This window comes from Jaculus jaculus, chromosome 9 (assembly GCF_020740685.1).
Source record: "Jaculus jaculus isolate mJacJac1 chromosome 9, mJacJac1.mat.Y.cur, whole genome shotgun sequence".
In the NCBI taxonomy this organism is placed as follows: domain Eukaryota; kingdom Metazoa; phylum Chordata; class Mammalia; order Rodentia; family Dipodidae; genus Jaculus; species Jaculus jaculus.
Genome location: NC_059110.1, coordinates 92 through 272,443, shown reverse-complemented (window position 1 = coordinate 272,443; position 272,352 = coordinate 92). Strand labels below are relative to the sequence as shown.

Below are 272,352 nucleotides of genomic sequence, written 5' to 3'. Positions count from 1 at the left end.
AGGTCATCCCTGGAAAAAGTAAACAGAGAGGCATCTGCATTAAATGAGGTCATAGAACCAATGGACCTAACAGATATATAAAGGACATTTATTCCAAATGCTGCAGAATATACATTCTTTTCAGCAGCACATGGGACATTCTCTAAATAGACCATATATTAGGACACAAAGCAAATCTTAACAAATACAGGAAAATTGAAATCATTCCTTGCATTTTATCTGATCATAATAGGATCAAACTACAAATCAATAGCAAGAAAAGCTGTAGAGCATACACAAAATCATGGAAACTAAACAATACGCTACTAAATGATAAAAAGGGCAATGAAGAAATCAAGAAGGAAATCAAAAAATCCATAGAGTCAAATGATAATGAGAACACAACATACCAAAACCTTCAGGACACAATGAAGGCAGTCCTAAGAGGGAAATTTTGAGCTTTAAGTGCATATATTAGGAAATTAGAAAGGTCTCAAGTAAACAACTTAATGCTTCACCTTAAAGCCTTGAGGAAGAAGAACAAGGCAAACTGAAAATCAGTAGATGGGAAGAAATAATAAAGATTAGGGCAGAAATTAATGAAATAGAAATAAAAACAAAACAATCCAAAGAATCAATGAAACAAAGCATTGGTTCTTTGAAAGGATAAACACGATTGATAAACCCTTAGCAAATCTCATCAAAAGAAAGAGAGAAGAGACACAAATTAATAAAATTAGAGTTGAAAAAGGCACCATCACAACAGATACCAGAGAAATTCAAAAAATCATAGGGACATACTATAAGAAAATCTGAAACAAATGGATGATTTCCTTGATTTATATGGCCTACCTAAACCAAATCAAGATGAGATTAACCACTTAAGCAGACCTATAAAGACTATGGAGATCTAAGCGGTTATCAAAAATATCCCAACTAAAAAAAGTCCAGGCCCAGATGGATTCACTGGTGAATTTTATCAGACTTTCATGGAAGAACTAACACCAATGCTTCTTAAGCTTTTCCCAAATATAGAAAAGGAAGGAATCCTACTAAACTCCTCCTACAAAGCCAATATCGCCCTGATACCAAAACCAGGCAAGAAAAGAAAATTACAGACCAATCTCCCTCCTGAACATAGATGCAAAAATTCTCAACAAAATATTGGCAAACAGAATAGAAGAATATATAAGAGAGATCATTCACCCTGACCAAGTAGGCTTTATCCCAGAGATGCAGGGATGGTTCAACATATATAAATCAATAAATATAATATATTATATAAATGGACTGAAGGACAAACATCACATGATCATCTCATTAGATGCAGAAAAAGCATTTGACAAAATCCAACATCCCTTCATGCTAAAAGTCCTACAAAGACTGGAAATAGAAGGAGCATATCTCAACATAATAAAGGCTATATATGACAAGCCTATAGCCAACATATTACTAAATGGAGAAAAAATGGAAGCTTTTCCACTAAAATCAGGAAGAAGACAAGGGTGTCCACTGTCCCCACTTTTATGTAATATAGTACTGGAAGTCTTAGCCATAGCAATAAGGCAAGAGACACACATAAAAGGGATACAGATTGGAAAAGAAGAGGTCAAGTCATCATTATTTGCAGATAACATGATTCTGTACATAAAGGACCCTAAAAACTCTACTAGCAAATGGTTTGAGCTGATAAACACCTACAGCCATGTACCAGGAGACAAAATACACAATCAGAAATCAATAGCCTTCCTATATGCTAACAACAAACACAGAGGATGAAATCAGAGAATCACTCCCATTCACAATTGCATCAATCAATAAATAAATAAAGTATCTTGGAATAAACCTACCTAAGAAAGTAAAGATTCTCTACAGTGAAAACTTTAGAACATTTAAGCAAGAAATTGCAAAAAACACTAGGAAATAAAAAGACATCCCTTGTTCTTGGCTCAGAAGAGTCAATATCGTGAAAATGGCCATCTTACCAAAAGTAATTTACACATTTAATGCAATCCCTATCAAAATTCCAATGGCATTCTTCACACAAATAGAAAAAACAATCCAAAATTTCATTTGGAAGTATAAAAAAATCTCGAATATCTAAAACAGTTTTCAGCAACAAAAATAAGGCTGGTGGTATCACCATACCTGATTTTAACCTATACTATAGAGCCATAGTAACAAAAACAGCATGGTACTGGCACAAAAACAAGCCATGTAGATCAATGGAACAGAATAGTGGACCCAGATGTAAGCCCCAGTAACTACAGCCACCTGATATTTGACAAAAATGCCCGAAATACTCATTGGAGAAAGACAGCCTCTTTAGCAAATGGTGCTGGGAAAACTGGATATGTATCTATGTAAAGATGAAAATAGATCCTTATATCAATCCATGCACAGGAATTAAGTCCAAATGGATCAAAGACCTTAATATCAGACCTGAAACTCTGAAACTGCTAGAGGAAAAAGTAGAGGATACTCTTCAAGATATTGGTCTTGGAAAAGACTTTCTCAATGTAACCCCAGTTGCTCAGGCAATAAAACCACAGATTAACCACTCAGACTCATGAAATTACAAAACTTTTGTACAGCAAAGGACACTGTGAATAGAGCAAAGATGCAATGTACAGAATGGAAGAAAATCTTTGCCAGCTAACTCATAGAGGATTAATATTCAGGGTATACAAAGAACTCAAAAAAGTAATAAGAAATCAAACAACCCAATTTAAAAAATGGGCTATAGAACTAAATGGAGAGTTCTCAAAAGAAGAAATACAGATGGCATATAATCATCTAAAAAAATGTTCTATATCCTTAGCCATTAGGGAAATGCAGAGTAAAACTACATTGAGATTCCATCTGACTCCTGTCAGATTGGCTACCATCATGAAAACAAATGATCATAAATGCTGGTAAGGATGTAGAAAAAGAGGAACCCTTCTACACTTTTGGTGGGAATGCAATCTTGTTCAGCCATTGTGGAAATCAGTGGGGAGGTTCCTGAGACAGCTAAAAATAGATCTACCATATGATCCAGCTATAGCACTCCTAGGACTCCTCTAAGGACTCATCTCGCTACCTTAGAGATACTTTCTCAACCATGTTTATTACTGCTGTATTCACAATAGCTAGGAAATGGAACCAGCCAGGATGTCCCTCTTCTGATGAGTGGATAATGAAGATGTGGCACATTTATACAATGGAATTATACTCAGTGGTAAAGAAAAATGAAGTTAAATAGAATACCTGAGCATTATGAAGGATATACAAACCCCTAGCTGTTATACTGAATGAAGAAAGATGGTTTTCCCATATAATTAAAATCCAGAAAAAAAGGCCTGATTTCACCATTGCTAGTGAATATTGCACTGAAGTTCTCACTAGAGCAATTCAGCAAAAAAAAGTTAAAAGGCATCATATGAGAATAGATGGCATAAGATGGTCTTTATTCACAAATGTCATGATCCTATACATAGAAAAATCTCAAAGAATCCACAAGATCCACTAGAGCTAATAAATTAAGCAAAATTTGAAGGATACAAGGGCAATCAGCTAGTTCGTTTACAATAGCATCTGAAATAATCAAATGCTCAGGCAGGAGATAAAATATTGAAGTACAAAAACCTACAAAACTGCTGAATGGCAGTAAAAATCTAAGTAAATGGGAAAGCATCAGTGTTCACATTTACAAATACAAAGGTGTCCCTACCACCTAAAGCCATCTAGAGATTCAGCATAATACCTGTCAAAATTCAACTAGCTTTTTCCATAGGGGGAAAAATACAATCTCAAATTCATGTGAAATTATAAGGAGCCTGGAATAGCCAAAAAAGCCTTTGAAGACTTAACTTTAGGATTTACTACATATGTGCAGTAATTTAAACAGTATGGTACTAGCCTGAAAATTGAACTCATGACAACAATGAACTACTTGGGCTGGAGAGACAGCTCGGAGGTTAAGGCGTTTGCCTGCAAAGCCAAAGGACTGCGGTTCAATTCTCCAGGAACCACATAAGCCAGATGCACAAAGGGGTGCATGCATCTGGGGTTCTTTTGCAGTGGATGGAGGTCCTGGTACCCCCATTCTCTCTCTCTGCCTCTTTCTCTCTCTCAAATATAAAAATAAATTTATTTAAAAAAAACAATGAACGACTCAATGTGGGAAAGACAGTCTACAATAAATGGTGCTTACCTCAAAGACCTAGACAACTCTTGGGAGAAAATATAACACTGCATTTAGCAATGACCTCATGTATAGTACCAAAAGCAAAGGCAACAAAATAAGATGTATAAATTGGATTTTATCAAAATTAACAATTTCTGGACTGGAAAGATGGCTCGACAGTGAAGACACTTGCCTTCAAAGTAACAACCCAGATTTGATTCCCCAATATCCATATAAGGCCAGATGCACAAACAGGCACAGTCATCTGGAACTTGTTTGCAACAGCTAGAAGCCCTGGTGCGCCCATTTCTGTCTGTCTCTCTTCTCTCTATCTCTCTCTGCTTGCAAATAAATAAAAATACTTTTTAAAAAGTCAACAATTTCCAGGCTGGAAAGATGGCTTAGAGATTAAGGCACTTGCCTGTGAAGCTTACAGACCCTGGTTCAATTCCCCAATACTCACATAGCCCAGATGCACAAGGTGATGCATGTGTCGAGTTTGTTTGCAGTGGCTAAAGGCCCTGGTGTGCCCATTCTCTTTCTATCTGCCTCTTTCTCCCCCTCTCAAGTAAAATATTTTTTAAAAAATTAAAAATTTCTGGGCTAGAGAGATGGCTTAGCGGTTAAGCGCTTGCCTGTGAAGCCTAAGGACCCCGGTTCAAGGCTCGGTTCCCCAGGTCCCACGTTAGCCAGATGCACAAGGGGGTGCACGCATCTGGAGTTCGTTTGCAGAGGCTGGAAGCCCTGGCGCGCCCATTCTCTCTCTCTCCGTCTGTCTGTCTTTCTGTGTCTGTTGCTCTCAAATAAATAAATAAATAATTTAAAAAAAAAATTAAAAATTTCTGCTGGGCATGGTAGTGCACGCCTTTAATCCCAGCACTTGGGAGGCAGAGGCAGGAGGATTGCTGTGAGTGCGCAGCCAGCCTGAGACGGCATCGTGAATTCCAGGCCAGCCTGAGCTAGAGTGAGACCCTACCTCAGAAAACAAACAACAAAAAATTTAACAATTTCTGTGCATCAAAAGATACTATCAAGTAAATGGCAAGGCAATTATTGAATGGATGAAAATACTTACTGTACATCCAATATGGGACTAAAGTCCAGAGTATGTAAGGAAGGCTGACAACCTAAATAAATAATAGATAAAAGACAAAACAAAACCAGCCAATCAATTTAAAAATGGGCTAAGGATTTGAGTAGCTATTTCTCAAAAGAGGATACACATGAAAAGATGCTTGACCTCTTTGGTCATTATAAAAATGCAATTTATTTGTTATTTATTAGAGAGAGAATGAGAATGGGCAAGCCAGGGCCTCTAGCCACTGCAAATTCCAGGCGTATGTGCCACCATGTGTGAATGCCTTTGATCCCAACACTTGGGAGGCAAAGGAAGGAGGATTGCTGTGAGTCTGAGGCCAGCCTGAGACTATATAGTGAACTCCATGTCAACCTGAGCTAAAGCAAGACCCTCATAAAACAAAACAAAAAAATGCAAATGAAAACCATTCTAGAATGGGTATTAAAAAGAAGGGACTAGGCAGGGTTGGACAGATGGCTTAGTGGTTAAGGCCCTTGCCTGCAAAGGACCCACATTAAATTTCCCAAGACCCACATAAGCCAGATGCACAAGGTGGTGCATGAGTCTGGAATTTGTTTGCCCTGGTGCACCCATTCTCTCTCTCTCTCTCTCTCTCTCTTTCTCAAATAAATTAATTAATTAAATATTTTTTAAATGAAGAAGAGCCTAGGGAGATGGCTTAGTGGCTTCATGGTTAAAAGCTCTTGCTTCCATCCTAGCTACAGATGATTGGGCTTCTGCATGAGAAGGAAAATTCTTAGTAGCAGAGGCCAGTAAGTTAAAAAGGAGACATAAAGGGAAGAGAAAGGAAGGGAGGAGGGTACTTAATAGGTTGATATTGTATATATGTAAGTACAATGATTGTAATGTGGAGGTAATATAATGGAGAATGGAATTTCAAATGGGAAAGTGTGGGGGTGGGGAGGGAGGGAATTACCATGGGATATATTTTATAATCGTGGAAAATGTTAATAAAAATTGTGAAATAATAATAATAATAATAATAATAATAAAGCTCTTGCTTCCAAAGCATGTGGGCCCAGGTTCATTTCTCCGGCCGCCCAGGTAAAGTCAAATGCAAAAGTAGCATAAGTATCTGTTGTTTACTGAGAGCAAGAGACCCTTGTGCACCCATACACACACACACACACACACACACACACACACACCCGTAGATTAAAAAAACTAAAATGAGAAGAAGGCTGGAGAGATTGCTTAGTGGTTAAGGCACTTGCCTGCAAAGCCTAAGGACCCAGGTTCAATTCCCCAGTTCCCACGTAAGCCAGATACACATGGTGGCACATACGCCTGGAATTTGCAGTGGCTAGAGGCCCTGGCTTGCCCATTCTCATTCTCTCTCTAATAAATAAATAAAAACAAAATATTTTTTATTTTTTTATATTGACTACTTCCATAATTGTAAACAATATCCCATGGTAATTCCCTCTCCCCAAAATAAAATATTTTTTAAAAGGAAGGAGAACAAAGTGTTGGCAAGGATGAGGAGCAAGACTCTCATGCATTGCTGGTAGGAGATAAAATGTTATGGGTACTGTCCAAAACAAATGTGGCAATTCCTCCAAAGGTGAAAATGTGGCTCTACCACATGACTCAGCAACTAACACCTAGATTTATAAACAAGGGAATTGAAGGTATAGTTTTAAACAGGTATTTGAACACCAAGTTCATAACAGCAATATTCACAGTAGTCAAACTGCAGAAATACAAGTGTCCATAAGCAGAGGAATGGACAAGCAAAATATAGTGTCTCTACACAGTGGAATACTATTCAACATAAAAGGGAATGATTTTGATATCCATGATTTTGCATCATGGATAGACCTTGGGAAATTTATGCTATGTGAAGTGAGTCAGATGCAGAGGGACAGTTATTACATTCTTCCACTTACATGGGCCACTTTGAACAGTTCAAGTCTCAGAAACAGAATGAATACCAGTACTTGGAGAGGCAAGTTGTTGTCTGATATGTGCAGAGACAGTTATGTCTATACAATGTATATGTACATAATGCCACTAAGTTTGACACTTATAAAAGGTCAAAGTAGTAAGTTGTTTTATTTGTTGGCTAGTTGATTCATTTATTTGTTGTGAGACAGGTTCTTGTCAGATTGCATAAGCTAGTCTAGAATTTCTGGGCTCAAGCTGTCCTATCTGAACAAGTAGCTGAGACTACAGGTGTGAACTACCACACTCTTAATTTATCAATTTTAATACTTTTATTTGTTTATTTGCAGAGAGAGAGAAAGAATGGGCATGCCAGAGCCTCTAGCCATTGCAAACAAACTCGAGATGCATGTGCCACTTTGTGCATCTGGCTTTACCTGGGTACTGAGGAATCGAACCCAGGTCATTAGGCAAGCTCCTTAATCACTGTCTTTGGGAGGCACATCACCATATTCAGGGTAGAGGGGAAGTTTCTGAATGGCATTCCCTTACATCTTATACAGGGAGTGGGGTTGCCTGGGAGGGGGGTGGTGTTCTCTTAGACCTCTGAGAATCAGAAATTACCTCTCCAGAGCATCATTATCATTCAGTGTGTAAGCTATGTGTTTGCTTCTGATAGGACTTATTTATTTGAAAGAACTTTTTCCTGAACATATCTGGTTTTGTCTCAAGAAATTTCAAGAACATTGCATTTCCCACTTTGAGCCCTTGCCATTCTCCAAGGACATGATTAATTCTCCCTTAATTCCATGATGGAAAGTTTAGTTTCTGCAGTAAAAAGACATATAAACACAAGGTTTGAGTGCAGATAGGTCACCTAATGGCTTCTAAATACCCCCTGTGCTCCTCGCAACTGCTTATGTGACTTCTGGTTAAGCTGGACTGAAGCTGCACTGGGGTGTTAGTAACCATGCAGCAGCCCTGGAGTGCTAATATCATTGCCCTCTGACAATGTACCCCAATGAGAAGGGGGAGAAAGAAATGTCAGGTTATGTCCCAGACCCACCTCCTGCCCACCCTCCATCTGCGCCCATGTCAGAGCTCACAGGAACATATGCTGCCTGTTGCTCACTGACCATCTGTTCACAGAGCTGTGAAGTGTGCCCGTTACCTTGGATACAGGACCCTTGATTGGCAGTGGCACCACAAACATTTGCAGCTCATGTTCCACTTTTATCTGTGCTCTGGAATGGGACTTGGAGGAGAAGGGTGGGATGGGCAGTGGAGAGGAGGGAAGGTGTGCAGGCTAGGAGGCTAGGAAAAAAGGGAGCGGCTGGGGGAGGGGCAGGATGGAGGACTGCTGGAAGAGTTTCATTCTTAGGCATTCCTATCTGTTGTCCCCCAGCATCTCACTTGCTGCCCTTCCTCCACTCAGGCACAGCTGGGGATGATAAATCTGAGAGCAGAGGTCTGCCTCTGTCTGCCCCAGGCTCATTGGACTTAGCTCCAAAATGGACCTTTCTAAGCTCCATGGTTGGACAGAGCCCTTGCCTCCAGTTCAGACCTGCCCCATGAGGACATCTGTCTACAACCATGCAGTTGGAGCTAGCTTGAGGGAACCAAATAGGCTATTAATCCCAGTCAGTCTTGGGAAAAATCCTTCACTTAGCTTGGGTAGTAAAGGGTGTGCTGCCATAGCTTCAGAGGAAGTTCCAGGTTGTGTCAGGTGGCTGGAACAGTCTGTCCAAGCAAGCTGCCTCCTTCCTACTGCAGCCATCCCTGAGCAAGTTGCTTGCTTTGGTCCAAGGCCAGAGCCAAAATGAACTCTGCTCTTTTCTTGTTGAAGATGTGAGAATCTAGGGTTATAAAAGTTCTATTTCTTCTGCTGTTGCAGTCTGATAGCAAACAGGCTTTTCAGAGGTAAACACCTGGAGGCTGACTATCAGGGAGCTGTGATCACAAGAAATACTTTGATGCTTCATACAAGAGGAAAAGCATATTGGTATCCTCACCAGAAGGAAAAGCTGTTCAAGTGTAATCTGATGGCACAGCTTTCCACACAGTGGGAACCAGGACTCAGGTGGAGCTCTGCTCAGAGTCTCTGGGACTTTCTTGGCACCGGCAGAATTGGTGTGAATTTCACACATCCCAAAGAGTCTGCAATTCTTCCCAATACAGTCTCACATCTCCCAGTTCTTCCAAAAACGCCTTGCCCAGAGTAAAGAAGGCCCAGGCATGCTTTCTCTGTTTCTTAATAGTCTGTTGTTTAAGTCTCCTTGTGGCATTAGAAAGTAAGCCGAGTATAGTGGTGCACGCCTTTAATCCCAGCACTTGGAAGGCAGAGGTAGGAGGATTGCCATGAGTTCAAGGCCAGTCTGCGACTAGTGAATTCCAGGTCAGCCTGGACTAGAGTGAAACCCTACCTCAAAAAAAAAAAAAAAAAAAAAAAAGGCTGGAGAGATGGCTTAGCGGTTAAGCGCTTGCCTGTGAAGCCTAAGGACCCCGGTTCGAGGCTCGGTTCCCCAGGTCCCATGTTAACCAGATACACAAGGGGGCGCATGCGTCTGGAGTTCGTTTGCAGAGGCTGGAAGCCCTGGTGCGCCCATTCTCTCTTTCTCCCTCTGTCTTTCTCTCTGTGTCTGTCACTCTCAAATAAATAAAAATTAAAAAAAAGAAAGAGAAAAAGAAAAAGAAAAGAAAGAAAGAAAGAGAGAGAGAAAGAAAGAAAAGAAAGAAAGAAGGTGCCCAGCCTTTAGCCAAGGCCTGGACCTCACGAGCAGCCTAGCCTTCACAACTTTCACAAACTAAGCAGGAGTCTGCCCTCTATCCTACTTTCCAGAGTCCTCTCAGACTGGATGACCCCTTCCCGATCTTAGTGCCACCCTCCCCAAGACCACACTTCTGTCTAGTGCCTGTCCAAGTCTGTAAACCCCCTTGTTTTATAAGATGCTAAGCTCCTTAAGGATTGACTCTTACTCAGCTGTGCCATGCATCATTTCAGTTCTTGATCATAAATAGCATTTAAATGATCTTCAAACAACTTCAAAATTAACCAACAAAGTGTTGGGCACCAAATGGATGTGAGGAGCAGGTCAAATTTGTAAGTTTTACCAACTCCTCCTCTTAGACATGATCACAACTGAAACCACATTGATCTTCATATCTAATTCACACTTTAATAAATGCCCATAAAAGATCTATTTCCAAGCTGGAGAGATGGCTTAGCAGTTAAGGCGCTTGCCTGCAAAGCCAAAGGACCCAGGTTCAATTTGACAAGACCCACATGAGCCAGATGCATAAGGTGACGCATGCATCTGGAGTTCTTTTGCAGCAGCTGAAGGCCCTGGTGCTCCCATTCTCTCTGTGTCTATTTGCCTCTTTCTCTCCCCACCTCTCTCTCTCTCTCTCTCTCTCTCTCTCACACACACACACACACACATACACATACACACACACAAATAATTTTTTTAAAAAAAGCTTTTAAAAATATCCATTTCCAATGTGGTGGATCAGAAGCTTGAGGTTATCCTCAGATACACAGCAAGTTTCATTACCCATTCATCAGTTCATTGATAACTGGGCTAATTCCATTTCCTAGCTATTATGATGAGCAGTAGCAAGCTTGGCTGAGCAGTATCTCCACATAAATAATAGGGTCTCTAGGGTACAGAAGTGGTATAGTTAGGTCAAATGGTAGTTCTATTTTTAGATTTTTGAGAAACCACACTAATTTCCATAGTGGCTGTATCAGTTTATACTTCCACCAACAATGGATGAGAGTTCCTCTTTCCCAATACCCTTACTAGCATTTCTTGTCTATTATTATTATTATTATTTTATGAGAGAGAGATGATTGGCATGCCAGGGCTTCTAGCTGCTGCAATCAAACTCCAGACACTTGCATCACCTAATGGGCATATGCGAACTTGCACTTGCCTAAACTTTATGTGTCTGGGTTATATGGGATCTGGAGAGTCAAACATGGGTCATTAGGCTTCACAGGTAAATGATCACTAAGCCATCTCTACAGCCCTCATTTGATTTTTTTTTGATGACAATGTTCTGACCAGAGTGAGATGGAATCTCAAAGTAGTTTTAGTTTTCATTTTCCTGATAGCTAAATATAAACATTTTTAAAATGTTTGTTGACCATTTTTGAGAAGTCTCTTTTCAGTTCCTTGATCCACTATTTGACTGGGTTGGTTGGGTTTTTTTTATTCCTTAGTTCTTTTTAATTTTATTTTCATTTATTTCTTTGAGAGAGAGAGGGGCAGAGAGAAAGAGAGACAGAGAGACTGAGAATGGGTATGCCAACACTTTCAGCCACAGTATATGAATTCCAGATGCATGCACTACATTGTGCATCTGGCTTAAATGGGTCCTGAGGGATCAAACCTGAGTCCTTTGGTCTTGCAGGCAACCACATTAAGCAATCCTTCCAGCCCTTATTGCTTAGTTTTTAAATTTTTTATTTATTTATATTCAAGGAGAGAGAGATAGAAGAGAGACAGATAGATAGAATGGGCCTGCCAGGGCATCCAGCCACTGCAAACAAACTCCAGATGTATGTGTCACTTTGTGCATCTGGCCTTATGTGGGTGCTGGAGAACTGAACCTGGATCATTAGGCATTGCAGGCAAGTACCCTAACCACTGAATAATCTCTCTAGCACCATTGTTTAGTATTTTATCAATTATTTGTATATTCTAGATATTAAATCTCTGGCAGATGTATAGCTAGTGAAGATTTTCTTCCAGCTTGTATATTGACTCTTTGTTAGTTTTCTTAGCTGTACAACAGCTTTTTTGTGTCACAAAATCCCATTGGTTAAGTGTTTGTCTTATTCCCTGGGCTATTTCTTATTCAGAAAGCCTTGCCCTATGCTTAAATCTTATAGTGCTCTCCCTACTTTTTCTTCTAGTCATTTTACAGTTTCAATATTATATTAAGGTCTTATATCCTTGATCCATTTAGAGGTGAATTTTGTGCAAGATGAGAGAAGAAAATCTAGATTCATTTTTCCACACATGGTTGTCCAGTTTCCCCTGCACTATTTGTTGAAAATGCTGACTTTTCTCCAGTGTATGTTTTTGGCCTCTTTTTCAAAGATCAGATGGTCATAGTTACTAGAACTTATACTTACATATTCTACTCTATTCCACTGATCTATGTGTCTGTTTTGTGCCAGTACCTTGCTGTTTTTACTACTGTGGTTTTGTGTTATATGTTGAAATCTGGTGTGGTGATAACACCATTAAGTATTCTTTTGTGCTTTTGACACTTTTCTTTTTTCTATTTCAGGGAAGAATGGTGCTGAAACGTTGATAGGAATTGCATTGAACCAGTATATTGCTTTTGGAATGAAGGAGGATAGGAGAAAGCTAGCTTCTTTGAAGGCTTAAGTTAGAGATTGAAGCTCAAAGAGAACCAGGAGATGCCACCTCACCCTGGCACAAGGCTGAAAATGAAACTCATGTCTGATCGAGACTGATCCACTGTGTCCTTTGTTGTCCACAGTCTAACAAACTACCTGAATAAATGGCCCAGGTGGACTGGTCCTGGGATCCTCCATCCAAATCTACAAACCAGTTGGGTCTTCCTCTTCATGACCCTTGGTGTGTGTGTGTGTGTGTGTGTGTCTCCCTGGATTTTACCCTGTGCTGCTTGGACAAACGTGAGTCTAGCCCCTAACCACACCTAAGGGGTTGGAGAGCATAGCACTGTTTATTGATCTGAATTTTTCTGATTGCCCCTGCTTTATAGTTTAGGGTAATTTCTCACTCTTATCACCTATCTTATTTTCCTCTGGTCTCCAAATCTACCACTTGAATGCTCTCACCAACTCTAGGATTGCAACCTGTACAATTTCCTTAATTTTTTTTTTCCTTGAGCCTCCCTGTTCTCTTAATTGCCCTTCACAGAAAAGCACATGGCAGATGCCATGTGGGTTCCTCCTAAGTCTCTCTATACAAGCTCCTAGATTTTACTTTCTCCCCCCAGCCACCCCTTTGGTTTTTCAAGGTAGAGTTTCACGCTAGTCCAGGCTGACCTGGAATTCACTATATTGTCTAGAATGGCCTCAAATTCACAGTGATTCTCCTACCTCTGCCTCCCTAGTGCTGGGATTAAAGGTGTGGGATTAAACCATGCCTGGCTCTAGATTCTACTTTCTACATGTTCGCAGCTCTACTCCAGTCTTTCTCTAAAAACCTCAATTTTTCTTAAAAAGAATCTCATAAACTATGCAGTGTTTTCCACATGAGAGCATGTTTCCTACTTCCCATGTGTGTATGGCTCTTCTGTAGCTTCCCTTCCTAGATCTAGTCTCCCTTAAGTAAACCCCACAATTTGTGATTTCCCCCTAAATAAACATAATAATCCATTATTTATCCTTCTTGAGCCCATCTGTTGCAATCAGGTTTGCATTGCTGGCAGAAATCACCAGACCAAGAGCAGCTTTTGGGAAGAAAGGGTTTATTTTGTCTCACACACTTGAAGGGACCCATGAGGGCAGGGGAAAATGATGGTATGAGCAGAGGGTGGACATCAATCACCCTCCTGGCCAACATAGGGTTAACAATAGCCACAGGAGAGTGTGCCAAACACTGGCAAGGGGAAACTGGCTATAATACCCACAAGCCAGCCCCCAACAATACACTGCCTCCAGGTAGTGTTAATTCCCAAATCTCCATCAGCTAGAAACATAGCATTCAGAACACCTAAGTTTATGGGGGATACCTGAATCAAACCACCACATTCAGTCCCTGGTCCCCATAAACTGATAACCATATATGATGTAAAATGCAATACATTCAGTCCAAATTTAAAAGTCCCCACAGTTTGCTAGGCATGATGGTATATACCTTCAATCCCAGCACGTGGAAGGCAGAGGTAGGAGGATTACTCTGAGTTCAAGGCCAGCCTGAGACTACACAGAGAATCCCAGGTCAGCCTGAGCTAGAGTGAAACCCTACCTCAAACCACCACCCAAAGAAAAGTCCCCATAGTTTTTATCGATCCTGTTGATGTACAAATATACCCATAGTCCAAGATCATTTAACTGAGCCATAATACCAAAAAATACCAAAAAAAACCCATAATGGCATAGAATAAACATTCACACTACAAAAGATGGCGCTGGGCACAGCAAAGAAATATTCAACCATTACAAGTTTTAAAACAACCAGGGCAAACATCAAACTCTATAGTAGCTCCAAGCCCAACAATTCTAGCCAGTGACAAATCTCCAAGTCCGATAATTCTAAATAACAACAAGTCTCTGGAGATCCAATTCCACCCCTCCAGCTAGGCTACTTACAGTCCAGGCAAACTTCACCTGGGGCCAGCAGCTTTCCTTAGCAGCCATCTCATGGTCCTGGCATCTCCACTGGGTCTCCATTGCAACCCATGGTTCATCCTTATGGCTCCATCAGGTCTCCATGCAAGCATCTAGGAAACTTGCTTCACACTGCCCATGGCCATTTCCAAAATACAAGACCATGTTGAAAATTCAGTGACCCTCTCCTGCATTTCTTATACTCCATAATACCAGCTAGGGTGACAATTTGTTAATACAGGGGGAATAAATCAGACTTTGAAGAACAGGACACTCCTTGAGCACTCAGCCCCCTTCAAAGAGTCTACATTCTTTTTGTTGCCCAAGTGCAGGTCAGCTGGCCCAATCTCAAAGGTTATAATCTCTCATATAATTATAGATGAACAGGCAGAAGTTTCAGCCCAAAGATTTCATTTCTTTGCCATATCCCTCTGCTCACACCAGGCCATTTTTACCCAATGCAACCCTGCACAAGTTCTCAGGACACAGGAAAACAGCAAGCCTCTCACATAAACTGCTTCTAGCTCAGTCCAGGCAAAGCTCTTTCTCACCCTCATAAGCCAAACCTCATAGTACATAGTTCCTACTGTATTCAAGTCTTTTGACTCTAACCAGAATAGTCCATTGAGCTGTACTTACAATACTGCAAGGCGTCTTTTAGGACCAGGTTTCAAATCCTTCCATATTCTTCTTGAAAAGTCAGTTCAAAAAGGCCAAAGCCACACAGTCAGGTGTCTAGCAACAAATGACACCCCACTCTTGGTACCAACTTTACTGTTGTAGTCTTAACCTTGCAGAAATCACCCAATCAAGAGCAGTTTTGTGGGGGAAAATGGGTTTATTTTGGCTTACAGACTCAAGGGGAAGCTGCATGATGGAAGGGGGAAATGATGGCATGAGCAAAGGGTGGACATCACCCCCTGGCTAACATTAGATGGACAACAGGAACAGGAGAGTGTACCAAACACTGGTAAGAGGACACTGGCTACAATACCCATAATCCCACCCCTAACAATACACTGCCTCCAGGAGGTGTTAACTCCCAAATCTTCACCAGGTGGTAACCTAGCATTCAGAACACCTAAGTCTATGGGGGATACCTGAATCCAACCAGCACACCATCTTTATTAATTAATTATTTTCTTTCTTTATTTTATTTTATTTCTTAGTTTTTCGAGGTAGGGTTTCACTCTAGCTCAGGCTGACCTGGAATTTACTATGTAGTCTCAGGCTGGCCTCGAACTCATGGTGATCCTCCTACCTCTGTCTCCCAAGTGCTGGGATTAAAGGCATGCACCATGACACCCTGCTTTTTGCTTGCATGTTTGTTTTGTTTGTTTGTTTGTTTACAGAGAGAGAATTGGTGCCACCTAGTGGCCATGTGAAACCTTGCATTTGCATCCCCTCTGTGCTTTTGGCTTACATTGGATCTAGAGAGTCAGATATGAGTCCTTAGTTACACAGAGAAGCACCTTAACTGCTAAGCCATCTCTTTATTAATCCCTTTATTAATTCTTTATTAACGGTTAGATAGGACTCAAAACTTGGGGTTCATAAATTCTGGGAGGCCCTCCTGGACCCCCAAATCCTGCATCAGTAGAATGGCCATTTTTATGATATTAATTCTTTTCAATCCATGAGCATGGACAACTTTCCATCTTGTCAGGATACTGGCATTCTCTTCTGGTCTCTACATGCATGCACATGGGGCATGCATATCTGTAATACATATGAGTACACTACACACAGCCACAATAATATTAATAAGTATGATTGCCTGAAAATAAAAATATTTCTATATGAGATAAAACAAAGCAAAGAAAATATTTCAACAGAGTTAATAGAAGAAGAAGTATAAGGTGTTATTAACCTTGTGGAAAGATGCTGAGCCCATATGCAAAGGCACTGTGAGTCCTATGCCACTTGACCAATGCAGAAGACTGGGCATGTGGGGCGCAGATCTAAACTGGTTCTCTCGGGCTGGAGGGATTGCTTAGTGGTTAAGGCACTTGCCTTCAAAGCCAAAGGACCCAGGTTCAATTCCCCAGGACCCACATAAGTCAGATGCACAAGGTGGCGTATGAATCTGGAGTTCATTTGCAGTGGCTGGAGGCCCTAGCATGCCCATTTTCTCTGTCTCTGTCTCTGTCTCTGTCTGACTCTCTCTCAAATAAATAAAAATAAAAATAGTAAAAAATATAAACTGGTTCTCTCTTGCATATAAACATGCCATGCATGCATATTGCAACATCCCTTTCCAAAGGAAAAAAGCTGTCCATATCTACCAGAACCAGAAATGCACACATTTGAAGCCGGGCATGGTGGTGCACACCTTTAATCCCAGCACTTGGAAGGCAGAGGTAGGAGGATCACTGTGAGTTCAAGGCCACCCTGAGACTACATAGTGAATTCCAGGTCAGCCTGAGCTACAGTGAGACCCTACTTCAAAAAGAAAGAAAGAGAGAGAGAGAGAGAGAGAGAGAGAGAGAGAGAGAGAGAGAGAAGAGAGAGAAGGAAGGAAGGAAGGAAGGAAGGAAGGAAGGAAGGAAGGAAGGAAGGAAGGAAGGTAGGAAAGGAAGGAAAGGAAGGAAGAAGGAAAGAGAAATGCATACGTTTGACTCAGCAGTACTGTTGCTGCAAATTGATTCTACTGACAGAATCACACCCATATGAAAGGACATGTGTGGTTATTGCTATAAAGATTTGGAAACAGAAGTACCCCAAACAGTGGACCAGCACCTGGAGCCATGCACATAGCTGTCAGCTAGTCATTCTTCCTGGTCCATCCACCCACAAATCTTAGATATGGAGTTCTGGATACATTCTCCACCCTACTGAACAGAATGACCCTTGAACTTAGAGAGCCTCATCCTGCCTCCACCACTTGGATTCTGATTCCCAGGAATTTTATTGTGAAGGGCCAAGCTTGTGTTAGCCACAGGAAGGTATAGGAATGAGTATGAGACAACATAGCTTCCAGAACCTTCAGTAGCCTTTACAGTTCTGTATAAGTAACCCTGTCACTGAGTTATGGGCCCATAAAGTCAGAGATGGGAAAATCTAGAGAAAGAAGGTGTTGGAAGAGAATTTCCTTTTTTTTTTTTTTCAAGGTAGGGTCTTACTCTGGTCCAGGCTGACCTGGAATTGGAATTAACTCTGTCATCTCAGGGTGGCCTTGAACTCATGGCGATCCTCCTACCTCTGCCTCCCAAGTGCTGGGATTAAAGGAGTGCACCACCACACCCAGCTGTGAATTTCCATTTCTGCTTTGCAAATGGGAAGCCACAGGGAGGATTTGATACTTATTTCTAAGGCTCTGCCCAAATGTACATGTCTAGGTCCTCAGTACAGCACCGGAAGGAGTAGACACCGGCTACAAGAGGAGGACCCTGGGCTTCCAGCCCCTGACATTTCCTGAGGAATGGAACTGACCAGGCAGCCTGACCTGTTGCCCAAGCCTTGGTGTCCAAGAGGCTTTTTCCTGAGCCCTATGATGCTCCCAGCTGTTTTGTAGGAATTTCTGTGTACATGATCCTTCCAACATCTGTGATTTCCCCATCAGAAATAGATTGGACTTTTGACTATCATAGTGTTACCATACCTCCCAGATTCAGGAAATTCCAACCTGGAAAGAAGAGAGTTCCCAAAAAATGAAGTGAGTGCCAAGAATAGAAGCTTTCTTTTATACAACTGCTTCCACAAAGCCTTATGGAGTTAGGAGCAAGAAGGAAATATCAAGCAAGTGGCTGTGTTGCAAGTTGTGTACCTTGAGTGCCTTTGGGTGGGGAGCGGTAGCCAGCGTGACAGCCTCCAGGCTTAATGTTGTCTGATGCAGCCAAGAGTGAACCTATGGAGCCCCAGCAGCAGGCCTAGATTCTAGGCAGAGATCCTGTGGGCTCTCCAGCCTCATGTGCAGTCAGTCAGTACATGTCACTACCATGAACTGCGTCGGAGCAGAAGGGTTAGGCCAGCTTTGCCTCCCCCTCTAGGCTTGCTGGAAACTGTGACAGCAAGTGTGGAAGCCCCAGCTGAAAGGTTTGCCTTTGACCTGTAAGCCCTGCACATTTTGAAATTTTGCTCCTGGGACAGGCCCTGTCCTTTGAAGAAGTGAGTTGGAGCTTGGGAGGATGCTCCCAGGACCCTAGTCTGCTGCCCCAAAACAAGGCTCAACAGTGAACCTACTGGCATAGCTCTAGAAAGAGACATTCTTGGAAGGGTTTCAGGTGTTCATTTATAAAAAAGGTATCTACCCAAGACTCAGTGATATTTATAGCACAAAAAAGGAAACATAAAGCTTTGTGGCTGTTTGACTTCACTGCAGCTGTGTATCTAGACAGCTCCATCCTGGTTCCATCCCCTCTCATAGCTCTGCCCTGAGCCCCCAAACACACCTGTGCTATCCAGTTTGACTTCACCTTCCTCTCTTCATGGCTATGGATATAAAGCAACTCTCCCAGCTCCTACTGAGATCCAAGTGTCCAGTGCCTGGTGACCACCCCCTCCCATCAGCTGGCCCAGCCCAATATCCGCTTGCCAGGTAGGCTGTGGGGTCCCTGAGACCCACTGGGCTTCAGCTCTGACCTGATAAAAATGTTGGTCAGAGGATTCTACTGGGAAATATGTGTTCCCAGAAGCCCTAAACACTACCACTAATCCTTCCCCAGCCCTCTCACCCCATCCTGAGGGACCTGCCTATTTGCAGCAGCCTGCATGCCTGTCAGGTTGGACTATGGACTTCTGGCAGATGCTGCATCTTTTTCAGAAGAAGTCAGAATCTGGTATGAAGATGTCCCCTGTATTAGTTACTTTTCTTTTTTGTTGTGACTAATACTTGACAGGAAATGACTTATAAGTGAGGAAGGGTTTGTATTGGCTCACAGTTTGAGAGAATTAGTCTATAATGGTAAGGGAAGGCATGGTGGCAGGAGCCATACAGGAGCATGAGGCTACTAGTCACATTGTGTCTACAGTCAGGAAGCAGAGTGTGAGATGAACGCTAGGACTGAGCTTTCTTTCTCTTTCTTCCCTTTTGCTCAGTCTAGGACTCCAGGCTACAGAATGGTTCTGCCCATAGTTAAGGGTTAGTTTTCCTTCCTCAGGTAAACTTCTCTAGAAACACCCTCACAGACTTGCCTAGAAATGTGTCTTCTAGATGATTCTAAGTCCAGTCCAGTTGATGAAGTCTAACCAGTGTCCTCCCCTCCACTTTCATCAAGACATAGCCCCCCTTAGCTCAGCCACTGGCAGTGCAAATGTCACCTGCTGACAGCTGGCCCTAAATGACACCTGTGGAGATGGCTTGTTCTAGGGCCCTAGAGTTGGATAAGACTGTAAAATTATCACTGTTTGGTTTCACAACTCCAGCCAGTAGAAAACTGCTCCTCTGGTAGACATTTGAAGTAAGCATAGTGTAGGGTACCTAGCACATTCCAAGTCCTCCAGCAGGATTTGGGCAGTGCTACTTTGAAGCCCCTCAGGGGACAGGCTAGGAGGTACCCTCAGACACTCTGCCAAAATGTAAGTTGCCTCCCTTATGGACACCACAACATGGGCATTATGTCTGTCTTTTCTATTTAGAAATAACTTGCCTGGATTTCCTGACCTTTTTTTTTTTTTTTTTTTTTTTTACAAGGGTACAGTGCAGGTCTGCCAGGGCTCCGCCAGACTCAAAGAGCTGTGAGGCTTCCCTCCCTCCACCTCTGGGGGCTTGTCCATCATGGAAACTTACCTCCTTGTTAGTGTCCTCTCCATATAGTCCAAGTCATCATGAAAGAACCAAGGTAAAGCAAGACAGAGTCCCTCGGAGAAAACCTGGAGTCATCTACAGAATAGGTTAGAGTTGAAGTGTCCTGGACAAGAGACATGGGTTTTAGACTAGGAGCTCTAAGTGGAATGTTAATGCACACCATGAAGAAATGGCATACTTCTACCTCTGCGGCCTACATGTCCCAGGCAGGGCACCTACCTGGCTGGGAATCCTAGATGAAAGCAGGGCCTCTCTGAAGGCATAGCCAGGGGCTAATTTAGCCAAAGGTTTGGGCTGGGGCTCAGAATTAAAACCAGAAGTTCGTGGCAAGTGTACAGAAACCTCAGCAGTACAGACGTGGCCTCATGCCTGGATACCACCCATCCCCTCCTGTCTGGTTGTCTGGTCATCTGGCCACTTCTTTCTCTCCAATCCCAGACACAAGTATCTGGTATGTTTTATTAGGAACTTTAGTATGTTCATATATTAAAATTCCTAATTAAAAATAAATAAAAAATGTAAAGGAGTTTCAGGACAAACTAGTAAAAAGTAGAGTTAAAATTTATTAGCAGAAAAATTTGACATAGATTTTAAGTACAAGAGTTAGGAGAAAAGCACTCAAGAAGAAAGTAAGACACACTGGAGTATACCAGTATAGGCATCTTAAAGAAAAGTCTTAGCAGTAGACACATTTGGTGGCTGTCAAGTTACAGCTCAAAGAGTTATTAGGAAACTTTTTTCTTTTCTCCTCTTTTTCTTACTTCCCTGTGTGTGTGTGTCTGTGTTTATACATGTGTGATCATGGACCCATCACAACATCTGATTTTTAATGTGGGGTCTGGGAATTTGAACTCAGGTACTCAGGCTTGGGCAGCAAGCACTTTATCCAGCGAGCAATCTCCCCAGCCCTCATTTTTTCAATAAATGAAGTTATAGGGTGGCTCTGGAAGAATCTCAAAAAGATTTACAATTTGTTAAGCTGAAACTAGGAGCCACTAAGGTTGTGGAAGGGGGTTACAGCATATTCTTTTATCATAAAAGGTGATTCTGGTGAGGCTTCCAGAAAGTCATCAATTTATAGCTAGAAAGGGAGAAAGGCATTATGCAAATGTTAACTGTGTTGCAATTCTTGATTCTCAGATGGAACTTGAGGCTTCAATCAGACTCCATGGCAAGGAGTTCCTTTACCCCCTGTAGTTTTCCCTGTCTTTCTATCCTGCCTCCCAAGGACATCATGTGTGACTGTGGATTTGGATTAAAAAGTGAAAACTGGGTAAAATTCATCATTTTTTTTTCAAGAGGGGAGAGAGAATGGGCACACTAGAGCCTCTTGCCACTCTTGCCATACTGCCAATGAGCTCCAGAAGCAGGTGCCACTTTGTAAAACTGGCTTTATGTGGGTGCTGGGAAATTGGACTTGGGCCATCAGGCTTTGCAAGCAAGAGCATTTAACCACTGAGACATTTCTCCAGCCCACCAAACTCACCATTTTTAAATTGACCTCTTGGTGTCCAGCTGTAGCCCTGTTGTTTTGGGACCTCAGCTTGGCTCCATACAAAGTCACAGCTGATAATAGAGATGCTGTCATGGACCTTGAAGTGAGCAAGCAGGAGAGGAGGTGGCCAGGTGTCTGGGACCCCCAGGCTGCAGCCTGGTTCTGCAGTCCAATCCCAAAAATAGCCACCTGAAGCTTGTACCCAGTCACAGGGTCCAGTAGGCCACCATTCAAAGGGAACCTTGGCTGATCTAGAATTGATGAGCATATAAAATTTATGATATGGGGTGAGCTGGCAAGAACAATTGCTGAGTGCCAGTGCATCAAGTCACAGCAAGGGACAGAGGGCCAGAAGGAGCTACGGGGGTGGTGGCAGTGGGTTCTGTGAGATGGAGATATTTTTTTAGGAGTATGGACTGTCCTTGGGAGTGGTGCACATTGCTGGAAAAAACTTTAGATAAGATAAAAGTTAGGGCTGGGTAAATTCATTCATTTGAGCAAAGTACACACAGACTATTATATACCAGACAAGACAGACTGAAAATTAAATTCATCTTCAAGGACAGGGTGAACTAATGCAAAAACAAAACCCAATCAATTTATAGAAGAACTAACAATGAGGGCAAAATGCTGGATTAGATTTATAAGCCAGCTGGACAGGGTATACAAGATAAGTAAGCCATTCACCTAGACAGTTAACACATCCATCGACCATCCCCCAACATTCACATGAATAGTAGCCTTTGACAATGGAGACATGGTCCCCTGGAACACTCACTGGCACAAACTCCTCTGTACTCTCAAAGTGACAGACATCTCTGAAAACTCAGACACAGAAACCAACCCTTCTATAAAAAACATACTCTCAGGTCTAGATCCCTTGCACACTCACAGATATAGATACCTTAGAAAGTAACAGACACAGACCCAGTGCACAGATACCCATAGACAATCGCAATCAAAGTCCCCTCTGGTTTGAGGAACAGTGTTAATGTTGCCACATTTTCTGAATGTGGAATGACACTTGAATGTACAGAAGGGTGGCGTCAGGAGATAACTTTGTGAATGTTAATTTAAAAACTGTGGGAGCTAGTACATGGGTCAGCAGTGAAATGTCAGCCACACAAGTATGAGTGCCTGAGTTCAAGCCACAGTACTTGCATTAAAAAGCTAGATATGGTAATGTATGCTTACAATGCCAGAACTTGTATGAGACAGAGACAGGAGGGTTCTGGGGCTTGTGCCTAGTGAGAAATCCAGTCTCAAAAAACAAGGCTCTGAGAAACAATAACCAAGATAGACTTCTGTTCTTCACACACACATACTCACAGATGCATATGCACTTACACACATGTGTAGCCCTACACATGTGCACACATATGAACACACATACATACATAGACAGACACACACACACAACGCATGTAAAGAAAAGGTGTTGCATGCTTTCAGCAGTCTGAGACATGAACATTGTAATTGGGCTCGGTGGCTCTCCAGATGGTGAGGACAGGTGTTCTTGGATGTACACTCCTTTTCTTTCCTCATCAATTTTCACAAAATAAACATGCTCCATTATCACCACTGATAACTTTATGAAAGAGTACTTCTGAAAAATCATAGTAAAATTCCCAAGGCCAGGGAAGAGCCTAAAGAACTATGCCTTTTGGGCCCAAGAAGGGAAAAGTAAAGAATGCCCTCTGGGACTAGGGGACAGGTGCATCAGGAAAGCAGGAAGAGCTGTGTTAAGCAAGACAGGGTATGTGGGAGTCCTAGAATTACATTTAGAAAGCAGCTGGGCTTCAGAAAGAGTCTGACTCCATCCAGGACAAGGAAAAGACAGATGAAGCCCTTGATGGAGGAATGGGAAGAGTTCAAAGCTGATGGACAGAGAAGTGTGGTGCACGCATGACTACATGAAGCACTGAGTTGAAGGAGGATTGGTTGAGGCTTCTGTGACCTCTCATCACAGGGAGGATGCTTTCAGAACCAGACCAAAAGCCTGGCCTCTGGTGAACTCAGGCATCTAGTAGTCACTGGCCAATGAATAGGAGTCCATTTTGCCTCCCGTGCCTCTGCTTCCACATCACAGGAGCTCTCTGTACTTTCTTTCATTCCTCTTTAACTCTATTTTTATGTTTTTTTTTCCAGCCCCACCATGTGAGTTCTCAGACCACATGGGTATATTCATTCTCCTTTCCTTATTTCGTACTTCTCTTGACATAATATAATATAATAATTTAACAAGAATCCTTCTTAGTCTTATTCCACCAGTTCTTTGGTTAAAAGTAGACATTAACCTAGTGTTTGGGGTTCAAGGACTTTACTGAACTCCTAATACCCTGTTTCAACCTGACAGGATGGTGTTCTGGCTTTTCTTGCAGAGGGTACAAAGCAAACTGGCACACAACTCAGAGAGTGGATTCCTGGGCATCTCACTGGAACTGAACATCCTGAGTTTTGTTCTAGAAGCCAGAGCTCCTCTGACCCCAAGAGGGAACTAGTTAAATACCATGATAATTAGGCAGCTAGCTAGGAGAAGCTCACAAGAGAGGAACCCTATGTCATATCATATCTTTGCCTGCCTACCTCAGTTCACCCCACCATTTCTCTCTCTCTCCCTCCCTCTCCCTCTCCCTCCCTCTCTTTCTCTGCCCAACCCAGGTGTGGGCAGACCCCTTCTCTGAGCCCAAGCCAATTAGCTTTTAGACCTGACACAGGTGTGCCAAACCCTTCCAGAACCAGTACTACAAATCTCTTACCTGGGCTCAGGAAAGAATTTCCTTTCCAACTCTTTGGCTGCTCACATTTGGGCCTTCACACCAGTAAGGGATATTTCTTTGTTACTATTTTTATGGCATATTGATTTCTGTGAAAGCACATACCTTTTTTAGAAAAGCACCTTTTCACATATTTATTTATTTAAGAGAGAGAGAGAGCCAGGGTATCTAGCCACTGCAAACAAACTCTAGACACATGCATCACCTTGTACATCTGGCTTATATGGACACTGGGGAATCAAACCTGTGTCCTTAGGCTTCATAGGCAAGCATCTTAACTGCTAAGCCATCTCTCCAGCCCCCCTTTTCACATTTTTGTTTCCAGGGCCCATGTTTGTTCTCCCATATGGGCTCACAGATCATGTGGACTCTTCTCCCTTGTATATTACTGAATAAAATATAATGTTTTATAGATTATCCTTTTAATACTGATTTATCCAATTCTTTGGTTAAAAACAGATATGAACTCCAACCATTTTGGCTGTGGCTGGCTTCAGCCCCTCTGTACTTGAAGTAGGTAAGTAGGTAAGGGGGTGGAGTTTGGAGAGCAAATGAATCCAGCCTTCTGTGGTGAGGCATGAGGTGTGTGCAGAACATTTCAGGCAAGCACCTGCTGTCCAGGTGTCCATAGGCACATCACACTACCACTCCCATGTCTGTATCTTCCACACAAAACAACCATATGTTCTCATATCAAGGGTCTTGGCAGGATGCTGGAGTTTAGGATGGGGTTGTCTGGAGCTGGACTCTTGGGGGCATGAATTCTATTCACCTGGGCCACAGCCTTAGCCTTCATCTTCTTTCTCTTCTTGTCTGTGCGGGGAGGTTGGTCTCCACTGGTAGTAGCAGGCACAGCATCCTGCTCTGGCACAGCACCCTATGGCATTATATCCTTTCACAATAGTAAGGAAGCACCTTGTAAGAGTGGTCCCATGTTCAGATCAGCCCAACACCACTGTTTGGGAGATATGAAATCAGGCACATGCTTTTCAAAGAAGACTGAAAATACTCTTTATATAGCAACATCAGGGTCCCTGGGATCCATGGACAGTCATCAGAGGTAGGCAGGGCCATCAGGATCTCTATGGTAAGTCATCAGGAGTGGACAAGGCTCCTGAGGTTTCTTGGTCAGTTATCAGGGATGGGCAGGCTGTTGTAACTTTGGTCTTTAGGAGTGATCAGGGTAAAAGATGGCACTGATTTTTACCCTCAGGTCTTTCCCCACTAGTCAGTGTTGTGAAAGTAGAGTTAATGGAAGGCCATTCTACCTAGTAGTACACTATATCATTGCTGAGTGTCTTTAGCCTTTGAGTCCCATGCTCAGACAGCTTTTCTTTCCTTTTTTCCAGTTTTGTGTATATCTGACTTCTGCATAACCTACAGATAAAGGCTCCCATTTTCTGGAGCTGTTTTCTGTATCTCAAGTTGTTTTGTATGCCATCAATTATTTGAAAGCCTTCCACCAGTAATTTTACATACTGTTTTTAGACAAATTTTGAGGTTTGCCTCAAGGAAGAGTTCATGTGTCTGTTTATTGTGTGGCAGGTCTCCTGTCATCTCCTGCCTACTGCCAGCATTGCCACCTTTAAGTACGAGCTTTCATGGTGTGGCCCCTGCAAAGCACAGGGAAGAATGTATCCTAGCCTTACCCTGTATATCCAGGAGCTTGTTCTCAGTTGTCTTCAGGCCCTGCCTCTGTCACCTATAATAAGCAACCAGGTCACTGTCTCAAGCTGACACTAGGTCCTGATAGAGTTGTGGAACTATCCAGAGTTGCTTCCACCTCTGACCCAGCTTCCCTCCTGTGGCTCCGAATAGGAAGAGGAGATGTCATATAAAATTAGAACAAACTATTTTTGAAAAATTGGGAGATAAGAGGAAGCAGGAGAAATTTATCTTTCATGGATTGAGGACATCTCCTTCTTTTTCACTAAGGCACTTCCCAGATGAGGAAAAGCATGTGTACCACAATGTCCTATGAGGGTCAAAATTTGGGGCAGGAAAGGAGACTGATTTCTCAGAGCTATGGACACCTCGCCTGTGTATGGCCTCAATAGGTGAATTCACACAGAGGCATTGCAACCATGAAAATCAGTATGGCCCCATCTCCATCAAAAAAAAAAAAAAAAATCTGCTGGGTGTGGTGGTGCACGCCTTTAATCCCAGCACTGGGGAAGCAGAGGTAGGATTGCTGTGAGTTTGAGGCCACCCTGAGACTACATAGTAATTCCAGGTCAGCCTGGATGAGAATGAGGCCCTACCTAAAGAAAAAAAAAAAAAATCCCAAAAGGGCTAGAGAGATGGCTTAGTGGTTAAGGTGCTTGACTGCAAAGCCAAAGGACACATATTTGACTCTCCAGATCCCACATAAGCCAGACACACAAAGGTAAGGCAAGCACAAGGTCCCATGTGCTCACTAGGTAACACAAGCATCTGGAGTTCAATTTCAGTGGCTAAGGGCCTAGAGTGCCAATTCTCTCTCTCCCTCTGTCTCTCTCTCTCTCTTCCTCTCTCTCTCTTTCATGCATGCACTCTCTCTAAAATAAAAATAATAATAAATCACACAAAACCATACAGTATTTGTAGCTCATTTAGGGATTGTTCTTGAGCCAAGCATTAGGAAGAGCTAGAAGGAATACGGCAGGTCTGGACTTGGGTAGGAAAAAGGGGAGGAGAAGAGAGGCATATCCCCAATGCTAGGTATCATTGTAGCTTTGTCAAAACCCTAGAGGGTAGGAGTGCTTAACAGAGTCTATCTTCCAGTGGTCAGAACTCCAGCCAGCTTCACATTCTTGTGAGAGGGCAGTAGGGCCAGTGTCAAGTCAGCACACATGGGACCTGCCAGTGGAGCAGCAGGCTGTTGAGCCTTCACGTTTAGAGCAGTACTGCGCAAGCCGAGAAGAGGACCACTTATTTTTAGATATTTCCCAAAAGTCTTGAATTTAAAATGTCCCGCCAGCTGAAGGTATCCATGCCTGGATTCAACCCCTCCCCTCCCCTCACTACTCTTGTTTTGTTTTTAACTTTTTTGGTTGACAGCTTTCATACATGTACATAATATATTTTGATCATAATTCCCTCCCATTGCCTTCTTTTGTCCCCATCTCCTACTCTTCTTCTATTGCACTCCTTCTTTCCAACTAGTTCCTTTCCTAATTTTGATGTCTTTTTTTCTTTTTTCCATCAATCATGATAACATATTGATGGACCCAATAGCATGCAGGCAATAGTGGCTGCTGTGAGGGCATCATGCAATGGCCACTTTGTGTAGAGAAGACAGTATTCCAAAGCACTTCCCTCTGTCCTCTGGCTCTTACATTCTTTCCACCAACTCCTTTACAATGTTTCCTTGAGCCTTGATTGTTGTGATAATGTCTCATTTTGTGTTGATCACTTAATTGTCACTTCTCAGCACTTCTAAGAGCCTTGAGTCTCCCCAGTATTCATTACCATCTATAAAAGAAGCTTCTCTGACCAAAAGAACAGCATTAATGTGTGGGCATAAACATAAACATTTAGAGGGAAAATTGAGGAGCACAACATATCCATTTAGTCAAAAAACAATAGTAACTTTCCTTCTAGGGCCTCTGACCTTCCTAGCCATAGGCTTTCAACTAGCTCTGCAGTAACAGGGTAGTCTACTAGTTGTGGTCCTAGATGAAAACATGTCCACACAAAATACAAATGTTTAGCAGCTTTATTTATAGTTCCCCCAACACTAGGACTGGAGAGATTGCTAAGTGGTTAAAGTGCTTGCCTGCAAAGCCTAACTACCTGAGTTCAATTCTCCAGTACCCACGTAAAGCCAGATGTACAAAGTGGCGTATGCATCTGGAGCTTTTTGCAGTGGCTGGAAGCCCTGGTATGTCCATTCTCTCTGCCTCTTCCCCCCCCCCTCTCTCTCTCTCTCTCTTCTGGCAAATAAGTAAATAAAAATATTAAAAACAAATATAGCTGCCAAACCCTATTGTAGCCAGATGTGCTCCAGTATGCACTGACAGTAAAATGTTGCTCAGTAATAAGAAATGAGGTATCAGATCATGAAAAGCCACAAAGGACCCTCACCACACATCACTGAGTGAAGGAAGTCAGTTTAAGAAGGCTGCTCACTAGGTGACTCCAACATGTGACATTTTGGAAAAGGCAAACTATGCAGACATTGAAAGGATGAGCAATTTAGGAAGTTTGGGAGAAGAAACAAATCAGTGAAGCTTAGGAGATTTCCAAGGCAGCAAAGCTATTCTCAGTGATACTTTAATGATGCACTATAGAAGTTACCTTTTCATTGCTGGGACAAAACACCAGTCAGAAGCAATTTATGGAAGGAGAGAGTTTATTTCAGCTAATAGTTTCAAGAGGAAGTCTATCATGGCAGAGAAGGATGACAAGAGCAAACAGCTAGGCATTACATCTTCACAGCAGCAAGTTGGAAGTATATAAAGTAAACTTGCTATCAACATAAAGTAGGGCTAGACTAATAAACCACAAGGCCTGCCCCCAGTGACATACCTCCTCTAGTAAGGCTCCATCTCTCAAAGGTTCCACCAGACAGGGTTTAAGTATGGAGCTTAATCATATAGGGGATGTTTTGTATTCAAACCACCACATAACTAATATTGCTTCATTGATTGCCATATCAGTTAATGCCTGTTAACAACAGGGGAACTTGTATTGGGGGTGATATGAGAATTTTTTATACTAGCTGGGTAATTTTTCTATAAATCTAAAGTTCTCCTAAAACAGTCCATTAATTTAAATTTAAAACCTGAATTTTGTTGACTAGCTGTCATGATGCTAGAAAGATCTATGCAGCCTGTTGGAGGAGAAACATCATCAATGGTATTGACCACCAGTGGACCCTTGCAAGGTTTTTTGGGATGGTGGTTCAGGGTAGGGTCTCACTCTGACCCAGGCTAACCTGAAATTCACTGTGTACTTACAGCTGGGCTTGAACTCCTAGAAACCCTCCTGCCTCTGCCCCCTGAGTGTGGGGGCTGAAGGTGTGCACTACCAGACCTGACCAGACCCTGCAAGCTTCACAGCTAGACAGACAGACCAAATATACTAATTGGTGCAATGGTAGCATGTCTGTTGTGAGGGAAATCAACTGGTCTCTGATTGGGCTTCAGGCCTACTTCACAGAATGGACTTGCTGCCTGGTACTGAAAACCTAATCAAAAGCCTATGGCTGGGAAGGTCATAATCCCTAAGGTGGAGGGACAGGGGAAGAAATTACTTACTACTGTTATCTGACTAAATGAATATATTATGCCATCAAACTACCCTCTAAATACTTATGTTTATGCTCACATATTGATGCTACCCTCCTTTTGGTTAAAGAAGCTTCTCTTTTCAGATGGTCATGACCACTGGGGAGACTCAAAACCCACCAAAGTGCTGAAAATAAATAACAGTGGTGTGTGCAGCAGTAAATGAGAACATCTCTATCATACTTTCCAATGCTCAGTGAGCATTGTGGATGAGGTGGTAGAAAGAATGTAAAAGTAACAGCCAGGTGTAGTGGTACACACATTTAATCCTAGCACTCTGGAGGCAGAGGTAGGAGAGTCACTGTGAGTTCAAGACCACCCTGAGACTACATGGTGAGTTCCAGGTCAGCCTGAGCTAGAACAGAATCCTACCTTGAAAAAATAAAAATAAGAATGTAAAAGTAAAAAGAAGGAGAGGAATACATAAAACACTGCCTTCTAGACACAAAATGGCCTGAATATTCATGACCTCACAGTAGCTGGTGCTACCTACACAAGACCTGCATGATAGGAGGAGAAAAAAAGATGACATCAAAACAGAAGAGAGAAGGCCAGGCATGGTGCCACAAGACTTTAATCCCAGCACTCAGGAGGCAGAGGTAGGAGGATCGCTGTGAGTTCAAGGCCATCCTGAGACTATATAGTGAATTCCAGGTCAGCCTTGGCTAGAGTGAAACTCTACCTCAAAAAAAGATAGAGAGAGACTAGAGAGAAAAAGGGACTCAGTGGATAAGAGTATTTGGGAGGAGGAAAAGGAAGGATGATGGAAGAGGATTATGATCATGGTATATTGTCTATATTTATGAAATTATCAATAAAAGGAGGACCTGAGTCTTACATTAGTGAGATTCTAAAAGTGCCCCAAATTTGATGAAACCTATAAGCCAAAGATCTAAGCATCACCAATATACCCCAACCACAAGCAACATGATCAGGACACTCCATATGAATCATAGATTGGCTAAAATAAACAGGAAATGCACAACAGAACTATAATAAATATGATGACCAAGTCCTCATCAGAAATTACTTAGGCAAAGAGGGATAGTGGAAAACTGTCAGCTTAGCCTTTTCACCAACAAAAATTCTCCAAAAACAAAGGTATAGTAAAGGCCTCAGACATGCCAAAGCTAAAAGAAGTTGTCACCAGCAGACTTACACTATAAAATCTATATCTCCTTCAATATCTTCTATAGTTATCTAATCATATCTAAATATAGGTATGAGTCATTTTAATAAGCCTGAAATAATGTTATCATTTTCCTAATACTGTTTTTCTCATTCAGTAATATCCCTGGATATCAGTGTTTTTAGGAATATGAATACTCCATGATGCATGCATTATTAAATTATTAATTCCTTGAAAAGGGTACTTTTAAGGTCTACTGAAGTCTAGAGGTAAGTCACATAAAAGGAAGACTGCAGCATCTCTACTATTTCTTCCTTGTTTGTTGTGTATTTGCTTATACAAGTTCATTATTGTCCTCTCCTCTATCCCCCTGTAATTTTTTTTTTTTTTTTTTTTGGAGGTAGGGTCTCATTCTAGCTCAAGCTGACCTGTAATTCACTATGTCGTCTCAGGGTGGTCTCAAACTCAAGGTGATCCTTCTACTTCTGCCTCCCAAGTGCTTGGATTAAAGGTGTGTGCCACCACACACCCAGTTTTATCCCCCTATAATTTTATATAAGACTTGCTTAAAGTGGTTTTTGCCATTTAGCATTCATGTTGCAGGATATTGGAATGAGGTTTTGCTTGACTCGGAGATAAAAACAAAGTTGATCCTGAGGCTAAAGGATCTGCTGTCTTCTATGGACAAGAGTGATGCTAATGGTACAGTGATGCTATGCTAACACCATTCAAAAGTCTAACTATGCCCAAGCAGACAAATGACAGTGAGATCATCAACTGCCTTTGCTTTTCACTTGTGTTCTAGCTCTGTTGCATACCAAGACTGGAACTTTATCAAAATCTGTTATGTGTCTCTATAACTGAATACCAGGGACTGAATAAGAACCTTAAAGTTTTCTGGTGGTTTTGGAGACACATTTGGCCAAAACCCTCATGCTGCATCATTACATGGAGGAAGCAAGCATGGCCTAACTCATCTGTCATGAGCACCTTAATCCCACTTGTGGGGTGAAGACCTCATGGTCTGATCACCTAAAGACACCACTCTCAACATCACAAAGGCAATTAAATTTCAACACAAACCTTGGAGGAACAAACTCTGGCCTTAGCACTCTGAAAACCGCCTTTCCCTCCACTTCCTCATGGCCAGCTTCTTCCTAGTTTCTAAAATATTTTATTTTTATTTATTTATTTATTGGACAGAGAAACAGAGAGAGAGAGTGAGAATGGGTGAGCCAGATATTCCAGTCACTGCAAATAAATTCCAGACACGTGTGCCCTTTGTGTTTCTGGCTAATGTGGGTCCTGAGGAATCGAACCTGGGTCTTTTGGCTTTACACACAAATGCCTTAAACGCTAAGCCATCCTTCCAGCCCTTCTTCCTAGTTTCTGTCCAAAGAAGGAGCAGAGGAAGGACTGCCTCATTTATTTTCTTTCTCAATTTTTATTAACATCTTCCACGATTATAAAAAATATCCCATGGTAATACCCTCCCTCCCCCCACGTTCCCCTTTGAAATTCCGTTCTCCATCATATCCCCTCCCCATCTCAATCAGTCTCTCTTTTTATTTTGATGTCATGATCTTTTCCTCCTCTTATGATGGTCTTTTGTAGGTAGTGTCAGGCACTGTGAGGTTGTGGATATACAGGCCATTTTATGTCTGGGGGGAGCACCTTGTAAGGAGTCCTACCTTTCCTTTGGCTATTACATTCTTTCCGCCACCTCTTCCACATCACACCCAGAGCCTTGGAAGGTGTGATCGAGATATTACTCAGTACTCCAGTCATTCCTTTCTAGCACCATGACACCTTCTGAGTCATCCCAAAGTCACTGCCATCTGAAAAGAGAAGATTCTCTACCCAAAGTGAGAGTAGCATTAATATAAGGGTATAAACATTAAGAGAAGTGCTTACTGGGCAGTTTGATAAGCATAGTATATTCATTTGTCCAAACATCAGCAGACATTACACCCCTAGGGCTCATGACTACCCTTGTTTTAAGTTTTCAGTATCAGGGATGTATTCCCTTCTATGGAGCGGGCCTCCAGTCCAATTAGAGGGCAGTTGGTTTCCACTATGATAGACATGCCACTATTGCATCTGTTGGCTCATTTGGCCTGGCTGGCCAATTATAAGGCTTGCAGTGTCCACTGTTGAGTATCTTCACTGATGGTATCTCTTTCTCCCATTGAACTGCACGTAGAATGGCTTCTTCCAGCTTTCTGTCAGCCTGCCTCATTTTTTTCCTCTTCTGCTTCTTTGCCCACCCAGGTTGACCTGCCCCTTCATAATGTTTTGTTGTTGTTGCTTGTTTATTGTTTTTGGTTTTGTGTTTTCAAAGTAGGATTTTACTCTAGTCCAGGCTGACTGGAATTTACTATGTAGTCTTAGGGTGGCCTCGAACTCACGGTGATCCTCCTACCTCTGCCTCCTGAGTGCTGGGATTAAAGGTGTGTGCCACTACTCCCAGCCCCCTTCATAATTCTGAAACACTACCTGATGACTCTGGTCTGATCTCTGAAAGCTAACGTTCTGGTGGCTTCATTGTTCCATTTTAGCCCCTATCTCCCCTTTCTGCTGTCCAACATCTATATAGTTAATTCATCTTTGAATTGCTAGAACAGTTTCTATTGGCCTGTATAGACCCTAATGCAAATTCCATCTAGCCTAAAGGAACCATAGGAAAGTCCTAAAATCTGACGTAAGTGACTCTCACAACACAGCATCAATCACTAGATTAGGCATCTGAATTAGTTGGCACATCTTTGCAGCTATCAAAGCAGAGAGAAGAGAAAGTGTCACCAATAGCACAAGTGGCCCAATCCCATGTCAGCCAAGGCACAGTTTCATTGCTGATAACTACTGAACACCAGCAACTCAGGCAGGCACTGGGGAACAGAGAACAGGACTAACCCCCCTCCTTCCAAGGATGACCACAGGGGAGGCTTGTTCCCCAGCCTTTCAGAAACATGTGGAAGAGTGTTTGCTAAGAAGAGGAATAAAAGTTTCAAATTCCAGGGCTGGAGAGATGGCTTAGCAGTTAAGGTGCTGGCATGCAAAGCCTAAGGACCCAGGTTTGATTCCTCAGAACCCACGTAAGCCAGATGCACATAATGGCATATGTGTCTGGAGTTTGTTTGAGGTAGCCAGAGGCCCTGGCATGTTCGTTATCTCTCTCTCTCTCTCTCTCTCTCTCTCTCTCTCTCTCTCCCTTTCTCCCTCTCTCTCTCTCTCTCTCTCTCTCTCTCATAAAAATTATTTTTAAGTGGGGGGGAGCGAGGGAATTAACAAGGGATTTTTTTTATAATCATGGAAAATGCTAATAAAAATTTTAAAAAAATTTTTTTTTAAGTTTAAATTTCTAGCACTTAATAAACCCTTGTCATCTTCACTTTTTTCCCCTTGGCACTTTCCAGCCACTGGTATACTATATGGCTGACCACCACTGATAACTACAACATGGGCTCCATATGGAATACCCTTTGTTCACTCATCAGTGAATCCCAGGGCCTAACAGAATGCCTGATTTAGGGTAGGAACTGAGTGAAAATTTGTAAAATGAATAAGTAAAATTATCAAACAAGAGCAAAAAAGCTTCAGATGATGCTGATGGCACCTCAGCAGAGTGTGAACTATTTAAATGATAATATAGAAAGATGGTCTAATGTGTGAAAAGAGGTTGAAATGCCGGTCATCAAAATTACTGTGGATGGGCATGCAGGCACCCCAGGGGTTGGCGGGTGGGGTCAAGGGTCGGGGTCAAAAAAATTACCGTGGATGGACCAGAGAGATGGCTTAGTGGTTTAGCGATTGCCTGTGAAGCCTAAGGACCCCAGTTCGAGGCTCAATTCCCCAGGACCCACGTTAGCCAGATGCACAAGGGGGCACACGTGTCTGGAGTTCATCTGCAGTGGCTGGAGGCCCTAGCGCGTCCATTCTCTCTCTCTGTCTGTCTGCCTCTTTCTCTCTCTCTCCCTCTTTCTGTCTGTCGCTCTCAAATAAAATTTTAAAAAAGGAAAGTATACTATTAAAACAATTACTGGTCGGCCGCGCGGCCCGCGCTCAGTGCGGCGCTCGGCCCGCGGCGCGCGTCCTCCCCGCTTCCACCGCCCAGGCCTACTGCAGCCGGACGCGGCCCGGTCGAGCGGTCCTCGGCGCCTTGTCGCAGACGGGGTCCCCGGGCTGCCGGACGAGAACCTCCAGGGCTCCTGGGTAGAACTGCACTTTAGCAGTGGGAACGGCAGCAGTGTTCCAGCCTCCGTTTTTATTTATAATGGTGACATGGAAAAATACTGCTGGATACCCAGCATGAGTCTGGACGGAGTAGCTCCAAGAGTTCCCACTGTGACAGCCCTCCTCGCTCACAGACACCACAAGATACTAACAGAGCTTCTGAAATAGACACAGCATTGGAGAAAAAAACAGCTCTCAGCCTGAGGAAGATTATATTGAGAGAAGGAAAGAAGTTGAAAACATCTTGAAGAAAAATTCAGACTGGATTTGGGATTGGTCAAGCTGGCCAGAAAATATCCCCCCCAAGGAGTTCCTTTTTAAACACCCGAAGCGCACAGCCACTCTCAGCATGAGAAACGCAAGTGTCATGAAGAAGGGCAGAATTTCTGAAGGTTTTTCTGTCGTCTCTGCTGCTCTCTCATCTGCTGGCCATTGGATTGGGGGTCTACATCGGAAGGCGTCTGACACCCTCCACCAGCACCGTTTGATGACGGGATCTAGTGTGCTCGCGTAGCAGGGCTTCTGGAGCTTGTGGGCTGCTACTGAAGAGCTCCTGGACCGCTGGGGCGGCAGCACGGCTTGTGATCACCTGGTCTGCAAATGCCGCACTCCTGATTTAGTAAGATGACAGACACTGAAGTCAGGGCCTGTAATTAGACCGATGGGATCAAGGATCAATTAATAGCATGTCAGACAGACCTACTATAAGCATTTGGTAGTAATTTTCTTTGAGTATTAGATATAAATAGTATAAATAATCTTATATAACAGTGATGATGTACGTATTTAAAAATGATCTGTAAGTAATCTTCATTCAGTTAACTCTTTACCCTTCCAAAGAAGAGTAGCATTAATATGACCTTAAGAGGTTTGGTCAAAAGGAATATTGTGGCCTTATAATCACGTGACACAGTAGAAAATATTACCTGTTTAAATGGGCACAGGTCTTCTTAAGCAACTAAATGAATTGTTAACTTGTAAGCAGAAACCAAGGCCCAACTGTGAACTCACTGTATGGTCCCCACACTGTAGCTTTTGCTTTGCAGAATGTGGACTGCAGTCTGCCTGTCTGTCACCTCGGGCAGTCAGCTTTGCGTGACTGGCACTGTCTTCTTGTCTTCATCATTTGGAGGGCTGGGTCACATCTCATTGTCTATGCTCAACTCTTGTGTGCTCTTAAATCAGCTTTATTGCAAGCAAATCTATGCCTACTTTAGAAGACTGGAAATAGAAAAAATAAACCTTTGACAAATCCTTTGAAAAAAAAAAAACAATTAGTGTGGAGGGTTTGAGAGATTGCTTAGTGGTTAAGGAGCTTGCCTTCAAAGTCCAAGGACCCAGGTTTGATTCCCTTATACGCTAGTAAGCCAGATGCACGTGGTGGTGTATATGTGTGGAGTTCATTTGCAGTATTTGGAGGCTCTGATGTACCCATTCTCTCTGTGTGCATCTGCCTCAAATAAATAAGTCAAAATAATTTTTTTTTAAATACTGTGGGGCTAGAGAGATTGTTTAGTGGTTAAGGTGCCTACCTGCAAAACCTAAGGACCCAGGTTTAAGTCCCCAGTACTCACATAAGCCAGATGCACAAAGTGGTACGTGCTTCTGGAGTTCATTTGCAGTGGCTGGAGACCCCGGTGTACCCATTCTCTCTCTCTCTCTCTCTCTCTCTCATCTCTTTCTCATAAATAAATTAAATTAAATATGACTCTTAGCCAGGCATTGTGGCACACACCTTTAATCCCAACACTCCAGGAGGCAGAGGTAGGAGAATCTCTGAGTTCAAGGCACCCTGAGTCTATATAGTAAATTCTAGGTCAGCCTGGAATAGAGTGAGACCCTACCTCAAGAAAGAAAGAAAGAAAGAAAGAAAGAAAGAAAGAAAGAAAGAAAGAAAGAAAGAAAGAAAGAAAGAAAGAAAGAAAGAAAGAAAGAAAGAAAGAAAGAGAGAGAGAGAGAGAGAAAGAAAGGAAGGAAGAAAGGAAGAAAGAAAGAAAAAAAGGAAGGAAGGAAGGAAGGAAGGAAGGAAGGAAGGAAGGAAGGAAGGAAGGAAGGAAAAAAGAAAAGAAAAAGAAAGAAAGAAAATATGAATCTCAGGCTAGATAGATGGTTAGTTGTTAAAGTACTTGCCAGCAAAGCCAAATGACCCAGGTTCAAGTAGCAAGTATCCATGTAAAGCCAGATGCATCTGGAGTTTGTTTACAGTAGCTAGAGGCCCCGGCGTACCCCCCTCAAATAAATAAATAAATAAAATATTTTAAATATTTTTTAAAGAAAATATGACTCTCCCAAACATACACTTAGAGAATGACAGGGAAGGAAGGGCTCTGTATCTCAGAGGGCACAGGGGGAAAAAGGGGAAGCAACTCATGGAAGTATGAAGTCAAGCCAGCTCATCATAACTGCCTCTGGAGTCCCATGGATGAGCCAGCTCATTGTGTGACTGCTTGCACCCCATTGCACCTCATCTGATATGCAGGGCATAATCTCATTTTTTTTCCCAAAATGCACTTAAAATATACTGTCAAAATTCTATGAGTCAGCAGAGGCAGGCAGATCACCATGAGTTCAAAGCCAGCCCAGGCAACAGAGTAAGCCCAAGACACTATAGGCTACAGAGTGAAACCCTGCCTCAAAATAAATACATAAACAGGTAAAGGAAAAGATGAAACAAAAGTGAGTAAGTGCTCCTGTGTTAATGTCAAGTTGTTATGAGGATGTGAAATCTCTTCCTGCAAGACAAGCTTCTTGTCTGGCCCCAGCATGAGATACCTGTGGAAATTTTAAATCTTTGGGGACCATTTTGTTTCAGTAGTCTGGTAGCCCAAGGGAGGTGTATAGGTGTACAAATCTCTCAAGAATACCTCCTCTCTTACCTGGATGGCTACAGTATCACACCAGGTTGGAAAAGCAGGTACTGGGCTGAGGAGATGCCTCAGCAGTTAAAGGCACATGCTTGCAAAGCCTGACAGCCTGGGTTCAATTTCCCAAGACCCAGGTAAAGCCAGATGCACAACATAGTACATGTGTCTGGAGTTCATGTGTAGCAAGCGGCAAGAGGCCCTGGTGTACCCACTCATTTCTATTCTCTTGCTCTCTCTTATAAATAAATTTAAATTTTTTAAGAAAAAATAATTCTATGAGTCAGCCTGTAGAGATGGCTTAGCAGTTAAGGCACTTGCCTTCAAAGCCAAAGGACCCAGGTTCAACTCCCCAGGCCCCATGTAAGCCAGATGCACAAGGGGGCACACACATCTGGAGTTTGTTTGCAGTGGCTAGAGGCCTTGGTGTGCCCATTCTCTCTCGCTTGCTCTCTCTCTCTCTCCCTCTTTCTCTCTCTCTCTCTTTCAAATAAATAAATAAAAATAAATAAATTTTTAAAAATTCTATGAGTCATTGAAAAATAATTTTTATCTATAAATCTAACCCCCACCCAATTCTCTTCAATAGGTGTTTGATTTTTGTTTTATTTTGTTCTGGAAGCTATCTTCCATTTGGGTAAAACTAGTCTTGCTGGCTACCTGAGACAGTGTTGTTTCTCAAACAGATAAAAATCAAACATCGCTGTGTGTAGTGGTGCACGCCTTTAATCCCAGCGCAGAGGTCGGAGGATGGCCATGAGTTCAAAGCCATCCTGAGACTGCATAGTGATTTCTAGGTCAGCCTGGGCTAGAGTGAGACCCTACCTTGAGAAAAACAAAATTCAAAAACAGTTGAAAGAAAGTGCATCAGCCATGATTTAGCCCCAACTAGATAATGTACTTTGAATTCCTAATTCTCTTTGCTTTAAATGCAAATGTTTAGAAGTTACAGCATAGTGTAGACTATGGGTATTTTGCTAGGCAGCCAAGTAAGACAAGAACTCAGTTAATGTTTCCAGGTTTTATACCCATTTTAAATATTTTATATTCATTTATTTATTTACAAGCAGAAAGAGAGAGAAGAAAGACTGAGAGAATTGGTACATCAGGGCCTCTAGCCATTGCAAATGATCTCCAGACCCATGCCTCACTTTTTTTTTTAATTTAATTTATTAGTTTTCATTTCAGTGAATACAGGCAGTTTGGTACCATTATTTAGGCTCATCTGTAATCTACCCCCTCCCATTAGACCCTCCTTGTTAATGAAAATGGGTCGTGCATTGTGGAGATAGCCCCCAGTTATTAGTATGATAAATGTCTCTGCAAATCATGACCCAACATGTAACTCTGACATTCTTTCCGCCCCCTCTTCTGCAAGATTTCCCTGAGCCATGTTGGGTTCATTTTTGGTCTGCTTCAGTGCTGAGGTGTTGGGGACCTCTGAGGCTTTGGCTCTCTGATTTGGTAGGAGTTGATTTTTCTCTGCGTTGATCTCCTTCCCCTTTGTGCTGGTATCCAGTTCACAGGAAAACATCACCCTTGCTTATTTCACCAGTTGTCCTTAGTTTCAGTTGGGCCCCTTTTGAGGTATGTTGGGGCAGCTCTCTTCTTAGGATCTGCATCTATCTGGAAAAGAGAAGCAGATTCTCCAACGGAGAGTAAGTTAGCACCCGGAAAATTGAGATAACACTTACTTTTTTGATAGACAGTTTGATAGGTGTAGGCCCTCTTATACCCCGTGATTGATGGTAGCTTGATATTGTAGAGTGGACTTGTGTTTAGGTATGGTTCTGACTTGTTTCCCAGCTCCAGCTAAGGGTCTAGTACCACTGAGTGGATCAGTTAGCCAAATCAAGAGCAATTGATTCCTCACCATGGCTGTGTACCACTATTGCACTTGTGTGGGCATCACATCCAGTTATTTGTTGCTAATTAGGTTAAACAATGTGTTGCTTGGACAGATCTTGGTCATTTCCCCCAGTCGCCTATGTAGCGCCATCTGGCACTAGACACGCTGCCTGTCTGGGGACTGACTCTCTCCTGGCTTCCAGCCATGTCATTCCATTTTACGCGTCAGCTGTGTATGGAGTCTTCAGCAATAGGGTCTTATCACTGGCCTTTGGTGGGTCATCAAGTACTCTGACAGAAGTCTGTCATTGTTTTGGGAAACCTTGTAGGTTTCTCTGATCAAAAGCTCATTGTGGATGGTAGGCCCAAGCTGGAGGTGGGGGTTACAGGTCAGTGTCCACTAAGAAATTGAGGAAAAAGCTAACTAATATACAAGAGTTATAGAGGAGAGAGATAGAGGGGAGAGGGGGAGAGGGAGGGAGGGAAGATGTAGGAGATTTAGGTCAGTCTTGATCCTACCCTCTCCAGTGTCTTGTGGTTCAGGTGTTTCCTGTAAGGGTCTAGTGAAGGTTCAGCCATTTGGTCTGTCTTTTAGGAAGTAGAATTTTATGGTACCATTGCCGTTTGGGTCCAGATTACTGTTTTCCACTCTTTGATTCCCTCCCCGCCCTCCCATCCATCTTATTGTCTAGTCCATGAGGTGCTTGCTGGGTATGTAAGGCATCTTGGGCAGATTCAGTTTAGGTGTGGCAGATGAGTGAGACTATGTGTCGATTTTTTTTCTGTGATTGGGTAAGTTCGCTGAGAATGATCTGTTCCAGGTTCAACCATTTTTCCTCAAATTTCTTTATGTCATTTTTTCTTACTGCTGTATAGAATTCCATTGTGTAGATATACCACATCTTTGTTATCCATTCTTCTAATGATGGACATCTGGGTTGATTCCAGCTTTTAGCTATTACGAATTGAGCTGCTACAAACATGGTTGAGCAAATCTCTCTGGCTTTTGGTTTGAAGGTTTTAGGGTACATGCCCAGTAATGGTATAACTGGGTCTGTTGGTATTTCTATAGTCAGCTTTTTCAGGAATCTCCATATTGCTTTCCAAAGTGGTTGTACCATCCTGCATTCCCACCAACAGTGAATGAGTGTCCCTGCTTCTCCACATCCTCGCCAGCATTTATTTTCATTTGACCTTTTGATGTTGGCCATCCTTATTGGGGTAAGGTGGAATCTCATCGTTGTTTTAATTTGCATTTCTCTGATGATTAGGGATGATGAACATTTTCTTAGGTGTGTGTTTGCCATTTGTATTTCTTCCTCTGTGAATTGCCTGTTTAACTCTGTGCCCCATTTTGTGAGTGGGGTATTTGTCTTCTTATTGTTTAGACTTTTGAGTTCTTTGTAAATTCTAGAGATAAGGCCTCTATCAGTTGGATAACCTACAAATATTTTCTCCCATTCTGTGGGTATTCTATTGGCTTTGCTTATTATATGCTTGTCTGTAAAGAAACTCTTCAGCTTCATATGATCCCAATGATTGAGTGACTGTTTAAGAACTTGAGCCACTGGGGTTTTATTCAGGAAGTCTTTTTCCATTCCTATATCATGGAAGGTACTTACTAAATTTTCTTCCAGTAGTTTTCGAGTTTCTGGTCTTATGTTGAGGTCTTTGATCCATTTAGATTTGAGTGTTGTGCATGGTGAAATGTGTGGATCAAGTTTTAGTTTCCTGCATGTGGTTATCCAGTTTGTCCAGCACCATTTGTTGAAGATGCTATCTTTTTTCCAGTCTATATTGTTTGGGCCTTTGTCGAATATCAAGTAGCTATAGTTGCTTGGCCCAAAATCCGGGTCCTCAAGTCTATTCCATTGGTCTATACTCCTGTTTTTATGCCAGTACCATGCTGTTTTTATTACTATGGCTTTGTAGTATAACTTTATATCGGGTATGGTGATGCCACCAGAGGTATTTCTTTTGCTGAGGATATGTTTGGATATGCGAGGCCTTCTGCCTTTCCATATGAAATTTGAGATCATTTTTTCTATGTCTGTGAAGAACACTGTAGGGATTTTAATTGGAATTGCGTTAAATCTATATATTGCCTTTGGTAAGATTGTCATCTTCACAATGTTAATTCTGCCTATCCAGGAGCATGGGAGGTCTTTCCATTGTTTCAAGTCCTCCTCAATTTCTTTTTTGAGAGTTTTTATATTTTCGTTGTATAGATCTTTTACTTCCTTGGTTAACGTTATTCCAAGGTATTTTATTTTTTTTGTTGCTATTGAAAATGGGACTATGTCCTTTATTTCTTTTTCTGTGTCTTTGTCATTTGCATACAGAAATGCTTCCGATTTTTGTGCATTGATTTTGTATCCTGCTACTTTGCTATAGGAGTTAATCACCTTCAGGAGTTTTGGGATGGAGTCTCTCGGGTCTCTTACATATACAATCATGTCATCGGCAAATAGCGCTAACTTAACTTCTTCCTTTCCAAATTGTATCCCTTTTATTTCCTTCTCCTGCCTTATTGCTTGGGCTAGGACTTCCAGAACTATATTGAAAAGCAGAGGTGAGAGAGGACATCCCTGTCTTATTCCTGATCTCAATGGGAATTCCTCCAGTCTCTCTCCATTAAGTATTATTTGGGCCTTTGGAGCTTTGTATATTGCCTTTATTATATTAAGATGTGAACCAGCCATGCCGATTCTCTCCAATGTTTTGATCATGAAGTGATGTTGTATCTTGTCGAAAGCCTTTTCTGCATCTATCGAAATGATCATGTGATTTTTATGTTTAAGCTTGTTTATGTGGTGTATTACATTGACAGATTTTCGTATGTTGAACCACCCTTGTGTTCCTGGGATAAATCCCACTTGGTCAAGGTGGATAATGCTTTTGATGTGTTGTTGGATTCGGTTTGCGAGAATTTTGTTGAGGATCTTTGCGTCTATGTTCATTAGGGAAATGCGGCGAGCCCCTGACCCGCAGGAGAAGCACGACCACCAGACGAAGATCCTTCTCGATCACACTTTATTGGAGAGCCTCTTGGTTAACAGGAAAGTTGATGGCGAGGGGCGAGGGGCCCAGGAGTGTAGTTGCTTTTATAGGGCAGAATACTATGGGACGCCTGCTGATTGGCTGCCATAGGCTCACCCACCCACAGGAGCCACAGGATAGGCTCAGGACAAGGTGCATCAAGTGCATGCACAACCTCAAGGGAGGTTGCTGCCTAACTGAGGAAGTATTTACCTCAAGACTGGCGGGAAGCCAGCATCATCTTGTAATGGTGTCTACATTGGCTCCCTACAGGGAAATAGGCTGATAGTTTTCTTTTCTTGTGGCATCTCTGCCTGGTTTTGGGATTAGGGTGATACTAGCTTCATAGAAGGAGTTGGGTAGTTTTCCCTGTTCTTCAATTGTGTGGCACAGTTTTAGGAAGATTGGTTTGAGTTCTTCCATGAAGGTTTGATAAAATTCGGCTGGGAATCCATCTGGTCCTGGACTCTTCTTTTTTGGGAGGTTTTTTATTACTTTTTCAATCTCCATGAGCGTGATGGGTTCATTGAGGTGATTGATCTGCTCTGAGTTTAGCTTTGGTAGATGATATGCATCCAGGAATTTATCCATCTCCTCCACATTTTCCAGTTTTGTGGAGTAGAGGTTTTTGAAATAAGTCCTGATGATTCTGCTGATTTCACTGATGTCTAATGTGATCTCTCCTTTTTCATTTTGAATTTTGTTAATTTGGAGTCTTTCTTTTTTTTGCTTGATTAAATTGGCCAGAGGTTTGTCAATCTTGTTTATTTTTTCAAAGAACCAGCTCTTTGTTTTGTCAATTGCCTTAATTGTTTCCTTGGTTTCCAATTCATTAATTTCTGCTCTGATTTTAATTATTTCTTTCCTTCTGGAGCTCTTTGGGTTGGATTTTTCTTGTTTTTCCAATGCCTTTAGGTGGATGGTTAGGCTATTGATTTGGGATCTTTCTGTCTTTTTTATGAAGGCATTGAGTGCTATGAATTTTCCCCTGAGGACTGCCTTCATTGTGTCCCACAAATTTTGGTATGATGTGTTCTCATTGTCATTCAATTCCAGGAATTTTGCAATTTCATTTTTTATTTCATCCACTATCCATTTATTGTTTAAGAGTGTGCTATTCAGTTTCCAGTTGCCGTTGGGGCTCTTGTTGGTTTTTTTGTTGTTGATTTCTAGGACTATAGCGTTATGATCTGATATCATGCAGGGAATTATGTCGATTTTCCTAAATATGTGGAGGCTATCTTTGTGACTCAGTATGTGGTCTATTTTAGAGAATGTTCCATGGGCTGCTGAGAAGAATGTGTAGTCTGTGGATTTGGGATGGAAAGTTCTGTAGATGTCTGTTAGGTCTAAGTGCTCTATGGTTTTGTTGAGCTCTCTTACTTCCCTGTTGAGCTTCTGTTTGGATGATCTGTCTATTACTGATAATGGTGTGTTAAAGTCCCCAGCTATGATGGTGTTGGTGGTTATTTCTGTTTTATTGTCAAGTAGGTTTTGTTTTATGAACTGCGGTGCCCCTGTGTTTGGTGCATACAGATTTATGATTATAATATCCTCTTGATGGATTGTTCCCTTTACAAGTAGGAAGTAGCCTTCTTTGTCTTTTTTGATTGTTTTTGGTTTGAAGTCAACTTTATCTGATATTAATATAGCTACACCTGCTTGTTTCTTATTCCCATTTGCTTGGAATATTGTTTTCCACCCTTTCACCCTGAAGAGGTTTCTGTCTTTAGTGGTAAGGTGGGTTTCTTGAAGGCAGCAGATTGAGGGGTCTAATTTTTTGATCCACCCTGTTAGCCTGTGTCTCTTGATGGGTGAATTAAGGCCATTAATGTTTAGGGTGATGACTGTGAGATTTGATTTGATCCCTGTCATGTTGTGGTGGTAGAGGTGTGTTGGCATTTTTATGGGATTTAATTTTTTTTTTTTCTATCTACTCTGGGTTTGGTTGCTGTGATCTTCTTGTAGGCATTTGTGTTTGGTTATTTGTTTCTTCTCTGTGGAGAATTTCCTGGAGTACTTTCTGTAGGTTTGGTTTTGTGTTCATATAATTGTAAAGCTGAGTTTTGTCATGGAAAGTTTTCCTTTCACCATCTATTATAAGGGAGACTTTTGCCGGGTAGAGTAGTTTGGGTTGAAAGCCATAGTTTCTTAGAGTTTGGAGAGTTTCATTCCAGGCCCTTCTAGCTTTCAGGGTTTCCATTGAGAAGTCTGAAGTAATTCTGATGGGGTTTCCTTTGAAAGTGGTGTGCTGTTTTTCCCTAGCTGCTTTTAGGATTTTTTCCTTGGTGTCAATGTTTAGAGTCTTAATGATAATATGCCTTGGGGAGTTTCTCCTTTGGTCTAGTCGGTTAGGAGTTCTGTTTGCTTCTTGAATCTTGATGGGCCTTTCTTTTAAGAGACGGGGGAAGTTTTCTTCAATTATTGTGTTAAATAAGTTCTCCATGCCTTTGGTCTGAAATTCTTCTCCTTCTGGTATTCCAATGATTCTGATATTAGGACGTTTAAGTGTATCCCACAATTCTCTCATGTTCTGTTCACAGGAACTTTTGAACTTACTGAAATTTTTGGATTCTCGAACTGTTTCTTCCATCCTGTCTTCCAGATCAGAATTTCTATCTTCCACTTCACTGACTCTATTCTTGAGAGCCTCTAGTGAGTTTTGGACTTGTTCAATTAAGTTTGCATTTTCTACTACTTTCCTATGTATCACTTCCATCACTTTGTCCAGCTCCCTTTTTGTCTCATTTTCTGATTTTCTTGCTGATTCTTGGAAATCATCCTTGCATTTCTTTATGTTTTCATTTAGTGTGGCCAGCTGATTTTAAGGTCCTCTTTTTTTTCACTCTCCCTCAACTCTCTTAGCTCTCTTTGAATTCCTTCCAGTGTCTTATCATATTGCTCTAGCTTAGTGATGGTAGCATCCATACGATTATCTATCCTTTGTAGCTTTCCTGTCAGTTCTAGCAGTAGTTTGGTCAGGGTTGCATTGTTCATTGCTTCCACTTGATGTTCTGAACCTAAACACTCTTCTATGTTTTGGTTAGTTGTGATCCTTGTTGGACTGGGTGATCTGTCTGGATTTCCTTCCATTTTATTTTTTGTGTTATTTCTTTTGCGCTGTGGTCTACCCATGTCAGTGTATGGGCAGGTAGGTGGGTGGAGCAGCCTGGGATCTAGCTTAATGCGAATCCAAGGCAGCCTGGGGCAGTTGTAAGCAGCCTGGGTTTTTGCTCAGTCTTGCTAAAGCCGCCTACCTATAGCCTGGCAGGGGCACCAAAGTTGCCTGAATTCTCACCCAGTAATGCACCTAAGCTGCCTGTCTTTGAGCTTGAAAGGGGACTGAGGTAGCAAGCCCTGAAGGTGCCTAGATTCTGGCTGGGTACACTGGGGTCTGTAAACAGTCTGTGCTCTTCTGCCTCAGGGGAGTGGTGGCTGGGTGACGATGTACAGGTAGGGGATGGCAGCTGCGCTGGCGCTAGTGACTCAGTGTGGACTTATATGGCTCTTGCTGTGGGGTGGGCCCGCTGCACGTGCAATTGTAGTGCAGAGGCAGATGATGTGGGTACGTAATCAGGACACAGCAGAAGCTGACTGGCGTCAAGTGATGTGAGCACAGCAGCAGGGGATCTGGCAGCCACCTATTCATGGCAGGGGTGGCCCCCACAGGCCTGCGAACCGAGCACCACGTGGCTAGTCTACTCGCAGGATCAGAGAACAAGGGCGAGGTAGGAGGTCTCAGCTTCAGTGCAGCAGGGTGGCAGGCGTGACTGGTGGGTGCCTGATCAGAGCACAGCCACGCGGGATGTGCAGAGGGTGTGTGGGCGGGTGGGCAGAAGGGGGCGCGGGGTGTGATGGTGTGTATGGAGCGAGTGGGGCACGCGGCGGGGAGGGGGTCGGGGTGCGCCGGGGCACCGGGCAATCAGGGTGGGGTGTGCGGGAGGTGGCAGGGCTCAGGGGGCGCGGGGTGGGGTGCCCTGGAGGGGCGGGGGGCGTGGGGCGCTCTGATCAGTTAGGGGGCAAGGGGCGCGCTGTTGGTGTGGGGGGGGGTGCGCATGCAGGGGGGGTGTGCGGGGCGCGGCAGGGTGCAGGGCACCTGGGGGGCGCGAGGGGTAGCGCGGGGCGCGCGGGGGGTCACGGGGTGCGCAGGGGGGCGCGGAGGAGCTTGCGGGAGGCGGCACGTAGGGGGTGCGCAGGGTGCGCGTGGGGGGAGGGGGTGCAGGGCACACCGGGGTGCGGGTTGCCAAGGGACACTGCAGGGTGCTCTGGATGCGGGGGGGGGGGGGGGCGGGGCTTGCGGGGGGGTTGAGGGGGTCGCGTGTGGGGCGCGGGACGTGGAGGGGGGGCGGGGTAGAGGCACTCTGGGGCGCAGGACGCGTGGGGGTGGGGCACAGGGGGCACGGGGCACGCCTGGGCACGCAGGGGCGCCCGGGCCACCTACGGCGGGGGTCGAGGGGCCTACGGGGTGGGGGGCGGGAGGCGCCGGGGCGGGGCGCAAGGGGGGCAGAGAGCGCTTCAGGGCGCACGGGGCTCAGGGCGCGGATGCTCGGGGCACGTGGGGGTGGGGGCGCAGAGCGTGTGGGGAGGGTGGATGGCTAGGAGCGGGGGGAGGGGGGCTGAAGCCGCGGGGTCCTTTGGACTCGGGGGGGAGGGGCGGGTCGTGCGGGGGAGGGGGTCAAGGGGATCGCGGGTCTTGCAGGGGGTGTGGAGCACGCTGAGGTAAGATGGAGCGTGGGACGCTGGGGGACGCTGCAGGACACCGCAGGGCACTCTGGACGCGCAGCGGGGTGGGGCGCACGGGGGGCGGGGGGCTCGAGGAGCGCAGGGGTGGGGCGCGGGGGTCTCGGGGCACGCGGAGGACGCGGGGCACACCTGGGCGCCCGGGGCGCGGGACGCTCAGGGGTGCTTGGAGCGCGCCTGCCCTGAGTGGGTAGGGAGCGTTGGGCGCGCAGGGGCAGGCGGGGGCGGGGCGCGCGGGGGGGGGCTCGAGGCGCGTGGGTGTGGGGCGCGGGGGTCTCGGGGCGCATGGGTGCGGGGCACACCTGGGCGCCCGGGGCGTGGGGCGCTTGGGGCGCGCCTGCTGAGTGTGGATAGGGAGCGTGGGTCGCGTGGGGGGGGGGGCGCGCGGGGGTTGGGGCGGGCGGGGCGGGGGGTGTCTCGAGGCGCGCTGGGGGGGCGCGGGGGGGTCTGGGGCTTGCGGGGGGGGGGGGGGCGTGGGGGCGCGGGGCAGGCCTGGTCGCCCGGGCGCGGGAAGCTTAGGTTCACTCCGGCTGCGCCTCTGCGTGTGGATAGGGAGCGTGGGGCAGGCTGGGGGGGAGGTGCGCGCTTGGGGGGGTGGGGGGGCGCGGGTGTGGGGTGCAGGGGTTGTGGGGCACGCGCGGGTCCCCGGGCCGCGTGGGGCTTGGTGTGCAGGGGGCGCCCAATGCGGCGATTCGCGGTGGGCGGGGTGGCGGGGCGTGTGTTGCGGGGATGTGTGCTTCCCTCTTTTACCCCGATCTGTGCCCTCCCTCTTCAAAAAGTTCCTAATTTCCCTTGAATACTTACCTTTTTTTCCCCTTGTTGTTTGTAGTGCAGCTAGGCGGTCGCCATCTTGACCAGAAGTCCCATGCCTCACTTTTTGCATCTGGCTTTATGTGGGCACTGGGGAATCAAACCTGGGTCTTTAGGCTTTGTAGACAAGTGCCTTAACCACTGAGCAATCTGTGCAGCCTATATCCATTTTAATTTTTTTATTAATTTATTAATTTATTTATTTATTTGACAGAGAGAATAGGGGCACCAGGGCCTCAGCCACTGAAAATGAACTCCAGGTCCATGTGCCACCTTGTGCATCTGGCTTATGTAGGTCCTGGGGAATCAAACCTGGGTCCTTGGCCTCTCAGGCAAGTGCCTTAACTGCTAAACCATCTCTCCAGGCCCTACAACCATTTTAACCTCAGATATTATGCCTACTTTTATTGTTGTGAACATCTGAGTATGCCAGAGAGAACAAAAGAAGTCACAGAAAAGGAAGCTCTTCTAGAACTGACAGTACTTTCTTAATAAGAGTGGGGTGAAAGAGGATGCCATGCTCAGGGTAGCCCCAAGCCCTCTATGCTATCCTAATCACATCTCCTGCATTGGCCTGTGATATCCCAGGGCAATGATACAAGCAGGGATAACCAGAATGGATGTACAGAAATCAATAAGCAGAGTGGTGTTGCTTGAAGCTTGATGCTGGCTCAGGCTGAACATATATCAGGCAAACAAGAAGCAGACTAAGAGGAACAAAAAGATGTACTATGTTCCCTTAGTTCTCCTTCAGGTCCAGCAGGTAAATTCCAAGCTGCTTGTTCTTCCTTCTTTAAAAAAAAAAAAAAATTAAATTTTTCTCTTTATTTATTTATTTGGGAGCAACAGAGAGGGAAAGAGAGAAAAAGAGAGAGAGAGAATGGGTATGCCAGAGCCTCCAGTCACTACAAATGAACTCCAGACGCATGCACACACTTGTGCATCTGGCTAACGTGGGTCCTGGGGAATCGAACCTTGAACAGAGATCCTTAGGCTTCACAGGCAAGCACTTAACCGCTAAGCCATCTCTCCAGCCCTGCTCTTCCTTCTTTCAGACACAAAGCTCATGGATAGGTGCTCCTTAGAAAAGCCTGAACTAGCAGCAGGCACAAAGGAAGGAAAGAGCAAACAAAGTACAAGTAAGAAACTTAGCCAAATCTACATTATTCAGTGTCAGAGTTTCTATGCTTATGAACTTATACAAGATTTGCCATATGGCCACTTTGTTTGCATGTGAGAACGGTCAACTCTCAAGGAACCTAGGAGGCCAACATGTTAACTTTCCACTGCCTTAGGTTCAGGAACTGGGTGGCACCTGGGTTTCCACAGGCAAAGGACACAGTCATAGATAATACCAACACATGCTGGGGACAGGCCTCTCATTATCTCATCTCTACCCAGTCCCCAAGATAGGTATTCTGTTATTATGTAAGCCTTCATGTGCATAGGATGGGTGTGGAGAAGGCACAGATATCTCCTGGAGCTGGAGTGTGGTAGCGTGCATCTTAAAAACTCTTAAAACAAAAAAGATGGCTGGAGGGATTGCTCTTAAAATAAAAAAGATGGCTGGAGGGATTGCTTAGCAGTTAAGGCATTTGCCTGCAAGCCAAAGAATCCAGGTGCAATTCCCCAGGACCCACACTAGCCAGCTACACAAGGGTGTTCATGCGTCTGGAGTTCATTTGCAGTAGCTGGAGGCCCTGGCATGCCAATTCTCTCTCTCTCCCCCTCTTTCTCTGTCAGATAAATAAATAAATAGTAAAATATTTTTAAAAACACAAAAGAAAGAACAGTTGAAACTGAGGGCTGGGGAGATGGCTCAGTGGGTAAGAGTGCTTGTCACGCAAATAGGAGGTCCTGAGAAGGCCTAGAATCATATAAAAAGTTGGATGTGGACAGGTATGGTAGCACATGCCTTTGATCCCAGAACTTAGGAGGATCACTATGAGTTTGAGATCAACCTGAGACTACATAGGGAATTCCAGATTGGCCTGGGTTACAGTGAGACCCCACGTTGAAAAACAAAAAAACAACAATAAAAAGCTGCTGGTGCAGGCTTTTATTCATGGTGATAGCCCTATGACAGCTGCACCCTTCCCTGTAAGCTACTGCTGTGCTTTGATCTTGCTCACAGACATTTGGTAAGACTTTGTCTTCAAATATGTCTGCTTTGGGGTTGAATGCAACCATTGTCCGCACCTGGCCTCCTTAATAGTGAAGACAGACTGACAATGGCTCAGAATTCAAAGTTTCCAGTTGGGTGATTGGTAAAAGCTGAAATGGACAGGAAGCTGATCTGAAATGAGATTCCCAAACTGCCTTGTTGTGAGAAACTCACAGGCACTGTCCCCCACTTTGTATGAAGATTCTCCTGAACATATGATGGACATGAGGTTGGGGAGTGCAGTGAGTGGCCCATAGCTATTGTCTGATGGGGTACCTGAGGAGCACCACCCAGAGTAGGCACCATTCATAGCATGGCACTCCAGGTAAAAACACATTGAAAGACAAAGCCCATCTGTGCACAGGGTAGTGGGGCTCTAGAGCCAATGCACTATGGTGGACACCTAGGTTGGTTTTTTGTTTGTTTGTTTCTGTGGTAGGGTTTCACTCTAGCTCAGGCTGACCTGGAATTCACTATGTAGTCTCAGGGTAGCCTCGAACTCACGGCAATCCTCCTACCACTGCCTCCCAAGTGCTGGGATTAAAGGTGTGTGCCACCACACCCAGCAATTGTTTTTGTTTGTTTGTTTTGGTATTTTGTTTGTTTTTTCTTTTGCTTTTTGTGGTACTGGAGATGGAATCCAGAGCTGTATGCATGCTGGACAAGCACTTTACCACTGAGCTATACCCCAACTTTGCTTTTATGTTTTCATAGCTTTTGATTTCAAATAATTTTAGTTTTACAAAAATGTCTACAGAGATAGTACAGATAGTTCTAAGGGACCCTTTACTAGCTTCCTGTTGTGTTGAAACCAATATAGCCAAGGCACCACATTTCAGACTAACGGTACACATACACACATTCATACACTCAGTGCTTAGTTGACATGTGGCTTCTGCATGCAAAGCAGGACACACAGATGGCTACCTGCATCAGACTCTGAATCTTCAGCTATTTGCAGCAGCATAAGGAAGAGTGGACTGATACTGAGCTGGAGTAGGAGCATGAAAAACTAACCAGGGCTTTAGGCAGTGATAAGTCTGTTACCTAGTTTCAGAAAGCTTTGTGGAAGAGAGAATAGTGAGACACCTCAGATAGGACACAGCCTGCTGCTGGAGCACCTGAGTTACAGTACTAGCCCCATGAATCTCAAGGGGCAAGAAGCAGAGGTGAGGCATCAAGACGCCCAGGAGATGGGCAGGAATCTCTTGTTTTAGGTCTCTTTTATCTCCTCTACCTTCTCCTCCTCTTATTTTCAAACCTCTGGAATGTTATGGATTAAGTCTCTAATGGTCAAACTTTTTTTATTTTGGTAGGGTCTCACTCTAGCCCAGGCTGACCTGGAATTCACTATGTAGTCACAGGGTGGCCTAGAACTCACTGTAATCCTCCTACCTCGACCTCCGAAGTGCTGGGATTAAAGGCATGGGCCACCACACCTGGCAGTAGTCAAACTCTTTAAGTAAAGTTTTTAAAACAAACTAAGTGTGTTAAAGAATTTGAAAAATGGGGCAGAAGAGATGGCTTAGTGGTTACAGTATCTTCCTGAAAACCTAAGGAACCAGTTTCAATTTCCCAGTACCCATGTAAGCTAGAGGCACAAGGTAGCATATGCTTCTGAAGTTCATTTTCAGTGGCTGGAGGTCCTGTCACAGCCATTCTCTCTCTATCTGCCTCTTCCTTTCTCACACACTCTCTCAAATAAATAAATTGAATTTTTTTTAAAAAAAAATGTAACTTAAAGAATTTGAAAAATGACAAGCAGTTCTGAAGGCAAGACCTATTGAGGGTGAAAAAGATACGTGTTTTCTCTACTGGACACATCACCACTAAAGTTAGGACTTTGCCAACAGCTGTTAAGACTTTTTCATCCCCATATTATGCATGATGACAGCTATTGGTATGTGTCCCCCAAAAGTCTCATGTGTTGAAGCTTTAATCCCCAGCCAGTGGCACTATTGAAGATGATTGGATCATGAGGGCACTAATTTCATAAATGGCCTAATCTACTGATGAACTCATATTGAATGGGCTATAAGAAGTTTAGGCTTGGGCTGGAGAGATGGCTTAGCGGTTAAGTGCTTGCCTGTGAAGCCTAAGGACCCCGGTTCGAGGCTCGGTTCCCCAGGTCCCACGTTAGCCAGATGCACAAGGGGGCTCATGCGTCTGGTGTTCGTTTGCAGAGGCTGGAAGCCCTGGTGCGCCCACTTTCTCTCTCTCTCCCTCTATCTGTCTTTCTCTGTGTGTCTGTCGCTCTCAAATAAATAAATAAATAAAAATAAAAAATCTTTAAAAAAAAAAAAAAAGAAGTTTAGGCTTTATGGAGAAAGTGGATACTGAGTGTTGGATTGAATCAGGACGGAACCAGCTGGGGTGATATAAAATGAAAACAAAACCAAACTGATCTTTATTAAACACTAGAGAAGCACTGCAAAAACTTCTTTCCCAGCTTGAGGCTGCAGGGATTCAGACACAGCTGAACTGAGTTTTTACAGGGAGGAGGAAAGGTCAGCAAAATGTGGACTAGGGGAGACAAAAAGGAAACAAGGCAACTTCCCTTGCTGACCTGTTTTTCTTGGTGGTCTGGCCAGATCCAAGGTCAAACTTGTCTATCTCTGGATTGTGGGCTTGTTTTAGTGGTCTTGGGACAATGATTGTGTAACAGATGTTTTTTATTGGGCCCAAGACCTAGGGAAATATTTACAATAAAAAGAAATTTTACCAGGCATGGTGGCACATGTCTTTAATCCCAGCATTTAGGAGGCAGATGTAGGAGGATCACCATGAGTTCAAGGCCACCCTGAGACTACATAGTGAATTCCAGGTCAGCCTCTGTTAGAGTGAGACCCTACCTCAAAAAAAACAAAAAACAAAAAAAAAAGGAAAGAAAAAGAAAAAGAAAGAAAGAAAAATAAAATTTTACCTGCTTCCAAGCCTTCATCAAGGCCAGCTTACCCCAGTTACTTAGTGCCTCATTAACCCTTCACTGGCTGTGCCTTTAAGGGTATATCTTATCACCAAACCTTCCTCTCTGATTCTAGCTGGCATAGGATAAGTAGTTCTGATCCACCACTCCACCACACCATTCTGCCATAATGTTTATGCCATATCTCAATCCAATCCAAAACAATGGAGCTGAGAAAGTATGGATGGAAACCATATAAATAAACTCAAATAAATCCTTCCTCCTTTAAGTTTGTTTCCTCAGGCAATTTGTCACAGTGATGAGGACTGACTGATATTAGCTGTTATGCTATGTTTTATTGTTTGCTTTTGTTTCTAGAACTTCACTGCTTCTTGGACCTGGATCAGTAAGAAATATACCAAGTTTCCAAGCCATTTTCTAGCCACCCTAGCTTTATCCATCCCAGGGGTACATGTATAATGGAGCAGAAGCCAGATATAATATGCATAGCTAACTAACTCAATAGACATCAAAAGCAGCAGTTTGTCCCTACACTGATGTGACAGAAACCTCATCTCATCCTGTATGATCTATCTTAACCAACCTGGCCATCTGACAGTAAGGAGGCTTGGAGCTCCTGCTGTACCTGTCAGCTGCAACCTAACATCTTTCCATACGTTGCTCATGGATAAAGTGGAGCTCAAGCTGGGTGTGGTGGTGCACACCTTTAATCCCAGCACTTGGAAGGCATAGGTAGGAGGATCACCGTGAGTTTGTCAAAAAAAAAAAAAAAAAAAAGGAGCTCTTAGGGAAGGGGCCCCAGAGAATCAGATAACAACCTGGAAGGACTGGAATCTGTTCTGCTTTCTGCAGATTCTGAGAGTCTTGCCCATTCAAGTCTTATTTAATGTATAAGCTTTATTCTGTCTTAATTGTAAATACTGATGAAGGATTTTGGGGTTCAGGAGGGGTCCCCCAATGTACGAACCCCAAGTTTTGGGTTCTGCCTACCTTTAACAAAGAATTGATAAAGATGGACTCAAGAAGGATAAATTGACAGACTTCTGGTCAAGATGGCATTTGCCTAACCACACCTCACCTACTGGGGAAGGAAAGGCAAGATCTTTGGGATTTTTAGGGCTTTGCAGATTCTAGTAGACCTCCAGTGGGAGGGTGCAGAGAAGCAAAGCAGGGAATCCACTGACTCCCACACTCAGGTAGCCCACCAGTCCCCCAACCCCTCAAACAGCCGTCCCAGCTGCAGTACCTGGCACCAGTTCCTCCTGTACTACACTATCCCAGCCACAACTCACAGGTTAAGCAGACCCAGGTCAGCAGGCTAGTGTCCTACCCTCCCTCAGTTTTCCTGCCACTGGGGACCTCCAGGTGCTATCCCACCTGCCATCCCGCCCTGTACAGACCAGGTCCTCCTGCACTTCCTGCAGGCAACTCTGGCCCAGACCAGTAGGCTAGCATTCCCTCCTCCCTCACCCTTCCCATGACCAGGACCCGCAGCCCATCCCCCCTGCATGTCACCTGACCCACAGCAGTCCCATATTCCTGCCCTGCTATATCACAGGACCCAGCAGTCCCATCCACCCCTGACTACATGGTCCCAGCAGACCCCATAGTCCCATCCCCTCACCCATCAGCATCACAGAACCACCACACAATCCTATCCCCTCACCTCCACCTCCACCCCCACCCAACACAACACCAGTCTGCTTTGTCCCATTCCCTCCTTGTCCCTGTCCCCTCAGACCACCTGAACACACAATCCCATACCCTGAACCACCAACCAACAAACCCCTTTATCAGGTCCTTGGACCCCCACCAGAGCCTTGTGGTTCCTTCCCTCTGAGCAAGCAGGCCCCATTGCCATCAGAAACCTAATTGAAGCAAACATAAAAGGGAATGATCACTGAAGACACTTCAAGGGTAAACTACAGCTGCCTCCTAAATTAAATAAGATTCCTACGCTGTGATGGGCAGACCACAGCACAAAAGGAATAACATGAAAAATCAAATGCAAGTAAATCCAACAAGGTTGCCCAGTCCCACAATGAATGTCTCTATTTAAAACATAGAAGAGACAAAAGGATCAGAATCCCAAAATGGAGATACAAGCTATGCAACCTTGGCCAAGCAATTAGCAGAACTTGCAGAAAATCAACAAAGATCCAATAATGGCATAAATGCTGTCCTTGCTAGATTAGACCTAATAGGAAAGAACCAGGAAGGGTTCCAAAGACAGTTAAATGATCTGAATGAGAGGGGGAAAAAAAGGACCTCTATAATCAGCTGGCTATGCTCAATGAAGATATAAATAAATGCAAGGATGAATTCCAAAAAGCATTAACAAAATTAAGCCAGGCATGGTGGTACATGCTTTTAATCACAGCATGTCAGAAGGTAGAGGTAGGAGGATTGCTGTGAGTTCAAGGCCAGCCTGAGTCTACATAGCAAATTCCAGGTCAGCCTGAGCTAGAGTGAAACCCTACCTCTGAAAACAAAAACAAAAACAAAAACAAAAGAAAAGAAAAGAAAAAGAAAGGAAATCAAATATGATGTGAAAGGGGAACTTGACAGGAGGATGGAAACTATACATAAAAAGGCAGCAGAAAATACAAACCACATTGAACAAGTCCAAAGCTCTATAGAAGCTTACAAGAATAGAGTCAGCCATGTGGAGGATAGAAACTCAGAAATGGAAGACAAAACAGCAGAAACAGTTCATGAGCCCAAAAGTTTCAACAAGTTTAAAAAATTTTGTGAAAAAAGAGATATAAAGGGAAGAGAAAGGAAGGTAGGGGGTACTTAATAGGAAGGTATTGTATATATGTAAGTAGAAGAATAGATTAATGGGGGTGAAAAGGCCCAAAGTGAGGTCAGGGGAAGAGATTGAGTAAAGGAAAGATGGGGACTTCTGGCCAAGATGGCAACCACCTAACTGTGCCGCACATCCCCAGGAAATAAAGGCAAGACATTAAGGGTTCACTGGGTCTTTTAGGGGAGAGAAATCTCCAATAGATTGCCAGTGGGAGGGCACAGAGGGGAAAAAGCAGGAAATTGCTGATTCCCTCACATGCGGGTAGCACACCCTCCCCACAAGCAGCCGCAATACCCACAGTCCCAGCTTCAGGAAACTCCCGCACTTACTGTAGGAAAAGGGTCCCAGGCCAACATAGTTCCACTTGCCTCACTGCACAGGGGTGATCACCCTGCTACCCATGCCCACGAGTGATCTTGGCCAGGCTACGCCTGCTGGCCCTTTGGAGCTCAGGCTCCTTTGATCAATTTGCCCACCAAACGCGCATGCCGCCGCACCAATCCCTGCTTATACAAGCTTAGCATGCTCTGCCCATTTTCTCACTTACTGCTCTGGCTGCAGTACATTCATGCACGAGCTCAGGACCATTGCAACTGCCCACGTGAGACCAGGCTGTCTCTGTCTGTGCTTGTGCCAACTCAGGTGCCAGCACCTCCCTGTCTGCCACACCAGCCAACCAGCATTGTCATGTTGCAGGGAAGTACAGACTGCTACCAGGTCCCAGTGTTCCCCCACTCTGGACTTTTGGCTGCTTCGGTGCTTGGTTTCTCAGTGTCCCTCTTAGGGTGAATGCAGGCAGCTTTGGCACACTACTGCATGAGAGCTCAGGCAAATTTGGCACCCCTGCCAGGCAGGAGCTCAGGTGGCCTTGGCAATTGAGAGCCAAAGCCCAGACTGCTTGGCAACTGCCTCAGGCTGCTTCAGATTCTCATTGTGCTTGAGCCCAGGCTGATCCACTCACTTACGTGCCCGTACACTGCAATGGGCAGACCACAGCGCAAAAGAAATAACATGAAAATCAAATGCAAGAAAAATCAGTTAGATCACCAAGTCCTACAATGAACATCTCTAATCAAAACATAGACGAAACATTAGGATCAGAACACCAAAATGAAGCTATGAGCAATGCAATCCTGATGAAGCTACTGGTAGAACTTGCAGAAAAGCAACAAAGGACCGATAATCATGTGGATGCTGCCATCACTAAACTAGACCTAATAGATAAGAAAATGGAAGGAGTTCAAAGACAGTTAAGTGATATGAGGGAGAGAGAAAAAAAGAAGAGGACCTCAAAAATCAGCTGGCTATGCTAAATGAAGACATAAAGAAATGCAAGGATGAATTCCAAGAAGCATCAAGAAAATCAGAAAATGATGTGAAAAGGGAGCTTGACAGAGGGATGGAAATTATACATAGAGGAGTAGTAGAAAATGCAAACCTAATTGAACAAGTCCAAAACTCTCTACAAGCTCTCAAAAATAGAGTCAGCCATGTGGAGGATAGAAACTCTGATCTGGAAGGCAAGATGGAAGAAACAGTTCAAGAGTTCAAATATTTCAGTAAGTTCAAAAGTTTCTGTGAACAAAACATGAGGGAATTGTGGCATACTCTTAAACATCCTAATATCAGGATCATTGAAATACCAGAAGGAGACAAAATTCAGACCAAAGGCATGGAGAACTTATTTAACAAAATAATTGAAGAAAACTTCCCCAGTCTCTTAAAAGAAAGGCCCATCAAGATACAAGAAGTTGCCAGGCATGGTGGCGCACGCCTTTAATCCCAGCACTTGGGAGGCAGAGGTAGGAGGATTGCCATGAGTTCGAGGCCACCCTGAGACTACATAGTGAATTCCAGGTCAGCCTGAGCCAGAGTGAGACCCTACCTCGGAAAAAAAAAAAAAAAAAAGATACAAGAAGCTAATAGAACTCCAAACAGACTGGACCAAAGGAGAAACTCTCCAAGACATATTGTCATTAAGACTCTAAACATTGACACCAAAGAGAAAATCCTAAAAGCAGCTAGGGGAAAAACAGCACACCATTTTTAAAGATAGCCCCATCAGAATTACTCCAAACTTCTCAATGGAAACCCTGAAAGCTAGAAGGGCCTGGAATGAAACACTGCAAAGTCTAAGAACCTTTGGCTTCCAACCCAAACTACTCTACCCAGCAAAAGTATCCCTCATAATAGATGGTGAAAGAAAAACTTCCCATGACAAAACTCAACTTTACAATTATATGAACACAAAACCAAACCTACAGAGAGTATTTCAGGAAATTCTCCACAGAGAAGAATCAAATAATCAAATTTAAATGCCTACAAGAAGCAGAACACAATAACCAAACTCAGAGAAGGCACAAAAAACTTCAAAGTTCATGAAAACACCAAACCACATATACCATCACAATATGTCAGGGATCAAATCAAATCTCACAGTCATTACCCTAAATATTAATGGCCTTAATTCCCCCATCAAGAGACACAAGCTAACAGGATGGATCAAAAAATTAGACCCCTCAATCTGTTGTCTTCAAGAAACCTACCTCACCACTAAAGACAGACACCTCCTCAGGGTGAAAGGGTAGAAAACAATATTCCAAGCAAATTGGAATAAGAAACAAGCAGGTGTAGCTATATTAATATAGGATAAAATAGACTTCAAACCAAAAGTAATCAAAATAAGACAAAGAAGGGCACTTCCTACTTATCAAGGGAACGATCCATCAAGAGGACATTACAACCATAAATCTGTATGCACCAAACACAGGGGCACCACTGTTCATAAAGCAAAACCTACTTGACAATAAAACAGAAATAACCATCAACACCATCATAGTTGGGGATGTCAATGCACCATTATCAATAATAAACAGATCATCCAAACAGAAACTCAATAGGGAAGTAAGAGAGCTCAACAAAACCATAGATCACTTAGACCTAATGGACATCTACAGAATTTTCCATCCCAAATCCACAGACTACACATTCTTCTCAGCAGCCCATGGAACATTCTCTAAAATAGATCATATACTGGGTCACAAAGTCTGCCTCCACATATTTAGGAAGATTGTCAGAATGCCCTGCATGATATCACATCACAATGCTATATTGCTAGAAATTAACAACAAACGACCCACCAAGAATCCCAACAGCACCTGGAAACTGAACAGCACACTTTTTTTGTTGTTGCTGTTTTCGGGGTAGGGTCTCGCTCTGGTTCAGGCAGACCTGGAATTCACTCTATAGTTTCAAGATGGCCTTGAACTCACGGCGATCCTCCTACCTCTGCCTCCCGAGTGTGAATAGCACACTTCTAAACAATAAATGGATAGTGGATGAAATTACAAAATTTTTAGAAATGAATGACGATCAGAACACATCATACCAAAACTTATGGGACACAATGAAAGCAGTCCTCAGGGGAAAATTCATAGCATTCAATGTCTTCATAACAAAGACAGAGAGGTCCCAAATCAATAACCTAACTATCCACCTAAAGGCACTGGAAAAGCAAGAAAAATCCAACCCAAAAAGCTCCAGAAGGAAAAAAATAACTAAAATCAGAGCAGAAATTAATGAATTGGAAACTAAGAAAACAATTAAGACAATTGACAAAACAAAGAGCTGGTTCTTTGAAAAACTAAACAAGCCAGGTGTGGTGGCGCACACATTTAATCCCAGCACTCAAGGCCACCCTGAGACTACATAGCAAATTCCAGGTCAGCCTGAGCCAGAGTGAGACCCTACCTCGAAAAACCAAAAATAAATAAATAAATAAATAAACAAGATTAACAAACCCCTGGCCAATTTGATCAAGCAAAAAAAAAAAAAAAAAAAAAAAGACAGAGAGAGATGCTTCAAATTAACAAAATTCAAAATGAAAAAGGAGAGATCACAACAGACATAAATGAAATTGGGAGAATCATCAGGACTTACTTGAAAAAACTCTGCTCCACAAAACTGGATGATGTGGAGGAGATGGATAAATTCCTGGGTGCATACCATCTATCAAAGCTAAACTCAGAGCAAATTGATCCCCTAAACAAACCTATCACACTCATTGAGATTGAAAAAGTAATTAAAAAACCTCCCCCAAAAGAATCTCCAGGACCAGATGGATTCTCAGCTGAATTCTATCAAACCTTCATGGAATAACTCAAGCCAATCTTGCTCAAACTGTGCCACACAATTGGAAAACAGGGAAAGCTACCCAACTCCTTTTATGAAGCTAGTATCACCCTAATTACAAAATCAGGCAAAGATGCCACAAGAAAAGGAAACTACCGTCCTATTTCCCTGATGAACTTAGAAGCAAAGATCCTGAACAAAATCCTCACAAACCAAATCCAACAACACATCAAAAGCATTATCCACCTTGATCAAGTGGGATTCATCCTAGGAACACAGCAGTGGTTCAACATATAGAAATCTGTCAATGTAATACACCATATAAACAAATTTAAACACAAAAAACACATGATCATTTTGATAGATGCAGAAAAGGCCTTTGACAAGATACAACATCACTTCATGATCAAAACACTGGAGAGAATTGGCATGGTTGGTTCATATCTTAACATAATAAAAGCAATATAAAAAGTTCCTAAGGCCCAAATAACACTTAATGGAGAGAGACTGGAAGAATTCCCATTGAGATCAGGAACAAGACAGCGTTGTGTACTCTCACCTCTGCTCTTCAATATAATACTGGAAGTCCTAGCTCAAGCAATAAGACAGGAGAAAGAAATAAAAGGGATACAATTTGGAAAGGAAGAAGTTAAGTTAGCCCTATTCGCTAATGACTTGACTGTATATGTATGAGACCCAAGAGACTTCATCCCAAAACTCCTGAAGGTGATTAACTCCTATAGCAAAGTAGCTGGGTACAAAATCAATGTACAAAACTCAGTAACCTTTATATATGCAAATGACAAAGATACAGAGAAAGAAATAAGGGACATGGTCCCATTTTCAATAGCAACAACAACAACAAAAATACCTCGGAATAACAATAACGAAGGAAGTGAAAGATCTATACAATGAAAACATAAAAACACTCAAAAAAGAAATTGAGGAGGATTTGAGAAAATGGAAAGACCTCCCATGCTCGTGGATAGGCAGAATTAACATTGTGAAGATGGCAATCTTACCAAAGGCAATATACAGATTTAATGCAATTCCAATTAAAATCCCAACAGTGTTCTTCACAGAGATAGAAAAAAATGATCTCAAATTTCATATGGAAAGGCAGAAGGCCTTGCATATCCAGATATATCCTTAGCCAAAGAATTACCTCTGGAGTCATCACCATACCTGATCTAAAGCTATATTACAAAGCCATAGTAATAAAAACAGCATTGTACTGGCATAAAAACAGGAGTATAGAACAATGGAATAGAATTGAGGTCCCAGACTTTGGGTCAAGCAACTATAGCTACTTGATATTTGACAAAGGTCCTAACAATATCGGCTGGAAAAAAGGCAGCATCTTCAACAAATGGGGCTGGACAAACTGGATAACCATATGCAGGAAATTGAAACTTGATCCACACATTTCACCATGCACTACACTCAAGTCCAAATGGATCAAAGAACTCAATAGAAGACCAGAAACCAGAGTAATAGGAATGGAAAAAGACTTCCTGAACAAAACCCCAGTAGCTCACGAACTTAAGCAGTCACTCAGCCAATGGGATCACACGAAGCTTTTTTTTTTTTTTTTTTTTTTTTTTTTGGTTTTTCAAGGTAGGGTCTCACTCTGGTCCAGGCTCACCTGGAATTAACTCTGTCATCTCAGGGTGGCCTTGAACTCATGGCAATCCTCCTACCTCTGCCTCCCGAGTGCTGGGATTAAAGGCGTGTGCCACCATGCCCGGCTTGAAGAGTTTCTTTACAGACAAGCATACAATAAGCAAAGCCAATAGATTACCCACAGAATGGGAGTATATAATTGCTGGCTATCCAAGTGACAGAGGCCTAGTCTCTAGAATCTACAAAGAACTCAAAAATCTAAACAGGAAAAAGTCAAACAACCCACTTACAAAATGGGGCAAAGTGCTGAACAGGCAGTTCACAAAGGAAGAAATACAAATGACAAGCCCACACTTAAGAAAATGTTCATCATCCCTAATCATCAGGGAAGTGAAAATTAAAACAACTATGAGATTCCACCTTACCCCAGTAAGGATAGCAAACATCAAAAAAATCAAATGAAAATAAATGCTGGTGAGGATGTGGAGAATTAGGAACACTCATCCACTGTTGGTGGGAATGTAAGATGGTACAACCACTTTGGAAAGCAATATAGAGACTCCTGAAAAAGCTGACTATAGAGATACCAACAGACCCAGTTATTCCCTTCCTGGGCATTTACCCTAAAGCTGTTAAACCACAGGCCAGAGTGATTTGCTCAACCATGTTTGTAGTGACTCAATTCGTAATAGCTAAGAGCTGGAATCAACCCAGATGTCCATCACTAGAAGAATGGATAACTGAGATGTGGTATATCTACACAATGTAATTGTATACAGCAGTAAGAAAAAATGACACAATGAAATTTGAGGAAAAATTGTTGAACCTGTAACAGATCATTCTCATTGAACTTACCCAATCACAGAAAGAAAATCACCACATAGTCTCACTCATCTACAGCACCTAATCTGAATCTACCCAAGATGCCTTACATACCCAGTAAGCAGCTTGTGGACTAGACAATAGGATGGGTGGGGAGGGAGGGGAGGGCAAAGGATGGGGTGTGAAACACAAATCTAGACCCAAACAGCAATGGTACCATAAAATTCTACATCCTAAAAGGCAGACCAAATGGATGAACCTTCACCAGGCCCTTAGAGGGAATACCTGAGCCATAAGACACTGGAGAGAGTATGATGAAGACTGACCTTAATCTTCTACAGCCTGTCTCTCTCTCTCTCTCTCTCTCTCTCTCTCTCTCTCTCTCTCTCTCTCTTTCTTCTCTCTAACTCTTTTATATTAGTTATCTTTTTATTCCTTTTCTTAGTGGGCACTGACCTATAACTCCCAATACCAGCATGTGGCTGTCATCCACAATGAGCTTTTGATCAGAGAGACCTACAAGGTTTCCTAAAAGAAAGACAGATTTCTTTCAGAGTACTTGATAGCCCACCAAAGGTTAGTGATAAGACCCTACTGCTGAAGACACCTTATGCTGTTGACATGTAAAATGGAATGGCATGGCTGGAAGCTGGAAGAGAGTCAGTCTCCAGACAGTTAGTGCGTCTAGTGCCAGAAGGTGCTACATGGGCGACTGGGGGAAAATGACCAATATCTGTCCAAGCAACTCATGGTCTAACCTACTTAGCAGCAAATAACCTGTCATGATGCTCACAAAAGTGCAATAGTGGCACACAACCATGGTGGGAAACCAACTACTTAGCTAACTGATCCCCTCAGTGGTACAGGACCCATAGCTGGATCTGGGAAACAAGTCAGAACTATATCCAAACATAAGCATGCTCTCCATTATCAAGCTACCACCAATTGTGGGCTACAAGAGGCCTACACCTATTAAATTCTCTATAAAAAAGTAAGGGGGGCTGGAGAGATGGCTTAGCAGTTAAGCACTTGCCTGTGAAGCCTAAGGACCCCAGTTTGAGGCTCGGTTCCCCAGGTCCCACGTTAGCCAGATGCACAAGGGGGTGCACGCGTCTGGAGTTCGTTTGCAGAGGCTGGAAGCCCTGGCGCGCCCATTCTCTCTCTCCCCCTCTATCTATCTTTCTGTGTCTGTTGCTCTCAAATAAATAAATAAATAAATATTTTAATGTTGCGTCTGCCTCAACCATCAAGGAAGACACAACCACCAGTTCTTCTTACAGCAGTTTATTCAGGAAACTTCAAGCTTCATCTCCCCCGAACCTCGGGCGCGGCTTCCTTATAAGTGCACTCACTCTGCCCAATCACTCCAGGCTACGCAACCTCTCCAGGCAAGCATCAGAAGCCAATGAGCAGCAGTGAGGGCGAGCTCCTCCAAATATGGACTTGTTTGTCCCAAGCATAGAACTTCTGTCAGGCGCCATCTTTAGGGCTTGGCCCGAGGGGCTCTCCACAGCTCCCCCTTATTTATTATTTTAAAAGGTGCAACAGCAGGACACAATGGGTGGAGGTAGAGGTCTGACCCCTGGTGTGCAAGTACCCTTTTCCCAGGGGAAGGAATATGAGTACAACCTTCATGCAATCAAACATGCCTCCCAGAGAGTCGCCCAACTGCTCGTAGGCAACCCCCTGTGCAGTGCTTTGCCTCGCACGCGAGTGTGATGAATACTTAGGAAGCCACTATTTAAGGGCAGCAAGCCAAATCTGGGGAAACTGTCCTTCTTCTATCGCAGCAAAGGCCTGAGCTATCATGGCAGAGGTGCGGGCCTGCGCCCTTTTGAGGCAACAAATACACCACATGCACACCACACAAACTAATATCAGCATTCCCCCCAGGGCTTCTATGCCCACCCACTCCTTTAGATGATTCACTGCAGTGGAGACCCATGTCGTCAGCCCAGTTGCCAGAGAAAGATCCACTCGAGTAGAATTCACCATCACTATTTCAAGGAGTAGATCCCGCAACAACTGTTAAAAACCTTGAGACCAGCTTCCCTGCAATTGGGAGGATAAGAGCCTGGACAGATTATTTTCACTGATTCTGCCAAAAACATAATGATTTAAAATCCAGCAGCTCATGGAATCTGTTACCTGCCTGGTCTTGGAACACTGGGAACCCAATTTGTGAAGATCTAACCTCGCGCCAAACGTCTAGGCAAAATGAAATTTGCTGAGTGAAAGAGCTCGAACGCTCCACCCCATAAGCATGGGGTGCCGCAGACATACTTTCAATGTCTTGTCCCTTTCTATTGCTGTTATACTCTAACTTAGTATTTGGTGGGAGTTTCCGGGGTTTTACTTCCTCTTTATTAGGCTTCCAATTTTCTTGGAATGGAGGCAAGGAGGGGTAAAGGCTAGTCCTTTTGAGCTGTTGCACGAGTCCCTCTGCTTCCTCTTCTGAATCTTCACTGGAACTACCAGAGGAAGAGACGCTTCTCTCGGATTGTAAAGATCTTTCCTCTCTTAACTGATCTAAGGCTTGTCTTCCTGCCCATAGCAACTATCATCCTCAAGACAGCTCCTAACCATTTTCCAGACTGCTCTTACTCCTGGTTTTAATGTTCCATGTTCTCTAGCAAAATCTAAATCTCTTCCTAGTTTTTCCCAACATGTTTCCAACAAGTTTCCCTACACAGCAAACCAGGGGGCTGCTGTATCACATTCCTTCAAGAAACATTGCAGGGACTTCCGGTTAAGATGGCGGCATAGGTACCACGCCAATGCAGCCTAGGGGGGAAAAAGACCAAAACAACTCAGCTAAAATACACACTTTTACTAAAAAGTGAGGTGTATAGGAAATTGAAGCGGCAGCGGAGAAGTAGAAGAGTTCCAGAGCATCCAGAGCCTGCACAGGCGGGAAAAGCAGCTCCGGCAGCTCTGACAACCGCGGCGGCCGCGGCGCACCAGAAAGCTGCCAGGCGCGGCTCCAGCCGCAGGAAAAGCCAGGTGCAGGAGCTTTCCCTCACGCCGCGCTCTCCACAACTCGGGAAACGTGAGCGGAGAGCGGCAGTGAGCAGCGGGGGAGCAGACCATGAGGTAGAAGAACGCTTGGAGCAGCGAGAGAACCAGAGCAGCTGCGGCTCCCTCCCCTCCCCCACCGCCTGAGCCCAGCTCCAGCAAACAGAGCAGCAGCCGGGACCTGGCCACACCAACTTGGGCTGACAGTAGGGCCCAAGCAGGAGCAGAGTTTGGCAGCAACATCAGCGGCTCCAGCACCAGTAACAGCGGCCCCAGCAGCAGCAGACCCAGGAGTGGCAGCAGTGGCAGACTGGGCAGCAGCAGCTTCAGGGGGAGCTGCAACAGTGGACACAGCAGTAGCAGCTTCAGCAGCAGCAGTGGCTCCAGCAGTGGCAGCTACAGCAGCAGCAGAGGCAGCAGCAGTAGTGGGTCCAGCAGCAACACCTTCAGCAGCAGTGGCTACAGACCCAGCAGGGGCAGCTTGAGCAGCAGCAGTTCCAGCAGCAGGGGTGCTGATCTGCAGGGCCAAACTTGCCAGGCTCGGTTTGCCTCACAGGAAAAGCAAGTACCCAGCTGCAGAAATCAGAACAGCAGCCCAACGACCCAGGCAGCAACTTGACTGAGACCAAAATCATCCAAGGTAACTGGGATTGCACCAGGGAAGGGTCTCACTTGGTCGCAAGCTGACTTGGATCCCTCAACAGACCAAATCTTAATCTCTTTGTTGATAGAGGATCTGGTTGTTATAATAACTACTCTTGCATACATACTCGGGGCTGTTTTTGATTGAATGTGTACAGTGTTTAGTTAAATTTTAGAATCTACCTGTATTTTATTCCATTCAGCCTGCTTGAATACTCCTATAGCAGGGAAACTCAACCCCTAAGAACATCTTTGTAGATACTCTGAGAGTCTTAAGAGCCAAACCTAACACCTTAAGGTCCTACCCTGAAAATATATTGCATCAAGTCAATTGATACACCTAAGATTACACAACTAGCTAGAAAATCCAAGCATTAAGTTAATCCAAGATGCAAAAATATATACATTATAACACAAGAAACACTAAAAAGCAAGACAATATAAATCCACCTAAAAGTATTAATGCATCAGAAATGTCCTCCAGTGAGAAAGAGTTAGAGGAAATACCCGAGAAAGAGTTCAAAAGAATGATTATAAATATGTTCAAAGAGGTCAAAGAACACATCAAAACAATCAAAGAAGAAATCAAAGAGGAAATCAAAGGAATCAAAGAAGATGCAGGACACCAATGTAATGAAATAAAGAAGGCAATACAAGACATAAATAAGGAAATAGAAGTAATAAAGAAAAACCAGTCAGAATTACTAGCAATGAAGCACACAGTTAATGAAATAAAAAACTCTGTAGAAAATCTCACCAGTAGGATGGATGAGGGAGAGGACAGAATATCTAAGCTAGAAGACCAGGTGGCAGACCTAATGCAGTCCAACAAAGAGAAAGACAAACTTATAGAAAAGTATGAGTGGGAATTTCAAGATATTCAGGACACTATGAAAAGATCCAATATAAGAATTCAGGGCATAATAGAAGGAGAAGAACTCCACTCCAGAGGCATAGTAGGTGTCTTCAACAAAATGATAGAAGAAAATTTCCTCCAAATTGGGAAAGAGGTGCCAATGCAGATACAGGAAGCCTTTAGAACTCCAGCCAGACAAAACCCAGAAAGAACCTCTCCTCGCCATATTATAATCAGACTTCCAAACACACACACCAAAGAAAAAATATTGAAAGCAGTTAAAGAGAAAAATCAAGTTACCTACAAAAGCAAGACCATCAGGATTACAGCAGATTATTCCAATATCCAAGATATATCCAAGCCAGAAGGGCTTGGAGTGATATATTCCAAGTTCTCAAAGATAACAACTGTCAACCAAGGTTACTTTATCCTGCAAAGTTCTCCATTCAAATAGATGGAGAAATAAGGACATTCCATGACAAAAGCAGGTTAAAGGAGTGTTTGAAGACAAAACCAGCTCTACAGAAAATACTTGATAGAATCCTCCATGCTGAAGAAAAGGAAAAGCACACATATAAGGAACCTAGAAAAAACAAGCAATACTCAAATACTAGTTAACAGAAGAGAGCACAGGTAGAACCAGAAACACACACACACACACACACACACACAAAAATGGCAAACATAAATACACACCTTTCAATAATATCTCTTAATATCAACGGCCTCAATGCCCCAACCAAAAGACATAGATTTGCAGACTGGGTTAAAAAGCAGGATCCTACAATTTGTTGTCTCCAAGAAACTCACCTTTCTACAAAGGATAGACATTATCTTAGGGTGAAAGGTTGGAAGACAGTGTTTCAAGCAAATGGGTCTAGAAAACAAGCAGGGGTTGCTATCCTAATATCATACAGGGTAGACTTTAGTCGGACATTAGTCAAGAAAAATAAGGAAGGTCACTTTATATTGATTAAGGGCACACTCCAACAGGAGGACATTACAATCCTAAATATAGATGCACCTAACATGGGGGCTCCCAAATTCGGCAAACAAACACTATTAGAACTAAGGTCACAGATAACACCAAACACAGTGGTGGTGGGTGACTTTAACACCCCACTCTCATCAATTGACAGGTCATCCCAGGAAAGAATAAACAGAGAGGCATCTGGACTAAATGAGGTCATAGAAGGAATGGATATAACAGATATATACAGGACATTTCATCCAAAGGCTGCAGAATATACATTCTTTACAGCAGCACATGGAACATTCTCTAAAATAGACCATATATTACGACACAAAGCAAATCTTAACAACTTCAGGAAAATTGAAATAACTCCTTGCATTCTATCTGACCACAATGGAATTAAACTACAAATCAGTAGCAAGAAAGGCTACAGAGCATACACAAAATCATGGAAACTAAACAGTACACTAATAAATGGTGAATGGGTCAATGAAGAAATCAAAAAGGAAATCAAAAAATTTATACAGTCAAATGATAATGAGAACACAACATACCAAAATCTCTGGGACACAATGAAGGCAGTTCTAAGAGGTAAATATATAGCGTTAAGTGCCTATATTAAGAAATTAGAAAGGTCGCAAGTAAACGACCTAATGCTTCGCCTTAAAGCCTTGGAAAAAGAAGAACAAGGCAAACCATAAATCAGTAGACGGGAAGAAATAATAAAGATTACGGAACAAATTAATGAAATAGAAACAAAAAGAACAATCCAAAGAATTAATGAAACAAAGAGTTGGTTCTTTGAAAGGATAAACAAGATTGATAAACCCTTAGCAAATCTGACCAAAAGAAAGACAGAAGAGACACAAATTAATAAAATCAGAGATGAACAAGGTAACATCACAACAGATTCCAGAGAAATTCAAAAAATCATAGGCACATACTATAAAAGCATATACTCCACAAAGTATGAAAATCTGAAAGAAATGGATGATTTCCTTGATCTATATGATCTACCTAAATTAAATCAAAATGAGATTAATCACTTAAATAGACCTATAACAAGCATGGAGATCCGAACAGTTATCAATAATCGCCCAACTAAAAAAAAGCCCAGGCCCGGAGGGATTCACTGCTGAATTTTACCTGACTTTTAAGGAAGAGCTAACACCATTGCTTCTTAAGCTTTTCCAGGAAATAGAAAAAGAAGGAATTCTACCAAACTCCTTCTATGAGGCCAGCATCACCCTGATACCAAAACCAGGCAAACATAGAACAAAAAAAGAAAATTACAGACCAATCTCCCTCATGAACATTGATGCAAAAATTCTCAACAAAATATTGGCAAACAGAATACAAGAGTATATCAAAAAGATCATTCACCCTGACCAATAGGCTTTATCCCAGAGATGCAGGGATGGTTCAACATATGCAAATCTATAAATATAATACATTACATAAACGGGTTGAAGGACAAAAATCACATGATCATCTCATTAGACGCAGAGAAAGCATTTGACAAAATCCAACATCCCTTCATGATAAAAGTCCTAAAGAGACTGGGAATAGAAGGAACATATCTCAATATAATAAAGGCTATTTATGACGAGCCTACAGCCAACATATTACTAAATGGGGAAAAACTGGAAGCTTTTCCACTAAAATCAGGAACAAGACAAGGGTGTCCACTGTCCCCACATTTATTTAATATAGTTTTGGAAGTCTTAGCCATAGCAATAAGGCAAGAGACACACATAAAAGGGATACAAATTGGAAAGGAAGAGATCAAGTTATCATTATTTGCAGATGACATGATTCTATACATAAAGGACCCTAAAAACTCTACTAGCAAACTGTTAGAGCTGATAAACACCTACAGCCATGTCACAGGATACAAAGTAACTACAGAGAAATCAGTAACCCTTATATATGCTAACAACAAACACACAGAGGATGAAATCAGAGAATCACTCCCATTCACAATTGCATCACAAAAAATAAAGTACCTTGGAATAAACCTAATCAAGGAAGTAAAGAATCTCTACAATGAGAACTTTAAACCACTCAAGCGAGAAATTGCAGAAGACACTAGAAAGTGGAGAAACATCCCTTGTTCCTGGATTGGAAGAATCAATATTGTGAAAATGGCAATCTTACCTAAAGCAATCTACACATTTAATGCAATCCCTATCAAAATTACAAAGGCTTTCTTCAGGGAAACAATCCAAAAATTCATTTGGAATCACAAAACACCTCGAATAACTAAAATAATAATGAGCAACAAAAGAGAGGCTGGTGGTATCACCATACCTGATTTTAACCTATACTACAGAGCCATAGTAACAAAAACAGCATGGTACTGGCACAAAAACAGACATGTAGATCAGTGGAACAGAATAGAGGACCCAGATGTAAGCCCAAGTAGCTATAGCCACCTGATGCTCGATAAAAATGCCAAAAATACTCATTGGAGAAGAGACAGCCTCTTCAGCAAATGGTGTTTTGAAAACTGGATATATATCTGCAGAAAGATGAAAATAGATTCTTCTCTCTCGCCATGCCCAAGAATTAAGTCCAAATGGATTAAAGACCTTAACATCAGACCGGAAACTCTGAAACTGCTAGAGGAAAAAGTAGGGGAAACCCTTCAACATATTGGTCTTGGCAAAGACTTTTTGAATACAACCCCAATTGCTAAGGCAATTAAACCACAGATTAACCACTGGGACCTAATGAAATTACAAAGATTTTGCATTACAAAGGACACAGTGAAAAAAGCAAAGAGGCAACCTACAGAATGGGAAAAAATCTTCACCAGCTATCTATCTGATAAAGGATTAATATCTAGGATATACAAAGAACTCAAAAAGTTAAATAATAAGGAATCAAACAAGCCAATCAAAAAATGGGCTATGGAGCTAAATAGAGAGTTCTCAAAGGAAGAAATATGAATGGCATATAATCATCTAAAAAAAGTTCTACGTCACTAGTCATCAGGGAAATGCAGATTAAAACTACATTGAGATTCCATCTCACTCCTGTCAGATTGGCCACCATCATGGAAACAAATGATCATAAATGTTGGCGGGGATGTGGAAAAAAAGGAACCCTTCTGCACAGCTGGTGGGAATGCAATCTGGTCCAGCCATTGTGGAAAACAGTGTGGAGGTTCCAAAAACACCTAGAGATTGATCTACTATATGACCTAGCTATAGCACTCCTAGGCATATATCCAAAGAGATCATCTCATTTCCTTAGAAGTACGTGCTCAACCATGTTTATTGCTGCTCAATATATAATAGCTTGGAAATGGAACCAGCCTAGATGTCCCTCAACAGATGAGTGGATAATGAAGATGTGGCACATTTATACAATGGAGTTCTACTCAGCAGTAAAGAAAAATGAAGTTATGAAATTTGCAGAAAAATGGATGGACCTGGAAAGTATTATACTAAGTGAGGTAACACAGGCCCAGAAAACCAAGCGCCACATGTTCTCTCTCATATGTGGATCCTAGCTACGGATGACTGGGCTTCTGTGTGAGAATGAAAATACTTAGTCGCTGAGGCCAGTAAGTTAAAAAGGAGACAGAAAGGGTAGAGAAAGGAAGGGGAGAGGATACTTAATAGGTTGATATTGTATATATGTAATTACAATGATTGTAATGGGGAGGTAATATGATGGAGAATGGAATTTCAAATGGGAAAGTGTGGGTGTGGGGAGGGAGGGAGGGAATTACCATGGGATATATTTTATAATCATGGAAAATGTTAATAAAATTAAAAAAAAAAAAAGCAAAGAGGCAACCTACAGAATGGGAAATAATCTTCGCCAGCTATATATCTGATAGAGGATTAATATCTAGGATATACAAAGAACCCAAAAAGTTAAATAATAAGGAATCAAACAAGCCAATGAAAAAATGGTCTATGGAGCTAAATAGAGAGTTCTCAAAGGAAGAAATACGAATGGCATATACGCATCTAAAAAAATGTTCTACGTCACTAGTCATCAGGGAAATGCAGATTAAAACTACATTGAGATTCCATCTCACTCCTGTCAGATTGGCCACCATCATGAAAAAAATGATCATAAATGTTGGCGGGGATGTGGGAAAAAAGGAACCCTTCTGCACTGATGGTGGGAATGCAATCTGGTCCAGCCATTGTGGAAAACAGTGTGGAGGTTCCTAAAACAGCTAGAGATTGATCTACCATATGACCCAGCTATAGCACTCCTAGGCATATATCCAAAGGAATCATCTCATTTCCTTAGAAGTATGTACTCAACCATGTTTATTGCTGCTCAATTTATAATAGCTGGGAAATGGAACCAGCCTAGATGTCCCTCAACAGATGAGTGGATAATGAAGATGTGGCACATTTATACAATGGAGTTCTACTCAGCAGTAAAGAAAAATGAAGTTATGAAATTTGCAGAAAAATGGATGGACCTGGAAAGTATTATACTAAGTTCGGTAACCCAGGCCCAGAAAACCAAGCGCCACATGTTCTCTCTCATATGTGGATCCTAGCTACAGATGACTGGGCTTCTGCGTGAGAATGAAAATACTTAGTAGCAGAGGCCAGTAAGTTGAAAAGGAGACATAAAGGGTGGAGAAAGGAAGGGAGGAGCATACTTAATAGGTTGATATTGTATATATGTAATTACAATGATTGTAATGGGGAGGTAATATGATGGAGAATGGAATTTCAAATGGGAAAGTGTGGGGGTGGGGAGGGAGGGAATTACCATGGGATATATTTTATAATCATGGAAAATATTAATAAAAATTTTTAAAAAAACCAGAAAATAATAATAATAAATAAATAAATAAAAGGAAACGTTGCAGGGTGGCTCTACTCAATTCCAACCCCTCTGATTTGAGCAGTTCCTACAACGCTGAATAGATCGGATGCGATGATGACGCACCCATAGTTTCAATTTTACCTTTCTAGCGCCTACTTCCTGGCATCCTAAATAGCCTCTAATTTTCAATTTTACCTTTCTAGCACCAGCTTTCTGGCATCCTAAATAGCCTCTAATTTTCCTGAGGACCTTTCCCAAACCCTGGTGTTGTAAGCCCAACTTACCGGGGACTTACCCTGCACGCACCCCTGACTGTTGTAAGTTCTGAACTCTTCAGTGGGGGAGTCGGGTTCCCCATATGGGCCACCACTTGTCGCGTCCACCTTGACCAGCAAGGAAGACACAACCACCAGTTCTTCTTACAGCAGTTTATTCAGGCAACTTCAAGCTTCATCTCCCCGAGCCTTGGGCAGGGCTTCCTCATAAGCGCACTCACTCCGCCCAATCACCCCAGGCTACACAACCTCTCCAGGCAAGCATCAGAAGCCAATGAGCAGCAGTGAGGGCGAGCTCCTCCAAATATGGACTTGTTTGTCCCAAGCATAGAACTTCCGTCAGGCGCCATCTTTAGGGCTTGGCCCGAGGGGCTCTCCACACTTAAAAAAAAAAAAAGTAAGGGTTATCTCATTTTTCTGGTGTTAACTTACTCTCCATTGAAGAATCGGCTTCCCTTTTTCAAATAGACGTAGATCCTAAGGAGAGAGCCACCCCATCATACCTCAAAAGGGCCCTGGCTGAAACGAAGAACAATTGGCAATACAAGCAAGGGTGCTGTTTTCTTGGTGAACTAGGTACCAGCACAAGGATGAAGGAGATCAACACAGAGAAAAATCAGCTCCTACCAAATCAGAGATCCTGAGACTCAGAGGTCCCCAATACCTCATCACTGAAGCAGACCAAAAATGAACCCAACATGGCTCAGGGAAATTTGGGGGAAGAGGGGAAGGAAATAATGTCAGAGACACATGTTGGGTCATGATATGCAGAGACATTTATGCTACCCATAACTGTGGGCTAACTCCACATACCTCATATACCTCAACAAGGAGGGGCCAGGGAGAGGGGGTAGAACATGGATGAGCCTAACAATGGTACCAAATTGACTGTATTCACTGTGTATAAAACTAATTAATAAAAAATAAAAAAGGAAAGGTGGAGGGAGGGCTAATCAAAATTTAAGAGGATATAAATAATTCATATGGAATCCTCCATTTTGGACAATGGAACACTCAGGAGCCATAGATAGTTGCTAGAAAATTTTCAGTGCCAGGAATGGGATACCTTCCAATAAGTTGTTGGCCTGGGAGGTTCCTGATGCCTCCAAAACAGTATATGCCATAGTCGAGGCCCTTGGTTTCCCACAGGAATAGATGGTAAGGCCCTATTTCTGAAGACTCCACATACTTGGGCTGCAAGGCCACTGAAAAATCCTGCTGGAATTGAGCTGATAACTTCCTTCATGCTGACCAGCTGACAGAAAGCTGGAAGAAGCCATTCTACATGCAGTTCAATGGGAGAAAAAGATATCACAAGTGAAGATACTCAACAGTGGACACTGCAAGCCTTATATTTGGCCAGCCAGGCCAAAGAGCCAACGGGTACAATATCATGGTGGAACAGGCATGTCTATCATGGTGGAAACCAACTGCCCTCTAATTGGACTGGAGGCTTGCTCCATGAGAAGGAATACATGCCTGATACTGAAAACTTAAAACAGGGGTAGTCATAAGCCCTAGGGAGGTAACTTTGCTGCTGCCTGGATAAACGTTTATACTATGCTTATCAAACTGCCCAGTAAGCACTTCTCTTAATATTCATACCCTTATATTAATGCTACTCTTATTTTGGTAGAGAATCGCCTCTTTTCAGATGGCAGTGACCTTGGGATAACTCAGAAGGTATCATGGTGCTGGAGAGAAGTGACTGGAGTACTGAGTAATATCTTGATCACCTTCCAAGGCTCAGGGTCTAATGTGGAAGAGGTGGCAGAAAAAAATGTAAAAGCCAAAGGAAGGGTAGGACTCCTTACAACATGCTCCCTGGAGATATAAAATGGCCTGGATATACATAACCTCACAGTGCCTGACAATGCCTACACAAGACCATCATAAGAGGAGGAAAAGATTATGACATCAAAATAAAAGAGAGACTGATTGAGATGGGGAGGGGATATGATGGAGAATAGAATTTCAAAAGGGAAAGTGGGGGTAGAGAGGGTATTACCATGGGACATTTTTTATAATCAAGGAAGATGTTAATAAAAATTGAGAAAAAAAATGTTTTGTGAACAGAACACAAGAGAAATGTGGGATACCCTTAAATGTTCCAACATTTGAATCACTGGGAATACCAGAGGGGCAAGAAATTTAGACCAAAGGCATGGAGAACTTATTCAACAAAATTGTTTAAGAAAACTTTCCCAGTCTCTTAAAAGAAAGTCCCAAGTTACAAAAAGGTAACAGAACTCCAAACAGACTGGACCAAAGAAGAAATTCTCCAAGACACATTATCATTAAGATTCTAAAGATCAATAACAAAGAGAAAGTTGTAAAAGCAGCTACAGAGAAACAACACATTACTTATAAAGGTAACCTCATTGGAATTATTTCAGACTTCTCAACAGAAATCCCTGAGAGCCAGAAGGGCCTGGAATGGAACATTGAAAAGTCTAAGAACTTATGGCTTCCAACCCTACTCTACCCAGCAAAAGTATCCCTCAAAATAGATGATGAAAGAAAAAGTTAAAGTAAAAGTCAGCTTTACAACTATATGAACACAAAGCCAAACCTACAGAGAGTACTTCAGGGAATTCTCCACACAGAAGAGTCAAATAACCAACCTTAAGTGTCTACAAGAAGCAGATCAAAATAACCAAACTCAGAGAAGGCACAAAAAAACTACAGTCAAAGAAAACACCAAACCACCACAAAATGGCAGGGATTAAATCAAACCTCACAGTTATTACCTTAAACATTAATAGCCTTAACTCACCCATCAAGAAACATAAGCTAACAGGGTGAATCAGAAAATTAGAACCCTCAATCTGTTGTCTTCAAGAAACCCACCTCACCACTAAAGACAAACACCTCCTCATGGTGAAAGGGTAGAAAATGATATTCCAAGCAAACGGGAATAAGAAACAAGCAGCTGTAGCTATACTAATATGGGCTAAAATAGACTTCAAAGCAAAAGTAATCAACAAAGAAGGCCACTTCTTACTTATCAAGGGAATGATCCAACAAGAGGATATCACAATCATCAATCTGTATGCATCAAACACAGGTGCACAACAATTCATAAAACAAAACCTACTTGACAACAAAACAGAAATAACCACCATCATCATCATAGTTGGAGACTTCAATATCCCACTATCAGCAATAGATAGATCATCCAAACAGAAAATTAACAAGAAAGTAAGACAGCTCAACAACATCATAGATCAATTAGACCTACCAGACCTCTACAGAACATTCCATCCAAAATCTAGAGATTACTCATTCTTCTCAGCAGCCCAAGGAACCTTCTCTAAAATAGGTCATATACTGGGCCATAAGGCCTGCCTCCATATATTTAGGAAGATTGACATAATTTCCTGCATGATATCAGATCACAATGATGTATTGCTAGAAATTAAGAACAAAAGATTCACTAGGAATCCCACCAGATCCTGAAAACTGAACAACACAGTTTAATACAATAAATGGATGGTGGATGAAATAAAAAATGAAATTTTAAAATTTCTAAAATTAAGTGATAATGAGAACACATCATACCAAAACTTATGGGACACAATGAAGGCAGTCCTTAAGGGAAAATTCATAACACTAAATGCCTTCATAACAAAGAGAGCTCCCAAATCAATAGCCTAACCATCCACCTAAAGGCATTGGAAAAACAAGAAGAATCCAACCCCAAAAGCTTCAGATGGAAAGAAATAATTAAGATCAGAGCAGAAATTAATGAATTTGAAATTAAGAAAATTGATGAAACAAAGAGCTGGTTCTTTGAAAAAATAAACAATATTGATAAACCCCTGACCAATTTAATCAAGCAGAAAAAAAGAGATGCTTCAAATTAACAAAATTAGAAATGAAAAAGGAGAGATCACAACAGACATAAGTGAAATCAGGAGAATCATCAGGATTTATTTCAAAAATCTCTTCTCCACAAAAATGGATAATATGGAGGAAGTGGATGAATTTCTGGACACAAAGCACCTACCAAAGCTAAACTCAGAGCAGATTATTCTCCTAAACAAACCTATCACACCCATCAAGATTGAAAAGATAATCAAAAATCTCCCCCAAAAGAAGAGTCCAGAACCAGATGGGTTCTCAGCTGAATTCTATTAAACGTTTATGGAAGAACTAAAAACAATTTTTCTCAAACTGTGCCACATAATCAAAGAACAGGGAAAGCTCCCCAACTCCTTTTATGAAGCTAGTATTACCTTAATACCAAAACCAGGCAGAGATGCCACAAGAAAAGAAAACTATAGTTCTAATTCCATGATGAACTTAGACATAAAAATCCTGAACAAAATCCTTACAAACCAAATTCAACAACATGTTAAAAGCATTATCCACCTTGATCAAGTAGGTTTTATCCCAGGAACATGGGGCTGGTTCATTATACAGAAATCTGTCAATGTAATGCACCACATACATAAGTTTAAACACAAAAAACACATACATAATCATTTCAATAGATGCAAAAAATCCGGGTGTGGTGGCACACACCTTTAATCCCAGCACTTGAGAGGCAGAGGTAGGAGGATTGCCATGAGTTCAAGGCCACCCTGAGATGACAGAGTTAATTCCAGGTCAGCCTGGACCAGAGTGAGACCCTACCTCAAAAAAACAAAAATTAAAAATTAAAAAAAGAGATGCAAAAAAGGCCTTAGACAAAATAAAACATCACTTCATGTTCAAAACATTGGAGAAAATAGGCATGATTAGTTTATATCTCAACATAAAAAAGGCTATATATAAAGCCCCTAAAGCCCAAATAGTACTTAATGGGGAGAGACTGAAGAAAATCCCATTGAGATCAGGAAAAAGACAGGGGTGTTCACTTTCACCTCTGCTCTTCAACATAGTACTAGAAGTCCTAGCTCAAGCAATAAGACAGGAGAAAGAAATAAAAGGGATACAAATTGGAAAGGATGAAGTTAAGTTAGCTCTATTTGCAGATGATATTCTATATATAAGTGACCCAAGAACCTCTATCTCAAAACTCTTTTTTAAAATTTCTTCATTTTTATTTATTTGACAGTGACAGAGAAAGAGGGAGAGAGAAAGAAAGAATGGGCATGCCAGGGCCTCCAGCCACTGCAAATGAACTCCAGACGTGTGTGCCCCCTTGTGCATCTGGCTAACATGGGTCCTGGGGAATCAAGCCTCAAACTGGGGTCCTTAGGCTTCACAGGCAAGGGCTTAACCACTAAGCCATCACTCCAGCCCCATCTCAAAACTCTTAAAGGTGATTAATTCCTTCAGCAAAGTAGAAGGATATAAAATCAATGCACAAAAAAATCAGTAGTCTTTCTATATACAAAGGACAAAGATACAGAGAAAGAAGTTAGGGACATTGTCCCATTTTCAATAGCAACAGAAAAGACAAAATACCTTGGAATAACATTAACCAAGGTTGTGAAAGACCAGATAATAGGGAGAGAAGGGTAAAGGTGGTGGGGGGCACAAAACTGGACCCAAATGGAATGGGTACCATAAAATCCTACATCCTGAAAGACAGAGTAAAAGGTTGAACCTTCATTAGGTCCTTAGAGGGAACACCTGAATCAAAGGGCCCTGGAGAGGTTATGATGATGCCCCCAAACATTACAGGCTATTGCCAAGGCCCTTGGTTTCCCACCATGAATAGATGCTAAGACCCCATTGCTGAAGACTCCACATACTTGGGCTGCAAGGCCGCTAAGAAATCCTGCTGGAACTGAGCTTATAACCTCCTCCATGCTGACCAGCTGACAGAAAGCTGGAAGAAGCCATTCTGCATGCAGTTCAGTCGGAGAAAGATAAATCACCAGTGAAGATACTCAACAGTGGACACTGCAAGCCTTATATTTGGCCAGCCAGGCCAAATGAGCCAATGGGTGCAATAGTGGCATGTCTGTCATGGTGGAAACCAACTGCCTTCTAATGGGACTGGTGGCCTGCTCCATGGAAGGGAATACATCCCTGATATTAAAAACATAAAACAGGGATAGTCATGAATGCTACAGGTGTAACATCTGCTGCTGTCTGGCTAAATGTATATACTATGCTCATCAAACTGCTCAGTAAGCACTTCTCTTAATGTTCATACCCACATATTAATAATACTCTCATTTTTGGTAGAAAACCTTCTCTTTTCAGATGGCAGTGGCCTTGGGATGACACAGAAGGCCTGTGGTGCTGGGAAGAAGTGACAGAGGAGTGCTCTGCACTGAAATATCTCTATCACACCTTCCAAGGCTCAGGGCCCATTGAGGAAGAGGTGGCAGGAAGAATGTAAGAGCCAAAGGAAGGGTAGGACTCCTTACAATGTGCTCCTCCAGACACAAAATTGCCTGGATATCCATGACCCCACAGTACCTGACACTACCTACACAAGACCATCGTAAAGGAGGAAAAGATGATGACATCAAAATAAAAGAGAGACAGATTAAGAGGAGGAGGGGATATGATGAAGAATGTGGTTTCAGGCTGGAGGGATGCCTTAGCAGTTAAGGTGTTTGCCTGCAAAGCCAAAGAACCCACGTTCAGTTCCATTTCCCAGGACCCACTTTAGCCCGATGCACAAGGGGGCACATGTATCTGGAGTTCGTTTGCAGTGGCTGGAGGTCCTGGCATGCCCATTCTCTCTTCCTCTCTCTCCATCCCTCTTTCTCTGTCAAATAAATAAATAAATAAATAAAATATTTTTTTTTAAAAATGGGGTTTCAAAGAGTAAAGAGGGGACTGGAGCAATGGCTTAGCAGTTAAGCACTTGCCTGTGAAGCCTAAGGACCCTGGTTCGAGGCTCGATTCCCCAGGACCCATGTTATCCAGATGCACAAGGGGGCGCACTTGTCTGGAGTTAATTTGCAGTGGCTGGAAGCCCTGGTGTGCCCATTCTCTCTCTCTCTCTCTCCCCTCCTCCTCTCTGCCACTCTCAAATAAATAAATAAAAATAAAAATTTTTTTTAAAAAAGGGTAAAGTGGGGTGGGGAGGGAGAGCATTACCATGGTATATTGTTTATAATCATGGACATTGTTTAAAAAAGAGAGAGAGAAAGAAATTATGAACTGCAGCAGAGAAGTAGGAGAGAGTCAGAGCATCTAGAGATGACACAAGCAGGCAAAAGTGGCTCCAGCAGTGGCAGCACCAGGTCCATGTGGCCACAGCCACAAGGCTCTGCCTGAGCCATAGAAAAAAACCAAGTGAGGGAGAATTTCCACTAACACCAGCCTCCTTGAAAACTCAAGAAATGTAAAGGGAGGACAGCATGTAACAAGAGAGCAGCTTGTGAGGAAGAGGACTGCAATAACCAGTGGGAGAACTTCAGCCACCATCCACAGCCTCCCCTTCCCCACCACCAGTGCAAGCACCAGCAAGCACCATAGACATGGGGAACAGAGATCACCTACACAGCACCTGGCACAGGTGATCAGAGCAGCAACCAAACAACCCAGCAAGCCTACCTGAGCCCACAGCATAGCAAAGAGGGACCCATGCAGATGCACAGCATAATTGAGACCAAAGCCATCCAAAAGGTAACTGGGATTACACCAGGTCAGTACCCACTAACGAAGCCTGGCATCTAGGCTTAATTCAGAAGTGCTAATTGCACCTTCCATGTCAGGGTAAATTACATGTTAAATCAGTTGGATGGTCAGATTTGACACTCTTAAATAAGCTATATTTTGGGCTTGTCATGAGTTGCTTCCTAATTTATACTGCCTTTGTTTCCTCTTGTGTTGTTCACTGGGGAAGGGTCTTACTTAGTCACAAGCTGACTTGGAACCCTCTACAAACCAGAACCTTAGCCTCCCAATTGACAGGAGTAAGGATGTGGGGTAACACACAAAATCTTTGGGACACAATAAGGCAGTCCTAAGAGGTAAATTGATAGCTTTAAGTGCCTATATTAAGAAATTAGAAAGGTCACAAGTAAATGACCTAATGCTTCACCTTAAAGCCTTTGAAAAAGAAGAACAAGGCAAACTGAAAATCAGTAGATGGGAAGAAATAATAAAGATTAGGGCAGAAATTAATGAAATAGAAACCAAAAAAAATCCAAAGAATCAATGAAACAAAGACTTGTTCTTTGAAAGAATAAAAAAGATTGATAAACCCTTAGCAAATCTGACCAAAGAAAGAGAGAAGAGACACAAATTAATAAAATTAGAGATGAAAAAGGCAACATCACAACAGATACCAGAGAAATTCAAAAAAACAAAGGGACATACTATAAAAACATATACTCCACTAAGTATGAAATTCTGAAAGAAATGGATGATTTCCTTGACTTATATGACCTACCTAAATTAAATAAAGATGAGATTAATAACTTAAATAGACCTATAGCAAGTATGGAGATCCAAGCAGTTATCAAATATCTCCCAACTAACAAAAAGTCCAGGCCCAGATGGATTCACTGGTGAATTTTACCAGACCTTCAGAGAAGAACTAATACCATTGCTTCTTAAGCTTTTCCATAAAATAAAACAGAAGGAATCCTACCAAACTCCTTCTATGAAACCAGCATCACCCTGATATCAAAACCAGGCAAAGACAGAACAAGAAAAGAAAATCACAGACCAATCTCCCTCCTGAACATAGATGCAAAAATTCTCAACAAAATATTGGCAAACAGAATATAAGAATATATCAGAAAGATCATTCCCCTGACCAAACAGGCTTTATCCCAGATATTCAGGGATGGTTCAACATATGCAAATCAATAAATGTAATACACTATATAAATTGATTGAAGGACAAAAATCACATTATTATCTCATTGGATGCAGAAAAAACACTTGACAAAATCCAATATCCCTTCATGATAAAAATCCTAAAGAGACTGAGAATAGAAGGAACATATCTCAATATAATAAAAGCTATTTGTGACAAGCCTACAGCCAACATATTACTAAATGGGGAAAATCTGGAAGCTTTTCCACTAAAATCAGGAACAAGACAAGGTGGCCACTGTCCTCACTTTTATTTAATATAGTTCTGGAAGTCATAGCCATAGCAATAAGGCAAGAGATGCACATAAAAGGTATACAAATTGGTAAGGAAGAGATTCAGTTATCATTATTTGCAGATGACATGATTCTATACATAAAGGACCCTAAAGACTCTACCAGAAAACTGTTGGAGCTAATAAACACCTACAGCCATGTAGCAGGACACAAAATAAATACACAGAAATTATTAGCCTTCCTATATGCTAACAACAAACACACAGAGGATGAAATCAGAGAATCACTCCCATTCACAATTGTATCAAATAAAATAAGTACCTTGGAATAAACCTAACCAAGGAAGTAAAGGATCTCTACAATGAAAACTTTAAAATACTCAAGCAATAAATTGCAGAAGACACTAGGAAATGGAAAAACAACCCTTGTTCCTGGATCAGAAGAATCAATATTGTGAAAATGGCAATCTTACCAAAAGCAATCCACACATTTAATGAAATCCCCATCAAAACGACATTCTTCATGGAAATAGAAAAAAAAATCAAAAATTCATTTGGAATCACAAAAAACCCTCAAATATCTAAAATAATACTGAGCAACAAAAATAAGGCTGGTGGTATCACCATACCTGATTTTAACTTATACTGCAGAGCCATAGTAGCAAAAACAGCACGGTACTGGCACAAAAGCAGACATGTAGATCAATGAAACAGAATAGAGGACCCAGATGTAAGACTGGGTAGCTATAGCCACCTGATATTCAATAAAAATGCCAAAAATACTCATTGGAGAAAAGACAGCCTCTTCAGCAAATGGTGATGGGAAAACTGGATATGTATCTGTAGAAGGATGAAAATAGATTCTTCTCTCTCTCCATGTGCAAGAATTAAGTCCAGATGGACTAAAGACCTTAACATCAGACCTGAAATTCTGAAATTGCTAGAGGAATAAGTAGGGGAAATCTTTCAGCATATTGGTCTTGACAAAGACTTTCTGAATATAACTCCAATTGCTCAGGCAATAAAACCACAGATTAACAGCTGGGAACTCATGAAATTACAAAGAATTGAATGTCAAAGGACACTGTGAAAAAAGCAAAGAGGCAACCTACAGAATGGGAAAAAATCTTTGCCAGCTACACATCTGATAGAGGATTAATATCTAGGATATACAAAGTACTCAAAAAATTAAATAATAAAAAATCAAACAAGCCAATTAAAAAATGAACAATGGAACTAAATAGAGTTCTAAAAAGAAGAAATATAGATGGCATATAAGCATCTAAAAAAATGTTCTACATCTCTAGTCATCAGGGAAATGCAGATTAAAACTAAATTGATACTCCATCTCACTCCTGCAGATTGGCTACCATCATGAAAACAAATGACCATAAATGCTGGTGAGGATGTGAAAAAAAAAGGAACCCTTCTACACTGTTGGTGGGAATGCAATCTGGGCCAGCCATTGTGGAAATCAGTGTGGAGGTTCCCAAGATAGCTAAAAATAGATCTACCATATGACCCAGCTATAGCACTCCTAGGCATATATCCTAAGGTCTCATCTCATTACTTTAAAAATACTTTCTCAACCATGTTTATTGCCACTCAATTCACAATAGCTGGGAAATGGAACCAGCCTAGATGTCCCTCAACTGATGAGTGAATAATGAAGATATGATACATTTATACAATGGAGTTCTACTCAGCGGTAAAGAAAAATGAAATTATGAAAATTGCAGGAGAATGGATGGATCTGGAAAGGATTATACTAAGTGAGGTAATCCAGGCCCAGAAAGCAAAGCATCACATGTTCTCTCTCATATGTGGATCCTAGATACAGATGATTGGACATCTGTGTGAGTAGGAAGAAAACTCAGTAGCAAAGGCCAGTAAACTAGAAAAGAGATATAAAGCGAAGAAATAGGAAGAGAGGGAGGTACTTAATAGGATGGCAATGTATATATGTAAGCAGAATAATAGATTAATGGGGGTGAATAGGCCCAAAATGAAGTCAGGGGAAGAGATTGAGTGAAGGAAAGGTGAAGGGAGGGCTAATCAAAATCTAAGAGGATATAAATAAATCATATGAAAACCTACTTTTTTGGACAATGGAACACTCAGAAGCCATAGATTATTACTAGAAAATTTTCAGTGCCAGGGATGGGATACCTTCCAGTGAATTGTTGGCCAGGGAGGTCCCTGATGCCCCCAAAACATTATAGACCATTGCTGATGCCCTTGGTTTCCCACCAGAAATAGATGGTAGACCATATTGCTGAAGACTCCATATACTTGGGCTGAAAGGTCGCTAAGAAATCCTGCTGGAATTGAGCTGATAACCTCCTCCATGCTGACCAGCTGACAGAAAGCTGGAAGAAGCCATTCTGCATGCAGTTCAATGGGAGAAAGAGATATCACCAATGAAGATACTCAACAGTGGACACTTCAAGCCTTATATTTGACCAGCCAGACCAAATGAGCCAACGGGTGCAATAGTGGCACGTTTGTCATGGTGGAAACCAACTGCCCTCTAATTGGACTGGTGGCCCGCTCCATGAGAGGGAATATATCCCTGATACTAAAAACTTAAAACAGGGTTAGTCATGAGCCCTAGGGGTGTAACATCTGCTGCTGTCTGGCTAAATGTATATACTATGCTTATCACACTGCCCAGTAAGCACTTCTCTTAATGTTCATACCCTTATATTAATGCTACTCTCACTTTTGGTAGAGAATCTTCTCTTTTCAGATGGCAGTGACTTTGGGATGACTCAGAAGGCATCATGGTGCTGGAAAGAAGTGACCGGAGTGCTCAGTACTGTAATATATCTATCACACCTTCCAAGGCTCAGAGTCTAAAGCAGAAGAGGTGGCAGAAAGAATGTAAGAGCCAAAGAAAGGGTAGGGCTTTTTACAATGTGCTCCCCCAGACACAAAATGGCCTGAATATCCATGACCTCACAGTGCCTGACACTACCTACACAAGACCACCATAAGACGAGGAAAAGATCATGCCATCAAAATAAAAAACTGATTGAGATGGGGAGGGGATATGGTGGAGAATGGAGTTTCAAAACGGAAAGGGGCGGGGGAAGGGAGGGTATTACCATGGGATATTTTTTATAATCATGGAAGTTGTGAATAAAAATTTGAAAAAAAAAACTTTAAAAATTACAGACTTAAAACATTATTCAGGGGCTGGAGAGATGGCTTAGCAGTTAAGCACTTGCCTGTGAAGCCTAAGGATCCCAGTTTGAGTCTCGAATTCCAGTACCCACCTAAGCCAGATGCACACGGTAATGCATGCATCTGGAGGCCCTGGTACACCCATTCTCTTTCTCTCTCCGGCTTTCTCTCTCTGTTGTTCTCAAATAAATAAATAAAAGTAAAAAATAAATTTTAAAATGTTTAAAAAACATTATACATTCTTTTGGCAACGTAATTGCATAGTTCTCAGGTGTGAAATTCATAAATGACAATGTCATATTACAGGGTCAAATGGTTGAGCATGCGTATAGAATGTGGTCATGGAAGAAATGGAAACCAATGGGCTTTTCTTGTTCTAGATGATTCTTGGAAGTAAAATCAGTTTTGAAGCACAGTACTTGGCTTTTGCCTAGAGCTGGTATTGAACAGCAGGTGGCATCAGCCTGTCAGCAGAAGGTAACAGTGAGGTGAATGGAATCCTTGGTGTGCTGGTCTCTCCATGGCATACCTATCCCACCTTAAAGAAGAAGGCTACCCTGGATATAAAGTAGCTTGTTGGGGTTGGAGAGATTGCTTAGTGGTTAAGGCACTTGTCCGCAAAGCCTAATAACCCAAGTTTGATTCTCCAGTTCCCACATAAGCTAGATGAACAAGGTGGTACATGCATCTGGAGTTCATTTGCAGTGGCTAGAGGACCTGGTGCATCCATTCTCTCTCTCTCTCTCTCTCTCTCTCTCTCAATAAACACATAAATAAATTAAGAAAATATTTTAAGGCAGCTTGTGTGTTTCAAGAAAATAAAAGTACAGTATTTTATGGCTTAGGATATTAATTTGAATTCAGTTACTCCTCAAGGTGTTGCAAACACAAACATCCAACATGTCTACAAAAGATTTCCTCAGATTGTGTGATAGGTACCTGATAATAACTGAAAAGACCCTCTCTCTGTCTCCCACACACTGTTCTATTGGCTTCATGTTTCAAGACAAACTCCTGGCTCGGGCACCATGCTGACTCAGAATGGTTTTTCTCAAGTCCTCTCTTCTTAAGGCTATTGGGGATCTGAGCAACAGGCAGGGAATTGGCCAAGCAACTGGAGTGTGCAAGAATCAATGCTATGCATAACTTGCATTTGAAGTTTCTAAACCTAGACCACCTGAGCCTTCCAAAGATGCCTGAGTCATTTTTACCCTACTACTGCTATTGGTATCAGGAAAGGCCTTACAGTTAGCTGGAAGATGGACACTCTGTAAACTTCAGCTGTGTGGGTTAAATGTAGCCTGCAGCTGTCACCGAGGCTTGCTCACAGAAATAGTCTCCACACACCAGTAATAAAGATAATGGCAGAAGTGGTGATGAGAACATGGATAAGTGGTATACTACAACTTGGAATAAAGTATGTAAATCAATAGCTGAATATCAAGGCACACAGAAAATAGAATGCTAAACTGTTAAGAGGACTCACAAGAATGAGAAAATAGTTATTACATCAGGAAGTCTGACAAACATGTTACTTGAGAATATGATATTTATATTGTTAACAGAGGGGAGTAAGATGGTAGAGTAGAAAAATGTGTTGCAGGCTGGAGAGATGGCTTAGCAGTTAAGGTGCTTGTCTGCAAAGCCAAAAGACCCGGGTTTGATTCCCCAGGACCCACATAAGCAGATGCACAAGGTGGTGCATGTGTCTGCACTTCATTTGCAGTAGCTGGGTGCCCTGCCGTGCCCATTCTCTCTTTTGCTTTCTCAAATAAATAAATAAAAATAAAACATTTTTTAAAATGTGTTTCCTTGAAGCTGAGACATGGTGGAGGGCTTCTTGACAAGCCACACCCAGGATTGTCTGGGTGTGAGGGGCTCCTCATGCTGACACTTCCTCACAAAGCTTAGTGACTACCCTTCAGATCAGCAGTAAAGTACTGTATGTGTGACCACAATTGAAAGAAGGCTTGTGGCATTGTTTAGAAACTCATATTGGCAAAACCTCCAAATTCAATGGTACTCTGAGATATCACAGAAAGACTTTTATCCCAGTATCATTGCTTAGCTAGTAGAAACAAGTCTAAATTGCTCATTATGCTATAAGACTTACACAAGTGTTGGAGAGATAGGTTAGTGGTTAAGGGACTTGCCAACAAAGCCAAAGTAGCCAGGTTTAATTCCCCAGTACCCACATAAAGCCAAATGCATAAGGTGGCACATGCATCTGGAGTTCATTTGCCGTGGCTAGAAGGCCCTGGAATTTCCGTTCTCTCTCTCTCTTTCTCTGTCTCTCTATCTCTCTTCTCTCTCTCCTTCTCTCTCTCTCTTTCCCTCTGCCCCTCCCTATCAAATAAGAAAATTTTAAGACTTACATGAATTTGAATTTCTCAGTGGAGGAAAAATTGAACAAATAGAATCAAGCCTCTAAATCTATGCATTTATAGGAAAAGGTAGGCAGAAACTTCACAACTGCAAATAATATTTAGAACATGGAGGACTCTGCAGCAAACCACCTGGTCTCTTTGACAATTAGATTTCAAGCAAGTATGTTTCCGTCTCTGCTGGGATAGGTGTTGGCTTCAGATTTGAACAAACAGCAGATATTTATGAAACAAGGAAAGCTGAAAATAAATGGAATATTTTATATTGAAGAATTATAATAATGAAGTTATAATTATAATACCATTATGTTATAAATATTATCATAATCTTTTAGAAGCACTAACATATTTACAAAGGAAATTGTAGGTGTTCTGAGAGGTAACAAGGTGAAAGGATGGCTCAGGATTGACTATGAACAGTTGCTGACATGGGCAACAGGTACCTGGTGTATCATTATACTGGTCTCTACTTTGTGTGTATGCATCTGACATGTTCTATGTTAAAATACAGGGATGAAGGAATGAAGCATTTGGGGAATATGAGGGGAAAGTGGCTTGCCCTTAGTAGAAGTCAACAACACTGAGTACTCAGTGATAAACAGAGATGAGATAGTGACCCCCCCTAAAGTGTCCCAACTTAGGACATGGCCCTCACCTGTAACAGATTGGAGTCACAGAGATACATACCAAGGCATTGAGGACCCATAGTCCAGTTGAATTAACAGAGAACTACTGAAGATCTTATGTCTAAGTTTTCCTTACTTTTCAATTTCAAACTTGCTTTTGTCCCAAATTTATGAAGGATATGGCATGAGAGGAAATAGATATGCCACCAGGTATGGTGGTGCATGCCTTTAATCCCAGCACTCAGGAGGCTGAGGTATGAGAACTGCCATGAGTTCAAGACCAGCCTGAAGCTACGGAGTGAGTTCCTGATCAGCCTGGAATAGTGTGCAACCTTGCCTTGAAAAAAATAAAACAGAGATTTAAAAAAAAAAAAAAAGTGGACTTCTGGTAAAGATGGTGGCCAAGGAAACATGCCAAAGCAGACTAGCGGAGAAAAAGCAAAAATAAACAAACAAAAAAAAAAAAAAAAAAGCAAAATACACTCTTTTTTTTGGTTATTCATTTATTTATTTTTATTTTCTATATGGATATATTCTTACATGGCTACTTTGAAATTGAACCCAGACTGGCAGGCTTCACAACAAATGCCTTTAACCATTGAGCCATCTCCACAGCATATAATTCCATTCTTATTTTCCTTCTTTCTACTTTTTTATTTTTAAATATTTTTTTAATTTTTATTAACATTTTCCATGATTATAAAAAAATATCCCATGGTAATTCCCTCCCTCCCCCGCCGACACTTTCCCCTTTGAACACTCTTGTACTAAAAAGTAAAGGGGTATAAAACAATTATCAACCACAGCAGAGAAGTAGGAGAGATCCAGAGCTTCTAGGGGCCACAGAAGCAGGCAGAAGTGGCAGCACCAGATCTGCATAGCCACAGCCACCAGGCTAGGTCTGAGCCATAGGAAAAGTCAGTTGGGGGATTTTCCACTCAAACCAGCCTCCTTGCAAACTCAAAAAATGTGAAGCAAGGACAGCAGAAACCAGCGGAGCAGCTTGTGAGGAAAAGGATCATGAGGACCAGTAGGAGAACTTCAGTCACCATCCACAGCCTCCCCTCCCCCCACCATGAGTGCAACTGCCAGCAGGCATCAGAGACCTGGGAAGGGGAACTCACCTACACAGCACCCAGAACAGGTCAGAGAAGCGACCAACCCACCCAGCCAGCCTACCTAAGGCCATAGTGCAGCAGAGAGGGACCCGAGTGGGCATGCAGCATAACTGAGACCAAAGACATCCCGAAAGGTAAATGGGATTACACCAGGTCAGTACCCACAATGGAAGTGCCAATCGCACTTTCCATGTCAGGGTAAATTATATGCTAAATATGATGGCTGGTCAGTTTGGGCATGCTTAAATTAGCTACATTTTGGACTTGTCACTTGTTGCTTCCTGATTCATAGTGCCTTTTTCTCCTTTTCTGTCGTTCATTGGGAAGGGTTTCACTTGGTCACAAGCTGACCTTGAAACCCTCTACAGACCACAAATCTCAGTCTCCCAGTTAACAGGATTAAGGGGGTGGGGAAACACACATTCTTAGGGACTGCGGCTTTGTTAGAGGATCTGTTTGTTGTAATACCTACTCTTAGATAAATACTCTGTGCTGTTTTTCATTGAATGTATTTTTTTAGTTAAATTTTAGAATTTGAACTGGGTGTGGTGGGGCATGCCTTTAATCCCAGCACTCAGTAGACAAAGGTAGGAGGATTGCCATGAGTTCGAGGCCTCTCTGAGACTACAAAGTTAATTCAAGGTCAGCCTGGACCACTGGACTGGAGTGAGACCATACTTTAAAAAACTAAAAAAAAAAATGTTTTTTAGAATGTGCCTGTATTTTGTTCCACCCAGCCTACTAGATTACTGTCATAGCAGGCAAACCCAACACCTAGGGTCACTTTTGTGGTTACTCTGAGAGTCTTCAGAGCCACACCTAACACCTTAAGCTCCTACCCTGAAGATATATAACATCAGATTGATTGATACATCTAATAATACTGCAGATAATTTGTAAATCCAAGCATTAAGTTAATCCAAGATGCAAAAATATATTCATTATAACACCAGAAACACAAAAAATCAAGACAATATAAATCCACCAAAAAGTATTAAAGCATCAGAAATTACCTCCAGTGAGACTGATTTAGAAGAAATACCTGAGAATGATTATAAATATGTTCAAAGAAATCAAAGAGGAAATAAAGGAAATGAAAGAAGACACAGGAAACCAATTTAATGAAACAAGGAGGTCAATGTAAGCCATAAATAAGAAACAGAAATAATAAAGAAAACCCAGTCAGAATTACTAGAAATGAAGAACACACTCAATGAAATAAAAAAACAGGTGGCAGATATAATACTGTCCAACAAAGAGAAACACAAACTAATAGGAAAGTAGGAGTGGAAATTTCAAGACATTCAGGACACTATGAAAAGATCAAACATAAGAATTCAGGGTATAGTATAAGAATTTCACTCTGAAGGCATAGTAGGTGTTTTCAACAAAATCATAGAAGAAAACTTCCCCCAAATTGGGAAAGAGATGCCAATGCAGATACAGGAAGCCTTTAGAACCCCAGCCAGACAAAACCTGGAAAGAACCTCTCCACACCATATTATAATTAAATTACCAAACATACAAACCAAAGAAAAAATATTGAAAGCAGTTAGAGAGCAAAATCAAGTCACCTACAAAGGCAAGCCCATCAGGATTACAGCAGATTATTCAACACCAACTTTAAAAGCCAGAAAGGCTTGGAGTGATTTATTCTAAGTTCTGAATGATAACAATTGTCAACCAAGATTACTTTACCCTGCAAAGCTATCCATTGAAATAGACAGAGAAATAAGGACATTCCCCAACAAAAGCAGGTTAAAGGAATATTTGAAGACAAAACCAGCTCTACAGAAAATACTTCAAAGGATCCTCCATGCTAAAGAGAGAGGAAAGCACACATATAAGGAAGTTGGAGAAAACAAACCATACTCATATATTAGTTAATACAAGAGAGCAAAGGTAAAACTGGAAGAACTACAAAATCAAAATAGGCAAAAATAAATACACACCTTTCAATAATATGTCTTAATATGAATGGCCTCAATGCCCCAAGCAAAAGACAGACTTGCAGACTGGATTAAAAAGCAGGATCCCAAGCCAGGTGTGGTGGCACATGCCTTTAATCCCAGCACTCGGGAGGCAGAGGTAGGAGGATTGCCATGAGTTCAAGGCCACCCTGAGACTACATAGTGAATTCCAGGTCAGCCTGAGCTAGAGTGAGACTCTACCTCAAAAAAAAAAAAGCAGGATCCCTCAATTTGCTGCCTCCAAGAAAATTTCAGCAGTAGAGTGGATGAAGGAGAAAACATAATATTTAAACTAGAAGAGGTGGCAACTCTAATACAGTTCAACAAAGAGAAAGACAAACTAATATGAAGGTATGAATGAGAATTTCAAGATATTTAGGACACTATGACAAGATTAAACATAAGAATTCAGGATATAGTAGGAGAAGAATTTCACTCCAAAGGATTAGTAGGTATTTTCAACAAAATCATAGAATAAAACTTCCCCCAAATTGGGAAAGAGATACAGATACAGGAAGCCTCTAGAACACCAAACAGACACAACCTGGAAAGAACCTGTCCTCACCATATTATAATTAAACTACCAAACACACAAGCCAAAGAAAATATATTGAAAGCAGAGAGAAAAATCAAGTCACCTACAAAGGCAAGCCCATCAGGACCACAGCAGATTACTCAACACAAACTTTAAAAGCCAGAAGGGCTTGGAATGATGTATTCCAAGTTTGGAAAGATAATAACTGTCAACCAAGGTCACCATTCAAATAGATGGAGAGCTGGGCATACTGGTGCACACTTAGGAGGCAGAGCTAGGAGGATCCTGTGTTCGAGGCCACCCAGAGAATACAGAACGAATTCCAGGTCACCCTGGGATAGAATGAAACCCTTACCTCAAAAAACAAACAAAAAATAGATGGAGAAATAAGGACATTCCACAACAAAAGCAGGCTAAAGGAATATTTGAAGACAAAACCAGCTCTACAGAAAATACTTAAAAGAATCCTCCTGCTGAAGAGAAAGAAAAGCACACATATAAGAAACCTGGGGGGGGGGGGAACATACTCAAATACTAGTTAATACAAGAGAACAAGGGTAAAACCAGAAGAACTACAAAACAAGAAGAAAGCAGAAATAAATACATACCTTTCAATAATAAGTCTTAATATCAATGACCTCAATTTCCCAACCAAAAGACATAGATTTTTCAGAGTGGTTTAAAAAGTAGGATCCTTCAATTTGTTGCCTCCAAGAAACTCACCTTTCTACAAAGGATGGACACTACCTTAGGGTGAAAGGTTGGAAAATGATGTTACAAGCAAATGGGCCTAGAAAACAGGTAGACTTCAGACCAACATTAGTTAGAAAAGATAAGAAAGGTCACTTTAATATTTTATTTGTATTATATTTATTTATTTAACAGAGAAAGAGGGGGAGAGAGAGAGATAATGGGAACTCTAGGACCTCCAGCCAATGTAAACAAACTCCAGACACATGTGTCCGCTTACGCATCTGGCTAATGTGAGTCTTGGGGAATCGAACCTGTGCCCTTTGGCTTTGCAGGCAAACATCTTAACAGCTAAGCCATCCACTTTAACAGATAAGCCATTCCTCCAGCTCCAGGAAGGTCACTTATATTGATTAAAGAAACACTCCAACAAGAGATCATTACAATCCTAAACATATATGTGCCAAATATGGGGCTCCCAATTTCATCAAAAAAATGCTATTAAAACTAAGGTCACACCTTGGGATGACTCAGAAGGCATCATGGTGCTGGAAAGAATTGACAGGAGTGCTCAGCACTGCAATATCTCTATCACACCTTCCAAGGCTCAGGGTCCATTGCAGAAGAGGTGGTGGAAAGAATGCAAGACCCAAAGGAAGGGTAGGAATCCTTACAACATGCACCCCCGAGACACAAAATGGCCTGGATATCCATGACCTCACAGTGTCTGACACTACCTACACAAGACCATCATAATAGGAGGAAAAGATCATAACATCAAAATAAAAGAGAGACTGGAGCTGGAGAGATGGCTTAGTGGTTAAGCACTTGCCTGTAAAGCCTAAGAACCCTGGTTCAAGGCTCAAATCCCCAGGACCCAAATAAGCCAGATGCACAAGGGGGCGCATGCATCTGGAGTTTATTTCCAATGGCTGGAGGCCCTGGTGCACCCTTTCTCTCTCTCTCTCTCTCTCTCGCTCTCTCTCTCTCTCTCTCTCTCTCTCTCTCTCTCTCTCTGTGTGTGTGTGTGTGTGTGTGTGTCTCCCTCAAATAAATAAAAAATAAATAAATATTTTAAAAATAATAATAAATAAAATAAATAAATAAAAGGGAGACTGATTGAGAGGGGGAGGGGATATGATGGAAAATGGAGTTTCAAAGGGGAAAGTGGGGGGAGGGAGAGCATTACCATGGGATATTTTTTATAATCATGGAAGTTGTTAATTAAAAAAAAAAAACTCATGTCACAGATAGCACCAAACACAGTTGTAGTGGATGACTTCAACATACCAGTCTCATCAATTGACAAGTCATCTCTGTAAAAAATAAACAGCAAGGCATCTGGATTAAATGAGGTCATAGAACAAATGTACCTAACTGATATATACAGGGCATTTTCTCCAAATGCTGTGGAATACACATTATTTTCAGCAGCACATGGAGCATTCTCTAAAATAGACCAAATATTAGGAAACAAAGAAAATCTTAAAAAAATACAGAAAAATTGAAATAATTCCTTTGGGATACAATGAAGGCAGTCCTAAGAGGGAAATTTATATCTTTTAGTGCCTATATTAAAAACTTAGAAGCCGAGGGCTAGAGTGATGGCTTAGCAGTTAAGGCATTTCCCTGCAAAGCCAAAGAAACAAGGTTTGATTCACCAGGACCCACATAAGCCAGATGCACAGGGGGCACATGCATCTGGAGTTCATTTACAATGGCTGGAGGCCCTGTTGCACCCATTCTCTCACTCTCTCTCCCTCCCTCTCTGTCAAATAAATAAATAAATAAAAATATTAAAAATAATTAGAAGCCAGGCATGGTAGCACATTCACATATTTAGCTTCTAAACATGCCTTAACCTGAAGCAGTATTGACAAATAGAAAAAATAAATGCCAGCCGTGGTGGCGCATGCCTTTAATCCCAGCACTTGGGAGGCAGAGGTAAGAGGATTGGGTGGTTCGAGACCACCCTAAGACTACATAGTGAATTCCAGATCGGCCTGAGCTAGAGTGAGACCCTATCTCGAAAAAAAAAAAAAAAGTAATAATAAAATAAAATAAAAATGCCTGGATATCCATGACCTCCCAGTGCCTGACACTACCTACACAAGACCATCATAATAGGAAATAAAGATTATGACATCAAAATAAAAGAGAGACTGATTGAGAGGAGGAAGGGATACGATGGAGAGTGGAGTTGCAGAGGGGAAAGTGGCAGGAGGGAAGGAATTACAATGGGTTATTGTCTATAATTATGGAAGTTGTCAATAAAAAATTATATATGTATGTATGTATATCTGTAGGAGTTGGAGAGATAGTACCTGAGCTCATTCTAATGCATGTTGGTGGTTTGATTCTGTTGTCCCTCATAAACTTATGTGCTCAGAATGCTTGATTTCCAGCTGATGGCAGTTTGGGAATTGGAACCTTGTTGGAAGTATGTTGTTGAGGGCAGACTTATGGGTGTTATAGCCAGCTTACCCTTACCAGTGTTTGGGGCCTTCTCCTGCTGCTGTTGTCCACCTGATGTTGGCCAGGAGGTAATGTCCAGCCTCTGCTGATGACATTTTTTTTCCCCTGTCATCATGGAGCTTGCCCTACAGTCTGTCAGCCAAAATAAATCATTTTTTCCCATAAGCTGCTTTTGGTTGTGTGCTTTCTGCCAGCAATGAGAAGCTAACTACAACACCATGTAAAAGCCAGAAGCTGTGGTGGGCTTCTGTAATCACAGCATGTTAATGATAAGAAGAGAGATGGAGGCAAGAAAATTTCTTGGAAGCTAGCTAGTGTGGCTAACACAGCAGTGAACAAGAGACCCTGCCTCAAATATAGAAAGTGAAAACTGACACCTGAAAAGTTGTTCACTGTCACATAAATACACATACACACACACACATACACAGAGGCATTCATATACCCACACTTACACACTTCATATACACATGCACTAGGAAATAAATTTTTGTTTTGTTTTATTTTTCAATGTAGAGTCTTGTTCTAGCCTGGGCTTACCTGGAATTGGTCTCAGCCTGTCCTAGAACTCACAGCGATTCTCCTACCTCAGCCTCCTGAGTGTTGGGACTAAATGCTTGTGCCACCATGCCCAGCAGTGAGAAAGAGACAGAGAGAAGGAGGGAGAATGAGAGAGAAACAGAGAGAGAGAGAATGGGTGCACCAGGGCCTCCAGTCACTGCAAACGAACTCCAGATGTGTGTGCCACTGTGCTCTGGCTCTACTTGGGTACTAGGTATCGAACATGGACATGGGTACATGCATCTGTCTCTACATGGGTACTAGATAATCGAACTCAGGCCATTAGGCTTTATGGACAAATGCCTTAACCACTGGGCCATCTCTCCAGCCTGGAAATAAAATTTAAAAATATATAATTCCACAAATGTAAACTGGTTTAATGGTGGCATGTCTGTTTCAGTGGAAACCAACTGCTCGCTAATTGGATTTGAGGCCTGCTCCATGTGAAGAAATCCATGCTTTGTACTGAAAACCTAATCAAAAGCCTATGGCAGGCTGGGTGTCATAGTGCACGCCTTTAATCCCAGCACTCTGAGAGACAGAGGTAGGAGGGTTGTTGTGAGTTTGAGGTCATCCTGAGATTATATGGTGAATTCCAGGTCAGCCTGAGCTACAGCAAGATCCTACCTTGAAAAACAAAAACAAACAAACAAAACAAAACAAAAAAGCATATGGTGGGCTGGAGAGCTGGCTCAGCAGTTAAAAGCACTTGCTTGCAAAGTCTGAAGACATGTGTTTGATTCCCCAGTACTCCCGTAAAGCCAGATACACAAAGTGGTACATGCATCTAGAGTTCATTTGCAATGGCAGGAGGCCTGGAACACTCAAAGTCATTCTCTCTCTCTCTCTTTCTCTGAGCCTCAAATAAATAAAAATATTTTTAAAGCCTATGGCTGGGGAGGTCATAAGCCCTAGGGGGAACTACTACTGTTACCTGTATAAAGAGATATATTATGCCACCAAAGTGCCCTCTAAATACTTATGTTTATGCCCACATATTAATGTCACTCTCACTGTTAGTTAGAGAAGCCTCTCTTTTCAGATGGCAGTGATTACTGAGGAGACACAAAACCCATCAAAGTGCTTAGAAGTAACAGTGGACTCTTCAGCACTAAATAAGTCATCTCTAAGACTCCAAGGCTCAGGGGTCCATTGTGGAAAAGGTGGTAGGAAGAACGTAACATCCTAAGAAAGGGGAAAGGTGCTTAACAGTACTATCAGCCAGGCACAAATTGGCCAAGGTATTCATGACCTCATAGCATCTGACACTCCCTATACTACAAGACTTGCATTATAGGAAGGGGAAAATGATGACATCAAAATAAAAGACTAATTGAGAGGGAGGATATGATGGTGCATGGATTTGTGAAGGGGAAAGTGAGGGAGGGAATTATCATGGTTTATTTTCCATAATTATGGAAGTTGTCAATAAAAAAAGTTTTAAAAATAGAACAGAGACTAGTTGGAAAGAAGAAGGGATTAAGTGGAGGGGGCTCAGGAGGGTATGGGAGGGGTTTATGATCATGGTATATTGCCTATATATATGAAAATTGTCAATAAAAAGTTAAAAAATACTTATCTCCAAAAAAATCTCGTGTTCTTATTTTTGCCTCTTTAGGTTATAAATAACTTCCTTCTTTCTTCTCCCTTACTCCCCTTCCAGACCACACAAACACTTAACCTACTTCCAAAACAGTTATTGTGTTTTGTTGAGTTTATTTTCTACTCTTTTGCTATTTGATTTGTGTGGATGATATGTAATTAAAAGAAACCACAAAGGGTCATTTTCCCTGTTTGTGAACAGTATTTGCCATTAGGCTCAAGTTCCTCCATTTCTGACCCACCAGAAACTCAGCTGAACCCTATAGGAGTTCCCAAAGCAAACTGGGGGGTCTTAGAGGAAAGTCCACACCGCCATCTAGTGGTCCCTTAGAGAGTAACATGGAGCTTGGTATCATGGAAAATGGGGTCATCCATACTTTTCCTGGACCTAAGCCAACTTGGCAGCGTATCTCAAAGCTGAGGTCATGTAATAGCTCTGCTTGAGATACCAGCAGAACACACACTTCAGATCAGCTGTGTTTACTAAGCACTCAGCCCTGTGACCCTTGGCCACATCCCATACCATGTTTTGGATATTTCCTACTATAAGGGAAAATATTTTCAAAAGATTCACAGTTCTAAGAAGCCCCTCAAGAGCAACATGGCAGCTGAGTTCATACTTCAGTGGGTCAGATGCATGAGACTCTCCACCAAGCAGAGGGACTGAGCCTGCCCAACAGAGTGCTCATTACCACTTGGTCATTGGCCATTTTTCCATTAGGCAGTGAACACATGGGTTGCAACCTTGAAACACAAATAGATTCATTACAAACTAATCATTTCTAAGAGAAAACAGGAAGGGATGCTAATAGACAAATTCACAGAAATTCTGTGGGTTACACAATATCTCATACCTTTGATCAAGGTAACAGAAATCAGGATAAGGGTTAGAGTTAAGTTCCCAGGTCTAGATTAAAATTTTTAAAAAAATTAAAAGGGGGGCTAGAGAGATGGCTTAGCAGTTAAGGTGTTTGCCTGCAAAGCCCAAGGACCTTGGTTTAATTCCCCAGGACCCACATAAGCCAGATGCACAAGGTGGTGCATGCATCTGGAATTTGTTTGCAGTGGCTGGAGAACCTGATGTACCCATTCTCTCTCTCTCTCTCCCTCCCTCTCTCTTCCTCTCTCCCTCTCTCTCTCTCTCTCCCTCCCTTTCTCCTTTACCCTCTCCCTCTTTCCCTCTCTCACTCTCTCTAATAAATAATTTTTAAAAAAGAAAAGAAAAAATGGAGAGTTGGGCATGGTGGCACATGCCCATGCCTTTAATCCCAGTACTCAGGAGGCAGAGGTAGGATCTCTGTGAGTTCAAGTCCACCCTGAGACTTACATAGTGAATTCCAGGTCAGCTGGGACTACAGCAAGACCCTATCTCAGAAAAAAACAAAAACAAAGATAAAAGAGAACAGAGAATTGGGGAGAGAATAGCTCATACCTTTTCCATGAGGAAGGCAGGAAGCAGAACACTCACCCTCTGACATTCCTGACCAATGCACCAATATGAAAATGGAATTTTCAAGTTCCTTGTCAATTCATTAATAGATGCCAATTCACCTGTAAGTTTGAGGTGTCCCCACACTCTATTGTCTTACAAATTCAAAAAATTTAAATAGGCTAGAGCAAAAACCCTACCTCAAAAAGTCAAAGCAAAACACAACAAAAAATTGAAATCCACGACCATAGGGTAAAGTTTAGAGTCTTTATCGGATTAAGAGAAGGAAAGAGGAGAGAGATTATGAAGAGCTCCTGCCCATGAGAAAGTAGGATGGGATGAACCCCTACCTATTGTACTTTTTGTGCTTGGCTTAATGTGGGTACTGAAGAATTGAATTCCAGGCCAGTAAGATTAGTAACTATTACAATCAGCTCCTAGTAGCTGGGACAAACATCCAACCAGACACAGTTTATGGGATGAAGGGATTTATTTCAGGAATACAGAGTCCAGGGGATCATCATGAATGGATGAAGAAACTGGCTCCCTTTCATAGACCCAAGCAGAAAGACATGGCCAACAGCCAGCATCACCAGCATGCATAAACCATCAGAGCTTAGGTTGCTCTCTCTACACCTTTGGGCTAGAATTCAGATCCATCCCCAAACACACCTTAGGGCTGAACTCCAAGATCCACCAATAGTGACACCTCCTTTTTCCCATAGCAGAGATCTTCCTGCTAAGGGGCTCACCTTGTAAGCTCAATTTTAATGAAACACCAAGACTATAGGAGAGAAGCTGGGTGAATAGTCATTGAACTTCTGGCACTGCCTCTGCTCTCCTGACTGGGGGAAGCCCATAGCCATGAATAGTACAGCTGAATTTCCAAACTCGTCTTTTATCCCCCTTTGTTAAGCTCCACTCCTTCCCTAGGTATGAGCTCTCACTGTGCCTGGCAGAGGCGGTTCCTTAGAATTCTAGATAGATTGTACTCAGCAAGTGGTCCAGAATTCATGCAGTATGTGCAAACTGGGGTTCACATTGGTGAAGTCCTGAACAGCAGGGGAATTCCATGGGATGCCCAGACACCGCATGACTGTGATCCATACTAGGGTATTCAGAAACTCAGATTCAAGTCAGTAAGACCAATCAAGTGTCACTTGGAAGGCTGGAGAACTCAAAATTTATTTATGCTGGGTGTGGTGGTGCATGCCTTTAATTCTAGCACTCGGGAGGCAGAGGTAGGAGGATCACTGTGAGTTCAAGGCCACCCTGAGACTACATAGTGAATTCCAGGTCAGCCTAGGCTAGAGTGAGACTCTATCTCAAAAAAAAACAAAAAACAAAATTGTTTATATGTAGGCTGAGGAAAGTTAAAACTCCAGTTTCCTTCAGTATTAAACTCTGGTGAGTTTGAGCTTTTATAGGCCATTTGGAAGGCAGCCTAGCATCACCATGAATTCTCTCCCCAATTCTCCATTTTCTTTTGTGCAACTTTCTCTGCTTGGAAACTGCCTTCTAAATATGTTTTCCATCTGGTAATTGACAGAATTTCCCAGTGGCTCACTTGCTAATGATTGCATCTGTCTTATATTTTCTGGTTTTAGAAGAAATAAGATGGTTTACCTGTAGACACCTTTTAGACTCTATATTGCATATGAATAATTACAGTATGGTTTTTAAAAAGAAGAATATTTATTTATTTATTTGCAAAGGAAGAGAGAAAGAACATCAGAGCCTCTAGCTGCTGCAAACAAACTCAGATTGCATGAGTCACTTTGTACATCTGGCTTTATGTGGGCACTGGGGTATCGAACCTGGGTCCTTAGGCTTTGCAGGCAAGCATTTTCACCACTAAGCCATCTCTCCAGCCCTTTAAAAAATATTTTTTATTTATTAATTATTTATTTGAAAGAGACAGAAAGAGGCATATAGACAAAATGGGTATTCCAGGGCCTCTAGCCACTGCAAATGAACTCCAGATGCATGCACCACTTTGTACATCTGGCTTATGTGGATATTAGGGAGTCGAAACTGGGTCCTTAGGCTTCACAACAGGCACCTGAAACAATATCTCCAGTCTCTAGTACGGTTTTTCTTTTTTATTTGAGAGAGAGGGAATGTGAATGGGTGTGCCAGGGCCTTTCAGCCCTGTGAACAAACTCCAGACATGTACATCCCCTTGTAGGCACATGTGGCATTACATGCTTGCATCACTGTTTCATCTGGCAATATGTGGAATCTGGAGGATTAAAACAGGAGTTCTTAGGCTTCTCAAGCAAGTGCCTTAACCACTAACCCATCTTTTTTTTTTTTTTTCCAGATAGGATCTCACTCTAGCCCAGGCTGACCTGAAATTCACTATATAGTCTCAGGGTGGTCTTGTACTCACAACGATCCTCCTACCTCTGTCTCCCAAGTGCTGGGATTAAAGGCATATGCCACCACACCCAGCTGCCATCTTCTTTTATTATGAGAGAGGGAGAGAGAGAATTGGCATGCCAGGGCCTCCAACCACTACAGTCGAACTCTAGATGCATGAACCACCTTGTGTGCATGTGTGATCTTGCATGCTTGAATCATTTTGTATGTCTGCCTTACTGGTACCTGGAGAGTCAAACATGGGTCCTTAGGTTTTGCAGGCAAGTGCTTAACTGCTAAGCCATCTCTCCAGCCCCAGTATCTTTCTTAATCCAGGCAGCCCAACAAATTTGAGTGGGGAATTTTGTATTCTATTTACTCCAGAAGTCTTTTTTTTTTTTTTTCTGAGGTAGGGTCTCACTCTGGCCCAGGCTGACCTGGAATTAACTATGTAGTCTCAGGGTGGCCTTGAGCTCACAGCAATCCTCTTACCTCTACCTCCTGAGTGCTGGGATTAAAAGTGTGTGCCACCACACCTAGCATTTTTTTTTTCTATTTGTCAACACTCCTTCAGGTTAAGGCATGTTTAGAAGCTAAATAGGTGAATGTGTGGTTCAGGTGTGTCATAAGCATGGATCCAAAACAGGTCAATCATAGAGCCTAAACAGACAGATGGATATTTAGAGTAACATCAATAAAAATTTAAATCCAGACTTCCGGTTAAGATGGTGGCATAGGTATCACGCCAAAGCAGCCTAGGGGGAAAAAGACCAAAATAATTCAGCAAAATACACACTTTTACTAAAAAGTGAGGTGTATAGGAAATTGAAGTAGCAGCGGAGAAGTAGAAGAGATTCAGAGCATCCAGAGGCCGCACAGACTGGCAAAAGCGGCCCTGGCAGTGGTGCACCAGAAAGCCTCCAGACTCAGCTCTAGCTGCAGGAAAATCCAGGTGTGTGGAGCTTCCACTCACATTGGAGCTCTACACAACTCAAGAAACATTAAGGGAGGAGGACTTCCAGTTAAGATGGCGGCGTAGGTACCACGCCAAAGCAGCCTAGGGGGGGAAAAGACCAAAAAAACTCAGCAAAATACACACTTTTACTAAAAAGTGAGGTGTATAGGAAATTGAAGTGGCAGCGGAGAAGTAAAAGAGTTCCAGAGCATCCAGAGCCTGAACAGGCGGGAAAAGCGGCTTTGGCAGCTCGGCCAACCACCACGGCCGTGGCGCACCAGAAAGCCGCCAGACTACACTCGAGCCGCAGGAAAAGCCAGGTGTGGGAGCTTCCCCTCACACCGTGCTCTCCGCAACTCGGAAAACGTGAGGGGAGAGCAGCAGTGAGCAACGGAGGAGCAGACCGCAAGGTAGAAGAACGCTTGGAGCAGCGAGAGAACCAGAGCAGCTGCGGCTCCCTCCCCTCCCCCACCACCTGAGCCCAGCTCCAGCGAACAGAGCAGCGGCCCGGGACCCAGCCACGCCAACTTGGGCTGACAGTGGGACCCAAGCAGGAGCAGAGTTTGGCAGCAACATCAGCGGCTCCAGCACCGGTAACAGCGGCCCCAGCAGCAGCAGACCCAGGAGTGGCAGCAGCGGCAGACTTGGCAGCAGCAGCTTCAGGGGGAGCAGCGGCAGTGGACACAGCAGCAGCAGCTTCAGCAGCAGTGGTGGCTCCAGCAGTGGCAGCTACAGCAGCAGCAGAGGCAGCAGCAGCGGCTCGGTTTGCCCCGCAGGAAAAGCAAGTGCCCAGCTCCAGAAATCAGAACAGCAGCCCGACAACCCAGGCAGCAACTTGACTGAGAACAAAATCATCCAAGGTAACTGGGATTGCACCAGGGAAGGGTCTCACTTGGTCGCAAGCTGACTTGGATCCCTCAACAGACCAGAAATCTTAACCTATTTGTTGATAGAGGATCTGGTTGTTATAATAACTACTCTTGCATACATACTCGGGGCTGTTTTTGATTGAATGTGTACAGTGTTTAGTTAAATTTTAGAATCTACCTGTATTTTATTTCACTCAGCCTGCTAGAATACTCCTATAGCAGGGAAACTCAACCCCTAAGAACATCTTTGTAGATACTCTGAGAGTCTTAAGAGCCAAACCTAACACTTTAAGATCCTACCCTGAAAATATATTACATCAAATCAATTGATACAGCTAAGAATACACAGCTAGCTAGAAAATCCAAGCATTAACTTAATCCAAGATGCAAAAATATATACATTATAACACAAGAAACACTAAAAAGCAAGATGATATAAATCCACCTAGAAGTATTAATGCATCAGAAATGTCCTCCAGTGAGAAAGAGTTGGAGGAAATGCCTGAGAAAGAGTTCAAAAGAATGATTATAAATATGTTCAAAGAGGTCAGAGAACACATCAAAACAATCAAAGAAGAAATCAAAGAGGAAATCAAAGGAATCAAAGAAGATGCAGGACACCAATTTAATGAAATAAAGAAGGCAATACAAGACATAAATAAGGAAATAGAAATAATAAAGAAAAACCAGTCAGAATTACTAGCAATGAAGAACACAGTTAATGAAATAAAAAACTCTGTAGAAAATCTCACCAGTAGGATGGATGAGGGAGAGGACAGAATATCTAAGCTAGAAGACCAGGTGGCAGACCTAATGCAGTCCAACAAAGAGAAAGACAAACTTATAGAAAAGTATGAGTGGGAATTTCAAGATATTTGGGACACTATGAAAAGATCCAATATAAGAGGTAGGAGGCGGAAGTCCAGCCGTGGGTTCCTGACCCTCCCCCGCCGGCCGGCGCGATGGCCGTGCCCAGGGACACGTGGCGGCTCTGCAGGCTGGTGCAGGAGGGCCGGCTGCTCAAGCCGCGCACGGCTGCAGGCTGCGCGGGTCCGGCCAGCGACACCCTGCTCCACCACGCTGCCCGCCATGGGCGCCGGGATGTCCTCGCCTACCTGGCCGAGGCCTGGGCCATGGACATCGAAGCCACCAACCGAGACTACAAGCGTCCTCTGCACAAGGCGGCCTCCATGGGCCACGGGGACTGCGTGCGTTACCTGCTGGGCCGAGGAGCTGTCGTGGACTGCCTGAAGAAGGCGGACTGGTAGGTAGCTGGCTGGGGTGCACTGAGCACCCCGCATCCTGGCTCCTGCCAGAAGCCTCTGCTCTGCTGGGCTCTCCCACACCACGGCTCAACTCTGAGCTCTCATCCCAAACTCTTGCTAATCAGGGTGTCTCGAGCAACCAGCACTCCCTTATAATACTGGAATCGTCTATTCACACTCTTCGCACTCAACAGCTCAGTATTTGCATAACCAAGTATTCCTCTGCCCAGTCTCTACCTACTCCGGGCCTACCCCTGAGGCAGCTCACCTGGAATGACGCTTGGTCTTGGTCTGCAAGCACAGTTCCCTGATGAATGGCTGTAATCTGTGCTGCTCAGGATTCCTGTGGCAGGTATATCCAACACTGCTGTGCCAAGTGACAGCTAGCATCTGGAACTCCTGGCTTTTTATGTGGTTGTGGCCCTATTCTCATGCGGTGTAGCTGATAGCCACCTTGGGACTAGCTGCTTCAGCTTTATTTTCCAACTGCCCACGCTGAGCTCCTAAGACCAGACAGTCGCTTCTAAGACAGTAGTATGTATTATGTGGACTGAAATCAGTGAATTGTGTGTATTATTTATATCCCCAGGATGTGATGTTCTGGGACAGCTAGCCAAATGTTTGCAGTTGCATTATTTTAATTGACAAGACTGGGATCGATGCAGTTGATACGGTGCAATTACACATGCTCTGTGTATCCATCACTGGGATTATTTGATAAACAGAGGCAGACAGGGAATGGGCACAGCAGGGCCTCCAGCCACTGCAAATAAACTCCAGATAGATGCACCGTCTTGTGCATCTGGCTTACATGAGTATTGGGGAGTAGAACCTGGGTCCTTAGGCTTTACAGGCAAGCACCTTAACTGCTAAGCCATCTGTCCAGCCCCACTGTGGAATTTTATCCCATCTAGACTTGCATATCCACCAGCAGTACAGTTGAGATACCCTCCTGTCAACACTAATCGATCTCACTTGCTTATTAGATTAACGTCTTTTTCAGCACTATGTCAGGTTCCTAAGAGCCTGTAAACCTGAAGGCAAGTAACATGATGAAGTTCTGGCCGTCAAGTGATTCCTGATTTGATAGCAAAACAAAGAGGCAGGCTGGGGAAATGGCTCACTCAAGCAAGCACTCCCTAGCACTCATAAAACACCGCATTCGGAGAGATGTGGCTGTAATCCCAGCACTAGGAAGGTGGAAACAGGAAGATTATTGGGGCCTATTGGCTGGTTGGTCCAGCAGAATTGGCAAGCTCTAGGTTCAGTGACAAACCCTGTTTCCAAAATAAGATTGACACCTACTGAGGATGCTAGACAGCAACCTCTGGCATCATATTCATGCCCCCATGTGCACATCAACACATACACAACATCCGCACATACGCACAGGGTAGAAAGTGGTTAAAAATCAGGCTGCTGGTGTAGTTCAGTAGTTGAACACGTGCCTAACATGCAAGAAGCCTTCAGGTTGATAGCATATCAAGAGAAGAAACAGGAGAGAGCCATATATTAAACAAAGAACATCTTTCTTCCCCACTGTGGTGAAGAAGTAGGCACAGTTATACTTTGAAGCTCACCTGTGGTTTTTACAAGTTCTGTACCAATTCAATACTTGGCTCATGAGCAGTTTGGCCTCCCAGGCAACATACTTCTGTGGGTATGTGTTCAGTCATTTTCCTCTTGTTTCTCCCAGGGTCTTCACCACAGGCAAATGGTTTGACAATCAAAGCTGTTGCCTGCTAGGTATTTTCCCTCTATGCCAAGGATGTGCATTTCCTGAAGTCCTGGCTTCTTGTCTCTAATGCCTCAGCTGCTCCCCATATGATAGCCTGTCCTGATGCCCTTAGGACTCCTCTGATGATGGCTTGCACAAGGAAGAACCTTGAGGTGATCCAGGACCTTATAGATCATGGTGCTAATCCACTCCTGAAGAACAAACACGGCTGGAACAGTTTTCACATTGCCAGTCGAGAGGGCGACCCTGCGGTCCTCCAGTACTTGCTCACCACTTGCCTGGATGCCTGGAAGACAGAGAGCAACATTAAAAGAACTCCTCTGCACACTGCAGGTACAGATGCAGGCAGGCTGCATCACCCCGCACTGCCCCATCAACTTGTTCAAGTCGCCCGCAGAGGAGTGGAGGACTTGGGACAATGGAGGGCGGGACATAAAAACATCTTAGATCTTTTTGCAAGCAATAAGAGTGTGTTTGTGCATATGCATGCCCATATGTATATGCAAATATGTGCTCACAGAGATCAGAAGAAGATACTGGGTGTGCAAGTAAAAAAAAAAAAAAAATCCAATATAAGAATTCAGGGCATAGTAAAAGGAGAAGAACTCCACTCTAGAGGCATAGTAGGCGTCTTCAACAAAATCATAGAAGAAAATTTCCCCCAAATTGGGAAAGAGATGCCAATGCAGATACAGGAAGCCTTTAGAACCCCAGCCAGACAAAACCCAGAAAGAACCTCTCCTCACCATATTATAATCAAACTTCCAAACACACACACCAAAGAAAAAATATTGAAAGCAGTTAGAGAGAAAATCAAGTTACCTACAAAAGCAAGCCCATCAGGATTACAGCAGATTATTCAACACAAACTTTTAAAGCCAGAAGGGCTTGGAGTGATATATTCCAAGTTCTGAAAGATAACAACTGTCAACCAAGGTTACTTTATCCTGCAAAGTTATCCATTCAAATAGATGGAGAAATAAAGACATTCCATGACAAAAGCAGGTTAAAGGAGTATTTGAAGACAAAACCAGCTCTACAGAAAATACTTGATAGACTCCTCCATGCTGAAGAAAAGGAAAAGCACACATATAAGGAACCTAGAAAAAACAAGCAATACTCAAATACTAGTTAACAGAAGAGAGTGCAGACAGACACACACACACACACACACACACACACAAATGGCAAACATAAATACACACCGTTCAATAATAACTATTAATATCAACGGCCTCAATGCCCCAACAAAAAGACATAGGTTTACAGACTGGGTTAAAAAGAAGGATCCTACAATTTGTTGTCTCCAAGAAACTCACCTTTCTACAAAGGATAGACATTATCTTAGGGTGAAAGGTTGGAAAACAGTGTTTCAAGCAAATGGGCCTAGAAAACAAGCAGGGGTTGCTATCCTAATATCATACAGGGTAGACTTTAGTCCGACTTTAGTCAAGAAGGATAAGGAAGGTCACTTTATATTGATTAAGGGCACACTCCAACAGGAGGACATTACAATCCTAAACATATATGCAGCTAACATGGGGGCTCCCAAATTCGTCAAACAAACACTATTAGAACTAAGGTCACAGATAACACCAAACACAGTGGTGGTGGGTGACTATAACACCCCACTATCATCAATTGACAGGTCATCCCAGGAAAGAATAAACAGAGAGGCATCTGGACTAAATGAGGTCATAGAAGTAATGGATATAACAGATATATACAGGACATTTCATCCAAAGGCTACAGAATATACATTCTTTTCAGCAGCACATGGAACATTCTGTAAAATAGACCATATATTAGGACACAAAGCAAATCTTAACAAATTCAGGAAAATTGAAATAATTCCTTGCATTCTATCTGACCACAATGGAATTAAACTACAAATCAGTAGCAAGAAAGGCTATAGAGCATACACAAAATCATGGAAACTAAACAATATACTACTAAATGATGAATGGGTCAATGAAGAAATCAAAAAGGAAATCAAAAAATTTATAGAGTCAAACAATAATGAGAACACAACATACCAAAATCTCTGGGACACAATGAAGGCAGTTCTAAGAGGTAAATTTATAGCCTTACATGCCTATATTAAGAAATTAGAAAGGTCGCAAGAAAATGACCTAATGCTTCGCCTTAAAGCCTTGGAAAAAGAAGAACAAGGCAAACCATAAATCAGTAGACGGGAAGAAATAATAAATATTAGGGCAGAAATTAATGAAATACAAACAAAAAAAATCCAAAGAATTAATGAAACAAAGAATTGATTCTTTGAAAGGATAACCAAGATTGATAAACCCTTAGCAAATCTGACCAAAAGAAAGAGAGAAGAGACACAAATTAATGAAATCAGAGATGAACAAGGTAACATCACAACAGATTCCAGAGAAATTCAAAAAATCATAGGGATATACTATAAAAGCATATACTCCACAAAGTATGAAAATCTGAAAGAAATGGATGATTTCCTTGATCTATATGATCTACCTAAATTAAATCAAAATGAGATTAATCGCTTAAATAGACCTATAACAAGCATGGAGATCCGAACAGTTATCAATAATCTCCCAACTAAAAAAAGCCCAGGCCCGGATGGATTCACTGCTGAATTTTACCAGACTTTTAAGGAAGAGCTAACACCATTGCTTCTTAAGCTTTTCCAGGAAATAGAAAAGAAGGAATTCTACCAAACTCCTTCTATGAGGCCAGCATCACCCTGATACCAAAACCAGGCAAAGATAGAACAAAAGAAGAAAATTACAGACCAATCTCCCTCATGAACATTGATGCAAAAATTCTCAACAAAATATTGGCAAACAGAATACAAGAGTATATCAAAAAGATCATTCACCCTGACCAAGTAGGCTTTATCCCAGAGATGCAGGGATGGTTCAACATACGCAAATCTATAAATGTAATACATTACATAAACAGGTTGAAGGACAAAAATCACATGATCATCTCATTAGACGCAGAGAAAGCATTTGACAAAATCCAACATCCCTTCATGATAAAAGTCCTACAGAGACTGGGAATAGAAGGAACATATCTCAATATAATAAAGGCTATTTATGACAAGCCTACAGCCAACATATTACTAAATGGGGAAAAACTGGAAGCTTTTCCACTAAAATCAGGAACAAGACAAGGGTGCCCACTGTCCACTCTTTTATTTAATATAGTTTTGGAAGTCTTAGCCATAGCAATAAGGCAAGAGACACACATAAAAGGGATACAAATTGGAAAGGAAGAGATCAAGTTATCATTATTTGCAGATGACATGATTCTATACATAAAGGACCCTAAAGACTCTACTAGCAGGCTGTTAGAGCTGATCAAAACCTACAGCCATGTAGCAGGATACAAAATAAATACACAGAAATCAGTAGCCTTCATATATGCTAACAACAAACACACAGAGGATGAAATCAGAGAATCACTCCCATTCACAATTGCATCAAAAAAAATAATAAAGTACCTTGGAATAAACCTAATCAAGGAAGTAAAGAATCTATACAATGAGAACTTTAAAACACTCAAGTGAGAAATTGCAGAAGACACTAGAAAGTGGAGAAACATCCCTTGTTCCTGGATTGGAAGAATCAATATTGTGAAAATGGCAATCTTACCTAAAGCAATCTACACATTTAATGCAATCCCTATCAAAATTACAAAGGCTTTCTTCAGGGAAATAGAAAAAACAATCCAAAAATTCATTTGGAATCACAAAAAACCTCGAATATCTAAAATAATACTGAGCAACAAAAAAGAGGCTGGTGGTATCACCATACCTGATTTTAACCTATACTACAGAGCCATAGTAACAAAAACAGCATGGTATTGGCACAAAAACAGACATGTAGATCAGTGGAACAGAATAGAGGACCCAGATGTAAGCCCAAGTAGCTATAGCCACCTGATATTCGATAAAAATGCCAAAAATACTCATTGGAGAAGAGACAGCCTCTTCAGCAAATGGTGTTTTGAAAACTGGATATATATCTGCAGAAAGATGAAAATAGATTCTTCTCTCTTGCCATGCCCAAGAATTAAGTCCAAATGGATTAAAGACCTTAACATCAGACCGGAAACTCTGAAACTGCTAGAGGAAAAAGTAGGGGAAACCCTTCAACATATTGGTCTTGGCAAAGACTTTCTGAATACAACCCCAATTGCACAGGCAATAAAACCACAGATTAACCACTGGGACCTAATGAAATTACAAAGATTTTGCACCGCAAAGGACACAGTGAAAAAAGCAAAGAGGCAACCTACAGAATGGGAAAAAATCTTCGCCAGCTATATATCTGATAAAGGATTAATATCTAGGATATACAAAGAACTCAAAAATTTAAATAATAAGGAATCAAACAAGCCAATCAAAAAATGGGCTATGGAGCTAAATAGAGAGTTCTCAAAGTAAGAAATACGAATGGCATATAAGCATCTAAAAAAATGTTCTACGTCACTAGTCATCAGGGAAATGCAGATTAAAACTACATTGAGATTCCATCTCACTCCTGTCAGATTGGCCACCATCATGAAAACAAATGATCATAAATGTTGGTGGGGTGTGGAAAAAAAGGAACCCTTCTGCACTGCTGGTGGGAATGCAATCTGGTCCAGCCATTGTGGAAATCAGTGTGGAGGTTCCTAAAACAGCTAGAGATTGATCTACCATATGACCCAGCTATAGCACTCCTAGGCATATATCCCAAGGAATCATCTCATTTCCTTAGAAGTACGTGCTCAACCATGTTTATTGCTCCTCAATTTATAATAGCTGGGAAATGGAACCAGTTTAGATGTCCCTCAACAGATGAGTGGACAATGAAGATGTGGCACATTTATACAATGGAGTTCTACTCAGCGGTAAAGAAAAATAGAGTTATGAAATTTGTAGAAAAATGGATGGACCTGGAAAGTATTATACTAAGTGAGGTAACACAGGCTCAGAAAACCAAGCACCACATGTTCTCTCTCATATGTGGATCCTAGCTACAGATGACTGGGCTTCTGCGTGAGAATGAAAATACTTAGTAGCAGAGGCCAGTAAGTTAAAAAGGAGACATAAAGGGTAGAGAAAGGAAGGGAGGAGTGTACTTAATAGGTTGATATTGTATATATGTAATTACAATGATTGTAATGGGGAGGTAATATGATGGAGAATGGAATTTCAAATGGGAAAGTGTGGGGGTGGGGAGGGAAGGAATTACCATGGGATATTTTTTATAATCATGGAAAATGTTAATAAAAAATTAAAAAAAAAGAAACATTAAGGGAGAGTGGCAGTGAGCAATGGAGGAGGAGACAACGAGGTAGAAGAACACGTAGAACAGCAAGAGAACTAGAGCAGCTGCGGCTCCCTCCCCTCCCCAACCACCTGTGCCCAGCTTCAGCAAACAGAGCAGCAGTCCTGGGATTAAGCCACGCCAACTTGAGCCGACAGTGGTACCCAAGCAGGAGCAGAGTCCAGCAGCAACATCAGCAGCTCCAGCACCAGTAACAGCAGCCCCAGCAGCAGCAGATCCAGTAGTGGCAGCAGCGGCAGATCCAACAGCAACAGACCCAGTAGCGGCAGCAGCGGCAGACCCACCAGCAGCAGCTTCAGTGGCAGCAGTGGCAGTGGACCCAGCAGCAGCAGCTTCAGCAGCAGTGGCTCCAGCAGTGGCAGCTACAGGAGCAGCAGCAGAGGCAACAGCAGCGGTGGACCCAGCATCAGCAGCTTTAGTAGCAGTGGCGACAGACCCAACAGAGGCAGCTTTAGCAGCAGCAGTTCCAGCAATGGGTGTGCTGATCTGCAGGGCCACAATTGCCAGGGTTGGTTTGCCCCACAGGAAAAGCCAGTGCCCAGCTCCAGAAATCAGAACAGCAGCCTGATGACCCAGGCAGCAACTTGACTGAGAACAAAATCATCCAAGGCAACTGGGATTGCACGAGGGAAGGGTCTCACTTGGTCACAAGCTGACTTGGATCCCTCAACAGACCAGAAATCTTAACCTATTTGTTGATAGAGGATCTGGTTGTTATAATAACTACTCTTGCATACATACTTGGGGCTGTTTTTGATCGAATGTGTACAGTGTTTAGTTAAATTTTAGAATCTACCTGTATTTTATTCCACTCAGCCTGCTTGAATACTCCTATAGCAGGGAAACTCAACCCCTAGGAGCACCTTTGTAGATACTCTCAGAGTCTTAAGAGCCACATCTAACACCTTAAGCTCCTACCCTGAAAATATATACTATCAAATCAATTGATACAGCAAAGAATACACAGCTAGCTAGAAAATCCAAGCATTAACTTAATCCAAGATGCAAAAATATATACATTATAACACAAGAAACACTAAAAAGCAAGACGATATAAATCCACCTAAAAGTATTAATGCATCAGAAATGACCTCCAGTGAGAACAAGTTAGAGGAAATACCTGAGAAAGATTTCAAAAGAATGATTATAAATATGTTCAAAGAGGTCAGAGAACACATCAAAACAATCAAAGAAGAAATCAAAGAGGAAATCAAAGGAATCAAAGAAGATGCAGGACACCAATTTCATGAAATAAAGAAGGCAATACAAGACATAAATAAGGAAATAGAAATAATAAAGAAAAACCAGTCAGAATTACTAGCAATGAAGAACACAGTCAATGAAATAAAAAACTCTGTAGAAAATCTCACCAGTAGAATGGATGAAGGTGAGGACAGAATATCTAAGCTAGAAGACCAGGTGGCAGACCTAATGCAGTCCAACAAAGAGAAAGACAAACTTATAGAAAAGTACGAGTGGAAATTTCAAGATATTCAGGACACTATGAAAAGATCCAATATAAGAATTCAGGGCATAGCAGAAGGAGAAGAATTCCACTCCAAAGGCATAGTAGGCGTCTTCAACAAAATCATAGAAGAAAACTCCCCCAAATTGGGAAAGAGATGCCAATGCAGATACAGGAAGCCTTTAGAACCCCAGCCAGACAAAACCTGGAAAGAACCTCTCCTCACCATATTATAATCAAACTTCCAAACAACAAACCAAAAAGAAAAAATATTGAAAGCAATTAAAGAGAAAAATCAAGTTACCTACAAAGGCAAGCCCATCAGGATTACAGCAGATCATTCAACACAAACTTTAAAAGCCAGAAGGGCTTGCAGTGATATATTCCAAGTTCTGAAAGATAACAACTGTCAACCAAGGTTACTTTATCCTGCAAAGCTATCCATTCAAATAGACAGAGAAATAAGGATATTCCATGACAAAAGCAGGTTAAAGGAGCACTTGAAGACAAAACCAGCTCTACAGAAAATACTGGATAGAATCCATACTGAAGAAAAGGAAAAGCACACATATAAGGAACCTAGAAAAAACAAGCAATACTCAAATACTAGCTAACACAAGAGAGCACAGGTAGAACCGGAACCACAAAAAAAAAAAAAAAAGGCAAACATAAATACACACCTTTCAATAATATCTCTTAATATCAACAGCCTCAATGCCCCAACGAAAAGACATAGGTTTGCACACTGGGTTAAAAAGCAAGATCCTACAATTTGTTGTCTCCCAGAAACTCACCTTTCTACAAAGGATAAACATTATCTTAGGGCGAAAGGTTGGAAAATGGTGTTTCAAGCAAATGGGCCTAGAAAACAAGCAGGGGTTACTATCCTAATATCTGACAAGGTAGACTTTAGTCCAACATTAGTCAAGAAATATAAGGAAGGTCACTTCATATTCATTAAGGGCACACTCCAACAGGAGGACATTACAATCCTAAACATATATACACCTAACATGGGGGCTCCCAAATTCATCAAACAAACACTAATAGAACTAAGTTCACAGATAACACCAAACACAGTGGTGGTGCATGACTTTAACACCACACTCTCATCAATTGACAGGTCATCCTGGGAAAAAATAAACAGAGAGGCATCTGGACTAAATGATGTCCTAGAAGGAATGGACCTAACAGACATATGCAGGCTGCAGAATATACATTCTTTTCAGCAACACATGAAACGTTCTCCAAAATAGACCATATATTAAGACACAAAGCAAATCTTAACAAATTCAGGAAAATTGAAATAATTCCTTGCATTCTATCTGACCACAATGGAATTAAACTACAAATCAGTAGCAAGAAAGGCTATAGAGCATACACAAAATCATGGACACTAAACAATACACTACTAAATGATGAATGGGTTAATAAAGAAATCAAGAAGGAAATCAAAAAATTTATAGAGTCAAACAATAATGAGAACACAACATATCAAAATCTCTGGGACACAATGAAGGCAGTTCTAAGAGGTAAATTTATAGCCTTACGTGCCTATATTAAGAAATTAGAAAGGTCACGAGGAAATGACCTAATGCTTCACCTTAGAAAAAGAAGAACAAGGCAAACCAAAAATCAGTAGACGGGAAGAAGTAATAAATATTAGGGCAGAAATTAATGAAATACAAACAAAAAAAAAATCCAAAGAATTAATGAAACAAAGAATTGATTCTTTGAAAGGATAACCAAGATTGATAAACCCTTAGCAAATCTGACCAAAAGAAAGAGAGAAGAGACACAAATTAATGAAATCAGAGATGAACAAGGTAACATCACAACAGATTCCAGAGAAATTCAAAAAATCATAGGGATATACTATAAAAGCATATACTCCACAAAGTATGAAAATCTGAAAGAAATGGATGATTTCCTTGATTTATATGACCTACCTAAATTAAATCAAAATGAGATTAATCACTTAAATAGACCTATAACAAGCATGGAGATCCAAACAGTTATCAATAATCTCCCAACTAAAAAAAGCCCAGGCCCAGATGGATTCACTGCTGAATTTTACCAGACTTTTAAGGAAGAGCTAACACCATTGCTTCTTAAGCTTTTCCAGGAAATAGAAAAAGAAGGAATTCTACCAAACTCCTTCTATGAGGCCAGCATCACCCTGATACCAAAACCAGGCAAAGATAGAACAAAAAAAGAAAATTACAGACCAATCTCCCTCATGAACATTGATGCAAAAATTCTCAACAAAATATTGGCAAACAGAATACAAGAGTATATCAAAAAGATCATTCACCCTGACCAATAGGCTTTATCCCAGAGATGCAGGGATGGTTCAACATATGCAAATCTATAAATGTAATACATTACATAAACAGGTTGAAGGACAAAAATCACATGATCATCTCATTAGATGCAGAGAAAGCATTTGACAAATTCCAACATCCCTTCATGATAAAAGTCCTACAGAGACTGGGAATAGAAGGAACATATCTCAATATAATAAAGGCTATTTATGACGAGCCTACAGCCAACATATTACTAAATGGGGAAAAACTGGAAGCTTTTCCACTAAAATCAGAAACAAGACAAGGGTGTCCATTGTCCCCACTATTATTTAATATAGTTTTGGAAGTCTTAGCCATAGCAATAAGGCAAGAGACACACATAAAAGGGATACAAATTGGAAAGGAAGAGATCAAGTTATCATTATTTGCAGATGACATGATTCTATACATAAAGGACCCTAAAGACTCTACTAGCAAACTGTTAGAGCTGATCAAAACCTACAGCAATGTAGCAGGATACAAAATAAATACACAGAAATCAGTAACCCTCATATATGCTAATAACAAAAACACAGGGGATGAAATCAGAGAATCACTCCCATTAACAATTGCATCAAAAAAAATAATAAAGTACCTTGGAATAAACTAACCAAGGAAGTAAAGAATCTCTACAATGAGAACTTTAGAACACTCAAGTGAGAAATTGCAGAAGACACTAGAAAGTGGAGAAACATCCCTTGTTCCTGGATTGGAAGAATCAATATTGTGAAAATGGCAGTCTTACCAAAAGCAATCCACACATTTAATGCAATCCCTATCAAAATTCCAAAAGCATTCTTCATGGAAATAGAAAAAAACAATCCAAAAATTCACTTGGAATCACAAAAAAACTTCAAATATCTAAGATAATACTGAGCAACAAAAATAAGGCTGGTGGTATCACCATACCTATACTACAGAGCCATAGTAGCAAAATCAGCGTGGTACTGGCACAAAAGCAGACATGTAGATCAGTGGAACAGAATAGAGGACCCAGATGTAAGCTCAAGTAGCTATAGACCCCTGATATTCGATAAAAATGCCCAAAATACTCATTTGAGAAAAGACAGCCTCTTCAGCAAATGGTGTTTATATATATCTGGATATACATCTGCAGAAGGATGAAAATAGATTCTTCTCTCTCGCCATGCACAAGAATTAAGTCCAAATGGATTAAAGACCTTAACATCAGACCGGAAACTCTGAAACTGCTAGAGGAAAAAGGAGGGGAAACCCTTCAACATATTGGACTTGGCAAAGACTTTCTGAATACAACCCCAATTGCTCAGGCAATAAAACCACAGATTAATCACTGGGACCTCATGAAATTACAAGGATTTTGCACCACAAAGGACACAGTGAAAAAAGGAAAGAGGCAACCTACAGAATGAGAAAAAATCTTTGCCAGCTATATATCTGATAGAGGATTAATATCTAAGATATACAAAGAACTCAAAAATTTAAATAATAAGGAATCAAACAAGCCAATCAAAAAATGGGCTATGGAACTAAATAGAGCATTCTCAAAGGAAGAAATATGAATGGCATATAAGCATCTAAAAAAATGTTCTTCATCACTAGTCATCAGGGAAATGCAGATTAAAACTACATTGAGATTCCATCTCACTCCTGTCAGATTGGCCACCATCATGAAAACAAATGATCATAAATGTTGGTGGGGATGTGGAAAAAAAGGAACCCTTCTGCACTGCTGGTGGGAATGCAATCTGGTCCAGTCATTCTGGAAATCAGTGTGGAGGTTCCTAAAACAGCTAAAGATTGATCTACCATTGATCTACTCCTAGGCATATATCTGAAGGAATCATCTCATTTCCTTAGAAATACGTGCTCAACCATGTTTATTGCTGCTCAATTTATAATAGCTGGGAAATGGAACCAGCCTAGATGTCCCTCAACTGATGAGTGGATAATGAAGATGTGGCACATTTATACAATGGAGTTCTACTCAGCGGTAAAGAAAAATGAAGTTATGAAATTTGCAGAAAAATGGATGGACCTGTAAAGGATTATACTAAGTGAGGTAACCCAGGCCCAGAAAGCCAAGCGCCACATGTTCTCTCTCATATGTGGATCCTAGCTACAGATGATTGGGCTTCTGCATGAGAAGGAAAATACTTAGTAACAGAAACCAATAAGTTAAAAAGGAGACATAAAAGGAAGAGAAAGGAAGGACGGAGGGTACTTAATAGGTTGATATTGTATATATGTAAGTACAATGATTGAGATGGGGAGGTAATATGATGGAGAATGGAATTTCACAGGGGAAAGTGGGAGGGGGAATTACCATGGGATATATTTTATAATCATGGTAAATGCTAATAAAATTTTTTTAAAAAAATTTAAATCCTTAGACTCTTTAGAGTCCTGATGCAAGAATCTAAATTCATTGACCCTGTCTACAAGGTCACATTTGTATGGTGATCCCAACTCAGACAAGATCTTTTGAGGCCCTATTCCCTGTCCACAAGGATGGGATGGGAACAAAGCATGAAAAGAGACGTTTTCATACAGGAGCTGAGGTCCTCTATAAACATCTAGAGAGGGTAGATAAGGTTATATATATGTGTGTGTGTGTGTGTGTGTGTGTGTGTGTATACACATATGTATTTGTATATGTATATATGTATATATATTCATATTATATGTTCATAGACCCCAGGCTTCTAAGTATGAAATTGAAAGTGCCTTATGTATAGGCTTTCTTTTTTTTTTTTTTTAATTTTATTTGAGAGCGACAGACACAGAGAGAAAGACAGATAGAGGGAGAGAGAATGGGCGTGCCAGGGTTTCCAGCCTCTGCAAACGAACTCCAGACGCGTGCGCCCCCTTGTGCATCTGGCTAATGTGGGACCTGGAGAACCGAGCCTCGAACCGGGGTCCTTAGGCTTCACAGGCAAGTGCTTAACCACTAAGCCATCTCTCCAGTCCTGTATAGGCTTTCTTTCTAATAAAATGCTATGCCACTTCTAAACTCTTGGCTGCCAAAAAGCTGTGACAGAGTTTTATTTCATGGGGACTCAAATACAAACCCCAAACCTGAGCTTGTGTCTGTTTTTAACAAAAGAAAATCAAGACTGAGAGGATAATTATTAAATTATCTTTATTTATTCAGAAGGGGTAAGAGTCCACATACCAAAGAAGGAAGAATGACAGGGAGGTTAGGAGAGGGAAGGAAAAGCATCACAACCAAAGAATATGACACTGCTGTTTAGCAGCCCATGTAAAAGTCCATGTACCTAGCAGAAAACAAAAATACCCTTTCCTGGTCTTGAGCAATGGCTGAGCAATTGAAGCACTTGTCTGCAAAGCTGAAGGACCCAGGTTTGATTCCCCAGTGCTCATGTAAACCAGATGCACAAGGCGGTGCCTGCATCTGGAGTTTGTTTGCAGTGGCTAGAGGTCCTGGTGCACTCATTCTCTTGATCTCTCCCTCTCCCTACCCCCTCCCCCATAAGTTATATATAAATATATCCTTTCTCACCCCTGGCAGCAGCTGCTGCCAGAGTGGGAAGCACAAAACCTTAAGGTGGTGGGAAATGAACAAACAGCCCAGGAGCGTTCAAAGAGGAGAAAGCCCCTCCACCTCCCCCAAAAAAGCCCTCGTGAGTAGCCAGGCTTTTATTTTGGGTATGGAGCTGAATCTGAAAGGAACCAGAACAACTGGTTTCAGTGTCTAGAGGGGCTGAGCTTGAACAGGAACCTGAGTAATTCCAGCAGCTGCTACAGATAGCAGGGTGAATGTGTGATGAAAGCAGCTACATTTGTAAATAGTTAGGTTTGTTTATGCTCCACTCAGCAGACAGGAATTAATAGTTAATATGTCTCAGCCCAGCGTGGCAGTTCATGCCTTTAATCCCAGCACTGGGGAGGCAGAGGTAGGAGGATCGCTGTGAGCTCGAGGCTACCCTGAGACTACATAAGGAATTCCAGGTCAGTCTGGGTTAGAGTAAAACCCTACCTGGAAAAACAAAACAAAACAAAAATAACAAAAAAGAAAAGTTAATCTTTCTCTCATGGACCTTTCTGTCTCACTGCCTCTTTCTAATGTTACCTATCTTCCTCTCAGGACCACATGTGCCCTGATTAAGGGCATGATTTTGAGGCTCCCAGGGACTTGTTTAAATAAAAGTGCCACACAAAGCTATTGAGACTTTAAATCAGTGCCAACATAGTGAGATTTTGACTGTTTCTCTTGCTTTTTCAACCTCATTATAATATAAATTATACTAATACATCATCATATACTGTTTAAATTCATGATAAACTGGATTATGGAGAAAGGGTTGGTTCCCCCTTGATCTCAGACCACAAGCAGATTTATACCATGTGTCCTCCAGACCTTGTCTTAGAGGCCAAACGGCCACTTGCCTCTGTGACAAGGAAAAGAATGACAAGCAGCACATAATATTTTCTGTATTTTCTGTCTTTTCTAAGATTACTAAAATTTCATTAGAATGAAATTCTGAGACTTTTGTAACAAAAGAGCATAAAAAGCAAGTGATAAACGTTACGGGTTATAGGGAGCTTGAATTTTATAATTTAACATGTAAACAGGAAATCTTACTTTGTCACATGATATGAATATAATTCAGATTTGTCATTGTTAGGTTTATGATTCAGGTTTCATCAAAGAAAAACCTTGCCAGGTGTGGTGGTGCAGCCTTTTATCCCAGTGTGGGGAGGGGGGTCAGGTAGTTCTTTTATGCAGTTAGGATGACCCTGAAAATTAAAAGGCAGAATGGCTAATCTTGAGGCTTGCAGTATCCACTGTTTTCACTGCTGATGACTTCTGTCTCCCATAAGGCTGCCAAATGGTTGCAGTAGTTGCATGTCTGTTGTGAGGGAAACCAGCTGCTCTCTAATTGGACTGGAGGCCTGCTCTATGAAAGGGAATACATTGCCTGGTACTGAAAACCTAATCAAAAGCCTGTGGGGGGGAGGTCATGAGCCTTAGGATTATAACACCTACTCTTGTCTGGATAAATGCATATATTATGCTCACCAAACTGCCCTCTAAGCACTTTACTTAATGTTTATACCCATTTTTTTCAAAAAAAAAATACTTTTGTTAACAACTTCCATGGTTATAAAAAATACCCCATGGTAATGCCCTCCCTCCCCCCATGTTGCAGTCCAGTTCACATTGCTGGTAGAAATCACCCAACCAAGAGTAGCTTCTGGGAAAAAGAGGTTTATTTTGGCTCACAGGCTTGAGGGGAAGCTTCACGATGGCAGGGGAAAACAATGGCATGAGCAGAGGGTGGATATCACCCCCTGGCAAACATAAGATGGACCACAGCAACAGAAGGGTGTGCCAAACACTGGCATGGGGAAACTGGCTATAAAGCCCATAAGCCCGCCCCCAACAATACACTCCCTCCAGGAGGCATTAATTCCCAAATATCCATCAGCTGGGAATCTAGCATTCAGAACACCTAAGTTTATGGGGGACACCTGAATCAAACCACCACTTCCCACTTTCCCCTTTGAAACTGCATTCTCCATCATATCTCCTTCCCCTCTCAATCAGTCTCTCTTTTATTTTGCTGTCATCATCTTTCCTATTATGATGGTCTTGTGTAGGTAGTGTCAGGCACTGTGAGGTCATGGATATCCAAGCCATTTTGTGTCTGGGGGAACACGTTGTATGGAGTCCTACCCTTCCTTTGGTTATTACATTCTTTCTGCCACCTCTTCTGCATCACACCCTGAGCCTTGGAAGGTGTGATAGAGATATTACAGTACTTAGCACTCCTATCACTTCTTCCCAGCACCATGATGCCTTCTGAGTCATCCTAAGGTCACTGCCATCTGAAAAGAGAAGGTTCTCTACCAAAAGTGAGAGTAGCATTAATATAAGGGTATGAACATTAATAGAAGTGCTTACTGGGTAGTTTGATAAGCATAGTATATACAATTAGCCATGCAGCAGCAGACATTACTGTTACGCCCAGATCACGGAGTCCCCAAAGACCAGCAAGAGAGTCTGACACGTTTGCAACAGCAAAGAGCTTTATTTCGGGCTTAAGCTCAGACTCTTAACTTCACCAAGGCAGTGGATTTGTACAAGAGCCCTGAGCATCGAGGGGCAGGTTTTTATTAGGGATTTGAACAAAGAAGTAGGGAGTAGAAGAAAAAAAAAAAAAGAAGTAGGGAGAAGTAGGAGAATGGTTACATGATTGGTTGATTTAAGTGGTAACTGCACTTGTTTTTTCTGATAGGCTTAGGATACTGGTGGGCAAAGCTGGTGGGCAGGGGTCTAGAGGGGTTCAAAGCAGATTAGGTAACCTTTATAGTGATTGGCTATGTGTATTTGAGGAACTTTAAGCAAACTTATTTTAAGCAAACGTATCTATGACCACAGGAATGCATAGTGCAGACAGTCTATTCCCCCTTATCAGGAAACTGACCTTGCTGGGAAGCAGAAACTTAGGCCTATTGATGATTCTGGGGCTTATTATGGCTTCCTGAGTACTTCAGTTACACCCCCAGGACTCCTGATTACCCCTGTTTTAAGTTTTGAGTATCAAGGATGTATTACCTCCCATGGAGCAGGCCTCCAGTCCAATTAGAGGGCAGTTGGTTTCCTCCATGACAAATGTGCCACTATTACACCCATTGGCTCATTTGGCCTGGCTGGCCAAATATAAGGCTTGCAGTGTCCACTGTTGAGTATCTTCACTGGTGATTTCTCTTTCTCCGATTGAACTGCATGCAGAATGGCTTCTTCCAGCTTTCTGTCAGCTGGTCTACATGGAGGAGGTTATAAGCTCAGTTCCAGCAGGATTTCTTAGTGGCCTTGCAGCCCAAGTATGTGGAGTCTTCAGCAACAGGGTCTTACCATCTATTCCTGGTGGGAAACCAATGGCCTCATCAATGGCCTATGATGTTTTGGGGCATCAGGGACCTCCCTGGCCAACAATTGGAAGGTATCCCATCCCTGGCACTGAAAATTTTCTAGTGTCAATCTATGGCTCCTGAGTGTTCCATTGTCCAAAAAAGTAGGCTTCCATATGATTTATTTGTATCCTCTTAGATTTTGATTAGCCCTCCCTCTACCTTTCCTTTACTCAATCTCTTCCCCTGATTTATACCCATATTTTAATGCTACTTTCACTTTTGGTTAGAAAAGCTTCTCTTTTCGGATAGTGGTGACAACTGGGATGACCCAAAAGGCACCATAGTGCTGAGAACTGGCAGAGGAGTGTTCTGCACTAAAACATCTCTATCACAGCTTCCAAGGCTCAGGGTCCTTGCAGAAGAGGTGATGGAAAGAATGTAAGAACCAAAGGAAGGGTAGAACTGCTTGCAATGCAATCGTCCAGACAGAAGTTGACCTCCATATCCATGACCTCTCAGTGCCTAGCAATACCTTCATAAGACCCTCACAATAGGAGAAAAAGACAATGACATCAAAATAAAAGAGACAAATATAGAGAGGGAGGGGATATGATGGAGTGGGGAAAGTGGGGGAGGGGAGGTAATTATCATGGTTTATTGTCTATAAGTATGGTAGCTATCAATTAAAAAAAGACAACATCAGTGGGGTGTGGCGGTGCATGCCTTTAATCCCACATTTGGGAGGCAAAGGTAGGAGGATCTTCATGAGTTTGAGGCCACCCTGAGACTACATAGTGAATTCCAGGCCAGCCTGGGCTAGAGCTAGACCCTACCTTGAAAAATAAAACAAAACAAACAAACGAAAATGTCTCTACTTACTAGAAATCAAAGCAGGATGTGACTTCTTATCTCTTACCCAGATCTGTCCAGGCCCAGCAGGGTCAAGCAAAGGGAAGAGCCCCCTAGCCCTTACTCTCTACATGGGCTCTACCCCATCTAATTCCCCACATGGCAGGAGCTCTTTGAACTTTGTTTTCCCTCTATGGCTTTCCCAGGCCCTCCATGGCCTCATGGGTGTCTTTCCTTGGTTCTGTACTTCCCTAAATAAATATAATATTTGAGGCACACCAGGGCCTCTTGCCACTGTACATGAACTCCAGATTCATGTGCCACTTTGTGCACCTGGTTTTATGTGTGTCCTGGGGAATTGAACCTGGGTCCTTAGGCTTCTCAGGCAAGTACCATAACCACTGAGCAATCTCTCCAGACCCTACATTTATTTTTGAAAAAGGAAAGAAAGAAAAAAAAGATCCACAGCCCTCATTGGTGGCTCATGCCTGTGATCCCAGTATTTGGAATGCTGAGACAGGAGGATTGGTATGAGTTCAAGGCCAGCCTGAATTAGTGAGACATTGTCTCAAAAAACAAGTGGGGTGCTTGCCTGCAAAGCCTAATGGCCTAGATTCAATTCCTCAGTACCTAGGTAAAACTAGATGCACAGTGGTACATGCATCTGGAGTTTTTTAGGAGTGCCTAGAGGCCCTGGTACACCCATTCTCTTTCTCTTTCTGTGCTTGCAAATAAATAAATAAAAATATTTTTAAGTCAAAAAATTAATAAATAAATAAATATAATATTTGGATAATTATCCTTCACAGTTTTATTTTACTCAATTCTTTGATTAAAAGTAGACATGGGGGCTGGAGAGATGGCTTAGCGGTTAAGCGCTTGCCTGTGAAGCCTAAGGACCCCGGTTCGAGGCTTGGTTCCCCAAGTCCCACGTTAGCCAGATGCACAAGGAGGCGCACGCGTCTGGAGTTCGTTTGCAGAGGCTGGAAGCTCTGGCGCGCCCATTCTCTCTCTCTCCCTCTATCTGTCTTTCTCTCTGTGTCTGTCGCTCTCAAATAAATAAATAATAAATGAACAACAAAAAAATATTAAAAAAAAAAAAAGTAGACATGGGCTGGACATGGTGGCACATGCCTTTAATACCAGCACTGGGGAGGCAGAAATAGGAGGGAAGGCCATGAGTTCAAGGCCACCCTAAGGCTACACAGGGAATTTCAGGTCAGCCTGGGCTAGAATGAGACCCTACCACATTAAACCAAAAAAAAAAGTAGACACAGACCTAGGATTAAGGGTTCAAGGACTTTCCTGAATCCCTAATACCCCATTACACCAGCAGTTGGGAGGCAGAGACAGGAGAATCACTTTGAGTATGAGGCCAGCCTGAGATCACATAGTGAATTCCAAGTCAGCCTGAGCTAGAGTGAAACCCTACCTCAAAAATACAAAAAAAGAATGGAATGTCAAAGGAGAAAATGTGGTGGGGGAGGGAGGGAATTAACATGGGATTTTTTTTATAATCATGGAAAATGCTAATAAAAAGAAAAAGAAAAAAAAAGGCTGGAGAGCTGGCTTAGCAGTTAAGGCATTTGCCTGCAAAGCCAAAGGATCCCAGTTCAATTCTCCAGGACCCACGTAAGCCAGATGCATAAGGGGGTACATGATCTGGAGTTCATTTGCAGTGTCTGGAAGCCATGGAGTGCCCATTCTCTCTCTCCCTCTTTCTCTCTGTCAAATAAATTAATTAATTAAATGTATTTTTAAAAAGAAGAAGAAGGACCTCTAAGCAGTTTGGGGATTAGTGAGGGTAAAAGGATTCTGCCAAGTGAGGTGGCTCACACCTTTAGTTCTAGCACCAGACTTTTAGGGGATTGTTGGGAGTCACTATTGGGGTTCTACTAGGTGTGGTGGCTCATAGCTTTAATTCCAGCACTTCAGAGCAGCAGAAGCAGTATAAGTAAGTAGTCCAAGGTGAGCCTGCCCCAGGCAATGACATAAGAAGCTCTCTTGTTTTGTATTTTCAGGTAGGCTCTCTACTCCAAGCTTATCTGGATTTCACCAAGTAGTCCTAGGCTGTTCTCAAATTCATGGCAATACTACCTCTGCCTCCCTAGTACTGGGTTTAAAGGCATGGAACCACCACACCAGGCATAAGAAGCTCTCTTTATTGTCAGGCTACCAAATTAACTTTGGGGACACTTCTCATGTCTTTTTATTTTAAAGATTTATTTTTGTTTATTTATTTATTTAAGAGAGAGAGAGAAGCTGGATGTGGTGGTGCATGCCTTTAACCCCAGCACTCAGGAAGCAGAGGTAGGAGGATATCCGTGAGTTCAAGGCCACCTAGAGACTACATGGTGAATTCCAAATCAACCTGAGCTAGAGTAAGACCCTACCTCGAAAAAAAAAAAAAAAAGAGAGAGAGAGAGAGGAAGAGAGAGAGAGAATGGACACACCAGGGCCTCTAGCTACTGCAAACAAACTCCAGATGCATGTGCCACCATGTGCATCTGGCTTACATGGGACCTGGAGAATTGAACCTGGGTCCTTAGGCTTCACAGGCATGTGCTTTAACTGCTAAGCCATCTCTCCAGCTCCTTCTCATGTCTTAAAACAGAGTTTTGCACTGCATTCTATTTTTTCATTAAATCACTTCCAGATGTGTTAAATTTGTTGGTAAGGATTATCATGCTGTACTTGTACTTATAAAGCCATGCTTTTGTTTAAGACTGGTGCCAAATAACCATATGTAGAAACCAAAGCCAATGGCAGGCACCAGAGTTAAAAAGGGAAACCAAAAGGGCTGTAGACATGGTTCAGTGGTTAAGGTGCTTGCCTGCAAAGCCTATCAATCTGGGTTCAATTCTCCAATACCCACATAAAGCCAGACATACAAAGTGGCTCATGCATTTGAAAGTCCTGACACATCCATTCTCTCTCTCTCTCTCTCCACTTGCAAATAAATAAAAATATTGTACTAAGGGCTGGAGAGATGGTTTAGCAGTTAAGGCATTTGCCAGCAAAGCCAAAGGACCTCAGTTCAATTCCCCAGGACCCACATAAGCCAGATGCACAAGGGGGCACATGTGGCTAGAGGTCCAGCATGAGCATTCTCTCCCTTCCTCACTATGTATCTCTCTCTCTCTCAAATAAATAGATAAAATATATATATTTTTTAAATATTGTATTAAAGGGGCTGGAGAGATGGCTCACCAGTTAAAGTGCTTGCCTGCAAAGCCTAAGAACTCATATTCAAATCTCTGGGTCCCACAGATTCAGACACACAGTGACACAAGTACACAATGTCACACATGTGCACAAGAGGGTGTACATGTCTGGAGTTTGCTCACAGACAGCTGGAGGTCTTGGCACATGCATTTTAGTTCTCCCTGCCTCTTTTTCTCCCCCTGCAAAAAAAAAAAAAAATTAAATAAGTATTGTATTAAGAGGTGGGCGTTGTGGCACACGACTTTAATCCCAGCTCTTGGAAGGCAGAGGTAGGAGTTTGTGGCCACCCTGAAACTACATAGTGAATTCCAGGTCATCCTGAGCTAGAGTGAGAACCTCCCTTAAAAAACAAAAAAGAAAAAAATTGTATTTAAAAAAAGGCAACCAGGCCCCAATGCCAGCGCAAGCACCAGCAAGCCCCAGAGACCAGGGGAAGGGAGCTCACAGCACCCAGCACTGGTGACCAAGCACCAATCCAGCAACCCAGCCAGCCTACTTGAACCCACAGTGCACCAAAGAGGGAGCCAAGCAGGAGCACAGCATAACTGAGACCAAAAATCATCCCAAAGGTAACTGGATTTACACCAGTCAATACCCACCAAATAAGCCTGGTATATAGGCCTGAATCAGAAGTGCTAATTGTACCTGCCATATCAGGATAAATTATATGTTAAATCTGATGGATGGTCAGATTTGTCCTTCTTAAATAAGCTATATTTTGGGCTTGTTTTTTTGTTGTTTCTTGATTTATATGGCTTTGTTTCCTTTTCTATTGTACATTAGGGAAGGCTCTCACTTGGTCACTTGGAACCCTCAACAGACCAGAAATCTTAACCTTCTAGTTGACAGGATTGAGGGTGTGGGGCAACACACACCCTAAGGGACAGTTAGAGGATCTGGTTGTCATAATACCTACTCTTGCATAAATACTCTATGCTGTTTTCCATTGAATGTATACATTGTTTAGTTAAATTTTAGAATCTGCCTATATTTTGTCACTCAGCCTACTTGAATACTCTCATAGCAGGCAAACCCAACAGCGAGGGTCACTTTTGTAGATACTCTGAGAGTCTTGAGAGCCATATCTAACACCTTAAGCTCCTACCCTGAAGATATATAACATCAGATTGCTTGTTACATCTAATAATACTGCAGCTAGCCAGAAAATCCAAGCATTAAATTAATCCAAGATGCAAAAATATATACATTATAACACAAGAAACACCAAAAATCATGACAATATAAATCCACCAAAAAAGTATTAATGCATCAGAAATGACCTCCAGTGAGAATGAGTTAGAGGAAATGCCTGAGAAAGATTTCAAAAGAATGATTATAGGGCTAGAGAGATGGCTTAGCAGTTAGATGCTTGCCTGTGAAGCCTAAGGACCCGGTTCAAGGCTCAATTCCCCAGGACCCACGTTAGCCAAATGCACAAGAGGGGGGGGCACACGTCTGGAGTTTGTTTGCAGTGGCTGGAGGCCCTGGCGTGCCTGTTCTCTCTCTCTCTCTCTCTCTCTCTGCCTTTCTCTCTGTGTCTGTTGCTCTCAAATAAATTAAAAAATGAACAAAAAATTTTAAAAGAAGAATGATTATAAATATGCTCAAAGAAGTCAAAGAAGAAATCAAAAGCATGAAAGAGAAAATCAAAGGAATCAAAGAAGACACAGGACACTAATTTAATGAAATAAAAAGGTCAATACAAGACATAAATAAGGAAGTAGAAAGAATAAAGAAAAATCAGTCAGAATTACTAGCAATAAAGAACACAGTTAATGAAATAAAAAATTCTGCAGAAAATCTTACCAATAGAATGGATGAAGGAGAGGACAGACTATCTAAACTAGAAGACCAGGTGGCAGATCTAATACAGTCCAACAAAGAGAAAGACAAACTAATAGGAAAGTATGAATGGGAATTTCAAGATATTCGGGATACTATGAAAAGGTTAAACATAAGAATTCAGGGTATAGTAGAAGGAGAATTTCACTCCAAAGGCATAGTAGGCATTTTCAACAAAATCATAGAAGAAAGCTTCCCCCAAATTGGGAAAGAGATGCTAATGCAGATACAGAAATCCTTCAGAACACCAACCAGACAAAACCTGGAAAGAACCTCTCCTCGCCATATTATAATCGAACTACCAAACATACAAACCAAAGAAAATATATTGAAAGCAGTTAGACAGTAAAATCAAGTTACCTACAAAGGCAAGCCCATAAGGATCACAGCAGATTACTCAACACAAACTTTAAAAGCCAGAAGGGCTTGGAGTGATGTATTACAAGTTCTGAAAGATAACAACTGTCAACCAAGGTTACTTTATCCTGCAAAGCTATCCATTCAAATAGATGGAGAAAGAAGGACATTCCACAACAAAAGCAGGCTAAAGGAATATTTGAAGACAAAACCAGCTCTACAGAAAATACTTGAAAGAATCCTTCATGCTAAAGAGAAAGAAAAGCACACATATAAGGAACTTGGAAAAAAACAAACAATACTCAAATACTAGTTAATATAAGAGAGCAAAGGTAAAAAGGCAACCAGTATCTTAGACCCTGCTCACTCAGGACACACAGGCCCAGGAGACTAAAAGATACCCCCAATATTTCCTACAACTCTGTTAAATCACCTATGATCTTAATTGGAGAGATTATGGAGGTCCTAAGGTTGGACTCCAATCAATGTAAAGGCTATTTATGACAAACCTACAGCCAACATAATACTAAATGGAGAGAAACTTGAAGCTTTTCCACTAAAGTCAGGAATAAGACAAGGGTGTCCACCATCCCACTTTTATTTAATATAGTACTAGAAGTCTTAGCCACAGCAATAAGGCAAGAGACACACATAAAAGGGATACAAATTGGAAAGGAAAAAATCATGTTATCATTATTTGCAGATAACCTATCTCAAAAAAACAAAAGGATGATTTCCTTGATTTATATGGTCTACCTAAATTAAATCAAGATGAGATTAACCACCTAAATAGACCTATAACATATGAGGAGATCCAAGCAGTTATCAAAATTCTCCCAACTAAAAAAAAAGTCCAGGCCCAGATGGATTCATGGGTGAATTTTACCAAACCTTCATGGAAGAACTAACACCAGTGCTTCTTAAACTGTTCCATAAAATAGAAAAAGAAGAAATCCTACCAAACTCCTTCTACAAAGCCAGCATCACCCTGATACCAAAACCAAAGATAGAAAAAAAAAAAAAAAAAGAAAATTACAGACCAATCTCCCTCATGAACATAGGTTTCCCACCAGGAATAGATGGTAAGACCCTATTGCTGAAGACTCCACATACTTGGGCTGCAAGGCCACTAAGAAATCCTTCTGGAACTGAGCTGATAACCTCCTCCATGTAGACCAGCTGACAGAAAGCTGGAAGAAGCCATTCTACATGCAGTTCAATGGAAGAAAGCAAAATCCCCAGTGAAGGTACTAAATGTATATACTATGCTATATCAAATTGCCCAGTAAGGGGCTGGAGAGATGGCTTAGCGGTTAAGCGCTTGCCTGTGAAGCCTAAGGACCCTGGTTAGAGGCTCGGTTCCCCAGGTCCCACGTTAGCCAGATGCACAAGGGGACACACGCATCTGGAGTTTGTTTGCAGAGGCTGGAAGCCCTGGCGCGCCCATTCTCTCTCTCTCCCTCTATCTGTCTTTCTGTGTCTGTCGCTCTCAAATAAATAAATAAAAATTTTTTAAAAAATTGCCCAGTAAGCACTTCTCTTCGTGTTCATACCCTTATATTAATGCTACTCTCACTTTGGGTAGAGAATCTTCTCTTTTCAGATGGCAGTGACTTTGGGTGACTCACAAGGTATCATGGTGCTGGAAAGAAGTGACCGGAGTGCTCAGTACTGTAATATCTCTATCACACCTTCCAAGGCTCAGAGTCTAATGCGGAAGAGGTGGCAGAAAGAATGTAAGAGCCAAAGGAAGGGTACAACGTGTTCCCTCCAGACATAAAATGGCCTGGATATCCATGACTTCATAGTGCCTGACACTACCTACATAAGACCATCATAAGAGGAGAAAAAGATCATAACATCAAAATAAAAGAGAGGCTAACTGAGATGGGGAGGAGATATGATGGAGAATGGAGTTTCAAAGGGGAAAGTGGGGAGAGGGAGGGTATTACCATGGGATATTTTTTATAAACATGGAAGTTGTTAATAAAAATCTGAAAAAAATCGTTTGTCATTTTCCCCTCAATAAACTATAATTTATCCTTTCTTTTTTTTTTTTTTCTCAAACTATGGTCTCACTCTAGCTCAGGCTAACCTAGAATTCACTCTCTAGTCCCCAGATGCCCTCAAACTCACAACCTTCCTCCTACTGTTGCCTCCAAATGCTGGGATTAAAGGCATGTGCCACCATGCCCTAATTTATCCATCTTGAGTCCATCTTTTTCAATTCTTTGTTAAAGGTAGGACAGAACCCAAAACTGTGGATTCATACATGGGGTAACCCCTCCTGATCCCCAAAATCCTTCATTACTATGACAATCTAATTCCATCTACCTGGGTCTCCTCAATTGCCATTCAAGGCCTAAAATTATACAAGAATGGGAACCTTGAAGAACCCCAATTTACTGAATGCCTTGCTTTATTCTTTTCCCCCCAATAATTTCTTTTTTTTTTTTTTTTTTTTTTCAAGGTAGGGTTTCACTCTAGTTCAGGCTGACCTGGAATTCACTATGTAGTCTCAGGTTGGCCTCAAACTCATGTTGATCCTCCTACCTCAGCATCCCAAGTGCTGGTATTAAAGGCAAGCACCACCAAATCTGGCTTCAGTCTCTCTTTTATTTTGATGTCATCACTTTTTCCTCCTATTACGAAGGTCTTGTATAGGTAGTGTCAGGCACTGTAAGGTCATGGATATCCAGGCTATTTTGTGTCTGGAGGAGCATTTTGTAAGGAGTCCTACCTTTCCTTTGTTATAGTATATACATTTAGTCAGACAACAGTAGACTTTACACTCTTAGGGCTTATGACTACTCCTGTTGTAGGTTTTCAGTATGAGGAATGTATTCTCTCTCATGAAGCAGGCCACCAGTCCAATTAGAGAGCAACTGGTTTCCCCTATAACATACATGACACTATTGCACCCATTGGCTTATTTGGTCTGGCTAGCCAAGTTTAAGACTTGCAGTGTCCACTGTTGAGTCTCTCTAGTGGTGATTTCTCTTTCTCCCATTGAACCGCATGCAGTGTAGCATTTTCCAGCTTTCTGTCATTTGGTCTATATGGTGGAGGTTTTCAGCTCAGCTCCAGCGGGATTTTTCAGTGACCTTGTAGCATAAGTATGTGGAATTTCAGCAAAATGGTCTTACCATCTATTCCTGGTGAGAAACTAAGAGCCTTGACAATGACCTGTAATGTTTTGGGGTATCATGGACTTCCCTGGCCAACAACTCATTGGAAGGTATCCCATCTCTGGCACTAAAAATTTTCTAGTAACATTCTATGGCTTCTGAGTGTTTCATTGTCCAAAAAAGTAGGTTTCCATATGACTTATTTATATCCTCTTAGATTTTGCTTAGCCCTCCCTCCACCTTTCCTTTCTTCATTCAATTTCTTCCCCTGACCTCACTTAGATCTTTTTAACCCCATTAATCTGTTCTTCTATTTACATATATACAATACCATACTATTAAATGCCCCCCCCCTCCTTTTCTATTCCCTTTATATTTTCTTTCTAGCCTACTGGCCTCTGCTACTGAGTTTTATTCCTACTTACAAAGAAGTCCAATCATTTGTAGCTAGGATCCATATATAAGAGAGAATATGTAATGTTAGGCTTTCTGGTTCTGGGTTACCTCACTAAGTATAATCCTTTCCAGATCCATCCATTTTCCCGCAAATTTCATAATTTCACTTTGCTTTAGCGCTGAGTAGAACTCCGTTGTGTAAATGTGCCACATCTTCATTATCCATCCATCAGTTGAGGGACATCTAGGCTGGTTCCATTTCCTATCTATTGTGAAGAAAGTGGCAGTAAACATGGGTGAGCTAAGGTAGTAGACAACTCCTTAGGATATATGCCTAGGAGTGATATAACTGGGTCATATAGTAAATCTATTGTTGGCTCCCTCAGAAAACTACACACAGATTTCCACAATGGCTAGAATAGACTGTATTCCCACCAACAGTGTAGAAGGGTTCCTCTTTATCCACATATTACCAGCACTTATGGTCATTTGTTTTCATGATGGTAGCCAATATGACAGGAGTGACATGAATCTCAATGTAGTTTTAATCTGCATTTCCCTGATGGCTAGGGATGTAAAACATTTTTTTAGATGTTTATATTCCATCTGTATTTTTCTTTTGAGAACTCTCTACTTGTTTCCATAGCCCATTTTTTTTTAATTGGATTGCTTAATTTCCTATTATATAGTTTTTTGAGTTCTTTGTATAGCCTAGATATTAATACTCTGTCAGGTGTATAGCTGGCAAAGATATTATCCCATTCTGTAGGTTGCCTCTTTGCTGTATAAAAGCTTTGTAATTTCATGAGGTTGCAGCAGTTGATCTTTGGTTTTATTTGCTGAGCAACTGGGGTTATATTCAGAAAGTCTTTCTCAAGAAAAATATTTTGAAGGGTTTCCCCTACATTTTCCTCTAGCAGTTTCAGACTTTCAGGTCTGATATTAAGGTCTTTGATCCATTTGGACGTAATTCTTGTGCATGGAGAGAGATAAAGATCTATTTTCATCCTTGTACAGATACATATCTAGTTTTCTCAGCACCATTTGTTGAAGAGGCTATCTTTTCTCCAATGAGTATTTTTGGCATTTTTGTCAACGATCGGGTAGCTATAAATACCCAGACTTAAATCTGGGTCCTCTATTCTGTTCCATTGATCTACATGTCTGTTTTTGTGCTATTACCATGCTGGTTTTGTTACTATGGTTCTTTAATATAGGTTAAAATTAGGTATGGTGATACTACCAACCTTACTTTTGTTGCTCAAAATTGTTTTAGATATTCGAGGTTTGTTTGTGCTTCGAAATTAATTTTTGGATTTTTTTCTATTTCTGTACAGAATGGCACTGAAATTTGATAGGGATTCCATTAAATGTATAGATTGCTTTTGGTAAGATGGCCATTTTCATAATACTGATTTTTCCAATCCAAGAATAAGGGATGTCTTTTAATTTTCTAGTGTCTTCTGCAAGTTCTCACTTGAGTGTTTTAAAGTTTTTATTGTAAAGATCCTTCACTTCCTTGGTTAGGTTTATTCCAAGATACTTTATTTATTTATTTATGTTTTATTTTTTATTTTTTTGGTGGGGGGGTTCTAGCCCAGGCTGACCTGGAATTCACTATGGAGTCTCAGGGTGTCCTCGAACTCATGGCAATCCTCCTACCTCTGCCTCCTGAGTGCTGGGATTAAAGGCGTGCGCCACCACGCCTGGCAGACTTTATTATTTTTTTAATGCAATTGTGAATGTGAGTGAATCTTGGATTTCATCCTCTGTATGTTTGTTGTTATAAGGCTACTGATTTCTGTGTGTTTATTTTGTGTCCTGCTACATGGCTACAGGTATTTATCAGCTCAAACAGTGTTCTTGTAGTCTTTAGGGTCCTTTATGTATACAATCATGTCATCTGCAAATAATGGTAACTTGATCTCTTCCTTTCCAATTTTTATCCCTTTATGTGTTTCTTGCCTTATTGCAATGGCTAAGACTTCCAGTACTATATTAAATATAAGTGGGGATAGTGGACACCTTTGTCTTCTTCCTGATTTTAGTGGAAAAGCTTCAAGCTTTTCTCCATTTAGTATTATGTTGGCTGTAGGTTTGTCACATATAGCCTTTATTATGTTCCTTCTATTCCCAGCCTCTTTTGTACTTTTATCATGAAGGGAAGTTAGATTTTTGCCAAATGCTTTTTCTGCATCTAATGAGATGATCGTGTGATTTTTGTCCTTCAGTTCATTTATATAATATATTACATTTATCGATTTGCATATGTTGAACCATCCCTACATCTCTGGGATAAAGCCTACTTAGTTGGGGTGAATCATCTTACTGATATATTCTTGTATTCTGTTTGCCAATATTTTTTTTTTAATTAATTTATTTTGAGAGTGACAGACACAGAGAGAAAGACAGATAGAGGGAGAGAGAGAGAATGGGCGCGCCAGGGCTTTCAGCCTCTGCAAACGAACTCCAGACGCGTGCGCCCCCTTGTGCATCTGGCTAACGTGGGACCTGGGGAACCGAGCCTCGAACCGGGGTCCTTTGGCTTCACAGGCAAGCGCTTAACCGCTAAGCCGTCTCTCCAGCCCATGTTTGCCAATATTTTGCTGAGAATTTTTGCATCAATGTTCATGAAGGAGATTGATGTGTAACTTTCTTATTTTGTTCTCTTTGTCTGTTTTTAGTATCAGGGTGATGCTAAACACAGGGTGATTTGTAGAAAGAGTTTGGTAGGATTCCTTCCTTTTCTATTTTATGGAAAAGTTTGAGCATTGGTGTTAGTCCATGAAGGTCTGGTAAAATTCACCACTGAATCCATCTAGACCTGGACTTTTTTCAGTTGGGAGATTTTTTTTTTTTTTTTTTTTGTGACTACTTGTATCTCCATACTTGTTATAGGTCTGTTTAACTGGTTATTCTCAACTTGATTTAATTTAGGTAGATCATATAAATCAAGAAAATCATCCTCTTCTTTCAGATTTTCAAACTTAGTGGAGTATATATTTTTTTTTTAATTTTTTGTTGTTATTTTTATTTATTTATTTGAGAGCGACAAAGAGGCGGAGAGAGAGAGAGAGACAGAGATATAATGGGAGCGCCAGGGCCTCCAGCCACTGCAAACGAATTCCAGATGCGTGCGCCCCCTTGTGCATCTGGCTAACGTGGGTCCTGGGGAGTCAAGCCTTGAACCAGGATCCTTTGGCTTCACAGGCAAGTGCTTAACCGCTAAGCCATCTCTCCAGCCCGAGTATATTTTCTTATAGTATGTCCCTACGATTTGTTTTTTAAATGTTGTGATGGTGCCTTTTTCATCTCTAATTTTATTACTTTGTGTTTCTTTTTCTTTTGGTTAAATTTGCTAAGGGTTTATCAATCTTGTTTATCCTTTCAAAGAACCAAATCTTTGTTTCATTGATTCTTTGGATTTTGTTTCATTTTTATTTCATAAATTTCTGCCCTAATCTTTATTATTTCTTCCCATTTAATGATTTTCAGTTTGCCTTGTTCTTTTTCCAAGGCTTTTTAGAGGGTCCTGAGTGGTCAAGAAGTATCCTGTTCTTCAAAGTTCGCTTTATTCCCCCCATGAATTAACAAACTGGCACCCTACCTGGTATTGTGGAGTATAACAAATGCAGGAAAGAGAAGGTCATTGAGTTTGCAACACGGTCTTGTGTTTTGGAAATGGCCATGGGCAGTGTGAAGCAGGTTTGCCAGATGCCTGCATGGAGACCCAGAGGAGCCATGAGGATGAACCTTGGATTGTAGTGGAGACCCAGTGGAGATGCCGGGATCACAAGGTGGCTGCCAAGGAGAGCTGCGGGCCCCAGTGAAGTTTTCCAGGACTGTGAGTAGCCTAAATGGAAGGGTGGAATTGGAATACCAGAAACTTATTACTGGTTAGAATTATCAGACTTGGAGATTTGTCATTGACTAGTTGTTGGACTTAGAGCTAGAGTTTGATGTTTGCCCTGTTTAAATTTTATATTGGCTGAGTATTTCTTTGCTATGCCCAATGCCATCTTTTGCAGTGTGAATGTTTATTCTGTGCCATTATTGGTTTTGTTGGGGAGTTTTTGGTATTTTGGTTCAGTTAAAAGACCTTGGATTATGGGGATGTATAAACACCATTGGAATTGATAAAAACTATAGGGAATTTTAAAGTTGGATGAATGCATTGCATTTTATATCATGTATGGTTATCAGTTTATGGGAGCCAGGGGTGGAATGTGGTAGTTTGATTTAGGTGTCCCCCATAAACTTAAGTGTTCTGAATGCTAGGTTCCCCAGCTGATGGAGATTTGGGAATTAAAGACCCTGGAAGTGGTGTATTGTTAGGGGCGGGCTTATGGGTGTTATAGCCAGTTTCCCCATACCAGTGTTTGGCACACTCTCCTGTTCCCGTTGTCCACCTTAGGTTGGCCAGGGGGTGATGTCCTCCCTCTGCTCATGCCATCGTTTTCCCCTGCCATCATGGAGCTTCCCACTCAAGCCTATAAGCCAAAATAAACCTCTTTTTTTCCCCACAAACTGCTCTTGGTTTGGTAATCTCCACCAGCAATGTGAACCTAACTGCAACAGTGACCCTTATTTGGGTGTCCAGTTGGGTTTTACCCTCTCCTGCCTTCTCATGGGCAGGAGTTTTTCATAATCTGTCTACTTTTCTCCTTTAATCTAATAGTTTAAAGGTGCATGTGTCTAGAGTTTGTATGCAGCAAGAGACCCTGGCACATGTGTACATGTACACACACAAATAAAATAAAATAAAATAAAATAAAATAAAATAAAATAAAATAAAATAAAATAAAATAAAATAAAATAAAATAAATTTTTCCAGGTGTTGTGGCACATGCCTTTGGAGGTAGGAGGACTGCCATGAGTTCAAGGCCACCCTGAGAATACACAGTGAATCCAGGTCAGCCTGGAATAATGGAATAAATAAATGAAGCCAGGCATGGTGGCACACACTTTTAATCCCAGCACTAGGGAGGCAGAGGTAGGATAACTGCTATGAGTATAAAGCCAGACTGGGACTAGAAAGTCCCCGGTCAGCCTGAGCTAGAGACCCAAACTCAATAAAACAAAAACAAACAACTAAAGAGTAGTTCAGGTTTCTTTTTAATAAAACAAATCTGTGCAGCAACTCTAAGGTACAGCCCACAATCAGTCTTTCCGCAGAGAAATGGTCTCCTCCCTGATGCCCTCTTTGGTCACAATGCAGATCCTGAGGGCATCTCCAGTGTACACATCTCTCTCAGCTGCAGAAATAAAGACGTCTTTCACCAGCCTCATGGCTCTGTCCAAAGACAGTGGGATATGTTCCACATTCTGCATGTTCTTGAAACCAACCTGAAGGGACAGAAGCTCAGATAAAATGTCATGTGATCCCAAGGCCTAATAGTCTACAGCACCTCCCACATATGAGGAATTACAGTGGATACACCAGATCACATTAGGATGGTCTTCAGACTAAGGTACTAAGGACCTTCTAGAACCAGGTGAATCATCCCAGAGACCTGGCTAAGCTATCACTCTTATGCAGTACAAATCTAAGGCGTCAGACATGAGTTCTACAGGATTAAGTATACTAACTAAAAAGAAAAAGATCCAGGATAGCTCCCAACAGCCATCAACTAACACTGCTAGAAGGTTTCAGGAGAAGGCTCTATGCAGGTGAGTGCTCATAGACACTAAGGCTAAAGAGCACCTGATGTTCCTGAGCAAGGTGTGGGACAGGAAGAGACATAATTTCAGGGGGAAGTATCATCTGAAAAGGCCAAAAAAAAAAAAAAAAAAAAAAGTTGGTGGTTTGAAAAAATAAGGAAGATAAACAAACCCCTGGCCAATTTGATCAAGCACAAAAAAGAGGCACTTCAAATTAACAAAATTAGAAATGAAAAAGGAGAGATCAAAATAGACATAAGTAAAATTGGGAGAATCATCTCAAAATTCATATGGAAAGGCAGAAGGCCTCAGATAACCATGCATATCCTCAGCAAAAGAAATACTTCTGGAGTATCTCCATACCTGATCTAAAGCTATATTATAAAGCCATAGTAATATAAAATAGCATGGTACTGGCATATAAACAGGAGTACAGACCAATGGAATAGAATTGAGGACCCAGACTTTGGGTCAAGTAACTACAGCTACTTGATATTTGACAAAGGCCCTAACAATATAGGCTGGAAAAAAGGCAGCATCTTCAACAAATGGTGCTGGACAAACTGGATAACCATATGCAAGAAATTGAAACTTGGTCCACACATCTCGCCATGCACAAAAATCAAGTCCAAATGGATCAAAGACCTCAATATAACACCAGAAACTCGGCTAGTACTGGAAGAAAAGTTAGGAGGAACATTCCATGATTTAGGAGTGGGAAAAGACTTCCTGAATATAACCCCAGTAGCACAGGATATTAAACAATCACTCAACCAAGGGGATCTTATGAAGCTGAAAAGTTTCTTCACAAACATACAATAAGCACAGCCAAAAGATTACCCACAGAATGGGAGAAAATATTTGCTGAATATCCAACTGACAGAGGCCTAATTTCTAGAAACCACAAAGAACTCAAAAACCTAAACAATAAAAAGTCAAACAACCCACTCACAAAATGGGGCAAGGAACTGGACAGGCAGTTCACAGAGCAAGAAATACAGAGGGCAAACACACACTTAAGAAGTTCATCATCCCTAATCATAAGGGAAATGCAAATTAAAACTACTAAGAGATCCCACCTTACCCTAGTAAGGATAGCAAACATCAAAAAATCAAATGAAAATAAATGCTGGTGAGGATGTGGAGAATTAGGAACACTCATCTCTCTCTTTTATATCACTTATTCTGTTCTTTCTTCTCTTCTTGGGCGCTGACCTGTAACTCTGGGTACCAGCAGGTAGTTATCATCCACAATGATCACAGAGACCTATAAGGTCTTCCAAAAGAAGACAGACTTATGTCAGAGCTCTTGACCCACCACAGGTTAGTCGTAAGATCCTACTGCTGAAGACACCATACACTGTTGGTATGTATCAAAGAGTGACATGGCTGGAAGCTGGAAGAGAGTCAGTTCCCAGACAGTATGTCTAGTGCTGGAAGGTGCTACATGAGCAACTGGGGAACAATGACCAGTACCTGTCCAGGCAACTCATGGTCTAACCTACTTAGCAGCAAACAAACTGATATGATGCTCATACAAGTGCAACAGTGGCACCCAGCCATGGTGGGAAACCAACTGATCTTGATTTGGCTAACTGATCTGCTCAGCAGAATGGAACCCATAGCTAGAACTAGGATACAAGTCAGAACCATATTCAGAAATAAACCTGCTCTCCATTAAACTCTCCCTAAAAAACAATGGTTATCACATCTACTTGGTGCTAACTTTACTCTCCACTGGAGAATTTGCTTCTCTTTTTCAGACAGCTACAGATCCTAAGGAGATAACCACCCCATCATACACCAAAAAGACTACAGCTGAAACTAAGAAAAACTGGGTAAACATGCAAGAATGCTGTTTTTTTTGGAGAACCAGCACAATGGTGAAGGAGATAGACACAGAGAACAATAAACCCCCCAAAAATCAGATATCCAGAGACACAGAGGCGTCCAAGATCTCAACACAGAGGCAGACCTAATATGAACCCAACATGGCTCAGGCAAATTTGCGGAAGTGGCAGAAAGAAAGTCAAAGCCACACGTTGGGTCATGACATGCAGAGACATTTCCTCCTACTTAAAACTAAAGGCTAACCCCCACAATGCACAATCCATATAACCCAACAAGGAGGGTCCCTATGGAGGAGGGAAGACAGAGAGGAGGCTAACAATGGTACCAACTTGACTGTATTCACTGACTACAAAAATAAAAAAATAAACAAAAAAAGCTGCCAGGACTGTGAGGGCAATTTCGCTGCAACATCTGTCACCCCATTGATCGCCGGGGTTGATTCGGCTGATCTGGCTTGCTAGGTGGGTGTCCCCATCCTCCCTCACTGCTCCATGTGCGTCCCTCTGGCAGACGCGTACTCGGTCAAAGAGGACAACTTTCCCCAAACAGACGAGGACCAGTCTTTGGTCAAGGGTATACAAGTAGCTGCACTCCCCTGCTAGAACCTCCAAGCAAGCTCTTAAGAAAGCTGCTGGCCCTGACAAAAGTTTTCCAGGACTGTAAGTAGCTTAGCTGGAGGGGCAGAATTAGAACTCCAGAGATTTGTTGCTGGTTAGAATTATCGGACTTGGAGCTACAGAGTTTGATATTTGTTTTATATCTTGTACTGATTGAATATTCCTTTGCTATGCCCAATGTCATATTTTGCAGTGTAGATGTTTATTCTGGGTTTTGGGGGAATTTTTTGGTATTATGGCTCAGTTAAAAGATCTTGGACTATGAGGATGTTTGAACATTATTAGGATTCATAAAAACTATGGAGATTTTTTTAAAATATATTTTATTTATTTATTTATTTGATGGAGAGAGAGAGGAAGAGGGAGGAAGGAGGGAGGGAGAGAGAGAATGAATGAATGAATGGGCACACCAGTGCCTTCAACCACGGTAATTAAAAAAAAAACTCCAGATGCGCATGCACCCTTGTGCATCTGGCTTATGTGGGTCCTGGAGAATTGAACCAGTATCTTTTGGCTTTGCAGGCAAATGCCTTAACCACTAAGTCATCTCTCCAGCCTAACTATGGGGACTTTTAAATTTGCATGAATACATTGCATTTTAAATCACAGATGGTTATCAGTTTATGAGGGCCAGGGGCAGAATGTGGTGGTTTGATTCTGGTGTCCCTCATAAACTTAAGTGCTCTAAATGCTAGGTCCCCCAGCTGATAGCAACTGGAAATTAAAGCCTACTTGAGGCGGTGTATTGTTGGGGGCAGACTTATGGGTATTGTGGCCAGTTTCCCCACACCAGTGTTTGGCACACTCTCCTGTTGGTATGGTCCACCTTATGTTTGCCAGGGGGTAATGTCCACTCTCTGCTCATGCCATTTTTTCCCCTGCCATCATGGAGCTTCCCCTCAAGCCTGTAAGCCAAAATAAACCTCTCTTTCCCCACAAGCTATGCTTGGTTGGGTGATTTCTACCAGCAAGGTAAACCTGACTGTAACAGTAAGGGTGATGAGAAAGGCATTTATGTGAACTCAGATAAGGATGGCATAAAGAATGGCATAAAGACTGAAGACATGTCCAACCACTGCAGAAGAGTTCTGCAAAGCCAGGGGGAGGAGATGAGGCACCTCAAGGGCACTCATTGGCAGAACAGAAACAGGATGCTTTGTGTGAAAAAAAGACAACCTTAGAAGAGGACTGGAGGAAAGCACTGCTGCGGGGTCTCTAAAACCTCCTAAGTTGCATTAGGTGGAAGCAAAGGCCTATTACCTGGTTGTCAAGCAGGGGCTGCAGCATGGCACTTGCAGAGCCTCCAGCCTTGAAGGAATCTCTCTGGTAGGAGCCCACTGGGTCAAAGCTGTACACAGCTCCCTTGCCTTAAAGAAAATGGTCTGTGTAAGGACATGGTGATATGAAATCCAGCCATACTCTGATATAGAGTTTACTATCAAACTTGCTAAAACTTCAGGTAAAGGTTAATGATGCTTGCAAAGCCTGCCAATTGGGATTCGATTCCTAATAGCCACATAAAACCAGGTGCATAAGTGGCACTTGTGTTTAGAGTTCATTTGCAGTGACAAGAAGGTTTGCATGCCTCTCTCTCAGATACATTTTCTTTTTTTTTTTTTTTTTTTTGGTTTTTCAAGGTAGGGTTTCATTCTAGCCCAGGCTGACCTGGAATTCACTATGTAGTCTCAGGGTGGCCTTGAACTCACCATGATTCTCCTACCTCTGCCTCCTGAGTGCTGGGATTAAAGGCATGCGCCACCATGCCCGGCTACATTTTCATTTTTTTAACAAGTTCTTTTATTTTTAAAATATCAACCTAACTTGTCTATATACCTAAACTTAGGAAGGTAAAATGATAAGTTTGCCAAAGACTCTATGGGGAAAGCAGTTAGATGTCATATAAGAGTAAAACACGTTCCTAAGACAGAGAGGAATAGAGTTAAGGAAGAGACCAGTCCTTTCCTACTTAGGATTTACCATTACAAAACATAGGTTCCCCAGGTCTTTATATTTTCTTTTTGTCTTAAATGAGAGATCTGTTCAACCATTTTTCCAGGACACTTCTCCATTACAGAGAGCTTTCCTTTACTTGTACTTTCAATAAAACTTTTGCTTGCTTACACAGACATAGATAGATACACAGTGCCCTGCTGTTTTGTAACCCAGCCCATGGTGTGCCCTGAAGACCTGAGAAAAGAGAAATAACATATACAGTACTATCCACACTTCAGATGTCATTTATTCCCGTAGATTCAATTTCTTCTCACTTTCATGATCAGAGTGAAGCTGCTAAGATAGATGGCTAAACTCCAGGTAGAAATGCATATGACTAGGAAATGCCACTTTTGCACCTGTGAGAAAACAAGACTACCTTCTTCATCAAGTCCACCGATGATGTTGTAAACATAGTAAGGGAAGAAGCGCCTTGAGTACAGTATGGTAGACAGCATTGCAGCAATTGCCCCTGTTGTCATGGCCTTGTTATTGGAATGCTTGTACATCTGCATGGTTTATAAAAACAGTAGGCAAAGGGAGTCAGAACCTGTCAATCAATGATGACTAGTACATAGTACACTCAGGCATACCTCAGTCAAATAGGATTGCCTGTTTATTTCTTTCATGACCAAGTAACACAAAACTACTAACAAAATGATAACTTATTACATAATAATACTTGAAGGGCTACAGTAATTTTAAGAGAAGAATGCTAAATTTGTTCTTGATTGGTTGAAAGAGATTATTTCCCTGCCTTTCTCATCTCACACACTACTAATTCAAGAACAAACATACACAAGGGAAGGGCGGAGGGTGGCACAGGAGATAGGAAAACACTTGGAGCCTGTTTTTTTTTCAACTTTGAACTCTGAAACTTAGTGGCAGGGTTCAGTAACTAACAGCACAAATTTCAGTGAGTCAATTCAAGGGTTGAATATTTCAAAAAGCCCTGGTCTCAGGAGACAAATAGTTTTCATATTGGGGTATAGATTGACTTGAAAACACAAAATAAAACCTAAAGATTAACATAAAAAAAAGAACAAACATACACAAGCAGGACATGCAAAGTCACCTGGGAAATGCATTTCAAATGTATTGCTCCCCTGCACTGTCCACCTTGATGAGTATTAGCAAGCCATAGCCTAGAGGTAAAATCTAATTCAATACTTGTTTCTGTAAAAACGAAAATTTCCGGGCTGGAGAGATGGCTTAGCAGTTAAGCACTTGCCTGTGAACCTTAAGGAACCCAGTTCGAGGCTCGATTCCCCAGGACCCATGTAAGCCAGATACACAAGGGGGTGCACACGTCTGGAGTTCATTTGCAGTGGCTGGAGGCCCTGGCGTGACCATTCTCTCTCGATTTATACATATATTATAATACATACATACATATATATATTTCTGTTTCTCTGTTGCTCTTAAATAAAATAAATAAATAAATAAAAGTAAACAAAAAAATTATTTTAAAAAATACATAGCGAATTCCAGGCCAGCCTGAGCTAAAGTGAAACCTTACCTCACAAAACCAAATCAGTGAGCTAGGAGTGGTAGTGTGCCCCTTTAATCCCAGCACTCAGGAGGCACAAGTAGGAGTATCACTGTGAGTTCGAGGCCACCCGAGATTACATAGTGAACCCTGCCTGGAAACTCCCTCCTCCCCCAATACAGTGAATAGTCACTAATTTCCAACAGGATAGACATACGTAAATGCACCAACCTTTAGTCTTGCTTCAATAATCTTTGTGAGAGTGAGACAATCTCCATGGAAACCACTGCACCCAATGACTGTCTTCTCCGTTCTGTTAAAAACAACATTTAAGGGCTGAAGAGACGGCTTAGCAGTTAAGGGACGTGCCTGCAAAACCAAAGGACTTAGGTTCAATTCCCCAGGACCCCTGTAAGACAGATGCACAAGGGGGCACAGGCATCTGGAATTCTTTACAATGTCTGAAGGCAATGGTGCACCCATTCTCTCTCTGAAATAAATAACTAAAGAACCGGTCATGATGGCACACACCTTTAATCCCAGCACTTGGGAGGCAGAGGTAGAAGGATTGCCAGGAGTTCAAGGCCACCCTGAGACTACATAGTGAGTTCCAGGTCAGCCTGAGCCAGAGTGAGACCCTACCTCGAAACACCGAAAAGAAAAAGGAATAGATAGTATAGCAGTGAAAGCGCTTGCCTGCAAAACCACATAAGCTAGATGTACAAAGTTGATACAAGCACACAAGTTGCACATGTGCACAAGGGGGCATGAGTGTCTGGAGTTCCACAGCATGGCTGAAAGCCCTGGCATGCCAATTCTTTCTATCACTAAAAAAAAAAAAAAAAAAAAAAAAAAAGAACAAGTTTTGTGATCCCAACTACTACTATAAAGACAAAAAGAACAGGCTTGAGGGATGTCTTAGTGGTTAATGTGTTTGCCTGCAAAGCCAAAAGACCCAGGTTCAATTCCCTAGTTACCCAGATGCACAAGGGGGCGCGTGCGTCTGGAGTTTGTTAGCAGGGGCTAGAACCCCTGGCATGCCCATTCTCATTCTCTCTCTTTCTCCCTCCCTCTTTCTCTGTCAAGTAAATAAATAAAAATTAAAAACAAATTTTTTAAAAAGAGGAACCCTTCTACACTGTTGGTGGGAATGCAATCTGACCCAGCCACTATGGAAACCAGTGTGGAGTTTCCTGAGAGAGCTAACAATAGATTTACCATATGACCCAGCTATATAGGGTATATATCCTAAGGTATATATTCTAAGGACTTGTCTCACTACCACAGAGATAACCTCTCAACCATGTTTATTGCCACTCTATTCACAATAGCTAGGAAATGGAACCAGTCCCTCAACTGATGAGTGGACAATAAAGATGTGGCACATTTACACAATGGAGTTTTACTCAGTGCTAAAGAAAAATGAAATTATGAAATTTTCAGGAAAATGGATGGATCTGGAAAGGCTTATACTCAGTGAGGTAACCCAGGCCCAGAAAGCCTAACATCACATGTTCTCTGTCATATGTGGATCCTAGCTACAAATGATTGGACTTCTCTGTGAGTTAGCAATAAAACTCAGTAGCAGAGGCCAGTAAGCTAGAAAGGAGATATAAAGGGAATAGAAAGGGAAGAAGGGGGGACTTCATAGGATAGTAGTATATATACCTAAGTAGAACAGATTAATGGGAGTGAAAAGGGCTAAGTGAGATCAGGGGAAGAGATTGAGTAAAGGAAAGGTGGAGAGAAGGCTAATCAAAATCTAAGAGGATATAAATAAGTAATATGGAAACCTATTTTTTTAGAGAATGGAATACTCAGAAGCCATAGAAAGTTACCAAAATATTTTCAGTGCCACAGTTGGGATACCTTCCAGAGAGTTGTTGGCCAGGGAGGTCACTGATACCCCCAAATGTTACAGGCCACTGCCGAGGCTCTTGGTTTCCCAACAGGAATAGATGGTAAGACCCTATTGCTGAAGACTCCACATACCTGGGCTTAATGTCATGGAGAAATCCTGCTGGAGCTGAGCTGAAAACTCCTCCCTGTACACCAGCTTACAGAAAGCTGGAAAAAGGTATGCTGCATACAGTTCAATGGGAGAGAGAGACATCACCAGTGGAGATACTCAACAGTGGACACCGCAAGTCTCAGCCAGGCCAAATGAGCCAACGGGTCCAGAAGTCACTGGAGCAGGATGTGGTGGCTCACACCTTTAATCCTAGCACTCAGGAGGCACAGGGAGGAGGAGGCTGTGAATTTGAGACTGCCCTGAGACTACATAGTAAATTCCAGCTCAGCCTGGACTAGAGTGACACCTACCTTAAATGCCACTCCCCCTACCTGGCAAAAAGAAAGAAAAAAACTTGGGTCATTAGCCTTTGCAGCCAAGTGCCTTTACTGCAAAGCCATCTTTCCAGCCCTATTTTTTTTTTTAAGTAGATTTCAATGAGGCTTGGTGGTACAAACCTTTTTTTTTTTTCTTTTTTGGTTCTCCGAGGTAGGGTTTCACTCTAGTCCAGGCTGACCTGGAATTCACTCACTATATAGTCTCAGTGTGGCCTCGAACTATGGGGCAATCCTCCTACCTCTGCCTCCTGAGTGCTAGGATTTAAGGCATGCACCATCACACCTGGCTTTTTTTTTTTTTAAATCCAGAGAGTGAGAAAGACAGGCAGACACAGAAAGAGAGAATGGGCACACAAGGGACTTCAGCTGCTGTAAATAAACTCCAGACACATGCACCACCTTATGCATCTGGCTTACATGGGACCTGGGGAATCAAACCTGAGTCCTTTGGATTCACAGACACTCTTAACTACTAAGCCATCTCTCCAGCCTGGCACAAACCTTTAATCCCAGCATTCAGGAAGCTGAGGTAGGAAGATCACTGAGTCTGAGGCCAGCCTGGAGCTACACAATGAGTTCCAGGTCAGCCTGAGCTACAGTGAGACCCTGCCTCAAGAAAGGGCTGGAAAGATGGCTTAGCCATTAAAGCGCTTACAGGAAAAGCTAAAAGACCCAGATTCTATTCCCCAGTACCCACATAAAACCAATGCACAATGTGCATGTGGACATGCTACAAACACTGGCATATCCATTCTATCTGCTTATTTCTCTGAAATGAATAAATATTTTTTAGAAAAATAAAAATGTGATCCAGGCATGATTGTGCACATCTTTAATCCCAGCACTTGGGAGGCAGAAGTAGAAGGATTTCCAAGAGTTCGAGCCACCCTGAGACTTTAGGCATGCACAGAATTCTAGGATAGCCTGAGCTAGGGTGAGTCCCTACCTTGAAAAAACAAAAATTGTAAAAAGGGACTGGAGCAATGATTTAGTGGTTAAGGTACTTTTTGCGAAGCCAGAGGACCCAAATTTGACTCCCCAGTACACACACATAAATCCAGATGCACAAGGTAGTGGATATGTCTGGAGTTTGCAGTGGCTGGAGGCTCTGGGTCCCCATTCTCTCTCTTTCTCTACCTCTGCACCCTCCCTCTTACAAATAAGTAAATAAAACATTTTATAAAAATTTTTTAAGCCAGGTGTAGTGGCGCATGCCTTTAATCCCAGCACTCGGGAGGCAGAGATAGGATAGCCATGAGTTCAAGGCCACCCTAAGACTTCATAGTGAATTCCAGGTCAGTTTGGGCGAGAGCAAAACCCTACCTTGAACACCACACCACCCCCCACCCCAAAAAATTAAAAACTCAAAAAACTGGGCATGGTAGTGCATGCCTTTAATTCTAGAATTCCAGAGGCAGAGGTGGGAGGATTACCCACGTGAGTTCAAACCTGAGACTAGAGTAAGTTCCAGGTCAGTCTGGACTAAAGCAAGACCCTACCATGAAAAACCAGAAGAAAAAAAAGAGTATCTGCTCATGGGCTGGTGATCAGACGATAATCAGGAAAAAAGTGCTTGGTGTGCTTGAGGACCTGAGCTTAGATCCCCAGCACCCACCTAAATGTGGGGGGTAGGGGAGCAAGTATGATAGCCCACCTACAATCCCAGCAGGAAACAAAGGCAAGCTGACGAGCTAGACTAACCAAAAGGAGAGCTCTGTTTGCACTTGTCTCAAATAAGGTGGAAAGAGATCAAAGAAGACAACCAATCTCAACCTCTGCTCTCTACAGGCATGTAAACACCTATATGTACAACATACACACATACATACATACATATATGCATACATACATACATACATGCCAAAAAAATATTTACTTACAATTTGTAACATTTGGGGCTGTCGCGGGTGTGAATTGAAAACCCTTCACTCAATCGAGTATCAGAAGCAACAATTGAAAAATCTTCTCCAGCAATTGCCAATACAGTACTGAGAAAAAAAAATTTTTTTAATTATTCTTCAGGATAACAATCTTGTTTCTTCAAATTGGAGACAGGACATATCTGGGTAAAATCTATTTAAGTAAGAGAATTCAAAAGAGGAAAGATTGGAGAAGAGAGATGATTTCCAGCTATAAGTCACTGTACAGAGTGTGTGTGTGTGTGTGTGTGTGTGTGTGTGTGTGTATGTGTGTGTGTTAGAGAAGTTTTATTAAAATGTTTGGGCTGGAGAGATGACTTAGCAGTTAAGGTGCTTGCCTGCTAAGCCTAAGGACCCTGGTTCAATTCCCCAATACCCACATGCTTACGGTGATGCATGCTTTCTCAAGTTAATTAATTAAATGTTTAAAGATTTTTTTAATCCCTAATCCTAAATCAAAGGATCCCTGGAAGGAGAAAATAAGAAAGCCACTGAATCACATCTTCACCATCAAAGAACCAAATACCTACTTAAAGAGAGGATACTGACCTTTCAGTACATTCAGAACAGAAACAACTGAGAATGCCATCTCTGAGACTTCATAGTGTACATACAGATAATGGCCTGAATAATGCAAGCTAGGTTCAGAAGAGAATGCAAGCTATAAAATAATATCTGGTACAATGCATACATCCAAACATCTGAAAATGGTCAAAGAAGTTTTTCCTTGTGTTGTAAATTTCTGATAGCTTAGTGAAGAGTTTCATAGCATAACTATGGGTCCTAAAGTTGCTCTCCCATGTAGATAAAGCCTGTAGGTAAGTCAATTAATTCCTGAAGGTTTCAACTGCCTCATTTATACAACAGAGATTGTAACAGTAACTATCTCATTAAGGTGCTGTAAGTAGTAAATGAGTTGAAAACAGTAAGGCCTTCATGACAGTACTTGGTGTATAACTGGTCCTCTGGTGATTGTTGTGGCATGTGATGACTAAACATCTGGGTTCTGGAATTACTTGAGCCACAGACTTGTCATTTATTAGCTCTATGATCTTGAGCAAATATTCCAAGTTCAATGTGATGATAATAACAATACATGTGTTACAGGGTGACTATGAGAATTAATTTTTTTTTTAATTCTTGAGACGGGATCTCTCTTTAAATTTTTTGTTTGTTATTTTTAATTTATCTGAGAGTGACAGAGAGAAAAAGAGGCACACAGAGAGAATGGGCGCACCAGGGCCTCCAGCCACTGCAAACAAACTCCAGATGCATGCACCCTTGTGCATCTGGCTAACGAGGGTCCTGAGGAACCAAGCCTCGAACCGGGGTCGTTAGGCTTCACAGGCAAGCGCTTTACCGCTAAGCCATCTCTCCAGCCCTGACTATTGAGATTTAAATGACACAATTCAAATAAATCACCTACCATTCTTCCTCTGAGAATAGATCAGCTACTTATTTTTTACTTAGGCATGATTGGAACTAACACTCCAAAGCAGAAAAGGATGCCGTTCCAAATACTATGAACAGTAGCAAAAGTAAAAGGCACTTATGACAGGTCATTCAAGATGGCTTTTTGTGTCCTTAGAGACATACTCCTAACCAAAGGTCCTTTGTATCTCAAATGCCAAGCTGGAATTTTAAAATTCTAGAATCTTAGCAAAGAGCCTTGAAGGTTATATAAGTGAAAAAAACAAAATTTCATTTGCAAAGTGGGGTTGTGATACTATTCTGTTCCAACAGAACTCGTGTAACAGGAAGGCAGCATAATAAAAAGGGGAGCTGGGCATGGTGGCGCATGCCTTTAATCCCAACACTTGGGAGGCAGAGGTAAGAGGATCACCATGAGTTTGAGGCCACCCTGAGAACACAGAATGAATTCCAGGTCAGCAGGCTACAGTGAGACCCTACCTTGAAAAACCAAAAAAAGAAAAAAAAACAATAACAATAATAATAATAATAATAATAAAGAGGGAAAAAGTATATGATTAAAACATTACCAGGCTGGGGCTGGCAGTGGAGACATTCAGTAATTCATTCAGTATAACGGTGTGATTTCATTAAGCTCAAAAAAAAAAAATTACCAGGCTGGAGAGATGGCTAAGCACTTACAGCACTCGCCTACAAAGCCAAAGCCAAAGGACCCAGGTTTGATTCCCCAGAACCCACATAAGCCAGATGCACAAGGTGGTGCATGCTTCTGGAGTTCATTTGCACTGGCTGGAGGCCCTGACATGCCCATTTTCTCTCTCCTTCTACCTCTTTCTCTCTCACACAAATAAATAAAAATAAAAATTACCAATGCACACACTCAACAAGCTTCTGTAACTATTTATTTGAGATAGAGAAAGAGGTAGATAGAGATTGAGTGTGCTAGGGCCTCCAGCTGCTGTAAACAAACTACAGTAGTATGGGCCACCTTGTGCATCCGGGTTTACATAGGTACTGGGGAATGAGACCTGGGTCCTGTGGCTTTGCCTGCAAGCACCTTAACTGATAAGCATCTCTTCAGCCCTTCTGTAACTAAGTGTAAGTGTGTATGTGAAGGGAGTGGTACTAGAGGATGCCAGTGGTTAAAGGCCTTAGTTCAATTTTGCAGTACATACATAAAGGCAGATGCACATGTCCATTCTCTCTTTCTGTCTTTCTCATAAACAAATACTTTTTTTAAAAAAGTGCCAGGCATAGGGGTGTACACATTTAATTCCAGCACTCAGGAAGCAGAGGTAGGAATATCGCTATAAGTTCAAAGCCAGCCTAAAATTACAGTGAATTCCAGATCAGCCTGAGCTAGGGCAAGACACTACCACAGAAGGGTGGGGAATGTGGGAAGTAGGAAATTCAATTATGACATTCATGACTTTAAACTTGGCTAATTATGACATAAAGGGGCAGGTGACTGACAGGACTAACTAGCTTGCTTGTCTTTTTTTAGAAGAGTTGTGAGAACAGAAAATCCAGATAGAAACGTTTTGCCAAAGAATCTAGAATTGAAAGACTTATGAGAAGTAAAACTGGAGAAACATGGGCTGGAGAGATGGCTTGGTAGTTAAGGAGCTTGCCTGTGAAGCCTAAGGACCCAAATTCGATTCCCCAGTACTTACACAAACCAGATACATAAGGTGGCACATGCATCTGGAGTTCTTTGCAGTGGCTAGAGGTCCTGGTGTACCCATTCTCTCTCTCTCCCCCCCCCCCCATAAATAAATAAATAAAATATTTAAAAAAAAACTGGAGAACCAGACTTACAAATTATCTTCCCAAGGAAGAGACAGTAGGGGTGCTAAGTGGCAAAAGGACCCAGGAAGCTACTGACTTACAAGAAATGAATCTTATTTTGCAGAGGCTATTTGGTACCAGTTTGAAAAAAAAAAAAAAACTTGCTAAAAGAAAGCCGGGCATGGGGGCACACACCTTTAATCCCAGCTCCTGGGAGGCAGAGGTAGGAGGATTGCCATGAGTTCAAAGCCAGCCTGAGACTCCATAATGAATTCCAGGTCAGAGTGAGCTAGACTGAGACCCTATCTTGAAAAACCAAAAAGACAAACAAAAAAAGAAAAGAAAAGAAAAAGAATAAGAACAGAGAAAGGGGGGTTTAATAATTGGAGAGGGACTGGAGAAATGGTTTAATGGTTAAGGTATGTGCCTATAAAGCCAAAGGACCCAGGTTTGATTCCCCAGTACCCATGTAAAGCTAGATGCACAAGGTGGCATGTGTCTGGAGGCACTGGCATACCCATTCTCTGTATCTCCTCTTCATCTCTCTCTGCTTGCAAATAAAATGAATTAAAATATTTTAAAAATTGGACAGCTGTAAGTGTCTATAAGGGAAGTAATGGCTTAAACTGAATTACATGGGGCTAAAGAGTGCATTTAAGTACTACATACTGAACACCTTGAAAGTTCTTATTGGAAAGAATGTATAATAACTTTATCAGATGGCACTACTAACACACCTTACAATATAATCACAGGCAATGTTAAGTTGGGAAAACAAACCCAAGACCAAGAGCTATGAATAGGAGTCCTGGTTCTAATTCTCAACAGCTCTATGACCAGGACTATCTAACTTCCAAGAGTCCCATGGATTAGGGAAGACAGCTCAGTTAGAAAAATGCTTGCCATGCAAACATGACAACCCAAGCTTAAGCCCCAAAACCTAAGTTTTTATTTACTTATTTTGTTATTATTATTATTTTTGGTTTTTCGAGGTAGGGTCTCACTCTACCTCAGGCTGACCAGGAATTTACCATGTAGTCTCAGGGTGGCCTCGAACTCACAGCAATCCTCCTACCTCTACCTCCTAAGTGCTGGAGCAGCTTACTTTTATTTTATGAGAGAGAGCGGCAGATAGAGAAAGGATAGAATGGCACACCAGGGCCTCTTGCTACTGCACTGAACTCCAGACTCATGCACTATCTTGTATATCTGGCTTTCTGTGGGTACTATGGAAGCAAACCTGGGTCTTTATGCTTTGCAGGCAAGTGCCTTGACTGCTGAGTCATCTCTTTAGCCTCCAATTTGTTTGTTTGGTTTTAGTTTTTCAAGGAAGGATCTCACTCTATCCCAGGCTGAATTGGAATTCAATGTGTAGTCTCACGATGGCCTCCAACTCCCAGTAATCCTTCCTCAGCCTCTCCAGTGCTAGGATCAAAGACCTGCGCCACCGCGGAGGGCTGGTGTGTATGTCTTAATGCACAATGTTTGATTAACTACAACCACTATGTTGACTTGCAGCTCCTGTCATGAGGCCTGAATTAAACATTTTTCTACCTTAATTCTATTAAGGAAAAGCATTCCTTTAGAGAAAGCAGGAGGGCCAGGCATGGTGGCACACGCCTTTAGTCCCAGCAGTCAGGGATCGCTGTCAGATTGCTACAGAGTTCCAGGTCAGCCTAGGCTAGAGTGAGACCCTACCTGGGAAAAAAAAAAAGAGAGAGGGCCTTTAAGCCCAGCATTTGGGAGGCCGAGGTAAGTGGATCACTGAGTTGAGGCCACCCTGAGACTAAAGTGAATTCCAGGTCAGCCTGGGCTACAGTAAGACCATACCTCGGAAAAAAAAAAAAGAGAGAGAGAGAGAAAGAGAGAGAGAAAGCAGGTAACTAAATGCAAAAGCAACCTGCAAGAAAGAATACACACTTCAGAAGTCTGTCACTCTAGGGTTCAGGACAGCTTTCCCAACACAAACCAAAAACCTCATCTGTGTTTCTTTTTTCTATTTCGAGGAAGGGGCTCATTCATTCTAGCTCACTCAGGCTGACCTGGAATGCACTATGTAGTCAGGGTGGCCTCGAACTCACGGCAATCCTCCTACCAATTCCGGAGTGCTGGAATTAAAGGTGTGCACCGACACGCCCAGCTATGTTTTCCCCTGTACTGAAAAAAGTCCAGATCTAGAGCTGGAGAGATGGCTTAGCGGTTAAGACGTTTGCCTGCAAAGCCAGGACCCACGTTGGCCAGATGCACAAGGGAGTGCACACGTCTGTAGTTCATTTTCAGTGGCTGGAGGCCCTGGCACGGCCATTCTCTCTCCCTCTTTCTCCCTGAAATAAATAAATAAATAATAAATCCTTTAAAAAAAAAAAAGTACAGATCTCTCCGGGCGTGGTGGCGCACGCCTTTAATCCCAGCACTATGGAGCAGAAGTAGGTGAAATGCCATGAGTTCGAGGCCACCCTGCGACTACATAGTGAATTCCAGGTCAGCCTGGACTCTACCTCAAAAAAAAAAAAAAAAAAAAAGTACTGACCTACGAAATAAGTCTGACCAGAAATACCACCTCCTAGCTGAAGGAAAATGATTAGATGGTTCAACACGGACAGACAACCTCCTCCCTCGCCCGCTGACTTTAGAAATGCGTACAAACTCCACCAGGTAGGCCCACGGGGCTTGCTGTTCAGCCGCGGGCTGCCCCCCAGCCACCCCTAGACCGAGGGAGCCCGGCGCCAGCCCGCCGCGACTTGAGGGGGGACGGGCCGAGGTGAGCGCCGCGGCCCGGGAAGTTACCCTCCATTGAAGGCGTAGGGCGAGAAACGCTGTTGCACAGGACCAGCGGGGACGGACGGCTCCATCCCCAGCTCTGCGCTCCGACCAGCGTGCCGACCAGGCGCAAACCTCCTGCTGTCTCACCGCAAGATGGCAGCCGGTTCCGGAACTCGCGCTACTTCCGGTTCTCTCCGGGGCTCCTCTAGCTCCGTTTCCTCTTTGCTCCTGGAGGTCCGCGAAGCCCAGCTCGGCCGGCCTCAGTCCAAAATGGTTGGCTGCTCCCGATATCAAGAGAAAACTGGAAGGACTAGCTGTGCCTGATAGTACTTTGGATAACCTAATTCAGGGTAGACACCACAGCTTTCTATAACAAGGACCTAGAAGCTGGTCAGACAGAGTTGAAAAAAAAAACTTGAGATCTGATAGTAGCTGTACAAGGAAGGCAGACCGGGAGGACTTCTAAAGTCTCTTATCAGTGTAGACAGCCAGGACACTTCAGGAATGACTGTTAGGAGCACCAGCTAGTAAACTACTTAGTGCAGATAAAATGAGACACTTGCCTATCAATGACTACATCACCATGGCAACCAGAAGCCACGGGCCACAGCCAGCTGTGCACTGATATGCAAATGGGTTAACCCTAAGGTGGTTATCAGAACTATGGATAAGGACTGTTCAAGAAGTATAAAAACCCACAAATAGCTGAAGAATCTGTAACTCAGCCCAGAGATGCACACTACATGTCACTTTCGCTCTTTGCACTGACAACCTCCACAGGACGAGAGTAGCCCCTCGGGAGAGCCAGGTTGGAGTTGGCCAATGGACACAGAAAGAGAAACGCTGGCCCAACCCCCGTTCACAGACCAAGTGTCCTTGCAAGTGAGCTGCCTAGGGGTTAGGCTACAGTTGAGAGAACAGGAGATAAGAGAACTTGGCCTAATTAACATGTGTGAATGAGCAAAGTGTAGTAATTAACATATCCACCTCTCTACTACTTAATCACATGATCTAGACACTGACACCAGAGTATACCCCTACCTGGGCTCTGTCCTTTATGCCAAGGAAACCACTGGAGGGCTGTTTCCAAAAGTTGAGAACTTTGAGGCCAGAGGCTACCCCACAGATATCTGGTCCAAATGGACCGAAGGGGTCTAGGGCTTCCTCTCACGGCTCCCACATCTCAAACCTCCATCACATTCCAGGAGTCCTGGGTAATTCTGATTGTAGAAGGAAACCTCATGAATCTCCTTCTAGACACTGGAGACTCAATATCAGTCTTAACTTCTGACCCTGACCAGCTCTCTTCCCAAACACTGACTGTGGTGGGTATTTCTGGCAAACCTGTCACCAGACATTTCTCTGGCTCTCAGCTGTAACTGAGCAGAATTACTCTTCTCCCATGCCTTTTTTATTATATCAGAATCTCCTTACCTGCTATTAGGGCGGGACCTCCTGGCCAAATTAGGAACTTCCATTTGTTTGTTTCCCCCCACCACCACCACATGATATCTCACTGTAGCCCAGGCTGACCTCGAATTCTTGGTGATCCTCCTACCTCTGCTTACAAGTGCTGGGATTAAAGGCGTGCATCACCACAACTGGTTTATTTTTATTTTTTTGGTTTCTCGAGGTAGGGTTTCTTCACTCTAGCCCAAGCTGACCTGGAACTCATGCCATCATGCCCAGCTTTCTCACATTTGGGGGGGGGGGTTAATTTGTGTTTTTTTTTTAATTTTTTTGTTTTTTTATTTTTATTTATTTGCGAGCAACAGGCAGAAAGAGAAAGAGGCAGATAGAGAGAAAGAATGGACGCGCCAGGGCCTCCAGCCATTGCAAATGAACCCCAGACACATGCACCCCCTTGTGCATCTGGCTAACATGGGTCCTGGGGAATCGAGCCTTGAACCGCGGTCTTTAGGCTTCACAGGCAAGCGCTTAACCGCTAAGCCATCTCTCCAGCCCCGATTTTTTAATTTGAAACACAGAGAAAGAGGCGGGGGTGGGGGTTAGGGAGAGAGAGGTTAGGAAGAGAGGAGTGAGGAGAGAATGGGCAAGGACCTTCAGCCACTGCAAATGAACTCCAGATACTGGTGCTACCTTGTCCATCCAGCATTATATGAATACTGGTCAATCAAACCTAGGTCCTTTGGCTTAGCTGTCAAGCACCTTAACTGCTAAGCCATCCCTCCAGGCCCCTGTACATAATCTTATTTGACAGAAACCTACACTTATGGATGTAAATCTCACCCCTCTCCAAGCACAGAAGAATTCAGACAAAGGATTGGAAAAAGTATATAATCTGAGTTCTGGGCCTATGTTGCTTTTTGGTGTGAGCCAGCATGGTCCATGCATAAATAAAGGCTCTCTCCCTCTCTCTAAAGTGGATTTTGCTTGATTATTCTCATTGACTCATTCCTTAATACCCAATGGACAGAAAAGGCATCTGAAGTAATAAAAGCCTTACTAACAGGGATCATCCCCAGATTTGTACTCCCCAAAAGTTTACAAAGTGATAATGTTCCTCCTTCAATGAAGTCATTACTCAGGGAATATCAAAAGCATTAGGACGGGTCTGGAGAGATGGCTAAGTGGTTAAGGTGCTTGCCTGCCTAAGTACCCAGGTTCGACTCCCCAGGTCCTACATTAGCCAGTTGCACTACATGGTGCATGCATCTGGAGTTTGTTTGCAGTGAGTCAAGGCTCTAGCATGCCCATTCTCTCTCCCTCTGTCTCAAATAAAAATAAATATTAAAAAAAAGCACTAGGAATAGATTATCACCTTCATTGTGTGTGGCAGCCACAATCCTCAGGAAAAGTGGAAAAGGCCAAAGAAATTCTAAAGACACTTTAATAAACTCTCCCAGGAAACACACCTCCCATGGGTGACCCTACTCCCTATTGTTCTAAGAGCTAGAAACACTCCTCATAAAACAAATTTAAGCCCTTTTGAAATGCTGTATGGAAGACCTTTTCTCACCAATAACTGTTATTACTTTTACTTAAAAAATATTTTTGTTGGTTTTCGAAGTAAGGTCTTGCTCTAGCCCAGGCTGACCTGGAATTCACTATGTATCCTTCGGGGTGGCCTTGAATTGACGGCAATCTTCCCACCTCTGCTTCCCAAGTGCTGGGATTAAAGGCATGTGCCACTATGTCTGGCTTCACCAATGATTTATTTTTTTTAAATTTTTAAAATTTTTTTGTTTATTTTTATTTCTTTGAGAGCGACAGAGAGAGAAAGAATGTGTGTGTGAAATGATCATGAATGTTGGCGGGGATGTGGAGAAAAAGGAACCCTTCTGCACTGCTGGTGGGAATGTAATCTGGTCCAGCCATTGTGGAAATCAGTGTGGAGGTTCCTAAAACAGCTAGAGATTGATCTACCATATGACCCAGCTATAGCACTCCTAGGCATATAACCAAAGGACTCATCTCATTTCCTTAGAAGTACATGCTCAACCATGTTCATTGCTGCTCAATTTATAATAGTTGGGAAATGGAACCAGCCTAGATGTCTCTCAACAGATGAGTGGATAATGAAGATGTGGTACATTTATACAATGGAGTTCTACTCAGCGGTAAAGAAAAATGAAGTTATGAAATTTGCAGAAAAATGGATGGACCTGGAAAGTATTATACTAAGTCAGGTAACCCAGGCCCAGAAAGCCAAGCGCCACATGTTCTCTCTCATATGTGGATCCTAGCTACGGATGACTGGGCTTCTGTGTGAGAATGAAAATACTTAGTAGCAGAGGCCAGTAAGTTGAAAAGGAGACATAAAGGGTGGAGAAAGGAAGGGAGGAGGATACTTAATAGGTTGATATTGTATATATGTAATTACAATGATTGTAACTGGGAGGTAATATGATGGAGAATGGAATTTCAAATGGGAAAGTGTGGGGGTGGGGAGGGAGGGAATTACCATGGGATATATTTTATAATCATGGAAAATGTTAATAAAAATTAAAAAAAAAAGAAAAAAAGAAAAAAAAAAGAAAGAATGTGTGTGTGTGAGAGAGAGAGAATGGGCAAGCCAGGGCTTCCAGCCACTGCAAACGAACTCCAGACACCACGTGTGCCTTCTGTGCATCTGGCTATGTGGGTCCTGGGGAATAGAGCCTTGAACTGGGGTCCTTAGGCTTCACAGGCGAGCGCTTAACTGCTAAGCCATCTCTCCAGCCCTGATTTATTTTTTTTAACTAGACTCATAAACGTCAAATCTTATAAAACATATAACTTCTTTGGCCATTTTTTTAAAATTTTTTGTTTATTTTTATTTATTTAAGAATGACAGAGAGAAAGAGGCAGAGAGAGAGAAAGACACGTGAGCCCTCCTATGCATCTGGCTAACGTGGGTCCTGGAGAATCAAGCCTTGAACCGGGGTCCTTAGGCTTCATAGGCAAGCGCTTAACCGCTAAGCCATCTCTCCAGCCCTGTTCTTGTCCTTTTCTAAAGACCTCAGTTTCTCCCTCTCTCTCTCTTTAAGGTAGGGACTCACTCTGGCCCAGGCTGGCCTGGAATTAACTATGTAGTCCTAGGGTGGCCTCGAACTCACAGCGATCCTCCTACCTCTCTGCCTCCTGAGTGCTGGGATTAAAGGCATGTGCCACCAATTTCTCTTTAATGTGCCATCAATTTCTCTTTAATGAACCCTATAAACTATAGTTTCCACATGAGAGCATGTCTCCCTTAAATAAACCCCACAGTTTGTGATTTCCCCTTAATAAACTTAGTAATTCATAATTTATCCTTCTTGAGTCTAGCTTTATTCTTTTTTCTCCCTGAGGTAGTCTCACTGTAGCCCAGGCTGACCTGGAATTCACTATGTAGTCTCAGGATGGCCTCCAACGCATGGTGATCCTCCTACTTCTGCCTGCTGGGTTCTGGGATTAAAGGTGTGTGCCACCACACCTGGCTATTAATTCTTTATTAAAGGTAGTACAGAACCCAAAACTTGGGGTTCATAAATTCTGGGGGACCCCTCCTGAATCCCAAAATCCTGTATCAATATAACAGACAGGATTAAGAAATAGTAAAAGCCAGGCATGGTGGTGTACACCTTTAATCCCAGCACTCAAGAGGAGGCAGAGGTAGTAGATCTCTGTGAGTTTGGGGTCAGCCTTAGACTACATAGGGAATTGCAACTCAGCCTGGGCTACAGCGAGCTCCTAACTTGAAAATCCAAAACTAAAAATAAATGAGCTGGAGAGATGGTTTAGCCGTTAAAGCATTTGCCTGCAAAGCCAAAGGACCCAATTCTCTAGGACCCACGTAAAAGATACACAAGGGGGTGCATGCATCTGGAGTTCCTCTGCAGTGGCTGAAGGCCCTAGCATCCTTCTGCCCTCCTCCCTCTCTCTCTGCCTCTTTTACTCTCACAAATAAATAAATGTTTAAAAAAGTAAAAATAAAAATGGACTTTGTGATGGTTAATCTCCAACTGACAATTTGAGAAACAAATCTCAGTGTGGGATTTTCAAGATTAGATTAGTTGAGGTGGAAGAATACACTCTGTGGACTGGGCTCTTTTTTTTTTTTTTTTTTTTGGCTGGGTTCTTATGAGAGAACTCAGATAACTCTTTTAGGTAAAAGTGATCCCTAAAAGTAAAAAGGCAGGATGGCCTGCACTTGATAAAATTAGTTGTTTTTTTTTTTAACTTTTACTTATTTATTTGAGTGTGACAGACAGACAAAGAGGCAGATAGAGAAAATGGGTACATCAGGGCCTCCAGTCACTACAAACCAACTCCAGATGCATGCACCTCCTTGTGCATCTAGCTTATGTGGGTCCTGGGGAATCAAGCCTCAAACTGGGGTCCTTAGGCTTCACAGGCAAGTGCTTAACTGCTAAGTCATCTCTCCAGCCCTAGCTTTTTTTTTTTGTTTGTTTTTGGTTTTTCGAGGAAGGGTCTCACTCTAGTCCAGGCTGACCTGGAATTCACTCTGTAGTCTCAAGGTAGCCTTGAACTCTCAGCAATCCTCCTAGCCTTGAACTCTCAGCAATCCTCCTACCTCTGCCTCCCGAGTGCTGGAATTAATGGTGTGCAACCACCACACTCTCCTGATTAGAGATAAGAATTCTAGGGCTGCCAGGCTTGGTGGTGCATGCCTTAAATCCTAGCACTCAGGAGGCAGAGGTAGGAGGATTGCTGAGAGTTCAAGGCCACCTTGAGACTACAGAGTGAATTCCAGGTCAGCCTGGACTAGAGTGAGACCCTTCCTCGAAAAACCAAAAATAAATAAATAAATAAATAAAATAAATAAATAAATATAAATAAAATAAAAAATAATTTCTATCTCTTACCTAGACCTGTTTTTCCAAAAACAACCTGGGCCCCTCCTGTGCTTGGGCCATCAGGCTCTGTAAGCAACTGCCTTTAAAAGCTGAACCATCTTTCCAGCCCTAGAAATTTTTTCATTTTCTTCTCAATTTTCTATAAACTTTATTTTATTTTATTTTTTGACACAGAGAAAGAGGCAGAAAGAGAGAGAGAGAGGGAGGGAGGGAAAGAGACAGAGGAAGAGAAGGGGTGCACCGGGGGCTTTAGCCACTATAAATGAACTCCAGGCAAATGTGCCACCTTGTGCATCTGTCTTATGTGTGTGTCCTGGGAAATTGAACCTAGGTCTTTTTGCTTCACAGGAAGTGCCTTAACCGTTAAGCCATCTCTCCAGCCCTTCTTGACTTCTTTAATAACCCACTCATCATTCAGTAATATACTGTTTAATTTCAATAAGTTTGTGTATGTGCTATAGGTTTTCTTGCTATTGATTTGTAGTTTTATCCTATTGTGATCAAATAGAATAGGAGGAATTACTTGAATTTTCCTGAATTTCAATGTGCTTTGTGTCATAGCATATGTTCTATTTTAGAGAAATCTCATTGTGTTGGTGAAAGGAATGTGTATTCTGCCTGGGACTACAGAGTGAGTTCCACATAACTCTGGGCTAGGGTGAGACCCTACCTCAGATGGTAGTGATCACTAAGATGACCCAAAAGACACCATAGTGCTGAGAAGAAGTGACAGAGGAGTATTCAGCACTGAAACATCTCTATTATACCTCCCAAGACTCTGGGTACATTGTGGAAGAAGTGGCAGAAAGAATGTAAGAACCAAAGAAAGGGTAGGACTGCTTGCAATGCAATCCTTCAGATACAAACTGGCCTTGATATCCATAACCTCACAGTGCCTAAAACCACCTTTACAAGACCCTCATAATAGGAGGAAAACATGACATCAAAACAAAAGAGAGACTAATTGAAACAAGACAAGGGTGTCTACTGTCACCACTTTTATTTAATATAGTACTGAAAGTCTTAGCCATGGCAATAAAGCAAGAGGCACACATAAAAGGGATACAAATTGGAAAGGAAGAGATCAAGTTATTATTTGCAGATGTCATGATTCTATATATAAAGGACCCTAAGATTCTACCAGCAAACTGTTAGAGCTGACAAATACCTATAGCCATGTAGCAGCATACAAAATAAACACACAGAAGTCAGTAGCCTTCCTATATGCTAAAAACAAACACACAGAGGATGAAATCAGAGAAGCATTCCCATTTACAATTGCATCAAAAAAAAAAAGTACCTTGGGAAAAAAAGTAAAGTATCTTGGAATAAACCTAACTAAGGAAGTGAAGGATCTCTACAATGAAAGCTTTATTTTTAATTTTTTTTGTTTATTTTTATTTATTTATTTGAGAGCGACAGACAGAGAGAAAAAGAGGCAGATAGAAAGAGAGAAGAGAATGGGTGCGCCAGGGCCTCCAGCCACTGCAAATGAACTCCAGACGCATGTGCCCCCTTGTGCAACTGCCTAACAAGGGTCCTGGGGAATCAAACCTCAAACTGGGGTCCTTAGGCTTCATAGGCAAGCGCTTAACTGCTAAGCCATCTCTCCAGCCCACTACAATGAAAACTTTAAAGCACTCAAGACAGAAACTGCAGAAGACACTAGGAAATGGAAAGACATCCCTTGTTCGTGGATCAGAAGAATCAATATTGTGAAAATGACAATCTTACCAAAAGCAATCTACACATTTAATGCAATACCCATCAAAATATTAATGGCATTCTTTATGGAAATAAAAAACAATCCAAAAATTCATTTGGAAGCACACAAAAAAATCTTGAATATCTAAAACAATATTGAGCAACAAAAACAAGGCTGGTGGTATCACCATACCTGATTTTAACCTATACTACAGAGCCATAGTAACAAAAACAGCATGGTACTGGCACAAAAGCAGACATGGAGATCAATGGAACAGAACAGAGGACCCAGATGTAAGTCTGGGTAGCTATAGCCCACCTGATAGTCGACAAAAGTGCCAAAAAAACTCATTGGAGAAAAGACAGCTTCTTCAGCAAATGGTGCTGGGAAAACCAGATATGTATCTGTAAAAGGATGAAAATAGATCCTTCTCTCTCTCCATGCACAAAAACTAAGTCCAAATGGATTAAAGACCTTAATATCAGACCTGAAACTCTGAAACTGCTAGAGGAAAAAGTAGGGGAAACCCTTCAACATATTAGTCTTGGCAAAGACTTTCTGAATATAACTCCAATTGCTCAGGCAATAAAACCACAGATTAATCACTGGGATCTCATGAAATTCCAAATACTTTGTATGACAAAGGACACTGTGAATAAAGCAAAGAGGCAACCTTCAGAATGAGAAAAAAATTCTTTGCCAGCTATACATCTGACAGAGGAATAATATCTAGGATATACAAAGAACTCAAAAAGTTAAATAATAAGAAATCAAACAAGCCAATTAAAAAATGAACAATGGAACTAAATAGAGTTCTCAAAAGAAGAAATACAGATGGCATATAAGCATCTAAAAAAATGTTCTACATCCCTAGTCATCAGGTAAATGCAGATTAAAACTATGTTAAAATTCCATCTCACTCCAGTCAGATTGGCTACTATCATGAAAACAAATGACCATAAATGCTGTTGAGGTTGTGGTAAAAGAGGAACTCTTCTACACTGTTCATGGGAATGAAATCTGGCCCAGCCATTGTGGAAATCAGTATGGAGGTTCCTAAGACAGCTAAAAATAGATCTACCATATGGCCCAGCTATAGCACTCCTAGGCATATATCCTAAGGACTCATCTCATTACTTTAAAAATACTTGCTCAACCATGTTTATATTGCCACTCAATTCACAATAGCTGGGAAATGGAACCAGCCTAGATGTCCCTCAACTGATGAGTGGATAATGAAGATATGGCACATTTACACAATGGACTTCTACTCAGCTGTAAAGAAAAATGAGGTTATGAAATTTGCAAAAAAAAAAAAAAAAAAGGATGGATCTGGAAAGGATTATACTCATTGAGGTAACCCAGGCCCAGAAAGCCAAACATCACATGTTATCTCTCATATGTGGATACTAGCTATCGATGATTGGACTTCTGTGTGAGTAGGAAGAAAACTCAGCAGAGGTCAGTAAGCTAGAAAAGATATAAAGGGAATAGAAAGGAAGGGGAATACTTAATAGGATGGTGTGGTGGTTTGATTCAGGTGTCCCCCATAAACTTAGGTATTGTGAATGCTACCTCCCCAGTTTATGGATATTTGGGAATTAATGCCTCCTGGAGGGAGTGTATTGTTGGGGGCGGGCTTATGGGCTTTATAGCCAGTTTCCCCATGCCAGTGTTTGGCACACCCTCCTGTTGCTGTGGTCCACCTTATGTTGGCCAGGGGGTGATGTCCATCTCTGCTCATGCCATCGTTTTCCCCTCCCATTGTGGAGCTTCCCCTCAAGCCTGTAAGCCAAAATAAACCTCTTTTTCCCAGAAGCTGCTCTTGGTTGGGTGATTTCTGACAGCAATGTGAACCAGACTGCAACAGATGGTATTGTATATATTTAAATAGAAGAATAGATTAATTGGGGTGAAAAGGCCTTAGTGAGGCCAGGGGAAGAGATTGAGTAAAGGAAAGGTGGAGGGTGGGCTAATCAAAATCTAAGAGGATATAAATAAATCATATGGAAACCTACTTTTTTGGACAATAGAACACTCAGGAGCTGTAGCTTGTTACTAGAAAATTTTCAGTGCCAGGGATGGGATACCTTCCATTGAGTTGCTGGCCAGGGAGGTCCCCAATGGCCCCCAAACATTACAGGCCATTGCCAAGGCCCTTGGTTTCCCACAAGGAATACCTGTTAAGACCCTATTGCTGAAGACTCCACATACTTGGGCTGCAAGGCCACTGAGAAATCCTGCTGGAACTGAGCTGATAACCTCCTCTATGCTGACCAGCTGACATAAAGCTGGAAGAAGCCATTCTGCATGTAATAGAATGGGAGAGAGAGAAATCACTAGTGAAGATACTTAACAGTGGACACTGCAAGCCTTATATTTGGCCAGCCAGGCCAAATGAGCCAACAGGTGCAATCGTGGCATGTCTATCATGGTGAAAACCAACTGCCCTCTAATTGGACTGGAGGCCCTCTCCATGGGAAGGAATACATAACTGATACTGAAAACCTAAAACTGGGGTAGTCATGACCACCTAGGGGTGTAATGCCTGCTGCTGTCTGGCTAAATGTATATATTATGCTCATCAAACTGCCCAGTAAACACTTCTCCTAATGTTCATACTTGTATATTAACGCTACTCTCACTTTTGGTAGAAAACCTGCTCTTTTCAGATGGTAGTGGCCTTTGAATGACTCAGAAGGCCTGATGGTGCTGGGAAGAAGTGACAGAGGAGTGCTCAGCACTGCAATATCTCTATTACTCCTTCCAAGGCTCAGGGTCCACTGCAGAAGAGGTGGTGGAAAGAATTCTAAGAGCCAAAGGAAGGGCGGGACTACATTGTGCTCTTCCAGACACAAAATGGCCTGGATATCCATGACCCACAGTGCCTGACACTACCTACACAAGACCATCATAATATGAGGTAAAATATCATGAAATCAAAATAAAAGACTGATTGAGAGGGGGAGGAGATATGATGAAGAATGGAGTTTCAAAAGGGAAAGTGAGGGGAAGGAGGGCTTTACCATGGGCGATATGATGGAGAGTGGATTTGTGGATTGGAAAGTGGGGGAGAGGAAGGAATTATCATGATTTATTGTCTATAATTATAGAAGTTGTCAATAAAAATTGTTTAAAAAATCCAGGCATGGTGGTATGTACCTTTAATCCCAGCACTCTGGAGGCAGAGGTAGGAGTATCACCGTGAGTTCGAGGCCACCCGGAGACTACATAGTTAATTCTAGGTCAGCGTGAGTCAGAGTGAGACCCTACCTAGAAAAACCAACAACAGCAAAAAAAGTTAAAAAAAAAGACAAATAGCAAGCACTATAAAATCAACCAGAATGAGAGGAATCAAGACAACATACCCAGCAAACACACCTTTTAGTAATAACTCTGAATATTAATGGTCTACTCTTCCCACATACAACTCATATACTTTCCCTCTTTCCAACCTCTTTTCCACATTCCAACGCCTTTATCCCCTCCTTTTTTTTCTCCATAACGAAAACCTCAACAACTTCTAAAATCTGTAGAAACTAATAGTATCTTGACTCCTCTCTTCCAGGTACTTGTGCCATCTCCATGTTATTCAAATTTAATACTAGCCCTCACCCCGTCATCCTTCCCACTTTTTGGGGGGAGGGGCAGAGGGTATTTCTAGGTAGGGTCTTGCTCTAGCCCAGGCTGGCCTTGAACTCTCAGTGATGTCTGGTGCCTACCTTTGTCTCCCCAGTACTGGGATTAAAGGCTTGCACCACAATGCCTGGCTTCCTCCTACTTCTAAGTAACCAAAACAACTAGCATACATCATAGCAGCCTTGCTCCTTTACCCATCAGTAATTATTGAAGTCAAAAGCGCTATCACAAGCCGGGCATGGTGGCTCATGCCCTTAATCCCAACACTCGGGAGGCAGAGGTAGGAGGATCTTCATGAGTTCTAGATCAACCTGAGACTACATATTTCCTGTTAGCTCTGGCCTAAAAAGAGACCCTATCTCGAAAAACAAACAAATAAAAAACGCCCTATGCCTAGGGCATTCACCTAGTAGACATATATCCACCTGTGTGAATTCTAGATCGTCCTGGGCTAGAGTGAGACCCTTGCCTCAAGGAAAAAAAAATCAATCAATCAATCAATCAATCAATCAATTAAACAAGCTGGCCATGATGGCTCAGGCCTTTAAACTTAACACTCAGGAGGCAAAGGTATCGCCGTAAGTTTGAAGCCAGCTTGAGACTACATAGTGAATTCGAGGTCAGCCTGGGCTAGAATGAGACTCTACCTGGAAAAAACAAACAAGGGAACAAAAGAGGAAAGGAAGGAAGGCAGGCAGGCAGGCAGGCTAGCTAGCTTCTGGCAGGAGAGCACCCACCCAGGAACTGCTGGAAGCTCCGCCCTCGCTTTCGCGAGGAGCGAAGGAACGCTCAGGAGCCCACAGGAGCCCTCAGGAGCGCTAGGCCCGGCGCGCTCAGGGAGCGCACGCTAAGGCGAGGGGCGGAGCTGGCGGAAGTGACGCGGTCAGCGCGCGTCAGACTCTCGGTCGAGCCGTGTCGCCGGTTTGGGCTCCTGGGAGCCGGTGCCGCTTGGTTTCCGCGGGTGCGCCATCGCCACCGCAGTGGTCAGGTAACGGTCCATTCAGCCTTTTCTCTGCTTGGGCCTCGGCGAAGGTGACCCTTGCGGAGAGGCCGCGTCGTGGTCTTGCTGGGAGCGTTTCTTAGCGCGTGCTGGGTCCGCTGGGCGTGTACCAGCCGCCGGGCCGCACCTTCGGCGGCCCCGAGACCTGACGCTGAATACCGGGTGCTGTGAGGCGCCCGCGCCGACACCGGCACCGGCACCAGAACCAGACATCACCACAGACCTCAGCAGCTTCTCCAGTTTCACTCAGGCCTCTGCCAGCCCGTTTTGTTTTGTTTTGTTTTTTCGAGGTAAGGTATCACTAGCTCAGGCTGACCTGGAATTCATGATGTAGTCTCAGGGTGGCCTCGAACTCACGGCGATCCTCCTACTTCTGCCTCCTGAGTGCTGGTATTAAAGGCATGCGCCACCACGCCCGACTATGCCAGCACATTTTGCTCCCAGCAAGGATGGTTTTATTAGAAAGTGGCGCTTGGACTTCTAACATCGTGTCAGAAATCTGAGACTTCACACAGGCTAGAGCTTGCTATAAGGCCAATTTATTGACCCGCGCTCTACTTTGTGTAGGCTTAGGTCAGCGTGATTTCCCAAAGCTCTACCTAGGCCTTTCTGGGAAAAGATGTCAGACTGAGTGAAGCAGAAGCTTGAATTAGTTTGATTGCTTCTTAATCTCCAACTTGATGGCTTAATTGCCAAAAGATGAAGACGATACAGAGTCTATGGGTAAGATAGTGCAGTGATTACTGCATTTTGATTGAGACAGGTGAGGAAAGAAATTTTGTGCCATCTCGATGTGAGATGACCTCTGAATAGCTTGCCTAAAAGTCCTCAATCTTTTTTTTTTTTTTTAAGAAAGGCATTTATTTATTAGAAAGAATTGGTGCAGCAGGGCCTCTAGCCACTGCAAACGATGCATGTGCCACTTGTGCATCTGGCTTACATGGGTCCTGGAGAATTGAACCTGGGTCCTTAGGCTTTGCAGGCAAGCACCTTAACCTGTAAGCCATCTCTCCAGTCCGCCCCAATCTTATGTTACAAACCAGTTCTGTGAGCTTAATTTGCAAAAAGTGATCTGTAGATACCAAAGGTTCTGGATAAATCTCTGGTCATACTTTGGGCTTTAACTCCTATCCTTATTACCTCTTGGCTGTAATCCCTGAAATTGAGTTTTCACTCCAGTTTTCTCAAATATATCTACTTATGCCAAAGGAGATATTTATGCTGTACCTTAAAATCCATTTATTGTTTTCATTATGTAACTAACCTCTCATACTCCTGATAAGGTGACCCCTACCTGTAGCTGCTGTCTTTCATCTGCTGTGAATTTCTGATTTTTTTTTTTTTTCTTTTAACTTCTCAAGGTAGGGTTTCACTCTAGTCCAGGCTGACCTGAAATTCACTATGTAGTCTCAAGGTGGCCTGGAACTCATGGTGATCCTCCTGCCACTACCTCCTGAGTGCTGGGATTAAAGGTATGAGCCACCTCACCTGGCAACTTTCTGATTTTTATCTTTTTTTTTCGTTTTTCAAGATAGGGTCTTGCTCTAGCCCAGGCTGATCTGAAATTCACTATATAGTCTCTGGGTGGCCTTGAATTCATGGCAGTCCTCCTACCTCTGCCTCCCAAGTGCTAGGATTAAAGGCGTGCACCTCCATGCCCAGCTTCAGTTTTCTTTTGCTTGTAGTGCTGATATTTACATTTCTATCCCCTTTGCTGTACCCATGTAAGATGGTTTCTGGTGTGCTTTCACACTGACCTCCCTTTAGAGTACTCGACTTTTAGTCTGTATTCTCTTCCATGGCATTTGTGTATTCATTACGATCACATGCTAATGTCAGGCACAGCACTGGAAGCAAAGATTGAAAATGTGTGCCAGTTTTGGCCTTCAAGAATTAGTGCATACTAAGTTTTTACAGTAGTTATATGTGTACCTTTCATATCGAACTTTTTTAAAATAAATAAATTCTTTTTTATTCTACTTATCTATTAGAGACAGACAGAGAGAGAGAGAATGGGTGCACCAGTGTCTCTAGCCACTGCAGGCGAACTCCAGATGCATACACCATGATGTGCATCTGGCTAATGTGGGACATAGAGAATTGAACCTGGATCCTTAGGCTTCTCAGGCAAGCACCTTAACCACTAAGCCATCTCTTCAGCCCATATAAAATTGTTTGATGCCAAGGATGGTATTCTCTTCTCTTTAAAAATAAAAAGTCACTTGAGGTGGCATGGTGGCACATGCCTTTAATCCCAGCACTCAGGAAACAGGTAAGAGGATCGCCAAGAGTTTGGGGCCACCCTGACACTACACAGTGAATTCCACGTCATCCTGGGCTAGAGTGAGACCCTACCTTGAAAAAAAGGGAAAAAAAAATTCATTTGAAGAGAAAGAAAGAGGAAGAAGAAGAGAGAATGCTCCAAAGCCTCCAGCCACTGCAAAACTCCACACCCATGTGCTACCTTGTGCATCTGGCTTACATGGGTCCTAGGGAGTTGAACCTGGGTCTGTTGGCTTTGCAGGCAGGAGCCTTAACTGCAGAGTCATCTCTCTAGCCTTTTTAAAAAAATATATTTATTTATTTATTTGAGAGAGAGACAGAAGGAGGCAGATAGAGAAAATGGGTGTGCCAGGGCCTCTAGCCACTGCAAACGAAACCTGACACATATGCCACCTTGTGCATCAGTGTAGCCTTTTTTTTCCATGACCTTGGTTGATGCTATTGCTGATGTCAAAGCCTCTGCATTCAAATCTGAAAGGATTTGCACCACAAGTCTTTGGACAGCCATTTGAAAAATAAAGCTAATAACACTTTTATTTTTTTAAAAGCTTATTTATTTATTTGAGAGAGCAAGAGGCAGAGAGAGAGAGAGGTAGGAAGAGAATGGATGGTGTGCCAGAGCCTCTAGCCATTGCCAACCAACTCCAGACTCATGTGCCACCTTGCTCATGTGGCTTATGTGGGTCCTGAGGGATCAAACCAAGGTCCTTTGGTTTTGCAGGCAAACGCATTAACCACTAAGCAATCTCTCCAGCCCCACCTTTAATTTTTTTAAACTTTTTTTTTTTTTGGTTTTTCGAGGTAGGGTCTCACTCTGGTCCAGGCTGACCTGGAATTAACTCTGTCATCTCAGGGTGGCCTTGAACTCATGGCAATCCTCCTGCCTCTGCCTCCCAAGTGCTGGGATTAAAGGCATGCGCCACCACGCCCGGCTTTTTTAAACTTTTTAAATAGACATCTTCCATAATTACAGACAACAAACCATGATAATTCCTTTCCCTACTTTCCCCTTCACAAATCCACTCTCCAGTATATCCCCTCCCTCCATTAGTTTCCTTTTTATTGTGATGTCATCATCTTTTCCTCCCATTATGAAGATCTTGTGAAGGTAGTGCTAGGCACTGCAAGGTCATGGATATCAAGACCAATGCTTGTTTGTATTTTCCAGAAAAAACAGGTTTCCTTTGACCTGAATTCATTTCATTACAACTATCACCATCTGCCATGTTGGAGGATTGAAGAATATGGATTTCAGAGGCCAGAAGTTTTGTTTCTCTTGGAATAGTCTTTTGTTTAATGTTTTGCAAGCATATCATCATACCAGGTTCTCTTTTCATCTTTTTTTTTGCAGGATATTCTGCCAAGTATCGAAGAACAAGCAAAGCTCAGTGCACAACAGGGGGGTTGGGATGGTCCATAAATAAAATCAGGCAAGGCAGACATCCCTGATCCTGGATGATGACTCTTCTATGTGTAAATCTGCCACTAAGTCTCATAGCTGATTAACTACTGACAGAGTGTCAGGTTCTTCATTCATGGTGGAGGAGGAAGAATTCATATTCTGTCCCACACACTTAAATAAAATCTTAAGTTCCTCCAGAGCATTAGGCATCCAGGGCCTACCACACCATCAGGACCACTCTCACAGCTGAGGTAGAGGTCCTAATGGCACCTAGTTGTGGCCTCCTGCATGCACAGGCCCAACTCAAGGAGCCACAGAGCCCAGGTGCTGGCAATAGAGGCCATCTTGTCACTTCTGCTGGCTCTGCCCTCCCAGTGGCTGATCTTTTATTTCTCTCTCATTTTGGTTTTTTCGAGGTAGGGTTTCACTCTAGCCCAGGCTGACCTGGAATTTACTATGTAGTCTCAGGGTGTTCTTAAACTCACAGCCATCCTACCTCTGCTTCCCGAGTACTGCGATTAAAGGCATGTACCAACACGCTCAGCCTCCCCCCCCCTTTCTTAGTTTTTTTTGAAGTAGGGTTTCCCTCTGGTTCAGGCTGACTTGGAATTCACTATGTTGTCTCAGGGTGACCTTGAACCTATGGCAGTCCTCCTACCTCTGCCTTCCAAATTGCAACTCAATAATCAATCACATGAAAGAATTTTGGGTCCAATTCATTATTCATGGAACTTTATCCCTAAGACTTTATGAAGGGTGTAAAGCTGAACTTGGTCTCATACTGATGTATATCCAGTGCTTAATAAGTGTTATGATCCAATAATATATGACTTGCTTAAGAATTAGATTTTGGGGCTGGAGAGATGGCTTAGCAGTTAAGCGCTTGCCTGTGAAGCCTAAGGACCCCGGTTCGAGGCTTGATTCCCCATGACCCACGTTAGCCAGATGCATAAGGGGGTGCACACGTCTGGAATTTGCAGTGGCTGGAGGCCCTGGTACACCCATTCTCTTTCTCTCTCTTTCTCTCTCTGTCACACTCAAATAAATGAATAAAAATAAACAACAACAAAAAAGAATTAGATTTTGGGCTGGAGAGAAGACCAAGCACTTGCCTGAGAAGCCAAAGGTTCAAGGTTCAATTCCCCAGAACCCACTGAAGTCAGATGCACAAAGTGGTGCATGCCTCTGCAGTTCATTTATAGCAGCTGAAAACACTGGCATACCCATTGTCTCTCTCTCTGTCAAATAAATAAAATTAAATTAAAAAAAACTTAAAAAGAAACTTGCCTGTGGAAGCCCAAGGACACAGGTTTGATTCCCTGGTACCCACATAATGCCAGGTCCACATGATGACACATGCATCTGGAGTTCATTTGCAGTGGCTTGAGGCCCTTGTGCACCCACTCTGTCTGTATCTGCGCTCCCCCAAATTAGAAAAATATTCAACAACAAAAAACAATTAGGTTTTGCCAGACATTGTGGTGCATACCTTTAATTCCAGCACTTGGGAGGCAGAGGTAGGAGAATCATTGTGAGTTTGAGGCTCCCTTTAGACTACATAGTGAATTCCAAGTCATCCTGGGCTAGAGCAAGACCCTACCTCAAAAAAAAAAGGAAAAAAAGAATTGTTTTTTTTTTTTTTTTTTTGGTGGTGGTGGTTTTTGTTTTTCAAGGTAGAGCCTCACTCTAGCTTAGGCTGACCTGGAATTTACTGTTTATTCTTGGCTTTTTTTTTTTTTTTTTTTGTGGTTTTTTGATACATGGTCTCGCTATAGACCTGGAATTCACTATGTAGTCTCAGGATGGCCTTGAACTCTTGGCAGTCCTACCTCTGCCTCCCAAGTACTGGGATAAGAGATGTCCACCACCAATACTGACCTCATTTTTTCCTTTTGATGTAGGTCCTCTTTCTAGCCCAGGCTGACCTGGAATTCATCATGTACTCTCAGGGTAGCCTCAAACTCACAGCTATCCGTCTACCTCTGCCTCCTGAGTGCTGGGATTAAAGGTGTGAGCCACTATGCCCAGAGAGAGAAAGAATTGGTGGGCTAGAGCTTCCAGCCTTTGTAATAAAACTCCAGATGATCCGCCACCTTATGTACATGTGTGACCTTGTACACCTGCATCACCTTGTGTATCTGGTTTACACAGTATCTAAGAGTCAAACGTGAAGCAAGTCCTCATTGTAGCCCAGGTTGACTTGGAACTCACTCTGTAGCCTAGTGTGGCCTTGAGTTCACAGCAGTCTTTTTCGTTTAGCCTTCGAATTGCTGAGCTTAAGATCAGCCACCACTCTGGGCCTCAAAAGTTGTTTTTTGTCGAGCATGGTGGCACATGCCTTTAATCCCAGCACTCGGGAGGCAAATGTAGGAGGATCACTGTGAGTTTGAGGCCACCCTGAGACTACATAGTGAATTCCAGGTCAGCCTGGGCTAGAGCAAGGCACAGTGGCCTTGGGGAAAAAAAGTTGTTTTTAAAAAACTTTTTTTTGGGGGGGGGATTTATTTTTATTTATTTGTTAGAGACAGAGAGAGGGAGGGAGCAAGAGAATGAGAATGGGAGCATCAGGGCCTCTAGACAATATAGATGAACTCCAGATGCATGTGCCACCATGTGCATCTGGCTTATGTGGAACCTGGAGAATTGAACCTGGGTCATTAAGCTTCGCAGGCATGCACCTTAACCTTTAAGTCATTTCTTGAGTCCAAAAGTTTTTGTTGTTGTTTTAGTATTTATTTGGTTGGGGCGGGGGAGGGGAGGGAGAGAGAGAGAGAGAGAGAGTGTGTGTGTGTGTGTGTGTGTATGCTAGAGCTTTCTGCCATTGCAAGCAAACTCCACCCATGATACATCCCATTTTGTGTATCTGGCTTTACATGGGTACTAGGGACTCTAACCTGGGCCTCCAGGGTTTGCAAATAAGTACATTTAACTGCTGAGCCATCTCCCAAGCCCCTTGCAAAGTTTTAAATGCTAGTTTTGACACCTTAATTCTGTTAGAATATTTAAGCACATAGCAATACAGTTTTTGTCTGTGTTGATTTGTATATGCTCATAGGAAACATAAGCTTTAGGATTATAAGTTAAGGGCCCAGGTTCAATTTCCTAGGATCCACATAAGCCAGATGCATGTGTGTCTGGAGTTTGCAGTGGCTGGAGGCCCTGGAGCACCCATTCTCTCTCTGCCTCCTCTCTCTCTCAAATAAATAAAAGTAATATTAGAAACAAATTTATCCCAAAATAACTTACTGCTTTTATTTTATATAACTACAAAACTGGTTGTAAGACTTTCCCTCTGTACTTCCATTAAACTTCAAACTTTTTTCCAACCAGCATCATTATTTCTTGGTGTATGAAGATAACCCAGAGAACTGAGGAAGTTTCTAAGGAGTGTGCAGGGGATGCTGTAGGAAAGACTGAGTGCTGAAGAAAGTGAACACCATGGATCAGAACAACAGCCTGCCACCTTATGCTCAGGGCTTGGCCTCCCCACAGGTAATAGAGCAGGAGGGAGGGACGTGGAGGGTAGTCATGAGCTCTTTCAGAGAGACAACACAAAGGCATTTAATCATCTACTACTGAAAGTAGACTTGTGTGTTTTTCAAACTTCTAAAAAATATTTTTATTTATTTTTTGGAGAAAGAGAGATAATATGAATGAAAAAGCATTTCAGGACCTCCAGCCACTACAAATGAATTCCAAATGCATGAGTACGGGAGAATCGAATCCTAGTCCTTAAGCTTTATAGGCAAGTGCCTTAACTACTGGGCCATCTCCCTATCCCCTCAAACTTTTTCTTCTTTTTTTTTGGTTTTTTGAGGTAGGGTCTCACTCTAGTCCAGGCTGACCTGGAATTCACTCTGTAGTCTCAGGGTGGCCTCAAACTCTTGGAGATCCTCCTATCTCTGCCTCCCAAGTACTGGGATTAAAGGTGTGCATCACCAAGCCAGGTTTCATCTCTTTCAGATAAATCAAATAAATACTAACAAAAAGTTGGGTGTGAGCCGGGCAAGGTGGTGCACACCTTTAATCCCAGCACTTGGGAGGCAGAGGTAGGAGGATCACAGTGAGTTCAAGGCCACCCTGAGACTACAGAGTTAATTCCAGGTCAGCCTGGGCTAGAGTGAGACCCTACCTTGAAAATTAAAAAAAAAAAAAAAAAAGGTGGGTGTGGTGGTGCATGCCTTTAATCCCAGCACTCTGGAGGCAGAGATAGGGAGGGAGGAAATGGGCCCGTCATAGTTTATAGCCACTGCAAACAAACTCCAGATGCATATGCCATGTTTATTTGGTTTATGTGGGACTGGAGAATTGAACTTGGATCCTTGGGCTTTTCAGGCAAGTGCCTTAACCACTAAGCCTCTCTCCAACCCTACAATAGTTTTTTTTATTTGCATTCATTTGGTACCTAAAATATGTGTTTGTCTATAAAATGGCTGGTCTTGAGCCAGGTGAGGTACACACCTTTAATCCCAGCACTTGGGAGGCAAAGGTAGGAGGATCACTGAGTTTGAGGCCACCCTGAGATTACGTAGTAAATTCCACGTCATCCTGGGCTAGAACGAGATCCTACCTCAAAGTATACATTTTCATAACTACATATACTGTAAACTGTAGGACGCTTCATTTACCATGGAAAGTCCCTTCTTGTTCTTTGCAGTTGACTGCTGAAGCTTTTTTGTGTGTGTTTGTTTTTGTTTTTTTGGTTTGTTTGTTTTTCAAGGTATGGTTTCACTCTAGTCCAGGCTGACCTGGAATTCACTATGAAGTCTCAGGGTGGCCTTGAACTCATGGTGCTCCTCCTACCTCTGCCTCCCGAGTGCTGGGATTAAAGGCGTGGGCTACTATACCCGGCATATTTTTTTTCTTTGTTTTGTTTTTCAAGGTAGGGTCTCACTCCAGTTCTGGCTCATGTGGGTTCTGGGCAATCTAACCTGGATCCTTAGGCTTCACAAGCAGGTGCCTTAACTGCTAAGCCATCTCTCCAGCCCTAAGCAGTTATTTTTTATTTTTCTAAACAGTTACTTTTTTTTAAAAAAAAAACATTTACTAAGAGAGAGAGAGAGAGAGAGAAAGAGGAAGATAGAAAGAATGGGTATGCCAGGGTCACTAGCTACTGCAAACAAATTCCAGACACATGCGCCACTATGTGCATCTGGCTTATGTGGGTTCCAGGGAATTGAACCTGAATCCTCAGGCTTCGCAGGCAAGCACCTTAACTGCTAAGCCATCTCTCCAGCCCTAAACAGTTATTTTTAATTTTTTTTGTAAACAGTTTTTTTTAAATTATTTACTTGAGGGGGGGGATAAAGGGAGGGAGAAAGGCAGATAGAGATAGATAGAGATAGAGAGAGAGGGAGAAAGGCAGATAGATAGAATGGGCATGCCAGGGTCACTAGCCATTGCAAACAAACTCCAGACACATGTACCACTTTATGCATCTGTTTTACATGGGTATAGGTCTTGCAGGCAAGTGCCTCAACTTCCAGGCCATCTCTTCAGCCCTAAACATTTAATTTTGCCATATAATATATGCTCCCCATCCCCCTGTGTTCTTTTTTGTTGTTGTTTTTGTTTTTCGAGGTAGGGTCTCACTCTAGCCCAGGCTGACCTGGAATTCACTATGTAGTCTCAGGATTGCCTCAGACTCACAGCTAATCTCCTACCTCTGCCTCCTGAGTGCTGGGATTAAAGGCGTGCACCACCATGCCTGCCCTGTTTCTTTTAATTGCCAAGTATCTATTGTCTCTGACATATGAGTTGTTTCCAGTTTGTGGCTGTTATGAATGAAGATACTAGAAACAGTTATGTATGTTGTGTTTTTATTTATTTTGGGTAAATACTTTAGGATTGCTAGGTCACATATAGTTGTGTGTTTAGCTTTATTAAAAAAGGGGGGTGGGCTTAGCTGGGTGTGGTGGCACATGCCTTTAATCCCAGCACCCAGGACTCAATTGTGAGTCCAAGTCCTGCCTGGAACTACAGAGTGAGGTCCAGGTTAACCTGGGCTAGTGTGAGCTGGGAAGATGATTGATCTTTTATCACATCTTTACCACAGAACTCTGAGCACTTGAGTTCAAATCCCTAGGCCCACATTAAAAAAAAAAAATTGGAAGCTGTGGCAGGCTTCTGTAATCCCAGTTATACCTATGTTGAAATGAAGAACAGATATGATAATTTCCCAGAAGCTCACAAGCTGACCATTGTACCTATGACTAGAGACCCTGCCTCAAACAAGGTGTAAGGTGAGAACTTTTCCTGAAAATTGTTCTCTGATTTTTATATGCCACTGTGTTGCACATGCACCTAGACACACCAAAATAAAAACAAAATTGATCACACTGTTGGTTAATGTGGCTGTTAACACTGTTTTTTTTTTAAGGTAGGGCCTAACTCTAGCTCAGGCTGACCTGGATTTCACTATGTAGTCTCAGGGTGACCTTGAACTCATGGTGATCCTCCTACCATCTGTTCCTCCCCACCCCCCCAAGTGCTGGGATTAAAGGCCTGCGCTATCACACCTGTCTCACTTTTTGTTTTTTGAGATAGGGTCTTACTTTAGCCCAGGCTGACCTGGAATTTACTGTGTAATCTCAGGATGGCCTTGAACTCTTGATGATGCTCCTACCACTACCTCTGGAGTGCTGGGATTAAAGGCATACCATGCCTGGTTTGTTAACACTTTTTTCTTTCTTTTCCTTTTTTTTTTTTTTTTTGGTTTTTTGAGTCAGGGTTTCATTCTAGCTCAGGCTGACCTGGAAATTTACTATATAGTCTCAGGGTAGCCTCAAACTCACTGGGTGCTGGGATTAAAGGCATGTGCCACCACACCCAGCTAAGCCCACCCCCCTTTTTTAATAAAGCTAAACACACAACTATATGTGACCTAGCAATCCTAAAGTATTTACCCAAAATAAATAAAACAAAATAAATAAAACTCCTACCTCTGCCACTCCAGTGATGAGATTAAGGGTGTGTACCACCACTTCTGGCTTGTTAACATTTAAAAAAAATAAACACTTACTTAAGAGAGAGAGAAGTAGATAGATAAATAGAGAGAGAGAGAGAATGTGTGCTCCAGGGCCTTTAGTTGCTGTAAACGAATTTCAGATGTATGCACCACTTTGTGATTCTGTCTTACATAGTTCCTGGGGAATCGAACCTGGGTCCTTTGGCTTTGCAGGCACATGCCTTAACCACTAAGCCATTCCTCCAGCCCTTAACACTTTTTAAAAAAATATTTATTGCAGGGTGTGATGGCACACTAGCCTGAGACTGCACAGTGAATTCCAGGTACACCTGGGCTAGAGTGAGATCCTACTTCAGATCCCCCCCCCAAACTGCCCCCCTAAAAAAAGGAAAGAAAGAAAGAAAGGAGGACTGGAGAGATAGCTTAGCAGTTAAAGGTGCTTGCCTGTGAAGCCAAAGGACCCAGGTTCAATTCCCCAGGACCCATGTAAGCCAGAAGCACATGGTGGTTCATGCACCTGGAGTTCATTTGCAGTGATCGAAAGCCCTGGTGTGCTCTTGTCTCTCTCAAAGAAATAAAATAAATTTTAAATTTAAAAAGCTGCGCGTGGTGGCACATGCCTTTAATCCCAGCACTGGGGAGGCAGAGGTAGGAGGATTGCCATGAATTCAAGGACACCCTGAGACTACATAGTAAATTCTAGGCCTGGGCTAGAGTGAAACCTTACCTGGAAAGCAAATAAAAAGCCAAGTATGTTAGTAAGTCATGGTCATGCACACCCTGAGGCTACATGGAGAATACCAGGTCAGCCTGAGCTAGAGTGAGACCCTATCTTGAAAAATCAAACAATAAATAAAACAAAAAGGTGGGTGTGGTGGCACATGCCTTTAATCCCAGCATGTGGGAGGCAGAGTTAGGAGGATTGCTGTGGGTTCAAGACCATCCTGGGACTACAGCCTGGGCTAAAGTGAGACCTTACTTTGGAAAAAAAAAAAAAAAAGGAAAGCAGACTGATGCTACTTGATAGATTTTGTTTGTTGATTTATGCTTTTGGTAGAATAAATGCTCAATTTCTTTGAGTAATATAGAACTAATCTATTAGCCTGTCATCTTGAACACATGTGAAGGGACCTCAAAGCAATTGGTCATATAAATTTTTTTTTCTTTTTTAAGGTAGGGTCTTACTCTCAGTCTGAACTGGAATTTAATGTGTAGTCTCAGGCTGGCCTCAAAATTGCAGTGATGCAGCCGGGTGTAGTGGCGCACGCCTTTAATCCCAGCACTCAGGAGGCAGAGGTAGGAGGATCGTTGTGAGTTCAAGGCCACCCTGAGACTCCATAGTGAATTCCAGGTCAGCCTGGACTAGAGTGAGACCCTACCTCAAAAAAAAAAAAAAAAAAAAAAATTGCAGTGATGCTCCTATCTGTTTCTCATGGGTGCTGGGATTAAAGGCATGTGCCTCCATGCCTGGCTTGACCATATAATTGATTATTCATGTAGAAACAGATTTGTAGTAAATGTGGTACTCCTCATATGCTAGTAGGATTATACCTTAAATGGGGACATACGTCTGCTTAGTTTTGTTCCTTATTCTTTGGGTATTCTTGGGAGGCTGAGTGTCTTTCTCAAGTTCTTGCATGTGATAAGTAGCAGAAATATTCTAAATCTTAAGCTTTTGCTTACAATTTGTTTTTGAGGTAGGGTCTTAGTCTGGCCTAGGCTGACCTGGGATTCACTATGTAGTCTCAGGGTGGCTTCAAACTCACGGCAATCCTACCTCTGCCTCGCAAGTGCTGGGATTAAAGGCGTACGCCACCACGCCTGGCTCACTCACTATTTTTAATACCAAAGAAGTAAGTGATGTATATGAGAATAACATATGTTAATGACCTATTAGACTCACTATCTGCCTTTACATGCCTCACCTGAATTCTACCAGACAAGGCCCAAAATACTCAACACCAGTGTCCTAATTAATTTTCTTTGCTTTCCATAGGGTGCCATGACTCCTGGGATCCCCATCTTTAGTCCAATGATGCCTTATGGCACAGGACTTACACCACAGCCTATTCAGAACACGAATAGCCTGTCTATTTTGGAAGAGCAACAAAGACAGCAGCAGCAGCAGCAGCAACAACAACAACAACAGCAGCAACCGCAGGCAGCATCTTCAGTGCAGCAGTCAACATCCCAGCAGTCCACACAGGGGTCCTCAGGACAGACCCCACAGCTCTTTCATTCTCAAACTCTGACCACTGCACCCTTGCCAGGCACCACTCCCCTGTACCCATCTCCAATGACCCCTATGACCCCCATCACTCCTGCCACACCAGCCTCTGAGAGTTCTGGGATTGTCCCACAGCTGCAGTGAGTATTTGGCATGTGTGTATGTATCTGTGTATGTGTCCTCACTGTTCCAGAGGAGGCTCTTGGAGCTGTGTTGCACTCTGCTTTCAAATAGTAGATTTACTTAGGAGAGTGGCCCAGTGACAGTTCTGTGTCACATGTGACTTCATCTGTTGTTAACAGGGAACGAGCTGTAGAGTGAGTTGGTGCCCTCAGCAAAAGCCTCTCCTAATGACTTCAGGCATAGAATAGCTTATGTTTATGTATTGGGCCACTAAAATGAAGGCTAGGTTTCACTGATAGTATAGACATTTTCTTTCTTTCTTTTTTTTTTTTTTGTTTGTTGTTTTGTTGAGGTAGCTCAGGCTGACCTGGAATTCACTATGTAGTCTCATGGTGACCCAGAACTTGTGGCGATCTTCCTTCCTCTGCCTCCCCAGTGCTGGGATTAAGGGCGTGTACCACCACACCCAGCTCTGATCATTTTTTGTAAATAAGTGGTGTGTAATCATGCATATCAACTATTACCCCAAAACTGAAACCTTACCTTCATCCTAGCTCTCCTTTGTCTACACTACTCCTGTCTTACATGCTTTTTTGATTTCTACATGCATTCAAGTTTGCACTTTGGGTTAAAAATCCCAATTTAGGTCTGGAGAGATGACTTAGCATTTAAGGCACTTGCCTGCAAAGCCTAAGGACCTAGGTTCAGTTCTCCAGGTCCCATGTAAGCCAGATGCCACAAGGTGGCACGTGCATTTGTTGTTTGTTTGCAGTAGTTAGAGGCCCTGGTACACCCATTTAAAAGTATCACAGTTTAGAGCTGGGCATGGTGGTGCACGCCTTTAATCCCAGCACTTGGTAAGCAAAGGTATGAGGATTGCCATGAGTTCAAGGCTACCTTGAGACTATAGAATGAATTCCAGGTCATCCTGAGCTAGAGTGAGACCCTACCTTGAAAAACAAAGAAAGAAAGAAATTCACAATTTAGAACCAACTTGGGACACTCATTTCTTACATTTATAGGGCTACATTACTCTTTCCACTGTGAAGACTCCTACTGGGTGGACAGTCAGTGACCTCCAAATGTTACATCTTTATGAAGAATTAAGTTGTTTGTTTATTTTTCAGGATAGGGGTTCACTGTAGCGCAGGCTGACCTGAAATTCACTGTGTAGTCTCAGGGTGGCCTCAAACTCATGGCAATCCTCCTACTTCTGCCTCCCAAGTGCTGGGGTTAAAGGTGTGTGCCACCACGCCTGTCTTGAATTAAATATTTTAAAAATATTCTTTTTATTTATTTTTTTAACAAAGAGAAATAGGCAAATAGAGAATGGGTGCAACAGAGCCACCGACCACTCCAAGTGAAGTCCAGATGCAAGTACTACTTTGTGCATCTGGCTTTACATAGGTGCTGAGAATTTGAACCTGGGTCCTTAGGCATTGCAGGCAAGCTCCTTAACTGAGCCGTCTTTCCAGCCCAAGAATTAAATAATTAAATAGAATGTTCTTACTAGTACATGACAAAATGTGTGATGGATACACCTAAGTCTGTAGTTCTTAGATAGACATGCTGTGCCTGAAATGTTAAATAATACAGTACCAAGGTCAGACCTTTTTGTTGTTGTTGTTGTTGTTTTATTTTTAGTTTTTTAAGATACGGGTCTTACTCTAGCCCAAGCTGACCTGGAACTCACTAGGTAGTCTCAGGGAGGCCTTGAACTCACAGCGATCCTCCCATCTCTGCCTCCGGATTAAAGGCATGTGCCACCATGCCCAGCATGGCCTTTTTTTTTTTTTTTGCTTTCCAGGTAGGGTCTTACTCTAGCCCAGGCTGACCAGGAATTCACTATGTAGCCTCACAGTGACCTCAAACTCACAGCAGTCCTCCTAACCTTTGCATCCCAAGTGCTGGGATTAAAGGTGTATAATACCACACCTGACTTAAATCTATTTTTACATATTACAAACTATATAGTATAACAGGAATTTTCTTTTAGTAGTCCCTGGAAATAAGTGATGGAGCAATGAAAACATGCAAAATCTACCTGATGAGCTAGGTGTGGTGGCACACACCTTTAATCCTAGCATTGGGCGACAAAGATAGGATTGCCATGAGTTCAAGGCTACCATGAGACTATATAGTGAATTCCAGGTCAGCATCAGGGAGTGTGAGACCCTACCTTGAAACCCCACCCCCCCCAACAAAAAAACAACTCTACCTGACTTCATGATTGATCAAAGAAAACCAATGTCCGGGCTGAAGAGATGGCTTAGCTGTTAAGCTCTTGCCTATGAAGCCTAAGGACCCCAGTTCGAGGCTCGATTCCCCAGGACCCACAATTAGCCAGATGCACAGGGGGTGGCACATGCATCTGGAGTTGGTTTACAGTGGCTGGAGGCCCTGGCGCGCCCATTCTCTCTCTGTTTGCCTCTTTCTCTCTCTGTCCTCTCAAATAAATAAATAAAAATGAAAAAAAATAAAACCAATGTCCTAAAGAAATTTTTTCGCCGGGTGTGGTGGTGCATGCCTTAGAAATAGGAGGATCACCATGAGTTCAAGGTTGCCCTTATACTATTTAGTGAATTCCAGGTCAGCCTGAGCTAGAATGAGACCCTACCTCGGGGGGAAAAAAAAAATTCTTTTTTGCTGTCTCTTTTTTTTTTAAATTTTATTTTTATTTTTATTTTTTTTAAAACCCACATACAGCAATGCAGGTTTTTTTTTAAAATATTTTTTGTTCATTTTTTATTTAGTTATTTGAGAGCGACAGACATAGAGAGAAAGACAGATAGAGGGAGAGAGAGAGAATGGGCGCGCCAGGGCTTCCAGCCACTGCAAACGAACTCCAGACACGTGCGCCCCCTTGTGCATCTGGCTAACGTGGGACCTGGGGAACCGAGCCTTGAACCGGGGTCCTTAGGCTTCACAGGCAAGCGCTTAACCGCTAAGCCATCTCTCCAGCCCTGCTGTCTCTTTTTTCAAAAAATATTTATTTATTTGTTTTTATTTATTTGACAGAGAAAGAGGGAGGGAAGGAGGGGGAGAGAGAATGGGTGCATCCGGGCCTCCATCTATTGCAGACAAACCAGACACATGTGCCCCCTTGTGCATCTGGCTAACGTGGGTCCTAGGGAATTGAACCTGGGTCCTTTGGCTTTGCAGACAAACTCCTTAACTGCTAAGCAATCCCTACAGCCCTGCTGTCTCTTTTTTTGTTTGTTTTATTTTTTGTTTTTCAAGGTCGAGTCTCACTCTAGCCCAGGCTGACCTGAAATTCAGTATGTAGTCTCAGGGTAGCTTCAAACTCATGGCAATGCTCCTACCTCTGCCTCCTGAGTGATGGGATTAAAGGCATGTGTCACCATGCCCGGCTTCTTTTTATTTTTGAGGTAGTCTTGCTCTAGCCCAGGCTGACCTAGAATTAACTGTGTAGTCTCAGGCTGGCCTCAAACTTACGAGTTTTTGCTTCTTTAATTTTGTTTATATAGATAGATAGATAGATAGATAGATAGATAGATAGATAGATAGATAGATAGACAGACAGACAGACAGACAGACAGACAGACATTTTGTATTCTTGGGATAGGATTCTACTTAGTAATGTTTGCTGGCTTAGTATTTGGTATGTAGTTCAGAATGAAATATAACTCTTGGCAATCCTCATGCCTTAGTATCTATCTTGAATGCTAGAATTACAAACATGCACCATTGTATCTAGCTCTCAACAAGATTTTTCGGCCATTGGATTTCAAAAGTCTTTCTGCTGGGTATGGTGGCACATGCCTTTAATCCCAGCACTCAAGATGCAGAGGTTGGAGGATCTTTGTTAGTTTTTAGGCCAGCCTGGAACTACAGAGTGAATTCCAGGTCAGCCTGGGCTATAGAGTGAGACCCTACCTCAAAAACAAATAACAAGCCAGGCGTAGTGATGCATGCCTTTAATCCCAGCACTTGGGAGGTAGAGGTAGGAGGATCACTGTGAGTTCGAGGCCACCCTGAGATTCCGTAGTGATTTTCCAGGCCAGCCTGGGCTAGAGTGAAACCCTACCTTGAAAAAAAAAATAACAAAACTATTTAAACACATTTCTGGGGGCTCACCCAGTGGTTAAGGTGCTTGCCTGAAAAACCAAAGGATCCAGGTTTGATTCCTCAGTACCCATGTAAAGCCGGATGCACAAGATGGCACATGCATCTGAAAGTTTGTTTTTAATGGCTGGAGGCCCTTACCCACCCATTCTCTCTTAAATATATAAAATATATTTTAAAAAAGTATTTCTGGGGCTTATTGGTTAAAGCACCTGCCTGCAAAGCCTAAGGACCCAAGCAAAGCCAGATGCACAGTGGTACATGCATTTGGAGTTTGTTTGCAGTAGCTAGATGCCCTGTGTACCTGTTCTCTCTCTTTCTTCCTGCTTGAAAAATATAGTGACCTTCAAAAGATAAAGTGGCCTGTCTTAGCTGTTATGGTGCTTGCAGGCAAAGCCCATGGACCCAGGATCAATTCTCCAGTACCTCATAAGCTGAATGCACAAGGTGGTACATGCTTCCGAAGTTCATTTGCAGTTGCTATAGGCCCTGGCATGACCATCCTCTCTCTCTATTTGCATTTTTCTTTTCTTTTTTTTTATTTTCCAAGGGAGGGTCTCACTCTAGCCCAGGCTGATCTGGAATTCACTATGTAGTCTCAGGGTGGCTTCAAACTCACTACAATCCTTCTGCCTCTGCCTTCCTAGTGCTGGGATTAAAGGCGTGCACCACCATGCCCAGCTATTTGTCTCTTCCTATCTCTCTCAAATAAATTTAAATAACATGTTTTTAATAAAAGTATTTCTGTTTGGGAAATGGCCCAGCAGTTAAAAACATTTGCTTATAAAGCCTGATGGTTCATGTTCGATTTCCTAGTGCCCACATATGGCAGATGAACAAAGTGATACATGTGTCTAGAGTTTGCATTGGCCGGAGGCCCTTGTTTACCCATTCTCAAATAAAATTTTTAAAATCTTAAAAACCTTCAAAAGCATTTCTTCTAAACCCTACCTTGAAAAACAACAAAAAAATTATTTTTATTGTTTTTTAAAATTTATAATTTAAAAACAAATATTTATTTGGTTTTTTGAGGTAAGGTCTCACTCTAGCCCAGGCTGACCTGGAGTTTACTAAGTTGTCTCAGGAAGGCCTTGAACACTCGGCAGTTCTCCTACCTCTGCCTCCCGAGTGCTGGAATTAAAGGCGTGCACCACCATGCCCAGCTTATTTTTTTATTTTATTTTAAAAAATTTTTTGTTTATTTTTTATTTGTTTATTTGAAAGTGACAGAGAAAGAGGCAGAGAGAGAGAGATAATGGGCGCAGTAGGGCCTCCAGCCACTGCAAATGAACTCCAGACGCGTCCACCCCCTGTGCATCTGGCTAACGTGGGTCCTGGGGAATCAAGCCTTGAACTGGGGTCCTTAGGCTTCACAAAGAAGTGCTTAACCACCAAGCCATCTCTCCAGCTTTTATTTTTTATGTTTATGAGAAAGAGACAAAGATATGATTAGCATGCTAAGGCCTCCAGCCATTGCAGTCGAACTTCAGATGCATGTGACATCTCATGGTTATGTGCAGCCTTGCATGCTTGCATCACCTTGTGCATCTGGCTCACATGGGATTTAGAGAGTTGAACATGGGTCCTTAGACTTTGCAGGCAAGTGCTTTAACCACTAAGCAATTCTCCACCCAGCCCCCATTTTTTAAAATTAATTATTTGCAAGGAGAGAGGGCAGAGAGAGAATTGGTGCGCTAGGGCTGTAGCCGCTGCAAACAAATTCCAGGTACATGTATCACTTTGTGCATCTGGCTTTACGTGGGCATTGGGGAATTAAACACAGGCCATCAGGCTTTGTATGCAAGTGTCTTAACCTCTGAGCTATCTTTTCAGTCCTAAAAATATATTTTTATTTATCATTTATTTGTAAGCAGAGAGGGAGAGAAAGGATGTGACATGGTCTCCTGCGACTGCAACCAAATTCTAGATGCATGGGCCACTCTGCATTTGTCTTTGAATGTATACTAGGGAATAGCGCTGAGAATGTCCGGCCTTGCAAGCAAGTGCCCTTAAACACTAAACCATCATCTCTTCATCCCTCTATCTACTTTCAAAACCAGAAACAATAAAAATTTAGGTTTGCTATGTTTTGTTTTGGAGACAGCATCTCCCTCTAGCCCAGGCTGATCTGGAATTCACTCTGTTGCCCAGCCTGGCCTTGAACACAGTGATCCTACTTCAGTTTTCTAGGAGTGCAGGGACTAAAGTTATGAGCCACCTCACTAAGTTTGTTTTAATTTTTACTCATATTGTAATAAAGTCTTTACTTTCTTTTTCTAAATATTTTATAAACATTAATGAATAATGAAACACTACAGAATAAAGAATGTTTTGGACCCAGGTGTCTGATCATATGAGTCTATCCTGATTTACTGAGGCTAACATAAGACTTGAAAGCAAAAACAACAACAACAACAAACCGATTGTTGTTTTTGTTTTGTTTCGTTTTTTGTTTTTTCAAGGTAGAATTTTGCTATAGTCCAAGCTGATTTGGGATTCAGTATGTAGTCTTAGGGTAGCCTCAAACTCACAGTGATCCTCCTACCTCTGCTTCCCAAGTGCTGGGATTAAAGGCTTGCGCCACCATGCCTTGCTTGATTTTTCATTTTTAAAAATAATTTATTTTATTAATTAATTAATTAATTTATTAGAGAGAGAGAGAAACAGAAAGCAAGAGGCAATGAGTATGGGTGCTCTAGGGCCTCTTGCCAGTGCAAAGGAACGCCAGACATACATTCACCTTTATGTATCTGGCTTTATGTGGGTACTGGAGAGTTGAACCTGGGTTGGCAGGCTTTGCAAGCAAAGTGCCTTTAAGAGCTGAGCCATTTTTCTTTTTCTTTCTTTCTTTTTTTTTTTTTTTTTTGGTGTTTTTGAAGTAGGGTCTCACTCTAGCCCAGGCTTACCTGGAATAAGGGTGGCCTTTTGCTTATAGTAATCCTCCTACCTCAGTCTCCCACGTGCTGGGATTAAAAGCATGTGGCACTATACCCATATTTTTTCCTTGTTTATTTTTTTTTCTTTTTAAATATTTTTATCTATCTTCAAGCAGTAAGTGAGAGAGAGCAAGGGACGGAGGGAAGGACAGAGAGAATGGGTATTTACCTTAATTGCTGAGCCATCTCTCTAATCCCTCATTTTTCTAAAAGATAATTTAGCTGAGTGTGGGGGTTTATGCCTATAATTCCAGTACTCAGGAGGCTAAGATTGGCAAATTGCCAAGAGTTTAAGGCCAGTTTGTGCTACAGAATGAGTTCCAGGCCAGTCTGGGCTAGAATGAAAGTGAAACCCTGCCTCAACACAAATAATAAAAGGGTAGAAAAGATATCCTTGTTTGGAAGGATTGAAAATGCCATCACCTGATTATTTTCATTATAAATGGTGACTTGTTTGCTGGTGTTGGTTAATATTTCAGAGTTCAGGGAGGAGAGTGGAGTTGGTTAAGTGAGACATTGAAGGTCAGATTCCTCTACTTGAAAAATCATATGCATCCTGAAATCCTTAGCTTCTTTGTCTGAAATGGGATTATTAGTTACAGAACCTTCCTTGTCTTTGCCAAATGAAGCAATCTGTGTGGTGTGTGATACTTGCTTAACAATTTTTTCCCTTTTTCAAGGTAAGGTCTTGCTCTAACCCGGGCTGACCTGGAATTCACTATGTAGTCTCAAGGTGGCCTCAAACTCATGGCAGCCCTCCTACCTCTGCCTCCCGAGTGCTGAAACTAAAGATGTGTGCCACCATGCCTGGTTTTTGCTTAACAATTTAATTTCAGCGCATGAAAAACAAAATGCCAGTGAAGAATCATAGATCATCAATACCTCATTGTGTAAAGTTAAGTATTTTAAGTAATCATATTTTCTTTTCAAATTTCTTGCAGAAATATTGTTTCCACTGTGAATCTTGGTTGTAAACTTGACCTAAAGACCATTGCACTTCGTGCCCGAAATGCTGAGTATAACCCCAAGGTCAGACCCATTTTCATGTATTTCAAACTGTTTAGTAAACCAGTAATTTTCTCCTTGGAATCCCTAGGTGAGATAACTTGTGTTATGCTTTTTCTTGACACCAGCAAAATAAATATCGTGTTTATCTTGAATCTTCAGGGCCTAGGACAGGTTTGTTCAATTTATGGTTTACAGTACCTACCATTTAAGAGCCCCTCTAAATATAGCAATCTAGACAGTAAACCAAGTTTACAGGAACTTATGTTGTGACAGGAACAGTGTGAAGCTTGAGAATAGACTGATTCCATTTATGTCCTGAAGCATATATGATGATGTACTTTGTGGTATCTACTTCAGTAATTCTGTCAGAGTTGGAAAATGTATGGATGAAACCCAGGCTGACTTGGAATTCACTATGTACTGTGGGGATGGCCTCTAATTCATGGTGATCCCTTTTATCTCTGCCTCCTAAGTGCTGGGATTAAAGGTGTGTGCCACTACACCTAGATCCTCTTTTTTCTTTTTTTTTTAATTACAGGTTTTTAAAAATATTTTTATTTATGTATGTATTTATTTGAGAGAGAAAGAGCATGGGCATGCCAGGGCCTCCAGCCACTGCAAACGAACTCTAGATACATATACCACCTTGTACATCTGGCTTATGTGGGTCCTGGAGAATCAAATTTGGGTCCTTTGACTTTGTAGGCAAGCACCCTAACCACTGAGCGATCTCTCTCCAGCCCATGTTCTACCTTTTCTGTGACAGGGTATAGACTAGTTAGCCAGTGACCTACAGGGACCTACCCATCTCCATCTGTCCAGAGCTGGGATAACAGGCACATATCACTGTACCTGATACTTTATGTTGGTACTAGGGATCAAACTCAGATTTTCATGCTTGCTTGCAATGGACACACTTTATTGACTTAACTATCTCCCTAACTCTAAAAGATTTCATTATGTTTTTCTACTTTATTTTTATTTTTTATTTTTATTTATTTATTTGGCAGAGAAAGAGGGAGGCAGAGAGAGAGAGAATATGGGTGCTCCAGGGCCTCTAGCCACTGCAAACGAACTCCAGACGTGTGCGCTCCCTTGTGCATCTGGATAACATGGGCCTTGGGGAATTGAACCTGGGTCCTTTGGCTTTGCAGTCAAACGCCTTAATTGCTAAGCCATCCCTCCAGCCCTGTTTTCCTACTTTTAAGTTTTGTCTAATTAATGATTGTGGGAGTTAGAGGTGTGACTCAGTGGTAGAACACTTGCCTAGCAGTGCCCAAGGCTTTGGATTGGATCACCAGCTTTCCCACCCACCCAATGTTAGTCTTTTATGCATTGAAAACCAAGTAGGCGTTTATAGAGACTTATACAGAGAACTCCCTGGGTACCTGGGATCTACAAGGAGGCAGCTGCATTGAGGTGATCATGAGAAAGCAGCTAAGTGGAATGGGAAGCATTCATCAGAAGGTAACCACCTAATTGTAAGCCTTTGCAAGGAAACTAGTTGCAGTGGAAATTAAGCTTTACATATGAAAAGAGAAGACAGAAGGTAAAACTTGGAATAGTTATCGAGATAGAGTCTTACTGTAGCCCAAGCTGACCTGGAATTCACTATGGAGTCTCAGGGTGGCCTCGAACTCATGGCGATCTTCCCACCTCTGCTTCTCCAATGCTGGGATTAAAGGTGTACATTGCCACGCCCGGCTGGAATAGTTTTTTTCTTTCTTTTTTTTTTTTGGTTTTTTGAGATATGCTACCACACCCAGTTTGGAATAGTTTCTTAAATACAATCTTTTCTTTTTCTTTTTGGTTTGTCAAGGCAGGGTTTCTCTCTAGCCCAGGCTGACCTGGAATTCACTTTATAGTCTCAGGGTGGCCTCGAACTCAACAATCCTACCTCTGCCTCCTAAGTGCTGGTATTCAGTCACTACAAGGGGGCTAAATATAGCCCAAGATAGTTTTGTTCTGGGCAGATCTCCACAATCAAGGAAGTTCTAACCATAACCAATTGTAGACTTGTGGAATTTTTTAACAAATATATTTATTTACTTATTTATTTGAGAGAGAGAGAGAGAATGGGCACGCCAGGCCAGAGCCTCCAGCCACTGCACATGAACTCCAAATGCATGCGCCCCTGTATACATCTGGCTTACGTGGGTCCTGGAGAATTGAACCAGAATCCTTTGGCTTTGCAGGCAAACACCTTAACTGCTAAGCCATCTCTCTAGACCCGCGACTTGTGGAATTTTTTTTTTTTTTTTAAATATGGAACGCTTCATGAATTTGCGTGTCATCCTTGCGCAGGGGCCATGCTAATCTTCTCTGTATCGTTCCAATTTTAGTATATGTGCTGCCGAAGCGAGCACGACTTGTGGAATTTTTAACACAGATATTGTGTGTGTGCCTGCCTTCCCCTGCATCTCTAATGAACTTCAGTTCACACCTTGCTCAAGTTTTTCCTCTTGCCATTTTAGCGGTTTGCTGCTGTCATCATGAGAATAAGAGAACCACGAACCACAGCACTGATTTTCAGTTCTGGAAAAATGGTGTGCACAGGAGCCAAGAGGTAGCTTTTAAGGGTTGTTTATCCATTCCTATGTATTATGAAAGAAAAGGTGATATTCCATAGTTTCTAGGCTATTAGCTTAGCACTTAAACACGCTATTTCAAAATCATTAATGTAACAATTTTACTTCCTTTCTTTCCTCCATTTCTCCCTCCTTTTTTCTATCCCTTTCTTTCCCCCCTCATTCTCTCTTTTCCTGTTTCTTTTTTTTTTTTTTTTCTTTGAGATAGCCCAGGCTGACCTGGAATTCAGAATGTACTCTCAGACCAGTCTTAAACTCAGTGGTCCCTCCTACCTGTTTCTCCCGAGTGCTAGGATAAAATGTGTGCGCTACATGCATTGTAATATATTTTTATTTATTTATTTGCAAGGAGAGAGAGAGAGAGAGGGAGAGAGAGAGAGAACAGAGAGACAGAGGATGGGTACAGCAGAGCCTCTAGCCACTGCAAATGAACTGCAGATGCATACTCCACTTTGTGTACCTAGCTTTACATGGATACTGGGTAATTGAACTTTGGTCATTAGTTTTTATAGGTAAGCACCTTTAACCACTGAGACGTCTCTCCAGTCCTCTCCCTGGTTCTTGTGTCAGGGTTTTACTCTGTATCCCAAGCTTGCCTAATCTTTCCTTCTTTCCTCTCTCCCTCTTTGGTTCTTGAGTCAGGGTTCCATGCTATATCCCAGGCTGTCCTAGAACTAACTGCATGGCTGAGGTTGGTCTCACACATGTACACTTACAGTGATCCTCTTACTGCTGCCTTCAGAGTGCTAGGGCTACAAGTATGCCACTATATTCAGCTATCTTGATCTTCTGTACAAGAGAGTCTTATTATGATCATTTACTTTTGTTATAATTATGAAAGCAACAATGGTGTCAAAAGAAAGAATAAGGATAGTTTGGTGCAAAGAGAATAGAATTTGTTGAGCATGATGATACATGTCTTTAATCCCAGCACTTTGGAGACTGAGGTAGGAGGATTGCCGTGTATTCGAGACAAGCCTGAGAAACTACATAGTGAATTCCAGGCCAGCCTGAGCCAGAGTGAGACCCTACCTCAAAAAAAGGGGAGGGGGACAGAATTTATGCATTTTTCAATATTTTTTCTGTCGAGATGAAGTTTTCCTCTCAACAGACATATGTAGACCAGAATGTAGTAATAGCAGCTATAATAGTAAGTGAACCTCTCATCACAAACCTAAACCTAGGACTGTCAATAATGTGGTGAGTGGAAATCTATTCTGTATTGTAGGTGGGTGTACAGTTTTTGTTAAGGACATAGGAATACTTTATGATTGGTTTTATAATGTAGACTCCTTGTATGTTATTCATCTAAATCATTTTAGTAGGCTTTCATACTATAACTCACTGTTTTCCTTTCCCTAGTGAAGAACAATCCAGATTAGCAGCAAGAAAATATGCCAGAGTTGTACAGAAGTTGGGTTTTCCAGCTAAGTTCTTAGACTTCAAGATCCAGAACATGGTGGGGAGCTGCGATGTGAAGTTCCCCATAAGGCTGGAAGGTCTTGTGCTCACTCACCAGCAGTTCAGTAGGTAGGTCTTATGAGACGGTATTACATTCAGTATGTTAGCACAGGGTACGGCTGCAGCTGGGAGGGTTATGTGTACACACAAGGCTTGTCTACAGCTGTGTTAAACTACTTGCTGTCTATTACATTCAGTATGTTAGCACAGGGTACGGCTGCAGCTGGGAGGGTTATGTGTACACACAAGGCTTGTCTACAGCTGTGTTAAACTACTTGCTGTCTATTACATTCAGTGTGTTAGCACAGGGTACGGCTGCAGCTGGGAGGGTTATGTGTACACACAAGGCTTGTCTACAGCTGTGTTAAACTACTTGCTGTCTATTACATTCAGTATGTTAGCACAGGGTACAGCTGCAGCTGGGAGGGTTATGTGTACACACAAGGCTTGTCTACAGCTGTGTTAAACTACTTGCTGTCTATTACATTCAGTGTGTTAGCACAAGGTACAGCTGCAGCTGGGAGGGTTATGTGTACACACAAGGCTTGTCTACAGCTGTGTTAAACTACTTGCTGTCTATTACATTCAGTATGTTAGCACAGGGTACGGCTGCAGCTGGGAGGGTTATGTGTACACACAAGGCTTGTCTACAGCTGTGTTAAACTACTTGCTGTCTATTACATTCAGTGTGTTAGCACAGGGTACGGCTGCAGCTGGGAGGGTTATGTGTACACACAAGGCTTGTCTACAGCTGTGTTAAACTACTTGCTGTCTATTACATTCAGTATGTTAGCACAGGGTACAGCTGCAGCTGGGAGGGTTATGTGTACACACAAGGCTTGTCTACAGCTGTGTTAAACTACTTGCTGTCTATTACATTCAGTATGTTAGCACAGGGTACAGCTGCAGCTGGGAGGGTTATGTGTACACACAAGGCTTGTCTACAGCTGTGTTAAACTACTTGCTGTCTATTACATTCAGTATGTTAGCACAGGGTACAGCTGCAGCTGGGAGGGTTATGTGTACACACAAGGCTTGTCTACAGCTGTGTTAAACTACTTGCTGTCTATTACATTCAGTGTGTTAGCACAAGGTACAGCTGCAGCTGGGAGGGTTATGTGTACACACAAGGCTTGTCTACAGCTGTGTTAAACTACTTGCTGTCCTCAGGCGTGTGTAAACAGCACCCTCTGATTTCCTTAATCACTTAGTGACACTCAATTTTCCCTGTATTAGAGTATTTCTTTTACTTGGCAAGCTTTGTTGTTTTGTTGCTCAGTAAATGTTTGTTTGTTTGCTTTCAGAGTTCACTATAAAGTCTTAGGCTGGCTTTGAACTCCTGGTGATCCTCCTACCTTTGCCTCCCAAGTGCTGGGATCAAAGGCATGCCTCACCATGCCCAGCAGTAAATACATTTTGAATGCATGAATTAATCTAAAACTTCTTAAATCATTTTCCTCAAAGCTTGAATCTTTTTTTGTCAACATTATATCAAATCAACAGGAATATCCATTCTCCTACTCTGCTCTACCATTTGCTGGTTCAGATTTTTTTTTGGTTTTTCAAGGTAAGGTTTCACTCTAGCCCAGGCTAACCTGGAATTCACTATGGAGTCTCGGGGTGGCCTCAAACTCACGGCGATGCTCCTACCTCTGCCACCCAAGTGCTGGGATTAAAGGCGTGCGCCACCACACTCGGCTACTGGTTCAGATTTGTTTAGCAGCATACCTCATGGCCTCATGTCACTATTTTTGGGTTGTAGCCACACCAGCCTATGATACCTTTCAGACTCTGTAAACTGCTTTTGTCCCAGGGCCTTCTTACATTTTTTTTTTTAAGGTAGGGTTTCACTGTAGCTCATGCTGACCTGGAATTCACTATATAGTCTCAGGGTGACCTTCAACTCATGTCAATCCTCCTATCTCTGCCTCCTGAGTGCTGGGATTTAAAGGCGTGTACCACCATGCCCAGCTACATGCCACTTTTATCCTTGACACACTTCTAGTTTAATTTTCACTTTGGAAACTCCCACTTGAGTTTCAGACATGCACCCACCCACATTGCTCTTCCTCAGACAGACTTGTTTTGAATTTAGCTTCATATCAAACATTAGAGAGAGAGAAAGAGAGAGATCCTGTAGTCTGAACTAATAAGCATGAGATCATTAGGTAAGAAATTTATGAACTAAGATTCATTTAGGTAGATTGCATGATCAGAGAATAGGCTAATTTCTAAGCTCCTGTCTGGTATATTACTGGTTAAGTCATTTGGTTAGAAACTAACAGTATTTCTATATAGAAAGGTAAGATATGACTAAAAGGCAGACTGTTACTACTGTTGCCTCTTAAGGGGAGGATGAGCTTTTTCTTTTTTTTTTAATTAAGCGCGAAAACTTTTTTTTTTTTTTTATCATTTGAGAGAGAAAAATGCAGAGAGAAAATGGGCACACCAGTCAGTGCCTCCAGCTACTACAAATGAATTCCAGGTGCATGCCCCCTTGTGCTTCTGGCTTATGTGGGTCCTAGAGAATCCAACAGGAATCCTTTGGCTTTGCAAGCAAAGGCCTTAACCACTAAGCCATCTCTCTAGCTAATTAATTTATTTTTTATTAACAACTTCCATAACTATAGATAATAAACCATGGTATTTCTGTCCCCCCATTTTCCCCTTTGCAACTCTACTCTCCATCATATCCCTTCCCCCTCTCATCATTCTCTTTTATTTTGATGTCATTTTTCCTCCTGTTATGATGGTCTTGTGTAGGTAGTGTTGGGCACTTTGAAGTCATGGCTACGCAGGCCATTTTGTGTCTGGAGGAGTGCATTATAAGGAGTCCTACCCTTCCTTTGGCTCTTACATTCTTTCCACCACCTCTTCGACAGTGGACCCTGAGCCTTGGAAGGTGTGATAGAGATGTTTCAGTGCTGATCACTCCTCTGACACTATGGTGCCTTCTGAGTCATCTCAAGGACCACCACCTGCAAAGAGAAGCTTCTCTAACCAAAAGTGAGAGTATCATTAATATATGGATATGAACATTAAGAGAAGTGCTTACTGGGTATTTTGGGAACATAGTATATGCATTTAGCCAGATACCAGCAGATGTTACACCCCTAGGGCTCATGACTTCCCCTGTCATAGGTTTTCACTATTAGGCATGTACTCCCTCCCGTAGAGTGGGGCTCCAGTCCAGTTAAAGAGTGGTTGGGTGGTTGGTTTTCCCCTATAACTGATGTGCACCCATTGGGTCATTTGGACTGGCTGGCCCAACTCATTGTGCACTGTTGTTTATTTCCACTGGTGATTCATCTCTTTCCCATGGAGCTGCATGCAGTCAAGCTTTTTCCAGCTTTCTGTCAGCTATTCTATATGGAGGAGGTTTTCATTTTAGCTCTAGCAGGATTTCTGTGACCTTGCAGCCCAAGTATATGTAGTCTTCAGTAATAGAGCCTTACTATCTATTCCTGGTGGGAAATCAAGAGCTTTAGCAATGTTTGTAATGTTTTTTTTGGCGGGGGGGCATCAAGGACCACCCTGTCCAGCAACTTACTGGAAGATATCATAAGGATAGGGCTTTTTGTTTTGTTTTTTGTTTTTTCAAGGTAGGGTCTCACTCTAGCTCACGGTGACCTGGATTTCACCATGGAGTCTCAGGCTGGCTTCAAACTCATGGTGATCCTCCTACCTCTGCCTCCCAAAGGGCGGGATTAAAGGCATGCACCACCATGCTCAGCTAAGGATGGGATTTTTTGTTTGTTTGGTTTGGTTTTTGGGGTAAGGTCTCACTCTAGTTCAAGCTGACCTGGAATTCACTATGTAGTCTCAGGGTGGCCTCGAACTCATAGTGATCCTCCCACCTCTGCCTCCTGAGTGCTGGGATTAAAGGTGTGCACCACCACACCCGGCCTGGAATAGAATTTTAATTTTTTTAAAGTATTTTATTTATTTATTTAAGACAGAGGAAGAGAGATACAGAGAGTGAGAATGGGTGCACCAGAGCCTCTAAGCCACTGCAAACGAACTCCAGATATATGCACCACCATATGCATCTGGTTTACATGGGACCTGGAGAATTGAATTTAGGTCCTTAGGCTTTGCAGGTATATGTCTTAACTGCTAAGCCATTTCTCTAGCCCTTGGGATAGGATTTTTCTTTCTTTTTTTTTTTTTAATTATTTATTTATTTATTTGAGAGCGACAGACACAGAGAGAAAGACAGATAGAGGGAGAGAGAGAGAGAGAGAATGGGCGTGCCAGGGCCTCCAGCCTCTGCAAACGAACTCCAGACGCGTGCGCCCCCTTGTGCATCTGGCTAACGTGGGACCTGGGGATCCGAGCCTCTAACCAGGGTCCTTAGGCTTCACAGGCAAGCGCTTAACCGCTAAGCCATCTCTCCAGCCCGGGATAGGATTTTTCTAAGCTGCTACATCTAAAACTTCTCTAGAGTGAACCCAGATGAGGATCAGAGAGCAGAACACAAGAACATAGCTTTTGTTCTTATCTCAGAATCCAGAGTATGTAACATCAAGCGATAGGAGGACAGATACCTAGTATCTGGCATTTAGGTTATGAATGGTGGAAGTGCTTACTCCTTGGATAAACAACTGGCTTGAGTGCTGTACCTGAGGATTAGCAAGCTTGCTCTTTCAGTACTTTGTTTATACAAGGCCTCATGGTATCTATCTAGAAGGATGGGAAACTCATAATTTTTTTTATTAGCATTTTTCATGATTATAAAAAAAATCCCATGGTAATTCCCTCCCCCCCCCACTTTCCCCTTTGAAATTCCATTCTCTATCATATTACCTCCCCATCTCAATCATTGTACTTACATATATACAATATCAACCTATTAAGTACCCTCCTCCCTTCCTTTCTCTTCCTTTTATGTCTCCTTTTTAACTTACTGGCTTCTGCTACTAAGTATTTTCATTCTCACACAGAAGCCCAATCATCTGTAGCTAGGATCCACATGAGAGAGAACATGTGGCTCTTGGCTTTTTGGGCTGGGTTACCTCACTTAGTATAATCCTTTCCAGGTCCATCCATTTTTCTGCAAATTTCATAACTTCATTTTTCTTTACCGCTGAGTAGAACTCCATTGTATAAATTTGCCTCATCTTCATTATCCACTCATCAGTTGAGGGACATCTAGGCTGGTTCCATTTCCCAGCTATTATAAGTTGAGCAGCAATAAACATGGTTGAACACGTACTTCTAAGGAAATGAGATGATTCCTTCGGATATATGCCTAGGAGTGCTATAGCTGGGTCATATGGTAGATCAATCTTTAGCTGGGAAACTCATAATTTCTAAACAGATTTTATCATTTCTCTTCTAGCTATGAGCCAGAATTATTTCCTGGATTAATTTACAGAATGATCAAACCCAGAATTGTTCTCCTTATATTTGTTTCTGGAAAAGTTGTATTGACAGGTAAGTTATAAAGGGAAGTAGCGTCTCAAAGTTTAAGTTGTTTTTTTTTTTAATTATTTATTTGCAAGAAGAGAGAGAGAGACTGAGACTGAGAGAATGGGCATGCCAGGGCATCTATCCTCTGCAAATGAACTCCATTTGCATGTGCCACTTTGTGAATCTGGCCTTACGTGTGTACTGAGGACTTGAACCTGGGTTGTTAGGCTTTGCTGGCAAGTGCCTTAACCACTGAACCATCTCTCTAGCCCTCAAAATTTACATTTTTTCTCAGTGTTAGTACAGGTTGTCTAACATTTATTTGGTTTCGTTTTTTGTTTTGTTGAGGTAGGGTTCTCACTGTAGCCTACACTTACCTGGAACTCACTCTGTAGTCCAAGGCTAACCTCAAACTCAGAGTAATCCTTCTACCTCTTCCTCTTTATTGCTGGGGTTAAAGATGTGTGCCACCATGCCCAGATTGTCTAGCAATTTACCTTCATTAGAAATGGGGACCTATTGAAGGAAGTATGAGAAAGAGTCCTGCTGTAGTTTGTAGCCTTCAGTTAGAAAGTGCCCTACTGTGGCACTTGGCTTTGGAGGGAGCACTGATAAGCAACTGCTTCAGTTGGGGTTCATCAGAGTACCATTTTGAGACAACATGGGAAAAATGAAAAGAGCTTAGGTGAAGGCAACAATTGGAAGAATAAGGGTTCAGGCACCAATGTTTCTCAGTTATTTCCTGGCTCAGCATCAAGTGCAGGGAGGAGCTATGGACTGGGGTGTTAAGTCACCAGGTGCCTTGCTTTTGTAATTAAAAATAGATCATGCTAAGAAAGTACTGTTTTAAAACCAAAAGAAGGTATGGAGAGAACTATGCTTGCAGCTGTTTTTAAGATGATAGTACTTAATTACCATCTCATCGTTGCTCCAAAATGTCTTTGTAGGTGCTAAAGTTAGAGCAGAAATTTATGAAGCATTTGAAAACATCTACCCCATCCTAAAAGGATTCAGGAAGACCACGTAGTAGCTGCCATGTACTCCTGACTCCCCCACCCATACTAGTCAGTTTTGGTACCTCTGATGGTGCAGCTGTGAGAATATGGATGCTCACTTACAGGGGCCAGCATCAAGTGACACTGCATGTTCTCCAGGATGCTGGGAAGGCTATTTCCCCTACACTGATACCACCTTGCAACATGACTGAATTGCTTGTATTGTGCTGCTATTTGGGCAGCACTGCCCATTTATTTATATTTAGATTTTAAATTCTGCTGTTAGCAAATTAAGAGACAGAATTTTAAGTGTTCAAATGACCTATACAATTGGACTTTCTATTGTTTTATTTTTCCTCATAACCCACAGTTTTTATATTTCTACCAGAAAAGTAAAAGGCTTTTTAAAAATGTTGTTCTTAATAGTTTGTAATTCTTAGAAGTTATTTTTGTGCCAGACACATTCCACCCTCCCAGTATTGCAGACTGAATAGCTGTATTTACAAGAACATAAGGCTGTACATAATTTTCTTTCTTCAGATTTCTCTGTACAAAAAATGCAACTTATGAAATTGTTAGATTTTTGTTATAAATAATACCTTGTAAGAGTTTGTGTGATCATACTATTAAAAAATTTTATTTTAGATATAACGCCTGAAACCATTTTAGTGTTTGCTTGTTCTTTGTTTTGGTCAACACTGTCTGCTGCAGTGAAAATCAACACACTACTGAGGATGCATGCTGATCAGTCACGGTCCCCCATTCAAGTACCTCTTGCTTCCTAGATATTTCACAGTGCCTGGGATCCTCACCAAGCGAATTAGATTTTGTTCTTTTTTAAAATTTTAATTGGTTATATTTTTGCTCCTCTTTTAGACACAAAGAGACTCAGACTCCTGCCAGAGATTTGTTTAAGATTACATAGCTAGTAAGGGACAAAGATGGGCTCTGAGTGAGTCCTTCAGGTATAGAAGCTGGCACCCTGTGTATAAGCTGCAAACTTCTGATACAATCCTGAAGAACATTTGTTTTTCTCATGACTTGTCACATGTACTTTTTTTTTTTTTTTGGTTTTTCGAGATAGGGTCTTACTCTATCTAGGCCAAGCTGACCTGAAATTCACTATGTAGTCTCAGGGTGATCTCGAACTCACAGTAATCCTCCTACCTCTGTCTCTCAAGTGCTAGGATTAAAGGTGTGTACCACCATGCCAGGCACATGTAGTTTTTAAATTTTTTTTTCTCAATTTTTATTAACCTTTTCCATGATTATAAAAAGTATCCCATGGTAATACTCTCCCTCACCCCCCCCCCCACTTTCCCCTTTGAAATTCCATTCTCCATCATATCCCCTCCCCATCTCAGTCTCTGTTTTGATGTCATGGTCTTTTCCTCCTCTTGTGATGGTTTTGTGTAGGTAGTGTCAGGCACTATGAAGTCATGGATATCCAGGCCATTTTATGTCTGGAGGGAGCACGTTGTACGGAGTTGTACCCTTCCTTTGGCTCTTACATTCTTTCTGCCACCTCTTCCGCATTAGATTCTGAGCCTTGGAAGGTGGGATTGAGATGTTACTCAGTACTTTAGTCAGTTTTTACCACCACCATGATACCTTCTGAGTCATCCCAAGGTCACTGCCATCTGAAAAGAGAAGATTCTGTACCCAAAGTGAGAGGAGCGTTAATATAAGGGTATAAATATTAAGAGAAATGCTTACTGGGCAGTTTGATAAGCATAGTATATACATTTTTTCCAGACATCAGCAGATGTTACACCCCTAGGGCTCATAAGGACCCCTGTTTTAAGTTTTCAGTATCAGGGATGTGTTCCCCACACCCCTATGGAGCGGGCCTCCAGTCCAATTGGAGGGCAGTTGGTTTCCACCATGACAGACGTGCCACTATTGCACCCATTGGCTCATTTGGCCTGGCTGGCCAATTATAAGGCTTGCAGTGTCTACTGTTGAGTATCTTCACTGGTATTATCTTTCTCCCATTGAACTACATGTAGAATGGCTTCTTCCAGCTTTCTGTCAGCTGGTCTATGTGGAGGAGGTTATCTGCTCAGTTCCAGCAGAATTTCTCAGTGGCCTTACAGCCCAAGTATGTGGAGTCTTCAGCAATAGGGTCTTACCATCTATTCCTGGTGGGAAACCAAGGGCCTTGGCAATGGCCTATAATGTTTTGGGGGCATCAGGGCACATGTACTTTTGTTTGTTTGTTTTTGTTTATTTGAGTCGGGTCTCAGTCTAGCTCAGGCTGACCTGGAATTCACTATATTGTCCCAGTGTGCCCTCGAACTCATGACGATCCTCCTAGATCCTTCAGCTTTATAAGCAAGCTCCTTATCCATTAAGCCATCTCTCTAGCCCATGTTTTTCTTTTTAAAAAATATTTTTATTGGCCGGGTGTGGTGGTGTATGCCTGTAATACCAGCACTTGGGAGGCAGAGGTAGAAGGATTGCTGTGAGTTGGAGGCCACCCTTAGACTACATAGTGAATTCCAGGTCAGCCTAGGCTAGAGTGAATGAAACTACTTCAAAACAACAACAATTTTTTTTTTTTTTTTTTTGGACTGGAGAGATGGTTTAGGGATTAAGGCATGTGTGTGCAAAGCTAAAGGACCCAGGTTCAATTCTTCAGGACCCATGTAAGCCAGATTCACAAGTTGGCACATGTATCTGGAATTCATTTGCAGCAGCTGGAGGCCCTGGCATGCCCATTTTCTCTCTCTCAAACAAATAAATAAAAATATATGATGGTAACATTAAACATCCTCTAATTTTTATGAAGGAGAGAAACAGACTGAAGATGGGGGTAGCACCAATGTCTCTTGCCACTACAAAGGAACTCCAGACAAATGTGCCACTTGTGCATGTGGCTTTATGTGGGTACTGGGGGAATTAAGCCCAAGCTATCAGGCTTTGCAAGCAAGAGCCTTTAACTGCTAAGCCCTTTCTTCAGCCTAGTAATATATATTTTAAACATTTTCAGAGCTGGAAAGACAGCACAGTGGTTAATGGTACTTGCAAATCCTGACAGCTTGAGTTCAGTTCTTGAGTAACAATATAAAGCCAGGTGCACAAAGTTGTACCATATTTATCTAGTGTTTGCAGTAGCTTGCCTATTTCTCTTTTTTTTAAACTTTTTTTCCTCAATTTTTTTTTTTAAATTTTTTTATTTGAGAGTGACAGACACAGAGAGAAAGACAGATAGAGGGAGAGAGAGAGAATGGGCGCACCAGGGCTTCCAGCCTCTGCAAACGAACTCCAGACGCGTGCGCCCCCTTGTGCATCTGGCTAATGTGGGACCTGGGGAACCGAGCCTCGAACCGGGGTCCTTAGGCTTCACAGGCAAGCGCTTAACCGCTAAGCCATCTCTCCAGCCCTTTTTTTCTCAATTTTTTTTTTTTTTTATTTGAGAGCGACAGACACAGAGAGAAAGACAGATAGAGGGAGAATGGGCGTGCCAGGGCTTCCAGCCTCTGCAAACGAACTCCAGACGCGTGCGCCCCCTTGTGCATCTGGCTAACGTGGGACCTGGGGAACCGAGCCTCGAACCGGGGTACTTAGGCTTCACAGGCAAGCGCTTAACCGCTACGCCATCTCTCCAGCCCTTTTTCTCAATTTTTTATTAACATTTTCCATGGTTATAAAAAATAACACATGGTAATACCTTTCCCCCCAACTTTCCCCTTTGAAACTCCATTCTCCATCATATCCCCTCCCCATCTCAATCAGTCTCTCTCTTATTTTGATGTCATGATCTTTTCCTCCTCTTATGATGGTCTTGTGTAGGTAGTGTCAGGCACTGTGAGGTCATGTATATCCAGGCCATTTTATGTCTGGAGGGAGCAACTTGTAAGGAGTCCTACCCTTCCTTTGGCTCTTACCTTCTTTCTGCCACCTCTTCCGCATTAGATTCTGAGCCTTGGAAGGTGGGATCGAGATGTTACTCAGTATATACATTTTTCCAGACATCAGCAGATGTTACACCCCTAGGGCTCATGAGTACCCCTGTTTTAAGTTTTCAGTATCAGGGATGTATTCTCTCCTATGGAGCGGGCCTCTAGTCCAATTAGAGGGCAGATGGTTTTAACCATGATAGTGAGAGATAGTGTTCTCCTCCCCACCCCCCCCATGGAGCAGGCCTCCAGTCCAATAGGAGGACAGTTGGTTTCCACCATGACAGACGTGCCACTGTTGCACCCATTGGCTCATTTGGCCTGGCTGGCCAGTTATAAGGCTTGCAGTGTGTACTGTTGAGTATCTTCACTGGTGGTATCTCTTTCTCCCATCGAACTACATGTAGAATGGCTTCTTCCAGCTTTCTGTCAACTGGTCATCATGGAGGTTATCTGCTCAGTTCCAGCAGGATTTCTCAGTGGCCTTACAGCCCAAGTATGTGGAGTCTTCAGCAATAGGGTCTCACCATCTATTCCTGGTAAGAAATCAAGGGCTGCAGCAATGGCCTATAATGTTTTGGGGGCATCAGGGATCTCCCTGGCCAACAACTCACTGGAGGTATCCCATCCCTGGCACTGAAAATTTTCTAACAATGATCTATGGCTCCTGAGTGTTCCATTGTCCGAAACCGGAGGATTTATTTGCATCCTCTTAGATTTTGATTAGCCCTCTCTCTACCTTTCCTTTACTCAGTCTCTTCCCCTGACCTCACTTTGAGCCTTTTCACCCCCATTAATCTATTCTTCTACTTACATATATACTAAACCAACCTATTAAGTACCCTCCTCCCATCCTTTCTCTTTTTCTCTGTTTGCAAATAACTAAAAGGATATATATATATATATATATATATGGTTTGTTTTTTTCAAGGTAGGGTCTGGCTCTAGCCCAGGATGGCCTGGAATTCACTATGTAGTCTCAGAGTGACCTCGAACTCTTGGCAGTCCTTCTACCTCTGCCTCCTGAGTGCTGGGATTAAAGGTGTGCACCTATATGCCAGTCTTGAGTAAAAAAAAATTTGTTTTTTTAAGGTAGGGTCTCACTGTAGCCCAGGCTGACCTGGAATTCACTATGTTGTCTCTGGGTGGCCTTGAACTCACCAGGATCCTCCCTCCAACTTCTACCTCCCAAGTGCTGGGGTACTGCTGGGTATGGTGGCACATGCCTTTAATCCTAGTGATCAGGAGGCAGGGAGGGGTAGGAGGATCTCCATAAATTTGAGGCCAGAGTGATGCCACATAGTCTACATAGTGAATTTCAGGTCAGCCTAGACTAGAGTGAGACCCTACCTTGAACACCCAAAATAATTTTTTTCCCCATTTGTTTGTGATTTTGGTACTTATTGGCATTGCAAACAAATTTCAGGCACATGAACCACTTTGTGCATCTGGCTTTACATGGGTACTCTAAATTGAATCTTAGGCCCACAGGCTTTGCAACCAAGTACCTTTAACCAGTGAGCCATTTCCCTAACACCAATAATTCTTTTTATACAGGATATTTACATTTCATAAGTAAATTATTTAACATGTTATAGTTTCTAATTTCACACTTTAAGGATAATTGTTGAGCTGGAGAGGTGGCTTGGTGGTTATAGCTCTTGCCTGCAAAGCCAAAGGACCCAAGTTCAACTCCCCAGGACCCTTGTAAGGGTGGCCCATGCCTATGGTTTTTTAAGGTAGGGTTTCATTCTAGCCGAGGCTGACCTGGAATTCACTGTGTAGTCTCAGGATGGCTTCAAACTCGACAATCCTCCTACCTCTGCCTCCTGAGTGCTGGAATTCAATGTGTGCTCTACCACATCCCCATGACCATTTTTTTTCTCTCTCTGCCTCTTTCAAATAAATAAAAATAAGAAAATACTTACAAAGGATAATTGTTGGTATGGTAAGTAGTACTTTATCTTTTCCCTTTTTTAAAAACAGGATCTTACTGTGTAGTCCAAGTAGTCCTGAATGCAAGTTCTCCTGCCCCAGCCTCCTATGTTAGAATTGTAAACTTGAACAATTAGTCCGATATTCTACATAACCTTTTTTTTGTTTTGTTTTGTTTTTGTTTTTGAAGTAGGGTTTCACTCTAGCTCAGGCTGTCCTGGAATTAACTATGTAGTCAGAGTAGCCTAGAACTCACAGCGATTCTCCTACGTCTGCCTCCCGAGTGTTGGGATTAAAGGTATGCATCACCCCGCCCGGCCTACATAACCTTTTATGTTCATTATTTTGAGGTAGTACGGATAGGACACAGGCCTTGTGCTTGCAAGGAACGCACATTACAATTGACCTTCATCCAGAACCTAGAATACTTTTTTTTTTTTTTGAGAGAATATCTTGCTGTACTTTAGTCTGTGGGTGGCCTTGAATTTATGGAGATCCTCTTACTTCTGCCTCCTGAGTGCTAGGATTAAAAGTGTGCACCACCATGCCAGCCTAAATTTTTTTTTTGTTTTCTTCTTCCAGGTAGGGCCTGTAGCCCAGGCTGACCTGGAATTCATTATGTAGTCTCAGGGTGGCTTCAAACTCATGGCAATCCTCATACATCTGCCTCTTTGAGTGCTGGGATTAAAGGCAAATGCCACTATGCTCAGTTTACACTTTTTTTTTTTTTTTTTAAAGATAAGGTTTTACTGTAGCTCAGATTGACCAGAAATTTATTATGTAGTCTTAGGCTGGCCTTGAACTCATGAGGATCCTTATACCTCTGTCTCCCAAGTATTAAAATTAAAGGCATATACTACCATACCCCACTAAAATCCCTTTTTTTGTTTTGTTTTGTTTTTCAAGGTAGTGTCGGTCTCTAGCCCTGGCTGACCTTGAATCCCCTATATAGTCTCAGACTGGCCTTGGAGCGCTGGGATTACAGGTGTGAGCCACTATGCCCAGTTCCTTAATAAAAAAAAAAAAAAAAAAAAAAAAATTGTTTATTTGAATGATGCAAAGAAAAAAAAAGAATGGGTGTAGTGGGCCTCCAGCCACTGGAAAAAAACTACAGATGTGTGCCACCTTGTACAACTGGCTTATGTGGTTCCTAGGAAATCAAACCTGGGTCCTTTGTCTTTGCAGGCTAGCACCTTAACCACTAAGTCATCTCTGCAGCCCTGACTCCTTAATTTTTTTTCCCCATGAGAGGGACTCCCTCTAGCCCAGGCTAACTTGAAATCCACTATGTATTCTCAGGCTAGCCTCAAACTCAGAGATCTTCCTACCTGTTTCCCAAGTGCTCCTTATTCATTTTATTTTTTTATTTGAGAGCAACAGACAAAGAGACAGATTGATAAATAGATAGAGAATGAACGTATCCAGGCTTCCAGCCACTGAAAACAAACTCCAGATACATGTGCCACCTTGTGCTTCTGGCTTGTGTGGGTCCTGGGGTATGGAACCTGGGTCCTTTGACTTTGCAGTCAAGCACCTTAACCACTAAGCTATCTCTCCAGCCCCCATTGTGTCTTTTTAAGAAAAATTATTGCTGGGCTGGAGAGATGGCTTAGCAGTTAAGTGCTTGCCTGTGAAGCCTAAGGACCCCGGATTGAGGCTCAGTTACCCAGTACCACATAAGCCAGATGCACAAAGTGGCGCATGCATCTGGAGTTTGTTTGCAGTGGCTGGAAGCCCTGGTGCGCCTATTTTTTCTGTATATATCTGCCTCTTTCTTTGTCTGTCGTTCTCAAATAAACAACAATTTTTAAAAAATTATTGCTTATTTCTGTTTGCAAGCACAGAGGGAGAGAGAGATGAGCGAATGGTTCATGTCAAAGCCTCTCGCCACTGCAAATGAACTCCAGATGCATGTCCATGCCACTCAGTGCATCTAGTTTTACCTGGATACTGGGAGTCATACTTAGGGCATTAGGCTGTTCAGGCAAGGGCATTAGCTACTGAGCCATCTCTTGCCCTCACTGTCTTTTTTTTTTTTTTTTTTGATGTTGTTTTTTCTGAGGTGGGGTCTTGCCCTAGCCCAGGCTGACCTGGAATTCACTGTGTAGTCTCTGGCTGACCTCCAACACACAGAGATCCCTCCTACCTTTGCCTCTTGAGTGCTGAGATTAAAGGAGTGTGCCACCATGCCTGGCTCATTGTCTCTTCTTGATAGCTCCTATTTGTAGCCATCTCTAAATTGATACTAACATGAGTATATGGCTAGGTACAAATCTGCAATAATGTCTTAAATAAAAGCTTTTGCCATTTATAAAGACTTTAATGAATTTACTTTAAAAATCCTTAATTTTGCTGGGTGTGGTGGCGCACACCTTTGATCTCAGCACTTGGGAGGGAGAGGTAGGAGGATCGCTGTGAGTTTGAGGCCACCCTGAGACTACATAGTGAATTTCAGGTCAGCCTGAGCTAGAGTGAGACCCTACCTCAAAAAACAAAACAAAAAGGCCTTAGTTTTCAGGCCCTATTGTAATATATCCTAAAAAGAAGGCATTAGGGGCTGGCCAGATAGCTTAGCGGTTAAGGCACTGGCCTGCAGAGCCAAAGGAACCAGATTGAACTCCCCAGGACTAACATAAGCCAGATGCAAAAGGGAGTGCATGCATATGGAGTTCATTTGCAGGGGCTGGATGCCACACTCTGCCTATTTATGTATCTTTGAAATAAATAAAAATATTTTTAAAAGGCATTGTTGAGGGCTGGAGAGATGGCTTAGTGATTAAGTGCTTGCCTGTGAAGCCTAAGATCCCCGGTTCAAAGCTCGATTCCCCAGGACCCACATTAGCCAGATGCACAAGGGGTTGCACACATCTGGAGTTCACTTGCAGTGGCAGGAGGCCCTGGCTCACCCATTCTGTCTGTTGCAATCTAGTTTTCCTGAGTCATTGTGCTTTACAAGCTTGTCATTAGTAAAGACTTCCTCCCAGGACAGGAGAGATGGCTTAGCAGTTAAGATGCTTGCCTGCAAAGTCTAAGGACCCAGGTTCAACTCCCCAGTACCCATGTAAAGCCAGATGCACAAGATGGCACATGTATCTGGAGGTTGTTTGGTTATTGGCCCTGGCATGCCCATTTTCTCAAACAAAATATTTTTAAAAAGAGACTTTTCCCCAAAGCCATGGGGTTATAAAACTAGTTTTGGGTATTTTTTTTTTTTTTAGTGATTTAGCTACCTCGGATTCAAAAGCATTTTTTTTCTTCTGAAAAGTAGCTTAGTAACAAGTCTCCCCAATAGGAATCCAGTTTTCTGTATCATGTATTTTGTTGTAAAAATTTATTTTTACCATTTGTCAGGGTAGTGAAATGACAATATGAGCATTGGCAATAGTGATTGGTTAAAGATAAACAAGGGTGTAAAGGGAACATGGGAATCAGGATTCAGGATTAAGGCACTCAGCATGTGTCTACAATTACTTAGTAGTGCTCAAACCTTGAATAGCACTGTTTTCTGGCTTGTCTTAGTATGGAGTAGATAATACTATTGGGAATTTACTTGTGAATGGCTGAGGACTGGAAGGAACCCCAAAACATGGTTAAAGCGATATTCTTGGCCGTATGTCTGGAAATACATTATAAATAGAATGTCTCACACTTAAAAGTTAATCCCAGGCCTGGAGAGGTGACTCAGCAGTTAAAGTGCTTGCTTGAATAGCCTAACAACCTGGGTTCAATTCCCCAGTACCCACATAAAGCCAGATACATCAGGTGGCTCATATATCTGGAGTTTGTTTGCAGTGGCTGGAGGACCTGGTGCACCCACTCTCTCTGGGCTTGCAAATAAAAATAGTAAAAAAGTAGTAATAAAAAGCTTATCCCAGGCCCTCTTTCTCTCAACTTGCAACTACTCCTATAGCCAGTTTTGTTTTGTTTTTAATTCTCCTTTCACTCTGAATACTGATGAGCAGGAAAGAGCAGACTAGGACCTTGCTCCCTATCAGTTTCCTGTAAGTATGGCCTCTGGTGGACAAGTCAGATCTGAAGTAGGGCCTCTTCAAATCCAGACTTCCTGATCACAACCCATTGTTAACTTCTGGAGACACAAACAGATGCTTATTATTCCAAAATCCAATTTGGAGAACCAATGAATTTATTTGATTATAGAGCATGGACAAGAGGTTACTTGTGGAAGCATGGCTGACCCCCAAACAGGTGCATCATTGAGAAGTTCTACCCCATCATGGACCACGACCTTGTGTAAGCTGCATGTAAGATGAAGTCTAGTATTTCCCAACATCACTTGTACCTAGGAGAGAATTAGCATGAATCTCAGATGGTCTTGTGATTCTCTCCTCCATCTGCTAGGGAATATTAATAGCTACATTACCATAGACTTGGCTATCATGATATTATTCTGCTTCATAGTTGCCATGACTACTGGTCCAAGGCATTCTGTACTTCAAGATGGCATCATACCATGCCTGAACAAAGTATGATGCCTTTTAACACTGGTGTCACTGCTTCTCATTTTGACATCAATGTACTGCAGTTTTATTTAAATATCTTGTTTTGAACAATATTTTATTTATTTGCAAGCAGAGAGATATTAGAGAGACAGAGAGAATGGAGGCCAGGGCTTCCAGCTGCTACAAAACAAACTCCAGATACATGTGCCTCTGCATCTGGCTTTACATAGGTATTGGTAAATCAAACCTGGGTAGTTAGGTTTTACAGGCAAGTGTTTCAACCATTAAGCCATCGCTTCAGCCCCTAAATACCTCTTTAACTTTGTAGGTATAAGGGTAGGGGAATGCTCTAAGTAATATGACCTGACTTTATTAGGCACGCAATCCATTTTTATTATAGGAAAAAATGTACATATATGTAAAAATATAATTTTACCTAATACAGTATCTTCCCAGCTTTATTTCTGTGTACACACGTATGGCTATTTTTATGGAAATACCAATACAATTATTATGATGCCAATTTGTAACTCAGTTATTTGGTATCCATTAACACTATTGCCTTTTGATGTGGATGTACCAAAAATTTACTTAATTTTCTGTCATTGAATGTTTTTTGCTCTAGCAAACCACCTTCATACTTTCATCTCTGGTAGTTACTTCCCTGGGATAAAGTCCTATAAAGATGGAGTGTAAGGCATAAGGCAGTAACTTATTTTTATTAAAGATGTCCTCAAGATGTGTCTGTTATGTCCTGCTTCCACACAAATTCTTCTGTGTAGCCAGTGCCCAGGCTACAGCTCTCAGCACAGGTGAAGACTGCCAAGACACCCCAGTCTACACTCTTGCCCAGTCTGTCTGCCTTCAGGTAATTTAGCAGCTGTGGCATGACCTGAAAAAGGGTTGAAGTTATAACACTATTTTAAAAGCAGGATGTCCTGTCCTAAATTTATTGTGCCTCTGTCTCACCATGCTGACCCATGTGCACCTATAAAGTTTTCCAGGACACTAAAAATAAAATTGTCTCTAATATCTCTCTGCTTGCAAGTAAACAAAATTTTGTTTAAAACAAGGTATTTAAATAAAACTGCAGTAGATTGATGTCAAAATGAGAAGCAGTGACACCAGTGTTAACAGGCATCATACTTTGTTCAGTGGACACTAAAATTGTCATTTTCTAAGGGCATACCTGGAATTCAAATATCCTCTTGGAACCACAGCGACAATCTGGAATATCTTTTTCTTGAGGGATATTTTCACCAGAAATCCAGAGAGGCTTAATACCTCTTCCATATCTGAGAATCTAAAATCAACAAAGACCATGTATAAACATCAGATACCTCACCTAAGTTTCCAATGGGGACTGGAAAGAGGACTCAGTAGTTAAGGCACTGGCCTGCAAAGCTTAATGACCCAGGTTCAGTTCCCCAGTACCTACATAAAGCCAGATACACAAGGTGGCACATGCATCTGGAGTTTAAGCTTTTTTGGTGGTGTTTTTGAGGTAGGGTCTCCCTCTCTAGTCCAGACTGACCTGGAATTAACCATATAGTCTCAGGGTGGCCTTGAACCAACAGCCATCTACCTACCTCTGCCTCTTGCTGGGATTAAAGGCATGCACCACCACACTTGGCTAAACTTGTTTTGTTTTTGAAGGTCGGGTCTCACTCTAGCTCAGACTGACGTGGAATTCACTATGTAGTCTCAGGGTGGCCTCGAACTCATGGCGATCCTCCTACTCTTGCCTCCTGAGTGCTGAGATTGAAGGCATAACCCACTATGCCCAGCTTTTAAAACTTTTAATAACATCTATAAATACAGACAATACATCTTTTTAAAAGATATTTTTTATTTATTTGACAAGAGAAAGGGGGGAGGAGAGAATGGGCGTGCCAGGGCCTCTAGCCACTGCAAACAAACTCCAGACACGTGCCCCCTTGTGCATCTGGCTAACGTGGATCCTGGGGAATCGAACCTGGGTCCTTTGGCTTTTGCTAACGTCTTAACTGCTAAACCATTCCTCTAGCCCTAAACAATATATCTTAATCATAATCCCCTTCGGAATTCCCCCTCCACTGAATCCCTTCTCCTTTGCAACCAGTTTTTCCCCTACTATGCAGATTTTGTGTTGGTAGCAGGAGCCACTGTGAGCTCATGAATATCATGAGCCACTTGATATCTGAAAGACAGTATTAAAAAGTACTCCTTCCCTTCCTCTTTTTTTCCAATGTTTTTTCTTTATTTGAGAAACAGAATGGGCGCACTAGGGCCTTAGCTGCTGCAAACCAACTCCAGATGTATGTATCACCTTGTACAGCTGATTTATGTGGGTCCTGGGGAACTGAACCTGGTTCCTTTGGCTTTGCAGGCCAAATGCCTTAATAGCTAAGCCATCGCTTCAGCCCACTCTCCTCTTTTTGTGTGTACTGATAATGTGTGGATGCAGAGTGTTATGCGTTGCACATGTGGAAGCTAAGAGTTTGATGTTGGGTGTCAGCCAGGCGTGGTGCCTGCCTTCTAGCACTTGGGAGGCTGAGATAGGAGAATCACAGAGTTTGAGGCTGCCTGGGGCTACAAAGTAAGTTCATGGTCAGCCTGGGCTAGAGACCCTGCCTCAAAACAAACAAAAGTCCCAAGGGCTGGAGATGGCTTAGCGATTGGGGAGGGGGGAGAAGAAGGGGGGAGAAGAAGAGAGGAGGAGGAGGGAGGAGGAGGGGAGGAGGGAGGAGGAGGAGGAGGGAGGAAGAGGGAGGAGGAGGAGGGAGGAGGAGGAGGAGGAGGAGGAAGAAGAGGAGGAGAAAGAAGAAGAAAGAAAGAAAGAAAGAAAGAAAGAAAGAAAGAAAGAAAGAAAGAAAGAAAGAAAGAAGAAAAGAAACAAAACTGTAGGGCTAGAGATGGCTCAGCAGTTAAGGCACTTTCTCAGAAAGCCTAATCACCTGAGCTTGATTCCAGATTCCAGCTTGATTCCCCGTATCCATGTAAAGCCAGATATGTAAGGTGGTACATGCATCTGGAGTTTGTCTGCAGAGGCTACAGGATCTAGTGCCCATCCCCTCTCCCACCATCTCTATTTGTTTCTTTCTCTCTCACAAGGTCATGGTTCATGATGGACTGAAACTCTGGGGGACATTTAAAATCAAATCACCACAATGTTAATGACCATTGCTAGTCTGAGGGAAATACATATTCCACCTGGGATTGTGGTGCTGGTTTTTTGTGTATCATCTTCAGGGGAATTTATTAAAGAATTTGAGTTGGGCATGGTGGCACTCGGGAGGCAGAGGTAGGAGGATCACCAAGAGTTCCAGGCCACCCTGATACTACATAGTGAATTCTAGGTCAGCCTGAGCTAGAGTGAAACCCTACCTTGAAAAACCAAAAAATAAAAATAAATAAAAATTCCATTTTACCTGCTGTGGTTCAAGGGCTATTTGAGTTTTAAACTTCTGGAAAATATACTCTTCCCTGGATTCATGCTTTGCCATAAAATCCAATTCTTCCTCAAGTCCTTCATCTGAAAAGACAATTATGGACAACAGAATGACATTTTATAGGTATTCTGGGAACCCATTTTAGCTGTATAGTTTTTTCTTATTTATTCAAACATAAAGTTGGTGTTTATTTCCAAAAATGGTTATGATTACTTTAAGTCTCCTTTTGCCTCTTCCCTCTCTTTCCCCAGTCTACAGTCACTTGTATAATGCACATTTTCTGATTTTTCTATCCTACAGCCAAGTCTAGAGTTCTAGCAACCATTGCCATAACAAGCCAGCACACGAGGCAAAAAAGCTAACTTATTTAGCACTGCTAGGATTTCAATGAGCCTGTGTAAAAATGACCTCAGGTTGGATTACCCAACAGCAATTGTGTTGGATACTATCACAAGTCTCCTAGGTAAATGGTCAGTATTTACCTACAGTATGAACTCTAGACAATGAAAAAGTATGCATCTAAAGCTGTATCCAGGAGACTAAATTATAAAGGGCTTCATTATTTGTCAAATATAGTGAAGGCACTTTCACTGTCTCAATCTTGAAGACCTGGGACTTAGAACTCAAGTTTTCAGCATTTTCTGTAGTTCTGCCTGAGTAACATACGAATACCTCCTATCTTTATGGTAAAAAGAATGTATTTGACACTGCCAGAATGGGAGGTACAGTGAAAGTATTTTCATTTGAGGCAAAACCATATGAAAATAATCAGACTCCCACTCCCAAGTGAGAGTACATTCTTCTCATTTTCACTTAATGAAATTAGGAAAGTAACTGATTTAAATATATACTGTTGAAGGCTGTGTCTCCAACTGGTACTGTTGCTAATAATGGGTCATTATCGTACAAACTTAATGGATTAACTCACCAATTAATTCATAGCTGAATGAGATGTTAGTAAATAGGGCCTATTTACTGGAGGAAATAGGTCACTGGAGGGTGTGACCTAATGTTATACCTTGTCCCCACCCATTATGTGGCTCTCCGCCTCATAGCTGCTGCTGTGAAGTGATCAATTTCATTCTCTGCCACATATTCTGGCCACCATGATGTTTTGCCTCACCACAACTACAGTGATGGAGTAAGTCAACCATGAACTGGAATCCCCTGAGCGCCTTGCCTCTTTAAAGTTGTTTTTTTCCTAAGGTATTTTGTTCCAATGATGTAAAACTAACACTAATTCCTTACCCATGCTTCCTATAACCTCATAGTCATCTTCCTTTTCTACAGCCTCAGGCAGAATCTCATTTTCTGTTTCTGTTACAATTTCAAATTCTGGAAAAAGGAAGTTGTGGTCTGGAACTGTATGGTTCAAATGATCTACAAAAATAAAAAAGAAATTAGTTTTGAAGGAGAACTATTTTTTTTTTTTTTTCCTTTTTGGTGTTTTTGGCTTTTTGAGGTAGGGTCTCACTCTAGCCCATGTTAACCTGGAATTCACTCTGCATCCTCAAGGTGGCCTCAAACTGATGGCCATCCTCCTACCGCTGCCTCTCAAGTTCTGGGGTTAAAGGTACGTACACCGGGCTTCTTGTTTTTTTGAGGTAGGGTCTTGCTCTAGCACTAGCTGACCTGTAGACTCACTATGTAGTCTCAGGCTGGCCTCAAACTCACAGCAATCCTCCCACCTCTGCCTCCTGAGTACTGGGATTAAGGGTGTGCCACCATGGCAGACAAAACTTCCTATTTCTAAAGCGTTCTGAGGACTATGTTGAGTGATTTCATCAGTTGGAGCACAGTGATGCACAGAAACCTAGGATGTTTAAGATTCCACAGCCCCATGCAGTCATCAAAAATGTGACACTTGGGAGTTGGTTCTTTGAAAGGATAAACAAGATTGATAAACCCTTAGCAAATCTGACCAAAAGAAAGAGAAGAGACACAAATTAATAAAATCAGAGATGAAAAAGGTAACATCACAACAGATTCCAGAGAAATTCAAAAAAATCATAGGGACATACTATAAAAGCATATACTCCACAAAGTATGAAAATCTGAAAGAAATGGATGATTTCCTTGATTTATATGACCAACCTAAATTAAATCAAAATGAGATTAATCACTTAAATAGACCTATAACAAACATGGAGATCTGAACAGTTATCAATAATCTCCCAACTAAAAAAAGACCAGGCCCAGATGGATTCACTGCTGCATTTTACCAGACCTTCAAGGAAGAGCTAACACCATTGCTTCTTAAGCTTTTACAGGAAATAGAAAAAGAAGGAGGGCTGGAGAGGTGGCTTAGCGGTTAAGCGCTTGCCTGTGAAGCCTAAGGACCCCTGTTCAAGGCTTGGTTCTCCAGGTCCCACGTTAGCCAGATGCACAAGGGGCGCACGCGTCTGGAGTTCATTTGCAGAGGCTGGAAGCCCTGGCGCGCCCATTCTCTCTCTCTCCCTCTATCTGTCTTTCTCTCTGTGTCTGTCGCTCTCAAATAAATAAATAAATAAATAAATTTAAAAAAAAAAAAGAAGGAATTCTACCAAACTCCTTCTATGAGGTCAGCATCACCCTGATACCAAAACCAGGCAAAGATAGAACAAAAAAAAGAAAATTACAGACCAATATCCCTCATGAACATAGATGCAAAAATTTTCAACAAAATATTGGCAAACAGAATACAAGAGTATATCAAAAAGATCATTCACCCTGACCAAGTAGGCTTTATCCCAGAGATGCAGGGATGGTTCAATATACACAAATCTATAAATGTAATACATTATATAAACGGGTTGAAGGACAAAAATCACATGATCATCTCATTGGACGCAGAGAAAGCATTTGACAAAATCCAACATCCCTTCATGATAAAAGTCCTACAGAGACTGGGAATAGAAGGAACATATGTCAATATAATGAAAGCTATTTATGACAAACCTACAGCCAACATATTACTAAATGGGGAAAATCTGGAAGTTTTTCCACTAAAATCAGGAACAAGACAAGGGTGTCCACTGTCCCAACTTTTATTTAATATAGTTTTGGAAGTCTTAGCCATAGCAATAAGGCAAGAGACACACATAAAAGGGATACAAATTGGAAAGGAAGAAATCAAGTTATCATTATTTGCAGATGACATGATTCTATATATAAAGGACCCTAAAAACTCTACTAGCAAGCTGTTAGAGCTGATCAAAACCTACAGCCATGTAGCAGGATACAAAATAAATACACAGAAATCAGTAGCCTTCATATATGCTAACAACAAACACACAGAGGATGAAATCAGAGAATCGCTCCCATTCACAATTGCATCAAAAAAAATAAAGTACCTTGGAATAAACTAACCAAGGAAGTAAAGAATCTCTACAATGAGAACTTTAAAACACTCAAGCGAGAAATTGCAGAAGACACTAGAAAGTGGAGAAACATTCCCTGTTCCTGGATTGGAAGAATCAATATTGTGAAAATGACAATCTTACCAAAAGCAATCCACACATTTAATGCAATCCCTATCAAAATTCCTAAAGCATTCTTCATGGAAATAGAAAAAATAATTCAAAAATTCATTTGGAATCACAAAAATCCTCGAATATCTAAAATAATACTGAGCAACAAAAATAAGGCTGGTGGTATTACCATACCTGATTTTAACCTATACTACAGAGCCATAGTAACAAAAACAGCGTGGTACTGGCACAAAAACAGACATGTAGATCAGTGGAACAGAATAGAGGACCCAGATGTAAGCCCAAGTAGCTATAGCCACCTGATATTGGATAAAAATGCCAAAAATACTCATTTGAGAAAAGACAGCCTCTTCAGCAAAAGGTGTTGGGATAACTGGATATATATCTGCAGAAGGGTGGAAATAGATTCTTCTCTCTCACCATGCACAAGAATTAAGTCCAAATGGATTAAAGACCTTAACATCAGACCTGAAACTCTGAAACTGCTAGAGGAAAAAGTAGGGGAAACCCTTCAACATATTGATCTTGGCAAAGACTTTCTGAATACAACCGAAATTGCTCAGGCAATAAAACCACAGATTAGTCACTGGGACCTCATGAAATTACAAAGATTTTGCACTACAAAGGACACAGTGAAAAAAGCAGAGGCAACCTTCAGAATGGGAAAAAATCTTTGCCAGCTATATATCTGATAGAGGATTAATATCTAAGATATACAAAGAACTCAAAAAGTAAAATAATAAGGAATCAAACAAGCCAATCAAAAAATGGGCTATGGTGCTAAATAGAGCATTCTCAAAGGAAGAAATACAAATGGCATATAAGCATCTAAAAAATGTTCTACATCACTAGTCATCAGGGAAATGCAGATTAAAACTACATTGACATTCCATCTCACTCCTGTCAGATTGGCCACCATCATGAAAACAAATGATCATAAATGTTGGCAGGGATGTGGAAAAAGAGGAACCCTTCTACACTGCTGGTGGGAATGCAATCTGGTCCAGCCATTGTGGAAAACAGTGTGGAGGTTCCTAAAACATCTAAAGATTGATCTACTATATGACCCAGCTTTAGCACTCCTTGGCATATATCCTAAGGACTCATCTCATTTCCTTAGAAGTACATGCTCAACCATGTTTATTGCTGCTCAATTTATAATAGCTGGGAAATGGAACCAGCCTAGATGTCCCTCAACTGATGAGTGGATAATGAAGATGTGGCACATTTATACAATGGAGTTCTACTCAGCGGTAAAGAAAAATGAAGTTATGAAATTTGCAGAAAAATGTGACACCTGGGAGTTGGAGGGATGGCTTAATGGTTAAGGCATTTGCCTGCAAAGCCAAAGGACCCAGGTTTGATTCCCCAGGACCCACGTTAGCCAGATGCACAAGGGTGCGCGCGTACACACACACACACACACATATATATGTGCTGTTTTAATTTTTGGTCTTTTTTGGTTTTTGTGGGGTTTTGAGGTAGGGCATCACTCTAGCCCAGGCTGACCTAGAATTTACTATGTAGTCTCAGGGTAGCCTCAAATTCATGGTGATCCTCCTACCTCTGACTCCCAAGTGCTGGTATTAAAAGCATGTGCTACCATATCCAGCTAATTTTTTTAAATATTTCTATATTTATTTGAGAAAGATACACAGACAGGAGGGGGAGAAATGCACACACCAGCGGCCCCTGCCACTGCAAACGAAATCCAGATGCATGTGCCACTCTGTGCAGCTGGCTTACATGGGTACTGGGGAATTGAACGTGCGTTCTTAGGCTTCACAGGCAAATGCCTTACTGCTAAGCTATCTTTCTAGCCCCTAATTTTTTTTTAAACTTTTTAAAGATATTTATTTGCAAGGAGAAATAAAGATTAGAGAATGGGTACACTAGGGCCTGTAGCTACCACAAACAACCTCCAGATACATGTGCCACTTTGTGCATCTGGATTAATGTGGGTACTGGGAAATCAAATCTGGGTCATTAGGCTTTACAAGCAAGTGCCTTAAGCACTAAGCTATCTCTCCAGCCCTGTTTTAATTTTTTCTTTTTTTTATTTTAGCAAGCAGAGACAGAGAATGGGAATGCCAAGGCCTCCTGCCACTGCAAACAAATTCCAGATGCACGTGCCACTTTGTGCCTCTATGTTATGTGGTTATGGGGTAATCAAACCCAGCTATCACATTTTACAACAAAGCTCCTTTAACCACTAAGCCATCTCTTCAGGCTTTGTTGTTTTTTTCATACAAGGACACACTATGTAGTTCAAACTTGATTCAAACAAACAACCCTCCAGCTTCAAACACTTGTGTGCTAGAATTACAGGCAGCTGTCACCAAGACTGGCTCAGTAAAAGAAAAGGAAATAAAGGACCTTGGTTGGATTCCCCAGGACCCATGTAAGCCAGATGCACAAGGTGGCACATGCGTCCTGAGTTCGTTTCCAGTGGCTAGAAGCCCTGGCGCCCTCATTCCTTCTCTGCCTCTTTCCTTCTCTCAAATAAAAAAATAAAGTATGGTTAGTATATACCAATAACAATTGCTTGTCTTCAAGTTTGTGTATGATACATAATTATTTGGTACTATACCTTTGTGAGATTGGTACAACATGTCTGTTTATACCAGTACTATCACAAATGAGTCATGTGTTGTTTTACACATTACAATGGCTACAATGTCACCAAGTGGTAAGAATCTTTTAGCTCCACTATAATCTTCATTTGTGTATGCCATCCTGCATGTGTGAAGGAAAAGAAAACCTCAGGGTTGTGGTCTTCTTCCATCTTTTCTTTTACTTTTTTTTTTTTTGAGGCAGGGTCCCACTCTAGCCTAGGCTGACCTGGAATTCACTGTGGAGTCTCAGGGTGGCCTCAAACTCACAGCAATCCTCCTACCTCTGCCTCCCGAGTGCTGAGATTAAAGGCGTGTGCCACCATGCCCGGCTTTACCTTGTTTTTGAAACAGGATCTCTCTTTACCTTTTTGCTGCTAGAAAGTCTAGCTGGGCTGTGAGCTTAAGGACTCTGCTGGCTCTGCCTCCCATTGCTGTATGTTTTGCTTACAGATGTGTGTGCCACTGTGCATATGGATTTACATGGGTGCTGGGGATGGAACTAGGGTTAGCAAGCTTGCAGACCAAGTGCCTTTAATCACTGAGCCACCTCCCAGCCTGAGCTTCATTATAGTCTTACTGCATCACCATTGTGTTTGCAAAGTCATCACATGAAGCATGGCAATAATGGCATACAGACAATTTACTTGAAAAGCGCCTTTCTAATTTTAAGCTTTTTAAAAAAGATTTACTTAGGCTTCTCAGGCATGCACCTTAACTGCTAAGCCATCTCTCTAGCCCTCTAATTTCAACTTTAATTAGGAAATATTATACAGAAGCCACAAAACTGAGCTGAGATTAAAAAAAAAAAAAAAAAAACAAGCTGGGCGTGGTGGCGCACGCCTTTAATCCCAGCACTTGGGAGGCAGAGGTAGGAGAATTGCCGCGAGTTCGAGGCCACCCTGAGAATCCATAGTGAATTCCAGGTCAGCCTGAGCTAGAGTGAGACCCTACCTCGAGAAAAAAAAAAACAAAAAACAAGACTTACCTGGTTTTGTACACAACTGCTTATGTCCCAACCTCCAGTCTAGAGTTTGATGCTCCTTACTGCAGTAATACGTGTTCTGGCACCTGGAGCATGCTTTAGGTCCTAAACAGCCACAAACCCTGCAGAGATGAGCCCCAGACTTAAGCTGGAGACACACAGATTCTGTTTCTGAGGAAGAGTTCTCAGGTGGTGGATCATAAGAGTAAAACTCATTTTTCCTTGGTAGCTGGTTCCTAAAAACTACAACAATGAGAAAAGGTATATGCATGTTTTCAGTGAAACAAAACAATAGAAACATTTGTGTATCAGATAAAATAGAAAGGCATTAATTAATTTTTAAACATGTTACTTATTAGCAAGAGAATAGGTTGGCCAGGGCCACAGCAAACTCCACAAACAAATAAATGTACCTCCGTGTGCGTTTGGCTTAAGTGGTTTCTGGGGAGTCGGACCTGGGTCCTTAGGCTTTGTAGAGAAGCACCTTTATGCTAAGCCATCTCTTAATTTTATTTTTATTTATTTATATAAATTATTTACTTATTACACATATATTCCTTAATTCATTTTTAAAAACAGAGTATTAGCCAGGCATTTAGTCCCAGTACTTGGGAGGCAGAGGTAGGATGATTGCTAAGAGTTCAAGGCCACCCTGAGAGTACATAGTGAATTCCTCCAGGTCAGACTAGGCTAGAGCAAGAAAACTCTACTTCGGAAAAACACACACATACACACAAAAACAGACTATTTCAGGGGTTTTGTTTTGTTGAGGTAAAGTCTTAGTGGTGATCCTCTACACCTCTGCCTCCCAAGAGCTGGGATTAAAGTGTGCGCCACCACACTGGGCATCAAGATTTCTTATTGAAGGGATGGACGAAAAAAAAAAAGTAAAATTTTAAAGACCTGAACAGTCTTGGAGCTGCATCCAACTAAGTTAAGGGCAGAACAAAATTATTGAAAAAAGCAGAGCGTGGTGGCGCAAACATTTAATCCCAGCACTTGGGAAGCAGAAGTAGGAGGGTTGCCATGAGTTCACAGAGTAAATTCCAGGTCAGCCTGGGCCAGAGTGAGACCCTACCTGCGGGGGCGCGGGGTAGATAAACAAGTTACCCGGATGTGGGGGCGCACGCCTTTAACTCAGCACTCAGGAGGCAGAGATAGAAGGATCGATCGCTATGAGTTTGAAACCACCTGAGAATAAATTATGAATTCCAGGTCAGCCTGGGTTATACATTTCAAGACAATTTCCAGTACCAGAGTATACTCGCGGATAACAACCGACTGATTTATCCAGCGGCCCAGGTTAGCCATCACTGCGGGCACAGTGGAGCCCGCTTCCCGCCACGCCGCTTCCCGCCCCAGGACCGCCGCGCACCTCGTAAGCCCGCGCAACACGGCGGCTCGCGGCAGCAGAAGAGGAAGAGGCCTCGGTGGAAAGCGTCCGGGCGCTCCGGCAGCGGGGCGTACACCTGCAGCAGGAAGGCTAGAGGCCGGCCGCAGCGCGCACACCCCAGCGCCTCGGGCCCAGGCAGACCGGCTCCGCCAAGCCAAGCCGGCCTCCCGCCCACCTTGCTGGGGAAGTGCTCGCTGCGCAACCTCCACGCGGGCGCCACCTCCGCAAAGCCCAGCTCCACCGGCTGGGCACTAGCAGCAGCCATAAGGCCCCAGAAGGTGCTTGTACTGCCTCTGGGCCGGAAGTGGGAGCTGAGCCTTCCGACCGGAAATCGGAAATAAAGCGTCAGAGGGGAGGGAGCCGATAGGAAAGCGGAAGTCAAGAGCCTGATGGCTGTTAGGAGCCAGCCAGGAGATGGGATTTGGCAGAGAGCGGAAATGAGCTAGAAGCTAGATTGGGCGAGATGAAACCTTCTCCCCTTGCTCTGCTCCTAAATTCCAGTATGGAGGTGTTTGGGATTCGGGTGGCAGTGGACTGTGTCCTGGCAGCCTGAGGTCGGACAGAGACTCAGGCGCCTTCAAATCTGACCTGTTGCTGCTAAAGGGTATGAGAAAGCTATGAATTGGACAAGTGTTACTCAAGGAACGCCATTAACCACTGAGCTTTTTCCCCAGCCCCAATCTTGTTTTTCGAGGTAGGGTGTCGCTCTAGCCCACGCTGACCTGGAATTCACTCTGTAGTTCCAGGCTGGTCTTGAACTCACAGTGATCCTCCTACCTCTGCCTCCCATGAGCTGGCATTAAAGGCATGCGCCACCTTTTCTGGCTTCTAATAAATCTTTTTTAACACTTCTTTTTTTGTGAAAGCACTTGGCCATTCTGCAGGAGTTGTAAGATAACAGACATGGCACTGCAGGTTTTGTGTTTTTCCTGTTGGGTTTCAAAATTACTTTGGTCCACTCTTCCCTAATTAAGTCTCCATTCCTCCCTTTTGATATGTGGGTGGTTTGAATATAAATGGTCCATAGCCTCTGGTACTTTTATTTATTTATTTGAGAGTGTAAGGAAAATGTAAGAGAAAAGCAAAAGAGAACACTGGATTTGATCTGTACAGACAAGACTTGTTTAGAGAAAAAGTGAGGGGCATCAGCTTTACCACCGAATGAAGGCGGAACCATTGAGCCAGGCTAGGGTGTAAGTTTATAAAGAGGAGCCTAAGAAAAACAGACTGCACCAGGTGCAGTTGATAAGAAAACTGTAGCTGGCTGTGGCCTCAGAATAGGCTTCTTCAGCCAGGAATGTCTAAGGGAAGATCCTCAGATGGTCTCTGATCCTTTAAAGCCTTCCAGCTAAGGGGAGTACATCAATCAGGGAAGGGTGTCAAACTTCTTTATTGCCTGCAAGCTTTAGGGATAGCTAGTAAGTCGTTCCCCTTAGTTTCCAGGGAAGGCTTACCCCTTCAAAGAGAGAGAGAGAGAGAGAGAACGCGAGGCAGACAGAAAGAATGGCTGAACCAGGACCTTTAGCCGCTGTAAACGAGCTTCAGATGCATGAGTCACCTTGTGAATCTGGCTTACATGGGTCCTGGTGTAGAGAGTTCCACACCAGAAATCAAGTTTAAAACCACCCAAATAAGGATTTTAAATGAGAGTCTTTACTAGCTTGCCAATGACTGTCCCTCACAGCAAGTTGCTAAGGGGGAGAGCAACCCTATCTTAACAGTAAGTTGTTGGGTTTTTAAAAAAAAAATTGTGTGTATTTTTATTTATTTATTTGAGAGTGCCAGACAGAGAGAGAGAGAGGCAGTTAGAGAGAAAAAGAATGGGTACTCCAGGGCATCCAGCCACTGCAAACGAACTCCAGACACATGCGCCCCCTTGTGCATCTGGCTAACATGGGTCCTGGGGAATTGAACCTTGAACAGGGGTCCTTAGGCTTTACAGGCAAGTGCGTAACCACTAAGCCATCTCTCACAACAGCAAGTTTTTAAAAGCCAAAAAAAAAAAAAAAAAAAAAAAAGCTGGGTGTGGTGGCACATGCCTTTAATCCCAGCACTCAGGAGATAGAGATAGGATAGGCTTGATTTCAAGGCCACTCTGAGACTACATAGTGAATTCCAGGTCAGCCTTGGCTAGAGCAGGACCCTACCTCAAAAAACAAAAAAAAATTGAAAGTCCCCAGCACCCCCCCACACAATGCAATTTTGCAATGCAACCTCCCACAATCCTATTTTGCAATGCAAGCAAACATGATTACAAAAGCAGAATTTTGCAGTTAGCACAGTGTATAGAGCAAATACCAGATGTCTTAGCTGAGACTACATCCTCATTCTTGTTTGTATAGTTCTATGTTGAACTTTGACCTTGGTGAGGCCTTCTTTTATTGTGAAAATGGCTGGGTGTCTTAAGATGGCTTTCCTTAGGTTATGCTATCTGGGTGTTTTATTCCCCACTGGGCCTTAAATTTATTTTTTAATTTTAGAGATGCCCTGGCCAGTGGGAGTTGAACAAGGACCCAAGGGGAAATTAACCTGAATGGGAGAAGGCAAACAGACACAAGAAGGAGACCATGCTAGGTGTTTGTTGAGGCCTCGAGATTTTATTTTTACATGTAGGTTTAAGGTTGTAGGGGGAAGGGGACATAATCAGGCCGAAGATCACAGAGTTACTGGTTAAGCTGCAATGCCTTTGTTTCATCATTAGCTACCAGCAGCATGGGAGAGTAATCAGCCAAGCTTACGATCCCTTTGTTTCTGGTAGTTGACTATTAGGTGAGGAAGTAGAAACTTAATTTGCTGTATGGCGGTTTCTGTTAACATGGCCAAGGTTTGGTTCATAGCTCCCAACAGATGATAGACAGCAAGATAGGAAGAAAGAAAGGAAAAAAAAAGAAAGAAAGAGAGAAAGAAGAAAAAGAAAGAAGAAAAAGAATTGGCACTCCAGAGCCTAAGCCTCTGAACTCCAACTCCAGATGCTTGTACCACCTACTGGGCATGTGTAACCTTGTGCTTGCATCACCTTTGTGCATCTGGTTTACATAGGGACCTGGAAAATTGAACATGGGTCCTTAGACTTCACAGGCAAGTGCCATAACCATCAACCCATTTCTCCAGCCTCCCACTTTTTTTTTTTGATTTTTTTTTTTGAATTTTTTTTTTTTTTTTTGAGGTAGGGTCTCGCTCTAGCCCAGGCTGACCTGGAATTCACTATGGAGTCTCAGGGTGGCCTCGAACTCTCGGCGATCCTCCTACCTCTGCCTCCCAAGTGCTGGGATTAAAGGCGTGCGCCACCACGCCCGGCCGCCTCCCACTTTTTAGATCTCTTTCCCATCTTACAAGATGGTGGGTGAAAAGTCCAAGAAAGCAGACACTGAGAAGAAACCTGCAGTCAAAAAGGCTGATGCTGTAGGCAGGGCTAAAAAGGGTGACCCTAAGGTAACAAAGCCAAAGAAGGGGAAGCCCCACTGCAGCCAGAACCCGGTCCTGGTGAGAGGAATTGGCAGGTACTCCTGAACAGCTATGTATTCCAGAAAGGCTCTGTACAAGAGGAAGTACTCAACTGCCAAATCCAAGGTTGAAAAGAAAAAAAGGGAAAAGGTTCTTGCTACGGTCACAAAACCAGTCGGTGGTGACAAGAATGGAGGTACCCACGTGGTTAAGCTTCGTAAAATGCCTAGGTATTATCCCACTGAAGATGTACCACAGAAGCTGAGGAGCCATGGCAAGAAACCCTTCAGTCAGCATGTGAGAAGGCTGCATGCCAGCATCACTCCCGGGACCATCCTGATCATCCTCACAGGATGCCACAGAGGCAAGAGAGTGGTTTTCCTGAAGCAGCTGGAAAGTGGCTTACTACTTGTGACTGGACCTCTTTCTCTCAATCGAGTTCCTCTGCGTAGAACACACCAAAAGTTTGTCATTGCCACCTCCACAAAAATAGATATCAGCAAAGTTAAAATTCCTAAACACCTCACTGATGCTTACTTCCAGAAGAAGAAACTGCGGAAGCCCAGGCATCAGGAAAGCAAGATCTTTGACACAGAGAAGGAGAAAAATGAAATAACAGAGCAGAGAGATAAGCATCCTGACATTTCTTTCCTATTTCGAAGTTGTTTGTTTATTTGTTTGTTTTTTAATTTTTTGGAGTTTATTTTATTTAGTTATTTGAGAGCAACAGACAGAGAGAGAAAGAGGCAGATAGAGAGATAATGGGCACGCCAGGGCCTCCAGCCACTGCAAACGAACTCCAGACGCATGCGCCCCCTTGTGCATCTGGCTAACGTGGGTCCTGGGGAATGGAGCCTCGAACCAGGGTCCTTAGGCTTCACAGGCAAGTGCTTAACCGCTAAGCCATCTCTCCAGCCTTCGAAGTTGTTTGTTTTTACATAGCAAATGTACCCATTTGCAAAACACAAGGTGATAGACTCTTGTTTATGTTTAACCTGGTTAAACCTCCAATTACATCTGTACTTATGACTTTGTGACCCACCTAACACCTGTGGCTAATGCAAGATGAATTTAGATTAAGATTATGTCCCTATATAAAACTTTTAGAGTATCCTTAAGAGTCTGTAAACAGTTGAAGAATCTCTAACTTTAGGCATGGCATTTAGGTTTAGCCTGAAAATTCTTTCCTACATATGCACATCTTTATCCACATACTTTAACATTCTCAGGACCACTCAAAAAGCATTTTTAACAAGCATTCTATGTCCCAACATTGAAAAATTCTTTCCCAGTTCCTTTAATCAATTTATCTTACCCCATCATTATTTATCTTTTCTTTTCTTTTTTTTTATTCCCCCAAGGGGGGGTGCACCATTCCTGGAAGTACTGCAATACCAGGTCAATGTGTGGAGTGGATGGAGTAAGCTCCTATTTCAACTCCAAGCTCCAAAAATCCATTTAATATATTGTCCTTGGATAGAGGACTTATCAGATATTAAACTGATAAGAACAGATACTACACTTGATCTTAGCCAAAAGTCTGAGAAGTGATTATCTTTCTTATAAGGCTATTAAAAAATTATACCAGGGCTGGAGAGATGGCTTAGTGGTTAAGTGCTTGCCTGTGAAGCCTAAGAACCCCGGTTCGAGGCTCGGTTCCCCAGGTCCCACGTTAGCCAGATGCACAAGGGGGCGCACGCGTCTGGAGTTCGTTTGCAGAGGCTGGAAGCCCTGGCGCGCCCATTCTCTCCCTCTCCCTCTATCTGTCTTTCTCTCTGTGTCTGTCGCTCTCAAATAAATAAATAAAAAATAAAAATAAAAATAAAAAAATTATACCCAATTGATTAATCCTATTACTAAAAAGAAAGCAGTCTTAATACAATTTTATATCATTAATACCAATAACACACTTGGAAATGATTTTATTAGGAGTAGCTAAGGCAAATTGTGTTGTTATCTTGAGGCAGGCTGGCTCAGAAGTCAGGTCAGTTGCCTCCTCCTTTTAAGTAACAGGACACTACCAGCTTTTTTTAAAAAAAAATCTGGCAAATTGTAAATTACCTCTTTAGAGGAAGTTTTGTTGTTTTTAATAATCCTCTATTTAAGGTGAACTTGATCTAAAACAAATATCTGGCAAATTTACCCCTGCAAAAGACATTTAATTTTTCCTTTTTAACTTAGGTCTTTGATTTCCTTGAATGGTTTTCTAGAAGAGAAAGGAATGTCACCTGCGTCCATCTCATCTCTTTAGTTACAGTCACAAACATGACACGACTAGCAAGCACAATGAGCAAACACACACACACACACACACACACACACACACACACAAAGAACAAATACTCCTGATAAAATCAAAAACTTTCTTATAGAACTTGAAACAATCTTAATTCCTTGTGCTTTTAAAATATCTTTTACTATGGCAATTAGCTCCTTTTTACTCTTTGTTAAATCTTTTTTTTTTCCCCTTTAACCCGTGTTTCTTGTGCCTTGAGAGAAGTTTTAAGTCTTTCAACAATTTATGCTTACTTAGGGTCAGTCCCATGATAGAAAAGGAAAGAGGAGAAACGGCAAGACCAGAGGGCAACGTTCCCGGTTGGAGAACTGGCATGGGGGGGGTTCCCTGATGGGCCTGACTGCAATTTTAAGAACTGGCAGCTGGTCTAAGAGCATTTACTGGCTGTTGCGTACCCAGTTTTGTTGATAGGAAGAAAGGTTAGATAGGAGGTTTTTGCCAATGCCCGAACGGGCTGTCGGGATTTGCACAGGGAGCTAGGGGCCTTCAGACAATGCCAGAGGATAGCCCTGGCCAAGAGGCTTCAATTGCCCTGTCTCTATGTTGCAATTCCACGCAATGGCACCAACCAAAAGTAAAAGGAGGAAAAGAAGTGCAAAAAGGAAGTCCCACAGTTCTTGTGCCTTGAAAAAAAAAAAAAAAGACTCAATAGTCTTTACTTTAATTGCCTAAAATTCGTCGCTTACCTCAAATGGATCAGTTTCGCAGGCGGGCTTTTTCTGCCTCGATAGCAGTGCAGGTCTGTATTACAGGTATATTGCCTATAGTGACCTCTATGCAGACCTTCACTCACCCCTCCAGTGGGGTGGTGGTCTAATGGTTGGGACAGCCATCCACTCGAGCAACGCCCAGGTCACACTTCGAACCTTGGGCCCCAAGTTTTGTGCCACTTGCCCTGGCCAGCGGGTAGTTGAACAAGGACTCAAGGAGAAGCTAACCTGGGTGAAAGACAAACAGACACAAGAAGGAGACCACGCTAGACATTTGTCACAGCCTCGAGAGTTTATTCTTACATGTAGGTTTATATAGGGTTGTAGGGGGAAGGGAACGTGGTCAGGGCAAGGAGTTGTAGGGGGAAGGGGGCATGGTTAGGGCAAAGATCACAGAGTTACTGGTTAAACCGCAATGCCTTTGTTTCTTCATCAGCTACCTGCAGGATGGGGGAATGTTTGGCCAGGTGTATGATCCCATTGTTTCTGGTAGTTGAATATTAGGTGAGGAAGTAGAAACTTAACTTGCTATATGGCAGTCTTTGTTTCTGGTAGTTGAGTATTAGGTGAGGAAGTAGAAACTTTAACTTGCTATATGACAGTCTCTGTTAACATGGACAAGGTTTGGTTCATGGCTCCCAACATTGCTCAGGCAGACATGGAATTCACTATGTAGTCTCAGGCTGGCCTTGAACTCAGGGTGATCCTACCTCTGCCTCTCAAGTTCTGGGATTAAAGTTGGGTGCCAGTATGTCTGGCCCCCAACTGTTTTTTTTTATTGTTTACCATTTTATTTCAATGATAATTTTATACATGTATATTATGTATTTTAAACATAATCTCTCATATTGTATACTCTTGACCCCACTCCATCCCCCTTCTCCCCAGCTAGTCCTTCTTCTTGCAGTAGTATTTCTCTTTGTTTATGGGTGGATGGTTGGGTGGGTATGACCTTCTAGGACATGATTCCCCCATCCCTGCTTGAGGCATTATAGGTAGCTACTAGTGGCCAGAGTGGAGGAGACATGCTATGTAGTGGTACAGCCACTAATAGGACCCACATGCTCTGGTAGTAACTCCCACCTGTGCCCAACTGGTTTTTAATAACTGAGTCAAATCCTATACTCATCAGTCACCATGGGCTCATTCCTAATCCTAAGAACCATTGATTTGCCTAGGGAAGTTCTCTACTGAACAAACTTGGTCAGGGCATTTAAAATACAGGGACCTACAATTAATTCCAGGAACAATAAGATTAGAGACCCCAAAGTGGCATTAAAATGGTGAGCCAGGGTGACTAAGAAAACAAATTCTCTTATCAGTTATCTAAGTTTTTATGGAATTCCTCCCTGTCTCAATTGTTTTTGAACTACAGACATACTCTCATCACTCCAGAGTAGTTTGTATAGAAACAACACTTCTCCCCTAGGGCCATACAAAGTCCTCTTTGTTTTAGGAACAGTAGGTCTAATCCTCACTTATTTTGTAACACCATATCTTCCAGAGAAGCTAGGGAGGTCTCCATGTGACTAACAGTGGATTCTAATTCTTCCAAATCAGCATGAACTTGGGTTAAGCTTTAAAAATGTTTAAAAATTTCCAACAATTTAAGCAGAGGTTCTATGGCTGCTGATCCTGCTATTCCTAAACTTACTAATAAGGGTGCCAAAACAGGGGCCCCTCTCTTCTGCCTATAATTAAGGGAGGTGGAAAGAATCCCCAGATGTTCTCTGCCTGCATCTCCATCATATAAATAAATCTTGGGGACAATGTAGAACAATACACAGAACTCCTTCCATCCTTTATCAGCAAAGATGTGGGAGTTAAGGGAAGGGGTGATTCCCAAAGCACAAGCAAGCCAGGAATGTATTTAGGGTAAGAACCTGAGAACATGAAATCCAGTAAGGAAGTTGCCCTATTTTACAATCTATTATTATTATTTTCGAGGTAGGGTCTCTCACTCTAGCCCAGGCTGACCTGGAATTCACTGTGGATTTTCAGGGTGGCCTTGAACTCACAACAATCCTCTTACCTCTGTCTCCTGAGTGCTTGGATTAAAGGTATGCACCACTACGCCTGGCTTTACAATCTCTTATTTTTATAGATAAGCCTTGTTCCTGGAGGTCTCCCAATATAAGTTTGGGCTTCATTTCCCATTGGTAAAAGCCAGTGTGCTCAACCTGCTGTCAGATCAGATTGCAAACAGTGGAAACAGTTTTTCCAAGGGAAATGTTTATCCTAGTCCTATATAACACAGGGCTTCAGGGTTTAAATATAGCCAACAGTCTCAAGTGACATTGGAGTTGGTATTATTAACTACTTTTCAGACTGTGTCTAAGGTTTTCAACAACCTTTGGTAGGGGACTCTCAGAGTTGGGTGGGTTCAAACAGGCAGAATGGTGGAAAGAGAAGGTTTTGGGTTTTGGGATGGGTATTTGGCTGGTTGGGGGGACTATCAATGGAAGAGCATTAGGTCCAATGGGAATAGGGGTCTTAATTCCTCTCATTTTCTGCATAGTTAATTCTGTGTCTGGGTCTCTTCCTGTCATATACAGTAGTCTAAAACTTCATGTCTGGCCTGTCTACCAGGCCCCTGTTGTTGTAGACTGCCAGAATTTTAGAGTAATCTTTAAAGGATTACTCTCCACTTTTATTTAAGGACTTAGGTCTCTTGACTAATAAAGGAGTCATGATGTGTCCAGGATGCCTTAGTCTCACAGTCCCATGTGGCACAATGGTTTCGACCATCTTTCTGGAAGCTTGGGCCCCCTTTTGCTGGGCAGATATAATATTGAGATGTCTGTATGCCTTCCTCAACTGCTGGACCACCACAGCCATAAGTGGGGATTCCTGTTCCTCCTCCCTCCTCTTAACCATGTGTTATTATTCCAGTCTTTTCCAAAAAGGTTATGGATGTCTATTAAAAAGACTGGTAGTCAGCAACTGCTGAGTAATTCTCCCAGTATCACTATCCCTCGGTTCCTAGATAAAATTATGGGGTTGGAGAGGGTTAATATCTAAAGCAGGAGCTCGGGTGAGGGACAAGGATAAAAGATACCCTATAACAATGTTTAAAATGTTGTTGATATACAGAATAAAAGTGAGAAAAGAAAATTAGTACTTGAGATAGTCTTATCTTTTTTTTTTTAATTTTTATTTATTTATTTTGAGAGCGACAGACACAGAGAGAAAGACAAATAGAGGGAGAGAGAGAGAATGGCGCACCAAGGCTTCCAGCCTCTGCAAACGAACTCCAGACGCGTGCGCCCCTTGTGCATCTGGCTAACGTGGGACCTGGGGAACCGAGCCTCGAACCGGGGTCCTTAGGCTTCACAGGCAAGCGCTTAACCGCTAAGCCATCTCTCCAGCCCGAGATAGTCTTATCTTAAAAGAGTCCTGGTGGGCTTCAGGCATCAGGATGATCCAGTGGTCATTGGGCTCCTTGGATGTTGGTCTTTTCAGTTGAGTGTGGTGTATTTAGGGTTGTTTTATAGCTAGTTTCACTGCAGCAGGAGTGGTCAGTATTACATTGAAAGGTCCTTGTCAATGAGGTTCAAGGTTACCTGTGTAAGGTTCATGAGTGACCAAGGACCACGGAGAGCACTCTGAGGCAAAGATGGAAGTTTTATTTGGGAAAAACATGAGCTGCCAGGAATGACTCTCAAGAGTAGAGCAGTCAGTTTGGGGTTACAGATAGTGGGCTTTATAGGCTCTTCAATTGGGGGAAGGTGAGAAAGGGAAGGAATTTCTTTGTTGGGGCAGTAAATCTCTGTTCTTTACATTAGCCATAGGGTGAGATCAGTAGTGACCCAGTGAGAGATTAGGAGGCAGTCAATCTAGACCTGGAGCCTAGTTAGGCAGGGGAGGGAGAATGGCTGGAAAATTTCTTGAGGAATGTGGATGACTCCTCTGTCCCCATCCTGCTGTCTGCCCTTCTGCTGTCCTGGGTGACTACATTTTGTCCTGACCTAACATTCCAGCCTTTTGTTAATGATAAGAGGCGAAAGTTAATTTTTTTTAATGCTGGCCATAAGGAAGATGAGGTCTTATGGGAGAGGGCTGGATAATGTGGTCAATGGGTGTCTCTTCAGGGCAGGTGATGAAGAGGCAGTTTTATGAGGGCTAGAGGTGGCAGAGTGGTGAGGTCAACAGCGTCAGTGTAGCATGTTGTTATCACTTGGTCCTGAGTGAAGAAGAGACCATTCCTGTATTGAGCTGACTTCAGGGCAGTCGCTGGCAGACATCTGTTATAGAGAAGGTGAGGGAGATGGGTTCTAAGTATTACTTGGTCAGGGTGAATGATCTTTCTGATATATTTTTGTATTCTGTTTGCCAATATTTTGTTGAGGATTTTTGTATGAGATTGGTCTGTAATTTTCCTTTTTTGTTCTATCTTTGCCTGGTTTTGGTATCAGGGTGATACTGGCTGTGGTGGTTTGATTCAGGTGCCCCCCATAAACTTAGGTGTTCTGAATGCTAGATTCCCAGCTGATGGATATTTGGGAATTAATGCCTCCTGGAGGGAGTGTATTGTTGGGGGTGGGCTTATGGGCTTTATAGCTAGTTTCCCCATGCCAGTGTTTGGCACACCCTCCTGTTGCTGTGGTCCACCTTATGTTGGCCAGGTGGTGATGTCCACCCTCTGTGCATGCCATCGTTTTCCCTTGCCATCGTGGAGCTTCCCCTCGACCCTGTAAGCCAAAATAAATCTCTTTTTCCCAGAAGCTGCTCTTGGTTGGGTGATTTCTAACAGCAATGCAAACCGGACTGCAACACTGGCTTTGTAGAAGGAGTTTTAGGATTCCTTCTTTTTCTATTTTATGGAAAAGCTTAAGAAGCAATGGTGTTAGTTCTTCCCTTAAGGTCTGGTAAAATTCACCAGGGTATCCATCTGGACCTGGACTTTTTTTAGTTGAGAGAGTTTTGATAACTGCTCGGATCTCCATACTTGCTATAGGTCTATTTAAGTTATTAATCTCATCTTGATTTAATTTAGGTAGGTCATATAAATCAAGGAAATCATCCATTTCTTTCAGATTTTCATACTTAGTGGTGTATATGTTTTTATATTATGTCCCTATGATTTTTTGAATTTTTCTGGTATCTGTTGTGATGTTGCCTTTTTCATCTCTAATTTTATTAATTTGTGTCTCTTCTCTCTTTCTTTTGGTCAGATTTGCTAAGGGTTTATCAATATTGTTTATCCTTTCTTTCAAAGAACCAACTCTTTGTTTCATTGATTCCCTGGATTTTTTTTTTTTTAGTTTCTATTTCATTAATTTCTGCCCTAATCTTTATTATTTTTTCCCATCTACTGATTTTCAGTTTGCCTTGTTCTTTTTCCAAAACTTTAAGGTGAAGCATTAGGTCGTTTACTTGCGACCTTTCTAACTTCTTCTTCTTTTTTTTTAATGTCATCATAGTCTTTTAATATTTTACATAAAAAACTGTATGCACAGCTTATAGAACTTTTATGTAAACATCATAAGCTCACCACTTTGTCATTTGTCAGTTTATTTAAAAAATGAAATCAAATAAAAAACAACAACTTAGTAGAAGTACCACCAACCTGGGAAGGGGGAAAAGGAAATAGTCAGGGAGGCTTATTCTCTGTGCAAAGATGCAGAGAAAAGTTCACAGAGCTGTAGAGGGTGCCATGTGGGGGAAAAGTTTTAAATAGACCCCAATATTTGTTGCCTTCCTTTATCAAAACAGTGTGCAAAGCAAACAAATAATAATAGTAAGTAAGAAAGAAATCACCCAAGAATGCTGCCACTTTCTTTCAAGAAAACAAAGTGAAATTAGTGGGTGGTTTTTCCCAATCTGATTTTAAGAGTCATCGCTGTTTTAAAAAAATGTGAGTAGATGAGGTTACAGCATACTGTGTGGTCAGAATGCTGCCCTAGGCAAATGACAAGTGCATATTGAGTGTCAAACAATGAAACAACTGTGCAAAGAATTCTTCCAACAAAAGTTTTAGCCTTTAAATAAATCCAATAACAACAGTTTGTTGGACCGAACAATTTTCACGTGTAAGACAGGTACAAAGTTCGCTTATGGCGAAAACACCCACAGCACACCCTCCCTTCCTCTGGCCGGTAGCAAGTGAAGGATTCGCTGGAGGCTGGCCACAGGAGACCTGTAGTCTGGAAGCTGCTTCCTCTCAGTCAGTTGCAAATGTCTTCCCCTGGGTTTAGAAAGATGGCCAAGTCCAGTTCATGCTTGGGTGGGTGGGCACTTGATCCAGCCTTGGAAGAGGCTGTTCTAGAGCCCTGATCACTCACCACCACTATTAAATAACACCATCTTAACCTCGGAAAATAAAATTATATCTATATTTATATAACACCTCCCATCCTTCTCAGCCCTCCCCTCCCTTAGTTCCAGGGGGTCTATGTTACAGACAAGGGACAGCACAGGCTTGCTGGTTAAGGGCGAACATCAGATGGGGCGCGACCACACTCCGGAGCTCTGCGTGCCCATGGAGGAAAACTAGAGGCGGAGGTGGGGCAAGAATGGGTCGGAGGGGAGTCGTACATACACACAGCCACACTCTTGAGGCCTGGCTCCTTAGAAAAGGATGCTCAGGGACCCCTTGGCACTCAGCAGGGCACCCAGGCCTATGCCACACAGCTTGACGCACATAGACACTGGGAAGGGGGGGCGTCCCCGGTGCCCACTCACGCCAATTCCAGGCGTGACCGCCAGCAGACATCAAGCAGTCCAGTGGGGCCCTTGGGGGCGTGGGCCCACCCTTCTCCCAGCTCGTGGGGGACCGTCAGGGAGGGGGGAGCCACGCTGGCAGGGGCGGAAAGGGCGGGCACGGTCCTCATAGCACCTTGCAGCAGTTGATGCAGCCGTCCTGGGAGCCCTAGCGCTTCTGCAGCGCGGCGCGCGTGACCATCTCGAAGACCTCGCGCACGCCCTCATTGGTCTTGGCCTAGCACTCGAGGTAGTCGTAGGCTTGGATGCGCACGGCCATGGCGCGCACCGGCTCCTGCTTCATGCGGGCCAGCTCTGTGCGGACGTGCTCGTCGCTGCGCAGGTCTTTCTTGTTGGCTACCAGGATGATGGGCACGTTGGGACAGAAGTGCTTCACCTCGGGCACCCACTTCTCGGGGATGTTCTCCAGCGAGTCCGGGCTGTCCACCGAGAAACACATGAGGATGACTTCCGTGTCGGGGTAGGAGGGGCCGCAGGTCGTAGTCTTCCTGGCCCGCCCTGCCCCACAGCGCCAGCTCCACCTGCTTGCCATCCACCTCGATGTCGGCCACATAGTTCTCGAAGACGGTGGGCACGTACACCTCGGGGAACTCGTCCTTACCCAACACGATCAGCAGGCACGTCTTGTCGCACGCGCCGTCGCCCACCACCACCAGCTTCTTGCGGATGGCCGCCGTGAGCGGGCCGGCCAGGGCAGCAGGAGTGGGCCCGCGGAAGCCTCGCCGCAGTCCCGCTCGCTGCTCACAGCTCACCGCGGGCTGCGTGCCAGGATGAGGGGCGCTCGCTGCACCGCGGCCCGCGTTCTCTCTGGGCGCTCCGTGGGGCACGGGGGCACGGGGGCATAGGGCACCCCCAGCAGACGTCTCGCAGCGCTGGCTGTATGGAGGCAGGGCGCCGGCTGCTCTGCTCAGCCTGCAGGCCGGGGTGGCTTTGTGTAGCAGTGGCTAGGGATGCGGGCTCTGGCTAGCTTCCTCCTCAGCTCTCCCCTGGTCTAAAGTCTCCGATGGGCAAGGCCAGACTGCAGTGGCAGATCCTTTCTAACTTCTTAATATAGGCGCTTAAAGCTATAAATTTACTTCTTAGGATTGCCTTCATTGTGTCCCAGGGTTTTGGTATGTTGTGTTCTCATTAACATTCCACTATGATTTTTTTGATTTCCTTCTTGATTTCTTCATTGACTCATTCATCATTTAGTAGTGTATTGTTTAGTTTCCATGATTTTGTGTATGTTCTATAGCTTTTCTTGCTATTGATTTGTAATTTGATTCCATTGTGGTCATAGAATGCAAGGAATTATTTCAATTTTCCTATATTTGTTAAGATTTGTAGCTGGGCATGGTGGCACAATCTTTAATCCCAGCACCCAGGAGGCAGAGGTAGGAGGATCACCAGGAGTTTGAGGCCACCCTGAGACTACATAGTGAATTCCAGGTCAGCCTGGGCTAGAGTGAGACCCTACCTCAAAAAAACAAAACAAAACAAAAGATTTGCTTTGTGTCCTAATATATGGTCTATTTTAGAGAATGTTCCTTATGCTGCTGAAAAGAATGTATATTCTGCAGCATTTGGGTGAAATGTCTTGTATATATCTGTTAGGTCCATTTCTTCTATGACTTCATTTAATCCAGATGTCTCTCTGTTTATTTTTTCCTGGGATGACCTGTCAATTGATGAGAGTGGGGTGTTGAAGTCATCCATTACCACTGTGTTTGGTGTTTATCTGTGACCTTAGTTCTAATAGTGTTTGTTTGATGAATTTGGGAGCCCCCATGTTAGGTGCATATATGTTTAGGATTGTAATGTCCTCCTGTTGGAGTGTGCCTTTAATCAATATAAAGTGACCTTTCTTATCTTTCTTGACCAACGTTGGACTGAAGTCTACCTTGTCAGATATTAAAGAATAGCAACCCCTGCTTGTTTTCTAGGCCCATTTGCTTGAAACACCATTTTCCAACTTTTCACCCTCAGATAGTGTCCATCCTTTGTAGAAAGGTGGGTTTCTTGTAGGCAACAAACTGAAGGATCCTGTTTTTTGTTTTTTTTTTAATCTTTATTTACTTATTTGAGAGTAACAGGCAGAGAAAGGCAGAAAGAGAGATTGAGAGAGAGAGAGAGAGAGAGAGAGAGAGAGAGAGAGAATGGGCACGTCAGGGCTTCCAGCCACTGCAAATGAACTCCACACACATGTGACCCCTTGTGCATCTGGCTTACGTGGGTCCTGGGGAATCGAGCCTCGAACCAGGGTCCTCAAGCTTCACAGGCAAGTGCTTAACTGCTAAGCCATCTCTCCAGCCCAGGATCCTGCTTTTTAACCCAGTCTGAAAACCTGTGTTTTTTGGTTGGGGCATTGAGGCTATTGATATTAAGAGATATTATTGAAAGGTGTGTATTTATTTCTGCCATTTTTTATAGTTCTTCCGGTTTTACCTTTGCTCTCTTGTGTTAACTAATATTTGAATATTGTTTGTTTTTTCCAGGTTCCTTATATGTGTGCTTTTCTTTCTCTTTAGCATGGAGGATTCTTTCAAGTATTTTCTGTAGAGCTGTTTTTTTTCTTCAAATATTCCTTTAGCCTGCTTTTGTCATGGAATGTCCTTATTTCTCCATCTATTTAAATGGGCAGCTTTGCAGGATAAACTAACCTTGGTTGACAGCTGTTATCTTTCAGAATTTGGAATACCTCACTCCAAGCCCTTCTGGCTTTTAAAGTTTGTGTTGAGTAATCTGCTGTGATCCTGATGGGTTGCCTTTGTATGTGACTTGATTTTACTGTCTAACTGCTTTCAATATCTTTTCTTTGGTTTGTGTGTTTGGTAGTTTGATTATAATATGGTGAGGAGAGGTTCTTTCCAGGTTTTGTCTGATTGGTGTTCTAAAGGATTCCTGTATCTGCATTGCCACCTCTTTCCCAATTTGGGGGAAGTTCTCTTCTATGAATTTGTTGAAGATGCCTAGTATGCTTTTGGGGTGAAATTTTTATCCCCCTCATCTGAGTGGGGCCTCTGTCCTGGACAGAGCAAACCTGATAATCTGAGCGGGAGGTGAGGGAGGAGGCTCTGTCCTAGAGGACAAAGCAAACCTGCTAATCTGTAGCGCGCACATCTGTGTTTGGGCCCTGTGTGTCTTTGTAGTACTTGTGTGTCTTGTCATTGCCTTAATCCTATGGACGTTCCTCCCCTGACTCAATAACATGGGACAGATTCCTTCCTACCTTTTAGGACTCTATCTTGTGCACTGGAAGGACGTTAAAGCAGTTGCCATAACAATGGGGTAAATGTTAAAAAAGACAGATGGATTACATTTTGTTCCTCTGAATGGTCTATCTTCAATGTAGGATGGCCACCAGAGGGGACCTTTCATCTAAATACTATACTTGAGGTTGAAAAAAATTGTTTTTCACCCTAGGATTGGATACCCTGATCAAATCCCTTATATTGTGACCTGGGGGAAGCTGACAGAAGAACCTCTCCCCTGGATGGTCTTTCCTCCCTTCCTCACCCCTTCCTTTACAGGTGCTGGAAGTTACACCCAAAAGAGACACCGCTGAAGCCTTAGCCCCAATTCTTGCAGGGGGCACTGATGAGATGGACAGGGTGGGTGAGTGCTCTCCCAGAGGGACTGGGAGACATCGGCCCATGTGGCCTTGCCTCCATGTCTTTGAGGGCTGGCAGGTTTCTCTTTATCCTTCTTTATTTTTGGTTCACACCATCGTGTGGGACCAGACATGACGAACTGGCAACTGATGTCTCTTGGCCAAGGCTACTCTTCGGTATTGACTGAAGGCCAGCCGTCCTCTGCCTGGGCCCCAATAGCCCATTGGGTGTTGGCAAAAACCCTCTATCTAGGGCTGGAGAGATTGCTTAGTGGTTAAGCACTTGCCTGTGAAGCCTAAGGACCCTGGTTTGAGGCTTTATTCCCCAGGACCCACGTTAGTCAGATGCACAAGGGGGCACACACGTCTGGAGTTTGTTTGCAGTGGCTGGAAGCCCTGGCATGCCCATTCTCTCTTGCTCTCTCTCTCTCCTCTCTCTGTGTCACTCTCAAATAAATAAAAATAAACAACAAAAAAACCCTCTATGTATTTCTTTCTGACACACACAAAAAAATCACATTGATCTCTTAAAAAAAACACATTGACCTCTTAAAATCCTGTAGGGCAGGTTGCCAGCCTCTTAAACTTGTGGACAGGCTCATGCCCAAAGCTTTGGGGAATCCCCCGTGTGCTAATCAGCCCTCAGGAATATTACCTTCTGGTCTTGGCATTTCTAATCTTTCTGTCACGGATAACATTGCCTCCCACCAATATATATCTCAGATTCATGGAATAAGAGCTTTTCTGAAAGTTAAGGAATTAGCTCTCCCAGAGAGAGGCAGGCTCCTTTTGGGAAGAAGTCATCCAGGTCATTTCTGGATTTCTGGGCATCCATGTGGATCCACATAGCTTATCTGGCTAAGAAATAAAAAGTTTAGGAAGGAAATTTTCCCTCACTTCCTTTAAACAGCAAAACTACAAGCCGGCTTTGCAAGCGCTCCAAAGCAGCTTGGGTCAGAGTCAGGTGGCAGACCGACAATGGCCCCTCTTCCCATGCAGGTGCCATGTCTCCACCTCCTCTCTCAATGGCCCCCAAGCAGGCCCACTCCTTCTTCAGGGCCTTCCAGTGGGCCGCCTTCTTCAGAGGCCTCCTGGCAGTCCTGGAGGGCGCCCCACTTTCCCCTTCAGGTAGTCAGAATCCTTAGCCTCCTGGCAATCTTCTTGGCCATTCCCTCCATGTGTACTAGACCGGATCCCTGGTGAGTGCTGGGAGTAAAGTAAGGCTGATCTAAGGTGATACAAGCCCCACCCAGCCGCAATAGTGCACCAAAAAGCAGCAAGAAAAAAAAAAAGTCACATTTATGTACAGCCTATAAGGACCAAAGTTTTACATTAAAAAAATGTGTCAACTTTGTTACATGATATCATAAATATAATTACTAAATTTATGTTCTAGGTCAACTTCAACTTTCATAGAGGATTATTAAAAAAAACAGAATTCTCTCTAAAGTGGTAACTTATAATTTGTCAGGTATTGAAAAAAAAATTGTAATGTACTTAAAAGGAGGAGGCAACTGACCTGACTTCTAGGCCAGCCTGCCTCAAGATAGCAACAATATTTGCCTTAGTTTAATGTCTTATTGGTATTAATGACATAAAATTGTCTTTAGACTACTCACTTGTTAGTGAGTAATGGAGTTAGTTAATTTGGTGTAGTTTTTCATAATAGCCTTATAAGAAAGGTGGTTAATAATGGGAGGAGATGAATTGATTGAAGGAACTGGGAAGGAAGTTTTCAATGTTGGGACATAGAATGCTCATTAAAAATGCTTTTTCGAATAAACTTAACCAAGGAAGTAAAGAATCTATACAATGAGAACTTTAAAACACTCAAGCGAGAAATTGCAGAAGACACTAGAAAGTGGAGAAACACCCCTTGTTCCTGGATTGGAAGAATCAATATTGTGAAAATGGCAATCTTACCTAAAGCAATCTACACATTTAATGCAATCCCTATCAAAATTCCAAAGGCTTTCTTCATGGAAATAGAAAAAACAATCCAAAAATTCATTTGGAATCACAACAAACCTCGAATATCTAAAATAATACTGAGCAACAAAAAAGAGGCTGGTGGTATCACCATACCTGATTTTAACCTATACTACAGAGCCATAGTAACAAAACAGCATGGTACTGGCACAAAAACAGACATGTAGATCAGTGGAACAGAATAGAGGACCCAGATGTAAGCCCAAGTAGCTATAGCCACCTGATATTCGATAAAAATGCCAAAAATACTCATTGGAGAAGAGACAGCCTCTTCAGCAAATGGTGTTTTGAAAACTGGATAAATATCTGCAAAAGGATGAAAATAGATTCTTCTCTCTCGCCATGCACAAGAATTAAGTCCAAATGGATTAAAGACCTTAACATCAGACCGGAAACTTTGAAACTGCTAGAGGAAAAAGTAGGGGAAACCCTTCAACATATTGGTCTTGGCAAAGACTTTCTGAATACAACCCCAATTGCTCAGGCAATAAAACCACAGATTAACCACTGGGACCTAATGAAATTACAAAGATTTTGCACCGCAAAGGACACAGTGAAAAAAGCAAAGAGGCAACCTACAGAATGGGAAAAAATCTTCGCCAGCTATATATCTGATAGAGGATTAATATCTAGGATATACAAAGAACTCAAAAAGTTAAATAATAAGGAATCAAACAAGCCAATCAAAAAATGGGCTATGGAGCTAAATAGAGAGTTCTCAAAGGAAGAAATACGAATGGCATATAAGCATCTAAAAAAATGTTCTACATCACTAGTCATCAGGGAAATGCAGATTAAAACTACATTGAGATTCCATCTCACTCCTGTCAGATTGGCCACCATCATGAAAACAAATGATCATAAATGTTGGCGGGGATGTGGAAAAAAAGGAACCCTTCTTCACTGCTGGTGGGAATGCAATCTGGTCCAGCCATTGTGGAAAACAGTGTGGAGGTTCCTAAAACAGCTAGAGATTGATTTACCATATGACCCAGCTATAGCGCTCCTAGGCATATATCCAAAGGACTCATCTCATTTCCTTAGAAGTACATGCTCAACCATGTTTATTGCTGCTCAATTTATAATAGCTGGGAAATGGAACCAGCTTAGATGTCCCTCAACAGATGAGTGGATAATGAAGATGTGGTACATTTATACAATGGAGTTCTACTCAGCGGTAAAGAAAAATGAAGTTATGAAATTTGCAGAAAAATGGATGGACCTGGAAAGTATTATACTAAGTGAGGTAACCCAGGCCCACAAAGCCAAGCGCCACATGTTCTCTCTCATATGTGGATCCTAGCTACAGATGACTGGGCTTCTGCGTGAGAATGAAAATACTTAGTAGCAGAGGCCAGTAAGTTGAAAAGGAGACATAAAGGGTGGAGAAAGGAAGGGAGAAGGATACTTAATAGGTTGATATTGTATATATGTAATTACAATGATTGTAACGGGGAGGTAATATGATGGAGAATGGAATTTCAAACAGGAAAGTGTGGGGGTGGGGAGGGAGGGAATTACCATGGGATATATTTTATAATTATGAAAAATGTTAATAAAAATTAAAAAAAAAAACAGAAAAAACAAACAAACAAAAAAATGCTTTTTCGGGGGCTGGAGAGATGGCTTAGCGGTTAAGCACTTGCCTGTGAAGCCTAAGGACCCCGGTTCGAGGCTCGGTTCCCCAGGTCCCACGTTAGCCAGATGCACAAGGGGGCGCACGCGTCTGGAGTTCGTTTGCAGTGGCTGGAAGTCCTGGCGTGCCCATTCTCTCTCCCTCCCTCTATCTGTCTTTCTCTCTGTGTCTGTCGCTCTCAAATAAATAAATAAAAAATAGACAAAAAAAAATTTAAAAAAAAAATGCTTTTTCGGGCTGGAGAGATGGCTTAGTGGTTAAGCGCTTGCCTGTGAAGCCTAAGGACCCTGGTTCGAGGCTCGGTTCCCCAGGTCCCACGTTAGCCAGATGCACAAGGGGGTGCACACACCTGGAGTTTGTTTGCAGTGGCTGGAAGCCCTGGTGCGCCCATCCTCTCTCTCTCCCTCTATCTGTCTTTCTTCCTGTGTCTGTCATTCTCAAATAAATAAATAAAAATGACCAAAAATATAAAAAAAAAATGCTTTTTCAGTGGTACTTGGATGAGAATGTTAAAGTATATGAATAAAGATGTGTGTATATAGGAAAGAATTTTCAGGCTAAACCTAAACACCATGCCTAAGGTTAAGAGATTTTTCAACTGTTTACAGACTCTTAAGGATACTCTAAAAGTTTTCTTTTTTATTTATTTTTTATTTATTTTTATTTTTTATTTTTTTGTTTTTTGAGGTAGGGTCTCACTGTAGCCCAGGCTGACCTGGAATTTACTATGGAGTCTCTCAGGGTGGCCTCGAACTCACGGCGATCCTCCTACCTCTACCTCCCAAGTGCTGGGATTAAAGGCGTGCGCCACCACGCCTGGCTCTCTAAAAGTTTTATATAGGGACATAGTCTTAATCTAAATTCATCTTATATTAGACACAGGTGATGCCTATGCTAGATGGGTCACAAAGTCATAAGTACAGATTTAATTGGAGGTTTAACCAGGTTAAACATAGACAAGAGTTTATCACCTTGTGTTTTGCAAATAGGTAAATTTACTATGTAAAAACAAACAACTTCAGAATAAGATAAGGAATGTCAGGATGCTTATCTCTCTGCTCTGTAATTTTATTTTCCTCTTGCTTTCCAACATATGCTTCTTAAATTCATGGAAAGCTGGACTCTGAAAACACGGATGGAACCTCCTTTATCTCAGACCCCATGTAAGTTTAAGCCATGTGTCCCTCAGACTCTGACTAGAGACAAAATGGCCAATTGTCTCTGACAAGGAAAAAGGAGTACAGCATATAACTGTGGTTTTCTTTAGTTCTCCTTTGAACACCTAAAGTCACATTTGTTAGATAAAGTTTCTCTCTAGACAAAATGTTAAATAGGTAAACTGAGTCAAGGTATTTGATCAGGTTACAAACGCCTTACATAAGACAAGCATCAGACTTACCTAATGTGTATATTAGGGCAAGGGCCCCTTCATTGAAACATTTAATTGGATTAAATCTAATATTTACCTGGTGCCAAGGTATTAATCAGTGGAGAAACTGAGTCTTATGATAAGGCCTCACTCATTAACAGGTCACTGATGTTAATTTGTTATGATTTAAGGATTATAAAACTGGTTTTAAGACTCAGTAAAGTAAATTAGGTTCCTCTTTTCATCAAGGTTTTAACTATTCTTAAGATAAAGGCTCACATAGAAGTGATTAATTTCCAAAGGTGGAGTACTTATACCTAAAGACACTGTGACTTTAAAGATAGCTTCTGTCTTATTTATTTTATTTTATTTTATTAATTTTTATTAGCATTTTCCATGATTATTAAAAAATATCCCATGGTAATTCCCTCCCTCCCCCCCCCCCACTTTCCCCTTTGAAATTCCATTCTCCATCATATTACCTCCCCATCACAATCATTGTACTTACATATATACAATATCAACCTATTAAGTACCCTCCTCCCTTTCTTTCTCTTCCCTTTATGTCTCCTTCTTAACTTACTGGTCTCTGCTACTAAGTACTTCTGTCTTATTTATGCTAATTCTATTGAATGGTCATAACTAGGTTTAATCACTTAGGTTTAAATTATTTAATTTTAGTAATGATATCTTTCATCTTCCTGGGATATGTTGGGATAGCTTGCTTAAGCTTTATCAAATTTAAGTCACAGGTAAAAAAAACATTGTTTTATGTTAATAAGAATTTCTGTGGTGGGTACTTGATAGGTTGGTATTGTGTATATGTAAGTAGAATGATTGAGATGGGGAGGTAATATGATGGAGAATGGAATTTCAAAGGGGAAAGGGTATTACCATGGGATATTTTTTATACTCATGGAAAATGTTAATAAAAGTTGTGAAAGATAAAAAAATTATCAACGACAGCAAAAAAAAAAATTCTGTGATACATAAAATCAATAGCTATCAAGTTTAAGTCAAAAATCATGGGCTGGGGCTGGAGAGATGGCTTAGCGGTTAAGCGCTTGCCTGTGAAGCCTAAGGACCCCGGTTTGAGGCTTGGTTCCCCAGGTCCCACGTTAGCCAGATGCACAAGAGGGTGCACACGTCTGGAGTTCGTTTGCAGAGGCTGGAAGCCCTGGCGCGCCCATTCTCTCTCTCTCCCTCTATCTGTCTTTCTCTCTGTGTCTGTCACTCTCAAATAATTAAATAAATAAATAAAAAATATTTTAAAAAAATCATGGGCTGTCAAATAATGTTTTTTTTTTTCTTTCAAAAAGATTTATCAAGCAGGCTGAGTGGAATAAAATACAGGTAGATTCTAAAATTTAACTAAACACTGTACACATTCAATCAAAAACAGCCCCGAGTATGTATGCAAGAGTAGTTATTATAATGACCAGATCCTCTATCAACAAAGAGGTTAAGATTTCTGGTCTGTTGAGGGATCCAAATCAGCTTGCAACCAAGTGAGACCCTTCCCTGGTGCAATCCCAGTTACCTTGGATGATTTTGGTCTCAGTCAAGTTGCTGCCTGAGTCGTTGGGCTGCTGTTCTGATTTCTGGAGCTGGGCACTGGCTTTTCCTGCGGGGCCAACCGAGCCTGGCAAGTGTGGCCCTGCAGATCAGCACCCCCGCTGCTGGAACTGCTGCTGCTCAAGCTGCCACTGCTGGGACTGTAGCCGCTGCTGCTGAAGGTGCTGCTGCTGGACCCACCACTGCTGCTGCCTCTGCTGCTGCTGTAGCTGCCGCTGCTGGAGCCACCACTGCTGCTGAAGCTGCTGCTGCTGTGTCCCACTGCCGCTGCTCCCGCTGAAGCTGCTGCTGCTGCTGGGTCTACCGCTGCTACTGCGACTGGAGCTGCTACTGCTGGGGCCGCTGTTACCGGTGCCGGAGCCACTGATGTTGCCGAACTCTGCTCCTGCTTGGGTCCCACTGTTGGCTCAAGTTGGCGTGGCCGGTCAGTGGGGGAGGGGAGGGAGCCGCAGCTGCTCTGGTTCTCACTGCTCCACGTGTTCTTCTACCTTGCGGTCTGCTCCTCTGTTGCTCACTGCCGCTCTCCCTTCACATTTCCTGAGCTGCAGAGAGCGCCGGTGTGAGGGGAAGCACCTGCACCTGGCTTTTCCTGTGGCTGAAGCCGAGCCTGGCGGCTTTCTGGTGTGCCGCTGCCGCCGCGGTTGGCCTAGCTGCTGGAGCCGCTTTTGCTGGCCTGTGTGGGCTCTGGATGGTCTGGATCTCTCCTACTTCTCCGCTGCCGCTTCAATTTCCTATAAACCTCACTTTTTAATAAAAGTTTGTATTTTGCTGAGTTTTCTTGGTCTTTTTCCTCCCTAGGCTGCTTTGGCGTGGTACCTACGCCACCATCTTAACTGCTAGAGGAAAAAGTAGGGGAAACCCTTCAACACATTGGTCTTGGCAAAGACTTTCTAAATACAACCCCAATTGCTCAGGCAATAAAACCACAGATTAATCACTGGGACCTCATGAAATTACAAAGATTTTGCACTGCAAAGGACACTGAAAAAAGCAAAGAGGCAACCTACAGAATGGGAAAAATATCTTTGCCAGCTATATATCTGATAGAGGATTAATATCTAGGATATACAAAGAACTCAAAAAGTTAAATAATAAGGAATCAAACAAGCCAATCAAAAAATGGGCTATAGCATTAAATAGAGCATTCTCAAAGGAAGAAATCCGAATGGCATATAAGCATCTAAAAAAGTGTTCTATGTCACTAGTCATCAGGGAAATGCAAATTAAAACTACATTGAGTGGGGAGGGAGGGAATTACCATGGGATATATCTTTTTCTTGGTTTTTTTTTTTTTTTTTTTTTTTTTTGGTTTTTCAAGGTAGGGTCTCACTCTGGTCCAGGCTGACCTGGAATTAACTCTGTCATCTCAGGGTGGCCTTGAACTCATGGCAATCCTCCTACCTCTGCCTCCCGAGTGCTGGGATTAAAGGCGTGCGCCACCACGCCCAGCTACCATGGGATATATTTTATAATCATGGAAAATGTTAATAAAAATTAAAAAAAAATAAAAAAAAAACAAGGACTGGAGGGATGGTTTAGCAGTTAAGGCCTGCAAAGCCAAAGGACCCAGGTTCAATTCCCCAGGACCCATGTTAGCCAGATGCACAAGGGGTGCACGCATCTGGAGTTGGTTTACAGTGGCTGGAGGCCCTAGCACACCCATTCTCTCTCTCTCTCTCTCTCTCCTTTTTCTCTGTCAAGTAAATAAATAAAAATATTTTTTTTTGAAAAAAAAAACTACATTGAGATTCCATCTCACTCCTGTCAGATTGGCCACCATCATGAAAACAAATGATCATAAATGTTGGCAGGGATGTGGAAAAAGGGGAACCCTTCTACACTGCTGGTGGGAATGCAATCTGGTCCAGCCATTGTGGAAAACAGTGTGGAGGTTCCTAAAACAGCTAAAGATTGATCTACCATATGACCCAGCTATAGCACTCCTAGGCATATATCCAAAGGAATCATCTCATTTCCTTAGAAGTACATGCTCAACCATGTTTATTGCTGCTCAATTTATAATAGCTGGGAAATGGAACCAGTTTAGATGTCCCTCAACTGATGAGTGGACAATGAAGATGTGGCACATTTATACAATGGAGTTCTAATCAGCGGTAAAGAAAAATGTAGTTATGAAATTTGCAGAAAAATGGATGGACCTGGAAAGGATTATACTAAGTGAGGTAACCCAGGCCCAGAAAGCCAAGCGCCACATATTCTCTCTCATATGTGGATACTAGCTACAGATGATTGGGCTTCTGCGAGAGAAGGAAAATACTTAGTAGCAGAGGCCAGTAAGTTAAAAAGGAGACATAAAGGGAAGAGGAAGGAAGGGAGGAGGACACTTAATAGGTTAATATTGTATATATGTAAGTCCAATGATTGTAATGGGGAGGTAATATGATGGAGAATGTAATTTCAAAGGGGAAAGTGTGGGGGTGGGGAGGGAGGGTATTACCATGGGACTTTCTTTATAATCATGGAAAATGTTAATAAAAATTTAAAAATTAAAAAAAAAAGAAAATGAACCCCTCTCCTAGTCTCCTCATTACCTGATTCATACCCTTTCAGAAGATGATTCACTTTGCACCCGCTACTTGCCAGTGCTTGTGAGCCCACTGCATGCCAAAAGTGGGTCCCTATATCAACTCCTTGAGACATCCTCAGCCCCACTTCTACCCTTGTGTCAGGCCTCTGGATATGGAGCCCCTTTCATAATCTATGTCCCCTTTTCCACTAGTGGCCTTTACAACTGGAAACAGCAGAAACCTTTTTCTGACAAACCCCAAAGTCTTTCTCTCCTTGAGATTATCTTTTATACTCATTAGCCCACTTGGGACAATTGCCAGTAGTTTTTGCAGGCTCTCTTCTGCCTGGCAGAAGAGTGGGATAGAATCCAGAGGGGATCTCTAAAACATGTCATAGGACTGGACAGAACCTGCACCGAAGACCCCATCTGTCTGGAATGGGCCTTCCCCCTCGCCTACTCAAACTGGGACCACAATTCAGACCCAGGTAAGGAGGCTCTTGACAATTACCACTAGTTTCTGTTGGGAGTCAAGCTGAGGCACAGAAATCCACAAATTTATCCAAGGTGAGTGAGGTTATGTAGAGACCTGATGAGTCCCTTGTGGCATTTCTAGAATGCCTTTTGGAGGCCTACAGGACATACACTCCTATAGACCCTGAGATTCCTGAAAATAGGGAAACTTTGAATATTGCTTTTGTTTCTCAGTTGGCCCAAGACATCATTGCAAAAGCAAGAAGGATTTGAGGGAAAGTTATTGCCAGAATTAGTGGAGATAGCTATGCAGGTCTCTAATAACAGAGACTTCTGAAGATAAGCAAGCTAAGATTAATAGGATCATGCTGGCAGCTCTTCAGGAGCCATTATTCAGACCACCAAGAGGCCAAAAAGCACCAATTCAGAGGCAGGCCCTGCCAGGAAAAAAGACTACAATTAGATAAAGATCAGTGTGATTACTGTAAAGAGAAAGGACATTGGAAGAATGAGTAACTAAAGCAGCAGGAGAGAGCCCCTAAGGTTTTACAGTTGAGTGAACAGGACTGAGAGGGCTGAGTCTCCTTACCTTCAGCCCTTCTGGAGCCCATGGTCACACCTAAAGTTAGGAGCAAACCAGTTGTCAAGCCTTTCTTTTAGACCAATCAAGTATCAGATTCTCAAAGATGACTGCTCTCAACCCGGCCACCCTCCTGCCTGATGATAATCCTCAGGAACGAATTCATGACTGCCTTAAAAGCCTCCAGTCTTTGATGGTCCTAGTTTTGTTTCTGATAGAGTCAGGTATACAGGGGCAGAAGAGGTAACAATGTAAAAGACAGTATGGGCTCAAGCCCTTGGACATGAGACTGAACTGATAGCATTGATTCAGGCATTGAGATACAGAAAAGACAAGGTCATAAATGTATACACTGACAGCCATTATGCCTTTGCCACAGCACACATACATGGAGCCCTCTACCAAGAACAGGGACTGCATACATCTGAGGGAAGATAAATTAAAAATGCTCAAGAGATATTGAACCTGCTTGAGGCCATTTGGCTCCCTAAACAAGTGGCTATTATCCATTGCCAGGGCTATCAAAGAGGGAGTCACCAAAAGCACTGGGGAATCTAAGCAGTCAGAGAAACTGCTTTAAAATCAGTGTGGTCACTTTAGGGTCTGGTGATGTCTCCTCCTCTTGAACTGTCCAACCAACCTGACTACACATAGGAGGACATGGAATTAGGAGACACACTTCAGTTCAAGACAGTGCCCTCTGGATGGAAGAAGTTACGAGATGGAAGGGTTTTTCCCCACAGGCACTAGAATGTACCTGTCGCGAGCACTCTCAAAGATGATTGGTTGAGAGGATTCCGCCGGCGAAGGTCAGTGATACTCAGACACTGGTATACTTGCAAAGGAGTTTGCTGGGATGAAAGTCACACACAAGCAAGTCCAAACTATCACAAATAATATTATAGCTAATATAATATTCATCGCTACGTTACTAACACAAGAATATTTCTAACGAGTCTAACATGTATACGACCTGTCCAACGCGGGGTTTGAGCTGAGACGTTCGAGCTGCCACATTGTTTACTTTTGGTTTGCTGCGCTTCAAGCCGAGTCTTGGTCCACTGGCATAAGCTAGTGCTTTAGCTTATGGATGATCATTCGGATAGCGTTCGGACAGAGTGTCGGACTGATGAATTCAGATCGGTGATGTACTCGCGGGGGTCTCAGTCAGGACTGCTGAGCAACCTTTCAGTCAGTCATAGTGTCAGGGAGACTGAGACAATGGTTGCTGAGCAGCTGGGGTTTTTATACCTTCCAATGCTTATCTAATAGTTTCACATACACATCTGCTAACCTCTACTATGTCACTGCACACAGAGTTTTGCTTACAAGCTTTGACTTTGCATTTTTTACTCTCACAACAAACTTGTTTATCCTAAACTGGCCCTGGACCATGGTCCTTACATGCTCATAACAGTACATTGCTCAAAAATCTTCATGACAGGACCCATTTGGGCCCCACAAAAGTGACTGCATTATTAAGACAGTGTCCTATGTCCCTGACCTTGGTCCAATAGCCAAGGATCTATTAACCAAGTGCATTACCTGTCAACAAGTGAGTCAGTGTGGTCCTCCTCTGGTAGGACCTGAGGTAAGATGCAGAGGAACCTTCCAGTTGAGCACTGAAAAATTGATTTTACTGAAGTTAAGCCTGGACTTTATGGATATCAATATTTACTGGTAATGCTGAATACTTTCTCAGGGTGGACAGAAGCATTTCCTACAAAAACTGAGACCATTCAGATAACCATGAAGAAATTGTTACAGAAGATTCTCTGTAGATATGAACTTCCCATAGCCCTGGGGTACAATAATGGCTCAGCTTTCACAGCCAACATATCCAAGTTAATAGGAAAAGCACTAGGAATAATATGGCACCTTCATTGTTCCTATAGGACACAGAGCTCAGGGCAAGTGGAAAGGATGAACAGAAATCTTCAAGAAATATTAAACAAACTGACTTTAGAAGCCAGCAGAGATTGGGTGCGTTTTCTTCCTCCTGCCCTCTTTAGGGTAAGATGCACTCCTCATAAGAAGGGATTTACTCCCTTTGAAATTCTCTGTGGTAGACCTCGCCTTATACTCCTTAAACTGGGGAGAGAACAACTGACAGAAAGTACTAATCATGCCAGGTGTGGTGGGGCATGCCTTTAATCCCAGCACTCAGGAAGCAGAGGTTTAGGAGGATCACTGTGAGTTCGAGGTCACCCTGAGAGTACATAATGAATTCCAGGTCAGCCTGGGCTACAGTGAAACCCTACCTCACAAAAACAAATCAGAAAGAAAGAAAAAAAGGAAGGAAGGAAGGTAGGGAATTACTAAGCTATTGGACCTTCTCCATCCCCTTCAGGCTCTCCAGCAGACTCTTCAACACAAAAGATTCATCCCCTGGTCCAGGAGGCCCACAAGGGAACTGCCACCATCTTCATTTGAGCCTGGAGACCTGGTCTGGGTGAAGAGACACAGGCCCAGTAACCCTGAGTTTCATTAGTAAGTATGGTGGTTTGAATAGATGGCCCCCAATATTTTCAGTTCTTTATTGTTTGTAGTTTGCATCTGCTGGCTACATGGCTGGAGGCGATGTTAAGGTGGGTTTCTGATTTCAATCTAAAGATATGCAAAGTGTGCCTAGCTGGAGTTCCTGAAGTGTGCTGTGGCTTTTGATCTTTAGGCTTGTACCTCTCCCTCTGTCTGCTTGGGCCTGTGAAGGCAGGTCAGCTTCTTCTGCCATTATGGAACTTCTCCTGGATTTGTAATCTTCAATAAATCCCTTCCTCCATAACTGTGCCTGGTCTGAAAGTTCATCTCAGTGCACCTGAATCTGTCTGCTACAGTAAGCATCTTTCATCATGATCCTAACCACTCCTATTGTAGTAAAAGTAGCTAGAAAGTGACCCTGGATACACTACACTGAACTGAAAAGGCCAACATCTGAGGACCTAGTGACCACTAGACCATCGGAAGCCTAAAGCCCACCAGGACCCTCTTAAGACTATCTCAGGCTGAAGAGATGCCTTAGTTAAGGAACATGACTGCTGAAAGGCCCAAGAATTCAGAAGCCCAGAAATACTATCACGCTCCAAAGGGAGCTTAAGTGGGCCCCTGCATACCTCAAACTCCAAGCTTTACTCTCTGTTGGAAGCAAGTAAAGAATCCCTCTTCTCATTATATCAGAGCCTGCTCCTAATATAAAACTAGGTAAAAAGGGCATGAGATAGCCCTCAAGGATGGGAAATGAGTAATGAAGTGAACCACTTATTTGGTTTCTGTAAACAGCCTGCACCATAAGCCTTAATAGCCCACACTGTAAGCCTTAGTAGCTCGCACCATAAGCTGTAGCAGCCTGCCACAGACCACCAAGGTCATAGGAGGCTGATACCATACTCTGCTACCCCCACCTAAGGACCTGCGCAAATGCTGACCTCCAAGGTCATAGGAGACTGGTACCACACTCTGCTACTCCCACCCAAGGACCTGCACAAATGCTGACCACCCAGGTCATAAGAGAATGATTGGTCCACGAGGGGCTTGAACAAATTAAACTAATTGGCTTAGAAACTATGGGGTGGCACAAACTGACTGGCTCGCACCCTGCGGGCTCCTGATATTAAAAGAAATGATTGGTCTAATGCACAGGCTTTGTTAGAAGCCCTATAAAAACTGTCCCGTTCCTGCATTCAGGGCTCTGCAGTCCTCTACCCCTGTGCGGTGTACGACTGTGGGCCCCAGCGCACTTGGAATAAAATCCTCTTGCAGTTTGCATCAAGACCGCTTCTCGTGAGTGATTTGGGGTGTCGCCATATCCGGGCAGAGTGTGGGGGTCCCCCTCCTGGGGTTCCTTCACTGCAAAGCCTAAGGACCCAGGTTTGATTGTCTAGGTCCCATGTAGGCCAGATGTACATGGTGGCTCTTGCATCTGGAGTTCATTTGCAGTGGGTGGAGGCCCTGGTGCACCCCCCCTCTCTCCCTCCCTCCCTCTCTCTCTCTCTTTACCTTCCTCTCCCTCTCTCTGTCTCTAATAAATAAATAAAAGACAATCTCAAGCACCTAATTAATTTTCTTTCCTTGCCTTTATTCTGTATATCAACATGTTACCACACTGTAACTTCTGATTTAGAAACTAACCTTCACCAACCCCATAATTGAAAAAAAAATTTTTTGTTATTTTTATTTATTTATTTGAGAGCAACAGAGAAAGAGGCAGAGAGAGAGAGAGAGAGAGAGAGGGAGGGAGGGAGAGAATGGGCGCACCAGAGCTTCCAGCCACTGCAAATGAACTCCAGATGCATGTATCCCTTTGTGCATCTGGCTAACATGGGTCCTGGGGAATTGAGCCTCGAACCAGGGTCCTTAGGCTTCACAGACAAGCACTTAACCGCTAAGCCATGTCTCCAGCCCAACCCCATAATTTTTAAATAATATTTTATTATTTATTTATTTATTTGACAGAGATAAAGAGAGGGAGAGAGAGAGAGAGAATGAGCACACCAGGGCTCCAGCCACTGCAAACGAACTCCAGATGTGTGCATACCCTTGTGCATCTGGCTAACATGGGTCCTGGGGAATCAAACCTGAGTCCTTTGGCTTTGCAGACAAACACCTTACCTGCTAAGCCATCCCTCCAGCCCCAACCCCATAATTTTACCTGGGAACTGAGGGATACTAATACTGGGAGAAGTATTCAGCAGCTGATGACTCAATTGGTCTACCAGTCTTTTTAATAGACATTTTTAATAGACATTTGTGACTTTTTGGAAAAGATTGGAATAAACATGTGGTTAAGAGGAGGGAAGAGGAACAGGAGTCCCTGTTTATGGCTGATATTATATCTGCCCAACAAATGGGGGCCCAAGCTGCCAGAGAGATGGCCAATACCATTGTGCCACACGGGGCTATAAGACTGAGGCATTCTATACACATCATGACTCCTTTATTACAGTCAAGAGGCCTAAGTCCTTAAATAAATGTGGAGAGGGCACTTGTAGTCCTTTAAAGATTACTCTAAAATTCTGGCAGTCTAGAACAATAGGGGCCTGGGAGACAGGCCAGACATGGGGTTTCAGACTACTGTGACAGGAAGAGACCCAGATACAGAGAATTCACTGTACAGAAAATCAGAGAAAGTAATGACCCTGTCACCATTGGACCTAATACACCTTCATTGATAATCCCCTCAATCAGACAAACACCCACCCTAAAACCAGGGGAGCCTCCTCTTTCCACCATTCTACCTGTTTGGATCCACCCAACTCTGACAGTTCACAACCTAAGACACAGTCTTCAAAGTAGTTAATAATACCAACCCCAATGTCACTATTATTGGCTTTGTTCATACCCTGAACCCCCATATTATGTAGGAATAGGGATAAACACTCCCCTTAGAAAAACTGTTTCCAGTGTCCTCAACCTGACCTGACAGCAGGTTGAACACACTGGCCTTTGCCAATGGGAGATGAAACCCAAAACTTACCTCAGGAGACCTCCAGAGACAAGGCTTATGTATAAAAAAAATAGATTATACAATAGGGCAACCTCCTTACTGGAAATGAGTGCCCCATTTTTACTTCTAACGATTGCTCCTAATAGTCCCCATCTTTGTTTCTACTGTTCCTAACACCACACACCAGCTGATAGCTGTACTTAAAAAAACAAACAAACAAACAAAAAAAAACCTGTTCTTCACTGTTTAACAGGACTTTTTTTTTTTTTTTCAATGCAGGGCCTAACTCTAAACCAGGCTGACCTGGAATTCAGTATGTAATTTCAAGCTGGTCTTGAACTCAGGGCAATTCTCCTACCTCTGCCTCTCAAGTGTTTAGGATTAAAGGCATGTGCCACCATGCTAGGCTTAGACTCAAGATCTTTTTTTTTTTTTTTTTTTTTTTGACCGAGAGTTCGAGGCCACCCTGAGACTACATAGTGAATTCCAGGTCAGCCTGAGCCAGAGTGAGACCCTACCTCGAAAAACCAAAAATAAATAAATAAATAAAAAATAAATATATTTTATTTATTTGAGAAAGAGACATATAGAGAATGACCAATGGCCTCTAGCCACTGCAAACAAACTCCAGATGCATGAGCCACCTTGTGCATCTGGCTTTACGTGGGTCCTGGGTAATCAAATCTGGGTTCTTTGGCTTGACAGGCAAGCACCTTAACAGGTAAGCCATCCCTCCAGCCCTGTTTTAAGACCTTTTTGCAGACAGGACATTAACCTGCTACTGTACTCCTGAGGAACCAGAGAGAACCCTAGGTTTCTAACACTACTGCACTTCTTGAGGGACTCATGCGCAGGACTGTGAGGGGTGGGGCAAGACCTTGAACAGAGGCCAGGGATGGACTGCACGGTTGACTGACAGGCAGGGTTCTGCCCTCCGCCATTCCTGAAGGCCAGTGGACAGAGCCGGTAGGTTGGCGTCTTGGGAGAATCACAGGTGAGGGAGCCCTCTAGAGTGGTTGAGTCGACTTGGCCACAGTGGTGCAAGAATTACAAGCCCCACGCTTTGTGCTTTTGACAGTCATAAGCCCTCAGAGAAACCTAGTTTCAGAGACTCCAGACACTCCCTGCGAAGCTCTAAATTTCCTCAGTTTGTGGGGACCCCAAATCCAATAACCTGGAGAGACTCAAATACCGTCAGCATGAGACTCCACAACACTTCAGCTTCCATCGCTCAGCCAGATGAGCTCCAAATATCCTAACCGAAACTGCACTCCACCTGAGAAAACCCGAGTAGCTCAAGACAGACACCAAGTATTCTGACTGGAGACAAGACGCCGGGCCTGCAAAGAACCCCTGCACACGGGGATCTGACACCCCTTGAAGACTCATAGCCCCGTCAGCCTCCATCCCAAATCCCATCAAATGGACAAATCCCACCTACTAGCCTAGCAGCCCTTGACAGGGTCTGGACGCGCTCTAGCCCTGCCCGGAGACCTGAGCACAGCAGATCTCTTCAGTGCACATGCCCTAAGCCTTGCCTTGAGGAACCACAATTTCGTCAGCCCGAGGGGGCCCCAAATCTCAGCTCCAGAGACTTTGAATCCCAAATCTCTTCAGCCTGAGAGGCCCCAAATTTCCTCAGTTCCAGGGTCCTTGAACACCAAATCTCCTCAACTCCAGAGACTGAATATCAGATATCTTTAGCAACAGGGTCCTCAAATCTCCACTTGAGGGACTCTGATCTCTCGACCTCAAATTCTCAAATCACTTGAGCACCCTTCTCCTCGCCCACGTGCTCCACCCTGGCCCCTCGGTCTGAGTGCAGATCCTGACTCCTAGGAGCAGGCGTGTGGCTGGGGCGCCACCTCTGCAAGCCCGTGGCGCGTGACAGGGGCGGGCCGCCCTCTCGCCCCGCCCGCAGACTCCTGGTCGGCTGTGCTGGCGCGGCTGTCCACCTCAGACCCAGACCCGCTCCTCCACCGCCGTACTCGCTGCTCGTGAGCCCCTAGCTGCATCTCTGTCCACAGAACCACGGGATCCTGGCCTTTTCCCAGGGCGGTAGCCTGGACCATGAATGATGACAGGCTAAAGAACGAGAGCCGTAAGGGAGATGCAAGAAGACCAGAACGGAAAACTAAGGTAAATGTGGGAACTAAAATCAGCCTGGGCTGGATCAGCAGGAGGAAAGCAGGGGATCTTGAGGACCCCACATTCCTGTGACAGTACATCAGATGGGGTGGCGAGTCCTTCTGTATCAGCACAGAGCTAAGGCAACCCTACTGTTTGCTTAAACAAGCATCTCTGGAGGGGAAAAAAATAGTCTTGCTCACAGAGACCACCCAAGGGCCACATGCCATACCCTGCACACTTAGTGGACCTGTGCTAGTCCATCACAAGTAATCTGTTTTTGTTTTGTGGGTTTGTTTTTCTTTTTCTTTTTCTTTTTCTTTTTCTTTTTTTTTTTTTTTTTGGCTCTCCTCCAGGTCAAAGACGAGTTCAAAGACATTTCCATATACTTCTCCAAAGAAGAATGGGCAGAGATGGGAGAATGGGAGAAAATCCGCTATAGAAACGTGAAAAGGAATTATAAAATGCTGATTTCTATAGGTAACAAGCAGTCCTGAATGGGATCACGATAGACCAAACCAGGTCTCCAATCCCTGTATTTTTTTTAAATATTTCTAGTAAAAAAATCGTATTAAGCCTGGTGTGGTGGCGTCCACCTTTAATCCCAGCACTTTGGAGGAAGAAGTAGGAAGATCATGGTGAGTATAAGGCCACTCTGAGACTATATAGTGAGTTCCAGGTCAGCCTGGACTGGAGTGAAACCCTACCTCTAAAAACCAAAAGAGAAAAAAATCGTATTGAGCTGGCCATGGTGGCCCATGCCTTTAATCTCAGCATTTTGGAGGCAGAGGTAGGAGGATTGCTGTGAGTTCAAGGCCCCCCTGAGATTATATACTGAATTCCAGGTCAGCCTGTATTAGAACAAGACCCAACCTCAAGAAGAAAAGGAAGGAAGGGAGGGAGGAAGGAAGGGAGGGAGGAAGGGAAAGATGGGAGGAAGAAAGAAAAAAAAAAAAAAACACGACCATATTTGCTGGGCATGGTGGCACACACCTTTAATTCCAGCACTAGGAGGGCTGAGGTAGGAGAATCACTGTGAATTTGAAGCCAGCCTGAGACTACACATAGTGAATTCCAGGTCATTCTAGGCTAGAGTGAGACCCTTTCTTGAAAAACTATCATATATATGGCTGGGGAAATGGCTTAGCACTTAAGATGCTTGCCTGTGAAACCTAATGGCCCAGGTTCAATTCCTCAGTACCCATGGGTAAGCCAGATGGAGTTTGTTTGCAGTGGCTAAAGGCCCTAGCAGACCCATTCTTTTCTCTCTGTAATAAAATAAAAAAAGATTTATATACATTTCACTTATTTATTTCCAAAGAAAGGGAGGGAGGAAAAGAGGGATAATGGATGCCCCAGGTCTTCTTGCCACTGCAAATGAACTCTGGACACATGTGCCACGTTGTGCCCTTGGCTTTAAGTGGGTACTGGGGGATTGAACACAGAATATCAGTCTTTGCAAGCCAGCACCTTAACTATTGAACAGTCTCTCTAGTCTTCCTATATTATGTTGATCCTCTCCTAGGTGATTAGAGTACCATAGTTCTCTTTATTTTTATTATCACTTTGAGGGGGGAAGGTTCCAGGTGGGGTCTCACTCTCACCCAGGCTGACCTGGAATTCACTATGTAGTCTCAAAGTGGCCTCAAACTCATGGCAATCCTTCTACATCTGCCTACCAAGCTGGAATTAAAGTCATGTGCCATCATGCTCAGCTATTTTTCTTTTCTTTTCTTTTTTTTTTTTCTGAGGTAGAATCTCACTCTAGCTCGGGCTGACCTGGAATTCACTATGTAGTCTCAAGGTGGGCTTGAACTCACAGCGATCCTCCTATCTCTGCCTCTGTGTTGGGATTAAAGGCGTGTGCCACCACACCCAGCTTTCTTTTTAGTTTTTAAGAATTCTTTATTTTATTTTATTTTTTATTTATTTGCAAGCAGAGAGAGAGATAGGGACAGAGAGAATGGGCATCCCACAGTGTCTCTAGCTGCTGCAAATGAACTCCAGATGCATGTGCCACCTTGTGCATCATGCTTACATGGGTAGTGGGGGTCCTTAGGCTTTGCAAGCAAGCCTGACATAGTTCTCTTTTGTATGCAGATAAGTTTGTAGGAAAACTGTTATTTTTGTCAGTGCAGAGATGAATGCCAGCATGCCATGCAGACCCATCTCCTCTCTCCAAACTTACATGGCCTTGTGGTATTTTCCACTGCCACCACCTTTTGTACCTTCTTTTGGGGTTTCTTCTCTTTTAGGAGAAAGATTTTGCTTTTCAGGTCTCAAAGCCCCTCAACCAGCTTTCATGTGTCACCAAAGACAAGCAATCAAGCTCCAGATGGGTGACAGTGAGGATTCTGATGAAGAATGGACACCTAGGAAGCAAGGTGAGAGGACAGGAGGATTTAGAAGTCACCATATGAAAACAGACTAGGGTTATGTTTCAGAAATGTGTCAGAAGTTAAAAAAGAAATTTTATTTATTATTTATTTATTTATTTATTTATTTAGCCAGGTGTGTGCCATCACCCCCGGCTGCACACAAGTTGTTTTTTTTTTTTTTAACTTTTTAAAATTTTTTGTTTTTTTTGTTTGTTTTTTCAAGGTAGGGTCTCAGGGTGGCCTCAAACTCACAGTGAGCTTCTTACCACTGCCTCCCAAGTGGGATTAAAGACGTGCACCACAGCACATGGCTTAAAATATTTTTTAAAGTTTTATTTATTTATTTATTTATTTGAGAGAGTCAGAGAGAAAGAGAGACAGACAGACAGAGAATGGACATGCCAGGGCCTCCAGCCACTGCAGATGAACTCCAGATGCATGCTCCACCTTGCACATCTGGCTTATCTGGGTCCTGGGGAATCCAACCTGGGTCCTTTGGCTTTGCAGGTAAATGCTTTAATTGCTAAGCCAACCCTCCAGCCCTAAAATTTATTTTTATTTTTGTTTATTTGAGAGAGAGTGTGTGTCAGAGATAATGGGTGTGTCATAGCCTCTAGCCACTGCAAATGAACTCCAGACACATGTGCCACCTTGTGCATCTGGCTTACATGGGTCCTGGGGATTCAAACCTGAGTCTTTTGGATTTGCAGGCAAGCACCTTAACTGCTAAGCCATCTCTCCATACCTAAACTTTTTTTGTGGGGGGGGGGTTCAAGGAAGGGTCTTGCTCTTGCCCAGGCTGACCTGGAACTCCCTATGCAGTCTCAGGGTGGCCTTGAACCCTCAATGATTATCCTACCTCTGCCTCCTGACTGCTGGGATTAAAGATGTATGCCACCATGCCTGGAAAAACAACTGATTTTTACATGCTTGCTTTTCTTACATGCTATTTATATATCCTGAAATCTTTCTGAATTTACTTACTAGTTTTAAGCTTTTTTGTGGAATTTTTAGGGTTTTCTATGTTTAAGCACATGTAATTGGTGAACAGAGATAATTTTCTTCTTTCTTTACAAGTTTGATGACTTTTTCTTTTTATTAAAAAACTTTATACAGGGATGGAGAGATGGCCTAGTGGTTAAGGCCTTTCTTTGCCTTCAAAGCCAAAGGATCCCAGTTTGATTTTCCAAGACCCACGAAGTCAGATGCACAAGGGCATGCATCTGGAGTTTGTTTGCAGTGGTTGGAGGCCCTATTGCACCCATTCTCTCTCTCTCTCTCTTTCATCCTTTTTCTCCCTCAAATAAATAGATAAAATACATTTAAAAAGATGTATATATATATATAAATATTTTATTTATGAGAGAGAGAGAGAATGGACACACCAGGACCTCTAGCCACTGCGAATGAACTCATCTGGGTTATGTGAGTTCTGGGCAATTGAACCTGGGTCCTTTGGCTTTCCAGGCAAGCACCTTAACTCCTAAGCCATTTTTCCAGCTCTTTTATTTCTTTTGCTTTTCCTTTCTTTCTTTTTCTTTTTTTGTTTTTTTAAGGTATGGTCTTGCTCTAGCCCAGGCTGTTCTGGATTTCACTATGTAGTCTCAGGCTGGCCTTAAACTCACAGCAATCCTCCTACCTCTGCCTCCTGAGTGCTAGGATTAAAGGCATGTGCCACCACACCTGGATTTTAATTTTTTTATATTTTATTTTTATTTATTTGAGAGAGAGAAAGAGGTAAAGAGAGAGGGGGAGAGAGAGAGAGAAAGAGAAAGAGAAAGAATGGGTATGCCAGGGCATCCAGCCACTGCAAATGAATTCCAGATGCATGCACCATCTTGTATAACTGGCTTATGTGAATCCTGGGGAATTGAATATAGGTCCTTTGGCTTTGTAAGCAAGGGACTTAAGGGCTAAGCCATCTCTCCAACCCTTATTCTTTTGTTGGTTGTTGTTTTGAGGCAGGGCTTCACTCTAGCCCAGGTTGACCTAAAATTCACTATGTAGTCTTAGGGTGGCCTTGAACTCATGGTGATTATCCTGTCTTTGCTTCCTGGATACTAACTTTTTTTGTTAATTTTTAAAATTTATTTTTATTTATTTATTTATGCAAAAGGAGAGCGAAGCAGGGGAGAGAGAGAAGGAGAGAATGGGTGCACCAGGGACTCTAACCCCTGCAAACAAATTCTAGATACATGTGCCACTTTGTACATCTGGCTTTATTGGGTAGTGTGGAATTAAACATGGGTTGTTGGGCCTTGCAGGCAAGCACCTTAACCACTGAGCAATCTCTCCTGCCCTTGTCCATTTATTCTAGCTAGGGCTTCCAGTTCTATATTAAATAGACTATTAAGAACAGTAATTTTTGCATTGTGGGTTGTTACAACAGATAAAAGACTACCTTTTTAAAAAATACATTTTATTTATTTATTTGAGAGAGAGAATGGGCATACCAAGGCTTCCAGCCACTGTAAATAAACTCCATATGCATGTGCCACCTTGTACATCTGGCTTACATGAGTACTAGGGAACCCAATTGGGCCCTTAGGCTTCACAGGCAAGCACTTTAACCACTTATCCATCTCTCTAGTCCAAGACATCCTTTGTTTGTTTTTGGTTTCTTGAGATAGAATCTTACTGTAGCTCAGGCTGACATGGAATTCACTATGTTGGCTCAGGGTGGTCTTGAGCTCATGAAGATCCTCCTACTTCCGCCTCCCAAGTGCTGGGATTAAAGGTGAGCACCACTATGCCCAACTTAAGACTTTCTTTTTTAATTAATTAATTTATTTATATGAGAGAGGGAAAGAGGCTGAGAAAGAGAGAGAATGGGCATGCCAGGGCTTCCAGCCACTGCTAACAAACTCCAGATGCATGTGCCACCTTGTGGATCTGGCTTACGTGGGTTCTGGGGAATAGAACTGAGATCCTTTGGCTTTGGAGGCAAGTGCCTTAACCACTAAACCATCTCTGTAGCCCAAGGCTTTCTTTTAAAAAATGTTTTATTTATTCATTTATTTGCAAGCAGAGAGAGATAGAGGGAAGAGGGACAGATAGAGAGGATGGGCGCCCCAGGGCCTCTAGCCACTGCAAATGAACTCCAAACGCATCTGGCTTTACATATGTATTGGTGACTCAAACTCCAGTCCTTAGGCTTTGCAGGCAAGTGCCTTAACTTCTAAGCCATCTTTCCAACTCAAGACTTTCTTTATTATCAATTTTTTTCTTTTGGTTTTTCAAGGGAGGGTCTCGGTCTCACTCTAGCCCAGGCTGACATGGAATTCACTATGTAGTCTCAGGGTAGCCTCAAATTCATAGAAATCCTACCTCAGCTTTCCAAGTGCTGTGATTAAAGGTGTGCACTACTAGGCTCAGCTAAGACTTTCTTATTTAATTTTTTATTTATCTGCAAGCAGAGAAAGAGAGAGAATTAAAATATGAATGTAGCTGGGCATGGTGGCACATACCTTTAATCCCAGTACTCGGGAGGCAGAGGTAAGAGGATTGCCATAAATTGGGTGCCACCCTGAGACTACACAGTGAATTACAGGCCAGCCTGGGCTAGAGTGAAATCCTACCTCAAAAAAACCAAAATATAAAAAAAAGAAAAGAAAATATGAATGTACCAGGGCTGCCAGCTGCTGCAAATGAAATCCAGATGCATAGGCCACTTTTTGCATCTGACTTTACATGGGTACTGGGCCATCAAACAGTTCATTAGGCTTTAGAGATAAGTGCCTTCACCACTGAGCCATCTCTCCAATACAGAATAAAAGACTTTCACCAGGCATGGTGGCACACACCTTTAATCCCAGCACTGGGGAGGCAGAGATAATAGGATTGCTATGAGTTTGAGACCAACCTGACTCTACATAGTAAATTCCAGGTCAGCCTGGTCTGAAGTGAGACCCTACCTCAAAAAAACATAAATAAGACTTGCAATTTTTCACTATTGAGCATATTAAACTTAAGCTTGTCCTACATGACCTTTTTATACATAGGTAGTTTCTTCCTGTTCCTGTTATTCAGTATTGTTATCAAAGGCCAATCAACTTATTTTTTGTTTTAAATATTTTATTTATTTATTTATCAGAAGAGAGAGAGAGAATGAGCACACCAGGGCCTCCAGCCACGGCAAACGAACTTCAGATGCATTCACCACCTTGCGCATCTGTCTTACATGGGTACTGGGGAATTGAACCTCAGTCCTTAGGCTTTGCAGGCAAGGGTCTTAACTTCTAAGCCATCTCACTAGCCCCAATCAACTCATTTATTTGAAAAACTATACAGCAGATATCTTATGAACATGACATGAAACAAAGATGAGTTTTATTTATTTTTATTTGAGAGAGAGAGAGAGAGAGAGAGAGGAAAGAGAATGGGTGTACCAGGGCCTTTAGCTTCTGCAAACAAACTCCAAATGCTTGCACCACCTTTTGCATACAGCTTATGTGAGACCTGGAAAATCTAACCTGGGTCCTTAAGGCTTTTGCAGGAAAGCAGCTTAACTGCTACGCCATCTGTCCAGCCTGAGTTTTGTCTATTAATTAAAGGAAATGAAGGGCTGGAGAGATGGCTTAGTGGTTAAGGCACTTGCCTGCAAATCCTAAGGACCCAGGTTTGACTCTCTATAACCCACATAAGCCAAATGCACATAGTGACACATGTGTCTTAAGTTCATTTGCAGTGGCTGGAGGCCCTGGTGCACCCATTCTCTCCCTCTAATAAATAAACTAAAATTAAAAAAGAAAAAAAGAAATCATTAGTGCCCTAATAGAAGGTTAGGCTTTAATGATATTTCAGAAACCATTTGCATATTACCTTTGGGTCATCCTTTAAGTCTTCACTCTCTTATTCAGAATTCTCTGTTCCTAATGAAAATCCCCAGAATTTACAAACATTTGTCAACCAAAACACTGATTTCTCATCACTTTTTAGTCAATCCTCCTCGGGTGGCCTTCAGAGTGGAGCAAACTAAACAACAGAAGGTAAGTATCTCACAAATCATAAGGACAAGGAAACCTACCTCATGGATCCAAACACAGGTAAGAGAAGGAGCAGGCACAGAGTACCCTAGAAACTGCCGCTTCCCTGGTCTCTTCTGTATAGTGTCTCTCATTGTCATCATCATTTGAATTAATAAGAATATCAACAATAATAATTAGCAATTGCTTTAGTTTCACAATATTTCTAACTGTATTTTATATTAATAAACTCACTGGAGCATTACAACAACCCTTTCAGGCAGGTAGTAAACTATGACCACTTTACAGATGAAGAAAGTAGCTATAGACATGTTCAGTAATATGCCTAAGATCACAGCCAGTGATGGAGCAGTCAAGTCCAAAATTTTCTCTAAGAAATTTACAGGGCTGGGAAGATGACTTGCTGGTTAAGGTCCTTGACTACAAAGCCAAAAGACCCAGGTTCAATTCCCCAGGACCCATGTAAGCAAGATGCACAAGGGGTGCACACATTTGGAGTTTGTTTGCAGCAGCTGGAGGCTCTGATGCATTCACTGTCTATCTCTCTCCCCCTGCCTATGTCTCTCTCACAAATAAATAAAGAAAAAAATAAAGAATTTGAAACTTAGCCAGACATGATAGCACATGCCTTTAATCCCAGAACTTGGGAGGCAGAGGTAGTAGGATCTCCATGAGTTCAAGGCCACCCAGAGATACATAGTGAATTCCAGGACAGCCTGAAGTAGAGTGAAACCCTACGTGGAAAAAAATAAATAAATAAAAGGGGGGAGGGGGCTGGAGAGATGGCTCAGTGGTTAAGATACGTGCCTGCAAAGCCTAAGGACATGAGTTCGATTCTCCAGTACCCACATAAAGCCAGATGCACAAGCTGGCACTTGTATCTGGAGTTTGTTTCAGGAGGTAGAGGTTCTGGCATACCCATTCTCTGTCTCTCTCCTTCTGCCACTTTCTCTCTCTCTCTTTCTCTGTCTCAAGTGAATAAATAATAAAATATTCTCTTTTTTAAAAAGTAAATGTTGCCAGGCATGGTGGTTCATGCCTTTAATCCCAGCACTTTGGAGGCAGAGGTACAAGGATTGCCGTGAGTTCAAGGCTACCCTGAGACTACCCTGAGGCATGTGCTAGAGTAAAACCCTACCTTGAAACCCCACTTCCCCCAAAAAGAAAAGTAAATGCTAGGATTAAAGATATGTACCACCACTCCCAGTTTAAAGCTCTTTATAACATTCATTTAAGCCTGTGCACTCTTAGCCATTCATTGTTACATCATTCATCTCACTGATTATTCCAACCTCAGTTTTTCTCTGCTATGTCACAGCAAGAGATATACTATAACATACTCTAAGGGTACTTCACAAATCCATAGAGAATTTGTATTTTGGCTGGTCCAGATAACGAAGGAGGTAAGATCCCTTCCCTTACAGGGACTCATTCTGATAATAGCAGCAACTCTCAACCCTGAAGAGTTTTAAATTTGATGGATGAGAATCCATAAGTAAGGAAATGACTTCAGATGGGTATGGTGGCACATGCCTGTAATCGTAGCACTCAGGAGACAGAAGCAGAAGAATTATTTTGAGTTTAAGACAAGTCATACAGAGTTCAAGAGAGAGGAGAGGGGAAGAATGGAAAGGGGAGGGGACAGTAAAGGGAAAAGGAAAACAAAAAAGAAAATGCCTTAAGGCTTCATATAGGCACATGATATTCAACTTATTTATTATTTTGGTTTTTCGAGGTAGGGCCTCACTTCAGCCCATGCTGACCTGGAGTTCCCTATGTAGTCTCTGAGGGGGCTTGAACTCATGGTGATTCTCCTACCTCTGCTTCTCAAGTGCTAGAATTAAAGGCATGTACCACCATACCCGGCTGGCACATGCCATTCAGTTGAGATGCCTTCCTGAGGTTGATTTCAAATACACATTGTAGGATGGGAGGGCAATCTGACTGAGACATTTGTTACCCCATTGATCATCAGGATTGATTTGCCAGAGGTCCTGGCATCACCATATTCATTCATCTTCTTTCTTTCCTAAATAAATGAATTAATTTTTTTTTTTTTAGAAAAAGAAATAAGCCAGGCTTGGTGGTACATGCTTTTAGTCCCAGTACTCAGGAGGCAGAGGTAGAAGAATCACCATGAGTTTGAGGCCACCTTGAGACTGCATAGTGAATTCCAGGTTATCCTGGGCTAGAGCAAGTCCCTAACTCGAAAAATAAACAAACAAAAATGGCTATACAAATTTTTGCCTGATAAGGATGTACCATTCACAAACTTTCTTTAGTTTACTCATCCATAAATTGGCATGCATGCTAATTTTTTTTTTTTTTTTGAAATAGGGTCTCACTGTAGCCCAGACTAGCCTTGAACTCACAGTGATCCTTCTATCTCTGCCTCCTGAGTGCTGGGATTAAAGGCATGTGCCCCTGTACCTGGTCATGCTAATCTAATTCAAGAAGCAAGTCATGCATGATGGCTCACACCTATAATTTAAGCCTTTGAGAGGCTGAGATAGGAAGAATGCTGTTTGAGACTAATATAAATAGTAAGATCCTGTTTCAAACAAATGAAAACTGGTGGGCTGGAGAAATGGCATAGCAGTTAAGGTGCTTGCCTGCGAAGCCTAAGGACCCAGGTTCAATTCTCCAGGTCCCATGTAAGCCAGATGTACATGGTGGTGTGTGCATCTGAAGTTCATTTGCAGCGGCTAGAGGCTCTGGCATGCCCATTCTCACTCTCACTCTACATCTGTCCCTCTCTCTGCCTCTAATTAACAAATAAATCAGAAAAAAAACTGTTTACAGGATATGACAATTTTCAATTTTTAGCATCACTTAGTTATCCAGCACCTTTTCTTCCTTCCTTCCTTCCTTCCTGCCTGCCTGCCTGCCTTCCTGCCTTCCTTCCTTCCTTCCTTTCTTTCTTCCTTTTTTGTTTATTTATTTGAGATTGACAGACAGAGAGAGAGAAGGAGGCAGAGAGAAAGAGGGGGGGAGAGTCTGGGTGCACCAAGGCCTCCAGACAGTGCAAAAGCACTCCAGACGCGTGCGCCCCCTTGTGCATCTGGCTTACATGGGTCCTGGGGAATCTAGCCTCGAACCAGGGTCCTTAGGCTTCACAGGCAAGCACTTAACCACTAAGCTATCTCTCCAGCACCCCCCCCCCATTTAAAAAAATTTGTTTATACACATGCATGTGTGTGCATTCATGCTTGTGGGGTGTGGGGAACAAGCCTGGATCTCTTCCAGCACAAACAAATACCTGTCCAGCTTTACATAGGTGGCTGGAAAATTGAACCCAGACCAGCAGGCTTTTCAAGCAAGTACCTTTAACAGCTGAGCCAACTCCCCAGGCCCTTCAGAGACATTTCTGCCAAGTATCTCTTCCCAGGTTCAATTTTCTGTTCTTTCAACTCATTTTATGAGTGTTTTATCCATTTCCTGCTTGTCTACATTTCTCATTCCATCAAATGTCTCCTAATTCATAAAAAATGTCCTCTTCTCTGTAAGTATTATCTATTTCATTCATAAACTTTGTGGTATCTCCAACTGTTCTTCACAGATATTATCCTTCACTCCAGCTTAAAAGAGCTTTGACATGGCTCTTGTCCTAGATTCATAGCCCACTTTAATTCTTTCTCTCCCACATTCAGTTACCATATTCATTCCTAAGGATTGTTCAATCAATAACTAGAGTCATGTATGTGAAAATATGTTGCACATAAAAAACTATAGAAATGCTTGCTGAGTTTTCATATGTGACTCTCATTAAAGGGAATGCCCAGAGTTCCATTAAGTGATGAATCTAGTTTGAAGAAACTGTCAGGAACAGCAAATTTGCTGAATACAAGTGACTCAGAACATGACCAGAAACTGGTATCCTCTCCTGGAGAAGCAAGTACATCTGGACAGCACTCTGGACGAAAATTGGATAAGAGTAAATAACTTGTAAATAATTTGGGGACTTTAATCTCTCTAGATTTGCTAGGAACGGTGGTGAGAGTGATGTATGTATGTGGAATGGGATTCTGATAAGTCTGGACTAACCTATGGGACTGATAGTTGGACATGGTATTAAATAGGATGTAAGAAAATTTACTTTAAAGTCATACACTCAGATTATTATCCTTGTAGAGGTAATGGGTCTTCCAGCAAATTTTATTCTGTGGGTTTCCAAATGCTGTGGAGTGAAGATAAGGATATTTAGCTCATATGCTGTTTAGCTCATATGTTATTTAAAAACTGTAAGTGGAACATAAAGTAACAGACCTAGGCCAAGTGTTTAATAAATCTATGACAGGGCTGGAGGGATGGCTTAGAAGTTAAGGCACTAGCCTGCAAAGCTAAAGGACCTAGGTTCCATTCCCCAGGACCCACATAAGCCAGATGCGCAAAGTGGCACAAACTTCTGGAGTTCATTTGCAGTGGCTAAAGGCCCTGTTGTGCACATCCTGTCTCACTCTATCTGCCTTTCTATTTCTTTCTGCTTCTTTGTCTCTCAAATATAAACAAAAATAAAATATTAAAAAAAACAAATAATAAATCTAAGACAAAAGGGACCACATATTTTGTGGGTGAATAATTATGAAGATAATTTGGTAAGGATAAAGTTTGGACACATAGAAATTAAAATTGAATTAGTCATCTGCAGTCAGTGTGAATGTGGAGTCAGTTTCTAAACAAAAGTGAAGGGGAACAGAGTAGGTATATTAATAGAAGACAAGTTGATGGCAGTAGATTTCACATTTTCTGAAGAAACAGGGATAAGCACTCCAAATTATCAACTTCACTCACCTCTCTTCTTCAACTCAGAACTCACAAGAAAATATGTTGAAGCAAAGATGTACAGCCTGCGAGAAAGAAAGGGTCGTGCATATGAAGAGGTCAGCGAGCCCCAGGATGATGACTACCTCTGTAAGTGGCCATCAGGGTCTGTTCCTATAGAAGGTTGTTATGTCCTGGTATAATTCATCTGGTCATTTGGCCCTTAAATTGTCTCTTTAGTGATTTGAGAAGCATAAATGAGGGGGGAACATCATAAGTGCTATGCTTTTTCTGAAGATATTTAGATCTTGGAGCATTCACATATCTTTCCTAATCCCTGCTGTTTTTACCTCAGATTGTGAGAAATGTCAGAATTTCTTCATCAACAGTTGTCCTATCCATGGACCTCCTATATTTATAAAGGACAGTTTGGTGAACAAGGGACATCCCAACTGCTCAGCCCTCAGTCTTCCCCCTGGGCTAAGAATCAGACCATCAGGCATCCCTGATGCTGGCCTTGGTGTATGGAATGAGGCATCTGATCTGCCAGTGGGTCTGCATTTTGGTCCCTATGAGGGCCAGATCACTGAGGATGAAGAGGCAGCCAACAGTGGATATTCATGGATGGTGAGAAATGCTTCCTTTTCCTTCATCCCCTGACTCCCCACATCCCTTCTGTGCTTCTGGTGAGACATGCAAGTACATGGCTAGTTCCATGTACTGAATGAAAATCCTATTTCAAGATCTGAAAGTCGCTGGGTGTGGTGGAACACACCTTTAATCCCAGCATTTGAGAGGCAGAAGTAGGAGCATCACTGTGAGTTTGAGACCACTCTGAGACTACATAGTAAGTTCCAGGTCAGCTTGTCAGCCTGGGCTAGAGTGAGACCCTATCTTAAAAAGTCATACACACACCAAAAAGAAGAAGAAAAAAACAATATCTGAAAATATCTGAAGGTGAGTAGGAACAGAGTGGTATAGAGACAAATAAGTATGTTTTCATGGGGCCTCTGAGTGGACAGATCCACTCATATGGGTACATGGTGATTTCGGAGTGTCTTGTGGCATCATAATGGGTGTCTGAATCCATGAAGCTCAGAAAGCATTAATGAGAGTGAAGTGACATGATTCTGTAGTTGTCACTCCAGAGCCTTAATTTATTTTTCTGAAACTCAGATCACCAAGGGGAGAAACTGCTATGAATATGTGGATGGAAAGGATGAGTCCCAAGCCAACTGGATGAGGTAAGGCCCATAGGTTTCTAGGTTTCAGATAGGACATTTGTCCCTCACAAACATGGTTCCAATCTTCTCGTATATCCCTCAATGGTTCCTACATGCTCTTCTTTCCTATTTATTCATTTGAGAGAGAATGAGAGAAATAAAGAGGCAGATAGACACAGAGAGAATATGGGCATGCTAAGTCCTCCAGCCACTGCAAACGAACTCCAGATGCATGCACCACCTTGTGCCTCTGGCTTATGTGGGTGCTGGGGAATTTAACCTGGGTCCTTAGACTTCTCAGGCAAGTGCCTTAACTGCTAAGCAATCTCTCCAGCCCTACTTCTTTTCTTTAGAGTGCTCTTCCATATTATGAACAGTCAAGAAAAAATAAAATATAAATATTATCACTTACTTAAACCAAAATATAAATTTCCATGATCAGCAAAGTTGAGTCGCCAGGGTAAACCTTGAAGAGTCATAATTTGTTGAGAACAGTGAATTTTACTTTATTCAACATTTGTAAGACATTTACTGTGTTCCAGTTCAGAAGACAGACTTCATTACTTGAACAGATCATACAATTTTTGTCCTTATATATATTTAGTTGAAAAAGAGAAAGAGGGAGAGCGAAGAGCAGACAGAGGGAGAGACAATGAGTGTGCCAGGGCCTCTAGCCACTGCAAAGGAACTCTAGATACATGTGCCACCATGTGCATCTAGCTTACATGGTTACTGGGGAATCAAACCTGGGTCCTTAGGCTTTTTTGTAGGCAAGAGCCTTAACCACTAAGCCATCTCTCCATCCCTGACTGTAATTTTTAAAAATATTTTTATTTTGCTGGGCGTGGTGGTGCACACCTTTAATCCCAGCACTTGGGAGGCAGAGGTAGGAGGATCACCATGAGTTCGAGGCCACCCTGAACTACATAGTGAATTTCAGGTCAGCCTGAGCTAGAGTGAGACCCTACCTCAAAATTTTTTTTTAATTTTAATTTTTATTTATTTATTTGACAGAGAGAAAGAGGGACAGAGAGAATGGCCACTCCAGGGCCTCCAGCCTTTGCAAACGAACTCTAGATGCATGTGCCACCTTGTGCATCTGGCTAACATGGGTCCTGGAGAATTGAACCTGGGTCCTTTGGCTTTGTAGGCAAATGCCTTAACTGCTAAGCCATCCCTCCAGCCTCTGACTATAATTTTTAAAAATTTTATTTGCTTATTTATTTATTTATTGGAAAGAGAGTATAGACTCACCAGTGCCTCTTGCTGTTGCAAAGGAACTCCAGACACATGTGTCATTTTGTGCATCTGGACTTAGGTGGGTAGTTAGGAACTGAATTCAAGCTGTCAGGCTTTGCAAACAAGTACTTTTAATCATTGAGTGATCTCCCCTGCTCCAATTTTCTTTCTTATTTTTCTACATTCTTAAATTCAGCACTCAAGATCTTTGTTTCTTTGAGCCATGTTTGGGCTATTCTTCCTATATGTAAACATAAGCCTCTATATTTTTACTTTTTATTTATTTATTTATTTATTTAGTTTTTTTGAGGTTGGGTCCTAGGGTCTCACTCCAGACCAGGCAGACTTGGAACTCACTGTGTACTCCCAGGCTGGCCTCAAACTCACAGCAATCCTCTCCCTCCTAAGTGTTGAGTTTAAAGGTTTGTACCACCATGCCCAGTTTATATTTTTATTCTTAGTTTTCCTATTTTCTTTTTGAGAAGTACATGGTGCCAAGACAATCTACAACAAAGGATTTTTATTCCATAGTGCAGGTAATCTCCCTAGTTTCGAAAAGACATCAACACTGGGTTTTGGAAAGCTGTGGCTGAATATGTTGTGTACCCCAAGACTTTTCTTTTTCCTGAGGTAAGCTTGCCCTAACCCTGGCTGACCTGGAATTCACAATGCAAAGTACTAGCCACTACACGATCATGGCAAGCCACACGCCCAGTGACTGGAATTCACTATGTTGTCTCAGGGTGGCCTCGAACTCATGGCAACTCTTCTACCTCTCCCTCCTAAGTGCTGGGATTAAAGGTTTGCACCACCACACCCAGCTCCCCAGGACTTTTCTATAAGGGTGCCTTGTTTGATCAGAGGACAGAAAATATGAATAAACAGCTATTTTCTGTGATATAACACACACATGGGAAGAAACTCATATTGCACAGACTGGCCTCAAACTTGTTATGTAGCTGAGGATGAGCCTGAATTTCTGACCCTCTAATCCTCCTACTGTTGATTACATGAATGGGCCATCACACTCAGTTTTAGGGAGTGCTGTCAGTGAAACCTAGGGCTTTGTCTATACTAGGCAGTTACTCTGGCAACTGAACTGCCCACCCCCCCATCCTATTTTCTTTGTTGTTGTTGATGTTTTGAGGTAGGGTTCACACTAGCTCAGGCTGACTTGGAATTCACTATGTAGTCTCAGGGTGGCCTTAAACTCATGACAATCCTATTATGTTATCTTCCTAAGACCAAGAGATCACTAAGATCCTGTAGGAACCTGGGGAAGGAAGATGCATCAAACCTGGGCAAAGAAAGGAAATAACTTGGAATATGTACAGGATGAAGTATGCTAATCTAGAAGCAGCATATATGAATAACAGCAAATTCATCGGTGTAAACCAAAATTTAATTTAGAGTTTAGAGGAGCTAGTAACAGTGGGGGAAGTCTGGAACTGAGCTTTGAAATCTGAGAACTTTCAAGGGAAAGCATTTGGGCCAGATGAGCATGGTAAGCACTTGTAGCTAGTAGTATATGAGCTTGGAAAAGATGTGTACTGGGAACAGAAAGTTCCTAAAGGAGTAGAAGAAGGAGTGAAGGCATCAGAACATAGGATAATTGATCTACAAGTAAAGGGCTAGATGCAGGAAAAGAATTACCTAATATTCTAATATTTCCTTTCCTTTCCTTTCCTTTCCTTTCCTTTCTTCTTCTTTTCTTTTCTTTCTTTCTCTCTTTCTCTTTCTTTCTTTCTTTCTTTCTTTCTTTCTTTCTTTCTTTCTTTCTTTTTTTTTTTTTTTGCCTGCCTGCCTCAATTCTAGGTATGTGAACTGTGCCCGTGATGATGAGGAACAGAACCTGGTGGCCTTCCAGTATCATAGGCAGATCTTCTACCGAACCTGCCGGGTGATCAGACCAGGCAGTGAGCTTCTAGTCTGGTACGGGGATGAGTATGGCCAGGAACTGGGCATCAAGTGGGGCAGCAAGAGGAAGAAAGTGTTCACAGAAGGCAGAGGTGGGTACAACTATGATTCCTTAAAAAGAAACAAAGAAGCCAGGCGTGGTGGCGCACGCCTTTAATCCCAGCACTCAGGAGGCAGAGGTAGGAGGATCACCATGAGTTCAAGGCCACCCTGAGACTACAGAGTTAATTCCAGGTCAGCCTGGGCTAGAGTGAGACCCTACCTCGAAAATCCAAAAGAAAAGAAAAGAAAAAAGAAACAAAGAATTCTTGAAATTTTTTATTATTCAACACTTATATAGAGTGAAATTGAATCATGAAATCAGTAAATTTTCAGGTATTTCTGAAAATCAAATACTTCTGAAATTAAAAATTCATTTTGTGTGCCTTTCACTCTTATAAAAACTGTATTTGGCTGAGCATAGTAGTGCTCACCTTTGATCCCAGCACTTGGGAGGTTGATGTAGGAGGACTGCTGTGAGTTTGAGGCCAGCCTGGGACTACATAGTGAGTTCTAGGTCAGTCTGAGCTACAGTAAGATCCTACTTCAAAAAACCAAAAACAAAACAAAAAATATATATTATTAATATTTTGGATGGGCATGGTGGCACACACCTTTAATCCCAGCACTTGGGAGGCAGTAGTAGGAGGATCGCTGTGAGTTTAAGGCCACCCTGAGACTACATAGTGAATTCCAGGTCAGCCTTAGCTAGAGTGAGACCTTATGTTGAAAAACAAAACAAAAAACAAAAAAAATTAATATTTTGATTTAATGTTTCAAATACCTCAGGAATAAGACATCTAATAGCATATAATGCTTTAAGGTTTAGAGGCAAAATAAATAAAAGTTCTTAAGCACCTACCAGTCTCTTACTGAGCCAGTTTCTCCTGGTCCTTTCAGTTTCTTTTTAACTTCCACCATATTACTAAATAATGTGCATCTGTGGTTATTTTTTAATTATATTGCATTGTCAAATGAATTGCTGTTCTGTGCTAGGAGAAAATACAGATTGCATAAGATGATAAGAGCTTGTAGTTGGAGACATGAGGGCCTGAGTTTAATTCTCCAGCATTCACATAAACAGCTGTGTGTAGTCACACACACCTGTAACCTCAGTCCTGTGGGGAATGGAGAGAGGAGAACTGAGTATTGCTAGTCTGCC

General features: G+C 42.4%; 6 protein-coding genes, 2 non-coding genes and 2 pseudogenes across 12 annotated transcripts; 5 read left to right on the top strand and 5 right to left on the bottom strand.

The window, feature by feature from the left end:
• The first annotated feature begins 28,852 nt into the window (after positions 1–28,852).
• Positions 28,853–35,764, top strand: LOC123463390 (annotated as a pseudogene).
• Positions 35,765–104,157: 68,393 nt separating this feature from the next.
• On the top strand, positions 104,158–135,578 carry LOC123463389 (ankyrin repeat domain-containing protein 16-like). The gene is made up of 3 exons (XM_045158403.1): positions 104,158–104,459; positions 106,311–106,531; positions 135,505–135,578. The coding sequence occupies exons 1-3, from the start codon at positions 104,158–104,160 to the stop codon at positions 135,576–135,578; spliced, it is 597 nt and encodes a 198-aa protein (XP_045014338.1).
• Positions 135,579–137,085: 1,507 nt separating this feature from the next.
• On the bottom strand, positions 137,086–154,019 carry Psmb1 (proteasome 20S subunit beta 1). Of its 3 annotated transcripts, none has more exons than XM_004651067.3 (6): positions 153,872–154,019; positions 147,827–147,934; positions 143,829–143,910; positions 142,488–142,617; positions 141,377–141,483; positions 137,086–137,333 (listed from the first exon to the last, which is right to left on the bottom strand). In XM_004651067.3, the coding sequence occupies exons 1-6, from the start codon at positions 153,934–153,936 to the stop codon at positions 137,148–137,150; spliced, it is 678 nt and encodes a 225-aa protein (XP_004651124.2). In that variant the 5' UTR covers positions 153,937–154,019; the 3' UTR covers positions 137,086–137,147. The 3 variants fall into 3 exon arrangements, with proteins under 3 accessions (XP_004651124.2, XP_045014830.1, XP_045014831.1); XM_045158895.1 differs by having other exon boundaries at positions 143,829–143,966; positions 153,872–153,887; XM_045158896.1 differs by lacking the exon at positions 147,827–147,934 and having other exon boundaries at positions 153,872–153,996.
• A 12,358-nt stretch (positions 154,020–166,377) lies between these two features.
• LOC101610487 (TATA-box binding protein) lies at positions 166,378–198,641 on the top strand. Of its 2 annotated transcripts, none has more exons than XM_045159782.1 (8): positions 166,378–166,478; positions 173,506–173,667; positions 179,139–179,509; positions 187,456–187,543; positions 189,997–190,088; positions 191,473–191,640; positions 196,913–197,007; positions 197,931–198,641. In XM_045159782.1, exons 2-8 carry the CDS (start codon positions 173,614–173,616, stop codon positions 198,008–198,010), a joined length of 948 nt encoding a protein of 315 aa, XP_045015717.1. In that variant the 5' UTR covers positions 166,378–166,478; positions 173,506–173,613; the 3' UTR covers positions 198,011–198,641. The 2 variants fall into 2 exon arrangements, with proteins under 2 accessions (XP_045015717.1, XP_004651123.1); XM_004651066.2 differs by lacking the exon at positions 166,378–166,478 and adding an exon at positions 166,505–166,780.
• On the bottom strand, positions 189,782–189,888 carry LOC123463695. The gene has a single exon (XR_006639085.1). It is a non-coding gene; the product is annotated as a U6 spliceosomal RNA (small nuclear RNA).
• A 9,287-nt stretch (positions 198,642–207,928) lies between the features above and the next one.
• On the bottom strand, positions 207,929–220,454 carry Pdcd2 (programmed cell death 2). 2 transcript variants are annotated; one of them, XM_045159769.1, is made up of 6 exons: positions 220,149–220,454; positions 218,777–219,016; positions 212,955–213,086; positions 211,686–211,789; positions 209,465–209,578; positions 207,929–208,115 (listed from the first exon to the last, which is right to left on the bottom strand). In XM_045159769.1, exons 1-6 carry the CDS (start codon positions 220,429–220,431, stop codon positions 207,960–207,962), a joined length of 1,029 nt encoding a protein of 342 aa, XP_045015704.1. In that variant the 5' UTR covers positions 220,432–220,454; the 3' UTR covers positions 207,929–207,959. The 2 variants fall into 2 exon arrangements, with proteins under 2 accessions (XP_045015704.1, XP_045015703.1); XM_045159768.1 differs by lacking the exon at positions 207,929–208,115 and adding an exon at positions 208,644–209,167 and having other exon boundaries at positions 220,149–220,448.
• Positions 220,455–223,656: 3,202 nt separating this feature from the next.
• LOC123463470 (60S ribosomal protein L6-like) lies at positions 223,657–224,231 on the top strand (the record flags this gene model as incomplete). Its single annotated transcript, XM_045159256.1, has 1 exon — positions 223,657–224,231. A coding segment is annotated over exon 1 (549 nt), but the record flags the coding sequence as incomplete, so codon positions are not given.
• A 740-nt stretch (positions 224,232–224,971) lies between these two features.
• LOC123463648 lies at positions 224,972–225,162 on the bottom strand. Its single transcript, XR_006639051.1, has one exon. It is a non-coding gene; the product is annotated as a U2 spliceosomal RNA (small nuclear RNA).
• Positions 225,163–232,758: 7,596 nt separating this feature from the next.
• Positions 232,759–254,593, bottom strand: LOC101597352 (annotated as a pseudogene).
• On the top strand, positions 254,592–271,281 carry LOC101610194 (histone-lysine N-methyltransferase PRDM9-like; the record flags this gene model as incomplete). Its single annotated transcript, XM_045158037.1, has 9 exons — positions 254,592–254,660; positions 255,005–255,128; positions 256,925–257,032; positions 261,965–262,014; positions 265,783–265,945; positions 266,821–266,922; positions 267,128–267,399; positions 267,949–268,016; positions 271,050–271,281. Coding segments are annotated over exons 1-9 (1,188 nt in total), but the record flags the coding sequence as incomplete, so codon positions are not given.
• Positions 271,282–272,352: the final 1,071 nt, after the last annotated feature.

Excerpts from the sequence above, each read along its gene's own strand:
- LOC123463389 (XM_045158403.1), top strand. The coding sequence starts at position 104,158 with ATGGCCGTGCCCAGGGACACGTGGCGGCTCTGCAGGCTGGTGCAGGAG. Across the intron at positions 104,460-106,310 it reads TGCCTGAAGAAGGCGGACTG|GACTCCTCTGATGATGGCTT; the intron begins GTAGGTAGCTGG and ends TGATGCCCTTAG. Across the intron at positions 106,532-135,504 it reads AACTCCTCTGCACACTGCAG|GCTTTTTAGAGGGTCCTGAG; the intron begins GTACAGATGCAG and ends TCTTTTTCCAAG.
- Pdcd2 (XM_045159768.1), bottom strand. The coding sequence starts at position 220,431 with ATGGCTGCTGCTAGTGCCCAGCCGGTGGAGCTGGGCTTTGCGGAGGTG. Across the intron at positions 213,087-218,776 it reads GCAGTTGTGTACAAAACCAG|ATCATTTGAACCATACAGTT; the intron begins GTAAGTCTTGTT and ends TTATTTTTGTAG. Across the intron at positions 209,579-211,685 it reads TAGCCCTTGAACCACAGCAG|ATTCTCAGATATGGAAGAGG; the intron begins GTAAAATGGAAT and ends TGTTGATTTTAG.
- Psmb1 (XM_004651067.3), bottom strand. The coding sequence starts at position 153,936 with ATGGAGCCGTCCGTCCCCGCTGGTCCTGTGCAACAGCGTTTCTCGCCC. Across the intron at positions 143,911-147,826 it reads AGCCCCAAATGTTACAAATT|AACGGAGAAGACAGTCATTG; the intron begins GTAAGTAAATAT and ends TGTTTTTAACAG. Across the intron at positions 142,618-143,828 it reads TTATTGAAGCAAGACTAAAG|ATGTACAAGCATTCCAATAA; the intron begins GTTGGTGCATTT and ends TAAACCATGCAG.
- LOC101610487 (XM_045159782.1), top strand. The coding sequence starts at position 173,614 with ATGGATCAGAACAACAGCCTGCCACCTTATGCTCAGGGCTTGGCCTCC. Across the intron at positions 173,668-179,138 it reads AGGGCTTGGCCTCCCCACAG|GGTGCCATGACTCCTGGGAT; the intron begins GTAATAGAGCAG and ends TGCTTTCCATAG. Across the intron at positions 197,008-197,930 it reads TGGAAAAGTTGTATTGACAG|GTGCTAAAGTTAGAGCAGAA; the intron begins GTAAGTTATAAA and ends ATGTCTTTGTAG.